Below are 288,358 nucleotides of genomic sequence, written 5' to 3' on the forward strand. Positions count from 1 at the left end.
CATAAGAGGCCATGGGCGTGGATAAAGAAATGATTGTTTTGGCCAAAATGTTCATTCGGGTTTTTCCACAAACTGTGAACGAACTTTTGGGCCAACCCAATAAGATGTTTTTCTTAGGTTGACTAATTGGTAATTCATATTTCTCCATCAGTTCCATGAGAATTTGGGGAGAAAGTGGCTAACAGTCTACTAATATTTTAAGTTAGATTTGTGTACATGTTTGCCATGTTGAAACAAAACAATGGCTACTGGCCTGACTTTTTTTGCCCATGCCCCATATATTTTTAAATATATAATTCAGTGGTTTTTAATATATTCACAAAGTTATGCATCCATTACCACTATCTAATTCCAGAGCATTTTCATCATCCCCTAAAGAAACTTCATATCTACTAGCAGTCATTCGTAATCCCACCTCCCTTCAACCCCAGGCAACCACTAATTGAGTTTCTGATGCAATAGATTTGCCTCTCCTGGATATTTCATATGAATGGAATCATACAATACATGGTCTTTTCTGTCTGGCATTTTTCGCTAAGCATAATGTTCCCAAGCTTCATGTATGTTGTAGCATGTATCATTACTTCATCTTTTTGTATGCACTGTAATTTTTTAAAGGATGTTTCTTGAAACAAAGATACAAGCTAAATATTCCTTAATAGAAAATTTTGCTATTTTTGGAGGAGAAAATGAGACAAAATATTCAACACAGAGATTTGGCTTGACAAATAAATATTAGTATATTGATGAAAAGTAAGAAAAAATTTAAACCCAATAATTAAGAACAGACAACAAAAAGCTTATGGGAACATAACATTATCATCAATACAGAGGTTTTTCTTTATAATCTTAGTGAAAATTAAGGTATATGTTGAATTAACATGTTATGATTTTTAATTTGATTTAATTTTTTATTATCAGGCAACTTTTTGCTTTTCTGAGTTGACACATGCCTCTGTCAGACAGAAAGAGAAGAGCAAGAAGGAGCACGAGGCTGCAGCTGAATTTAGAAAGTCAGAGGTGCTCTCATAGCCACATGAGATGAACAGAAGATTCCTTCCAGTAGGCAAGAGAGCAGAGTGCAGACAACAGATGTGAGAAGGTGCTCATAGCTGTTGAGTTCCAGCATCCTTGTGCTGAAGAAGGGGTGGTGCAAAAATGATTGACGTTCCCAGGGAATATAAAAGCCCTGGACTTCTCCCCAGCTGCTTGTCACACTGACCTGTACCATCTCTCAACTGCTCGTGGGGTTTCTGTCAACTAGTACTGGAAAGGACAAACTGTTTGGAGAATAATATTTTATTGTGACCATGCCAGAACCCACTAAGAAAGAGGGTAAGATTCCTCCCTAGATCTTTTTGTTGTACTTTTTAATAAAGCATGTGGGTTTTTTTGCTATTTTCAAAAAATATCTAATTTCTTAAAGAGACTATAAGATAATAGAATACTGTGACTTAAGGAAAAGAACCTTTGGAGTAGAAAGACCAGAGGGTAAATATAGGAAGAGTATAACCAATTAAAAAATATCTGATAATGATCATTTATGAAGGAACATTAACTGAAATGATCAAATTAGAATTTTATCATTAGTTGCAAAGAATCCTTAAAGTTTAATTTTCTTAGGTTCAGTCACAAATTTTTCACCTGTATTTACAGTTTGTGCGGAGTGGGAGGAACTTGGAATGTTTTCTTAAATAGTTAACAAATTTGTTCAAGATTTCAAAAAAGAATTTGTGACAGTATTTCCCAATTTGCTATATTTTTCTCCTAGAAAGACATTTAAAATATGCAGATGCAGTTATTTTTTGGTTTTATCAGTTTGGAGCTTTATTAATTATGACATTATTATAATCTTGCATGGGAAAAAAAATCAAACACCTGGGTTAAAGAATATCTTTGAATGTCAATGACAGACTATGTTCTTTAATGAGATTTATTGTAGGTAATTTCATAGTAACCGTTTAAAAATAATTAAGATGAAAATAATTTTCATTAGGAAAAATGCTTCCTCCAATAAACAGCTTCTCCTACCTATGAAAAATCAATATCTTAAAACTACTTATTAATAATATAAATAAGCTGAAATTCAAAATTACTAAAATAACTAATGAAAAACACAAATTAACAGCAGAAATGTATTGAATTTAATTTTAAATGGTAACATCTTTTAAAAATACTCTTTTCATTTGTGTTAGTCTTCCTTAGTGCCTACTAAATCTTTGTTTTTCACTTCTGCAAATAAAAGCAACAAACTGACAAACATTAGCAGAGAGCCAGAGAGCATAAAAATGGTATTTAGTTTTTTTTTTTATTTTTAATTCTAAAAACTGCTTTTAACCATTCTTTTGAGAGCCTTGAAAAAGATGCTTAGATGTTGAATCCAAAGTTGAAACACTAACCAAATTACCAAAAGTTTTTGAAATATATTTTCTTTATGTAATTAAGTAACCAGTGTTGACAGGCTGTGGTGATCAGTTTACAGGTTGGCTTTACTTAGTGGCGGAGGGCATTGATGGATGAAATCTTCTACCCGAAATAACCACACCAAATGCATGCATTAATATGGGAACTTAATCCTGACTATCAAGCAGTGAGTCCAGTCCCTGCTGAAGTGTCTTATTTGTAATGCAAATGATTTACTTGTGTATTAAGTGTCCTTTTCATTTGATCTGTCACTTGACTAGCCTCTTCAAGGCTTATTTGGATGAAATGCATTCTATGTTTCCTGACAAAGGACAGAATATTGTTTTAATATCCTGCATTTAGTGGATGAATTTGCATGTGTTACTTTAAAGCCCATTGGAAAATGACAAGAAAAGCTGAGAAACTAATAGGCCAATATGAAGAGCTGTAGAGCCTATAAAGCTAATTAAATTATTTGGATTGCTAGATGTGATAAAGTTTTCCTTTTTGTCTGACAACTCAATCTGATCCATTTTACTTTTAAAGACAATGAAACTAGCCGAGACAGGAGGAAAATATATCTTTAACTTCAGCCCATCCCCCACCCCACTCCCCCAAAAAAACCATGTATAAATTTTGGCTATAAATCAACATACATACCAAAGTGCCCATAATCTTTTGCTATAAAAGCACTGTGGATATTCTGTGTAGGAGTTGCCCCCAGCACAGTAATTTTATACTCAGATTCTTTGGTTAGTTTAAATTTGGATGGTGGGGAGTCAGGATAAAGAGAAGGTTACTGATATATTTAAAATCCTTTGAGGAAGTACAGGGATTTTTTTGGTTTCCTTACCAGCAGAACTGATTTTTAAAGGAACTATACCTTGAAGAGTTTTCTTAATGAAATCATTGCATTTTTCTGTTGTTTACATCAGAAACATAAGGAGTATGGCAAGTCAGGGGCTATTCTGGTCCTTGCACTTCTCTCAATTAGTGTCATTTTTTCTGGGGTTGCACTACCTTGGTGGCTCAGATGGTAATGCGGGAGACTGGGTTCAATCCCTGGGTCAGGAAGATCTCCTGGAGAAGGAAATGGCAACCCCCTACAGTACTCTTGCCTGGAAAATCCCATGGATGGAGGAGCCTGGTAGGCTACAGTCCATGGGGTCGCAGAGTCGGACATGCCTGAGCAACTTCACTTCAGTACTTACTGGGCTTGGGTTTGTTCCATATACACCTGCCTCTGAAAGACAGCCTCAAGAATAAAATGTGCCGCCAAACCAGTTCTACAGAATCCTTTCAAACTATTTGCAGAAACACCCCCCTCAAGCAGGTTTCTCCAGCCCCTGTGGATATCCTTACATCTCTTCCTTGGCTGGAAGAACCATGCCCAGGCAGAGCATGACCGCCTGCTGTAAATCTTGATGACACATGAGCTGCTTTGACCTTCCCAGGATCCAGGAGCACTTGACAACTCTTCAAAAGAGGCCGAGTTTTCAGCACCTGAAAGCGCAAAAGATGTCTCTCTCAAATGCCTCCCGACCTGCAGCGGCCTAATTCTGGGAGCTCCAAGTTGGTCTTGGGAGAGTTGGTCCTTCTAAGGAGAAGGGGAAGTATGGTTGTACTTTTAGACCTCAAGGAGGGACTCTAATGGAAGTAATTAGTCAACAGTCCTTACTTAGACCCTTCAGAATATTCTGGATGGCTCAGTAAGCTCTTTCTGAGAAAGAAATTTTTTTTTTAAGGAATAGCTTCCCTGGTGGCTCAGACAGTAAAGAATCTGCTTGCAATGTGGGAGACCCAGGTTTGATCTCTGGGTTGGGAAGGTCCCCTGGAGAAGGGAATGGCAACCCACTCCAGTATTCTTGCCTGGAGAATCCCATGGACAGAGGAGCCTGGTGGGCTACAGTCCATAGGGTCATAAATTGGTGGACATGAATGAGCAGCTAACACTTTCACTTCATTTCACTTTGTCCTCTCCACCTCTACGTTATATATTTATTCATTGTAGAACTATACTATTTGTACTGCCAGTTCCGAAGAAAATGTCTGTCTTACACTTTAGATTGATGCAGATCTGACACCCAGTAAAAGTAAGGTGTTCTAATCAAACAGTGAGAAGGACGTTTCAGATTTGTGGGCATCTCCCAGGATGTCTTGCTGATACATTCATTTACCTATCATCAGTGAATTGAGTGCTTACTATGAGCTGGTTGCTGGGATTTCAGAGATACATGCAACATGGTCTCTGCTCTAAAAACCCTTATTGCCCCTGGGTCTCACTGAGTAAAGAAGTCATCTTTTGCTGAAACTCTCTTTTCCTTTCAAAAAGGGGTTTTATCAACATGAAGTTAAAAACATGCAAGAATCTTATGCTATTAATAATACTTTTGCCTACAAATAATTTCTTAAGAATTTTTGCTCTGTACTATGTAATGATTAAAACCATAAAATCTGGTTCTTTAATATATTTAGACAAATTGTTAACTGTCAGATGCTATAGAACCTAGAAAAACTCTTTTCTAAAACACCAGGTTAAGATGTTAACGTGAATTTCACTTTTTGTGATATATCAGGCCCTATTATATTTCATGCACTTAACTTTTAGGAAAAAGGCAAAAGTTCCTTATTGGTGCTTGCGGGTCATTCAAAACACTTTGAGGGTGTCGTGGTAGATTTCTCATCTTCCTTGTAAGATCTTTTGCTGAAAACTCAAACATATGGCAAAACACACCTTCATTGATGATCAGTTTTAGGGGCCATTCTAATAACTCCAAGGATCAAAAGTATGGCATTGTTGCTACAGATTCGCTTGCTACTTCAACATGCAGTATCTATCTATTCTATCTTGATCTATTTCAGTAAGCTTAGGTGGGAACATGGTCATGGAGAATAACTATTTCAGTCCATAGGAGCTTTTTCTTTGCTACTTCTTTTTCTTGGTCACCAGAGATTTCACTACATTTAAGGTTCTGCTAAGCCCCAAACCCATCTGAATGCAAAGCGGCATTCATCACCTCTTACCTATTTCCCAGCATCACTCAGGGCTTAGTCATCATCAGAAAAGGAGCCTTGGTGACAGGAAACCTCTCTCTCATATATACTCCTTGACCTTCAGTTTCCACCTGGAGGAGAGTGGATGGCCTATTTCAAACACCAAAGTAAATTTGTCTTTGGAGAAGTCATATTACATATAGAATATTATTTTTCTCTCAAATCAGAGAAAAGTAGGGACTTCTCTGGTGGTCCAGTGGTTAAGACTGTGCTCCTAAGGCAGGGGGCCTGGGTTCCATCCCTGGTTAGGGAACTAGATCCTACATGCAGCAAATAGGACCTAGCGCAACCAAATAAATGAATAAATATATATTTTTTTAATTAGGGAAAAGTGCATTTGTTGAAAATAATGAAAAGAAAGGGAGAAGAGGGAGGAGGTATTTGATTGAGGGCGGTTATTTTCCTTCAAACTTCATGTGGTTCATTTAGGCCACATTGAAGATTTGGATGAAGAATAAAGAAGTTGCATGAATGAATGCCAATGTTTCCCCCCACCCCCACCCCAAAAAAACTTTGCCAGGCTGTATTGGCCATGCACAGTGTAGATTTGAGCTATCTGCTGTAAGAAGGAATACTCTTGGGCTAATGCACGCTAGAGGGGCTTAATACTTGGCAAAATCATTCTTTTTCAGTAGCATGCTTTTATGACTATCCGACTGCACCTGTTAGGAAGATAAATAAAGGACTGGCCAATTCTTTCCTCTCAAGCGCCCTAAATATATCTCTTAAAAAAAAAAAACTTTGAAAAAACAAGTTGTATCTTTGTTTCTCATCCAGTAAGTTGGACGAAGTCTCCCCTAGGCCTTGCAAAGAGCAGGGGTAAAGGAGTTCCTGAGATGAACAAAAGTTAGGCTCTCTGGTTATTCTGGACCCCAAGAGAAAGGAAAAAGAGAAAAACATAATCTTTGCTCTCTGAATGCCACCCATTATTCTGGCCTGCGATATAGCCTTGAAACATTTTAGATTCCTCGTGGACACACACTTCACAGAGTTCTCTTATTTTTAGCTATTTAGAAGTATTCCTGAATTTGACATGAATGTTAGAATAAACTGCCCAGGCTGAAATTACTCTAAAGAAATGCTTGGACTTAAAAATAAATAAATAAACCATCTTTTAAAAAGCTTGAGTGAACATAAAATGATGTTTTTGCAATCTTTTTGGAAACTCATAGATGCTTTCTTTTAGAGAGAATTGTGGAAAGAGGCTGTCATGAAAGGAAATAGAATGCTGTTTCACAGCCCTAGAAAGCAGTTTTGTTACTTTTGCTGAAGTCTTGTATGATTGTTTAATTTAAAATTTATTTTTCAACTCTTTATGGCCAAGCAGAAGAATTTTTATTGTTAATAATTACAGTTTTATCTGCTTGCCTCCTTAATTAGTCTATGAAACCTATATTAAGAGAAACGAAATACTCTTGGCAGCCCATGACTTCTGTGGTAATTCTAGACCTCATCTCTAGACATACTTGGGTGTGTTAGATAATAAAGAACAGAATTAAAGTTCTAGCAATAAAAAATAAGCAGAAAACTTTTAATTTCATGTGTATTCCTGCAGAGATATGATATGTCTTTTTCCTTCTTTTTTTTTTAATCTTTATTTATTTACGGCTGTGTGGGATCTCAGTTGCAGCATGTAGGCTCCAGAGCGTGTGGGCCCATGGACTTAGCTGCCCCCGGCTTGTGGGATCTTAGTTCCCTGGGCAGGGGTCAAACTGGCATCCTCTGCACTAGAAGAATTCTTAACCATTTGGACCATTAGGAAAGTCCCCCATTTCAGTTCTTGAGGGGGACAGATGTCTTTCCTGGAGTCCTTAGCTTGTTCAGAATATGTTCAGTCACTAAGTCATGTCCAACTCTTTGTGACTGCATGGACTGTAGCTCATGTAGGGAAGCCTAATACACAGAAAGGTAATTACTGAAATACAGTGTTTTTGAGTTAGGTTAATCACGAAGTAGGTATCGCTTATTCAAGAGCAGTTTTCTAAAATTTAAAAGCGTAGCAATTAAGGAAAACGAAACTATGAAAAAGAAGAAAAGACTTAATCACGTAATTTCCTGTGTGTGTGTGTGCTAAGTCACTTAAGCTGTTTCCGACTCTTTGTGACCCTACGGACTGTAGCCCACCAGGTTCCTCTGTCCATGGAATTCTCCAGGCAAGAATACTGGAGTGGGTTGCTGTGCCCTCTTCAAGGGAATCTTCTTGACCTAGGGATCAAACCTGCATTTCCTGTGGCTCCTGATTGCAGGCAAATTCTTTACCACTGAGCCACTGGGGAAACCCCTTAATTTCCTACATGCATGCAAATTGTCTCATATTGGAGAGAAAGCATCTGTCCCCACAGCTTTTTATAAAGACAGCCTCCAAATATCAAAGTGATGACACTGTCACACCCAAATCTCTTCTTTGTGGATAGGCCCAATTATAATTTACAGAGTATGTTTGTTTTGGACAGCCACACAGATAGACAATAAGCCAAATTTTTAGGATGTTCCCATGCAAGGGGTGGATTAATTATGCACTTTTACATGCATTTTCAGAGTAAAGTTTTAGATTCTATCCAACTGGGGTGTGAAGTGGTTTATTTGGCAAAGAAAAAAAGACCAGGATCATTTAATCCCACGTGTATTTTTCTCTCTAAATTGAGTTCCCAATAAGCTAACTGAAATCTGACTTTCATTATGCCTTTCAAGTCTGAACTCCACTTTGATAAGATTTTTGCCCTTTTATACTGCCTAAGAAATCTTTTTATGGACCAATTTGGCACATCAATACAACACCCAAAATTGTTTATTTATATGTAAATCTTTTAATTTTGTTTTTTGACTTTTACTTTAAATATTTACAAGAGCTTGGGGTTCAATTTTTTTTTCTTTTTCTTCAAATCATCCAGTTTTTCCTCTCTCTGTGTGTGTATGTGTATGTCAAATTTTTTAATTTTGTTTTTTGACTTTTACTTTAGATATTTACAAGAGCTTGGGGTTCAGTTTTTTTTCTTTTTCTTCAAATCATCCAGTGTTTCCTCTCTCTCTCTCTGTGTATATGTTTGTCACTCATTTGTGTCCAACTCCTTGCGACCCCATGGACTGTAGCTCGCCAGGCTCCTCTGTCTATGGAATTCTCCAGACAATAATGCTTGAGTGGGTTGCTATTCCCTTCTCCAAAGGGTCTTCCCAACCCAAGGATCGAACCAGGTCTCCTGCATTGCAGGCAGATTCTTTAATGTCTGAGCTACCAAAGAAACCCAGTTTTTCCTCTAAATAGCATCAAATCTCTAAGTTCCTCAGGAATTCTTTGCTTGCAGCAAGTATTAGCTTTCGCCTTCTATAAAATTTTATATCTCTTGGAACAGAATGTTCTGCTTTTAACTAAAAATTCACCTTATTATATAATTCTACAATTTAATCTCTCATTTTTTAAGTTACATGTCTCTAGACTTATTCTTCATCCAGTATGTATTTTGGCTTTTTTTCTTATGTATACTAGGTAATATTCATCATTAAACATAGTGACATAAAGTTAACTATTCACAGAGCGTTCTAGACAGCTCAAATTCCTGCTGTATCATGAATCGAGTTAGTTACACTTCACATGTCTCAGTTTCTTCATCTGTTAAATGTGAATAATAATAGTAACTAGCTCACTGTTTTTTTGTAAGAATTAAATAAGTTAGGTGAAAAGCTGAGAATAAACCATTAGCATGTAATAAGAACTTAAGTCCTTTCCTTCTAAAGCAGCAAACTCAGAAATTTTGTCGAGCTTAAGGTATTAAATGCCTAAAGTTTAATATAAACTTTGAGGGCATTTCTGCCAACACATATCAAACACTGTAAGGTATGTTACAACCACAGTTCACCTCTCTGCCTGGTGTTAATATTTATAATACGGTCCCAAACAGCTGTGGTTACGATCATAGCCATCATTGCCACCACCACAAGTATTTCTCTCTTTTTAGACTTGAAGTAAAATATCTTTGCTTTCACCCGTGGAGGCTCAGATCAGAGGCCTACACTTCAGAGCGTCTGTCGTGTCCACGCTGAAATGTGTCATGTCCAGCTGGGGGTCCCCAGTTGTTAGTGAGGTTGTGATAACCATTGTGGGGGCATGGCCTTTCCCACTTAGATGAAAGAGTCACCCTGCACAGTTGAACATGTAACTGTATCCTCCACCAAGGGCTATAAGGCTTGGGTGTGGGGGGTGGGCATTAAGATTTCTCTTCCCACCCGGGGTGCTATTGGCAGGTGGGGAGTTTTCCTCTGGTCTGAACATTTCTGAGATAGCCACATAAAGAACTCTCCATGACCGTGTATGAATACAGTGGGTGATTGATTGAGTGGCGGTGTTTACTGCTGTGGAATTTCATTTTTATGACCCCACCTGGCATCAGGCCTGTCGTTCCTCTATTTTTAAAAAGTCATCCAACGTGAGGCCCCGCAAGGCTTGGGAAAGGCCTGGAAGTGGTTTATTCGGATAACCCTATAACCACAGAAGAGTGATATGATTGTAGGGATGGTCTACTCAGGAGCAGACCCGTCAGGGAAAGACAAAATGGGTGAAAGGGAGAAATTGTTAATGATTCAAATCATTTTTCACCTGTGCTAAATTTTTAAACTTCAGCTTGAGGAAAGCTTCTTCTATACCACTATACTCACCTAGGTTACTCCCAACCATCACTTCGTTCTTACTTTAAAATACATTAAGAAGAACAATAAAGAGACAAGTAATCAGATCGTAGCAAAAGATCTCATTTTCATCCAGCCCCATGTTAACAGCGAGAAGCTATTTGTTGTTCTGTGATAATCACCAGACTTTAATCTTCCTGTGTGGAATGACATCTTAAGTTAAAACCATGTAATTTGAACAATGGAAGAGCAAGTTAACTAGGAAAGGGAAAAAACCCTGTGGATTCAGGGAATTTCCATCAAGTTAACTAATGAGTCATTGAAAATTTACTACTTGATGTACAAATAGACTCCACCTATTCACAACCTTAAAATATAGTTTTGGGGGATATGTGGCCACAGTAAATATTAATAAATATTAAATTGAATCAAATTTTGAATAGCTGGAGTTGATGAATTGTTAATATCTCATTTTTTTCTTGAACCTTATTATTTCAACCAATTTGGATATAAACAGACTTAAGATGCAGTATGTTACTCCTTGTTTTGAAAAACAAAGTACAGTGTATATAATTTAACTTTGTCATCATTTATAGATATCAGTTATCTTACCACATGATATCCGCAGTGCTCAAATTATTTGTCTTTTTGTTAATGAGGCCACATTGGTTTGTATTCTGAATTTGTGTCCAACTTTGGATAGCTTTCCTGTTTCATCCCTTGCCAGAAGGCTGCTGTCTTCTTTAATTACTCTTACTAGTCAGTGTGTGAAGCTGTCCCCTTCTCTTCCCTCTGTTGTTTGCTTTGGATCCTGGCCAGGTCAATAATCTAGTTGAGCAGGACTACACTGCAGAGTACCCCATTTAAGGAGGCACTCATTCTCAAGGTCGTGCAAATGCAAGGTCCAGACCTGAGTGTCAGTGCCTCTGTAAGTGATGCTCCCTAGTCACCTGGCTCCCCTCACCCTAGTTCCAGTTCCAGGGCTGGGGACCCAGGTGAGAGGTCTTCTCTTGGGAGTAAAGCATTTGAGCTCTTGGAATGCCAGATAGGAGGAGCTTGAGACAATTCATTTTGCTCTTCAGAAGCCCTTATAATTTGCTGATCAGCAGCTGTTATCTGGATAAGTAAGGTTGCTAGATAGCTGAATTCTAAATAAGGGAGGTGATACTAGACAATATCACCCTTTTGTTCCTATTAATTATGTACACTGTAGAATAAGTTACTGCCCCCAAATCAGTCTGTGGCTTTTATTTTGACTGATTCACTCATTTTTATTAAGCAAGGCTATAGATATTTCCTAAATGATTCATATGACATGAGTTTATTTTTTTTAAGTATACACACACAAAATAATTTTCAAAGATTTACCATAAATTCTAAATAATTCTCAAACTTTTCAGTCTCAGATCAATTGGCATTCAGTAATTGCTGACGACATTAAAAAGTATTTGTTTATGTACACTCTATTAATACTTACTGAATTTGAAATTAAAATGGATGAACTTTTAAAGCATAAGAGTACAAAGTACATGTTCTATTAGCTGCCAGAGTGTTAACATCATCACACATTATATATCTTTTGGAAAACTCCACTGCCTGTTTGTGAAAGAACGAGTAAAAAAAGGCATAAAATGTCTGAGCGTTATTATGAAAATAGTTTTGACCACATGGACTCCTCAAGAGGATTTCAGGGGCTCTTGGGGATCCCAGATCATACTTTGAGAATTTCTGTTGTAAGTCAGTATATAATTGCCTCTAAAAAATGTATCAGTTCAGTTCAGTTGCTCAGTTGTGTCTGACTGTTTGCAACCCCATGAACCACAGCACGCCAGGCCTCCCTGTCCATCACCAACTCCCAGAGTTCAACCAAACCCATGTCCACTGAGTCAGTGATGCCATCCAACCATCCCATCCTCTGTTGTCCCCTTCTCCTCCTGCCCTCAATCTTTCCCAGCATCAGGGTCTTTTCAAATGAGTCAGCTCTTTGCATCAGGTGGCCAAAGTATTGGAGTTTCAGCTTCAGCATCAGTCCTTCCAATGAATATTCAGGATTGATTTCCTGTAGGATGGACTGGTTGGATCTCCTTGCAGTCCAAGGGACTCTCAAGAGTCTTCTCCAACACCACAGTTCAAAAGCATCAATTCTTCAGAGCTCATGTATAATCCCCCCTTAAATTTCAAGGTATAAAATCCTGACCTGTGGCCCATAGTGAATAGAACAAGACACAAAACAATCATATAATTGTGAAAACACTAAATTACATCTAATTTGTGTACGAAAATCTTGATCTCTGATGCATAAGCAATATGGTCAGTGCAAATCCACTGTCATTCCTGTTTGCTAACTTTTTGGTGGCTTTTATGATTTGTATAATCAAAACTTCTCTAAGTGCAATGAATGTCCCCATGTAGACAATATTTTATATTAAAGTGGTTTCCATTGTGCTGTTATATAGGCATATGAGAGATGGGCTGTGACATGACTTGTGCCAGACTTCACTATCAACAGTGTTTATTGTATATTTAATCCAAAAGAGAAGACAATGCTTTAGTACCAAAAGTTACAAGAGTTGGCCAGATAAAACCTTATTTACCACAATGTTTGCAATATATAAAGCATTCACATATTTTATTTCAAACCAAGAATTTGACTTTTAGGGAATTTCCTGGTGGTCCAGTGGTTAAACCTCCATACTTCTGCTGCAGGGGATGTGAGTTTGATCCCTGGTTGGGGAATTAAGATCCCACATGCCATGTAGGGTGGCCAAAAGTAAATAAAAATTAAGAAAAAAAAAAAAAAGAATTTGACTTTGAGAATAAGAAATAATAATTAAGAATAGCATGCAATTTTCTCCTGCACCCCAGGTTACCAAAGGATGGTTTTAGCACACTTGTTTTATGCAAAAAAAGTGACAGAAAGCCACATAAACACAAAAAAAGATGTTTAATGATAACAACTGTTATTATGTGTTCTTATTATCTCTTCTATGCCTATTAACATATTCATATAATGTAATTATGCTCTCTGTGCTGTTAAAAGCCTAAATTAAATTGCACATGAGGGCCCATAAAATAATTTTTAAGTAAATCAAACAGTATATTATTTGAGCTGTGAGCCCATGGGAAGAAGAGACCTGGGTTGTTTATATCATTTTGGTGTATAGACACAGAAAGAGAGGCAGATTAATGCCTCTTATTAAAACTTAGCATTTTTTTCCCCTTTAATGTATTGACCATGGAACCCTTGATTATGGAAAATAGAAACAGACTGCATTGGAGGGAGCCAACCATTTATGGAGTACCGGGTGCCTAGTCTTTCAGCAGAGACAAGAACCACATATGGGCTGTCTCTTTGATAGCGGCCACCAGTGCCCGTCAATTAGAAGGCCCTGGCACTAACTGTGCGGGCCTGCCATTGGCGGCATACCTGTGCTTCTTACAGTAGGTGGTCATAGGAAAAATCCACCATAAATAGATCAAGCCCTTTAAAAGCATGTCAGTGTCGCAGAGGGAAAGAAAGGCTATATCCGTGAATTAGGGAGATCAAGGACAGCCGCCCTTGCTGAAGGAGCCTTAGTTGCTGGGTCAGAGTCTGGCTGATTTTTATGTTGTCCATGAAAATATTTCCTGGGTTTAATTTTTCAGAGTATACCGATTTCTTTCTTTCTTTCTTTTTAATTCAAAACTATTTAAAGACAGCAACTTACTTAACCCTGCTTCTTGAGTCCATCCTGTTGGTCTGTTTTCCAGTGGAGACAATGGGGAAGGATGGATGAAGGGGACAAAAAGCCAACTTTATTCACCTGGGAGAAAAGTCCCACGGAATTTGCCTTTTTTTTTTTTAATTGAATTTGTTACAATACTGCTTCTTTTTGTTTGTTTGTTTTCATATTTTGGTTATTTGGGCCACAAGATAGGATCTTTGGCCGCAAGATAATTTTGGCCACTTGTAGGATCTCAGCTCACCAACCAGGGATTGAACCCACACCCCCTGCATTGGAAGGTGAAGTCTTAACCACTGGGCAGCCAGGGAAGTCCCTGGCCTTTGGTTTCTGAATAAGCAGAAATATAGCAGCCGTTGGAGGAGGAAATGGCAGCCCACTCCAGTATTCTTGCCTGAAGAATTCCACGGACAGAAGCGCCTGGTGGGCTCCTCTTTACAGTCACAAAGAGTCAGACATAACTGAATAAACAACAAACAACAACCTCAATAGATGCCTATTTGCTCAAATCTCAGAAAGGCTTCCCAGGCCTTGTATTTCCTGACTGTTGCAACATGGTAAAGCTGGGTGATAATGGGATTGGCATAGTTGGCTGAGGGTTATTTGCTGAGAAAACTAGCTTAGATTTTTGAAAAGGGAAATCCTTAGAAAGGCAAGAGGTGGTGCTTTTATTTATTCATTTACTTGACTTCGCTGGGTCTTAGTTGTGTCACATGGGATCAAGCTTCCTGACCAGGGATTGAACCTGGTCAATCTTAGGAGGTCAGAGTCTTAGCCACTGAACCATCAGGGAAGTCCCCAAAGCGTGTTTTGGAGGTCAAAACTCTGGTCCTAATTGCTCTTTCAAGATGGAAGGTATGTTGACAATAAGAAGAATCTAAATGATGAAGTTGGGTGTGTGCCTGGGAGAAGTCAGCCAGCGAAAGGGTCACCAGCGGGAGACATAGTGTACCCTGTGGGTAAGGCAGACGAAGAAAGCTGCCCTTGGAGTGCCAGGGGATGGTTCTTGATTTCTTGGCAGTGAGCAGAAGGGGCTTTTGTGTGGGTAGAAACAGCCTGCCAGTCAACTATATTTATAGAGCACCTGCTGTGCGGAATTTAAAAGGAGGAGGAGACAGGCCTTGTCCTCAAGAAGCTTGTGATCAAAGAAGTGCATGTACTGTGAACCCATTGCCACTCACAGTCATGTTTGGAATGGGAGAGGATTCAGCGATACGGCACAGTCTGAGCCTCCTTATTCAAAGTGTGTGTCATGGACCAGCAGCACTAGCATCAGTGGGGAGCCAGTTAAACATGCAGAATCTGGAATGCCCCCAGCAGATCCCCAGAGTCAGAACCTGCACTTGACCAAACCCCAAGATGATTCGTGTGCTCATAGCAGTGTCAGAAGCACCAGAAGGACTGTGGAAGTGCTGAATCTCAAATATTTTGCGAGAGGAAAGCCTTCTGGCTTGGTGATTTAAACTGGTAGAAAAGCTACTTAATTTACCTCTGAGATTCTTAAACAAGGGCATCTCATCTTAGCCACCTTTATAAACCCCATCCTTGTTAAATTCATAATGAGGCTCAATAAATTCCAGTTGTGTGGGAGCTTCTTTCTACAGTCCCTAGTCAGTGGGAGTACAGTGGAAATCGTTGTGAATGAATTATTGTTATAGAGGCAGCTAACGGATTTGGGGAACGTGCAAATGATTTCTGGAGGTGTGGGCAAAGCAGGGCATGACAAAGCCTATCAGGGACAAACATATGAGTAAGAGAAATACATGAAGAGTTTTTTTTTTTTTTTTTAAGGCAAAAGCGGGGATGTCTCAAGGCCCCAAAATATACCCGTAGTGGCTTCTTTTCAGACTAAGTCATGTGCTACTTGGCTCTCACCATTCCTGGTTCCTCATCCCTTCAGGTTTAGAATAGCTGCAATTCTTTGTTTTAAATGCCTTGAAATCTATTGAGAGTTCATCTTCTTATGCTTCTTGTTCCATCAGGATTGATTTAATTGATCAATTTACTTAATTGTGCAAACTCTGTAATGCATATGTGTGTGTGTGTGTTGTTTGTTAAGTTGCTTCGGTCGTGTCTGACTCTTTGCGACCCCATGGACTACAGTCCTCCAGGCTCCTCTATCCATGGGATTCTCCAGGAAAGAATACTGGAGTGGGTTGCCATTTCCTTTTCCAGGGGATCTTCCTGACCCAGGGATCGAACTTGAATCTCTTACATCTCCTGCACTGGCAGGCAGGTTCTTTACCTCTAGAGCCACTTGTAGAACTCATCAAAATATTAATTATTACCATTTTACAGTAGAAGAGTGAGGGGCCTCCCTCCTTCGTTTAATACTCGGATGCTTCCTCAGATGCTACTCCAATCCCAAACATGGTCTAACGTGATGTAGCCCATGAAATAAGGCAAATCTCAGGAGGTAGCACGTGAGGAAAGACAGGAGTGTCATTCTCCCAGGTGTGTCATGACGAAATCATGATCATAATGTGAGAACTGTGAAAAGAGAGAGAAAGTATCTATGATGTTTATTGCATTCCCTGTCCCTGCAGGAACCCCTTCATTCCTGCCAGCAACCCTTGAGATGAGTTCTGTTGTTATTGCCATTACTCAGATGAGGAAACTGAGGCATATTCCACTCCTTGGGGCAACATCTAAATGAGGCGATGTGGCCTTGACCATCAGACCAATCAGTTCAGCAGGGGAAAACACAGTGAAATCTCTGCAAAGTCCATCAGCCTGTTTCTGCCTCCACAAGAGTGACCAGCTGAGAAGGGAAGTTCACTTCCATCCTGAAGAGGCCAGGTACCGCCTCAAGCAGACCTGGGTCAGAGCCTGGTTCCACCCTTCAGGGGCTGTGGGACCCCACAGGGCCTCAGTCCCCATCTGTAAAATGAGGATAATGATAATACTGACTCAGAGTGTTGTAAGGATGGTAGGAAGTAATATACACTAGGTCTTGCATGCAGTGAGTGGCTGATACATGGTTGTTATTTATTTATTCCTCCACTGGCTGTAAAATAATGGGGTTTCTATGATTTTAAGAAGGAAACACTCTGGCTCTGCCTACTCACCAGGCAGGCATGCGTTTTCCTACTTCTGTTTGCCACAACTACCCTAAAATGCACCAGCAGTAATACCCTATAATGTTTCTGTAGTTCTGAGTATCTGACATAGTTGACTGTTAGTGATGGATGAAATGTGGATTTGTTGGAAGTTGAACTAAGCCCTTTAAATTGTCAATTTGGTTTGTTTTGGGGGCTGTTACATAGAACCCTGGGGCTACAGAACATCACAAAATGGAAACATCACAAAAATGAAGAATACAGAGTCAGGGCATTTTTACAGTTTCAGCGTCCAAAAACATTCTTTTTTGTTTATTTAATTAGAATTCACCCTTGGCCTTTATTTCCAAAAAAAAGATTTTAAGCAACCACAGCTTTCCTTACAAAATGGGCCTTTGTTTACAAAGATGTTGAGAAAGCATGGCCAATTTGATAGTTCACACAGTGACCGAAGAATCCCTTGTTAATTTTCTTAATCAATTCATTTAAAGTGGTTTTAACAATAAGAAGAGGTACTAGGGAGATAGGAAAGGAATCAAAGATCCCTGTTTTTGTTTAGTTGAAAGGGACAGGAAACATAAATATATGGGACTTCCCTGGTGATCTAGTGATTAAAATACTGCACTTCCCACACCACGAGTGCAGGTTCAATCAGTGGTTGGGGACCTAAAATCCTGCATGTTGTGAGGTGAGGCTAAAAACACCCCCCAAAACAAAGAAGAAACACAAATATATGGAGGCAGCTGGAAAATTATTTTTTTCCAGTTCATAAATATTTGTCTAAATTTCCCTTATTTCTCTCAATAGTGTTTTATAAAGTTCTGCATAATAATTTTACACATTTTTAATTAGGTGTATTCCTAGATATTTTACTTTGTGGACTTTATTCTATAGTAAAATAATGGTATTTTTTTTTTACAACATTATTTTCTAACTACCTCCAACCTAGCAACCTTATTAAGGTAACATTATTTTAAAATATTTGTTTATAGATTCAGTTGAATTTTTTTGTGTGTGTAATAATTCCATCTGAGAAATAATAAAATAATTTTCCTCCATTGTAATCCTTCCACATTTTTTTTCATATCTTACTGCATGATTTAGAAACTGTTAAATAACTAAGGAAAAAAGAGTGTATTATGAAGTGGTCCAGAATGCCTCCAGAATAAAGAAGGGGAACAGAATGGTATAACCAGCTCTGAGAGTCTTTAAGAGAAATGTCAAAAAAACCAGACCAAGATTGCCAAAGAATAATAATGGTAATAGTTACTGCTGCCAACTCTCTCTACACGCCAGGAACTGTGCTGTGCATTTTACATAGGATTAGCACCCTAAGAGCTCATTTATCTTATTATCCCTATTTCATAGATGAGCATGCCAAGACTGACAGAGATTAAGGAATTGTCCTTGATTATACAGCTCCTAAGATGTGGAGTCAGGGTTCGAACCTAGGTCTGTCTGACACAGTCACATGTAGAGAAAAAAACAAAAGGTCATCTGGGGAGAAGATCATCACTCTTTTCAGTGGCAGAAAGGTCAGAAGGTGAAAAAAGAAACCACTCTAGAACAGAGGGGCCACCAGTGGTAGGAGGTGCCTGCCAGCCATGGCTTTGACCTTTAACCTGAGGAGTGTAGACCAACCTAGTAGGTAACGGGAGCCTTCAGGAGTAGAGTAACAGGCTGAAAGACAGTGAGAGCATACGAAAACCTGCCGTCGTGGGGAAAAGAGACTAGAAGGCAGGGAAACGTGTTTTTATCTCTTCATGTATTTTTTAATCAGAGTATAATTGCTTTACAATGTTGTGTTAGTTTCTGCCATACAACGTGAATCAGCCATAGGAATACACATATCCCCTCCCTCTCGGAGAAACTTGTCTTAAAGGGAGCCAGGAAGAGGTCCACGGGCATTGGATGACAATGGCCCCGTCCAAAAGATAGAGTGTCAAAGACATTGGCTCCTCACTCTGGGTATTCTGATAGCCATGTGCAGCCTCAGCTCACCCAAAGCTGAGAGGTCAATATTAGATTTCCATTGCCACAGCCAGAGCTCTGAAAATAAAATCCTTTGACGGAGGGTTTCATCTCCGGGTTGACACTGGCAGGAAAGATCCTTTCCATGACGTGGCAAAGAAACGAAAGTGTTTCTGGTGTGCCATCTATGGGATGCTTGTGCTTTCACCATATCGCCAAACCATATCACATCCTGCCTCGTTATCTTCTGCCTGCTATATGGTGATATGTCTTCTCTCCTTTGGTTATATTTCCCAAGTAGTAAATTGTAATATACTTGTTTATGGTCATTTGGATGAAAATGCAGTAATTCTGGAATTTAATTTAATTTAATGCATTTAATTTAACTTAATTAAAATGCATTTAATTGTGGAATTTATACCTGGCACAAAACATTAGTGATGAAAAAAGACATTGTTGTCTCCTGGCAGCCCTGAATTCCTCCTCTTTTCATTTGCTGCTCTTGCAATGCAGGCTCCTTCTTCTGTCTCCTCCCAGCCTGCCTAGACTAAAATGGGGCACCTGACCTGCATGGTGATGATTCTCAGACCAAACTGCTTGTTGTGAGGTACTGTCCTCTTTGCTTGGCAAGAGCCACTTGTGGGAAAAAAATATGGAAAATCATAGATCTGGACAAAGCTAAAACTCCTGGGATCCCACAATATGCTTCTACTACAAAAAGTTTTCTTTGATGTTTATTTATCAAACAAAAAGGTTTTTTTTTTTTTTTTTTTTTTTTAAAAGATCACGTTCATTAACTCTCTCTTCCTGCCCTAAAGTAGGAGCAGCTGATTCAGATACTCATCACTAATTCCCTGTTCTGGGCATCCATGGGGATTCAGCAGGGGAAATTCTATGCACATTGTTCATAAGATATGCCTTTAGCTACTTGGATATACATTCTTTTATTTTACTGGAATATAATTGCTTTACAATGTTGTTGTGTTAGTTTCTGCTGTACAATGAAGAGAATCAGCTATATGTATGCATATACCCTCTCCCTCTTGGATCTCCTTCCCACCACCCTGGACATATATTCTTCAGTATAAGTTTCTTTAACAGACTTTACTGCCAGATTGCTATAATCCTGGGTACCCAAAGCCAAGTATAAAAACTCAAAACCAGAGCCCTGAGAACTTTGGATAAGTGTAGGCAAAATATCTCCAGGCAAACAAACTTCCAACAATGACTGTGACTATGAGGGGGGCTGGTTCTCTTTCCCAGTGAACAATGGTTTACTTTATGATAAGAGGAAGTGCTGCAAAGCCAGAGGACTTTGTTCTCATCATCATTCAGAAAGAGATGCTGCTGTTGGTGATGCGGTAGTGCTCTTGCTCTCTGAGGAATCTGGGGTCTCATTTTCTGAGCACCTGAGGTTCTAAGGGACATGCTTGGTACTCACTGTGTCTCATTTCAGCCTCACAGCAACCCTAAATGTATGAGACAGGTGTTGTGTCCATTTTTCCAGGGAAGGGAAACAGGCTCAGTGCCTTTAAATGCTCTGCCTGCTGCCCAAGTATATAACTAAGTAGAAGGACTTCTGGATGCCCATTTCACCCAATCTCTGTCCATTACTGCACTCTGCCTCTCCTGGAAGTCTACATATCTTCAAACCACATTTAGATCCTCACCTCATGCCATACACCAAAAGACAGTGTGCCTTGGGCTGATGCATTTCCTCTCTGGAAGATAGAGTTGAGCAGAGCCTGGAGCTGTGCAAAATAGCTTTTCTCAGGATAAGAGAGACTGACACTTCCATTACTCTTTTCATTTCTAGAAAATGAAGTGCTGGCCCCAGCTCCAGCTCCACCCCCAGAAGGTGAGTAAAAAATTACGGTCTTACATGTTTAGTCTGCGAACACAGACCATCCATCCCAGCGTGATTTGTCCTCCATGGAAGCTGTGAGTATTAAGCTAACTCCTGGCTGTCACCGGTTTGTAATCATAACTGTACCTTGTGTTTATATAACTTTCTTATGTTAATCTGCTTTGGATGGCACATCATACACTTATAAAACCTATGAAGTTAGGCCAAAGTTCTTATGCTCATGCTTTCTCCTTGGGGAGGCTGAGTCTCCAAGGGGCTGAAGGATTGACAGTGCTTTTTCACACATAGCTAAAGGTAAACAGAGCTAAAGGTAAACATATATTTCTTCCTTAGTCCTGGAAGATGAGCAGCCATCTCCTTACTTGAATTGTGTCACCATCAAGAACCTCCAGAAACTCCCAGGGGAGTTTCCAGGAAGGTTTGGTGGCCTCAAATGCTCAACAGCAAAAACTGCTCCAGGCCCTAGTACTCTGTTGTCCAGCAGGTGGCAACAGAAAACAAGCAGTAAAGAGTTCCAGTGAATCTGGCAGGTAGAGGGAGTGTCTAGCAACACAAGTGAAGCCTGCTTTTTTTTAATCCAACACGCAAGGAAGAGAACGAGATTGGAAGAATGGCAAGTTCAAAAGGAAACTCCAGAACCATTTGTCTGCCCACTGAAATGGCCCCCACGGTGGAGGCAACCAGAATTACATGCATTTTTCTATGAAGATGGGCCTCCCTGGTGGCTCAGACGGTAAAGAATCTGCCTACAATATGTGAGACCTGGGTTCAGTCCCTGGCTCGGGAAGATCCTCTGGGTCGAGAAGATCCACTGGAGTGGCTACCCACTCCAGTGTTCTTGCCTGGGAAGTCCCATGGACAGAGGAGCCTGGCGGGTTATAGTCCACAGGGTTGCAAAGAGTCGGACATGATTGAGCAACAACACTTTCACTTTTCTTTACCTATCAAGGCACCAACGTGCCCTCTCACACAAGATGAGAAACTGGAATCCAGTAAATAATTATTCACAGGATATTTTCCATGTGCCCTAACCCTTTAGAAGGATACAGAGCTTACTGATAGCTGTGTGCAAATATACTGTATTTAGAGTGGAAGAACCATTAGTAGGAAACATTTCCCTGTATTTAGTTTGCTTACAGTCAATTAGATAATAAAATACGGCTCAGAGAACAATTAAGTAAGATACACTGGTGGTTCAGTGGTAGAGAATTCGCCTGCCAATGCAGGAGATGCAGGTTCAATCCCTGGGTGAGAAAGATACCCTGGAGAAGGAATTGGCAACCTACTCCAGTATTCTTGCCTGGAGAATCCCATGGAAAGAGAAGCCTGGCAGACTACAATCCATGGGGTCATAAACAGCTGGACACGACTGAAGTGTCTCAGCATTCATGACAAATAAATGAAACAGCCTCAGTGCCATTTAGTTCAAATGGGGGCAAGCTCAAGTTTAGTTTTCTTTCAAACCTACGTGTGACAGTTTTCTTAGGAACTTCTTTGGTATGTTTTCTCTTTGCACACACAGATTTATGTTTTATTTATTTTGCCAGCACCGGGGACGCTGAGAACCTGCAGGCCAATACAGATATAACCTTTCCTTTCTCTTCTCCAGATCAGCAGCTGTCACTGGATCACTGCAAAGTTGCCCTTGTTATGCCGTGTTTCATATTTATTATGCAATACTGACCCCCTGTTCCTAAAACAAGTCTTCTCCCAAACTCTGCTAAAATTATTCGTATTAGTTCATTCAGATTCAGATGTCTAGTCATCAATCAAAAAAAAAAAAAAGAGAGAATTCAAGGTTGAAACAATTCTTTTCTTGCATAAACCATAAGTCAGACACCATTTGTAGGTATCTAAACTATTGATAATACAATTTTAATTAGAGATGCAAGCCAGAGGGTCTCATCTGATAAAATCTGACATTTTGGCTCCTGTGTTGCTTTTTTTTTGCCACACAAATTAATCAAGAAGGTTTGAAGAAGGTTCTTCAAAAAGTCTATCCCTTTTTGGGGTCTAAAATGAAGTGCTCAACATTTTATACTCATTCCATACCAGCATGTTATAACATGGTCTCAGCATAGCTAAGCTATTTTAAAGAAATCTGTATTGCATGTTTCTATGTGTACTTTTTTTTTAACATGATCAGATTTATTAGCTGTTTTTATTAAAAGTTTAATGTGACTACATTATCATTTTTCAATTCATAATAATTCACATATAGTATAATAAAGGAGTATGCAGCATCATTTCTGCTCTGTTCTGTTGTCATTAATTTCTTGATTCCCACTTCACCTCATTGCTCATCACACAATTAAATGCTTTATTTAAGATACTTTATAAAATGTGCTTGTACTTTCCACACAGAACCAAACAAAGAGAAGGAGGCTGGAACTGCACCAGTAAAAGGTGAGTTGAAGAGAGGAAGAGTGAGGATGAATTCAACAAAGTTAGAAGCAGAAAGAGCTTGGTCATGATTGCCAAGGAGGCCCCATAGAATGTGTCCTTATTAGTTAACTATGATTCCAGATGTCCATTCATCAATTTATAAAGACAGAGAATTTATAGTTGAAACAATTCTTTTCTTACATATACCATAAGTCAATCGCTGTCTGCAGAATTCTAAACTCACATGATTCTAAATGGAGAGATACAAACCAGAGGGTCTCAACTGATACAATTTTATTCTTTGCTCTTGTATTTATTGCCACTCAACTCAACCGAAAAGATTAATATGGGCACCCAAATATTTTCTTTGAAACCACTGTACAGTTTCAGATTTTGTCCCCAACTTTTTAATATTATCTAGAGGTCTGAACTATTGGACTTCAAACTTTCTTAAAATGTCTGTCTATTGTTGGAGTCTAAAATGAGGTGATCCATACATTATGCTATTTCCACACCAGTATGTTATAATATGGTTTCAGCATAGCTAAGCTATTTTAGCAAAATCTATTTTACATGATTTTATGTACACTTTTCCCCCAAGGTGATCAGATTTATTAGCTGCTCTAATTATGTTTAATGTGACTCTCTATTATAATTTACCAATTTGTAATTCATGTATAGAATAATAAAGGAGTATATAGCATCATTTATGCTCCATTCTATTATCATTAATTCTTCTCTCCCCACCTCCACTTCATTGAAATGAAATGTTTTCTTTAAGATACTTTATAAAATGTGCTTGTACTTTCCATACAGAACCAAACAAAGAGAAGGAGGCTGGAACTGCACCAGCAAAAGGTGAGTTGGGGGAGGAGAGTGAGACTGAATTCAACAAAGTTAGAAGCAGAAAGAGTTTGGTCATGATTACCAGGGGGCCCCATAGAATGTGTCCTTATTAGTTAGCTATGATTCAGATGTCTATTCATCAGTTTTTAAAGAGAGAGAGAGAGAGAATTCATGGTTGAAACAATTCTTTTCTTACATATGCCACAAGTCAGACACTGCAGGATTCTAGACTCATATGATTCTAAATGGAGAGATACAAACCAGAGGTTCTCAACTGATACAAACTGATGTTCTTGCTCTTGCATTGTATTTATTGCCACTCAGCTCAACCGAGAAGATTAATACGGGCACCCAAATATTCTCTTTGAAACCACTGTACAATTGCAGATTTTATTCCTGACTTTTTAATATTATCTGGAAATCCAAACTATTGGACTTCAAGTTTATTTAAAAGTCTAAAATGAAGTGATCAAGCTTTATACTACTTTCAAGGCAGTATGTTATAATATGATCCCAGCATAGTTAAGCTATTTTAGCAAAATCTGTTTTGCATGATTCTATGTACACTTTTTCCCCAAAATGATCAGATTTATTAGCTGCTTTAATTAAGTTTATATATGGTTCTATAATTTCCCAATTTGCAATTCATGTATAGCATATTAAAGGAGTGCATAGCATCATTCATGCTCCATTCTGTTATCATTAATTCTTCTCTCCCCACCTCCACCTCATGAAATGAAATGCTTTCTTTAAGATACTTTTAAAAATGTGCTTGTACTTTCCACACAGAACCAAATAAAGAGAAAGAGGCTGGAACTGCACCAGCAAAAGGTGAGTTGGAGGAGGGAGAGTGAGGCTGAATTCAACAAAGTTAGAAGCAGAAAGAGTTTGGTCATGATTACCAGGGGGCCCCATAGAATGTGTCCTTATTAGTTAGCTATGATTCAGATGTCTATTCATCAGTTTTTAAAGAGAGAGAGAGAGAATTCATGTTTGAAATAATTCTTTTCTTACATACACCACAAGTCAGACACTGCAGGATTCTAGACTCATATCATTCTAAATGGAGAGATACAAACCAGAGGGTCTCAACTGATACAATCTGATGTTCTTGCTCTTGCATTGTATTTATTGCCACTCAACTCAACCAGGAAGATTAATACAGGCACCCAAATATTTTCTTTGAAACCACTGTACAATTGCAGATTTTATCCCTGACTTTTTAATAGTATCTGAGGTCCAAACTATTGGACTTCAAACTTTCTTAAAAGTCTGTCTCTTGTTGAAGTCAAAATGAAGTCATCAAACTTTATACTATTATCAAACCAGTACGTTATAATATGGCCCCAGCATAGCTAAGCTATTTTAGCAAAATCTGTTTTGCATGATTTTGTGAACACTTTTTCCCCAAGATGATCAGGTTTATTAGCTGCTTTAATTAAGTTGATATGTGATTCTATAATTCCCCAATTTTCAATTCATGTATAGCATATTAAAGGATTACATAGCATCATTTATGCTCTATTCTGTTGTCCTTAATTCTTCTCTCCCCACCTCTACCCTGTTGCTTATCACACAATAAAATACTCTCTTTAACGTATTTTTTAAAGTGTGCTTGTACTTTCCACACAGAACCAAATAAAGAAAAGGAGGCCGGAACTTCACCAGGAAAAGGTGAGTCAGAGGGAGGGAGAGTGATGCTGAATTCAACAAAGCTAGAAGCAGAAAGAGCTCAGCAATGATTACCATGGAGGCCCCAAAAATTTCTCTGCAGTATGTTTCATCAGTGTGGTTTAGAGTTCTTCCTTGGCATTTTACCTGCACAACCTAATCAACATTAACAACAAATGGTGCTTTGATCAGTTTTCATCACATTTTCAAAAGAAAAGCAGCAATGATACTATCACAAGAACTTGCTGGGATGCCAGGAAATTTATTAGTAGTTTCCAAGTTCCCATGTGCATGTGAAGGAAAAGAGATGTCTGGTCTTCTTGGGATTACACCTATTTGGAAAGCTTTCTTGATTACCCAGATTTTTTTTAATTGAATGTTTTCATGTTAGTGTGTAAACTGTTCCAGGTTTCACTAGTAATTTTGAAAACTAGAATCCCACAGATATCCCATAGAGGGATAATACAAGTTTAAGTGAACATCATGTTACTCCTTTTTGAATTGGAAGCATTCATTTCTGTACTATTATTCTAGTCTCACTTTATATGGGGATAGTCTAGTTTTAGAAAATGAATAATCTTTATCATATACTTTTTCATGGATCCATGAAATACTAATTCCTTTGTTTCCCCATGGAGGAAGTCGTTGTCATTCCTGACCATTTGTCTCAAGTCAAGGGGCATTAGTCTCCTATAGAAGAAAGTTTCCACTGAGGTAGATGACAATTTTGCTTTGTATATCCGTATCATCATTTAAAATTTTTATTTGATATTTGTGCAATGAAAAACATATTTTAAATTCTGGAATAATCCATTATTTCTCTTTTTTTCTGGAAACCCCTTCTGTTTGTTCTTATTATCTTAAATTTTATTAACGATTTCCTATGATATTTTTATCTTCTATACATTAGTAAAATACTTTTTTTTTCTTTCTTTCAGTAACTTGGACCACTTTTTTTCAGCTAACTTGAATTTACAGCTTTCATAAATGAATACCTAATGTTAGTACACTCACTTTGTCCTTGACCTTCAGTGGCTTCCATGGATAGAAACATGAATGCTAATCCTGGCCACATGGACCAGTCTGAAGGTTATTTGCTTATGGAATGCAGAGAGTGCAAACTCCTAGAACACCTTCCATGAAATGGGTTCAAGGAGGTTTGGACATCCTGGCTGAAGTTATTATAACATTATTCTTTACAAGGCTGATGGTGTACACCTCTGTTTCCAGATTTGGAAAGGTGCTTGGACCAGGCTATAAGGCTTAACCAACAGAGCAGATGATGTAATCCCAGAAGGCAAACTGTCAAAGTTTTAACAAAGCCTGTGCCTGACCCTTAATCTGAAAAGCCATATTATATTTGTATGTTTAAATGAGAAAATGCCTACCTTTAAGTTAAAATCAACCAACCAACCAGTCTACCAATCCAAAAAGCTCTTTATGCAGAACATAATATGATGAAAGAGCAAGGTCATTATGACCAAGAAGGGCATTTTGAAATTAGTAACATTTTTTTTCTGACATTTGCAGAAGTTAAACAAGGTCATGGCCACATGCAGTCACATGCTCAGGAACATAAACTGCCATGTATGTGTTTGCTCTCCATGCCTAGAAAGCAAATCGATTTAGGATAGAAAGTGACATCCCTAAATAAAGAAGGTAGGTGGTGGAAGTTATTTCTAAATATCCAATCCCCTTCAACTATTCCTTACTTTCATCAAGGACAGGGAAATTTCAAAGAAAATACTCAAGTGAAAAGTAGACACAATAATCATTGCTACATATATAGCCCTGGCTGAGAAAGAATTCTTGCATGAACATGAGCAAGACTGACAAGTGCAACAGACCTGCCTTCCAGTTTACACTAGAATCCCTGTCCTTCACCCTCCCCCAACCCTCAGTCCATCTAATTGTTTCTAACCATTCAAGGCAGGTGCTACTTTTTCCCATGACCATCCTAACTTACTTTCACTTCCTCTCCTTTCTCCTGATTTTTCCTGGACTGATTGTGTGTGTCATTAAATCACCCTTTTCTCCACTTAATCTTGTATTAATTGTTCACTCCTTTTCCTAACAGGCTGTAAGCTTTGTGATGGTCAGGCACCAAGTCTTAACACCTCTTTGGACCTCTCATCTCATTTCTTCCAGCATCTGGCAGAGAGCTGCATATGGCGATCTCCTAATAAATACCTGTAGAATGAATGATCAATTGAATTTCCGTGCTGACTTAGCTGCTGAGCATACAGACAATGGTAATCTAGATAGATTTTAATTTCCATTTGCTGGGCAGGAGGATGAACATCCATCCCATGCATGCTCTTAGTAAGGTTTGGAATGGGATGCCAGTGCTTGTATTATGTATGCTCATCCTAAGACCACATGGATGATATAAGATCAGCCCATTTAACATTACTGGAAATGGTCACATCTGGATTAGAACATTTCTTGCACTTTAGTGTACTATCTAATTAGTTGAAGTATATTCAGTTAATAGCTCTAAGATGCTCGCTATTAAGAACATTCATTAGATTGATTGTAGTTCCATCAGGACAAAGAGAGAACAAATAGCCATCAATCTCCCTTTATACCACATACATGACATACATTCTGGGCTTAACTTGACCTTCATTTATAGAAACAGAGTCATAGAGGGCATGTCATTAATCATGGCTCTCTCTGATGATGTTAATCTAATTTTTAAAAAGAGAACAACATCCATAGCAACGCCATCTTAATATCTTTTCCAGATTGACTGCATCATTCTGAGACAACCTGGCGATGTTCTGAATTTTTCTTTTTTTGTAGTCGCAGAATGTTGTTTGATTCTGATATCAATCTTACCGGTAGTGTTTGTGACTAGATGTGCCAGCTTTTCACATCTACGGAGTCTCTGGTAAACAGCTGATTTCTCAGGAAGTGGTTTATTATTTGTTTATATTTGCTTGTTTGCCCCTGGACTTGCCTATCTAGGTGTCCTGTTCCCTAATAGTGCCCACTGTCTTGGAATTGAAACGATCAAGATGACAATAAAGAAATGGGTTTAACCAAACAGCAACATTGGAATTTAGATATCCCTTTCAGAGTGATCGTACTGGAAGATAATGTCTTTGAAAGAATAATGCTGCTGTGGCTTAGAATTCTTCCGAAATAATCACAGGTAGCAAATCAGTGGAAAGCTAAGTATAGTATCTATATCCTCAGTGGGGCCAGAGATCTGTCTTCTATTCCAATATTCATTTATTCATCTCAAATATCCACTGAGTATTGGCTATGTGCCAGGGGCAGGTCTAGGAACTGGGTCTTGCTCTCTTAGAGCCAATTTTAGGGGCTTTAGAAGGAAAAGTGGGCTTCCTTGGTGGCTCAGATGGTAAAGAATCTGCCCTGCAATGTGGGAGACCCAGGTTTGATCTCTGGGCAGAGAAGATCCCTTGGAGAAGGGAATTGCTACCCACTCCAGTATTCTTGCCTGGAGAATTCAATGGACAGAGGAGCTTGGTGGGCTACATGGGATTGCATGGGGTCCATGCAACCTGGGGTCGCAGAGTCAGATACAACCAAGCAACTCACACTTTCACTTGAGAGGAGAATACCATTAGTAGAGGACAGTAGATTTCAACTTTGGAAGCAGACAACTGTGATGGAGAGCCATGGGTGGAGGATAATGTGGGTGTGCAAGTGCGGTCATACTTTTTTTTTTTTCTTTTGATCAATCAACATCATATGTGTGAACTTAGTCTAATGAGACTGAGTCTCTTCTGTGCCGAAACGATTAGCCCTGTGGGGCATTTCAAGTCTGGTTCTATGAGTGGTTCCACATCTATCAGTAGCGTTAGCATCAGAGATCAGCTTGCAGATCAGTACTCATCCTAATGCCTAAGTTCTGATATATACTTTTTGAGACTTACCATTTTACAGCCAGTATATTTTTTGGTAAGCCCAGCTGGGGTCGTTAATGCCACTCTTTATTTTTCTTCCAGAGAAAAAACTGCCCTTGGTTATTGCTGCAACAGAAATGAAAACTTTTTTTTCCCCAGGCATTTTCATTAACATTACCACAAACCATCACAAATGAACCCTGTGTGTGTTTACTGTCTCATAACTTGAGATGAAGAGTCTTTCTTTTAGCGTGAATGTGGTTGTAAGATGAGGAAGTGAATCAGTAGAAGTTCCAGAAAATTTCTCCTAAATGCTATGATTTCTTAAATGAAATGATTTTTTTCTCCATTTAGGTCCATTTACATCTGCAATAACATTGTCTTGGTCTGTATATTCTAACTACATGATTTATTTATAATGAATTTTGTTAAAAGTTAATGACTATACTTCAACATTTTAAAACACAGCCATTATAAAATGAAACATTGATTTAATAGATTTGGGGGGAAACTCATTAAATAAATGCATTTATAGTACAGTGAATCCTGATTTCAGAAACACCAAAGTGTGAAGACATGTGTCTCTTTCAGAAAATACCATAAATTAATCAAATGTCTCAAAACATGATGAATTAATGTTAGCTGTTTTTGTTATTGCCTTCCATATTGATTGTTGTTGCTGCTGTTGTTATTTTGGTGACATATGCCAATATTTACTACAACTGACTATCCTGCTTGAGGAATTCATAAATTCATCTGTATGAAACAAAGTATTATACCTGTATTTAATTGAGGTTTGTTTACAGTACATTTTAACTGTATATATTCTAAAATATCAACAATTGTCCTAAGTATGTATACTTTAAAAATTAATTTTAAAAAGGCAATTTAAGTTAAACATAGGTAGGAGTTATTTTATGCCCAAGAGAGCTTGAAGAATTATAGGAATGGACACCTTCTACATCTCTGGGGTTCTCTCTCTCCCTTTCCAGATTTTTCATATGGACCCCCTGAAAATTCCAGGCTTGTAATATGGGTTCTTTCTCCATTTTCCAGGTGTTCTTCATCAGGAACTTCAATGTTGAAAGAATTATTTTTATGATTTTACAAATGCTGTTTTCCCATAACTTAAAGACAAATAAAATTCAATTTTGGTAAATTTCTCTTCTATGTAGCTCAGGAAGATAGTTCTGTTGCTTTCAGTTTGTGATGTCACATAGGCCATATCTTTAGCCAAAAACAGATGTTTAATTTTCATCACCATTGTAGTTGCTTTTAAATAGAAATAAGAAAAAATGACATATTTTGCATTTTTTGTTTGCAAATGATCTTTGTATAATGCCACACCTTTCATATGTGTGATGTTGGATTAGGCAGAGCCCCAAAGAGTTGGATGTTCAATTTTCCTCCAAGCAGTAGAACCTGTTTTTCTATGGTACATAAGGAAAAATTCAACCAGGCAATTTTTTTTAAGGAGTTCAGGTCAGAATCCCAACATCTTAATTTTATTTCCCAATCTAAAAGATGACAGGAACAAAACTACTTTATTTTTTTTTTAATGTCAACATTTTAGTTTTATTTATTTATTTTAAAATTCCATCTCATTTTTAATCAGAGGATAATTACTTTACAATGCTGTGATGGTTTCTGCCATACTTCGACATGAATCAGCCAAAGGCATACCCATATGCCCTCCCTCTCACCACCCTCCCCAACCTACGTCTTTAGGTTGTCACAGAACAGCAGCTTTGGGTTCTGCTTTATTTATTTTGACCATGCCACATGGCTTGCAGGATCTCAGTTTCCTGACCACAGGTTAAATCCAGGCCGCAGCAGTGAAAGGCTGTGATGCTTTCTGTGTGGTCCCTTAATAGTCTAAAATAATTGTACATGTTCCTCAAATGGAGAAGGCAATGGCACCCCACTCCAGCACTCTTGCCTGGAAAATCCCATGGATGGAGGAGCCTGGTGGGCTGCAGTCCATGGGGTCGCAAAGAGTCGGACATGACTGAGCGACTTCCCTTTCACTTTTCACTTTCCTGCATTGGAGAAGGAAATGGCAACCCACTCCAGTGTTCTTGCCTGGAGAATCCCAGGGACGGGGGAGCCTGGTGGGCTGCCATCTATGGGGTCGCACAGAGTCAGACACGACTGAAGCGACTTAGCAGCAGTAGCAGCAGCAGTTCCTCAAATAGTCTTATAATTTAGTGGACTTTGAAACTACTCACCCATCAAATTTTTGCTTCAAATGTGGCTTCTCTTTTCATTTTAGTTTTATGAAAGTGTGACCTCTTTTCCCAATCACTTGCATTCTAAACAATTAACTCCAGGGTTCATTAGGGTTCAACAGGCACTGTGTACAAAGTAAACAAACAGCAACCACACCTGTATAAAATGCGGTGTTCATTTCACTCAAAATAGTTCTATTTCCTAGTTAGTATATAATAAAGGAAGCTGCTTTCTAGGATTTGGTTGCGCTTTAAAACTTCATTTTTATGATTTTTTACAGGACTTTAAATCAAGATTCTTTATGTATTTTAGTAAATAAAGGCCTTCAAATAGGTTACACGAATAAAATACTACATACTGAGTTAAATGTATGGCAAATGATATAGAGACATTGCAAGGCGTTTTATTTTTGGTTATGTAAAATTTTAATTATATAAGTTTTCTAAAATGCAGAATTACCCTAAGAGCTCAGAAATACCTCAGTTCAGTTCAGTTGCTCAGTCATGTCTGACTCTTTGTGACCCTATGGACTGTAGCACGCCAGGCTTCCCAGTCCATCACCAACTCCTGGAGCTTGCTCAAACTTGCAGAAATACCCAGACTTCCCCAAATGCAAAGAGTTTGTGGAAAGTAAATGGATATTCCAGGAGAAAAGGATTCAAGCATGAACTAAGTTTGGGAAATGCTAATACTGTATCATTTCTGATCTCCATCCTCATGAGCACCGAAAACTGAGATACCTTTCAGTAACTGCATACAAACAACACTATAAAACACAAACATGAAACTTTATTTATCCTAGTGTTTCCCAAGCTTCTTTGACCAAAGGGATCTTCCTCTGAAGAATCTTCAATCCCACAATACCCAGTGAATCACCTTTTGGGTTCTGAAGATATGACATTAAGGTTTTCTATACATTGCATTAGTTATTTTGTTAAAAAAAAAAAGTAATAAAATACATCTTTGGTTGACAGTTTAAGAAATTTCAGACTAGTAAATAATATATGTTGTAAATATACTAATATGTTGTACCTGTGCTATTTTACTTCTTGTCAGGACTTTTTAAAGCACTTTTTAAATCAACAGTCTCATGTGTTTGTTTTCTGTACCCTATTTTATATAGTCATTTAAGTTCGTATTTTGAAGCCCACAATTATTCTAGTATTTTAAGTACGAAGATTATTAATATTTACACTAACACTAGTCTTAATGCTTTGGGAGGAAAGGAGCAGAGGTTTAGATAAACACCAAATACCTATTTAACCATCTAAAATGTAAGACACTTTGAAATTCAGACATTTTAGAAAAGGGAATATTCAGTGTCTTTGTACAAATACTACAAGGGATATTTTGAATTTTTTAAATGGGTAAATATTGGATTGGCAAAAAAAATGAATCGTGTTTTTCTGTAAGATGTTACAGAAAAAAAACAAAGAAATTTTTTGCCCAATCCAATATCTTATAAATATATATAAAGAATTCATAAATAGTTTACAAATTGGTAAATATTTTTCAGATTATATTGTCCAACACCAATATAATCTTGGGAAAAGATAGATAAAATTCCTAAAATAACTACTGGTGAACTTAGTATAACGAACTGATACATACTAGTTATTGTTGACTTTTGTTTCCTAAATATAGAAGGAGAATTAATTATAAGGCTTTCTGAGGGCATTGAGTTATCAAACTATATAAAAACATATATGATTTTACGTCTGTGTTCAAATGAATGTGGTATATGAGTGATGCTGTCAGTGACTTTCGCTACGAAATAAGAACTCAAAATGCACCTCCATTGTTGATTTCATCGAAGTTAGATTATTTGCATTAATTTTGTTTCTAATTTACAAGTACACAAAAAGTTTGCATAGAATACCAATTTTAAAGCTACTTTCATTGAGATTATCCAAATCTCTCACTCTTTTACATTTGTTTATTTTTCTCTTTCGCCTACAGTTTAATCTTTCAGGTGCCAAGTCCTCTAAGGCTTACTCATCAGTTGAGTGTTTTGTGTAGTTTCTCTGCTTCTTTTGCAGATTCCTCTTTTCTCAGGATACTCAGGATGAAGTTCTTTTCTCCTTGACTTTTGACTCCTCTTTCTTATTTCAGATGAAGAGGACGCCTCCCCTCCTGGTGGCCTGCCTCCAGGTTAGGATGATTCCAACTCCCTTCCCCACTTTGCAATGCATTATTTTTTTTTTTTTTTTTTTTTTTTTTTTTTTTTTTCCCTAATTTTATTTTATTTTTAAACTTTACATAATTGTATTAGTTTTGCCAAATATCAAAATGAATCCGCCACAGGTATACATGTGCTCCCCATCCCGAACCCTCCTCCCTCCTCCCTCCCCATACCATCCCTCTGGGCCGTCCCAGTGCACCAGCCCCCAGCATCCAGCATCATGCATCGAACCTGGACTGGCAACTCGTTTCCTACATGATATTTTACATGTTTCATTGCCATTCTCCCAAATCTTCCCACCCTCTCCCTCTCCCACAGAGTCCATAAGACTGTTCTATACATCAGTGTCTCTTTTGCTGTCTCGTACACCGGGTTATTGTTACCATCTTTCTAAATTCCATATATATGCGTTAGTATACTGTATTTATGTTTTTCCTTCTGGCTTACTTCACTCTGTATAATAGGCTCCAGTTTCATCCACCTAATTAGAACTGATTCAAATGTATTCTTTTTAATGGCTGAGTAATACTCCATTGTGTATATGTACCACAGCTTTCTTATCCATTCATCTGCTGATGGACATCTAGGTTGCTTCCATTTCTTGGCTATTATAAACAGTGCTGCGATGAACATTGGGGAACACGTGTCTCTTTCCCTTCTGGTTTTGATCGATAGTAAAGGTGATGGGTTGACAGAGTTGCTTGCTGAGACCAAACCCAGAACAGGGTACCCCTTCTTGCCAGCACCAAAGAGGGAAAATGTTGGCTTTAATGGCAATTTTTTTTTTAACATCAGAAACTTTTTAAAAAGAGGCTTTCTTTGTGAAATAAATAAAAATAGTAACTCTTGGATATAAATTTTAGGGGCAAAAAATGTGTTTCATCTCCAGCTGTATACTCTTTTCCCTTGTTCTTTAGATATGTGGATGTGTAAAACTTTATTCTTATTTTTTAAATAGGACACACACCTTTTATAGATGTTTTCAAAGTTGAAGCTCTACTGGTTTTCCATCCAGACCAACTTGTAGTGTCTTTTCTCCCCATCATTGAAAGAGACAGGATTTGGGGGATCTGAGAAGGTTAAAGCCAGCATTCCGTTTTCTCCCCTCCCCCTTGTGTCATCCAAATCACACTTTCCTTTCAGGTTTGGGTAGTCGGGCTCTGGAAAGAAAAGATTCAGGTGAGCACACACCGGAAGCAAGGTGTCTCGACCTCATCCTAATATAGTAATCACTAATGGCCTCACTTCCTGAAGCGGTATTTGATTCTAATCTTGGTTTTATTCACTTTGTAGCTTTTATAGCAATCTTTTATTACATTCCTCCGACTAGAAAACTAATGCATTAAGAAACAATTAATTTTGCATGATACACACACACACACACACACACGCACACATGAATTCAGAAATCTGGCCACATACACCACAGGTTCCTTTGTTTCATTATCACTATCATTTTAACATTTGGCAAAGACATAGAGACGAAGAGACTTTTAAAATCACCATTCCTGGAATGTATTGACATTAAATAATAATTCCTATTTTTATAGAAATTTGCATACACTTAAAAAGAATACTGCCAAATGTAACCTGCTGTAGCCACAATTCTGGATGATTATTTATTCTTTCATTTATCCAACAAATGTGTTTGAGTGTGGACTGATTCTGCTATGGACCTCTTTGTGGGTGGGGCATTTTTGCAGACCCTTTCTGAGATAGAAATGAGTAAAACAGAAAATCCAAGTCCTCACATTTCAAATATTAATGGCCACACTGCACTATTACAAATATATACAACATAAAATTTTAACATCAACTTGGGTATTTTTAAAAATTGTACAATCGCGTGACATCGCTTAACTTCACTGTGAGAATGATGGTCTCTGGATAGGAATACTAAGCATGATTGACACATGGGAACTAAAATAACTAAATCTACATTTCCTCCTTTTCAAGATACATTAACAGGTTGAGTGTTGGCAACCCATGCACTTTTTTTTCCAGTTATTAGTGGCTGAAACTGAATTTCCTTTCATTCAGCTCTCAGAGACAGAAGAACTTTCTACAGTTCTCTCTCCTGCTCTCCTCATTGGACAGCTGATTGATACCTCCTAAGCACCTGGAGTGCAAACTAGAAAATGCAAAATAAGCTTCATTTCCAGATTGTCTGTCTTCATGGGAAAGCCTCAAAGAGATTATTTCTCTTTCTGTTTTTCTAGTTTTTCCCTCTCTCTTTCAGGATGATCCTAGAGTTCTTGAAACCTGTGCCTGCAGGTCACGATCTGTTACTTAATTGTCAAACTAAGGCCACATCATACAACCATCATGGAATTATCTAATCACACAGCAGTGAAGAGTCTAGACATATGAGGCCAGGCTTGGCAGTCTGACCTTTCCTACTTGACCTGTAAACTGATCCATCCCGTTAGTCTTTTCCAACTCAGCTGTTGTTTAGACAAGGCTTTATAGCCTGTCACCTAGAAAAACACTAAGGCTCTGCTTTCATAGCCTTCCCATGGGTATTTATCAGTTCGGGGATAGGCAGAATTGGGAAACAAAGGAAACTTGGCTGCCAGGAAAGAGTAACAACCTTTCTGAGAAGTTTTGCTATTCCTAGAAATTAGATTCCACCTGGAAAAAATAGCCCTTTAAGAATGGGAATAGCTCAGTCTCTACTGATGGCTGTGGGGAGGTGGATGGAAAGAATGATGTTATATTTATCCAGGCTAATTAGACAAAGAGAAGCTTCTGTGCTGACAAGAAAACCAAACCCAGGTAAGTCTGCCTAAAAAGAACCTGGCCCTGAAATGATCCTTTTCCTCCTTTCTGCTCATTAGAATGGTCTATTGGTGAATCACCAGCTGGGGAGGAACAGGACAAGCAGAATGCCAACAGTCAGCTGTCCATCCTGTTCGTGGAAAAGCCTCAAGGCGGAACTGTGAAAGTTGGTGAGTTCCAAGCATTAAATCCTGGTCTTTTTTTTTTTTTTAGATAAAGATGAAATTCAAAAAACATAAAATTAAGCATTTTAAAGTGAGTGATCAGTAGCTATTAGTACACTCAACTGTATAACCAAGCACCAAAATATATTCATCACCCCAAAATTCCATGGACAGAGGAAGCTGGTGGGCTTACAGTCCTTAGGGTCACAAAGAGTTGGACACAACTGAGTACACACACTCCCCAAAAAGAAACCTTGTATCCTGTCCAGCTTTATCCCTCTTTCTCCCTCCCCTAACCCTGGCAACCAATAATCTCTTTGTCTCTATGAATGTCCCTATTCTGGATATTTAATATAAGTGGAATCACACAATAAGATGGGACCTTTTGTGTCTGGTTTCTTTCACTTAGCATAATGTTTTCAAGGTCTATCCAAGTTATGGCATGAATCAGTGTTTTATTCCTTTTTATGGTTGAAAAATATTCTACTGAATGACAGCTATCATTTCAATAATCTGTAGCACAGAGTGTTGAGTGCCTGGACCCTTGCCAGGGTAGGTTCAAATCAGTTTCCTCATCTGTAAAATGGAGATAATACTACCCATGAAGTACTCTGAATAGTCCCTGGCATATCTTCAAGCGGAAGCCTCAAGGTGAAACCGTGAAAGTTGGTGAGCTGATGTTTGCTGTCATTACAACACAGCTCATTCCATAAAATGATTATAAATCTGCACACATGCTGGATCAAGAGTTGCAATGTCTCAGAGGAAGCTGATCAGACAGATGGTTTAATTCTGGAGATATTCATTAAAAAATATTGACTATATACCTCCTGTTTTAGACATTGTGCTAAACACTGAGTAAAATATGTGAGCATTCAGAATTTACAGACTTAATGGGATGAGCAAACAAGAAGAAATTAAACAAACAAATCATCACAAAAGCCATCACAAATGCCATGAAGGAAACAAACAAAGTGGTAAGCCAGAGAGTGACCAGGGGGTCCAGGAATTTTAACTAAATGAATTTTCATAAGGAATATATTATGATCAAAACTAGTCTTTGACACCAAATGTTTTGCAAATGAACACACAGCTGACTACAGTCTAAAATTACTTCTTTTAAGTCTGGAATATAGAAGCACACTGTATATGAATAGAAATGCTTGTTCTCCTTGTGTTTCTGGAAGAAAATGCTGGACTGGCCACTGGGCTAGAATTTTGATGTCCTTTAGGTCTAATGGGTCAATACAAAGAGATAGGAGACTTTACTTCAAAAAGATCAGCTTCATTTAGTCATATTCTTATAACTCCAGTATTAACATCATCTTGCTCAATAAAAAGGATGGAAAAAAATCCATATATCTATATATATGCATATATATATTAATATATGGTATGTTTGTATTTTATCATTTTTTCTTTCATTTTTTCATATTTATGCATACTCATAGAGATATTGTGGATTTGGTTTTAGACCACCACAATAAAGCAAATATCATTATAAAACAAGTCCCAAGAAATTTTTTTCTCCCAGTGCATATGAAAGTTATGTTTACACTATAGTCTATTAAGTATGCAATAGACAGTTGGTTGCAGGGTTGGATGGCATCACCAACTCAATGGACAAGAGTTTAAGTAAGCTCTGGGAGTTGGTGATGGACAGGGAAACCTGATGTACTGCAGTCAGTCCATGGGGTCACAAACAGTTGGACACAACTGAACGACTGAACTGAACTGAGTGTTATGTTTTAAAAAAACAATGTACTTACCTTCGTTAAAAATGCTTTATTGCTAAAAAATGCTAGCCATTATCTGAACCTTCCATGAGTCATAATCTTTTTGTAATACTAACATCAAAGATTACTGATCACAGATCACCATAACAAACATAACAATAATGAAAAGGTTTGAAATATTGCCAAAATGTGATACAGAAACATGAAGTGAGCAAATGCTATTGGAAAAATGACTTGCTTGATGCAGGGGTGCCACAAACTTTCAATTGCTTTAAAAAGAAAAATGATAAATTTGAAGTAAAATAAAGCAAAGTGCAATAAAATGAGGTATGCCTGAATAGATTATTTTATACACATTACATGTGCTTGGATTCCAAATAAAAATTATTTCCACTAATTTCCCCTTTGTTCCTTTTCTGCTCCATAAACCTCAAAAGCAGAAGCAGTTAGAGTATCCTAGAAACCAGGGTGCTCATAAAAAAAGTCAGGGCCCTTCCATTGTTCAATTCCAGCTGTGCCAGTCACATCATAGTAGCCCTGTCTAACTCCTTTTGTGCATGCTAAGTTGCTTCAAGTTGTGTCCAACTCTTTGTGACTCCATGGACTGTAGCCCACCAAGCTCTTCTGTCCATGGAATTCTGCAGACAAGAACACTGGAGTGGGTTGCCATGCCCTCCTCCAGGGATCTTCCTGACCCAGGGATCAAATCTACATCTCCTTTGTCTTCTGCATTGGCAGGCAGGCTCTTTACCATTAGCACCACCTGGGGGGCCCCAAATGGCAATTTTTAAACCACAGTCTGAATTGCCTGTGTTTTTTTCCTAGGTGAAAATATCACCTTTATAGCCAAAGTCAAGGCCGAAGATCTTCTCAGAAAGCCCACTGTCAAATGGTTCAAAGGGAAATGGATGGACCTGGCCAGCAAAGCTGGAAAGCACCTCCAGCTGAAGGAAACCTTCGAAAGGCATAGCCGGGTATGACCCTGAGCTCCTGCTGCAGGGACTTGACTGGTTCATTCCTCTGTGTGCATCAGAGGCCATTTCAGGTTCAGCTTTGAGGGATGTCAGTTCCAGAAAATCCACTGGAGTTACCATTCCCAGTGTTTATACTCCAGTGTGGTGGCCCTGCTATGCCCAGGGGCTTCAGAGCACTGCGCTGACCCCTCCTGTATTGAGAACATTGTACCAGAATCCCCAGATGCAGACACATCTTTAAGCCAATGCTGTGGAATTGGGGGAATAACTGCAATGTCGCGTCTTTTTTTCTGCCAGCAGGGTAGGACTGAAATGTGTTCGGATGCATTTCATTGCAGGTGTACACATTCGAGATGCAGATCATCAAAGCCAAAGAGAACTACGCAGGAAACTACAGATGTGAGGTCACCTATAAGGATAAGTTTGACAGCTGTTCATTCGATCTTGAAGTACTTGGTAAGAGAGGCTTCTAGTCTGGATAAGTGTGATGTTTATTTATTTATTTTTTAATGGGGTGTGAGAGGATAGAGGAGAATAAGGTCATGTATTAGTATGAGATTTTGAAAATAAAGTTCCCTGGGACAAGGATGTCAGGAAACCCAGGTAGAAGGGAGAATTTTCTCTTATAAGGACTAATGTCAGATATGGACATTCTTCATCTATATGTTCTGCGTACTGCCAAGAGTGAATTTGATAAGAATAAATTAAAGGTATATATGTAGATTCGGGGAAAAAAGCAATACTTCAATAAGTAAACAAAGGGAAAGTTGACTTGGTAACAAATCAAAAGTGTGACATAGCTTTGTATTTTTAGACAAAGCTGATGCGATTTAAAACCAGAGCATTACAAATGTGGTAGGATCTAGGTTTAGGAAGTGCTACTGCTCTCTGTAACATGTTACTTGTTCCATGTTTGGGGGTCATGCCTTTGGTCATAGGCACTGTAAAACCACTGGGATCCCTCCTGGAGTAGGGTAACTGGGAGGATGAAGAATCCAGGAACCATGGTCCATTCACCTTGAATGTGTAGGTGAAGAAGGTTCAGCATTTATGATTAATTGTAATAAATCACAGAAGGGCTGACACAGAAAGAGGGAAAGCCAGATTAGAATCAAAAGGTGGAAATTATGAGAAGGTGAATTTTGCATTCACGTTAGCACTAGCTCTTTCTTAAAGCCATATAGACACCACAGACGGCTGTGAGAGTCCTAGTCTGAGAAACGTCAAGAGGATGAATGACCATGGGTTGAGTTGCTGTCGAGATTTCAGTATTAAGTGGGACTCTGGTCCTGAGCACTGCTTCTTCACCTGGCCAGGCATCTGAGAATCACCTAAGGGGCTTTCTAAGAATACTGATTTCTGGGTGCCCATCCTCAATCTGGTGAATCAAAATTTTCAGCAGGGAGATGAAGATGCTGATATTTTTTTAAGCTCCTTGGACGATTCTACTGGGCACACAGGTGGAATGACAACAGGATAGGGGAACTCCTAAAGTCCCATCACTGACTGTGCGGGAGGGAAGATAAGCTCTGCTGTCTCAGCAGCTCAGCCCCCAGGAGGAGAGCCACCCCTCCCCGACCCCCTTCACCTGATTCCTTCCCTCTGAAGAATCCCCACAGCCTGGAGAGGAACTGAACACAAAACTGGGTTCTTAATGGGTGTTTATTTTATTGTCTTCTTTCCTTTCAAAGAATCTACTGGGACTACTCCAAACATTGACATCAGATCTGCTTTCAAGAGAAGGTAACTTCAAAAGAGGGATCTAGGTATCTTTTGTAAAACATGAAAGTAAAGGATTTTCAAATACATGTTCCCTTCCTCCACACTCTATATTTTAAAGAAGATCAAGTCTTTTCACTATAGTCAAACATACCGAATATTCAGAAGTTAGTTTTCTAGAGATGCCATAGGCTTAATGCCATATTGTGTATATGCTGATAATTTTTTAGAATATTCTTAATATAGTGAAGCACTCATTTTATAGGTCTCACAGTTGCCTTAGAAAGACATTTTCTTTCTATTCATATGTGGCTTCTTCCTGAATTGCATTATTTTCTGCCAAATGGCCCAGAAAGATATATACCAATACACATCTCATATAGCATCAGTTAAGTAATGTCAGAAAACTTACATTGCTTTTTATTTAGGAATCACATACAGAGCTATTAAACTATATGCCCAGAAAACTACAATTAAGTAGCTCCTTACTAAAGTTAGCACAATTTAAGTATGGGATTATCCTAAATGAAAGACCATTGAGTCTGCTGGAATAAGGAACATGTAGAAAGGCAAAATATAGATACTTACCTGATTTATTTTGCAACCACCAAGGCCGAAAAATCATAAAGTCAAAGAAGAAAAATGAAAAAAATTTTTTAGTCTGTGAGAAATGTGACTAGTCTCTTCCCGGTATTATTTTTTTCTCTGTACTTCTTACTTATCTAGAATTCTTCCAAAATAAAAATTCATTAATGAGAGGAAATGTTTTGTTCTTCCTAAGACTGAATCCAAATAACAATTTTGTTGAGTAAGGAAAGTCATCCCAAACTAGTATAAAGCAATGATTTAGCCTTGTTCACAAAAGGCAAAATTTCTGTCTAAATTATGAAGTAATGAACATTGTGATTACTCTTAAAAGATATGTGGTATGTCCTGATCAGTCCATTGTATATTTTAAAGTCATAACTTTCAAAATCTCTTACCTTCCCTTCACCCCGTGGTTAGCAAACGCATAGATCTCACACTAGGTTCATCCTACTTATGTCTCTTTTAAGAGAGAAAGATGTCATCTACTTAGTTTTGGGCTTTAAGAGAATAGAAATGTGTTTATGTCAATAGGCCTTTCCAAATACCTGCTTTAAAGAAATTTTGAGGACACATTATTTGAATTCGATTCTGATAACTCACGTGTTATACACGCTGTTTTTAAACCCGCAGACTCTTTTCTTAGAAACCATAACTAACATTTGTAAAGCGCAGGAAACAAAATCTTCATTAAAAAATTAAACATGTAAGTAACTATGTAGCACCATTTAAATGTCAGCTCATAGCTCCTATTTAGAGTTTATATGAAATCATGAAGGTGGCTGCATGCCTAAAGTAAGATGCATTTCTTCACAGGAAAACACTTTTAAAAACTCCTAGGAAAGGGCTCAACAATTCCAAGACAAACTTTTGGAAAACACATTTTAAATTGTATAAATATTAACAAGAAAATTAAAAGCTTATAATACTTTCCCTTTCAAGAGAAAGGAATGCATCTTTTAAAAAGCTCTGCACTAGCTCCGTTTTTATGTTACGTTGGTATCACATTACCTGATTCATCTATTGATGGACACAAAGAGGTTACCTTTGAATATAAGCTTTGTACTTATATATTTGACTCTAGTCCACTTCATCTTCCAAGCCAATCTCTGTATGACTTTAGTAACAGAGATCAGCAAAAGTCCTTTGCTTTTTACACACTGATGTTCCCAGAGCCCCTAACTTGCAAAAACAAAGTACTTTGTGTTGTTTGGCTTAAGTGCATTTGTGTTACTCTGTTTTAACACAAATCCAAGCAGTTTTACATATGCAATCTACAAAAATGTGTCTTCTGAAATTGTAGAGTAACACAAGTTCCTTGTGTTTACTTTTCCACAAGTACATCCTCCAAAATTTAAAATGTCACTTGTGTGAAAAGAAACTGTGTTGATTTAGTCCCATGATTTGTGTGCTAGTACAACATTGCATATACATTATACGTAGAGTGTTTGGGGGAACTGTTGTATATGTGTCTCAGCATTAAACCCAGATTTGCTTTTCTTTTGTTAATGACAGTGGAGAAGGTCAAGACGATGCAGGGGAACTTGATTTTAGTGGTCTCCTGAAACGTAGGTGAGAACCCACTGATGGAGTGAGGTGCTTTGGCCTGAAAATCTTTTAGATATCCACTCAGAGAAGTCAAGTTTAAAGTTCTTAAAATGTGTTTTGCTTATGAAATATTATAATAGCGTTGACTAAGCGACAGTGAAACAACTGCGTACTAATCTGCTAAATATTTTAGCTGATGCTTTTACTTTCTTTTTAAATGTTTCATGAGTCTTCACATATTTTCTTAGTAGGGGATGAGGAAATTTGAAAATTGAGACAGAAGACTTAAATGCCTGAAAACTTCTTATTTCTCTCATGATTTCGATTATTTCAATCATGATCCCTCATCATGATTGAATAAATAAAGCCTCCATTCTCCTGCTTTTGATATTTGACTGAAAAGTCAATTTCAAAATTTTGGTAGACGTCTCAGCAAATGTATATATTTATGTGTGTGTGTATATATATATATACATACATATATATATATATATATACACACCTACTTTAACATAGTATTGATGATTTACTGTATTTCATCAAATCTAAGACACCATGCTAATATATAGCTGTATTATAAACCACTAAGCAATGAAAAAAATTGTCCAAATAGCTTATTGTGACATACTGCTGATTATAAGGTACATTCTTATTTCAGAGATATTTAAAATGCCCCAAATTTGCATTTTTTGAAGGGATAAAATAGTAGTGAAATGGAGATAAGTGTTTAGTATTATCACTCATGTTCTTTTAACTTTGTACTCTCTGGCAATAAAATTTATAAATTTTCATTATGGATATTTAGTACACAACCATTTTATAGAATTTCTGCCCTATATATGCATATTTGTTTTTTGTTTTTAGTCACTCAGTCATGTCCAACTCTGTGTGACACCATGGACTGTAGCCCACCAGGTTCCTCTGTCCATGGGATTTCCCGGGCAAGAAGAGTGGAGTGGGTCGCCATTTCCTTCTCTAGGGGATCTTCCCAACCCAAGGCTCAAACCTGCATCTCCTATATTGGCAGGTGGATTCTTTACCACTTGGGAAGCCCATATATGCATATACATAATCATAAATATACTATATTATATATGTTATATATAAAGATATACATATATAGATAGTTACTATAGCACAGAAGAAACATAAAGAAAATGACTTTTGCTAGGATTGTGTTTATGTACCAAATTTGTGAATAAACAGTAAAACTACAACTCTAAATTAATGATATATAATATTGATATGGGACTTCATTTAGTTTTCTAGGTTCGCTTATTATTTTTACTGCTTTCTATGTCTACTGAAAATCATAGATATAGATATGCTTCAAAACAAATTAAAAACGGTAATAAATAGGCTTGTGTTCATTCTCAGTTTAGTTGGGTGGCTTTATTCAAACCCCTGTGAACGAAACATTCACCCCCAGCTCTAAACATTTAGGCTGAGAACAGAAACATTAACAGGTGCCATTTATTAATAACCAAATGGATATTCGCCAATCAATAGACTTTGGCAGTATCAGAAACATCATTCCTTCTCTGGATACTTCAAATAATCATTAGTCTCAGTAATATTTATTAATTCCCCCAAAGTATTTTAAAGCAATAGAATATGAAGTGACCTTAAATGAGCTGCACTCTTCCTGTTCTCCAAGTGAGAGACCAAAGACCAGAGAAGTTGAATGACTTACCCCAAGTCATACAGCTAACTTGAGGGAGGGCAGGGACCTACATACAAGTTCCCTTTTCTCAATCAGCACACTTCCTGTGACTCCACATAAGAAACATCACCCTAAATCTGCCTGGGAAGTTGGCACCTTATATGTTTATAACAAGCTAAAACTTTAGGAAGACAAGAGGTTTTGGGTTGTTTTTTTCTGTAGTCATTTAATCAACCAGGAAAATGCTAAATGCTTTCTTTGTGTAGACCATAACATTAGTTGAGGTGAGGAAAAGAAATCCAATGCCTTCCAGCGCCTGGTACATGGAAAGATATAAATACATATTCATGGGAAGAAAAAGGTAGTGGTTAAAACATGGATTTGAGTCTGGGCTTTCCCATTTATTGGACATGACTTTGCTCAAGTGATATGTCCTCTCTGAGACTTGCTTTCCACAACTGTAAATGCAGAGAATAAAAACTACTTGAGTATTATTGTGAGAATTAAGTTAAATGTAAGAGACTGGATTCATACAGGTGTCAAATAAATATCCACTTCCCCTCAAAATGTGACATTTTCCCTTGAAGAACTTACATTAGTGTCAACTATTTAATTTGCACTTGCCATCTTCCTCTACAAAGATTGAATTATGTGCTGATTTTCAATACTCCCTGAAAGGAGTTCAGGGTGGAGAGCAGAAATGAGGCACTCTGTGCTTGGAAGAAAAACTGGAAGGACAGGTCTTCAGATAGTTATATTCAGATATTTTTCAGGAGCTGATTTTGTGAGCCCAGTTCTCATATCTCCTCATATCTAGAAAGCACTAAAATCATTCCTGATAATGACTGTTCCTCATAACTAGCAAAAGCTTCATGAGACTAGCAGAAATCTTCCAGAAAAATATGTGCTTGATTAAGTGTATTCCCCCTTCACCAAAATTACATACATACTGACCTTCCTCACTGCCTCTCTGGAACAGTTTCTCAGAGCTATCTGAGGTGCTGTCTTCCAGGCTGCAGTCCTCATTTTGTCCCAAATAAAACTTGATTCATAGCTCTCACATTGCGCAATTTCTTTAAGTTGACATTAGTAAAGTGACAAAATACACATACACACACATAATCAATCAATAAAAATGTAACAGATTATTAAGTGCCAAGTCTGATTAAAAGGAAAAGGAAAGAAAAAAGAACACACTAGTTCTATCAGTAGTTTTCAGAGTAAAAGAAATCTAATTAATAGTCAAAATGACTAAAGAAAAAAATTATTAGAAAAACCTGAGCAGTCAACATGTCTCTACTTCTCATTTTCTTTACATCCCCTAATTATGATTTTGACTCATTATTAGATTGTTGTCACCATAAGACTATATTCATTTAATATACTATATACTAATCCACCAGTATAACTTTGGAAATCATTGTGTTTTCCTACTAATTTGTGAATTGCATGTGTTTTCACTATAGTAATAACATGTGGTAATAACATTTCTACTCCTCCAAGAGTGTGTGGCAAAATCCTCATGAGAATAAATATCATTACCACCAACATCTTTATACAACGAAATATCTCCCTGCCCTGAACAAAGTTAGCATATTCCAAATAGACATTAGATAAATCACAGTTAGTCTTTGGGCAGTATCTTGTTATGAGACCTGACCTATATAAATACTTTAAAGTTTTATTCTACATAAAATTTTCTATAACAGCTTTGTATTTCACTAGGATTGTTAAGTTATGGAAATTTTGATGTAGATGGAAGTACTGTAAATGTTATATAGGTCTATGCCAATTCTTGGAAAGGGATCAGTAGTGCCTAGAGAAATTTGGATTTTTCTCCCTGCTGAAATTTAATGTAGCCATACAGATATGGTCATGTGCAGCCACCATGGTAAGTAAAGATGTGTTCTGAATGAGTTAAGGAAATATTACAGATGGGCGCCTTGACCTCATATTCCAGTACAAAATGAGGCATCCATCTCCTTACAATTTGGGGTTCAACTGAGTAGTGGAGAGGAAAGAAAGAGACAAGAGGTTACTTGTGTTTGTATACAAAGCATGATAGGATTAAGGTTGTGGTAGAGTGGGGTGTATTTTGGTGTTAATGAAAAAAATGGTGAGGATGATCAGTTTTATGAATCTATCAACAAAACTGACTCAAGAAATCACGCTGAAAATGGTCTTTATTACTTAGTGACTTCCTCATGTAAACATTCACCTATACATCTGGGTATTCTCAGTGTTTGATTTGTGCCTCTTGTTAGCTCTTTTAGTCTGTCTTTATCATTGACATCTTTAAATCTTTTCACCAATGTCAAGAGGATATTTGAAATACGTGGGTAATTCTTCTTGGTTGAGATACAAATGGAACAAAATGTAGAATGGGATAATTTTACAATGTGGGGATTCAGGCTAATATGACAAAAATAGAGCAATAATAAAGTGGATTGAGGAAAGTCGCATAGGGAGAAAAAAATGTATATACACAGATACACATTTTAATCGCAATTCTCCAGAACTTCCTACAAAATATTTAAATGTTAAATTTGAAATGTAGACTGCTTTTAGGCAATAGATATAGTAGACCAGACAAATTATTACTAATATTTCAACTTCAGGACGCTTTTCTTAAGCTTTTCAATTTCCCCATGTCATTAGAGGGCCTGGTTACCATTTCAGTGAAATGAAGAGTTGCATCTTGAATCTTTAAGAAGCACATTTTCCTAATGGTGTTTCTAGTCCTTTCCACAAAGGTCGCTGAGGGACCAATGACCTTTCACTTTCTTCCATTATCCAGATGTGCCTCAACATCATTTATTGGGCAAAAGACTTACATGACAACGGAAATTAGATATGCAGAAGCCATCCTTGCCTAACGCCACCCTAAACTCTAAGTTATGTTTACATTCTCCTACCCTTCCCTATGATTGTAACCCAGTATTTCCTCAAGAAATTCTGAAATGGGTATAATTAATATGACAGTACAAACATATGTAACTCATTATTTGCTATCATGATAGTATGCATCTGTTTTCACACTGATGTTTAAGATGTGTTGACCAGTTTTCCTGGAAAAATCATACCCAAACCAGCATTATTCACAGTAAGTAGTCACTAAAATATTTCCAGTTTAACCTTAGTCCATAAAAACAGTCAACTAAACTTAAACAGAATTAGAACTTCTTAGCTAGTTAAGGAAATCAATTTATATTATATTTAGCATTTGCAACTAAGGCTCTTTCCCTGAAGAGTGTTTATTCCTGAATTTTGTTTCACTTTTAGGTTTTAAAATACAGATAAGTGTATGTACTTTAAATCCTATGTATGTGTGTGTATACAGTAGTTATATATGTTCTTTATATGTTCTATACATTCTTTTGCCAGTGGTCAAAATTTAGAGTCATGATTTTGATAATCACACTAAGTTACTATCAGCTTGTTCATGGACCCCTTTATGACTTGCTTTATAGTTTCACATTTATATTTTCATGATTCAAAGCAGTTTGTACCCAAACTGCTTCCAAAAAAGTTCTGGACAGTACTTTAAGATGAAATATGAGAGAATTTTGAGTCTCATTCTTTTCATTCTGACAATTTAGAAAATAAAGTTTTGTCTTTAAAATAATATGTATACACAAAAGTCATATGAAAAACAACCAAACCAAAAAACAAAACAAAACAGAAACAAAGAACAAATGCTGTCACAGTTTCAAATATTTTTTGTATTAAAAAACAGCAAAAAATGGTTAATGTACACATTTACTAACATGGTAGGGAAAATGCTATTTGCAAAATCTGAAGATTTGAAATACTGTTATTTGTACCGTCTCCATGCAGAGTTAGGGTACGCACACCAATGAAGGCAGAGAGCATTGTTCTTTCATGGACCAACACCTAAAATCTTCTGGTTCTTAAACCTTATTTCAATATCTAAATCCTAGATGAAAACTGATATTTTAAGTTTCTCAAAATCTCATCTCTTATTTGGATTTTCAGGTTTAAAATAAGTAAAAATAGCGTAAGGATAGTTCCTGAAATCCTTTTATCTCCTTAATACTGTGTTTTTAACTAGAAAAACGAGAGCGTTAATGAAAGTGCACGGATCTAACCTTTGACTATCCAGAAGTTGCACTGAAACTTCATGCGAAGTAGACTTTCTCCTTGGCTATTTAAGTACTCAGGCTTTAAACAGAGCTTTTAGCGCTGAACCAAAAAATCGGTACCATACTCGACTTTCCTGGTCTTTAAAGGCCAGAGGGCAGCTATTAAACCAGGCATTGGTTCTCCCCGTTTAGGGAGGTGAAGCCCCAGGAGGAACAACCCGAGGTAGACGTGTGGGAGCTGCTGAAGAATGCGAAACCCAGCGAGTACGAGAAAATCGCCTTCCAGTACGGTATCACTGACCTGCGTGGTATGCTCAGGCGGCTCAAGCGCATGCGCAGAGTGGAAAAGAAGAGTGCAGGTGAGGACGTCTGAGCACTCCTAGGGGAGACGATATGCTATTCTATGCTATGCTAAGTCACTTCAGTCGTGTCCGACTCTGTGTGACCCCATAGACGGCAGCCCACCAGGCTCCCCCGTCCCTGGGCTTCAGGAAAGAACACTGGAGTGGGTTGCCATTTCCTTCTCCAATGCACGAAAGTGAAAAGTGAAAGTGAAGTCTCTCAGTCGTGTCCGACTCTTAGCGACCCCATGGACTGCAGCCCACCAGGCTCCTCCGTCCATGAGGTTTTCCAGGCAAGAGTACTGGAGTGGGGTGCCATTGCCTTCTCCGAGGGAAGACGATAATCCTCCCTATTTCGTAATGGGTTTATAGGTCTGACTAGCTGTAGTGGAATTTGCAGGGGTTACGCTTCTCTTGGTTAACTTGGCTTCGGGTGAAATAGTTCACTGCCCCGCACATCTCCAGCAAAGTAGGTAGTGGACAGCTGCTGAAGGTTTAAAGTAACAAAAGTACATTACAGTGACACAATGTATGCTGCTGCTAAGTCGCTTCAGTCGTGTCCGACTCTGTGCGACCCCATAGAAGGCAGCCCACCAGGCTCCCCCGTCCCTGGGATTCTCCAGGCAAGAACACTGGAGTGGGTTGCCATTTCCTTCTCCAGTGCATGAAAGTGAAAAGGGAAAGTGAAGTCGCTCAGTCGTGTCCAACTCTTGGCGACCCCATGGACTGCAGCCTACCAGGCTCCTCCGTCCGTGGGATTTTCCAGGCAAGAGTACTGGAGTGAGGTGCCACTGCCTTCTCCGACACAGTATATAATGGAGTATTAAATATTCTTGTGTTACTGGGAATTTCTCAGCAGCCCCTTTCTCCATCCGCTGCATCTCTCCGTCACTCTCAGATTCCTGATTCTTATTTAGGTAGAGTAGATTCTGTGTTTGTTTTACTGTTACATTCTTCCACCCATTTGATGCATCATGGGGAATTCATGTCCCACACCTGCTAAGGTAACCCTAATGTTTAAGCATGTCAATATTTGCGCAGGTTTCCACAGTACAAAAACTGTGATAAGCTTACTGTTTCCATCAGTCGAAGACATTCCATTTAAGCTCATGAGTCATTGGAAGTATCTCATAAATTCTTTGATTTAAAAAACTGTCTGTAAGATAGATGTACACAGATAATGCCAATGAAACTAAAAATAATCATTTTAGGAGAATAAGCATGTCCTTCAAGTTCAAATTTCATTTGGATATTTTATATTATACATTGCCCAAAGAATGAAGACAATCATTTTTAAAGCCTCTTCAATAATTCTTTACTTATGTTTCTTCCAAAAGCATATGGACTCTCCTAAAATTTTTAAACCATCTTATTATTTATAAATTGATGCAGATTTCTAAAATATGAGGGATAATTCGAAAGTTTCCTATTTCTTCTTTTTGTATCAATTTATTCAGTTTTAGGTTTTCGGATTGACTATTTAAATTCATATCATATGCATATACATATTAACTTAGTTTTGTATCTTCTCTCTACTAGCTTTTGCAAGAATTCTTGATCCTGCATATCAGGTTGATAAAGGAGGCAGGGTAAGATTTGTCGTGGAACTGGCAGATCCAAAATTGGAGGTGAAATGGTATAAAAATGGTCAAGAAATTCGACCCAGCACAAAGTAAGTCAAACTTGCAAATAATCAGTAGTAACTGTATAAATCAAAGAGTAATTTGACTTGATTTTCTATGCCTGAAAGCACTTTTAGTTTTATATTCGTATGATGCAAAATCATATGAGGGGACAGCAAAAACTTTTTATGTATTTTGGAACCATTGAAGTATGGTGCTATATAAATTAAACCTTGCCTTATGTTTTAATTATATATAAACTATTTCAAGTACTTGTAATTATTATTTTGTGTCATTGTAGGTTATATGTGATTACTTCAGAGCATTGCCAAACTTCACCCAATTTTAAAGAAATTTTTGAGAAAAATTGAAATATGTATTTGATATACCAGCTTGTAATGGGAATCACACCTTATAAGTAGATAACTTCTGTTCTTCCAGAATAGCATCTAAAGCCTATGTTTTATTGTTTTTTGACCCTTTTCCCAAATGAAGGAAACAAGCTAATCCCTGATATCTGATGGTATTGCTAGGCTATTAGGAAACTACATTACAGAGATCCTTCTCAGTCTGAAAGATTTTCAACTCCAATGTATTTTTTCAAGTGAACAGGAAACGTGTGTATATTTATAAAGGGCTTTAATCCTGAAAATCGTCACTTCTGTGGAACAATTAGGTAGTTTCCAATTTCTTAATGTGATCCTGCTCTCAGAGTGACTTTGTGATAATAATGTTTATATCTGGTAAAAGTCTCTTGCAGGCAGCCTGAATTTACCAAAAACATAATTTTACTTGGTTATTTTTATCTCGAAAAATGTTTATTAGTGTTTTGTTCTTGAAGTCTTTGAGAATTTCCCAAGTAAGAACTTTTTCTTTCATCTCTTATAATGCCCTAATATACCCATCCATAATCTAGATCACAGATAATCAAATTATGCGGTCTTCTGGATTTCAGGTTTTTGTTTCCACTTAAGGTCTTTTTCAGTAGATGATAATTATGATATATATGATAATACTAGTTCTTAAGCTCATTTAAGATAATATCACATTGTATAGAATTACCATCTATATTAATGATTAAATTCATATTATTGCTTAAATTGTGTAATCATTTATTCACCCAATAAAATGTCACTGGGATAGCAAGGAGTGAATTCAATAAATCAATGAAAAATATAAACTTTCTCTCCCACAATAGAGTAGATGAATTGATCACTTTAAAAAATGTAAAGAGTTAAAAATCTTAGCCTACCGTATTTTCCAACAATAGGTTAAAAATTGTTCATTGGTAAATATGTGAGTACTGATTTTATGTTTGGAATAAAAAATATGTGTGCCTGGTTGCTTCAGTCGTGTCTGACTTTTTGTGACCCTATAGACTGTAGCCTGTCAGGTTCTTCTGTCCATGGGATTCTCCAGGCAAGAATACTGGAGTGAGTTGCCATTCTCCTCTCCAGGGGATTTTCCCACCGCAAGAATCGATTCCGCATCTCTTATGTCTTCTGCATTGTCAAGCGTGTTCTTTACTACTAGTGCCACCTGGGAAGTACAAAAATCATATATAAAAGAAAATAGTGACAAATATTATATGCAAATATGCATATGTATTACATTATGTGTTATAAAGATAGAAATTGGCTTCCTGTTTAATATTTATTAAACTATGTAAGATATGGATAATAAATTGTAGATCTAAATGACTATTTCTGACTTTCAGATATTATGGAATTATAAGCCAAATTTGCTGGCAATAAAGAAAAGAATAAAATTGGGTTCATGGACTCTGTTTATCTTCTTCCTATTTAAAACAGATACATCTTTGAACATAAAGGATGTGAAAGAATCATGTTTATCAATAACTGTGTACTAACAGATGATTCGGAGTATTATGTGACAGCTGGTGATGAGAAATGTTCCACTGAGCTCTTTGTGAGAGGTAAAGTGAAATCTCTTACATAACCATTAAGAGCCAATGGCTCTCCTTCTCTCAGGGGTAATAATCAAAAATGAAAATGGTGAAGTGAGCTCTTGAGCTCCAGAGCAGAGATAGTAGTCCCTCTCGAGATGATTTAGCTTGAGCGTTAGATTGGCTGTGGATTGAAGCATCTTTGTCCTGGTGTTTATTGAGTATCCTAATTAATCTTCAGGTTTGTTGACAACTAGAAAAGCTGACAGGAGAAAAAAACTGTTGAGTAAAAATGCCTTGTAGTTTCGGCTCATGTAAGCAGTATTTTGCAATTTAATCGCTCTAGTGATAGCTTTTGAAACCCAACAAAGTCTACTGGATAACCATTTCACACATTCAGCTCATCACAAATCGATTTCCCTTGAAACAGCTTTGTTAGTAAAGTCATCAGTGGTTGGCACTGAAATTGCTGAAGACCATCATTTACTAGTGAAAAGAGCTGGAGGGTGTGTGTCAATGAAGCCATTAAGCAATTATTTCCTATATGAGGACCTGTGGCTGACAGCTTTGTAATCTTGCACATCAACTATACTTCAATTAAAAAAAAAAGTAGAGACAATTCTGTAATCTCTATCATCTGTCTAAAACAATAAGTAGAGAATTTTAGTGTTATTTATTTTCCTTCCTCAGAAATGTCTATCTTCTGCCTTCTTATTTGCCCAAAGAAGATTATTTGATATAATTTGTCTGCTCTCTAAAGCAATCATTTATTTGATTTGAAGAGTTCTTGGGAAATTATGTGAAACTTACCCAAGGCTGCCAACTGTTTATTTTGCCATGAAAAATCATTAAAAAATCCACCTTCTAACTACCACCATCTAACCATCACTCTGTGATCAACCACACTTTCTTACTGTTGGTTTTTCATCTGTGAACAAACCCAGGGTCATGAGCAGATTTGGGGGCATTTAATGCTTCTGATTTTCTTCTTCTTTTTTTTTTCCACAATAGAGCCTCCAGTTATGGTGACCAAACAGCTGGAAGATACAAAAGCTTATTGTGGGGAGAGAGTGGAATTAGAATGTGAAGTGTCTGAAGATGATGCCAATGTAAAATGGTAAATAGATATCCTGAGGTCTGTCCATTTTTAATAAACAAAAAAGTGCCTTCATACTTTGGAGAATAGGAAATTGCTTTTATACATATGAAAAGGATATCAACCTCATTTGTGTTAGTAGAAATGTAACTAAAACTATCCTAAGATATTGGCTTTTTTCACCTGTGAGACTGAAAAAAAAAAGATCCAGATATCTATATTGATAAGGATATAGGGAATTAGACACTTACTAGTAAATGAATGTTTCAAGGTTCCTCATGTCTATTTGACTCCAAAGCCCATGGGTGCTCTTTCCAATGCATGCTCTCACTATACCATGATGGCAAGTTATATGGAATAGATGGGGAAACAGTGTCAGACTTTATTTTTGGGGGCTCCAAAATCACTGCAGATGGTGACTGCAGCCATGAAATTAAAAGACGCTTAGTCTTTGGAAGGAAAGTTATGACCAACCTAGATAGCATATTCAAAAGCAGAGACATTACTTTGCCAACAAAGGCCTGTCTAGTCAAGGCTATGGTTTTTCCAGTGGTCACGTATGGATGTGAGAATTGGACTGTGAAGAAAGCTGAGTGCAGAAGAATTGATGCTTTTGAACTGTGGTGTTGGAAAAGACTCTTGAGAGTCCCTTGGACTGCAAGGAGATCCAACCAGTCCATTCTAAAGATCAGTCCTGGGTGTTCATTGGAAGGAATGATGCTAAGGCTGAAACTCCAATCCTTTGGCCAACTCATGCAAAGAGTTGACTCATTGGAAAAGACTGATGCAGGGAGGGGTTGGGGGCAGGAGGAGAAGGGGACAACAGAGGATGAGATGGCTGGATGGCATCACTGACTTGATGGACATGAGTCTGAGTGAACTCCAGGAGTTGGTGATGGACAGGGAGGCCTGGCATGCTGCAGTTCATGGGGTCACAAAGAGTCAGACACGACTGAGCAACTGAACTGAACTGAATACTTTTTTTATGTTACTCCTAGTCGTTTTATTGTCACAGTATCTCAGAAAGATATTTTAGACTGAGAATCACCAAATTACTTGAACATTTCTTAAAAATAAAAAGTATTTTGGGGGTCAGATGGGATGTGTTTTCTCCAGTTCACTGGGAGTAACCTCAGATTTAAAGACTAGAAGATCTGGAATCTTAAAATCTTAATTGAGAGACAGAGTAAATTCTGCAGTAGGAATTGCTAGCAATTTGGTTTAGAATAGATTGTTCATTGTAACCTAGAATCATAGCTATCTTTAAAATGTATCAAAATGCTATTCTTAGTAGTGTGCACCAAGAGCCCAAACATAGGTAATATCCACTCTTAGCATCGGAGAAGGCAATGGCACCCCACTCCAGTACTCTTGCCTGGAAAATCCCATGGACGGGATTTTCCATGAGCCTGGTAGGCTGCAGTCCTTGGTGTCGCTAAGAGTCGGGGATGACTGAGAGACTTCATTTTCACTTTTCACTTTCATGCATTGGAGAAGGAAATGGCAACCCACTCCAGTATTCTTGCCTGGAGAATCCCAGGGACAGAGGAGCCTAGTGGGCTGCTGTCTATGGGGTCGCACAGAGTCGGACACAACTGAAGTGACTTAGCAGCAGCAGCAGCATCTTTATCTAATTGATCTTAAGTGAAAGGAATGGGATTTTGTTTTTTTAATGTAATTTTCAGATAATACTTGTTACAGTATTCATCTATTGATAGAGACTGATCCATACATTCTTTAATTCAACAAGCAGTTCTTGAGTGTTGGTGACTTGAAGCATTTTTTATAAAACTTTCTAAAAAAATCATCTATTTATCTCAGGTTTAAGAATGGTGAGGAAATCATCCCTGGTCCAAAATCAAGATACCACATTAGAGTTGAAGGCAAAAAGCACATTTTGATCATAGATGGAGCAACAAAGGCTGATTCTGCAGAATATTCTGTAATGACAACAGGAGGACAGTCATCTGCTAAACTTAGTGTGGACTGTAAGTAAGACTTCCTTGTATATCTCCCAAGTTGTTTTACTAGTGTGTTGTGTTTGTTAATTCAGTTTTAGAAAAGTTTCAATCTGTTTGACTTCGACCTGTGACAATTTTATATGTGTAAAATTAGATTCCATTCTAGCTGAGTGTCTATATCGTATCAATCAGAGTCTCTAAGAACTTACTACTCAGTTTAATAGAGTACCAGTATTGAGAAGGATCTCTCCACCATGACCCGTCTGTCTTGGGTGGCCCTACATGGCATGGCTGGAGAGTTCTGAAAAACGTGGTGCACTGGAGAAGGGAATGGCAAACCACTTCAGTATTCCTGCCTTGAGAACCTCATGAACAGTATGAAAAGGCAAAAAGATAGGACACTGAAAGATGAACTCCCCAGGTCAGTAGGTGCCCAATATGCTACTGGAAATCAGTGGACAAATAACTCCAGAAAGAATGAAGAGATACAGCCAAAGCAAAAACACCTAGTTGTGGATGTTGGAAGTTGAGGTGATGGAAGTAAAGTCCAATGTTGTAAAGAGCAGTGTTGCATAGGAACCTGGAATGTTAGGTCCATGAATCAAGGCAAATTAGAAGTGCTCAAACAGGAGATGGCAAGAGTGAACATCAACATTTTAGGAATCAGTGAACTAAAATGGACTGGAATGGGTGAATTTAACTCAGATGACCGTTATATCTGCTGCTGATAATCACGATGGTGTGATCACTGACCTGGAGCCAGACATTGTAGAATGTGAAGTCAAGTGGGCCTTAGAAAGCATCACTACAAACAAAGCTAGTGGAGGTGATGGAATTCCAGTTGAGCTCTTTCATATCCTGAAAGATAATGCTGTGAACGTGCTGCACTCAATATGCCAGCAAATTTGGAAAACTCAACAGTGGCCACAGGACTGGAAAAGGTCAGTTTTCATTCCAATCCCAAAGAAAGGCAATGCCAAAGAATGCTCAAACTACTGCACAGTTGCACTCATCTCACATGCTAGTAAAGTAGTGCTCAAAATTCTCCAAGCCAGGCTTCAGCAATACATGAACCGTGAACTTCCTGATGTTCAAGCTGGTTTTAGAAAAGGCAGAGGAACCAGAGATCAAATTGCCAACATCCACTGGATCATAGAAAAAGCAAGAGAATTCCATAAAAACATCTATTTCTGCTTTATTGACTATGCCAAAGCCTTCCACTGTGTGGATCACAAAAAACTGTGGAAAATTCTGAAAGAGATGGGAATACCAGACCATCTGATATGCCTTTTGAGAAATCTATATGCAGATCAGGAAGCAACAGTTAGAACTGGACATGGAACAACAGACTGGTTCCAAACAGGAAAAGGAGTACGTCAAGGCTGTATATTGTCACCCTGCTTATTTAACTTATATGCAGAGTACATCATGAGAAATGCTGGACTGGAAGAAACACAAGCTGGAATCAAGATTGCCGGGAGAAATATCAATAACCTCAGATATGCAGATGACACCACCCTTATGGCAGAAAGTGAAGAGGAACTAAAAAGCCTCTTGATGAAAGTGAAAGTGGAGAGTGAAAAAGTTGGCTTAAAGCTCAAGGGTATCTGGTCCCATCACTTCATGGGAAATAGATGGGGAAACAGTGGAAACAGTGTCAGACTTTATTTTTCTGGGCTCCAAAATCACTTCAGATGGTGACTGCAGCCATGAAATTAAAAGACGCTTACTCCTTGGACGGAAAGTTATGACCAACCTAGATAGCATATTCAAAAGCAGAGACATTACTTTGCCAACAAAGGTCCGTCTAGTCAAGGCTATGGCTTTTCCTGTGGTCATGTATGGATGTGAGAGTTGACTGTGAAGAAGGCTGAGCACCGAAGAATTGATGCTTTTGAACTGTGGTGTTGGAGAAGACTCTTGAGAGTCCCTTGGACTGCAAGGAGATCCAACCAGTCCATTCTGAAGGAGATCAGCCCTGGGATTTCTTTGGAAGGAATGATGCTAAAGCTGAAACTCCAGTACTTTGGCCACCTCATGTGAAGAGTTGACTCATTGGAAAAGACTCTGATGCTGGGAGGGATTGGGGGCAGGAGGAGAAGGGGATGACAGAGGATGAGATGGCTGGATGGCATCACTGACTCGATGGATGTGAGTCTGAGTGAACTCCGGGAGTTGGTGATGGACAGGGTGGCCTGGCATGCTGCGATTCATGGGGTTGCAAAGAGTCGGACACGACTGAGCAACTGAACTGAACTGAAAAGATGATGCTGTGAAAGTGCTGCACTCAATATGCCAGCAAATTTGGAAAACTCAGCAGTGGCCACAGGACTGGAAAATGTCAGTTTTCATTCTAATCCCAAAGAAAGGCAATGCCAAAGAATGCTCAAGCTACTGCACAGTTTCACTCATCCCACACGCTAGCAATGTAATGCTCAAAATTCTCCAAGCCAGGCTTCAACAGTACGTGGACCATGAAGTTCTAGATGTTCAAGCTGGATTTAGAAAAAACAGAGGAACCAGGGATCAAATTGCCAACATCTGCCGGATCATTGAAAAAGCAAGAGTGTTCCAGAAAAACATCTATTTCTGCTTTATTTACTATGCCAAAGCCTTTGACTGTGTGAGTCACAACAAACGCTGGAAAATTATTCAAGAGATGGAAATACCAGTCCACCTGACCTGCCTCCTGAGAAATCTGTATGCAGGTCAAGAAGCAACAGTTAGAACTGGACATAGAACAACAGACTGGTTCCAAATTGGGAAAGGAGTACATCATGGCTTTATATTGTCACCCTGCTTATTTAACTTACATGCAGATTACATCATGAGAAATGCTGGACTGGATGAATCACAAGCTGGAATCAAGATTGCCAGGAGGAATATCAATAACCTCAGATATGAAGATGACACCACCCTTATGGCAGAAAGCGAAGAAGAACCAAAGAGCCTCTTGATGAAAGTGAAAGAGGAGAGTGAATAAGTTGGCTTAAAACTCAACATTCAGAAAACTGAGATCATGGCATCTGCTCCCATCAGTTCAGTTCAGTTCAGTCGCTCAGTAGTGTCTGACTCTTTGCGACCCCATGAACTGCAGCACGCCAGGCCTCCCTGTCCATCACCAACTCCCAGATTTCACCCAAAGCCATGTCCCATCACTTCATGGCAAATAGATGGGGAAACATTGGAAACAGTGACAGACTTTATTTTGGAGGGCTCCAAAATCACTGCAGATGGTGACTGCAGCCATGAAATTAAAAGACACTTGCTCCTTGGAAGAAAAGCTATGACCAACCTAGACAACATATTAGAAAGCAGAGACATTATTTTGCCAAGAAAGGTCTGTCTAGTCAAAGCTATGGTTTTTCCAGTAGTCACGTATGGATGTGAGAGTTGGACTATAAAGAAAGCTGAGCACCAAAGAATTGATGCTTTTGAACTATGGTGTTGGAGAAGACTCTTGAGAGTCCCTTGGACTGCAAGGAGATCCAACCAGTCCATCCTAAAGGAAATCAGTCCTGAATATTCATTGGAAGGACTGATGTTGAACCTGAAACTCCAATACTTTGGCCACCTGATGTGAAGAACTGACTCATTTGAAAAGACCCTGGTGCTGGGAAAGATTGAAGGCAGGAGGAGAAGGGGACGGCAAAGGATGAGATGGTTGGATGGCATCACTGACTCAATGGACATGAATCTGAGTAAGCTCCCGGAGTTGGTGATGGACAGGAGGCCTGGTGTGCTGTGGTCCATGGGGTTGCAAAGAGTCGGACACGACTGAGCGACTGAACTGAACTGATTTAGAAGGAAGTATAAAAATCACCTGCCAAAGAAGTTACCCAAATGGTTAAGAAATATTTTAATCCCAAAACCATATAAATAGATGATAAATACTTAGATATGATATCAAATCCTGATATCCTGTTTGCTTAATCCCTGGGTGAATTTGCTATCTATTCAATAAATATTCAACATTCTATAATTACATTTGGGTTGAGAAGTTCCTCAAGCTAGTGGGCCTCAATTGAGAAGACTGAAAGAGCTAATTTGCTGATAGGCTTCAGAGGTGTGAGAGAATTCATGGCCTTCCTCAAATGCCCCATGATGGTACTACGTTCTTAATGGCAGAGCCTGTGCCTTCCAGTTAGCCGTGAAAATTAGAATAGCAAACTTCACAAGAAGATCTGTAATAGGTGGAGAGCAAAATCCTGTTGCTTATTTCTTAGTCCAGTTGCAATTCATATGACCATTGAATTATTTGGAAGTAATCGCAGTACACTCCTTATGTTTTGTGGAATAATGGCCATTATAGTGTAATATCAAAAAAGTTTTTTCAACCATAGGCAGATCCTTACTGATATTTGCATTCCTTTAAGCAATTATAGTTAGTCCTGCTATAACATTAACATATGCATTTTAAAAAATTACTCTGCTGTACAGAGTCATACAGTGAAAATCATAGGGCCAATGGGGAATGTGGGTTAAAGACACAACACTCAGTAATTTTTTCAGGGACCCAGTTTTTAAAAAGTGAAATGAGGGACTTCCCTGATGGTCCAGTGGTTAAGACTTCCTATGTCAAATGCAGGGGGCACAAGTTCAATCCCTGATCTAGGAGCCAAATACCTACATGCTGCATTGCGCAGCCAAAAAAAATAAAATAAAATAAAATGATAAGAACCTAATAAAAAGATCAGTGGCACAGTTTTATACATGTCTAGTAAATACTGCAATAGGTATAACACTTTACCTTGAAAAAGACCTGAAATTTGCTTGTGAAAATGGGGTTAAAAATATTGCAGCTTGTGATCTATTGGAAGCAGTGGAAGGAGGTTATTTGAAATTGGGAGAGTTGTAGTCTCAGATGTGCATGGCTGTGGTGCATTTAACAGGGTGAACTAAAGTAACTGGTCGATATTTCAGGTGTACGTGTGTGTTCTACACAGTCCCGCCTGGCTCAGTTGAACTGGGTGCAGTTTTCTGAATTTTTCTAGTCTCTCTCATGAATAAAATCATGGATAATCAAACATGAAATGTATGTTATGCTCTAATTGTCTTGGAATATTTCAGTTGCATTGGAACAAATGCTCATTTTCAAAACAAGCATTATAGTGAAACAGTAGCATTGTGAAATGACACCATCTTGGCCTGTCTGAAATTTGGATTTGGCACTTATAACTATCTATTATTTCTGCAGTAAAACCCCTGAAGATATTGACACCTCTGACTGATCAGACTGTAAACCTTGGAAAGGAAATCTGCTTGAAGTGTGAAGTATCTGAGAACATAACAGGAAAATGGACTAAAAATGGCCTACCTGTTCAGGAGACTGACCATCTAAAGATTGTTCACAAAGGAAGGTAAACAAGCCAGAGCAATCCCTGAGTGAGGGCTGGTCGCCGTATTGGCTTCTTCTACTTCCTAAATTAGATGATTGGTAAGGATGTTTGGAGAGTAGTCATAAGGAGAGTATCTATTTCTGGTGTTTTGCTTCCAAATAGCAGCAATAGGTGATTTCTCTGCCGTACATCATGTCATACTTGTGACCTGGTACCTGCGCCTTTCAGTGAGGTGCTATTATTTTGGAATCCATTGATTGAGTCTTCCTATATAAACATGAACTTAGCAGAATGATACTGAATTCGAGTTGAGGAACTGGTCAGATTGGATCCAGTGTCCCTAACTAATAAATGTCACATGATCCTTCCACATTTTTTCCCCCCCGCTAGAGAGGAGGTTGCTTAATATCCTAGATTCTAGCAAAGATGCAGGGCAAGTCCAAGAGTTCTTAAACTTGGATCCATGGATTCTTAGGAGGCCCATGAACTTCAGGGCCCCCCCCCCCAAATCCTCTGAAATTGTAAGCAGATTCTCTGTGTACAAAAATACTTGTTTTTCTCCAGATTGAGGTGCCATTGTGTCCATCAGATATTCACTGGTGCACGATGCCAATGAAGTTAAGAACTACTGTTCTTATGCCAATATTTTTAAATAACCATCAATGGAGTAAAACCTTTAAAATTGTGAATCACTAAGTTTTATATCTGAAACATAGAATACTGTATATCAACTATGCCTCAATTTTTTTTTTAAGGACTATTGCTCTTAGGTTTGCATAAAAAACCAAAGTCAAGGTTATTCTTGGTAATTTCTTGAATCTTAAAGAGTGGCATCAGTGAGGTGTTATCTTCTATTCTTTTTTTAAGCTATGAGATTTTTAAAAGGCAGAAGAGATTCTTGCATAGTAAACAGGCTGTATTTGTAGAGATGGTTCCATATAGCCCAAAATAAATACTGAATGTGGATCAAAAAATAGGCTAATTAAGTATTCACATTATTCTCACTCTCTCTGCAGGCTGCACTAAGCAAGTTAAGATAAAATCATGTGTCTCCTCAGTTTGAGTCTTATACAGTCTAAATCTTTGCACAGTCTTAGAAACATGTTTTTTCATTTCCTTAGAATCCACAAATTAGTAATAGCCAATGCTCTCGTTGAGGACGAAGGTGATTATGTATTCACACCAGATGACTATTCTGTTACTTTGCCTGCCAAAGTTCATGTTGTTGGTGAGTAGATAAAAGAAATCATTTCAGAGTTGTATTCTTGTTTTTCTGGTTTTGCTTACCTTGGAATTATATTCAAAATGTGACATTTAAAGAAAATGACATGAATTGGTATTAATCACTAGGCATAATATTAATAGTTGATTCTTAAGAGGTCTTAACAATGAAATAGTTTTGCAAGGTACTAGCACTGACTGCTTTGATTCCTCTTATATTCTTTTTGACCAAATAAAATATTGGTTATTACCAATGTTTAACACTAGACAAGACCTAACCCCTATAATCACATGGAAATAAATGTCTGATAACAAAGGCCATGTTTAATATTCTAGATCCACCTAAGATCAACCTGGATGGTCTTGATGCTGACAATACAGTGACAGTAATTGCAGGAAACAAGCTTCGTCTAGAGATTCCCATCAGTGGGGAACCACCTCCTAAAGCCCTTTGGAGCCGAGCAGATAAGGTTTGTTCTACACACACACACACCCCCCCTACCCTACTCCCTTCCTTCCGTAAGTCAGATGAAAGGAGGCAGCAGATAAATGTATGGCAAAGATATAGTTACTTTAGCAAATAAAGATCACTGATTTTTAGGCAAATACAATAACTGTTCACTTGCTTTTCATATTTCTGACTACCTACTATGTGAACATATGCAAATGAATGTTATTATGTGCCATGAATGAGATTCTATCTTTCCTTCAATTGGGTATCAGAGAATGGAGTGGAAGAGATATAGATAATGAATTATTAAATAAAGTCCCTCTGGATAGTAATGAGTGTTATGAAGATTAAAAATAAAAAACAAGGTAATATGATTAGTAAGTGACTGCATGGAGCATCTACAGCCTCTATGAATGACAACAGGGAACCATTATGTGAATATAAGAGCAAAGAAATTTCCAGGTGATGTCAATGCAAGAGCAAAGAACAATAGAAAATGTGCTTGACCTTCTGGAGGAATAAAAAGAAAGCCAGTATGGCCAGGACAGAGTGAGTAAGAATAATCAATAAGATTGGAGTGGTTAAGTGGAGCCAGCTCAAGTGTCATTCTGTGGCTTCCTATATTAAATGTTTTAGGGGTAGTAAAACCATTCTACATAATACTATAATTATGGATACCTGTCATTATAACATTGAATTATGACATTATGACCCACATGACATTATGACCCACATAACCCATAAGACATTATAGGTTTTTCAAAACCCATAAAATGTACAACACCAAGAGTTTATGTAAACAATAGATTTTCAATGATAACCTTTTATCAGTGTAGGTTCATTCATTGTAACAAATGTACCTACTCTGGTGGGGGTGTCAGTGGTGGGAAAGATTGTATATGTGTGGAAACAGGAATTATATGAGAACTCTTTGTACATTTGCATTCAATTTTGCAGGGAACTCAAAGCTGCTCTGCAAAAACATTGTTTAAGGAAGTTGGAGTCTGTTTCCTCCTTTTCTATTTTCTGGAGAGAAAAAAAAAAGAGAGCTTTGTTAAGCTATGGGACAACTTCAAGAAGTCAAATCTATGTGTAATTGGAGTCCCCAAAGAGTAGGACATAAAAATATATGAAGAATTAATGGCCCCAAATTTTTCAAACTGATAAAAAAAACTATAAAATCTCAGATCCAAGAAGTTCAATAAAATCCAAGCACAAGGAACATTAAGAAATTTACACTGTCATAATCAAATTGCTTAAAACCTGTGGTTAAGAAAACAATCTTAAAAGGAAACAGAGAAAAAGGTTACATTTAATCTGTAGGAACAAAGACTAGGATGACAGCTAATCTCTCTGGAAGCCAAGCAAGTGAGAAGACAGTGGATCAACATTTAAAGGGGGAAAAAACTGTCAGCTAGATTTCTATACTCAGTAGAAATAATTTTCAGAAACAAAGGCAAAATAAAGTTATTTTCAGATGTGCAAAAGCTGAAAGAAATCATCTCCAGCAGACTTGCAGTATAAGAATGCTTAAAGAAGTCCTTAAGTCAAAATGAAGTGAGACTGGGCTTTCCTGGTGGCCCAGTGGTAAAGCGTCTGCCTGCCATTGCAGAAGACATGGGTTCCATCCCTGATCTGGGAAGATCCCACATGCCACAGCGCTACTAAGCCCACCCGCCACAGCTACTGAGGCCCACGCCCTAGAACCCATGTTCCACAACAAGAGAGGCCACTGCAGTGAGAAGTCCACACACTGCAGCTGACGGGTAGCCTCCAGCACCACAGAGAAAAAGCTCGAGCAGCAGTGAAGACTCAGCGGAGCCAAAAGAAATAAGTATTATACTAAAAAAGGAAGTGATACCAAGATGAAAGCATTCTCAAAGGAACTAAGAGTGCCAGAAATGGTACCTACATGGATAAACATTTAAGAATTTTTTCTATTTAAATCTTAAAAGATAATTGGTTGTTTAAACAAAAATAATAATTATGCACTGTGGAGCTTTAAACATTAGTGTAAGTAAAGTTTATTACAATGAAAACATAAGACCAGGAAGGGAGAAACAGAAGTAAGGATGAGAGGGAGTGAAATGGATGTATGCTGTTCTAAGTTTCTTTTGCTAAACATATAATATTATAATACCACATGAAAGTAGACTATACTATAAACCCTAAAGGAACTACTAAAATAATAAAACAAACAGTTATAGCTAATAGGCCAACACAGAACATAAAATGGAGTCATGGAACCATATTTAATGAACCTGAAAGAAGGCAAAAAAACAAGAGGCAGAAATAACAAATGGGACAAATAAAAAAACAGCTACCAAGATGATAGAATCACAGAGGAAAATGGTTAAGTTGGAGGTTTTAATACTTTTCTCTCCATAGTTGGTAGAACAAGAAGACAGGCCATCAGTGAAGATACACAAGGTTTAAGAAATATTATCCACCATCCTGATGTAGTTGACATTTATAGAACACTCCATTAAACAAAGCAGAATGGGCATTATTTTAAAACACACAGGAAAATTTACCAAAATAGACCATAAATAAGTCTCAATAAATGTAAAAGGACTCAGGTCATGCAAGGTATATTCTTTGACCACAATGGAATTAATTAGAAAACAGTAACAGAAATATTTGTAATATTTCTAAATATTTAGAAGCTAAGTAGCTTCTTTTAAAAAAAAAAGAGAAAAAATGTAACTCATGGATCAAAGAAGAAATTACAAGGAAAATCAGAAATTATTTATGTGGTGAGTTGCTTCTAACTGTTTGCCAGGCTCCTCTGTCCATGCAATTTTTCAGGCAAGAGTACTGGAGCAGGTTGCCATTTCGTATTCCAGAAAATATTTATGAACACACTACATATCAGAATTTGTGAAATATGACTAAATCAGTACTGAACATCCCTATTAAAGAAACATTCCTATTAAAACATCCACATCCATTAAAGAAATGGAATTTGTAGTTTAAGATCTTTCACAAAGAAAATTTCACATGTAGATGGCTTTATTGGATAGTTCCACCAAATGTTTAATAAAGAAATAATATAAATTTAATATAAACTTCTAGAAAAAAATTGAAGAAAAGAAGATAGGAATATTTCCCAACACATTCTTGAAAGCTAGTATTATCCTTACAGCAAAACCAGAAAAAGACATTACAGAAAGAGAAAACTACAAATCAGTATCACTCCTGAACATAGGACAAAAATAGTTTTAAACAGAATTTAGCAAATCAAATCCAAAAGTACATAAAAGGAACAATATGTTATATCCACAGGTGGCTTATCCCAGGAATGCAAAGGTGGGTTTAGCATTTAAAAATAAATATAATTCACCATATTAACAAACCAGGGAAAGAATGTGATCATCTCAATAGACACAGAAAAACATTTGACAAAATTAAACACTCATTTCTAGTAAAAAAGCAAATAAGAACATGAAAGGAACTTCCTTAACATGATGAAAGACATCCTTGAAAATCCTACAGCAATCCTGTCATCCTACATAATGGTGAAAAGACCGAATGCTTTTCCTCTAAGATCAGAAAGAAGAGAAAGATGTTCCCTCTTACCACTTCTATTCAACATTGCACTGAAAGTTATAGCCAGGGCAATCAAACAAGAAAAAAAAGTAAAAGACATAAATTTTGGAAAGGAACAAGTAGAACTGTCTTTATTTACAGTTGACATAATCATTGATGTATTGGTTTGGCCAAAAATTTCATTCGGGATTTTCCATAAAAATCCAATATAAGCCACACACACACAAAAAAGCCTGCTAGTACAAATAGTCATGGTAGCCTTATTTGTAATATTCAAAAGCTGAGAAAAATGCAGATTCCATCAATGAGTGAATGGATAAATAAAATTCATACAAGGAAATAATACTCAGTAATAAAAAGAAATGGATTAGTGATATAGTGCAATAACTTGGATGAGTCTCAAAATAATTATGCTGAGTGAAAGAAACTACCATTTTAAGAAGCCGTTAAAAAAAACCTGACAATACCAAATAATGGCAAGGATATGGAACAATGAAAGTCTCATTCATTGCTGGTCAGAATGCAAAATGGTACATCCAGTTTGGAAAAGAGTTTGATAGTTTTTTAATATAAAGTTAAGCATATACTTCCATACAACTACAAAGCTATTCCTAAGTATCTTCCCCAAAGAAATGAAACACATGTCCACATAAAACCCTGTTCAGGAATGTTTATAGATGTATTTATAATTGTCAAAACCTGGAAATGACTCAAAAGTTCAATTGTATAAGGATATAGTTGTACATACATAAACCAACTGCACATGGAATATGCAATGGAAAACTGCACAGTAATGAAAAGGAATGTGCTCATAAGACATACAGCAAAATGGATCAATCTAAAAAATTTCACTTGAAATGTTTGACTCCATTTATTTGACATTCTGGAAAAGAGGAAACTAAAGTGGCAAATAACAGACCAGTGATTTCCAGAGACCAGGGTTTAGTGGGTTGAATGCCAAGGAGTGTGGGGACACTATGGGAGGCGATGGAGATAGTCTGTGTCTTGATTACGGTACTGGTTACAGAATCACAGAAATTTGTCACAATTCATGGACTATATATCTAAAAGCTATGAATTGTACTCTGTGTAAATTATAGCACAATGAACAAAATAAAATATGGAAATATGAAATGGATAGTATAACACTGCCCTAAGTAAATCATTTTTCTTTTCACATTAAAAAAAAAAAGAGCAGAACATCTTTTACAATCTTAAGGTAAGGATTTGGCTAAAATGAGGATATTTTGTTTTATCATAAAATAAGAAACATGAAAGCCACTTCAAATATTCTTACTGTTGTCACAATCTTATGTTATTGAAGATTTGTAAGTCCTAATCCAGACCCTAAAGAGTAGAAGTGACAGTAGTTAGTGGCAAATTACCCAGGTTCTAAACCACCTGGACCTTCTCTATTTTTCCTCTTTGTGTACTGGCTGCCCATTGTTGCATGGAAGATATGACCTGGGAATCAGAAAAATGTAATGTAAACTTCTGGCGTGAGAAAGAAGGAAGGGGAGAAATGGAGGAAAATAAGAAGGGGGAAAAGGGAAGAAGGAGAAAAGAAAGAAAATATAACAGAAGTCTCAGCTTCCCTCTGTCTTTACTTTAGGAATTAGATGTTCATTCTTTCATGTCCCACTGGAAGGGAAAAATCAAATTGGGAAATTGCCATTGTGTCCTTCTTCAACCCCTTCAGTATTTAAAAATTTTCAAAACATTTTAAGAAATGAACAAATCATTATTTAGTTTCTGATATGAGAAACTAGAAATATTTCTAGTTTAATGTACAAAGAAACTCTTCTCCTAGAATGACAGTTTTGTGCTTAGATTTTTGGTCCTCCAACTTTCTCTTTTTAAGGAGTTAACTGATAGTGAACTTGGGAGTCAAATCCCAGTTCTACCGCTTCTTAGCCATGCAGCTTTGGGCCATAATTTTCCGATGTGTAAAATGGGATGACAGTATGTTTGTCCTTACAGCTGGTTGAGGATAAAACTAGGAACATGCTTTTCAGGCATTAGCACCATTTCCAGCTTAAGTGCCCAGGCACTCTGGAGATGTCCTTATCGTTTGCACAGATCATATCACATTGCGTTTCCTTTCTCCGTAGGCTATTATGGAGGGCAGCGGCCGGATAAGATCTGAAAATTACCCTGACAGCACCACTCTTGTTATTGACATAGCAGAAAAAGATGATTCTGGTGTTTACCACATAAATCTGAAAAATGAAGCCGGGGAAGCACATGCAAGCATTAAGATTAAAGTTGTGGGTAAGTCTTCAAGTCAACAAACTTCTAGGATCAAGCTGATGTGCTTAGATCTTAGGTAGACTTTCCGAGCTCTTGGGTGTCTCAGCTTTTCTGGGTAGCTGACAAAAAAACTCGCACTACAGCTGTACTTTATAAACCACTGCCTTTCTTTCTCTGTCTTTGCCACTTCTTTCTATGTCTTTCTTTTTCTTTTCTTTCTCCTCTTTTCTTTTTTTCCTTCCCTTCTCATCTCTTTTCTTGCCTAGAGGACTAGTTGCAAGAAGGAATAGCTCAAGTTAGACTTTGGGGTTGCTGACCAAGTTCTCTGCAGTCATACTCCCTTTCAGTGTCTTCCACAGTCACTGACACACAATTGTTAAATAATTTCCGGCATCACATTCATTGTAGAGTGCCGAGGCAGTGCAAGCACAGGTTGGAAAAGAATTTTCAGAAACAGAGCTTTTCAGAAGGGAGTGAGTTTATTAAGAACAAAAAGCAGAGATTATGAAGGCACGGCAAATGCAGCGGGCTAACCTCCTGCCAGTCCAGGGAGAGTCAATGCTTTTTATGGGTTAGTAGCCAATTTTTATAGCCTCAAGACAAAGCACATTCCTGCTGGACGGTTGGCATTAGGTGATTGGTTAGGGCGCCGCCATAGGGTGACTACCAGCATGGGCACTTTTGCTTCATTTGGGATCAGGAAGTCTGCTGATAATTTAAGATCAGGGTGGCTTTTGGCGATGTTCACAAAGGGGCTCCGTCAGTTCCAGAGGTGACCTTGGTGCTGGGCTCCACTTCTGTGGTCTTAGTGCAAGGCCTAGCACCTGTGGCCTTGGGGCAGGACTCCACACAGAGGAGTAAGACCTGCCTTGGTTCTCAGATGACTTTCTAAATACTTTTTTCCAGACCGCAAAACCAAGTGAAATGAGTCTAGCAGATTACTGATAGACCAAGATCTCATGATTTCTTCATTCCATTTTAGTTTTCCCTCAAGAAACATATTTCAAATTGATCCAAAGCTAAGGTCACTTTATTACATATTGAACTATAGAAGACATGGTAACTTGACATTAAAAAAAATTATTTATTTGGCTGTGTCGGGTCTTTGTTGTGGCATGCCAAATCTTCGTTGCATCTTGCAAGATCTTTCGTTGTGGTTGGATGGACTCTCCAGTTGTGACATGTGGACCCGGTAGCTGCGGCACACAGGCTTAGTTTCTCCTAGGACTGTGGGATCTTAGTTCCCTGACCAGGAATCGAACCTGTATCTCCTGCATTGCTAAGTGGATTCTTAAGCACTAGACCACCAGGGAAGTCCCTAACTTGCCATTTTTGACTTGGATTTCTACCAGTCAACATCTTGAATCTTCCAACTAATGTAAAATGTACAATGATTAGTCTTTGATTTAGTTCTGCTGTAAATTCACTTTGTAGTTAAGAAACAAAATCCCATCCAATATTTAGGCAATAATTTAATTTCTTAGTCACCATTTTCAAGACAAACAAGAGTCTTGAATTTCATGCGGTCCTATAATGTGACACTAGCTTAAAAGATTTAGAGACATCATTTCTATTTGTATTGGGCTCACCTTCCCTGATTCCATAGGGAACAGGACCTTATGCCTAAACTAGTTAGCCAGTGCATTTCAGTAAACATGGAAAAATACTCAGAAATAGCATTGCTTCTGTGATTATTACCCCAAAACATATTTTCCAATGAACATTTTTCTTTGTGCTTTTGGTCAATTTTATTTTATTTAATTCAATTTGTTTGTATGTTACAGATATCCCTGATCCTCCAGTGGCACCAAATGTGACAGATGTAGGAGACGATTGGTGCATCATGACCTGGGACCCTCCTCTCTATGATGGAGGGTCCCCAATCTTAGGTAACTGCATGTTGGTTCATCTGTGGAATGGCCAATAGAGTTGATGTGCTCTTTACGCACATTAGCACAGAACACATTTTAAAATACTGAATTTAGAAAAATCTTTACATATCCATTCAAATTAAAATATATTGGGGGATGTCCTTTAAGTACTTGAGATTTAAATAGCTCCTATGAATATCATCTGATTTCCTGTCCTCTTTTTTGACATTTCTATTCAGTATCTAATTTTGAAACAACCATAAGTCTAACTTTGTTCTGGTCAGTAAATGCCCAGCTCCAGAGAATTATGTCTATGAAGCAGTTTCATTTAGGGTTAAATACTTAGAAGAATTTACTTCCTCCATGGAATAAGAACATTTTTCTCCTTGCTAATAATGAAACTTACAAAACTAGTTATTCCCCCTTCTTACTTGCATTGCTGGGACTCATAGTCACTGTACTAATTTCTATGGCCTACATATCTGTGGTCCACTTTTTCCTCTTCTCTTCCTAGCACCACTTTAACTTTTTAGTGTTTTTATTTTTGTCTATATCCCATGATGTTAATATTTATATTCCTTATAATCTCTCTCAAACAACTGATGGAATAAGATGAGTTGAAAATACATGTATGACTTTTTCACTTAGAATACTGAGAATTTAAGAAATTTTTGAGAATTCTAATATCTAACAAAGTTTACTGTTAGAGGCCAAGGAAAAAACCTGTTTCCATTTTGTGTCCCCTTCAGGGTATTTCATTGAGAGGAAAAAGAAACAAAGCTCCAGATGGATGAGGCTGAATTTCGATCTCTGCAAAGAAACAATCTTTGAGCCCAAGAAGATGATTGAAGGTGTGGCCTACGAGGTCCGCATCTTTGCTGTCAATGCTGTTGGCATCTCTAAGCCCAGTATGCCCTCCAAGCCTTTTGTTCCATTGGGTGAGTCAAGAGAGGTGTGTCTCTGTCATGAAAATCATTGCCCCAGGTTGTGACTGCTGTCTTCTGACTTCTAACTGAGCCAGACCTAGAAGCTTCTTGGAGTGGCGCCAGAGCAAGAAACTAGAAATTGTTCGGGACAATTGTCTAAGAAATTACAAACAGTGTGATAGAGTTGAATGCCTTCATATTGTAGGCCCTGGAATTTATTACTGGAATTCCAAAGACAGCTGTGGGTGGCTCTGTTGCCCCTCCTCACTGGAAACATAGTTGAGCCTGTTGACACATGACTACCCTCCTTTGACCTTTTGAAAATATAAGCTAGCACCTTAGTATAGACACTATAACTAAAACAAATTGAGGTCTATTCAACCAAGTACACTTGGAAGCTAGTCTCTTTGCTTTCAACATTTTAAATGTTATCTATGAACCAAAAAAGTCAATTCAGTAAAGGCAACGAAAGAGATTAAGATGTCTCTGCCATTTTATGGTAGAGAAGTGTAATTTTCAAAGAAGAGCTTGCACTTGAAAATTAAGAAGTTATAGGAAATTTACACTAGATCATTAGATCTCAAACTTTGACTTTTTTCAAATGCCTTGGGCCTCCCAGAATCCCACACCAGCCTCCCAAGTGGAGGGCAAGTGTGGCAGCATTTCTAAAATATTTTTCATGCCTGGCAGATCTTTGCCATATATACAGCGTATACTCAAGAAGTCGTCACTGAATTTTATTAAGATGTGGGGGCTTCTGTGTGCATTTTTATTTGTGTCCTAGTTCATTTGACCACAGTTCCTGTGCCATAATTCCGTAGTTAATAGTTTCTGCTTTTTCCGTCTTTCTCATCTTTAAAGCTGTAACCAGCCCTCCTACTCTTCTGACCGTTGACTCTGTAACTGACACCACAGTCACAATGAAGTGGCGGCCCCCAGACCAGATTGGCGCAGCAGGTTTAGACGGCTATGTGCTAGAGTATTGCTTTGAAGGAAGTAAGTACAGCTCATAATTCAAACGAATACCGTCATCAATAGGTGAGATATGCCCCCCTTTCTTTTGTTTCTGTCTTGGGAATTCTTCTCCTGCCTACTGAAAATGACAAGCCAAAGGTCATCCTTCTGTGATAGATAAGAATTCAGCCCTTCATTGGTATTAATCATCTGAGATCTCCAAAATATCCAAATGGGCTCCCAGATCTGACCACACGATAGATCTAGGACATAGGAGGAGGGATTCTAACCAAACTTCAGGGATCCCTTCTTCTTGAATTGGTGGAATTAAAATGTGCCAAAGCAAAATAAAAGTCTAGTTAGGATAAAGCAAATTGGAAATGCTAAACTCTATACTGAGCAGAGGTCAGTTATCAGCAGAGCTACCTATTTCTAGGTAAGGAGAGATTATATATTTGACTATCTGGTGATCAATTCCTGCCTTCTTAAGGAAAAAAAAAAAGAATAATCAAGAACAACTTTCAGTGTTTTAAAGAATCAGTAAAGAATTTTACACCAGAGGGTGTAAGAAATAGATTTGACAAATGGCAGTAATATGTTCCAGGACATGAGTGTATAAAATTTTAATGGTTTAATGGCTTACATTTAGGAGGTGAATAGAAACTGGCAAAAAAAAAAAAAAAAAAAAAACCTCTTGCTGATAGCAATAATAAAAAATAAAAAATGACTCAAGAAAATATGGGCCGGAGTATATCTAAAACCAAAAGAAAAGGTACAGTTCACTAAAAGCCTCTTGTATTTTTTTATTTCCTACTTGTCACGATTTGGAGATGGGTGAATAAAACTGCCCTAGCTCTAAACTCAGGCTCCATTCTAGATGATGGTAGGTAAACAGTCCACCAGGGAAGTTTGTTCAAATCTCGACAAATGAGAGGCCAAGATAGCCTCTAAGAAAATTCTTTGGACCCGCAACTTTAACATGACTCTTACATGAATGAAAGAGAGACTCCAGAGCACATTTGAGAAAACAGGAGTGTGAACAGAAGGAAAGCGCCTATGAAGACAAAACTTCTTTGAAGAGCAGACTGCTGAAAAAGAAGCCCCAGGCCTCTGGATGGGAGCACCTGCAGAAATAACCTGAGTTGGTCGGGAGGGTAGAAGAGAAAGGGGAAATAGAGAATCATGGTAACACTCCATTCCATTCACATGCACTCACTCACAGAGCACTGTGCTTGATTTTTCCAGGGCTTAGATATCCACTAACCAAAACAACAATGGAGGGAATTAGAAAACAGTTCCCAGAGTTATCCCAGTGTGGGAGGGGGCATTGTCACTCAGGCAACAGACAAAATCTTGAGCACTTCAGACTATGGTTTATTCCCGTTCCATTCCCCTCCACCTGTTTGGAACACCCCCCAAGCCCTCCTCTCTGCTATTTATACTGCCCTGCTGGCAGACTTCCCCAGTCTTCTATGTGATGGGGCTGCTGAATGTGAACCTTTTGTGTATGTATGAAACAGAGCAAATTCTTTACTCTTTTCTTTCTGATAGGTTTAAAAAGTAAGAAGATACAGCAAAATGATAGATGGCTGTCATTTTGATGTTACCCACCTTAGATAAAATACAACGAAGTGTATTTTACATAATTTTGTGTGTGGTCTGTGTAGATATATATGTATACCCCCTATACATATATATATGTACACAGTCATTATTATGTATCTATTTTGCCACATAACGTGTTGGAATTAGCTTTCTATGGAAGTTCTTTCATAACGTGTATATCTTTCTTCTTGCAGTCTTTTCTTCCTTTCTGTGGCTGCCCTATTCTCCATTCTCTCTTAATGGCTGTTGTCCTCCAGACTAATTTCTGTAGTGTTTGATGCTTTTAGCTACGTCAGGTTTTATTCTGTAAGAGAATTCTTTCTTTTATAAGATCGTGTGTTGGTTTGGACTCTGTCTTTCTCTTGGTTTTTATTTTACGTTGTAATGCCTGCACCATTTTACTCTTCACTTTCTTCCTTCACCCTGGTTCTTCCTTTTCTTCCTGAAAACTTTTCCTCATGTATCAAATAACTTTCACATTCCTTTCCCAACCCCTGGACACCAGTTTCTTTCTCTGTTTCCCTCAAGTAGTTCCAACATGAAAAGCTGTTTTTATTTCTCTCTGATCTTGCTTTGTCCTACTTCCTCTTGAAATTTTCTTCTTTCCTATTTCTTCACTCGTTCATGCATGTTTTCTCAGTCTCCTGTTTCATGTTCTCATCAATTGTCTCTTCATTATGAAATATCAACATGGTAGCTCCCAGACCGACCATTGACTTCAAGGTGTTTCTCTTTTTCAAAGTCCTGAGTAATTTGTATCATTCACATGCCCTCCTAGCCACCAGGATATTCTGGCTTGCTGCTCCTTCTCCCTAATACTCTAGAAGGGCTGAAATAAGAGAAAGAAGAATCCCTAGCCCCCTGCTCCCTTCCTGATAACCTAGATGGTCATCATTCCGAACCATTAGGGGAACACCCACAACCCCTCTGTGAGCCAGGAGCATCCTCCACCTGTGTGGAATGCAAGAACCCAGGATAGCTTAATTTGTTTGCTAGACCAAGAGCTTGTTGTCATGACAACCAGGGGCTGCCTCCTGGGCTGGGGGGGCAGTTTTTATTTTCATGGAGAACACTTCCAATTCCTGATAAAACAGGGCTGCCCTTATCTCAAGCGCCCTCACTCCCAGACTCTGATGTGTGAGCCCCACATAGGGAGAACTCTGTTCCCTGAGGACCCCCCAGACCCTCCCCAGCTGAGGTGGCAGGGACAAGAGCAAGGGGAGGCTGTTCCACTGCAGACTGCTCCTCTGTGGAGTCCAGGACCTCTTCCGCTTTTGTCTTCCGGGTCTTGCTTTGTTCTTTTCTACTTCTTGCTCCCGGAGTTGGAGGTGTCCCAGCCTCCTTTCTCCTCCTCTTCTCTGTGGCAGGTGCCTCAGGACAAAAAAAAAAAAAAAAACACAGTCTGGACAGAGCAGGCTGTGCCCCTCCTGAGGAATTCCCCTCTCCTCTAACGTGTTTGGTCTCTTCCGTCACTGTTCTGAAGACAAATATCTTTGCATACTTTGCACACTTTACTAACAGAGAATGCTGACTACTGATACGATATTCTTCTGGTGTGAAAGTGGGTGTCTTTAATTAATTTTAATGACGGATTCTCAAAGGTACATCAGCAAAACAGTCTGATGAAAATGGGGAGGCTGCATATGATCTACCAGGTAAAGTATTCTCTGAAAGCTCTCAGAGTTTCTTACTGTATGATAAAGTTTCTGGAAATGTTCCAAGACCAAGCATGAAGTACACCCACACACAAAAAGCCCTTAGGGATGGAAGGGGAGGGTGGGCCATGAGTTAATAAGGTGGGAACCAAGCCTTCTTCTTTCTTGTTTTTCCTCCTTGGGCATAATAATGCATATAAACTTTTAGAACTTGAAATGTTTGTAAAACGTGGATGCTGGGTTTAAATTTTCTTGATGTTACAGACAAAGCTACCAAAAACATTTTAAAAAATCAGAACTTTTGACTGAAGTGAAAGATTATGCCAATTCTTTATGAGGTCTTGGCTCCTGAGCTGTGTTTCCTCTTTACTGTGGATATAGGCTTCTTTTCTTCATAATTGGGGGCATAATCCAACTTCCCATGGGCTTTCCTGGTGACAGACGGTAAAGAATCCACCTGCAATGCAGGACACCTGGCTTCGGTCTCTGGGTTGGGAAGATCCCCTGGAGGAGAGAATGGCTACCCACTCCAGTGTTCTTGCCTGGAGAATTCTGTGGACAGAGGGGCCTGGCAGGCAGGTCCATGGGGTGGCAAAGAGTCAGACACAACTGAGCGACTTTCACTTCACTTCACTTCACTTCACTTCAGACTTCCCATGGCCATATTATTGTCTTATAGTAATAAGCCTGCCAGGATAAAATGGAGAGATCATATGAGTATAAAGATCAGTGTCTCTCATTCATACGAATAGTGTTCCTTTTTTCCTGACCTTTAATGTATATTGATGGATAAATATCATGGTTATATCAATTGTAAAAAATGTATACTGTAAAACCAAATTGGAATAAGTTACTACAAAATTCCTGGAACAGTCACTATCATTCAGGATACCCTAGTATCATGTATAAGAGACTTTTTAGAAATAGCAGAATCTAACTATCATTCCTGATTTTTACCTTAGCCATTCTAGGCCATTATTCATTTAAATATGATAAAAGCCCAGCCATGTAGTCTGAGTTCAGAGCAAAGTCATATTCCCTCAAAATGATTTAGAGTAAAATACTAATTTAGAGTAAATTGTTTAACAAGATGATTTCTTTCACTAACTATTATTTTTCTTTTCTTTTTTTCCTTAATGGACTTTAGCTGACGACTGGATAGCTGCAAATACAGAACTGATCGAAAAGACCAAGTTCACCATCACAGGTCTGCCAACGGATTCAAGGATCTATGTGCGTGTGAAGGCTGTGAATGCCGCCGGTGCCAGCGAGCCCAAGTACTATTCTCAGCCCATCCTTGTGAAGGAAATCATAGGTAGGTGGCAAGGCTTTCAAAATTTTGTCTCCATGTTTTTTTAACCGCTTTCTTTCTGAAACCCTCCTCTTTTGCTGTCACTCCTTTGATATTTTATTAATATCTCCTGGGAGTTAGAAATGAACAAAATAGCCCTTTATAGGCAGTGTGGGAGGTCAGCTCCCAGTTTTTAACCTAGTACTAGGACCAGATAGGTACACCAGGTTGCAGGAGCCAAATCTGTTTGGGCTGCCTTTTTATAATGGAGAGAGAGAGGCGGGGAAGAAACCGTTCAAACAATCCATACAGCAGCAACAATGGCTCCAATGAGTCTGTGAGGTCAAAATCATTTTCATAGTAATATGAACATGTTGTTTTCCCTTTTCCAAAAGCAATGGTATGTAAAACTGCTGGTGCCTTAGCACAGATCATATTCGTGCCACCGAATTGTCTTGTCAGTCTTTTCTTCCTCACCACCATGCACTCCCAATTAAAATAAATGGGCCTTAGAGTGTTCTTGATGAGGCATAAAAATCATTAATAATCATTTAATATGATTATAATAAAAAATTAATCATTTAATCATTTTTAAACCTTGGTTCTTGAGTACACTTTTTCCCTATATGTGTGACAGTGAAATGCAAAGTATATGTCAAGATTTTATGCTGTGTACTGGAGTGGGTTGCCATTTCCTTCTCCAGGGTATCTTCCCAACCCAGGGATCAAACCCGGGTCTTCCGCATTGTAGGCTGACGCTTTACCATCTGAGCTACCAGGAAGTAGCTAACCCTTAAGAAATTACAATTCATGTTTTAGTGTAGAATCAAAACGGAATATCCACAATTGTCTGAAAAAATTTATTAAAATATTCTGTGTGAAGCCAAATTTTCTTCAAGCACTTCAAGCAAAACAACATATTGCAATAGATTATAAGTCAGACAATAAAGATATTTGCCAAAACAGAAAATAATGCCATATCACAAGTTTTTGTTAATGTAAATATGGTTGTTTTCATTAAAATGATATTTATGTTGTTATTTTTCAAGTAAGTATATAAATATTTCAAAATATATTGGTTTTAATTTCTAATATGGTTAGTATGATAGATACAGCCTATATAAACAAAAGCTTTGTGGGACCTTCCTCTGATTGTTTTTAAGAGTGCAATGGGATACAGAGACCAAAAAGTTTGAGCATCACTGCTCTAGGGCAAAGAATATTGGAAAGTGGTTGAGTATCTAGATCTGGATCATGTTGGGCCACAGACTTATGGTGTGACTGCCTGAAACCTTTTGGGAGGTTAGGGGATGGATGGATGGAAAAAAGTGTGAAGAATGCAAATTTTCTTAGTTGATTCTGGAGACAGACTATGAAACATAAGTTCTGTTTCTTTCATTTATTGACTATGTGGTTTCAGGCAAGGGACTTGCTTTTCCTGAGCCTTAATTTCTTCATCTGCAAAACAGAGACAATAATCGGACTTACCACCTCAAGAACTTGTGAGAGCTGAATGAATTAATCCCTGTTATTTGCGTAATGAAATGCTTGCCACACAATAAGCTCTTGGTATAAGCTAGCTTTTATTATGATGATGGTTTAGTGTGCTATGGAACCTCGCTGAGTCTCTTTTTCCTTAACTCTGTGAAGTTAGGGAGTTAGAGGATCCCTCAAGTTCTCTTCCAGCTGGAGCATTCAGTAATCACAACTACTACCATCATCATCATCATCTCCTGAGTTTATTGAGCACTTATTATTCTCAGCCAGTATGCTAAATGCTTTATCTAGATGACCTTATTTAATCCTCACAACAATCCTGTGAATTAGATCTTGTGGAGGAGGCTGAGACCAGATCTACTGTCTGATCTAGAACTCAAACCCAGATCTCTCTGACACTGCAGTCTGTGTGTCTAAGCAGAGCGTAGGTACTTGAGGCTGACTCCAGGTTCTAATCCTGGCTGTGTCACCTTGGGCAAGTGACTTAAACCCCTGTTGGCTTTAGTTTCTTTATTATAAAGTAAAAAGAATACCTTTGTCATAAAGGTAGCTGTGAGGGTGAAGTTGGTCTCTTCATGAAAAGCATTTACTATTCCATACTGAGCCCTCAAATGATACTGAGCCCACTTCATCCCTGTGAGCCATGAGCCTCGATTTTCTTCTGCCTTTGATGGCTTTATATCCACATGTCCTAATATCTTTGTGGTGTTTAATGAATATCAACATTCAGTGGGTTAGTGCTGCATGTTACGTACTTCACCATAGCCATAGAGGGAGAAAGTTACCATTAAGTGCTAACATAATTACATAAGCAACAAGTGCTACATACTAAAGCTTTTTTAAATTATTAAAAAATTTTTATTGGAGTATAATTGCTTTACAATGTTGTGTTAGTTTCAGCTGGACAAAGCTATTTTATTATTATTATTTTCTGGTGAGAAAAAATGGTCAGTCCTACCAGCTAATGTGGTGATTGTAGATCTTTTATTGAATGTTCGTTGGAGAATATACTCACTGTTAGAAACTACGAAAAATATATATAAGGCCCTAAGAGAAACTTTAGTGTTTGCTTTCAGTTATTTCGGTTCAGTCACTCAGTCGAGTCCGACTCTTTGTGACCCCATGGACTGCAGCACGCCAGGCCTCCCTGTCCATCACCAACTCCCGGAGTTTATTCAAACTCATGTCCATTGAGTCGGTGATGCCATCTAACCATCTCATCCTCTGTCATCCCCTTCTCCTCCTGCCTTCAATCTTTCCCAGCATCAGGGTCTGTTCAAATGAGTCAGTTCTTCACATCAGGTGGCCAAAGTATTGGAGTTTCAGCTTCAGCATCAGTCCTTCCAATGAACACTCAGGACTGATTTCCTTTAGGATGGACTAGTTGGATCTCCTTGCAGTCCAAGGGACTCTCAAGAGTCTTCTCCAATACCACAGTTCAAAAGCATCAGTTCTTTGTTACTTAGCTTTCTTTATAGTCCAACTCTCACATAATAAAAATAGGAAGTTGCAGAAAATGAAAGAGGTCAAGAGTAAATTTTGTTGAGTCAAACTGTTAAAACATCTCTGCTTGAAGGTAACATTTGGAACCAAAGTTACCATATATAATCTATTAGTGGCCCATCTAAGATTTTACTGCAGAGACATAAGCACAGGGAAATCCTGATGAGTATATGCCAGGTACGCTTATGTAAGGGTGCTTCCAGTGTATGGTACTAACTACAAAATTATGCTCTTCTACTCTATCTCAGAGGCTCCAAAGATTCGCATCCCAAGGCACCTGAAGCAAACCTATATCCGCAGAGTTGGAGAAGCCATCAATCTGGTTATTCCTTTCCAGGTAATAATTCAGGGTTGTTCACTTTCTCTTTACAATGCTGGGGTGTTTAAGAAGTAAAAGGAGATACTTCAGCATTTACGTTATTCATGATTCAAGATTTTCTCAGAGAAAAAGTAGGAAATGATGGACCAGATTTGGAGAATGACTAAACAATTTCCTGCTTTAGAAGTACTGAAATCTATAAAACTGTCATAGATTTTCCAAATGAGACCTCAACTTGTCTGAAGCTCAATGACTGTAGTGGGCCAGAGAGCAAATACCAAGGAGACACCAAAACAAGAAATGCTTGTTTAAGATCTTAAAGATCTTTTTGGGTCTATTCATCTGTAAAAACGATCTTCCTTTTAGGTGAAGTTCTTGCTGTAACACGCAGAAAAACAACATGTGCTTGCTTCCCACAGTTATCCCAAACCACACTCAAATTACCCAGGTTCCAATGAGGGATAACTGAAATTTGAAATTGTGAAGTCACTCACTGAAGTATATTAATATTGTTAAATCATTGCTCCTGAAGAAGAATCTGTTGTTTATAAGTTTAACCAGGTTTTGCATACAATAATCACTTTTGCACTCTCTCTCTCTCTCAGACACACACACACACACACACACACACACACACACACACTGCACCATTACCTCCTTACTCATTTGATTCCTTTTATGCCTTAGACAACGCTGTTCAATAGAACTTTCTGTGATGATAGACATATTCTGTTAATGCAATGTCCAATATGGTAGCCAGTAGCCAGATGAGGCTATTAACTTAAAAAGAGCAGCTAGGAACTAGGGTGATGGGAATTTTTAATTTTCCTTAATTTTATTTAGTTTTAGCTTAAATGGCCACATTTAGCTTGTGGCTGTTATATCAGACACCCTTAGAACTAAAATTTAGGTCTGTGCACACATTTGAACACACACATACACCCACAGCTGTTTCAAACTCAGGCTCCCATGAAAATTAACCTAAAGGGACAGCCAGGTCAGGCCATTCTCACTGCGCTTGGGGCCCAGCCTTAGAAGAAGTTATCCTCTACATAGACAGAACGTGAAGTCAGAAGGGAAGTCAAGGAGGAAGCGGGTGTAAACGTGGCAGAGGAGGAAGGAGATGGCTTGGCAAGATTCCTCCCACTTCTCTCCTTCCACAGCCTTAAATCAAACTAGGAGTTGGCACAAGCCAGGCACCCAGGACCCTGCTCTGCACTGGGGCTGAATTAACCCTCTAGTCTCCACACCATGTTGACAACGGGGGCTAATCCCAGTTCTGGATCTTGTAGGGGGAGGCAGTGGATTCAGCTTCTGTGACTGGGTCTTGGGGAGGAAAGAGCATGAGAACAGGGGCCTCGTGTGTATGGCATCCCTAGGGGCTGGTCATTTATCAGGAGAGCCACGGTGAGAATAGTATGTCACATTTGTATATTTATGTAGCCTCTGGAGTTCTGAGACCTCATGTGAGCCCCATGTGAGAGGCAGGAATGGCAGATTTCCTTACCACCTTGAGAAAGGAAGGAACTGATTATTCAGAGAAGTTAAGTGATTTGCCCAAAATCACACAGCAAGAAAAGAGTAGTGCCATGAATAGTGTCTATGTCTCCATACACTAAATCCAGTGCTTTTTTCACTTCATGTTTTATCAGAGAACTCAATTTCTTCTCCTAGTAGTTAATAATAAATTGCAGTTTAAGGAAATGAGACCTGGAACTACTTTCCCATCTCTAACAATATTGTTAAACTTCCTACTAGTGCATCTGAGCACCCCGTCCGTTTTTTCAAGGCCTGTGGGCAGGGGTTTGATATGTGTCTCTCACATTCCTTAACAGAACCTATCAACAAGCCACGTTAGGATCCCTTGGGAAGGTTGTGCCTTACCAGACACTTGGTTCTTGTCTGTGGGTTGAGCCTGGAGGCTCAGGAATCTTACGGAGTTCCTTTGTAATGGAAACTGAAACTCACATCCTCGACTGACATTATAATTACTCAAAGTCTGCTCTTAAAGAATAGTTTCAGCTGTTATCAGAGAGGGAATTACAGACAAATCTAAAATGAGCAACATGGTACAGTGGAATAATAATCATTAACATGGAGATGATCAATGAAACCCTTATGCAGTGCGCGGAAGCTTAGAACTTCAGTCTTGGTAACCACAGTGTGAGACAGGTACTACTCTCATTCCATTTTACAGATTAGGAAACTGAAGCAGAGAGTTTAAGTAACTTGCCCAAAGTCACACAGCTATCAAGCAGTGGAGTCAGGATCCAAATACAGATTCTGGGGCCTCGGGGCCTATGTTCTGAACCGTTAGGCTGGGATGTACAGGATTTGGAGCTGAAGAGACCTGGCTGGAAGACCAGGTTCCAGCACTTAGCTGCAAGGCCTTGTGCAAGTCATTTGATACCTTTATCCAAAAATAAATAAATGAAGATAATGATACTTACTGTGAAATGAAGATTAAAGGAAGTTATAAATATCATGTACCTACCAGTGCCTTGCATACCCAATGCAATTGATGGGCAATAGTGAATATTACTTTACTGCTGTAACTGCCCACCATCAGACAGTTTTCCAATCTTGCCAAGGATAGGGTAAGCCACTGACCATGTTTTTAATGCTGAAAAAATCTGGAGACAATCTGATCCCCTTCCACCTCTACTTTTTGTCTTCTTTTTTAAGGGAAAACCAAGACCAGAATTAATTTGGACAAAGGATGGTGCACCTATCGATAAGAATCAGATCAACATTCGCAACTCTGAGACTGATACAATCGTATTTATCAGAAAAGCAGAGAGGAGCCATTCTGGGAAATATGATCTGCAGGTCAAAGTGGAAAAATTTGTGGAAACTGCGTCCATCGATATCCGGGTTATTGGTAGGTTTGGAGGAAGAAACTAGAATATTCTATGCAGTATGGAGACAAATTGTCCTTAAAGAATCAGAATTTCTGTTAGGTTGGCTCTACAAAAAATTCCTTTTTTTAGAATTAAGAAAAAAGATAAATTAGTAAAATTGGTTAGCTTGTTAGAGTAACTTTTCACTGATTAAAAGGACTAATGAGAAACTTAGGGCATATATATTAAATAAAATTAATGTATGTACTTTCTAGTGAAAACCCTCTGTACTGTTTTACAATCTAGGTCGCTCTTACTCTGTTTCTCAACTCTTTGATGATGAAACTATTTCTTGTGTTGAATTCTTGCATTAAGAAAACATTGTAGATTTTAGATTTTTTCTACAAGAAAACATGTAGATATAACATGTTTCTTACTTCATTTAAAATTGGCTAATAGTAAAGTTAATGCAAATGCAGGTTGGATCCCTGGCTCGTGAAGATCCCCTGGAGGAGGACATGGCCACCCATTCCAATATTCTTTACTGGAGAATCTCATGTACAGAGGAGCGTGATGGGCTACAGTCCATAGGGTCACAAGGAGCCAGCCACGACTGAAGTGGTTTAGCACAAAGTTAATGGAGAATGAAGGATTTTTATTAAATGTAAGAAAGGTGTACCTAAACAGAGTTAAACAATTAAAGACTGAACTGTGGTTGGTCCTGCAGAGCTAGTTAGATATTTACCTGTCCAGAGAAGGTTAGTTCTTGTTTCTTTCCACAGTCAGGGTGATAGAGAAAGGATTTCTTATAAATAGACTCTTCTTGCTTGAACTGTTCTATAATTTTTGCAGTGTCAAGAAATAAATTTAAGAGCAGAGTTAGGAGAATCCTTGTCTCCAGTCATTTTCATTAGTGCAGTTTAGCAAATGTGCTAGAACAACAGATTCTCTAACCAAAGGAGCAACTTCCTATGGCGAGCCTTTCCTTAGGTGAAAGGTCATGTTCTTTAAACTAAACATTCTTTTCCCATTGACTAAAATGTCTTGATTTTTGTTACGTAGAAGAGAGTATGGAGGATGCAATGTGTGCCCTTGGGTCTGGCCTGGCTCCATTTTAATGGAAGCTCTTGTAGTTGAATCTGGAAGAGGCTTACCCTCTGAAACATGGGGAAGGGCTTTTTCATTTTTCCTACTTTGACATGTAGTTACTTTACCAGGTAGTGAAAAGGGCCTGGCACGTCACTCACACATTCAGAGTGTATAATAAATAATAACAATGATTATCCTCAGGTCAGTTCAGTTGCTCAGTCGCATCCGACTTTGCGACCCCATGAATTGCAGCACGCCAGGCCTCCCTGTCCATCACCAACTCCCGGAGTTCATTCAAACTCACATCCATCGAGTCGATGATGCCATCCAGCCATCTCATCCTCTGTCGTCCCCTTCTCCTCCTGCCCTCAATCCCTCCCAGCATCACAGTCTTTTCCAATGAGTCAACTCTTCCCATGAGGTGGCCAAAGGATTGGAGTTTCAGCTTTAGCATCAGTCCTTCCAAAGAACACCCAGGACTGATCTCCTTCAGAATGGACTGGTTGGATCTCCTTGCAGTCCAAGGGACTCTCAAGAGTCTTCTCCAACACCATAGTTCAAAAGCATCAATCCTTCGGCACTCAGCTTTCTTCACAGTCCAACTCTCACATGCATACATGATCACTGGAAAAACCATAGCCTTGACTAGATGGACCTTTGTTGGCAAAGTAATGTCTCTGCTTTTGAATATGCTATCTAGGTTGGTCATAACTTTCCTTCCAAGGAGTAAGCATCTTTTAATTTCATGGCTGCAGTCACCATCTGCAGTGATTTTGGAGCCCAGAAAAATAAAGTCTGACACTGTTTCCACAGTTTCCCCATCTATTTCCCATGAAGTGATGGGACCAGATGCCATGATCTTAGTTTTCCGAATGTTGAGTTTTAAGCCAACTTTTTCACTCTCCTCTTTCACTTTCATCAAGAGGCTTTTGAGTTCCTCTTCACTTTCTGCCATAAGGGTGGTGTCATCTGCATATCTGAGGTTATTGATATTTCTCCCGGCAATCTTGATTCCAGCTTGTGCTTCTTCCAGTCCAGCGTTTCTCATGATGTACTCTGCATATAAGTTAAATAAGCAGGGTGACGATATACAGCCTTGACATACTCCTTTTCCTATTTGGAACCAGTCTATTGTTCCATGTCCAGTTCTAACTGTTGTTTCCTGACCTGCATACAGATTTCTCAAGAGGCAGGTCAGGTGGTCTGGTATTCCCATGTCTTTCAGAATTTTCCACAGTTTATTGTGATCCACACAGTCAAAGGCTTTGGCATAGTCAATAAAGCAGAAATAGATGTTTTTCTGGAACTCTCTTCCTTTCTCCATGATCCAGCGGATGTTGGCAGTTTGATCTCTGGTTCCTCTGCCTTTTCTAAAACCAACTTGAACATCTGGAAGTTCACGGTTCATGTATTGCTGAAGCCTGGCTTGGAGAATTTTGAGCATTACTTTACTAGCATGTGAGATGAGTGCAATTGTGCGGTAGTTTGAGCATTCTTTGGCATTGCCTTTCTTTGGGATTGGAATGAAAACTGACCTTTTCCAGTCCTGTGGCCACTACTGAGGTTTCCAAATTTGCTGGCATGTTAAGTGCAGCACTTTCACAGGATCATCTTTCAGGATTTGAAATAGCTCAACTGGAATTCCATCACCTCCTCTAGCTTTGTTTGTAGTGATGCTTCCTAAGGCCCGCTTGACTTCACATTCCAGGATGTCTGGCTCTAGCTGAGTGATCACACCATCATGATTATCTGGGTCGTGAAGATCTTTTTTGTGTTCTTCTGTGTATTCTTGCCACCTCTTCTTAATATCTTCTGCTTCTGTTAGGTCCATTTCTGTCCTTTATCGAGCCCATCTTTGCATGAAATGTTCCCTTGGTATCTCTAATTTTCTTGAAGAGATCCCTAGTCTTTCCCATTCTCTTGTTTTCCTCTATTGTTTGCATTGATCCCTGAGGAAGGCTTTCTTATCTCTCCTTGCTATTCTTTGGAACTCTGCATTCAGATGCTTATATCTTTCCCTTTCTCCTTTGCTTTTCACTTCTCTTCTTTTCACAGATTATCCTACTTACTTTTTTTAGCCCCAAATTTATGTTTCTGCCATAGCTGTAAAAATCTAGCAATGCCATTTATTCTTGGGGAGCAAGTGTTTGAAAAGTCAGTGCCAGTTCTGAAGATAAAGCAGATGAGTGCAGGTGGGAGGTTGAACTTAGAGAAGCCCGCTGTCTGTAGGACAAGTGGGTGAAAACAGGAAGTCAAAAGATTGTGCTTGTAGAGGCTTGCCATTGGTAATTGTGGAAAGAAAGCAGGGACTGTCACTGTGGTTTCCTTCCTGGAGCCCATGAAGACTGCTTGTTAAATGTTGATTAAAAGAGAAAAACATGACTAGAAAACACTCTGATATTTACTGTTTTCAGTCTGACATTTCATATAGAAATAACTACAGGGAATATGGGAAGGAAGTTCAGTTCACTGGTGGCTCAATGTTAAGAATCCCCCTCCAATGCAGGAGACACAGGTTTGATCCCTGGGTTAGGAAGATCCTCTGGAGAAGGAAATGGTAAATACTTGCTCCAGTATGCTTGCCTGAGATATTCCATGGGCAGAGGCTACAGTGCATTGAATTACAAAAGAGCTGGACACGACTTAGCAACTGTAAACAAACAGAAATAACTATAATTGCATTTTAATACCTGAAGAATATTTCAGGACAGAAAGGATCATGCTTGTACTGCAGAGGATAACAGATGTGAAATTTCCCTGAAAAAAATTAAGAAATTATGTCTTAAAAAAAAACACATAATATTATTATCTTTTCCTTGCACTTCTGTGCAAGGTTTGTTTTTTTTGTTTTTTTTTTTCAGATCAGATCAGATCAGTCGCTCAGTCATGTCCAACTCTTTGCGACCCCATGAATCACAGCACGCCAGGCCTCCCTGTCCATCACCAACTCCCGGAGTTCACTCAGACTCACGTCCATCGAGTCGATGATGCCATCCAGCCATCTCATCCTCTGTCGTCCCCTTCTCCTCTTGCCCCCAATCCCTCCCAGCATCAGAGTCTTTTCCAATGAGTCAACTCTTCACATGAGATGGCCAAAGTACTGGAGTTTCAGCTTTAGCATCATTCCTTCCAAAGAAATCCCAGGGCTGATCTCCTTCAGAATGGACTGGTTGGATCTCCTTGCAGTCCAAGGGACTCTCAAGAGTCTTCTCCAACACCACAGTTCAAAAGCATCAATTCTCCGGCCCTCAGCCTTCTTCACAGTCCAACTCTCACATCCATACATGACCGCAGGAAAAACCATAGCCTTGACTAGACGAACCTTTGTTGGCAAAGTAATGTCTCTGCTTTTGAATATGCTATGTAGGTTGGTCATAACTTTCCTTCCAAGGAGTAAGCGTCTTTTAATTTCATGTCTGCAGTCACCATCTGTAGTGATTTTAGGGGGGCTCAAAGAAAAAAAGTTTTAGTTTTCTTAACTTTTGGCCTTTCTGAACATTACTGCCATTTACTGAAAGGTCAGAGGTCACAGAAATTCATGATGCAGAAATAAAGTGAAGAAAGACTTTACTTCCTCATGAATGCATTTTACTTCCATAAAATGGAAACACTTGATAAATACCAATGAATCTTGAAGGGAGAGATGGCAGAGGAAGCATGTTTTCCTCACTCCCATTAAAGATGCCTTTTTAGTACAGCAGAAAACCCCTCTCACAGGCTGTGGGTTTTGGGCCTTTCATCAAAAGCTGGAGTCCCACAGCCCAGGTAGACTCTAAGATTTCACATCCAGTGTCAGCTTACCATTCCATTAGGCAGAGTAGCCTGTGATTCATCGCCAGTCATCGGCCCCTGGAGGATGGCTAATGAGGTTTGAGGTTTCATTTAAGTTTTCTTTACAAAACTTTTTCTTTCCATGAAGATGAAAGTCAAGCATTTGCAGATAAGCTAAGCTGGAGTGCATTGCACTTCTCTGGAAAAGAAGAATGCAGAAGAATTGTGGGTAGAAATATGGGAAGGAAGTTCAGTTCAGTCGCTCAGTCGTGTCCTACTCTGTGACCCCATGAACTGCAGCACACCAGGCTTCCCTGTCCATCACCAGCTCCTGGAGCTTGCTCAAACTCATGTCCATCAAGTCAGTGATGCCATCCAGCCATCTCATCCTCTGTCATCCCCTTCTCCTCCTGACTTCCATCTTTCCCAGCATCAGAGTATTTTCCAGTGAGTAAGTTCTTTGCATCAGGTGGCCAGAGTATTGAAGTTTCAACTTCAGCATCAGTCCTTTCAGTGAACATTCAGAACTGATCTCCTTTCGGGTTGACTAGTTTGATCTCCTTGCAGTTCAAGGGACTCTCAAGAGTCTTTTCCAACACCACAGTTCAAAAGCATCCATTCTTCGGTGCTCAGCTTTCTTTATAGTCCAACTCTCACATCCATACATGACTACTGGAAAAAACATAGCTTTGACTAGACAGACCTTTGTTGGCAAAGTAATGTCTCTGCTTTTGAATATGCTCTCTAGGTTGGTCATAACTTTTCTTCCAAGGAGTAAGTTTCTTTTAATTTCATGGCTGCAATCACCATCTGCCGTGATTTTGGAGCCCCCCCAAATAAAATCTGTCACTGTTTCCATTGTTTCCCCATCTATTTCCCATGAAATGATGGGACCAGATGCCATGATCTCAGTTTTCTGAATGTTGAGTTTTAAGCCAAATTTTTCACTCTCCTGTTTCACTTTCATCAAGAGGCTTTTTAGTTCTTCTTCACTTTCTTCCGTAAGAGTGGTGTCATCTGAATATCTGAGGTTATTGACATTTCTCCCGACAATCTTGATTCCTGCTTGTGCTTCATCCAGCCCGACATTTCGCATGATGTAATCTGCATGTAAGTTAAATAAGCAGGTGACAATATACAGCCTTGATGTACTCCTTTCCCAATTTGGAACCAGTCTGTTATTCCATGTCCAGTTCTAACTGTTGCTTCTTGACCTGCATACAGATTTCTCAGGAGGCAGGTCAAGTGGTCTGGTATTCCCATCTCTTGAAGAATTTTCAGGGGTTTGTTGTGATCCACACAGTCAAAGGCTTTGGCGTAGTCAATAAAGCAGAAATAGATGTTTTTCTGGCATACTTTCTCGACGATGCAACAGATGTTGGTGATTTGATCTCTGGTTCCTCTGTTTTTTCTAAAACCAGCTTGAACATCTGGAAGTTCATGGTTCACGTACTGTTGAAGACTGGTGCTGGGGTCCAGCCCTGGCTGATCCAGGGTATTCGAAGGAGAGATGGCATAGGAGACCTATTTATTTAAATATTTATCAAAGATATAAAGAGTAATAGAATGAGGATAGCTCAGTGAGGAAATTCAGTGGAGAAAAGAGGCTGAAATAAGGATAGCTCAGTAGGAAAATTCAGTGAAGAAAAGAGGCTGAATAATTCAGCCAGAAGGTAAGAGAAAGAACGACATGGGGAGATCATGTTTCGGTGAGCAAGGCCTGAACTTTATTTTCCAAAGTAGTTTTTATACCTTAAGTTATGCATAGAGTATAATGGGGGAAGGGGTAGAGTCATGCAGCAAGCCAGGCTTTCTTCCTGCAAACTTATCATATCAAAAGCTTAGGTGATTTTCATCATCTTCTGGCCCAGAGGCCTGTTAACATTTTAAGACCCTTTCTTCAGAAAACTTATTTTTCTCTAAAGGTGATTGGTCAGGAGCCACCCTCCAAAAGCATTAGATAAAGTTGCATTCCTACAGAGCAAAGGTGTGGTGGGCTATAACAAGAAAAAGAATTAACTCAAGGGTCCCAGGTTACAAACATTAAAGCCTCTATTTACACCAATTATATTAATCACTATACTGCCAGGGACACAGCAGGTAAGGGATATGGAGACTTAGCAGCAAACATTGGCCCAACAAGTGAAAATCCCTTCACCAATACAATTTCTAATCAATCTTTTAACTGCTCAAAGGAATCTGTGTTTAGACAGTTTAGAACATCTCATGCCTCTCACAGTTGGGAGGCCCTGAGCAATCACATGTGGCTGGAAAAACCTATTCAGGCAGACTAGAGGACTTCCAAAGGAGTTTGTAGGTTGAAACACTGTCACACCCAGGAATTATTAACTGGAGCTGTAAGCTAACTCTTTTTTCAGAGAGAGGTAGTGGGGGACAGCCCCCCGTAAAGTCAGAGGTGTAGGTGAAAGCACAAAGCAGAAAGTAGGCAGATTCTGGTTTTGGGGGTAGATGCTCGATAATTTCCAGGGAGACTCCTGATGCTTGATCCCGCCTTTGCGTATGCCAAGCCTCCTTCCTCATGACCTTTGCCACAGGCAGAGCTCGCTCCCTGCAGACTGGCTTGGAGAATTTTGAGCATTACTTTACTAGCGTGTGAGATAAGTGCAACTGTGCGGTAGTTTGAGCATTCTTTGGCATTGCCTTTCTTTGGGATTGGAATGAAAACACCTTTTCCAGTCCTGTGGCCACTGCTGAGGTTTCCAAATTTGCTGGCATATTGAGTGCAGCACTTTCACAGCATCATCTTTCAGGATTTGAAATAACTCAACTGGAATTCCATCACCTCCACTAGCTTTGTTTGTAGTGGTGCTTTCTAAGGCCCACTTGACTTCACATTCCAGAATGTCTGGCTCTAGGTGAGTGATCACACCATCATGGTTATCTGGGTCATCAAGATCTTTTTTGTATAGTTCTTCTGTGTATTCTTGCCAGCTCTTCTTAATAGCTTCTGCTTCTGTTAGGTCCATACCATTTCTGTCCTTTATTGAGCCCATCTTTGCGTGAAATGCTCCCTTGGTATCTCTAATTTTCTCAAAGAGATCTTTCATCTTCCCCATTCTATTGTTTTCCTGTATTTCTTTACATTGATCCCTGAGGAAGGCTTTCTTATATCTCCTTGCTATTCTTTGGGATGGGAAGGAAAAGACATTTTAAATACCCTCCTACAACAAGGTCTAGATTAGGGGGAAAGTGACCTCACAGTGACACCATGAATTTATCCTACAGACCGTCCAGGTCCACCCCAACTTGTGAAGATCGAGGATGTCTGGGGAGAGAATGTTGCTCTATCATGGACCCCACCAAGGGATGATGGAAATACTGCCATTACAGGGTACACGATCCAGAAGGCTGATAAGAAGAGCATGGTAAGGTCTGGTTTCTCTGGTACAGAGCAGCAAAATCATAGTTCATCAGAAGTTAAGGGGGAGGCATGAAGTCCTCTTTGGTGAGGAACTCATGAGGGTCATGGAGAAGTGTCATGGCACAGTGGGAAGGGTAAGGCCTTAGGAGCCATGGAGAGTTGGACTTGAATTTGTACCTAAGACCACATATACGTGGACAGTCACTTGACCTCTTTGATTTCCATTTCCCTCATATGTAAAATAAGGACAGTGAAGTTTACCTTGCTTGTTTATCAAGAGGCTAAGACAATAGAATGCTCAATAGAATTCACTAAATTTATTCATTCAGCAAATATTTACTCACTATGAATTCTGGCTCAAATTTGCATCCATGCAACTTCTTTCTCTTTGTAAAATAATTGTTGGATACCATAGACTGATGTCTCAAAAAAAAAAAAAAAAAGATAGCAGTTAGAAAAGAAAGAACAGCATATGCAAAGGTCCTGAGGAGGGAACAAGCTTAGAGTAGTCAAGAAGCAAATCAACAAATATGAATTATTATTACCTATGCTTTATAAATGAGGATATTAAGGCTCAAAAGATTAAATGAATTGCTGGAAATCACCAGATTTTAAATGTTAAAACCTAGGTCTTTCTGACCAGAATCAATCCACTACACCCACCATTCCCCTGCCTGTAAGTTGGTGAATGAATAAATGAATGTTTTACACAGAATGTCACGGAGCCACTATCCATTCTCATAGGAAGAGTAGAACATCATACTGAATGATATTGACAGGAAGTCTTTAGGCATTTATACTAGTAGATCTCAGTAAGAACTTAGGTTATAAGGTTACACTGGATTAATAGAAGGGGAAAGGGATGAAAAGAGCAACCTAAGTAACAGGAATGGATTTCAAGTCTTTCATTTTTGTAAACTATTTCTAGCCTGTCTTTCACCACAGTCCTGGATAGGTGCTACATGACAAAATAAGACTTGGCATTTAAAGAAACGTCTTTCAGCCAAACCCAGACAGCTTGAGAGCTAGATCAATGGGTGACTTTGCAAGGAAAGTATTGAATATTTTGGATTTCCTTAGCAAAAAGGGCTCTTCCCTGGACCTTTGTCTGGATGCTGGTAGTGAATCCAGGGGTACCACATTTCTTCCAGGTGCCCCATCCCTACCACACTGCCCAGCATTTGTCTTCTTAGATATCTAGTCAAGTCCAGGTGAGCCAGGATTTTGCTGCTGCTTCACGTGTCTTAGCTCTGCCTGCTGACAGGGGAGGAACCCCAACACCACACCATTATGTTTCTGGTGCATTTCAGCAGACCTACAGACCTGAAAATGCTCACCATGCCCAGTGCACTTCCCAGGAGCTCACCACACCACTGTCTTACTGTGCCTACAGATGCTGTTTTTCACTTAAGTTCCTATAGTCCTTTCTACCTTCCATAAACATTGTTTTCATGATGTACGCCAGCACATTCATGTGTTCATTCATTTCCTATTTGTTGAGCACTGTTCTAGCTGCTGGATCAAAAACAAACAGACAACTCATGCTCTTGGAGCACTCTTAGTATAAGCAAGAAGAAAGGCATAAACCAAATGTTAAAAACAATATAATTAATGTTGGAATAAAGGTGTGCATAAAGTGCTTTGGAAATTAAGGAGGACATAACTACAATTGCTGGGTGTCTTTAAAATAGAGGTCAGAGGCCCTAAACATTGCAAGAAAAATCCTTTTCCTTTAAGAGTTTTTTGGTTAGGAAATGTATTTTCTCAGTTAGTGGTACTAAATATGTGTAGTACAATGTGGTTTTCTACTAGTGACAAGATAAACTTTGAAGCCACTTTATTTCTTGACATGGTGAAGGAAAAATTAAAAAAAAAAAAAGAAAGAATAACATAACTTTAACTCACTCAATCATTCAAGTATTCAGTTTTGTGCATGCTACCCACTATATACCAGGTGTTGTGATAAGGCACTGGAGATACAAGGGGTGAGAAGAAAAGTACATTTTTAACCGTCACTGTACATCATTGCAATGGGGAAAGTAGTGAAAAAGCAAGTAAAATAGTAAGTACATGATATATTTAAGGTAACAAGTGCTGTGAAGAAAACTAAGCCAGGTCAAAGTGAAAAACTATGACCAAAGTGGAGTGGTGGGAGGGTAAACAGTTAGGGAGGAGGTGATAATTAACAATTGAACAAAGAATTGAAAGAACCTATGATAATGGCACCCCACTCCAGTACTCTTGCCTGGGAAATCCTATGGATGGAGGAGCCTGGCAGTCCATGGGGTCGCTAAGAGTCAGACATGACTGAGTGACTTCACTTTCACTTTTCACTTTCATGCATTGGAGAAGGAAATGGCAACCCACTCCAGTGTTCATGCTTGGAGAATCCCAGAGGCAGGGGAGCCTGGTGGGCTGCCATCTATGGGGTCACACAGAGTCGGACACGACTGAAGCGACTTAGCAGCAGCAGCAGCAGTGGCATGATAATGATATTAGGCAAATTGATTGAGTGATGTTAACTTTTCTCTCATGATTTAGCATCAGTATGACCCTGGTGCTTGGGAAGGGAGCTTTATCATGGAACGTATACCAGCATTAATGTCCCAGAAAGAGAGGCATTTATCTGGATTTTCAAAAGAGACACTTGTTACTTCCAGGCAATACATGCTTTTCTTTAAATGGTTGAAGCAGATGTACAATATATGTTTAATAGGCCACAAAACAGGCTGTTCTAGTTAGTATAAATTTTAAGTTAAACCACATATAAGTCAGAATGACATCCCCACAGCTCATTATGCGAAAATTTCTTCCATCATCATCTAGGGTAAATGAATCTAATGTGTAAATGAACATTAAATTACATAATCAGGTATAAATCAATTATAAAGTATTAAATTAAATATACATTTCTGTTACCCTAAATATAAAAAATAGTGCTTTTTTTTTTCTTTAGTTAATGCAACATCCCTGTTATTTATTCTAATTAACAGTTGAAATAGCTGTGTATTTTGAAGTGATTTTCCTTAAATTATCTTTGTTTGTTTTTTAGGAGTGGTTCACTGTTATTGAGCATTATCACCGAACCAGTGCCACCATTACTGAACTGGTCATTGGAAACGAGTATTATTTCCGGGTCTTTGCTGAAAACATGTGTGGCCTCAGTGAAGATGCAACAATGACAAAAGAGAGTGCCGTGATTGCCAAGGATGGTGAGTTGGGAGTGGGCTGGACATCAGTGGACCTTAGTGTTAAGTGATGAGACAGAGAAAGAAAAAGAGATGTGGCAAAATGAATAAGAAATCATAAACGCCCATTCAAAACTGTGGTAAGAATGGCCAACTAAAATATAATCTTACATGTAAAATATCTTAAGGAAAACTGTACTATGATTATATTTTTTAACATACATAATTTCATTCATTCCAACATCTGGACAGTGGGTCTCTCAATGACTAACATCACAGGGATAGGAAAAAGTCACCATTTACTTCTAGAGCTTGGGTTATTCTATTCCTGGACACCTTCGAGGATGCTGCTTATAAGAGCCATTTTGTATGAAAGGAGAAGTTGGATTCCACCCTCGTCATTTCGTTTCCTCATAAATCATGTCCTTCCAGCCCTTCCTCATTACATTCAGGTTAAAACACATTGCTGAGCAAGACACCCAGACACTGAATTCTTCCCAATATTTATTTTGGTTCCAGATGGCTCTCTGGCTTTCTGTCCCATGTGAGATTGGTTCTAATTGGTACCTTTCTAAATGAATGCCTTTGTTCATGTTTTTACATGTTTTTCTAAGCTCAGAGGGGCTTCCCAGGTTGCACAGTGGTAAAAGAATCCGGTTGCCAATGCACGAGATGCAGGAGACTTGGGTTCGATCCCTGGTAGGGAAGATCCCCTGGAGAATAAAATGGCAACCCACACCTGTATTCTTTTTTTTTTACTAAAACATTTAATTAGCAAAAACTATTACAATAGCAAAGAAAAACCCACTCCAGCATTCTTGCCTGGAAAATTTCATGGACAGAGGAGCCTGGTGGGCTACAGTTCTTGGGATCGCAAAGAGTCAGACATAATTGAGTGACTGAGAGCGTGAGCATGCACTAAACTGAAGGAAGTTTTTATCATAGTCAACTCTGCCAAGAATAATATTTTTATTTTTAACTTGCTTATGTTTAATGCTTGTTTTTAAGGCAAAATCTACAAAAATCCAGTGTATGAAGACTTCGATTTCACAGAGGCACCTATGTTTACTCAGCCATTGGTCAACACCTATGCTGTAGCTGGTTACAATGCTACGCTGAACTGCAGTGTGAGAGGAAATCCTAAGGTACCAGTTTTTTTCTTTAATCACATTAAATTAAATTTAAGAATTAACTCCAAACTCCATCTTTTATATTTGCTATGTTATAACTGTAAGTATTGGGTTGGTCAAAAAGTTTATTCAGGTTTTTCCATGACATCTTATGGCAAAATCCAAATGAACATTTTGGCCAACTGTACTAATATTAATTGACTTTGCAACTGCTCAATGTGTGTGTGTGTGTGTGTTTTCTGGGATAGAGAGATGGGACATGCAGGGTGATGATGTTGGTGGGTACTAAAGGACACTATTTAAATGTATAAAAATGTTTCTTTACTAACTAAGGAATATTTTCTAAGGAAAAAACAAACCACTTATTTTTAAAAGAACTGAGAGGTAAGGAGATGGAAGTAATATTGTGTCATCTGAAAAATTAGGTGGTGATACTGATTTATCAAGTTTCTTGTAATAGTGTAAAGCAAATGGTGATACTATAATGGAAGGCAGAATACAAAACGTTCGGTGATAAAGGTACAGAGCACCAGGAAGGAGAGACGGCATCTGACTGAACAGGTTACATGTTGGCATTTGAAAAGAACAACATATTAATGAATGTTGCCCACAGAGCTATCTATCCCTGGGCGGTGCTGAGAGAAAGTGCCCTAGAATTTGGAAAAATTGCAAATGGTGATATTTTTCCAGCATATACCAAGAGCAGAAATAGAGAAGTGAAAGGGATAAGCCAGGCTGAGGATGCAAAGAAGATGCTAAATCTATATTTAATTGGAGGTGATGTTGGTACGTGCAAGTGGGAATGACCAGGAGGAGAGAAGAACATCACTGGAGCTTGGGAGAAAGGCGAGGGCTGTGACTCTTGGTCTGGGTGCGCCAAGCATGGAATTGCTGCATCCCACCCTTTGGAGCTGAAACTCTAGGAAGGAATATCAGAAGAAAGAGAGAAGTGAAGTGAAATGTGAAGGACCAAGATGTGAGCCTCAGGAAATGTGCCCGTTTGAAAGGTGAAAGGAGGAAGAGGACAGTGAGGACACTGAGAAGTGCTATCTTTTGGGTTTGAGCAAGGCAAAATCATTTAAGAGATAGAGGCAAGAGTGTGTGTTTACAGAAAGGAAGAGAAGACAGTGTGAGAACGGAAAGGAGAGTTAGTGTTGGTGTAGCAGAATGGAGTAGCCTTCCTGGGTGACTGGATCATTATTGATCTGGGATTATCTGATTGGAGCAGAACCATCCATTGCCACCAGATGATGAAAACAGGTGTCAGAAGAGAGATTAAATAGTGAGGAGGGTTAAGCAGCTCATAAAAAGTTAGAAAAGCATATTGGGGAAAACATAAAGAAAATTGACCGGTGATGACACTTTACAGGGATTCTTTGCAAAACATTGAGTGATATACGTGCTCCTGGACGAGTCAATCTCATAGACATGTAAATGGAATTTAAATGTAATTGAATCTGTTTGGGAAGATCACCCCAGGGCTGTCCTCTAAAGAAGTCTGGCTGTTTCTTGGAAACTGCTCATTTGCTTCCTGTCCAAGCATTAAGTAGAATTTAATTTGAAGAGAATTAGTGCCTAAGTTGATGTGGATTCTTCTTAGATGTAGTGTTTTCTTTCTAAGCCACATTTGAACATTCTGTCACTGGCTTGGATGGTCTATACCCCAGGCCTAGTACAGATATGTTTTGACCTAGTTTGTTTCCATCTTCAGCCCAAAATTACCTGGATGAAGAACAAAGTTGTTATTAAGGATGATCCAAGATACAGGATGTTCAGCAACCAAGGGGTCTGTACTCTGGAGATTCGCAAGCCCAGCCCCTATGACGGGGGCACTTACTGCTGCAAAGCAGTCAATGACCTTGGGACAGTGGAGATCGAATGCAAACTGGAGGTGAAAGGTAGGACATCCCAGATCTCGTGTAGACTGAAATGAAAGAAAATCATTTAATTACTATCCTTACTACCTAATCCAAATTGCTTGCTAGCATTTTGGGGATAGGTTAGGAAGGTGGGGATAAGATCCGAGGAGAGGACATTTTTCATTCTGCATTCACTTTATTTGTGACAGCTACTTGATTTTTTAAGTAGACTTATTTTCATCTCTTGAAATTATTGTTATCTAAAGGACTATTAATTTCAGTGAACTTGTTATGTGCACAGCATGGTAACAATGACTCAAGTCAAGCGGTATTACTTTTGTGATGTAGTCCATCTTAGATAAATGTAAAAATTCACTGATAAAACCACTATTTTTAACTAGTTTACTATCTTTGTGAAACTATATATGTAAATTTGCTAATTTAGTATTTAATATTACAAATGTGCATGCTCTGTCGCTTCAGTCGTGTCCAACTCTTTAAGATCCCATGGACTGTAGCCCACCAGGCTCCTCTGTCCATGGGATTCTCTAGGCAAGAATACTGGAGTGGGTTGCCATTTTCTTCTCCAAATGTAGAATTCAGCATACACATAACCCACTTCTTTTAAAATCTCACTAGAGAATTTCCACTTGGAGGTATACATTTCATTTATACTAATTTTCAGAAGTGTTTCAACTAATGTAAACCAAGAAAAGACATAAAAATTGATGTCAGAAAAATCTCAGTGTAATTGTCATCTTAATCAATTTTTATATTAATTGAAGATAAGTTTTATGCTGAAACTTTTTTCTTGACAATCAGTACCTATTTTGGGACACCATGAAGAGTCATACACCTGTCAGAGTCACTGTTAGGAGTTAATGGGTGACATGATGCTAATGTCTTTTCTTTCATTCTTGTACTATATTGCCGCTTTATAACAACCAAAGTCTTTACTTTTCCTACCTCTCTATAATGGAGAAATTATAATCTAAAAGTCAGCTATGACTTTATAAATATCTGTTTTAGAAAAAGTGTTAGTAAATGTTTAAGGTATTTATGTAAATAATAGCAACAACAAAAGTTTTTTAATTCCTAATCTAGTGTAAATATAGTGGAAAAACTTCTTGAAACACTTTTTTCCTTCTCTAACTTTAAAAAAAAATCAGTGTTCTTTCTCTTATGATATGTGTTCATCCTCAGATAGTACAGGAGAGTAGATGCACAATTGATAGAAATTAAGAAAAACTTTTTTTCTTCTCAAATGTAAAACATATAATATTCTTAGAAAATTTTAAACCTTTCTATTGAGATAGTGGATACAAATTTAAATGTTGTTCTTTTAGCTATTTATTAGCTTTAAATGCAAATGAAGGTCACAATGCAAACACATCTGATTTCTAAACTCCTAATTAGTTCCAAGGTATTGTTGCTACTTACATTCCAATGCCCAAAAAACAAGAACTCAAAAATCAAAAACCCAAGACTACATTTGCATGCTCTGAAAATAGCTGAATGTTGCTAATGATATAAAATGATAGTTTCATAAATGGTTCAACATTTGGGGTCATCCATAAGTGAATAATTTTATGCATCTATAAATGCTATATTTTATGCTAATTGTATAATAAATTGTAACACAAATAATGTATTCTAGTATATAAATTCATAATAAGCTATCAACTGTGATATATTGGTAAAAGCTTTTGGTCCTAAAAGTAAAGCCAAGATTGTTTGTCATCAGATTGTTATCTGATAATACGTGAGTTGAATCAAATTAAGCTGTGAAAAAAACAAAAATAAAGGTAAGAATGTCAACTGAGAATAAATAAATACTGGTGCAAATATTCTAATTCTGCAGTGATATATCAAGGAGTAAATTCCCCTGGACAACCAGTCTTCCTGGAGGGGCAGCAACAGGTTTTACAAGTTCATATCCCACTGGATATTTCTTCCTTCTGTTCCATTCCTCTTACATGAAATCGCACTTTGCATGTAAAGCTTGTCTTTCTCTTTTGCTTTTAATTATATTTCTTAGCAGCTCATGGCATACAGTGGTTATGCCATGAACAAGGAAGGCCAAATTATTCAAGGATATTAAGTAATGTAGAAATATGTTTTGTCTGAAAACCAAGTACCATACCACAGGTTCCCATAAATAAAGCCAAAAAGCCACATTAGGTGATGTCCTCATTTTAGATATAAGAGTACCAGAATTCAGGAATCAATGACGTTTCTTTAATACTTTCGTTTTCAAGTGCAGAGAGATATGTTCTTCCTTTTTGATAGTATCCAGTGTAGGTCTGTTAGATTCATGTTGAAGTTCAGAAAATTGAACATTTTTCTGTTGCTAGGCTGTAGAAAAAGTGTTCTGTGTATTTGCGATGGGGAGAGGACACAAATAAAAAATGTTTGGAATATTAGGCTCCAATATTTGGAAACTTCCATATTTAAGATTGTCCAATGAAAACTTCTAGATACTAGTAGAGTATCTGTAATCCATCTATCTGTTGAACATTTTGTATATTTTCATGGGACCAAGATTATTTCATATATTCATGAACTTAGGAAAGAAAATTCTAGACCCTGTTACTTAATATATTAAGTGGTAAATGGGTCCTGCAGTATATATATAGATTGAGCCCCATTTGGAAGAGTGAATTAAGGAGTTCTTCAGGGCTAGATGAGCAACCTGATGTAAACTCTAATGACATAGACCCATGCCTGGGTTTACAATGTTAGCTTTCTGAATTCCTAGAGATAATGTCAGCTTTCAAAAGAGCAAAGAATTAGGTTTCTTTCTTTAAAGTTTGGTAGATTGCACATATAGTCACTTTCTAGCCTGTTTTTTTTTTTTTTTTTTTAAGCCTTGTGTTTATTTAGAGTGGTCATATTGGGTTGGCCAACAAGTTTGTTCAGATTTTTCCCTAAGCTGTTATGGAAAAACCCAATGAACTTTATGGCCAAACCAATATATAGTCAGTTCAGAATACAATGTTATAGAATAATTTTCAAGTCCACTTGATAATTTTGCCTTTTAGAATTTCAACATATATATATGTACACTAATACTTCGTCTATTGTCCCTGTTTTTCTTTTGTTGAAAAACACAATATATATATGTTGTAGGGTTTTTTTGTTTTTTTTTTTTTAGCTAATGGTTTGGAAGCTGTTCCTATAATTATTCACATTACAGTCAAACTGGCTTTGCCACCTGTTCAGGCAAAGTGGTTGTGCCTATTAATAAATGTTTTACCTATTAATGATCCTTTTGAAGTGACTGGATCCCTGCCCTTCATTCCGTGCGCTTCTATTTTCCTATACTATTCACCTGACTAAGGATTAATGAAATCACCTCATCATAATCGTGACCATAATTTCCTCCAACAAGTACTCAACTTTGGTTTTAGCACTTTATTAATGCTTACAACGTCTCTCTCTCTTTCTCTCTCTTTTCCTTAGTTGTAGCACAATAAGGATTTTTGAATGTGTATTATCATCTAAGGTAAGCTTTCATATGATTTTGGCATATGAAGCTTATGACTGTCATAAGCCATACAAAGCTTGTGGAGTATGGCATGATTTTCATTATGTAATCCAATGAAAATAGACTCTTTAAAATCTCTAACATTGTAGTTGTAATGTGTATTTCAGTATCTTGACATTAACGGCTAATACTTATCACAACAATCTTCTGTTGACATGAAGCAAGTTGTTGAATGCAGTAGAGCATGAATTAAAGCATTTAATGTAGATGAAAATGAGTGATACCCAAGCATTCTGAACGCTTTGCATCAAGGAATGGACATGTACATAAGTGGCATCATTTCTACCAATATGTGACTTGATTTTTTTTTTTAAAAAGGAGAATGATTTTCCCAAATTTGCATTAAAGGAGTTTTAAGAATGTTCAAATGGCATGCTGTTTTTGTCTGGACGTGAATTTATTAGCAAGTAGTAAAACACTTTTCTAAAGGACCATGAATTTTTATGGTTTCATGGGGTCTCTCGTGAAAGGTACTTTTAGTTTTAAAATGCAATTCAGAACCATGGAGGGTAAGTATGAAATATTAAGTGGTGTTTCTCTCACCTTCAGATGTACTGGACAGATTTTACTATTAATTTTTATTTTATTATTTTACAGATTTTACTCTTGAACAGATTTTACTATATTTCCAATTTTTGCACTTTTGACAGTGTGTGAATAGCCAAAGTTAAAAGAGTAGTCCCTTTTTTCTTATCCCATGTGCTTCAATGGGAACTCTTTGTGCTTAATTAAAAAGAACATTAACAAACTGGAAAAGGTTCTTCCTACTGACTCATAACACGATTTGCATTTATTCTGCCATTCAGTCAGAATACTGAAATCATTCTATAGAGCAATCTCAAAAACCTTGCAAAGGGCAATAAACACTCTCCAACTAGTTGGGAATTTAAACCAAGAACAGATAATAGTAGGGAACAAAAAAACTGCTATGTGTCTGCAGGGAACTTGCTTTTCCTTCTCAATGCGGAGTGTTTTAGATTCTAAATGTACTAAACCCAAGAGAAGATTTCCAAGTAGGGACTGAATGAATCTTTGTAACTAACTGAAACATAATTAGTCACATTTGCAAGCAGCTAGTCAAGAGGTCTTGTTTCAGGGATTTTTCACGTGTAGACAGTTTTGACTTTGCTTTTTCCTTCTTATCCTTTCTAGGTGGCCTTTCCTTCTGCAGGCTCCTCTTGCAAGGTGTGCCTCCTAACATAATTGATTCATATTTGCGAGACTTGCACTCAAGCAACCCTGAGGAATAAAGGGCCTGGGCACTGCCTCTCTGCAAGCCACTGCTTTGAAATCGGGTTGCAATGAGAAAGCATTTGTTTTTCCACCAGGCTCCCAAGTGTGGTCGTTTTTTTTCCTCCTGATGCTGAAGAAAAAAAAAAAATGTTTGCACGGATTGCTTAATTAAAAATTGCAAACAAAATCTCATTTGAAGTTAGCATTTTGGTCATTGTTGTCTTTGCTTGGTCACTGTACTTTCCAAAAAAATGCAAGCTATAGAATAATCAGAAACAGTTATTTTAGCTTAACATAATAGACTCTGAAATCTTTTTTTCCCTTAGAGTAAATATATATATATATATATATATACACACACACACACACAATAAACAGCAATGTAACCTTAAAACCCATCTTTCTCTGGATCTAAGAAATTTTTCTAAGCAAAGAAGAGTTGTTTATTTCCCACAACCCTACTTAACTCCAGTGGATCTGTGCCCTTTTCCCCATTTAAATTTACTATGAGACATTCTTGAAGTCTTTCAGACAAGTTTTCTCAACAGAAGGGAAAATGTATTCAATAAATGGTACAATAAATCTGAACTATTTATGATGAAATGATACAGTATTTGTTTATGTGTTTGGGGTTGCATGATCAGACAGACCTAAGGACACAGGCTAAGAGTCAGGATGCTACCAAACTCAGGCCTGACCCGTCATGTCTCTGGCACAGCATCCTGGCCAAATGCACCAGAGTTCCTGCTAAATACCTCGTCACACTGATGGAGAGCTGTTGTAGACTACAGAGCAGTTACAGATTTAGAGTTTGCTGATGGCATCTATTCAAATTGATGAAAGCTTATTCCAAAATCTAGATGCCAATAAACATTTGTATTATAAACAATGTCCTTCACTTTCCTGATACTGCAGAGAAAGTTTCACTTCGGGGAGTGGAGTAGAGGGTGGGTAAGGTACCACACCGTTACTGTTTTCTACATATGGTATATCCTCATGTTAAGAATACTTATACATTGCAAAGTTCCCATAAGGAAGAAAATGTCCATTTTGAAATTGCAAAGAACAGAGTATCAGAAGCTGTCATTGCTATTAACTTTCCTGTAAGTTTGCTTAAATTTCCATTGAATTTGTTTAAATTCCATTAAATAACTTTGTTTAAATTTCCATTAAAGAAAAATGATATACCACAGGAATTTACGAAAAATTCTTTTGGGAAATGAAACATTCATTAAAATTTTTTAAAGAATTACACTATTGACTCACTTTATTTTTATTTATTTACTCACTGTAAAAGAAAGCTTGATGAATGTTTACATCTTGATTAATGCAGAAGTAGGAAAAAGCCCTACTAGTTCCAAGAAACATTGGAATAAGGCAATACATCCTTAATCACTCACTTTTATTTTTGTTTTAATTTCATTGGAGTACAGTGATTTACAATGTTGTATTAGTTTCAGGTGTATAGCAAAGTGATTCAGTTATATATGTACACATATTTATTCTTTTTCAGATTCTTTTCTCATATATATTACCACAGAATATAGAGTAGAATTCCCTGTGCTCTATAGTAGGTCCTTGCTGATTATCCTTCTTACATATATAGTGTGTGTATGTTAATCCCAAACCCCTGGTTGATCCCTCCCCACACCCTCCTGATAGTTCCCTTTTGATCATCATAAGTTTGGTTTTGATATCTGTAAGTCTATATCTGCTTTGTAAATAGTTTATTTGCATCATTTTAAAAATTAGATTCCACATGCAAGTCATATCATACCATATTTGTCTTTGTCTTATTTACTTAACTTGGTATGATAATGGCTAGGTCCATCCATGTTGCTGAAAATAACATTATTTTATCCTTTTTATGGCTGAGTAACATTCCATTGCATGTATATACCACAACTTCTTTATCCATTTCTCTGTTGATGGACATTTAGTTTCCTTCCACGTCTTGGCTATTGCAAATAGTGCTGCAATAAACATTGGGGGCCATGCTCAGATATGTACCCGGGAGTGGGATTGCTGGATCATGTGATAGTTCTATTTTCAGTTTTTTAAGGAACCTCCTTACTGTTCTCCATAGTGTTGGACCAATTTACATTCCTACCAACAGTGTAAGAGGGTTCCTTTTTCTCCACACCCTCCCCAGCATTTATGGTTTGTGGACTTTTTGATGATGGTTATTCTGACTGGTTTAAGATGATACTTTCTTACAGTTTTGATTTGCATTTATTTCTCTGATAATTAGTGATGTTGAGCATCCTTTTACATGCCTGTTGGCCATTTGTATGTCTTCTTTGGAGAAATGTCTATTTAGACCTTTTGCCCATTTTTTAATTGGATTATTTGTTTGTTGATACTGAGATGCATGAGCTGTTTGAATATTTTGGAGATGAATCCCTTGTCGGTCACTTCATTTGCAAGTTTTTTCTCCCATTCTGTGGGTTGGCTTTCATTTGGTTTATGGTTTCCTTTACTATGCTGAAGCTTTTAAGTTTAATTAGGTCCCATTTGTTTGTTTTTGTTTTTAAATTTCATTAAAATGAAATTTTAATTTTAATGTAAATTCATTACTCTAGGAGGTGGATCAAAGAAGATATTGCTGCTATTTATGTCAAAAATGTGTTCTGCCTATAGTGCCCAGTCTTATATTTAGGTCTTTGATCCATTTTGAGTTTATTTTTGTGTATGGTGTTAGAAAATGTTCTAATTTCATTCTTGTACATATAGCTTGCCAGTTTTCCCAGCACTGCTCACTGAAGAGACTGTCTTTTCTGCATTGTATAGTCTTGCCTCCTTTGTCATAGATTAATTGACTGTAAGTGCATGAGCTTATTTCTGGGCTAATTCTGTTCCACTGATCTATATTTCTGTATTTGCGTCAGTACCATACTGCTTAACCACTCACTTTTAAATTGATACTTGAAACATTCTCATTAGCTCAATGAATGAGTTTTTGAATGTCTGTGTGCATGGCGCTGTTTTGGACTCAGCTAGGAATTCAGTGAGAAATAAGCCACTCAGGAAATTTATAATGTACAAGACTGGTAACCAAAGGGAAGCACATAAACAGGGCAGACTGTAGGTGTAAGAGAATACTATAAGGATTCGGAAGTCAAATAATTGTATTTAGGTAATTGTTATTATCAATGTATGTATCGCATTAGGATGGCGTGCAGGACATGCCACATGATTTTATTTTTCTAAATCAAATTAAATATGACTCTAATCTCCCCAGTAGCCAGAGAGATTGAGAGGATCTCTCTGTCTTCCTTCTGGGTCTGGGTCAACTGACTCTTTCTCGGTGCCTAGAAGATGGAGAGAAGGCAAAGCCTCTGGTGTTCAGGTTACACTGGTGATGGCAGAGATGCCTATGGTCCAACCCAGTATAGTCCAGACAAGGACAAGTGATGCGGAAACTTCCTGACAAGTGTAGACCTGGGTCTTTTGACTTCCAAGGCCAGAGCTTGGCTATTTACCTGCTATCTTTTTTTTTTTTGCCACACCATCTGCTTGCAGAACCTTAGTTTCTTTCTTTTTTTTTTTTTTTTAGAACCTTAGTTTCTTGACCAGGGACAGAACCCAGGCTCCTGGCAGTGAAAGTACTGAGTCCTCATCACTGGACCACCACAGAATTCCCTTTACCTGCTACTTTTAAAGATGTTCTTTGTGGGGAGACTGGACAGTTCTACCACTTAGTATTAGACTTGGACCTGGGCAAGAGGACCCTCTATGCTCAAGCCTCTCCCTCTGACCCTCCTCCAGCCATATCTCCCTCCACACAGCAGGGAGGCCATGGACCCGAGGGGGCATGCATACCTAAAGCCTTACAAACCTTCCTTCCTTCCTGTAGCCTGCACCCAGTCCAGTTTTAAGGACTTTGTGGGCCTTTTCCTTTTCTACCCCCAAGGAAGAACAAAGTGGCCAGCATATATATCCTGAGGCCCAATGGGTGGCCTAGTGAAGTGAAGTCGCTCAGTCGTGTCCGTCTCTTTGTGATCCCATGGACTGGCGCCCACCAGGGCTCCATGGAATTCTCCAGGCAAGAATAGTGGAGTGAGTTGCCATTTCCTTCTCCAGGGGTTCTTTCCGACCCAGGGATCGAACCCGGGTCTCCTGCATTGCAGGCGAATTCTTTACTGTCTGAGCCTAGGGATGCTTATTTTTCAGGGAGTCGGGATGTGGAGGGTGTGACTGAGGCTGCACATGAGGCAGGGCATCTGCGTGTGTGTCCCTGAGACCCCTCGTGGTGCAGGGGGCAGCAGGGTGGAAAGCACACAACATCCTGGCAAGTATCTTTGAAGACTGATAATCCAACATGCAATCTAGCCTTCTGACACTTCCCTGGTGATCCAGTGGTTGTGACTCCATGCTTCCACTGCAGAGTGAACGGGTTCGATCCCTGGTCAGGGAACTAAGATCCTGCATGCTGTGCAGCCCAGCCAAATAAATAAATGAATAAATACAAATAAGGACGTGTACTCAATTGTCATAATTTAATAAGGTTAATTTTTTTAAAAAAATCTAGACTTCCAGGTCATTATGAGGGTATCCCCCTCAGAAAACTGGAGGATACAACCATTTTATGAACCATTCATTAGATTTATAACTTCTAAATATTCATGTATACGAGCTATAAAAACGAGGGGTCAGCCAGCCCCCAGCCACCTTCATTCCCTTTCCTGTGTCCCCTCTTCGCCCTCCTCTACTACCCACCATCACTCTTACCTCTCCACTATCACCAGTTCTCTCCTGACTCCAGGCCTGACCACCCATCTCCTTCCTCACTTCAGTTCCTTTGAATAGAATCCTTGAAACACAAATTTGGCTTTCTTTTCCTCAGAGTAGGAGTAGGAGTAGAATTGTTTCGTTGTTTAGTCGCTAAGTCATGTCTGACTCTTGCGACCCCATGGACTGTGGCCTGCCAAGCTTCTCTGTCCTTGGGATTCTTCAGGTAAGAATACTAGAATGGGTTGCCATTTCCTTCTCCTGGGGATCTTCCAGACCCAGGAACCGAACCTGGGTCTCCTGCATTGCAGGCAGATTTTTTACTGATGGAGCTACAAGGGTAGCCCAGGAGTAGAATAAGGAGTAAGAAAACCAGACGGTCTTCTCACCAACCCCCCTTTATAACATTCCTTGACCCTAAACTGAGCTCTGCCTTTATTTCCCTGTTTTATCTGGAGCACTAATTACCATCCTTGTACCAAAGAGTCAGCTGATTGCTATGCGTAGGTATTTATAAAATTCCTTTGTGGCTCAGCTGGTAAAGAATCCGCCTGCAATGTGGGAAACCTGGGTTCGATCCCTGGGTTGAGAAGATACCCTGGAGAAGGGAAAGGCTACCCACTCCAGTATTCTGGCCTGGAGAATTCCATGGACTGTATACTCCATGGGGTCGCAAAGAGTTGGACACAACTGAGCGAATTTCACTTTCACTTTTGTATCAATAATTGAATTTTGATAACTTACACTGGATTAGAGAAACAAACCCACTAATGGAATGACCAATTCTCCTGATTCTAAGGGCAGTCATCACCCTCTTAAATTCACCTGATGATCTCTCTCTGTCCCTAAATGCCCTGACTTGAGAAACTTTTGGCCTAGATAAAGATTTTTCTTCTATCTGGAGTTGATTGCTAGGGACAAAACACCAGGCAGGTGGCAGGAGGTAAACACTCCCAAAGGGGTCACTGAGCACGTGGCTTGGGGCATTGGTGGACTCATGTCTTTAAAGGCAAAAGCTTTGCCCTCAAGTGCATGAGTGACCATAGCTTCTTTTTCTCTCAAGCAATAGCTTTAGAGAAATCTTTCTGTTCTTTGTAGGTAAGCACTTGCATAGGCAAGAGATTTTTTCCTTCCAGCGTTCTCCTCTCACCTTCATCCTTGTCTTGGAGACTAAGAAAATATCTTAAAGACATTACACACAAATTTAAAAATGTTGGCTTAATATTTTTTAAGTTAATGGGAAAAAACACAAAGAAGAAATGAAAAATAAACAGGAGTTACCAGCTTGACAAAGAAAGGAGCCACTCTTCCAGCTCTGCAAGGCATCCCTTTTAGACAACTGGGACGAGGAGTGATTGGAAGGGAGCCATGTTTCAAAATAAACCAAAGCTGATTTGGAGTCATGTGGTCATTTGGAAAATTTTAAGCACTGCTGCTGCTGCGAAGTTGCTTCAGTTGTGTCAGACTCTGTGAGACCCCATAGATGGCAGCCCACCAGGCTCCCCCCATCCCTGGGATTCTCCAGGCAAGAATAGTGGAGTGGGTTGCCATTTCCTTCTCCAATGCATGAAAGTGAAAAGTGAAAGTGAAGTCGCTTAGTCGTGTCCAACTCTTAGTGACCCCGTGGACTAGAGAGCCAAATAATGTATCCCCTGCAGGATATGGGATGAAGTGCCCCTGGGCTGATCATCCCAGCCCCATTCCTGCATGTCCACTGGCGGGTCACTGAAAATTCAGTTCTCACTCCTGTGTGGGGCAGTACCGCTGCGTTGGAGGCAGGTGGGGTAATGGTGGAGGTTGCCAAGAAGGGGCAGAGCCTCTATGTGGGGTTATTTTTAGGTACTTAATATCTTATGGCTTCTTAATAGCTCATGGCTTCCCAGGTGGTGCTAGTGGTAAAACCTGCCTGCCAATGCAGGAGATGTAAGAGATGTAAGAGACGTGGGTTTGATCCCTGGGTTAGGAAGATCCCCTGGAGAAGGGCATGGCAAGCCACTCCAGTATTCTTGCCTAGAGAATCCCACGGACAGAGGAGCCTGATGGGCTACAATCCATAAGGTTGCAAACAGCTAACTATAATAGCTCACAGTTAGGGTTCAAGGAACATTGTCTTGCAGTAGAATCAAGAGTTCATTAGTGAGATAAGTTGTTCTATGAATCTTTCCATAAATGTCAAGTCTTCATAGTGGCCAGCATGGACTCTGACCCACAGTCTTTAGTAACTCCACTCCCTGAAGAAGTTAAGTAACAGTGATGGACAGACCAGGAGGGTGTGGCTAGGATGGGTTCATCGAAGGCCAAGACCCAGGATCACTGTCAAGGAGGAGGGAGGAAAGGAGCACAGACAAACACATTAATATCTATACAGAGGGAAGGGCAGTCAAGAGCAATGAGACAGAAATGAAGCCAGAAACAACCACACCAGGCAAGGACTAAGGAAAGAGGAAACGGAAATGAGAAAATCAACAACAGAAAGAAAAGAGCACCTGTTTCTGTGCTTCACTGGGATTATCTCAGGCACGGGCTCTTCACCCTGTCCGACTCAACAGCCCTCCTCTTGGCAGAAAAAAGGAAAATGGTGGACAGGATGTGAGAGCCCAGCCTGAAGCCACTGCCTCACTTGCTTATTCGTTAAAGTTTATCCATGTTACCTTCTTCTCCATGATATATGCATTTATTAAACAGAAAACTATTTTTTCTTCCCAGATCTTCAAATGGATGTCATTCCAGTCATTATGCCAGGGAGCTAAATGTATCCCAGTCTGGAAAGCACAGTATAACGAAAACCTCATCAACAATGAACAACTGGGACTCTCCTGTTGGTCCAGTGGTTAGGACTCTGCATTTCCACTGCAGGGGGCATGGGTTCGATCTCTGGTAGGGCAAATAAGATCCTGCATACCACAAAAAACAAAACAAATGAAACAATGACCAACAAAATAGATCTCAATTCCACTATAGGTGGTATTATATAATCAGTTTAATACACATGCGTATTAGTTGCTCAGTTGTAACCATCTCTTAGCGACCCCATGGACTGTAGCCGGACTCCTCTGTCCATGGAATTCTCCAGGCAAGAATACTGGAGTGGGTTGCCATTTTCTTCTCCAGGGGATCTACCTGACCCAGGGACTGAACCTGGGTCTCCGGCATTGCAGGCAGATTCTTTACCATCCGGACCACGAGGGAAGCCCTTAATACACATACATAATATAAAATAGAAAAATTTAATCTATCTGTATATCGCTTCTTTGTCCTGGAAAGCACCGTTTAACCAAAATTAAGTGAGCCAACCTTGTCTTTCTCATCCTTTAATTGTCCACAGCCCTGTTTCTCCTCATTCTGCTTTTGGGGCCTCCTCCTTGCCATGCCTCCACCCAAGCCTTCTAAGGCTGAATATCCTTCAGTCCCTTATGACTCAACATGGGGTCCGGTTTCCGGCAGCATCAGCATTACCTGGGAGCTCGTTAGGACTGAAAACCCTCCCTGCACTTGCTCTCCAGATTTGCTAACTTAGAACCTGCCTCATCAGAGGATCTCCAGGTGATTCCTGTGCTCATCCGTGTTGGGGGTGGGCAGCTCCAGCTGTCTCTCACAAGTTCCTTGCATGGCTCTTTGTTTGGAGTCATTCTCTCTCAGCTGTCTCAGAGGAAAGACTTTCTGATAAAAGCATCACTCCTAAAGTGTTTCTGATAACGACCTAACCTAACATGGAAATCTGACCTACCTGCTTATCCTAAAAGCCCCAATCCAAAGATAGGAATAACTCATTGTGGCGCTTTACCACAAATTGCTGAAGAAGGAATTTTTGAGGAAGGAGATTCCCTCCAATGCTCAAGTCATACCATGGAAAACATTTTAAAGCAGTGGGATGAGAACTCAGAAAACAATAATAAATAAAAAACAGTTAAAGGATATAAATAGGACAGACCACTAAGAACTGTGTCTCTGAGGAAAATCAGTTTCCAACCATAAATTGCTTTCGAAATATCAGATAAAAAACACAATTACAACATCTCAGGGATTCTATTGTGAAATTTGCTTTTCTGATCTTGATCCAGAAATTAAGCGTTTCTAGAGAAGAGAGCGAACGTTTTTGTCAATCTATTATTGAACACTTTATGTCCACTCATGTATTTTGAAAGGTGCCATGGTTCTATAAAAGTTGGACTTTAGAGTCACAAAGTACAGAACTATAAAAACAAATTAAACCAGAGCACGTAAATGAGAAAAGGCAAGGATTTACACCACAGAACTACACTAATCTTCATAAATACTCCAACCTGTGGGTCCAAAGCTCTAAACACTTACACACATAGCTTGACTCCCTGAAAGATAAAATTCTGCTACACTGAAAATCTAGCCAGGTGATTTTTTTATTGCAACACATGCCTTTCCAAACCAATGAAATTTAGGGGCTTTTTGAAGCAGTTATTTTACACTTAATCTGGCTACATGAGACCAGAACATTTTGTGGAAAGTTGATCTAGATGCTGAGGAAGAAGATTTGAAATATGATTGCAAGTTACACAAAAAGAACTGGTAGTTAAACCAAGATAAACCACCAAATAAAAACTTATGGATGTCTCTTGTACCGAGGATAATGTAAGACATTACCATTGGGAAAGGCTGGCTGAAGAGTACAAGGAATCTCTCTGCACAATTTTTGCAACTTTCTGTGACTATTATTTCAAAACAAAAAGGTTTTAAATGTATGGATATCTACTCGATACCAAGGACTGAGGAACATACTCAGTGCAGGGATATAATCCTTGTACTCCGAGCTGGACAAGAAGGAGATCAGTACATAAACAAGTGCCTCAAGGCAGACTGGATTACAAGGTATAAAGGACTCTGTGTCGAAGCAGGAGAGATCGAACTGGAGGGATCTGAGAGGCCATTTCAGAGAAGGCAGAATTTAAGCTGAACCTTCACTGATGAGCAATGTTGTGGGGGTGATGAGAGATGGAGGGTACTCTCCAAGCCCAGGAAGCAAAGTGGGGCATGAGGAAGTGCTGGGTGTACTTGGGAACAGCTAATGGATCCATGAAGCTGGAGCATCAGATTAGGGAGAGGAGTGAGGGAAGAGACACTTGGGAAATAAGACTGGGAAAGGAAGATTGGGCTTTCGAATGCTGAGCTATGGAGGTTGGACTTTACCAAAGTCTTCCTGGCAAGAGAATGCATCATTAATTTTAGTAAATTTAGTAAGATAATTTTTTTTAAAGAAAGAACTTTGGGGTATAGGAAATGTGTTTTTTTTTTAAATAGCTTTTGGCTGCACTGCACAGCATGTGGGCTGTTAGTTCCATGACCAGGGATCAAACTTGAGCCCCTGCATTGAAGGCACAGAGTCCCAACCACTGGACCACCCGGAAATTCCTTATATGATCTGGGTACTATTCAATCTGGATTTTATTTGAGGGAAATACCTTTTCCCAGCTTGCCCTTTTATTCTCTTTATGATGTTTTTTTATCTATAGTTAAAATTATCTATAACATAAATTTATTAAACTGGAAAAGGATTTTTCCTTGACTCATTTGTGACCCTGCCAAGTTAAAAGACAGGTATCTCCAAGTTTACTGTACAAAAACCCCAACAGAGTTAAGAATGAATCTCTATCATTCTGATTCCTTTCCTGCATTTGTAAGTATCATTTTTCACATAAGAGACTAGGAAATGGATATTCAATGCATGGTTTGGTCTACAGACACCCTCCTATTCTTCTAAAGAAGGAATTGCCAAATTTTTTTCAGTAAAATGCTACTGCTACTGCTGCTAAGTTGCTTCAGTCGTATCCGACTCTGTGCGACCCTATAGACGGCAGCCCACCAGGCTCCCGTGTCCCTGGGATTCTCCAGGCAAGAACACTGGAGTGGCTTGCCATTTCCTTCTCCAATGCATGAAAGTGAAAAGTGAAAGTGAAGTCACTCAGTCCTGTCCAACTCTTAGTGACCCCATGGACTGCAGCTTACCAGGCTCCTCAGTCCATGGGATTTTCCAGGCAAGAGTACTGGAGTGGGTTGCCATTGCCTTCTCTGAGTAAAACGCTAGACAGTCAATATTGTAGTCTTTTCAGGCTACATGGTCTCTATCACAACCACTAAAATTTGCCCTTGGAGCATGAAAGCAGTCATAATTAGTATGTAAGGCATAAACATGGCTTTATTAGTGGCACTGAAATATGAATTTCATGTTATTTTGCATCACAGAAAAAATTCTTTTTTTAATCATTTAAAGTCTAAAAACCATCTGTAGTTTATAAGCTGTATGGGAACAGGTGGTGGGCTGGGTAGTAGTTTGTTAGCCCATCTCCAGGGTGTTGTGGTGGCATCTGTCAGACAAACTGTACCCGCTGATAACCACTGCCCAACACGACTGTCACTAAGCAGCTTCTGAGTTAGTTCAGTGTCTTAGAGAAGTGCCTACCGATAAGAACCCTGAGGTGAAGAAAAGGCAACTGTCAGGCTTGTCGCTGGTTGTGCAAAATGATACGTTTATGACAGGCTGTCCCTTGGTCTAAAGAGTGCATTGTGAGGTAAGGGGCTGGTGAACTGCCATTGTGTGGTGGGCAGTGGAAGGTACCACCTGGATCCTTGTCTTTGGGGGGAACGGTGTGTGTAAAAAAAAAAACAAACAAACAACATGGTTATCGGTATGGGCTGCTCTGAAAAATAGGCATTTGGGTTCCAACCATTCAGTCCCCTTGTCAGACGGTGTTTCTAAATCCTGATTGGTTGGTAGTTCCAATACTTTGGAACCGGAAAGTGAGGGTTCTCTAGAGCTAATACACGGCCAGGGCCCCCAGTCCTGGGGGTTGGGAGGAAGACCTATCCTGTCCCCGTACATTTATCAAACAGGACCTCTCTATGGGCCAACGGATGGGGCCCTCAAACCAGTGACCCAAGATGGGCAAAAATCATGTTCTCACACAGTATCCCGCAGACCCCGGGTCTGCAGGCAGCGGCGTCCTTCAGTTTGGCTGAAGACCAAGGCGTTCGCCAAAGAAGAGAACCGAGCTGTGCACACCGCACGAGTTAGAGGAACCCGCTACCAACTGTCCCGCGGGCGAGACTTCCCTCCGGGGAGCGTCACCAGCGGTCCCGGGAGAAGAATCGGACCTTATAGGCAGGTGCATCGGGATCTTGGGGGAGTCTGGGCCCTTTGTGCGCCAATTAGAAAGTGACGGTCGGTGGAGCACCCCGAGGTGACCCGGAGGCCTGGGCGGACCGGTCGCGCCGGCTGGACCCCTCACGAGGCGGCCCCGCCCCCTCCCCGCGCACCCCCCCCAGGCCCCGCCCCCTGCGGCCGGCGGCTCTAGGGGCGGGGGCCCCGGGACCAGGGGCGGCCCGGCCTGACCTCGACCTCGGCCGCGGGCCGGACCGGCGAGTCCCACCCGGCCGGCGCAGGCCCGGGCCCGCGAGCCCCTCCCTCCACCTGTCCCCGCCTTGGAGCCCCGCGCGGGCTGCGCTCGCTCGCAGCGGCGGGGCCCGCAGGCGGCCATGGCGGCGGGCGCCGGGGCCAGGCCGGCGCCGCGCTGGCTGAAGGCGCTGACCGAGCCGCTGAGCGCGGCGCAGCTGCGGCGGCTGGAGGAGCACCGCTACACCGCGGCGGGCGTCTCGCTGCTCGAGCCGCCGCTGCAGCTCTACTGGACCTGGCTGCTCCAGTGGATCCCGCTGTGGATGGCCCCCAACTCCATCACCCTCCTGGGCCTCGCCATCAACATGCTCACCACGCTCGTGCTCATCTCCTATTGCCCCACGGTCACCGAGGAGGTAGGGCCCGCCGACCGCCCGCCGCCCGCGGGCCCCCAACTGCTGCCCACCTTGAGCCGAACCCCGGCGCAGGTGCGGCCCTGGAGGCTCCCGGGGCGCCGCACTCCGCCAACCCGCGCGCGCGGCAGAGCCGCCCGGGTTCGCGGAGGGGTGGACACCGCCTCTACATCCGCGCCGCGGCCGCCGCGAGCCTTCTCCGCTCTGCCGGGAGACTATCAGGCCCCTACCCAGTCCCGCGTGTACCCCCAGCCTCCTCCGGACGGCGGAGGGGCTCTCAAGGTCACTGCCCAGTCCCGTCCACCCCCGGGGCGGCGGACGGGCTGTCTCGGCCACTGCGAGCGAGGGGCCTGCCTGTCTGGCCGCCGCCCCATTCTGCGCCAAGTTGGGGGTGGGGGTGGACAAGCAGTCGGTGACTTTGCACACTGGTCACTGAACACCCCCAGCTCCGTCCCGCCTGGCCTTAGGGCTTGTGGTTTGGTTGACCAAGCCCGAAATGCCCTTTGGACACTTTTATACTTAACCGTCTGTTTCTCAAAGGCTGTGCTAGTGATCCTGTAATTACTGATAGCGCTGATCAAAGATAAGTTACTTTTAAGAGATTAACTACTTCCTCTTTCTTCGTTGACACCTGTTAATCAGAAGCGTCCCTTGGACTGAGTGTGATGGGGGGAGCAGGAAGCAGAGGGGGCCACTCCCATCTATGGCTTTTTAGAATACCTGGAATAAAGACTACATTGCACGTTCTGTGACATTGCTTTCTTTTCTTTGCCCTCCACATAGAGATTCCGTTTATAATCGTATTTGAGTATAGGTCCTGGTTCGTTGGTTGTTTTAGTGGCTAAGTTGTCTACGACTCTTGCGACCCCGTAGACTGCAGCCTGCCAGGCTCCTCTGTCCATGGGATTCTCCAGGCAAGAATACTAGAGTGGTTGCCATTTCTTTCTCCAGGGAGTATAGATCCTGTGGAGAACTAATTTGACTTGAGGTTGGATAGGAATACAGTGCCCTCCATACATGGATCCTTTTTTTTTTTTTTTTAAGTATTTGATGAAGCCTACATTTTAAACATAGATTGATGGATGTTAGTTATATTAATATTTGATTTTTCGGCAGACGTTCCCATTGTCAATTCATTTACATATTGTTTAAAAAATGTAAGTGGAAGCCTGTTTGCAGAATTCCCCAGAGGCAGTGTGCCAGAATGGAAGGTGCACTGGGCCAGAAGGGAAGGCTTGGTTCTAATGTGGCTTTGCCACACTATGGAATGACAGACAACGTGGGCATGCTTTCCTCATGTAAAATAGAAATAATACTTGCCAATACTTGCCAAATTTCACAAGAATGCAGTGAGGACTAAATGATATATTACATGCAGATAAATGTAGAAAATTAGAATTTGTTCAACCTGTTAAAAATATTACTTTTATGAAAAATGTCCTGCAAACCTATAATAAAGTTTAGTTTTTATTGGGCCTTGGTTTCGCTGACAACATTTGAATGTTTCTATTTGCCAGTTAAATCATGAACTTTTCAATATTAATTTAATAACCATCTGTTGAGCACTTCCAAAGAGCAGGACAGGCAGAGAAGTCCAGGAGATTCTGTTCAGGGATGACAGGGGATGGGGCCTGATGGAACAGGTTAAATTATTAATTTTTAGGCTATGCCTCATTCATTCAAAAAAAAAGGAAAAAGGTGGCAGATAGGGAGGATCTGAGGGACTTAAAAAAAAAGAAATCAGAATGATCTAAAAACAGGAAGTAAAGTTTGAAAAAACAAGATGAAACTGAGAAGTGTTTCTGAAATGTAATTAGATCCTGAACATGTTTCTAAGTGGCTGTAGCCGTGAGGGGAAACACCGTTACAGGAGTTACGCTGCCTGTCTGATAATATCCCGGCAAGACCACAAAAGGAACGTCGCAGTTCATAGGCCACAGAGACAGGGTCTGACAAGGTTCAGATCTAAGAAGGCCTGACTACAAAGCCCGATTCTTTTTACCATATACCACCACCGTCTCATCTGCAGTTCTTTCTTTTCTGGGTGATCTGCAGGAAAAATACCTTGTGTTTTATGTAATGCTTATCAGGTGTGTAATATGCTTTCACATTCATTGTTGCATTTGTGTCTCATATCAACCCAAGGAGGCTGGCAAGTTTTCTCCCTTCCTAGAAAGGCCTTCGCACCATTTTAGTATTTCTTCTGTCCAGCCATCCTGAACTAATAGTGGCATACATTTTATTAAGAGGAAGTTGAGGCCTGGAGTGTCTTTAACCTGGCTTGAAATGTGTTTTCTGATTCTTAAACTTAAGAGTTAGTACTTTTTCAGACTTGGTGGATTCCTTCCAGAAAGGGTCAGGGAAAGCCCATACAGTTGTTAGACTCTGATGCTTGGGTTAGTCTACCCATTTATGATTAATGCTCACTACATATCTATGTTAATAATATTTGATCTACTTTTTAACTGTATTGATATTCTAGGACATGACTGGGGATGACGAGAAATTAGGAGAAAAAAGTTAAGTGATTTACATTGTTGTGCAATGGTGCTCTGAACTGCATGTCACGCCACCATTTCATTAAGGAACTTTCTACTCCAGCCAAATTGAACTACTTCCTATATCAAGGGTATTTCTTGGGACTTCTCCTGGCAGTCCAGTGGTTAAGACTGCATGCTTCTAATGGAGGCTGGGGCTGGAGAGGGGGGTTCAATCCTGGTTGAGAAAATAAGATCCCTCATACCACGCAGTGCAGCCAAAAAAAAATTTTTTTTAAGATTTCTTTCCTTCTTGTCCCTCTCTTTTCTCCTTCCTCTTTCTTTCTCCTGTCCCACTTCATCTCTCTGTGTCCATTCCTAACACTACCTCCTTAGGAAATTTTTCTTCCTTCTCTGAAGTCAAATCAACTACTTAATCCTCTGAACTTCCATAATAATAGCAATGATAACTAACATTCTGGAGAAGGAAATGGCAACCCACTCCAAGACTCTTGCCTGGAAAATCCCATGGACAGAGAGGAGGCTGGCAGGCTACAGTCCATGGGGTCGCAAAGAGTCAGACATGACTGAGTGACTTTTTAACTAACACTTACCGGGAATTACTTACGTACTTGGGGCTTCCCAGATGGCACTAGTGGTAAAGAACTAGCCAATGTAGGAGATGTAAGAGACATGGGTTCGATCCCTGTCGGGAAGATTCCCCTGAAGGAGGGCCTGGCAACCCACTCCATTATTCTTGCCTGGAAAATCCCATGGACAGAGGAACCTTGTAGGCTACAGCCCATAGTGCTGCACCGAATCGGGCATGACTGAAGGAACTTAGCATTCACACGTACACACTTAGGTGCTGGGCATTCACTTAAACTGCTTTTGTCTATTATCTCATTTAATACTCTCCACAACTTTATGAAAAGGTACTACTATTATCCTCATTTTATAGATGAGGAAACTAAAGGGAAATAAATTAACCTCTTTAAACTGAGTCCAGGATTCCAAGCTGGAAAACTATACTTCTGCTGTAGGTCTTTGTAGCTCTCCTGTGGAACTTCTCCATTTATTTTGGTTATGTGTGTGATGTGATGTTTGGTTATGTATGTCCTTATTGAGTAAGACAGTCTACCATATTTTAAGTTCAGACAGCAATTGCCCATTTATTTGAACATTCTTCACAGCATAGTGCCCTGTGTAAAGTAGACACTTGGTAAATATTTGCTAAACTATTGACTGCGTGCAGGAAATAGCAATTTATAATCTTGGGAGATTATGTTTTTCCATCCATATTCAGTTTTAGCTTATTTCAGATTAAATACTTATCAATTTGGTCCAGGGAGTTTTGACATGAGTATGCAAGAGTCAGGGCAAACAGAAAACAAGAACTGAATTGCGTCCCCTCTCGATGAGAAAATTTGGTGATTCGAGTCTGGTTCTTTGGGCTCCAGCTTAGTAGCATTCTCTGCTTATTTTTGACTGGCATAAACTGTGGCTCCATTCCCTTTTCGGTTTTCTTGAGTAAATGTTTTTGCTCTGCCCTCTTGCTATCTGTATATAAATCCATGTGACTGCTATTAAGAGTGTGTTTATAGCAGATTGGTGCCCAGCATAGGGCTGGGTCAAAGGGCCTTGAATAATTTCTTTCCCTTATGATATGAATTGAAAGCAAGTGTATCTGAGGAGATATTTACAACCTTAAGAAATGGTTTGTTCCCTGTCTAAATATTTCAGATTCGAGTGGCCTTTGGACTATCAAGAATTATTTGTTGGAGGAATAATAAGAAAAGGCAATAACCTAGTCAAATTCTGTTACAGGTTTGGTTTCTTTGAAATCTAGAATATTTCCTTCTAGTTCAGTAACTTAAGAAGCATCATTTATGAAGGCAGGACTCTTGTGAGAGAGTGGCCTCTCATACTAAAACAAAATACCTCGCAGGAGGTGAAAGTTCTAGAAGCAGGGCAGGGAGTAGAGTGAGGCAGGCAGGCACAGACAGCCCTGAGGGTCGAAAATGCCTCCTTGAATCCTGCACCCACAGTTCCTTGCTGGCCTCACCCTAATCCCAGTGCTGTCTAGAAGGAGCTTCTGCCGGTGATGTAGAAGTAGCTCTGATGCCTGTGGCTTTCCTGTGCTTGATTCCCAAGAAACAGACTGTTTCCCCTTTAGAATTCTGGTTCAAGTGTGGATAAAACATGGCCTTGTGAGTATGGAAGGAGCCTTAAATCCTGCTCCTGGTGGGTTTGACCTGGGCAGAAGCGCCAACCACCTGGGTTCTGTGAAGTTACAGTGCGAAACAGATGTGAAGGTACCCAAAGGAGTTGACGGTGACGATAGATCTGTCTAGGGGTTCTCTTCGCTCCCCTCCCTGCCTGTTTCCCTTTGCCTAGTGAGAGGCTGGCATTGTCAACAAGAATTCTAGTAAGTACTCAAAGAGGTTTTTAAAAAGAATACGACTGTTTACACTAAACTTAAGAGAAGGAATGCTGTCTTTCAAGTACAGCTTTCTACTGTCCTGAGAAAGTCCCTGTGGCCCTGAAGTTGGTTGAACGCTGTTGGGTGTTCGTGCCCTGCCTGGTTTCCACCTGCAGCTGGTAACCTGCCTCATTGTAAGAAGGTGGGTGTGTTCCTCTCAAACGCTGGCCCCTGCCCTGAGCTGAGGCCACAGGTTGGGGTAAACCAGTGAGCTGCTAGGGCCTTCCTGCTGGGAGGGATGGAGAGTGACTCTTGGCTTCCTGTCCACCAAGCCTCTGGAGCCTCCCCAGCCTTGGTTCCAGTGGGAACCCTCCCTTTGTAAACAACGAAATGCCTCTGGTCACAGGCTCAACTGTGTCACGGGCACATAATACAGGTTAGAGCAGTCAGATTAGCAGTCTATTAAAATTCCATGAGTTTTCTCTCAAAAATCACTGCTGCTGCTAAGTCACTTCAGTCATGTCTGACTCTGTGCGACCCCATAGATGGCAGCCCACTAGGCTCGGGTATACCCGTGGCTGATTCATGTTGATGTTTGGCAGAAACCAACACAATACTATAAAGCAATTATCTTCCAATTAAAAATAAATTAATTTATTATATTAAAAAAAATCACTAGACTCACCCAACTGGGTACAAAGTCCACCTTCTAACACTGTACCAGCATTACAGTTTTTCACACATGCCTGATCTTTGTCTAAACGCAGTTTTTATTTTTTATGGAGAGAGAAGTCAACTGATGTTTGGATAATTGAAGTCTCTCCATTACCAGCTGACCCAGTGGTTACTGGTTATGTAATATCTTTTGCATCTGTATCAACTTACATCCAAGGCCATTTAAAGCAAAGAGGACTTTTTAAGTGTGAAAATTCATATAAGCAGGCATGTATAGTTTCAGTATTTCCTAAATTTTAATTTGGGAACATTTTTGCTTTTGTGTATTACCTATACTGTTTTTCTTTACATAAACTTCAAATCTACTCCTTAAAAACTTAGACTTAAAGCCTTAATATCTGTACAATTATAGGTTTGATAGCTATGCTAGCTAGTTTTAAAATTATTATTTTTAAAATAGATTAAAGACATAAGTATTAAAATGAAAAGTTTACCTAAGAATCACTCAAAAAGTATCTTATATAGTATCAGAAATAATAATAACTAAAATTTACTGAGCTCTTCCCATAAGCCAGGCACTTTTCTAAGCACTTGACATGTAATAATTCATTTAATTCTCACAATGAGCTGAGAACAGTGATTATTCCCATTTTTCATAAAGGGAAACTGAAGCACTGAGAGGTAAAGTAGCTCATTCAAGGATCATTTGCAGGTGGAGTACAGAGTATATACTCCTATCCAGTCTGCAAAAAAGCCCCAAGACATGTATTCGTAAATTTGGAAACCATTTTACTGAATAGTTATGAGGTAACCTGTTACTTAATCATCAGTTGATTTTAATCATCTAGTTATTTAGCTCCCATGGTATATATAGCAGGTTTTAAAACCAGAGAACATACCTCCTACTCTGGAGAGGATTCTATTCTCATATTAAAGATGGGGCCTTGGAGACTACCTAGGTTAGCCTTTTCATTTATAGAAAAACCTAAGACTGTATTCCCCCAAAATCCAGTATTCTAGGGTCTGAGCCAAAAGTTAAATTTGTCCAGTGCACAGAAATGTGTTCACTGATCACTTTCTAAGTCTCTTTTTCCTTTTCCTGATGTGTGTGCTCATTCAAACACACAAATAAAAAGGAGTATGATACCTGGAATAAATAATTGATCTATATATGAGTGTTCTCTGATCCAGAGTTATTTTGAACAAAAACAGTTGCCACATGTTCTAATGTTTCTCTAATCCTTTAATTCAAGTAGCTAGAAAAAGTAAAATTTCCCAAATACTTAAGTTTTATATAGTTCTTTTTTTGTGATGTAACTGACAAGCAATTTAAATTTATTAGTGTTTTTTTAATGACATGAAAGTGAAGGGGAACTAAAAAGCCTCTTGATGAAAGTGAAAGAGGAGAGTGAAAAAGTTGGCTTAAAACTCAACATTCAGAAAACGAAGATCATGGCAACTGGTCCCATCACTTCATGGAAAATAGATGGGGAAACGGTGGAAACAGTGTCAGACTTCATTTTTTTGGGCTCCAAAATCACTGCAGATGGTGACTGCAGCCATGAAATTAAAAGATGCTTACTCCTTGGAAGGAAAGTTATGACCAACCTAGATAGCATATTCAAAAGCAGAGACATTACTTTGCCAACAACGGTCCGTCTAGTCAAGGCTATGGTTTTTCCAGTGGTCATGTATGGATGTGAGAGTTGGACTGTGAAAAGCGCCAAAGAATTGATGCTTTTGAACTGTGGTGTTGGAGAAGACTCTTGAGGGTCCCTTGGACTGCAAGGAGATCCAACCAGTCCATTCTGAAGGAGATCAGCCCTGGGATTTCTTTGGAAGGAATGATGCTAAAGCTGAAACTCCAGTACTTTGGCCACCTCATGGGAAGAGTTGACTCATTGGAAAAGACTGTGATGCTGGGAGGGATTGGGGGCAGGAGGAGAAGGGGACGACAGAGGATGAGATGGCTGGATGGCATCACCGACTCGATGGATGTGAGTCTGGGTGAACTCCAGGAGTTGGTGATGGACAGGGAGGCCTGGTGTGCTACGATTCATGGGGTCGCAAAGAGTTGGACACAACTGAGCGACTGAACTGAACTGAACTGACTGAATGACATGCTGCTACTGCTGCTGCTAAGTCGCTTCAGTCGTGTCCGACTGTGTTCGACCCCGTAGACACCACCCCACCAGGCTCCCCCGTCCCTGGGATTCTCCAGGCAAGAATACTGGAGTGGGTTGGCATTTCCTTCTCCAATGCATGAAAGTGAAAAGTGAAAGTGAAGTCGCTCAGTTGTGTCCAACTCTTAGCGACCTCATGGACTGCAGCCTACCAGGCTCCTCCGTCCATGGGATTTTCCAGGCAAGAGTACTGGAGTGGGATGCCATTGCCTTCTCCGAATGACATGAACTTATGATTATTTCTTAGTAATTATTTTATTTTCTAGAATAAACATATAATCTTCCATACAATCATGTAAGATTCATCATTAGTGAAGGTATTATTTAAAATTGTGATTTACACACATCATTGAATACCATGCAGTCATGTAAGCAAATGGTGTAGATCTTTATGCTTGACTTGGAAAGATTTCTATGATGTATTATAAAGTTCTGATCTTAAAAGATACAGTAGATTTTTTTTTTCTTTTGGCCACACCACATGGCTGTGGGATCTTAGTTTCCTGACCAGGGATCAAACCCATGCCCCCTGCAGTGGAAGCATAGTGTCTTAACTGAACCATCAGGGAATTCCCAGATACAGTAGATATTATAAAGATAATATAATTTAAAACTTTAAATGTTAAGGAGCTTATATGATCTGGAGAAGTTTTACTTTTTGTAATAGCCTCCTTCTATAGAAGTATTCTGACATTAACATATTGCTTGCTGCTGCTACTGCTAAGTCACTTCAGTCATGTCCGACTCTGTGCGACCCCATAGGCAACAGCCCACCAGGCTCTGTCGTCCCTGGGATTCTCTAGGCAAGAACACTGGAGTGGGTTGCCTTCTTATGACTTTATAATTCTATAATTCATAATCCATGCCCTGATTTTCCTGGGTTTACATTTGAAATTTTTGAAAATAAGTTTTTTTTTTCTTTTTTTAACTGGAATTGAGTTGGGATAGCTCTGGAAATCCTGCATCCACCTGGAGAACTTTCTGGAGTGACCCGCATTTAAAGCAGACTCCTGGAAGGAAGAGGCCTGCTGTTCCTGGCAAGAGGATCTCCCCCCTGGGGCCTGTTTTACAGAGATAACAGATAATCTGCAAACTATTTCATAGCTCCCGGGTGGAAATGGAGGTGATGACTGCAGGGAAGAGAAAAGATAGGTCCAGCCCCTGTGGTCTTGGGAAGACTGGAAAGGGAATGAACTGGCAGCTGGTGGACTGGTGCGCCTTCGTGGGTTTAAAAGGAAGGAAGTCTCTCTCAGCTTGCAGCCAGTTTCCCACCGCTCGGGTTCACTGAACTTGAAATTGTATTACTCGGCCATTAAAAAGAATACATTTGAATCAGTTCTAATGAGGTGGATGAAACTGGAGCCTATTATACAGAGTGAAGTAAGCCAGAAAGAAAATCACCAATACAGTATACTAACACGTATATATGGAATTTAGAAAGATGGTAACAATAACCCTGTATACGAGACAGCAAAAGAGACACTGATATATAGAACAGTCTTTTGGACTCTGTGGGAGAGGGAGAGGGTGGGATGATTTGGGAGAATGGCATTGAAACATGTATAATATCATATATGAAACGAGTCGCCAGTCCAGGTTCGATGCACAGTACTGGATGCTTGGGGCTGGTGCACTGGGACGACCCAGAGGGATGGTATGGGGAGGGAGGAGGGAGGAGGGTTCAGGATGGGGAACACATGTATATCTGTGGCGGATATATGTTGATATATGGCAAAACCAATACAATATTTTAAAGTTAAAAAATAAAATTAAATTAAAAAACAAAAAGAAAAAAAAAAGAAATTTTATTTGTGGGGGCAGGAAAGTGCTTCTTAGCAGGTTTGAAAGAATAGATAAGAATCCAGATGGGAAGCTACACCTAGTCTGTGTAGCCTGCAGGGCAATAAATCTGATAGATCTCGTCTCATGGGCCAGGTCATAAAACTAGGGTTTGCTTCCTGGATCCAGTCTAACTCTCTTCTTGATGGAACTTTATCACCCCTCCCTAAGTTTCACTTTTATCTGTAATAAAAAGAACATAATAGCTGCCTTGTCTCTGTGGATTGCTGTTTCAAACAAAATAATGCATTTTTGAAAGTCCTTTGTTGTACTGTTTAAGATAACATTACTACCTTTCCAGTCTCTCTTGTAATGACCTGTGGATCATCTGTTCCAGAAACATGAGCTGGTCATGGACTCATGAATAAACCTTTCACTTTAAGGACTCTACCTTCATTCCTGCTTAGCCCTTCTCTCTGTCTTTTCCTGTTGAAATTCCCCTGCCCCTCTTTCCCCATTTAAACTGTAAATCTTAACTCCATTGATATTCTAGTGAGGTCATGTTAGGCCAGCAAGCCAGTTTTCATTCCTTTCTCCAAATAAGGGGCAGAGTCCACCTCCAACCATGGTATCCAGGAGCAGCCAAATTTATTCCAGCATGGATTTCTGTTAACACCTTGACCTTTAGACTTACCTGCTGCCAGGCTCCCAGATCAGAAGTTAGAATCAGGAGCTTTTTAATGTGGACCTTTGGGAGTTGCTTCTTGAGAAGCTCCAAATTTTCCATATAAGAAGTTTCTGTATAAGAAGGGAGAATTGGAACATCTTCATGTAGATTATTTACTTTCTGTCATTTAGGGGAAAAGGATTCAGTGGAAAGGAGCTTCCCAGGTGGCACTGTGGTAAAGAATCCACCTGCCAATGCAGAAGATGCAAGAGACATGGGTTCGATTCCTGGGTTGGAAAGATCCCCTGGAGGAGGGCATGGCAACCCATGCCAGTATTCTTGCCTGGAGAATCCCATGGACAGAGGAGCCTGGTGGGCTACATTCCATGGGGTGGCAAAAGAGTCGGACACGGCTTAGTGACTAAACAACAACAGCAGTGTAGCTATTAACACTGGGTATCTGATATTAACAAATGATGAAATATTTGTTAAAGTTCAAAGTAAACTTTTGTTTACTTTGAAAGATTGAGGAATGAGGTAGCGAGTTGATTGGTTATTTGCAGAATTGCCACATAAGCCATACCCACATTGATATGTCAAATATCATTTTAGAATGTTTAATGACAATAGCTAAACTTCGTTGAGCACTTATTACATGCCTGGTGTGTGTAAAGAACTATCTTAAGAATTTTTTCATTGTGTACAACTACAAGTTTTATTTGCATCTTACAAATGAGGTAACCAAAGTTTAGAAGTTTAAATGACTTGCCCAGGGTCACTTGGCTATTACATAACAGAGCCAAGAACTCAAACACAGATCTAACTTTGAAACCCTACGTCTCAACACTTTTGCTGTACTTCATTTCTGAGGCAGAATTCTGGGTTGGCCATTGCTTTCATCACATGGGTCCCTGAGGAAGTAGAATACATTTATAAAGTGCTGAAAGAAAAGAATGGTTGTTTTAAAATCCTTTTTCTCAAAATAAATAAATAAATAAAATTCTTTTGCTCTCTTTTGTTGAAATTGCATCATTTCTATTGACCCACCTTCAAGTTCACTGACTCTCTGCTCTGTCATTTTTGTCTATGGTTCTGTATGTAATGTGTCTTTTTCTTCTGGCTTCTTAAATGATTTTCTTTTCATCACTGGTCTTCAGTGATTTGATTATGATGTGCCTTGATGGGTTTTTAAAAAAAATACTTATTCTGCTTGGGGTTTGCTGAGCTTCATGGATATGTGAGTTTATAGATTTTATCAAATGTGGACATTTCCAGCCATTATTTTTTCTTGTATTTTCCATGTCCAACCCTTTCTTTTCTCTCCTTCTGAGACTGTAATTACATATATCCCACAGGTTATTGAGGCCCAGTTCAATTATTTTTAGCCTTTTTTTCTTTATGCACAATATTGGATATTTTCCTCTAATAGTCTGTAAATTCACTGATATTTTCTTCTGCAGTATCTAATATGTTGTTAGTCTCATATAGTATATTTTACATTTGAAATATTGTACTTTTCATTCTAGAAATTTCACTGGAGTCTGTCATGCTTTTCTTCCATCTTCTTGAACATACGAGGCATATTTATCAGAACTTTTAATGTCCTCTTCTGCAGATTTCATTCTCTCTGTTATTCCTGGGTCTGATTGTTTTGATTGATTTTACTCCTAGTTGTCAGCGTATTTTTCTGCTTCTTTGAGTGACTAGTAGTTTTTTAATTAGATGCCAAACATTGTGAATTTTACATTCAGGGGTACTAGGTTTGGTGGGGTTTTCCTTTAAGATGTACTTTGTGTTGGCTATAGGTAAGTTACCTGGAATCAGTCAGATCCTTTTGAGGCTGGGTTTTGCATCTGTTAAGGCTATCAGAGAAACCTTTAGTCTAAGGCTAATTTATCCCCACTGCTAAAGCATTACAGTTCTGAGAACTCTACCCAGTGCCACAAGTATTACAAGGTCTTTCTGCTGTACCTGGTGGGAATGTGGTTCTTTCCCTGGCCTTCATTAGTAGTTTTTTCTCATTAGGCACAGGTCACCTCTCAGCCAAAGACTCAAAGATCCCCTCTGTAGATCTCCACAACATGTGCCTCTCTCCTTACCAGTGCCCTGAGCCACAGATTCTGTCTGCCTTGACCTTCCTGAGCTCTGCTCTGTTGCTCCTCAACACAGCAGGATCACTGGGCTCTTCCAGGTCCCCACTCCTGCACTGCGGGCTGGACACTGCCCGTCGGCACTAAGCTGGAGTACTCGGAGGGCTCATGTCACTTACTTCCCTTCTGTCAGGGATCACAGTGCTGCGCTGGCTGCAATGTCTGAACATGGTTGTTTTGTTTATTTGATCGCGTTTCTAGTTATCCAAGGTGGGAGAGTAAATCCAGTCCCTGATATTCCATCATAAATGGAAGCAGGGGTCTGTGGTTTGTCTTTAAGTTCTTCTTTCACAGTGGAAACTTACCGAATAATTTCAAATCCAGTGACATATATAAATAGTATTATATTAAAGGAGCTGTGGACTAAGAATCAAAATCAGGGTCCTAATCCTCATTCAGTTGTTTAACTTCCTGCTTCCCATAATATATTCTGTGACCTCCTCCCAATCTAGAGCAATTCATTTCTTAGTTTAATTCATATCTGTAGAAAGAGGGTTATGAATGTTCTTTATATCATGCTGAGGTGCTATAAAGCGAGAACATAAGCAAATGTGTTGGTTGGCTTGGTTGAGCTGTTTTCAAACAGAAGCTGGCTTATTGTCACTCACCAGTCTTCACTGTTAACATTTCATGTTAGGCACCATACTGGACATACCTTTTATGTGCATTAGGACTCTTCATCTACCAGTCACTGGATGCTATTGATGGGAAACAAGCCAGAAGGACAAATTCTTGTTCTCCTTTAGGGGAACTTTTTGACCATGGTTGCGACTCTCTTTCCACAGGTAAGTTAGTGGAGATTTTTTTCCTACAGTTGTTTTTTGTTTGTTTGTTTTTTAATGATGGCTTAAAAAATGAAATGAACTGAGCTGTTTGGTTTGTTTTGGTTTACATCTGGGAGCAATTTTGCAAAGTGTATTTTTTTGTAAATACACTAAAAATGTATGTTCAGTAATTTATTCTTGCCTACTTTTAATGCCAAGATTATGCACCTTAAAACTCTACATTGCTAAACATTCAGTGGCAATTATTTCACTTATTTTAAATACTTAATGGTTTCTAAACCTTGTTTCTTTCAGTTTTTATGGCAGTTGGAGCTTCAATTGCTGTTCGCTTAGGAACTCACCCCGACTGGTTGTTTTTCTGCTCTTTTATTGGGATGTTCATGTTTTATTGTGCTCACTGGCAGACTTATGTTTCAGGCGTGTTGAGGTTTGGAAAGTAAGTATGTATTTTAAGTTGTATATTTTAAGATATAATCAAATTCATTTTCACTGTCATACTTCATTTATTCATAATAAAGGGAACAAACTGTCAATCATGAATTTAAATTACCTTTTAATTTATTGAAGCATCCATAAATGTTATATCTTAGGTTTAGTCTTTTAGGTGTTCTTCTTGTTATAGTTACATACTTGATGATAATTTTATTTTTTCTCCCTCTCCAACTTACTAGCCCAAGTTTACATTGACAAGAGAAAAAGAAAAATAAGGGATGTGAATAAAGTAGGAAAAGAATATAAAGTACCTAAAAAAGAAGCATTTGGCTAAAAGATAAAATATTGAGATATGGAATCTAAAGGTCCTTTATGGTCAAATTTTTGTGTGTCCGTAAAGGGGAGCCCCTTTACAGCAGTCCCGAACAACAGTAGTCATGAGAATCTCAGCTGTGGTGTACAGTTGGTGAGATAGTGTAAAAGCATCTTGTACTATTTGCCCCTGATGCTTTATTCTTAGACACCAGGAAACAGTGCACAAGACTGGAACTCTGTTCTCTCTCTTTCTCATCAGCTGCCTCTTTGCCTGACCCTTTAGTAGCCATCTCCCTTTGGTTCATTCTCAGCTTTGGCTTCCCCTGTCTTCAGATTCTTTCCTGCAGCACTTTAGTGCTTCCTGGGAGAAGCAGTAGCTCTGGAAAAAAAAAAAAAAAAACTTCTGATAATGATAACTGAAAGGAGAAGCTCAAAACAATGGATCATTTAACAGAGTGAAAGCCACTGGCAGTTTTTCACATTGACTTTAAATTACAGAATAGTCACAGCTGTCAGCTGTTGAGCACTTGTGTGGTTCTGGTGGTGTACTCAGTGCTTTACATGCCTTTTCTCATTTATTCCTCACATTAACCCTGTTGAGGGTATTACTGCGACTGTACCAGTGAGGCGGAGAAGTTCTGTAACTTCCTTATACTTCTAAAAAAGTGTGGAGCCAGGGTTAAACTCAACTCTCCAAACCCCACACTCTTAACGACTGTTGTTCAGTAGCAGCAGTTATTTAATGACTTAGACTTTACCTCTTTGACTTTTACTTCATTAAAAATCTTTCTGAAATGAATTATTTTACATTCCTGGCCTAGTTGTACACTTTATACTCATTTACTGTTGACTGAGAGTGTCAGTTGAGTGTCAGTTGACTGAGTGTGCCTAGAATTGGACATAGAAAGATGAGTCACTTGTGGGTGGGATATGCCAGACAGATTGGGGCAAAAGCATTGTAGGCAGGAGGATGAGGAACAGAAGTACTCAGAACATTAGGGAAGTGGTTGCTGTGGTTGAGCACCAGACATGTGAAGGACTGGAGGAGATCTTGCACTGCCCAGGGTTTGAAGCATGTAAAATGCTTACTCTCTGTGGCACAGATCCTCCTCTGTATGGTTTCACTTTATCAAAGTAAAAGCATCATTGAGCATTGAGTAGGATACACATGGATGGTCCAGCTTAACACTATAAGAAGGATCTATATGTGGGACATCAGCCAAGCTTCTGTAAATACTTCCAAAGTCAGTCAGTATCAACTGTCAATTGGCTAGGATGGATGTCCTGAAAAATCTGTCAATAAACAATAATAAATTTCCAAAAAAATTTAGTCATTTATATAGTTTATCCTTAAAAGAGGAAGAATGATGCTTTCTGTGGTATGAATGATGCATGTGTGAAACCAAGGTTCCTAGCTCAATCCCTGTATATGTCATTTAGTTACTGAAAGTTTGTCCTGTAATTTCTGTCAGCTTTCCTAGTTGCTTCTGGTCACTAGTCATACCCTGGAAAAATTATAGATTAACTTAATGGAATTCTGTACTGTTACTTGAAAAAGAGTACAAAATCCTGATAATAAATTATAGGTGTAGGGGAAAGAATGTTGGCTCTGAAGTCATTTTTCTATAGCAGTATCCAGCTGTTTTCAATACAAGCGTGGAAAAATCTTTTCATTTTCTCTTTCCCAAAAGACAGGTATAATGTATATATAGCTCATAAGACTCAGATGCTCAGTAAATGTCAGTACTTCTCCTCTTTTTTCTTCACAAAATACCATACATTATATTACTTAGTTTACCTTTTTCAACTAACTTGACTATTTCTCCATGCAGTCTGGAGGCCTTGATTTGCCTATCACTGATCTTACAAATACTGGATGTCATTACATTTTCCTTTTATTTGTGCATTAATGTTCCAGTCACCTTCTCCTTCTGCTGCTGCTAAGTCACTTCAGTCGTGTCCGACTCTGTGCGACCCCATAGACGGCAGCCCACCAGGCTCCCCTGTCCCTGGGATTCTCCAAGCAAGAACATTGGAGTCGGTTGCCATTTCCTTCTCCAGTGCATGAAAGTGAAAAGTGAAAGTGAAGTCCCTCAGTCGTGTCCAACCCTCAGCGACCCCATGGACTGTATCCTTCCAGGCTCCTCCATCCGTGGGATTTTCCAGGCAAGAGTACTAGAGTGAGGTGCCATTGCCTTTTCCCTCTAAATGCCCTCAAAATAACTCAGCTGAGAAGTCTTTTCTTCCATAGCTGGATCTATTTTATCATCTAATCCCTACATTTTTTGTATTTGCAGAGCAGTAAGTATTCCTCTAGCAGGGCATCTAAGAGGAGATGCAAAGGAGATAGACACATAACATCTGAAGCTCAGAAAAAAATATATGGATTTGGAGAAATGGATTTAGAGGTCATTGGCATATAGATGGTAGTCTTAAGTATAGATATAATATTCAGAGAACCTAAAAAGAGAAAAGAGGAATCCTGGAAACAGTAGCATTTAAGATGTGGAAGAAGGAGCCTGGGAAGATCTTCCAGAAAGGTAGGAGAATCACCAGAGAACATGGCATAAAAACAGCAAAGCTTTTCAAGAAAGAGGGGTGTGGTCAGCGATTTAACTATTGAAAGGAGTTATGTGAGATAGTAACCAAAATGTATCCCTTTCATTCAACAAATTGAAAGTCACTGTTTACCTTAAACAGTTTTAATAGAATGAGGCCAAAAACTGGACTGTAGTGGATTATGCAGCAATATGAAGAGAGGAGGAAATTACAGATGTGGACTATTTGCTAACCTGTTTATGGAGCAAAGGAGAGAGGAATCGGTAGCTTCAGAGGATGCAGATTAGAGACTGATGTTGCTTGGTTTAATGGGTTTTTAAAAGAAGTTTATGTTTAGGGCTTCCCTGTTGGCTCAAACAGTAAATAATTGCCTGCAGTGTAGGAGACCTTGGTTTAATCCCTGGGTCAGGAAGATCCCCTGGAGACGGGAATGGCTACCCACTCCAGTATTCTTGCCTGGAGAATTCCATGGCCAGAAGAGCCTGGCAGGCTACAGTTCATAGGGTCGCAAAGAGTCAGACAAAACTGAGTGGCTAACACTTTTACAAGTATGTTTATATACAGAGGGGAAATGTCTGTGGAAACCAAAAATTATAATGACTATCAGCAACATAATGAGAAAAACTATTGGAATTTTCCCTACTTTTTAATGAAATTGACTTGAGAGTGTTTATGAATTTGCCTTAAATCATCTGGTTGTTTTTATGTTACTATTAATTTTTCCTGATTACAAGAGTAATACATGATTATTATTAAAAATTCAAACTTTGCAGAAGTATATAAAGTAGAAGATAAAAGCTTTCTGTAATCTCAGCGGTAACTGTTACTAGCAATTGTATATATGCTATACAAGTTTTTTACCTATATGTGAGCACATTGTTCCTGTAGGCTTTTTCATTTAACAGTGTAGTTAATTGATGACTCAGTGATGGAACTAAAGGTAAAAATAAACTAAGCCTATGTAGATTTTTACATCTTTGATTTCAATATATGGTTAATGAACCTTCATATTCAGGGATTTGATTTACAAACCTCTATTCTTTATCTTTCCTTTTTAGAGTGGATGTAACTGAAATTCAGATAGCTTTAGTGATCGTCTTCGTGTTATCTACATTTGGAGGAGCAACAATGTGGGACTACACGGTAAATCTAAGTGTTTAAATTTATATTTAAGTACTTTTTTTAAACATTTGGGGAAAATATTGTATTGTTAATTTTCTTCAGATATTCTTAGAGCTACATTTAATATTCATTACATTTCTTAACCTTTTTTCTTCATTTTATAATTTTACTATTCTATATACCTTATTACAGCATGACTATACTACCCTATTCATGAATGTACTACCACATAAAAGAAAACGACTCCATTTCCCAAATACACAATTAGACTCACTAGTTGAACTACTTTTTCAGGCCAAAATTTATTTCATAAAATAGATTTATAAAAAGTAAATTCAGTTAAACACTTTATGTTTGAAACTTGCCCCTCAATATTAGGAAAGATGCTAACTTGTATTTTTTATAATTTACTATGAGTGAAGTTTCTCATGTTGAATGTTTTTTTATTTTCTGCTTGGTTGGAGACCTCAGATAAAAGCTGACTCTCAAGGAGGCCACTGTTACAAATTCATGCTTTCCACAGGAAGGAAATTTATGAAGAAAAATTATTTTCTCACTACAACCTAAGTTTACACTATTGGCTGACTCAAAACTTCATGCCCGTCGAGTTAAGAAGAATAATAAGGATAATATCAGCTGTCAACAACTAATGCTTATTCAATACTTACTATGTTCTTAAATATTTTACTGTCACTCTTTTCATCTGACCCCCAGAACAACTCTATGAAGTAGATACTGTCATTTTTCTGATTTATTAATAAGTCTTAGAATGATTAAGTAATTTGTACAAGGACACATAGCTAGTAAGTACTGGAGCTAGAAATTGAACAGACTAATTCCAGACTCTGTTTTTAATCACAAAGCAATATACCCCTGGTAATACAAACAGTAAGAAATACAAAGCTAAACATATTCTTACCATAGGATCTAGTGACTATGCGCTTTAGTATTTACCCAAATACATTAAAAATTATGTCTATGCAGAGAATTCCCTGGTGGTCCAGTGGTTAGGATTCACTTTCACTGCTGTGGGCTGGGGATCAATCCCTGGGCAGCGAACTAAGATCCCACAAGCCACATGGCATAGCCAGAAAAAAATTATGTCTATACAAAAAACTGATTATGGATATTTATTGCAGCTTTATTCATAATTACCAGAACTTGGAAGCAAGTAAATGGATTAACTATGGTACATCTAGGCAATGGAATATTATTCAGTGTTAAAAAGAAAGAGCTATCAAACCATGAAGAGACATGGAGGAAACCTAAATGCGTATTATTTAGTGAAAGAATCTAGTCTGAAAAGGCTCCATGTTGTATGATCCCAATTATATGATATTTTAGAAAAGGCAAAATGATGAAAACACTGAAAAGATCTGCTATTGCCAGAGGTTATGGGGTTAAGGAAGGATGAATATTTTAAGGGACGTGAACCCATTCTGTGTGATACTATAATGGTGGATACCTGTCCACCTGTCATTATACGTTTGTCATTTATACATTATGCATTATCACAGAATGTACAACACCAAGAGCAAACCATGATATAAACTAGGGTGATTATAAGCGATAATGATGTCGGTGTCAGTTCATGGATTGTAACACATGGATTGTATCGCTCTGGTGGAGAATGTTGATAGTAGGGAAGCATGTGTGAGGGCAGGGAGTATATGGGAACTCTGTGTACTTTCCGTACAGTTGCTTTGATCCTAAAACTGCTTTAAAAATTATATCTATTTTTAAAAACTGTAAGAAATTTCTCTGTGGCATTTAGTTTCAGAATTGCCAATTGTAATTCATATTACTAGGCTCAGAAATAGACTTTGAGCATATTTTTAAGTAGTGGAACATTCTCTGTGATATTCACATTCCTTCTTATCATGTAAGAATAAATAATAGAATCAAGGATGTGCTACATAGGCCTCTAAAATATGTAGATGTGTCTTTCGTGGTAGCTGCTCTGCCAATACCCATTAGAAGGTAAATGTGGACTTACAGGCAGTTAGGCAACTCTGGTCATTGTCAGATGTGGTTGTTTTAGTTTGGAATTCTGATTTAATTATACTGTGGAAGAATTTAATCTTAAAATCATTTCATTCAATATTTTGGCAATACCATAGGAAGAAAGCATACCTATTTATTCTCATCAATAAGAATACTTGTTTTAGATATAGATTTTCTAAATTGAATTATTAATCTGTAGTTTTCACAAATTTTGGTACAGTATTTCAAAGTATATTTTCAAACACAATAGCCTATAGCTTTTGGCAATTCATTGTTACTGTTTTTTAAATCCTTTGCTGCCTTTGGAAGTTTTCTTGAACAGCAATTGACCAACAGGTAAATATATATTGCTAAAGAGATTTAATCCTGGATGTTAACTACACAAAATTTTTGCATGCACACACATGGTGATATTTGTCACATTTGTGATACAGATCACAGATCACAGTGTCTGACTCCTAAGATGCTGCCTTTTAGAGGTACTAGAGTCAAGTGAACATCCTTTTTCATGTTTCCTCTAAGTCAGATGAAGGCTTGTGAGATGAAATGCTTCATCACAGTTATTTAAGAAGATTTAGCTAAATTTGGTGCATTCATTTAAGAGATAAAACCATTAGAAGAAAAATTAACACTTCAGATTACATTCCAGAAGTTAAGGTTTGATTATAAGAAAATGGGTAGCTTATTATATAGGGTTCTATCGTAATGTTTCTTTACTGTTTAATAGGAAAATAAATTTTGTTTTCTTAATGAAGTGTTTCTTTCCTCTACCCTAAAGATACCCATCCTAGAAATAAAATTGAAGATCTTACCAGTTCTTGGAGTAGTAGGTGGAGCAATATTTTCCTGTTCAAATTATTTCCATGTTATCCTCCATGGTGGTGTTGGCAAGAATGGATCCACTATAGCAGTAAGACATTAATTTCATCATCATTCAGTATTAATTTTATGATACATTTTCTTAACACCCAGCTATAGAGATACTAAAAATATGATGAATTTTAAAAATAGGGAAGGAAACTAAATATCTTAAAAGAATCCTTTTTAGGCACATAATACAAAAAGGCATTTTTGAAACAGTTCAGACTGATTTTACAGCATTTTTCCTCTTTCTATACAGCCTTTCTTCGAGCAGGCTTTGGTGACATTCCACGTAATCGTCTGCTGTTTATTGTACATAATTAAGAGCTGCCATTTGTTTTCTTCCTTGTTGTGCCTGGCCCTGATATAGGAGAGGAGGAGGCAAGAGTGAGTTCCTGACTGAATGTCAGGAAAGCAGTCCAAAGTCATGGTTTCACATATGGGACAATTTATTATGCATGAAGTAAATTTAATTGAAATTTCATCACTGAAATATAGTTTTAAAACTACCCTAATATTTTAAAAGGTAAAAACTTCAGCCTCAGTTCTTGAGTGGGTACACCTTGCATTTGTTGTGTTATTTACACTTTGCTCATCTATAATTCTTCTGTATTTATTCATATTTGTTTTTTAAAAAAAACTCCTTCAGTACTTTTGCAGAGAAAAGAGGCAGAAAGAATTCTGCTCAGTTTTTAAACAAATATAATATCTATGTTTTTTTTTAAAAATGTCATCTTCAAGGTAGTTGAACATTATGAACTTATTCCAGTGATGCCATCTTCTATCAAAACATAGCTGGAATGCCTTTAAGCTGTAGTTCATTCTCTTTAATTTGCTGTAGTTCAGAATTTCTGTCCTGTAAGGATGGGTTTGATTTTGAGAAAAATCAAAGTCACTTGAAGCCAGACCTAATAAATAAGAGGAGTAAAAACCTGAAATATAGCATTTTTACTTAAAAAAAAACACCTCATTCTTTTAAATGACATATACTGGCTCTTAAAACAATTTGAAAGGAATCATAATTCATATATTATTGACATTTATGAATATATTTTATATACATAATTCAAAGGCAAAGTATAGAACTCAGATACATAAGTTCTGATATATTTGGAAAGTTAATTGGTTGTTTTTTGAGGTGTTTTGTCAGTTGACTTCAGAATTGTTTTAGAAATGTTAGAATACTCTGCATAAAGGGCTTAAGAGTACTTGTTGCTTGACCATGGATGATAAAATACAGCACTAGCTGGAAAGTGAGTTCCACTAAAAATGATAAACTTAGCGAGGATCAATGTCCATTTTAGAGAATATTTTACTAAGAAATAATTGATTAAATATTTGAAGGGAGACAAGAAATCAAACACTATTTCTAAGAAGTGGTTGATTTCAAATTCTTGAACCAGTGGTTTTTCAGTGTTTTTTTTTAGCAGCAGATTTCCCTGAATAAAATTAACAGATAAAAGCACCATTTTAAGGGCTTCCCCTGGTGGCTCAGTGGTAAAGAATCTGCTGCCAATGCAGGAGACACAGGTTCGATCCCTGGTCCAGGAAGATCCCATGTGCTGAAGTACAGCTAAGTCCGTGTGCCACAACAATTGACCCTGTGCTCTAGAGCATGGGAGCTACAACTACTGAAGCCCACATTCTAGAGCCTGTGCTCTGCAACAGGAGAAGCCACCACAATGAGAAGCCTGTACACCCCAGCTAGATAGTAGCCCCCACTCCCCGCAACCAGAGAAAAGCCCACACAGCAACAAAGAACCCAGCACAGTCAATGATTTTAAAGCAGCATTTTAGTAGCATAAATATTTATAACATTACTATATAGTGTTTTATTGACATGACTTTAAAATATTCATAACAGTGTAAGTTCTAACTTATTACATATAAACTTAATAAAGAATAAGGCAGTTTTAACAGATACATTTAAATTGATGGTTATGTATTTAGTAAGCCTTAATATCAAATTTATTACAGTATTTTGTTCAGAATAAGCAATCCTGACAGAATCCCGATTCATATAGATAAAAATATAATGGGTTCAGTTGTACAATGCTACATAAGAGGGCACTTGTGGTCTAAATGTAAAAGGCTGGGCAGGGTGGGATGTTGGTATAGTGAGTGACTAGAATTAAAGTCCTCCTAATCAATGATTAAGATATTGTATAAAAGTGGCAGGTTAAGCTTTATTTCAGTATCTCACAAAAATATGTTAACTTGGCAACTGGACTGTTGATGGGCTTTCACATGGTAAAATTTAGTGTAAGATAAATGATGTCATTTTTTTAGTGATTATTAGCTTAAAATGTATATTCATATAAAATTGGAATGAAACATCTGTAGCACTGTATTACCTCTTTGTAACCCTTGGTAGGGTTCTGTAGAAGTTTGAAAAGCACAGCTAAGGTCTGTATACTCCTTTAGGCCATATACCATCATACTCTTCTCTAGGTCTCTAGTTCCTAACACAAAGTAGATGCTTAGAAAATATTCGCAGTGTAATAAATGCATTGTTAAAATGTGGTGCTGATTTTCTGCTTTATCCCTTAGGGTACCAGTGTCTTATCACCTGGACTCCACATAGGAATAATTATTATACTGGCAATAATGATTTATAAAAAGTCAGCAACTAATTTGTTTGAAAAGCATCCTTGTCTTTATACCCTAATGTTTGGATGTGTCTTTGCTAAAGTCTCACAGAAATTGGTGGTAAGAAATTCTTTTATTATTCATGGTATAAATAATGTATTTGTTCCTCAAATACAAAACTGGAAACTCTTTCATATAATGGGTAGGTTTTTTGTGGTGTTATCACAATAAATAGTTAGCTATTTGTGCTCCAAGTAATACTGTAAATGAACGTTTTATTCAGAGACAAGACTCCTTAGTGTAAGTTCTCTTTTTTGTTTTAACAATTATTATCAGTTATAACCTTTTGATATCAAGGAATTTAAATATTGGAAACTTTAACAAGCTACCTGTCCTGAATTTGAGAGATTTTAGATTCAATATTCCCATATCAAATGTGAGATTAAATGGTCTCTTTGGTGGTGGTGGTGGTAATGGTTTAGTTGCTAAGTTGTGTCCAACTCTTGTTGATACCATGGACTGTAGCCTGCCAGGCTCCCCTCTGTCCATGAAATTTCCCAGGGAATAATACTGGAGTGGGTAGCCATTCCTTTTCCAGGGGATCTTTCAGACCCAGGAATCAAACCTAGGTCTCCTGCATGGCAGGCAGACTCTTTACTGACTGAGCTATGAGGGCAGCCCAAATGGCCTTTTTATCCTTATCTTAACAGTAAATTAAAGATTTAGTTATTTCTATTCTGAAAATAAAACATTTAAAATAGTGAAATTCTTTTGTTTACTTTTTTATAGATAGCTCACATGACCAAAAGTGAACTGTATCTTCAAGACACTGTCTTTATTGGCCCAGGTCTTTTATTTTTAGACCAGTACTTTAATAATTTTGTAGACGAATATATTGTTCTATGGATAGCAATGGTAAGTACCTTTTTGCTAAGATTTTTTATTTATTTTCAACAAATGTCAGATAATACTATGCTTAAGAGTCATTTCAGTGAGGTATTAGGTAGCCCTGACTTTCTAATCTGTTAAGCATTTCTGAACATTTAAAATTATTTCTTTAAAGTTCCTTTTATATGTTTGAATATGGCCCACATATACATCAAGATACAGTTCCAACAATGTAAATCCTTAAAAACAAAACTGTGTGCCTTAAAAAAATATAGTACCAGAAAACAGTACAAGTGGCCTGAGGTGACCTCTAAAAATGGTATACTATTCACTCAACCCAGAAAACCCCACAAAATCATGCAGATCAAGAGGTTCAAATCTTCGTGTTCACTTTAAGAACACTCGTGAAACTGCCCAGGCCATAAAGGGTATGCATATCCGACAAGCCACCAAGTATCTGACGGATGTCACTTTAAAGAGGCAATGTGTGCCATTCCGTCGTTACAATGGTGGAGTTGGTAGGTTTGTACAGGCCAAACAGTGGGGCTGGATTCAGGGTTGGTGGCCAAAAAGAGTGGTGAATCTTTACTGCACATGCTTAAAAATGCAGAGAGTAATAATGCTGAACTTAAGGGCTTAGATGTAGATTCTCTGGTCATTGAGCACATCCAGGTGAACAAAGTCCCCAAGATGCAGCGCAGGACTTAAAAGAGCCCACGATTGTATCAATCCCTACATGAGCTCTCCCTGCCACACTGAGATGATCCTTACTGAAAAAGAATAGATTGTTCCTAGACCAGAAGAGGAAGCTGCACAGGAGAAAAAGATATCCCAGAAGAAACTGAAGAAACAAAAACTTATGGCCTGGGAATAACTGCCGCAAAAAATAAACGCAAATAAAAGTTAAAAAAAAAGTACAAAATTGTCAAAAATCACTTCACTCTCTGGCAAAGCTTTACAAACATGAATTAGTGTCTTATTTAGTCCAGGTTATTAGAATTACTCTGAACTTACAGCAGATAACAGGTAAATTAAATGGAATTTGGGTTAGCAGAGGGCACTACTTCATCAAGAAATGTAAGCTAATACTGAGGAAACAGAACAGACGGTACAACCAAGTACAGGATTCCAGGACCATTTGTGCTAGAAGTAAACAACCATATATATGTGTATGGCCCTTGAGGATAGTGCAAAATTTATATTAATAATGATGATTCTTATCAAGCAAATTCAATTCTCATAGCTTGCATCCTGCTTAAAAAAGTGATACAGATAATACATAATTTCTATTTAAAAATTATAAAATATAGGATTATGGTGCGTAAGAAAGCAGCTTTAGCCATCTAAGGAAAAGAAAATCATTGTTTCTAACATTTTAATCACAAAGAAGGCAATTTTAACATTTAAAAAATTTTTCTGAGACATTTATGGCTAGGCTTCAACTAGTGCTATTTCTGGACAATTTTGCCTCATTTTTCCTCACCTCCAGACCTCACTAGACTTCACCAAATTGTTAGAGATATACAAAAATGAATATTAAAGTGAGCTAAAAGAAACATTGAACCTTTTGATAATTTGAATGATCTCACACTATTTACTAGAGACAGGTGTTTTTTAAAACCTATCTGTTCTGTGCATGGATCAATGGGGTACATGTGATCATCCTTTATTCTAGGTTTTATAGTATACTTTTTTGGAGTAAATTAATAATATTTATTCAGAAGTCTTCCATTCTTCAAATAGTGGTGAGATATAAATCTTAATCCTTGAAAGGTTCTCAGGCAATATTCTAAAAGATGTTTGAAAGAATTATTTCTTTAAAATTACTATCCACTATAAATATTATTAGTGCTACAAAATAATCTAAATTTAAGAAATAGGGGGTGATTTTTCAAAGTATCTGAAAATTCAATGTAGGGTTCCTTTTGGTGAACTTAAATAAGTATTACCAAATAGAATGAGTGTAATTAAAATATCAGGTGTTAAAAATTCAAGCACCTAACTTGTAATGAGTGAGTTGGCCTGGTTTTACATCAGTGGTGGAGATTATGCTAAGGAAGTTTAATTCAGTTTAATTGTGGTTAACAAAGTGTTAACCACAATTAAAAACAAGCAAACAAACACCGGGTGGACCAAAACCAACATATTGTGCCCTTTGGCATCCTTAAGAGAAAAGGTTCTTGCTTCAGAGAGAGAAAAGTCAGATGGAGTTTTTCAAGTAAATAAGATTTTCCTCTTATCAGTGAGAATATTCTCCCAACAGAGCCACGAGGCTCCTTTCTATGAAAGGAAGCATTTGCCCTCAGTCTCTGGGAAAGTTCTTAAATAGTGTGCCTTCCTCCTTAATTTTGTAAAGAACACAATTTTTGTATGCCTTCCCTCAACTATGGTGTCTTTTCCAGGCCTTTACTGTCTTACAACTACTTTCACAGGAATAAGAACAGTATATGATGGAGTGATTTCAATTTTAATGACTGACAGCCCCTTCTAGTAGAAAACTGGTGGCTTTGTTGCACAGCAGAAAACTGAAAGAATGTGGAGTCAGAAGACTTGAGTTCTGTTGTTTTTCAGCTTTTGTAATTTAGTTAAGACCTTTTATCACTCTGAGCTCAGTTTCTGAATCTGTGAAATACCCTGCATATTCCAGAGGACTACAGTGAGAGCCAAATACAAACTATAAAATGTAATATTTTTGATGAAGAATTTTTGGCTAAGGTTTGAGATTAGGGGATGGAGGACAGAAAAAAATAGCTGCTACTTCAGAAAAGATAGACCATAATCCATTTTATATTTTCTTTTTTTGTTTCTAAAGGTCATTTCTTCACTTGATATGATGAGGTACTTTAGTGCTTTGTGCCTGCAAATTTCAAGACACCTTCATCTAAGTATCTTCAAGACTTCATGTCATCAAGCACCTGAACAGGTTCACAAGCATATTGACTAATATCCCAAGGAAAAGAGGAGAAGCAGTTAGGGGAACCTATGAGTGAAGGAATCCCTCTTTGCAGGAGGCTAGTATATTATCAAATAAGGTTATATTTTAATATAAAAATTAAGTCCTATAGATCCATTGTATCTTAGTTGCAAAGCCCTCATTATCAACATTTCTTATCAAGGTATTATCAGAGTAATACAACCTATAAATTAATTCTAAACAAAACCAAAGAAGGAAATTTCAATTTTCTAAGTATAAGAAAGTGAACCACTACAGTTCTAAAGAGCAATCTGTTTGTCTCAGAAATCCTTATCAGACAGTTGGGGTTTTCTCTGCCAAAGGATTACATAAAAATTCAGGACAGAGGATTTTAGCCATCTTGAGGGAGATGGTTACTTTGATTGCTAAGAATTGATAAATGAATTCATAATATTGCATAAGTGCATAGACTTGTAATTGAGTCAAATGTAAGCATCTTTACAGTGAGAGCCAATTATTCCTTGATATTCTAAGTTTCATTGTCACAAAAAAGTGGATATTAAACATTTCCATTTGTGAAAAATAAAAACAGTAGCCTAAGCACAATTGACATATAAGAAAATCAGTAATTTATGAAACCATGACAAAAGTATCTTTCCTTTAGAATATCAGCTAAAGCTACTTAAAGTACACTTTCACTCAAGATAAAATGGGGATAAAATAAGTATCTTTTATTCAGTCACTAAGTACATTAAATATTGATTCTTATCTTTCCACTCTCAAAATGTTTCTATTGCTCATTATGAATAATAGAACTGTCATATGGTTCTTTGGTAACCCAGATCCTCAATTCTCATCTTACCTGTTTGTAATTTTTATCTAACAGTTCTGTAGACCATAAGCCATATGTTGAAAACATTTCTTTAAAAAAGAAATAATGAACATGTACTGTATCTTAAGCAAGAAAAAGGCATGTTGTAAAAAGAGCAAAAGTTGATATTCCTTAAAAGGAAATATGTTAAGTACAATGAATATACTCTGGAGTACTTATTTTGCTTCTAAAACAATTGGTAAAAATTCAGTACGAACAGCTTAATTTGAATAGTACTTAAAATTTATAATCCAACATGTACTTTGGCTTAAAAGGGAAATCCTTTACAAAATGCAAAAATTTAGGAAGTAAACTGTCCCTAATGTCAGATATTTGTTAATGATGGAGGACTAATTTCTTCCAATATAACTGATCACAGAAGAAGAGAATCAGTATGTATTTGTTTTTTAAAATTTGGAAAACCTAAAATAAAGGTGGATTATGAGACAAAAATTAGAATTTTAAATATGGAGAAACAAGACAAAGTCACTCTTCTCTCCTTCTATTGGGCATATTGTTTTGAATAACTCAGGGAAAGTATTTTCAGCAAAAAATACTAAGTTTAACCCAAATATTTAAAATTTATTTTGCTGAAACAATATTTATTAAGTGTTCAATATGTTTTTCTCTGTTTAAAAAGTGCACATTTTAAAATACCAGGTATAAGAATTAACTGTTAGTTTGGAAATAAATGTAAAAACTTCCATATATTTACTGAATATTGAAACTGGAAAACAAAACATTCTATGTAATTTATAGTTAAAGACCGATGTGAAGTACTTAAACCATAAGTAATTAGGTATGTTAATGAAATGCTCTTAATCCTTACTAAGGGCATATGTCATTTAATTATGGACTGAGCCCAGTTAAATGGCATTTTGATGTCATTGTAGAAATGACATTCAAAAATCCATGCCTTAAAACAGTATTTATATATCCTGTTTGGTTTTTTAAAATGGATTTTAGCAGTTTAATTTATTCCAGAAGGGAAACTTAAGTTGCTTTTAATAAGTTTTATAAGTCAATAGAATATATTTTTGAAATCTTATTTTCATTAGAATTGGCAGTGTAACTTCATGAATATGCATGAAAGGATGTACATATAATAGATTTTATGTTTTTTTTCCTTAAATAAGAACATTAACCATCTATACTTGTGTTTTCTACCTTTTGGAAGTGATACAAATACACGAAGCCAAAACTTGCAATTAAATCATTTTTATTGCTAAAAGTTAAATGACAAATGTTAGAAAAATTCACTATTGCTATATTATCACTAGCACTATTAAAGAGCTGAAGCAAAGTGGTACATATAATTTAGGGATTGCTGCTCCTCACACAAGTTCATATTTGGAGGTGAACAAAAAGAATGGTCTTGCAATGATTAATACTATATAATATTTTAAACCAGAATCTTAAATCACTCTAACGACTTATTAGCTAATGTTATAATTGTATCATGTTACTTAGGTTCAAGTTCTTCCTCCAAAGAGTCATCAGAATAACATGGATTGAAGAGACTTTCGGACACTTGCCATCTCTTGCTGCTGCTGTTACATGAGAGAAGATATTAAACACTGGTTTAATTTTTAGATAAGTGTTAATACATATTTCAGCAAATAAAATATTTCAATGCTTACATTAATACTTTCTTTTACAGTTCTGAATAACAACTTACAGTTTCCATCATAATTTTTTTTTGCAACAAAGCCATTTCTTTTTTAAGTTCATTTTGTGCACCAGTAAGTAGATTTTCATGATTCTTCTCCAAGTCCTCCATACTCTAAAACACAAAAAGCTAGGTCAGTTACAAACCACCACTTTTCATCTCAGTTTCAAAACTTATGCAGTTAATTTTCAAAAGTAGGAACTTTTTAATATTCAACAATGCACATTATTTATCTCAAATAAAAATATTCTAATACATGAAAACCAAAATATCCACTAAAGGAACAGAAAATACCATCATAAATCAAATATTATTAAAGGAGTTACAACAGTGGTGTACCTTCTCACTGGAAGAAATAAACAAAAAATAACAAAATTTTATAAAAGGAATAGAAGCACAACTTGCTGTAGCTATGTAGTAGAAAATGGGGATTAATTCCAATTTAGTTGCCAAAAGAATAAGATTGAAAAGGTAAGGGAAAAGGAGTTAAAAGTATTCTAGGGCAAGCACATAAACAACAGCACCAAAGTGCAGAGTTCAGAGAAAGCAATTATGTGAAAGGGTGGAAGCAAAGGATGAATGTAGTAACTGAAGCATAAAAAAAGGATCATATTATTGGGGGGTGGGGGTAAATCTTGAATACCTAAGAATTCAGTATGAGAATCTACTGACAGTTTTTCAGGAGGGAAAAGATAATGTTTTCAGAAGACAGTATGGCAGACCCATGAAGGATGGGTTGGTAAACAGAAAAATCAGTTAAGAGTGTTTATAGTATAAGCAAAGAATAACAAGGTTCTGAACTAGGGCAGTAGCAGTGGTGAAGAATAAGGGAAATGGAGGTGTCAAATATAGTACTAAAGTTCCTACACCAAGTGATAATGTCCAGTGATAGCATTTAGCACTTATATAATGAATTCAGAATGGAAAATAGTTAAGAATTTAAAATGTGTAAGCAAAATGTTTTCCCCTTAAACTGAGAAAAAAATTATATTCTACTTCCACATATAAACTATATTTTATAAGAATGTATTATGTTAACAAATACAACAAACCTTTATGAACTGCTCATATAATTGTCTAATTGTTTTCAGTCTCTGGCTCTGAACAATTCTAGATTGTTGAAAAACCTTTTGTTGCTGTCGAAACAGATTCTGCAAATGTAAAAGAAAAAATTATGTAATAACTATTTGGATAAAATTTAGGAAAAAATAATTCTATGTTAAACTTAAAAGGAATAGTTTTTAAATCAGTATTTTTCAGATTTTATCTTAACATTTACTATGAGTTTAGATAATGTGTTCACCACTTACATACAATAATAATCCAGCTAGTCACTGAATAGGAAATCTCAACAGTGCTCAAAACATGTCTTAATTCTTCTTGAGTTCTACGTCAACACAGATGATCCTTCCAATATTGCTGATCTTTCAATTTCTTGGCCTGTTTTCAACCAATGGTTTTTGCCCTTCACCCTACTTTATCTATTACTTACATACTCATAACCTAGATTTTGTCATTATCAATAACTATAACCTCTACATAGTATTAATAGCAAACTTCATATTAACAAAGTGTTAGGTAGGAAGCAAATACCAACAGCTTTTATATATGGTATGTGCCTGTACTTATGGTTTACCATTCAGCAGAACCAAACTCACAGCCAGCAATAGGTAATGGAACCTGACTGAGTTCCATGAGTGTACTACAAGGCCAGGCTCTCCACTTCTACTTGAAACTTGGTTATAATAGATTAATTATAAAGCTACAAAGCTAAGCATAATACTAACAGCAAGTTTTTCTTCTTGTTCCTCAGCTTTCTGCATATCCATATCCCACTGCTGGAACAAAGTCAGAAACTGCTGAGAATATTCTTGGTTAAGCTTCTGCCTGTAAAACAATATTATTATATTTCATATCAACGTGGAACAACTATCAAAACAAAATTGATTTGACGTAATTATTCTATAATAAAAGAGAAAGTATCAAATTTCCAGATGTGAAATCAAGAAGTATGACTTATGCTGATTCCAGAAATATTTATTTTCCTAACCAACTAACAGAAAAACCCTCAAAATCCTCTCATGCACTTTAGCTCTTGAAAACTAGTGGAGTTTTATTATATATATACATTTTCCCAGAAAAGTCCATTTTATCTCCAAGCAATTTACTTTTCATTTTCTCCTACTGAATACAGGTTATGATATGATAGATTCACTGAAGTTACTATAGAAGATTTTCAAATAGAAATATTTCACTTAATTTTTCCCCATTTTGGTACAATGATTTTGTACAAAAGAACAGTTAATTCAGCTAAAATATACAAATTGTTTATAATATATAAGGTGATCATTTTATATATTGTTAAATAGTTAACTGTTATAAGATCAATGGTTTATATGACACTTTTATTCAGCTAGCGTATTTTTAAAATGAAAATAAATTACTTTTATTGTTTAAAAAAAGTCTCAATCATTATTTAAAAGGGGAAAGAGGTCACCTTTATTGATTTCTAGGAAATGTATTTCAAGTCTGTGAAGAAATAAAGTTATAGGACTAAAAGACTTAGAGGAAAATCAAATATAATTTTTACTAGAGATCCCAATAAATTGAAGATGATAATACTTCTCATAATTTGTACCCATGAGTAGTAAGGAATGATACAAATGTTGTGGCAGTGAAAAAAACCAACAACTTTACCTTTGCTCTTGTTGGATTTTCCAAACATTTTCAAGTTTCTGGTTACTGGTTTTGAGAGAAGCCTTGGTATACATTTCTAGTCTCTTTCTCTTGGCAAGAAGAGACTTGTTAATATCAGCTATAATGAAAATAGATATTCATTAAATTTAATGTGAAAGTATGTTATTTATTCCCACATATTCAAATAAATATGGATAAAGCTGGTTCAAGAATTTTGAAGATATTAAAAAAAAATACACATACTATCAAAAAGCATGATTAGTTGCTTGCTTTTTTTCCTGAGAAAAATTTTAGTTATTGGTATCTCAATTCTTATTTTCTTAACTAGAGATAATTTTAATTTAGAGATGACTAAAAAGAGCTAATAACTGAAGAAAAAGGTCTCAAGGACAGACTAATTTTTTCATAAGACACTAGACTAAATTTAGAACTCATTATATAAAACACAAAACTTTTTAAAAATCCTAAAAAGAATAAAAACAGTTAAAATGTTTTTAAAAACATAGTGATACTATTAAATATATTTTTTACTAAGAGAGACAAAGCATAGGAAAATCTTAATTTAAGTAGGTATCTAAATAAATTAATTCAGGAACTCTTTTAAATATGTCCATGGAGCTTTTTACAGGCCATTTTTTGCCAATAAGTACTGCATTTCATAAAAATTTTAATACTTCTAATAATTCTTTGCTAAGCACATGCATATGGATCTACTATCAATAGTCATTTTCATCAACCATGATGAGGTTACCTATACTATCAGATATTTGGTATTTCCAAGTGAAAGTGAAAGTCAGTCAGTCGCGTCCAACTCTATGCGGCCCTGTGGACTATACAGTCCATGGAATCATGGAATTCTCTAGGCCAGAATGCTGGAGTGGGTAGCCTTTCCCTTCTTCAGGGGATCTTCCCAACCCAAGGATCGAACCCAGGTCTCCTGCATGACAGGTGAATTCTTTACTAGCTGAGCCACAAGGGATTTCCAATATCCATCTCCAATAATACATTTATAAGGTCAAGTATTTTGCTACTACCAAATAAGGCAAAGCTTTAAAAAAATATTTGATTATATGAATGATCTATAGGGAAGAGCCAAATATTTATTCTTTTTTCAGAATACTATCCCCAATATAGTTAATGTAACTAATATTTGACATACAATTTAATGATTTTTTTATTTGATTATACATCTCTTTGGAGAAGGAAATGGCAAACCACTCCAGTATCCTTGCCTAGAAAATCCCATGGACAGAGGAGCCTGGCGGGCTGCAGTCCATGGGGTCACAAGGAGTTGGGCGTGACTGAGCGACTAACACTTTCACATTTTCATACATCTCTTACTAGCAACACTGTCTTTAATTCTCAATTACATAGTTTGATAATGTAAAAATAACAATAAAGTTATTTTAAAGGTTTCAGTTTACACTGCATTTAGTAAAGAACACAAGAATGTCATAGAAAATAACAAAAGAGAGAAAATGAAAAACTGACACATATACAGATATGCGTGTGTTTGCATCACTTAGTCAATGAAAGTCATACAAAAAGGGATATTTTTCCCATCCATTTTTGTTCTAAAATTCCATAATCTATTAAACCCACACATGTATAAAGTAACAGGACCATTCCTAACCCATTGTTAGTACCATTCTCTTTTCATATCAACAAATGGAAAAGGTTAATAAGGAAATCTATGAAGCTGAATCACATATATCTGTGCAAAATCTTACATATAAGAACAAAGCATTAAAAAAGTCTTACAGTCCACTGATTATTATTTACTATTATACAAGTTATATGGTTTAAAACAATGTTGAACACATATATCTCCTAAAACATACCTCCAAATCTTTCCAGCATATTCTGTACTTCACCCCTATGAAAAAATTATATCAGAAAAGTTTTAAGGATCCATAAAATATTTATTGTTTTGGAAGGAATATCACATACCCAGTATTTTACATGCAATACTCTTGGGACAACCAAATAGATGGTTCTTAAAGTCTAACAGGTGAAAATTGTTTGACCATATTACCCCATATCTTCAACTGCTGCAGAAGTCCTTTTCTTCCCTTGTTTCTCAAGTGTTGGGGTCTTCTCTGCATGACAATAAAAAAAATATTTGAAATTAAGTGTGTTATTTTGGTAATTTTTTAATGGTATATCTTAATTTTGAGGGTTTGTGCTTTTTTTTAAGCTTTCTGCCAAGACAAGTTTTTAAAGCAGATTTATAAATGCAATACTTTGTCTGCAGGTTTGTTGTGTTGTTGTTTAGTTGCTAAGTCATGTCTGACTCTTGCCATCCCATGGACTGCAGCCTACCAGGCTCCTCTGCTCATGGTATTTTCCAGGCAAGACTTATGGAGTGGGCTGCCATTTCTTTCTCCAGGGGATCTTCTCCTGACCCAGAGATCAAGCCCTAGTCTCCTACATTGGCAGGCAGATTCTTCACCACTGAGCCACCAGGGGAAGCTGCCTCTATGTAGGTTGCTGCTGCTGCTGCTAAGTCGCTTCAGTCGTGTCCGACTCTGTGCGACCCCAGAGATGGCAGCCCACTAGGCTCCTCTGTCCCTGGGATTCTCCAGGCAAGAACACTGGAGTGAGTTGCCATTTCCTTCTCCAATGCATGAAAGTGAAAAGTGAAAGTGAAGTCGCTCAGTCGTGCGGGACTCTTAGCGACCCCATGGACTGCAGCCTACCAGGTTAGATGGAATTAAATCAGGATCCAAGACCATTTTATACGAACAATTTTGCAAGTCTTCCTGTGTTAATGTCATAATAATCTCTGTACTATTTATCAGACATCAGGTGAAAGATGCTATAGAAGCTTCACTAGCCCCCAAACAGAAACATGAAATACATGAAAATGCAGGACGTGGTCAGTAAACGTTAGGTTTACTGTACCTTCAATGGCATCCTCCTCTGAACCACTCAGATCTTTTTTGTCTTCTTGCTCAAATTCATAGGCTCTTATAGCCTGATCCCCCACGGATGGTTTTGCCAACTTCCCGGAATGTTTTCTTCCAGAGGGCACCATTTTTCAATGTTTTCTGATTTAAAAAACAAACAAACAAAAAAACACGAAAAAAAACCCTTCTGAATCCAAAGACACTATTTACACAGACTGGCAAATTTCAAAATGAGAGATATCAAATAAAGATAATTGAATTCCACTTTAGGATTCTCTTCATTTACTTTGTTGGAGCAAAAATTAACAAGATAATGACAGCACTGCCCCTGATCCCTGGGGTGCCTTAATGGAGAGTTCTCCTCTGAGGATGGGGAGGGCGGCAGAATTCTAGATCCGCTTTTGCCAGCTTCTGGCTAAATAAATTGAGGCCCATCTAGATTTTGCATTTCAGTCACAGAGTGAAATCAGCGACTGACAGGATCAACCACGACCCCACCCCAAACTGCCAGCAACAGAAATACAAAATAAAATCCGCAGAAAAACACATCCAGTAAGAATTCCACGACCCAGGCCTCAAGGATCAGTGAAGGGGAGCCCTGAGTTAATCTAAATGGTTTCTGTGGATTAGCGGCGGGGGGGGGGGCGGCGGGGGGGGGGGGGGAGGCGCGTGTGCGCGGAGACTAAAGCCCACCCTCTTCTCCTGCGGTCAACCTGTCCACCCGCCACGTTCAACCCAAGTTGCCCAACCTGGGCCTTCCCGCCCGCTCCCCGCCATTCACAGCTCTGCCCACTAAGACCTTTAAGGCCTTCAAATTCCTGTCAGAGGCTCCCGGGAGAGCCAGCATGAAAATTTTACCTGGTCAAGAGTAGCCCCTGGCTCAGACTCCCACGCAGGATAAACGCTTCCCTCCTCACGCCCGAAAAACACCCCAATAGCCGAGGACCGCAGTTAATGTCTCCGGACAGGCGTACCCTCCACTCCTGCTGCCCAAGTACCTTACCTGAAGTGTTCACTTCGCAGCCGCGACAGTCCTCTGAGGAAACTCCGAATTCCGGCGGGAGAAAAGCCAGCCTCGCCTCCCAGGAGCGTCGCTGATTGGCTGGCTGGAAGGCGCATGCTTACAGTGGTCCCGGGGCTCCGCCCCCTCAGGTGAAGAACTCTGTGAGGCTGCTGACCCTGAGTGCGTTCTGAGCGGCAATTTGTGGCTAGTAAAAATGAGGCGTGGCGCTTTCCAGTAGCTTTTTGTAATTTAAGTTAAAATTTTTCCGAATATTTTAATAAAATGGCGAAAGAACAAGTAAATTATGAAATGTGAAGCACATACGTCTTAATTTGCAAAGTAAAATTTTACCAGAACCCATTGAATCGTCTCAGGAAGTCCTTTCCATCCCACTCACACCCTCATTTTCTACTCAGAGGTTTTTTAAAAACTTACCTTAAATTCTGTGTCAATCATTGGACCCTCCCATTTTCTAAGTTTTCTTACCACATATATGTGCCCATAAACAACCCTTCTAGGTTTTGTTCGTGTTGCTGCTGCTGCTGCTAAGTCGCTTCAGTCGTGTCCGACTCTGTGCGACCCCAGAGATGGCAGCCCACCAGGCTCCCCCGTCCCTGGGATTCTCCAGGCAAGAACACTGGAGTGGGTTGCCATTTCCTTCTCCAGTGCATGAAAGTGAAAGTGAAGTCGTTCAGTCATGTCCGACTCTTAGCGACCCCATGGACTACAGCCTACCAGGCTCCTCCGTCCATGGGATTTTCCAGGCAAGAGGACTGGAGTGGGCTGCCATTGCCTTCTCCTTGTTCGTATTGGCATAGTACAAAAAATTGTACCATATTCTATAGTTTTCAGTCACTCGCTTTTTTACTTAACATTGTCACTAAGAGAATCTAGATGATTATACCTAACCAAAGTTCTTTCATTTTCACTGCTGCAATACCCCATTGTGCCTCTATTCCACAATTTATTAGTTTATTTTCTTGTCTGTGGACTTGTGGGTTGTTTTCAGACTACAGCCTATATAAACAATACTACTATGAATATTCTAATCTCCTGTGTATATGCTAAAGTTTTTACAGAGGATCTGGGTGTGAAGTTGTTTGGTAATAGGCTAGATGAAATAAGGCCAAAGTGGTTTCCAATTTATACTCCCACCAACAGAATGAGTTTCCATTGTTCAATGTACTCATCATCAGTTGGTATACTCAGATTTCTTAATTTTGCCATTCTCAGAGGTGTAAAATGATATTTCTTTAGGCTGTTCTTTTGTATTTCTCCAATCACTCATAAGATTAAGCTCTTGTTATGCTTATTGGCCATTTGCATTTCCTTTATCCTAAAATATCTATTTTAGTTTCCTGCTCATTTTTCAATTGGGTTATGTGTTTCCTATTGATTTGTAACTTTTTATATATTGGGTGAGTGTTAATAAACATTTGTGACTGCTTTCTGTATCTTTTATCCTGAAGCCATAAAAAAACAAAAGTTTGAAGGCTTTATTTTTCATTTTTAAGCCTTTATTCATATGGAATTTTTGTGCCTGACAGGTAGGATCCAATTACTTTGCCTCACTCCTCACTGTGGAAAACAGTTTACTGAATAGTGCATCCTTTCCCTCTAACAGCTACATCATCTGTCAAGTTTCCATATGTCCTTGAGTCCGCTTCTCTAGCCAGTTCCACTGGATCAGTTTGCCTATCTCTGTGCCATCATTCCAGCTTTATTAAAGGTTTGGCATCTAATAGGGTAAGTCACACCTAATTTTTTTCTTCAGGAGAATCCTGTGTATTCTTGAACTTTGCTTTTCAAGCACATTTTATAATCAGTTTTCCAAGTTCCAGGAAAAAACAAAACCAAACAACTTACTGGATTTTAATTGGAATGGCAATAAATCTATAGATCAATTTAGAGAGAACTGAATCTTTCTATTCTTGAATGTAGCATATTTTCCATTTATTTAGAACATCTTAATATAATTCAATAAAGTTAAATTTTTTTCTCTGTGCACAGTTTTGACTTTTATTGAATTTTTTATACATAACTTATTTGTCTCTATTTTGCTCTAATTGTTCAGTTGCTCAGTCGTGTCTGACTCTTTGCAACCCCGTGGACTGCAGCCTACCAAGCTTCCCTGTTTTTCACCATCTTCCAGAGCTTGCTCAAACTCATGTCCATTGAGTCACTGATGCCATCCAACCATCTCGTCCTCTGTCGTCCCCTTCTCCTCCTGCCTTCAGTATTTCCCAGCATCTAATATCCAACTGATTTCTGACATGGGTCTGTTTATTTATCTGTTTATATACAACACTGTTCCAGAAAGGGATTAAGGTGGCTTAAAAGACTCCATAAAATACATGAAGGAATTAGTAATAGAAGAACCAGGAATGAAGCATATACAAAATGCATATACAATCCTACTCCTTTACTCTGGGTGAACTGACCACAGATTTGGCTCTAAGGTTTTTATCAGGCAGTCAGAAAAAGAAACTTAATTACATCATTTGCAGTATCCAAAAAAACAAAAATAAACCAATTACTCACGCAAAGCAGTGTTATTCCTAATATTAAGACAGAGAAAAATTTCTCTTGAGAGGGTTTATAAAGAGGTCAGTGAATGATGTAATTAATAATCAGTGTTCTCAGTAGCAACCTGATGGGAGACCAAAAATTAATTTCATAGGGTTCTTTCTTCAATACAGACTGATGGCATCACATCACATCAACTCTTTCTTTTTTCTTCAGGGAAAGCAATTTTATCATGACTCCATAGAAGTCCTGAAACCCTAAAATTCTATTCAACACTTTCTAAATAGGTGTGTTTATTCTTCTAGGCAGAGCAAACATAGTTTATAAAATGCACGCAAGTTAGGAATCATTTCTTTAGACAATTGAGAGAATTAGACTACAAATCATCCATGCTATTCAGATACTTAACGGTTTTTTCTTAACAGCCAAGCTTTTTTTTTTTTTTTTTTTCCCTCTGCAAAAGGAACATTTCTTGTTCCCATTTGGTGCCACGGCTTGGGTGAAGGTTTCAGAGTGGTTAAAAAGTTGCCTCCTGGCTGGAGGCAGTGGCTCTGGCAGAGATTTTGGGACCGGGGAAGGCAGAGGGGTCCCCCCAAGGCCACCAGATTCCGGAGATGCCTAGTCGCGCTGGCAGGAGAGCCTCGGGAAGAGATACTCGCCCAGCCTGGCCTGGGGGCGGCCAGCCTGCACAGGTTGGTCAAGTGGACGTCCATCTTGACGAGCTTCTTGACGAGCTCCTCCTCCAGGAAGTGGTGCTCCAGGAACTCGGAGAGCTGGGCGTCTGCGTTCGCAGAACCCAGGACGTGTAGATCCTAGAGAGAGCCTGGTTCGGGCTCTTCTCGGGGGCCGTGGCGGCTTCTGTGGCTTCCAGGGAGGTGCTCCACTCCTCCGGGGCCAGCACCTGCCGGTCCTGGACCAGGGCGCGGCCACCCCACTGCTTCCGCCCCTTAAGGAAAAGCTCGGCACCCTTGCACTTCTCTTCGGCCAACATCCAGAAGAAGCGGCCCACACCTTCCGGAGCCACCTTGTTGCCTTCGAAGTAGAAGCTCCGAGAGGTAGGTGGACGAGGCCCAGAGGTGTGGCTGACGGTGGCCTCCTCCTTGGTGGAAGAATTGCGCCGGATCTGGGTGCTCACAGTTAGTTAGCTGTGAGGGCTTCTCTCCACTGTGTGCTGTGAAGAGCTGGTCCTGGAAGCAGGGGATATGGGGCTTATTCTTCTATCCAGCATCTTGTTAACTGCCTGTGTTACTTTTAATGATTTGTTTGTAGGGTCGGGACTCATATCTGTGAATAGTGACTTTTTTGTTTCTTTCTAGTTCTTAAGCTTTTTTTTTTCCCCTCTCACTTTCTGCTGGTATTGATTAGGCTCTTCAGTAGAAAGATGAATAAAAGTATCAATATTACACATCCTTTCTAATTTTAAAAGGCATATTTCTAAAGTTTCTATTAACAATGATGCTACCAAAACCAACGTTAAATCCGTTTCACCTGCCATCACTAATTAAGGTCGTTTTGAGACTCGAAGGTCTTCTTGGCTACACTTATCCCAAACAGTAAGGTGTCTGCCCAAGTTGTTTTCAGGAATTTGGAGTCAGCTGGGGATAGTTTGAGCTGAGCTGGATAAGTCTGGACCACTGACCTGTCAACTAGGCATTCACGAGTGGTTGCTTGGTGACATTTTTGACATCAGAGGAGTGAAAACACTACCCTTAAAACTTGCAGAGGCCTGTAGCCTAGTTAACAGATGCTCAGAATGGCAGATTCTATACCTCTTTCCAGTCATCTTTCTCCACACTCCCCACGCCTTGGACTGCCCTGTGTTTTTATTCTTTATCCCATAAATAACTGTATTCTTTATCCCATAAATAACTGAGCTCCTTGCCTTGGGGAGGCAGAGTTGAGACTGGTTTTCCTGTCTCTTAGCTTGGCTATCTTGTGTATAAAGTCTCTCTCGGCTGCAAACCTTGGCATCTCAGTGTTTTGTCCTGCTGGACTTCAGGCAAGACAAACCATGTTCAGTAACAGTACTGTTTGTGTGACTTTGGTAGTTGCCCTTTTTGAAAGCTTAGTTTCTATTTTCAGTTGCTAAGAGCTTTCTTGCTTGTCTATCACTTTGTTTTTTAAAATCATGAGTAAGTGTTGGATTTTATTAAATTATTTTTCTAAATCTATTAAAATGATCCTTTTAATTGGTAATGTGATGAACAAAATGTATATATAGTTTTCTAAGGTTAAACCAAATTTACATTCCTGTGATAAAACCAAGTTGATCACGAGGTGCTAACTTTTTTAAGCACATTACTATATTTGGGTTGTTCAGTGTTTTGTGTCCATTTTCATGACTAAGGTTGGCTTGTGATTTTCTCTAGTCCGTGCTTCTGCTCAGTCGTCTCTGACTCTGTGACCCTTTGGACTGTAGCTTGCCAGTCTCCTCTGTCCATAGGATTTTCCAGGCAAGAATACTGGAGTGGGTTGCCATTTCCTCCTCCAGGGGATCTTCCCTACCCAGGGATCAAATCCACATCTCCTGTGTTTCCTGCATTACAGGCAGATTCTTTACCACTGAGCCATCCAGGAAGTTTGTAATTAAGACTATGCACAAAGCTTGCTGCCTCTTCAGGTCTTTGCTTAAATGTCACTGTTCATCTCAATAAGGCCTCTCTGCCCCCATTTTTAGATATTGTAATTGTAAACTCTGCACTGTGATTCTTCTTCTTTCCCTAGACCTCTTTCCCAGGTACCTTTGTTAGGCACATATCTCTTTTTAATGTAATAGTATATAGTTTGATAATTTACTTAATTGTTGGCATCTAGTCCCATCACTTCATGGCAAATAGATGGGGAAACAGTGGAAACAGTGTCAGACTTCATTTTCTAGGGCTCCAAAATCACTGCAAATGGTGATTGCAGCCATGAAATTAAAAGACACTTACTCCTTGGAAGGAAAGTTATGATCAACCTAGACAGCATATTAAAAAGCAGAGACATTACTTTGCCAACAAAGGTCCATCTAGTCAAGGCTATGGTTTTTCCAGTGGTCATGTATGGATGTGAGAGTTGGACTGTGAAGAAAGCTGAGCATTGAAGAATTGATGCTTTTGAACTGTGGTGCTGGTTAAAACTCTTGACAGTCCTTTGGGCTGCAAGGAGATCCAACCAGTCCATCCTAAAGGAGATCAGTCCTGCATGTTCATTGGAAGGACTGATGTTGAAGCTGAAACTCCAATACTTTGGCCACCTGATGCTAAGAGCTGACTCATTTGAAAAGACCCTGAAGCTGGGAAAGATTGAGGGCAGGAGGAAAAGGGGATGAGAGAGGATGAGATGGTTGGATGGCATCACTGACTCAATGGACATGGGTTCGGGTGAACTCCGGGAGTGGTTATGGACAGGGAGGCCTGGCGGGCTGCGGTTCATGGGGTCGCCAAGAGTGGGACACGACTGAGCAACTGAACTGAACTCCCATTAGAATATAAACTCCAAAGGACCAACAGAATTGTCTATATTGTGAGGAAGAGATCTAATTTCATCTTTTTGCAGATGCCTATCCAGTTATCCAAAAATCATTGGCTAAAAAGTCATCTTTGCCCCCAGTGACTAGTAACACTTCCTTATTAAACACACTAGATTTCCATAGAGTTGGGTCTGTTTCTGGATATTCTATTACTGGTTTATCTGTTCATGTATCAGTATCACACTGGATTATACAAATTTATGAGTATATAATTGATGCTTTTGAACTGTGGTGTTGGAGAAGACTCTTGAGAGTCCCTTGGACTGCAAGGAGATCCAACCAGTCCATTCTGAAGGAGATCAGCCCTGGGATTTCTTTGGAAGGAATGATGCTAAAGCTGAAACTCCAGTTCTTTGGCCACCGCATGTGAAGAGTTGACTCATTGGAAAAGACTCTGATGCTGGGAGGGATTGGGGGCAGGAGGAGAAGGGGACAACAGAGGATGAGATGGCTGGATGGCATCACTGACTCGATGGATGGGAGTCTGAGTGAACTCCGGGATTTGGTGATGGACAGGGAGGCCTGGCGTGCTGCGATTCATGGGGTCGCAAAGAGTCTGACACAACTGAGCGGCTGAACTGAACTGAACTGATGAATATATTTTAATATCTCGTAGGCTACTTTCTTCCCCTCAGAGCTATTCTTTTTCAGGGTTTTTTCTAACTAGTATTGGGTTGTTTTAAAAACACGAATTTTAGCATCATCTTGTCTCTCTCCAAAAGAGCAGGGAAACTTTGGATATTTTATTGGGATTATATTAAAATTTGTAAATTAAGGAAAAATGACATTTTGATGATGTTGAGATGTCCTAAAAAGGAAAAGAGATGTCTTTCCACTAGTTCAAGTTTGCTTTTGCATCTTGACAAAGCATTCATAGTATTTTGAATATAGATTTTGAATGTTTCTTATTTAGGTTATTCCTAAATATTTCATCGTTTTTGTAGCTAGTATAACTCAGGTTTGTTTCCATTATAGCTTCTAACTTGTAATCATTTGTGTGTATGAAGACTTGTGAGGTTTTAAAATTTTTTATTCTTAATTTTTATTGGAGTATAGTTGCTTTACAATGTGTTAGTTTCTGCTGGGCAGCAAAGTGAATCTATATTATTTTTTATTTTATTTCTTTTTTTGAAGACTTTTGAGTTTCGTGTGTTACTTTCATGTCCTGCTACCTTAAAAAATTAATGTTTGAGTTTATTCACTGAGTCTCTAGCGTTCTCCAGATGTATTTTCATGTTATCTGTAAGTAGAGATAATTTTACTTCTTTCTGATTCCTATGTCTCTGTTTTCTCTCATATAAATTTATTGGCTTCTGTACAATGTTAAATAGTAGTGAAGGTGCTGGTCAATTTTTCTTTGTTGTTTAACTTAGTAGGAATGCCTCAGGCATTTCTCCATTATTTTTTTAATTTTAATTTCTTTTAACACCAAAAATATTTCGTACTGGGGTATAGCCGATTAACAATGTTGTGGTAGTTTCAGGTGAACAATGAAGGGACTCAGTCGTATGATGACTTTATGGTTGAATTTTTTTTAATTTAAATTTATTTATTTTAATTTTAGGCTAATTACTTTACAATATTGTATTGGTTTTGCCATACATCAACATGAATCCGCCACGGGTGTACACATGTTCCCAATCCTGAACCTTCTGTCAAAAGATTTTTTAAACATCCATAGAGATAATAATACATTTTTTCCCTTATACCATTATTTTGGTAAACTATATTAAAATGTTAATATTAATCTATCTTTGCATTTCTGGAATGAATTCTAATTGTATTATTTTCTTGTAGTATTGGAGTCTATTCAGAATTTTTGCATTAACATTCGTAAGCGGTGAAAGTGAAAGTGAAAGTCGCTCAGTCATGTCTGACTCTTTGCGACCCCATGGACAATAAAGACTATTGTATTTTGTAGGCCAGAATCCTGGAGTGGGTAGCCTTTCCCTTCTCCAGCAAATCTTCCTAACCTAGGAATCAAACCGGGGTCTCCTGTCTTCTTTACCAACTGAGCTATCAGGGAAGCCCAATGGCCTGTAATTGTCTTTTATGTTTGCCCTTAACAAGTTTTGATAATAATGTTATACTTGCTTTATAAAAAGAATTTAAAATTTTTGTTTTTTCATTTTCTATGCTCTGAAACAACTTATTAGTATTGGAACTCTTTGGTGCCAAATGTTTGAAATTCTTTTGTGAAACTTTGTGAACCGGATGACATCATATATATAATGACTCAAAAAAAATTATTTCTTTTGTAACAGTACTGGGCAACAGGTCCTTGGGGTAGTTTCCATCTACGTGGTCAGTCGGGGGCCCATGCTGGTGGAAACTGGAGTCTTCAACATGTGACTTACAAGTTTGCCCTGGAAGTGGTCACCATCCCAGACATCTAGAAGGGGAAAAGAATATGGAGGTTGTTATGAGCGAGGCTTGGAAGTGGCACAGATTATTTCCGCTCACATTTTATTGGTTAGAGCTCAGTCACCTGGTCAACACCTAGCAGCTGGGAAGGCTGGCAAATGCTGCCAAGCTGCAGACCCAGGAAAGGACGAATAAGTATTTAGGTGAGTAGCAATCACTGCTTCCTACTAAGAGGAATTCCAAAAAGAATCTTGGAAGTGAAGTATAATATTATTCAAGGGGAAACTCCATAAAAATGTTTTAAAATGTGACATGAAAATCTAGGACAAAATTAAATTTGGCTCTGCCATTTATTTGGAGGAAATGGCAACCATACTCCAGTACGCTTGCCTGGAAAATCGCATGGACAGAGGAGCCTGGCAGGCTACAATCCATGGGGTCACAAGAGTTCGACACGACTCAGCGATTAAACCACTGCCACTTATTAACTGTGATACCGTGGTCAAATGACTTTAAGCCTCCATTTCTTTCTTCACTAACATAATGGCTGTAATAATAGTATTTATCTCATAGAATTTTTTGTTTTAAAAAGTGAAATAGGGGGACTTCCCTAGTGGTCCAGTGGTTAAGATTCCATGTTTCCGCTGTCTCTGGTCAGGGAAGCTCCACATGCCACAGGCTGGGGCAAAAAAAAAAAGGGAAATGATGCATAAAAAATCTTAGTAGGCACTCAGCACATAGCAAATAGTGGATATGAGATATAAACACTGATAATATAATGGGTACTTGAGTCTCTGGTATGCTATTTCCTGAATATCAAACACCAACACCGGAAATATTTAACATAAAAAATAAAATTTTTATTTTAAAAATTAGAATATTTTCTCAACAAATAGAGATTACTTTTAGATGTAAAATATAAGAGTTCTTTCAATATGAGTTACTTAGATTATATAGAATGTCACAAGGAATTTCAGTCTTTGAGGAAGTATTTCTCAAAAAAGATCGAGAAATTGGCAGCTATTTAATGAAAAGGAAAATTGCTTGCATGGTCTGGTTTGGAAGAACCCTATGGTAGTCACCCTGCTCTCACAATCTTAAAACTAGTCTCGCACACGTTGTCCCATCCAGTTCCACCTATGATTGGCAAGTTTATGTTGATTTGTATTATTTAGTGAACTGACTCTTTGCACATCAAACAGAACAACTTCCTAGATATCCCTTTAACTGGGGAGTGCTTCTCCCCTAAGGCCCTCTAGGAGAGCTTCAGGACAGCTGCCAGGCCGCTCCCACTGTGTCTCTTCTTGCTCACCTTCCCATTATACCTCAGGTTTTCTGTTTCCCCATTACCCTGGCTCTTCCCTTTTCAGTCCTTCTGTCACTTTCTTCTTTACAGCATTGGTCCATGAATCAAGGCAGATGGAAGTGGTCAAGCAGGAGATGGCGAGAGTGAATGTCGACAATCTAGGAATCAGCGAACTAAAATGAACTGGAATGGGTGGATTTAACTCAGATGACCATTATATCTACTACTGCGGGCAGGAATCCCTTAGAAGAAAAAGAGTAGCCATCATGGTCAACAAAAGAGTCCGAAATGCAGTACTTGGATGCAATCTCAAAAACAACAGAATGATCTCTGTTCGTTTCCAAGGCAAACCATTCAATATCACAGTAATCCAAGTCTATGCCCCAACCAGTAATGCTGAAGAAGCTGATGTTGAACAGTTCTATGAAGACCTACAAGACCTTTTAGAACTAACACCCAAAAAAGATGTCCTTTTCATTATAGGGGACTGGAATGCAAAAGTAGGAAGTCAAGAAACACCTGGAATAACAGGCAAATTTGGCCTCAGAGTACGGAATGAAGCAGGGCAAAGGCTAATAGAGTTTTGCCAAGAGAACGCACTGGTCATAGCAAACACCCTCTTCCAACAACACAAGAAAAGACTCTATACATGGATATCACCAGATGGTCAATACTGAAATCAGATTGATTATATTCTTTGCAGCCAAAGATGGAGAAGCTCTATACAGTCAGCAAAAACAAGACCGGGAGCTGACTGTGGCTCAGATCATGAACTCCTTACTGCCAAATTCAGACTTAAATTGAATAAAGTAGGGAAAACTACTAGACCATTCAGGTATGACCTAAATCAAACCCCTTATGATTATACAGTGGAAGTGAGAAATAGATTTAAGGGACAAGATCTGATAGATAGAGTGCCTGATGAACTACGGACGGAGGTTCGTGACATTGTACAGGAGACAGGGATCAAGACCATCCCCATGGAAAAGAAATGCAAAAAGGCAAAATGGCAGTCTGGGGAGGCCTTACAAATAGCTATGAAAAGAAGAGAAACGAAAAGCAAAGGAGAAAAGGAAAGCTACAAGCATCTGAATGCAGAGTTCCAAAGAATAGCAAGGAGAGATAAGAAAGCCTTCCTCAGCGATCAATGCAAAGAAATAGAGGGAAACAACAGAATAGGAAAGACTAGAGATCTCTTGAAGAAAATTAGAGATACCAAGGGAACATTTCATGCACAGATGGGCTCGATAAAGGACAGAAATGGTATGGAGCTAACAGAAGCAGAAGATATTAAGAAGAGGTGGCAAGAATACACAGAAGAACTGTACAAAAAAAGATCTTCACAACCAAGATAATCACGATGGTGTGATCACTCACCTAGAGCCAGACATCCTGGAATGTGAAGTTAAGTGGGCCTTAGAAAGCATCACTATGAACAAAGCTAGTGGAGGTGATGGAATTCCAGTTAAGCTATTTCAAATCCTGAAAGATGATGCTGTGAAAGTGCTGCACTCAATATGCCAGCAAATTTGGAAACCTCAGCAGTGGCCACAGGACTGGAAAAGGTCAGTTTTCATTCCAATCCCAAAGAAAGGCAATGCCAAACTACCGCACAATTGCACTCATCTCACAGGCTAGTAAAGTAATGCTCAAAATTCTCCAAGCCAGGCTTCAGCAATACATGAACCATGAACTTCCTGATGTTCAAGCTGGTTTTAGAAAAGGCAGAGGAACCAGAGATCAAATTTCCGACATCCACTGGATCATGGAAAAAGCAAGAGAGTTCCAGAAAAACATCTATTTCTTTCTTATTGACTATGCCAAAGCCTTTGACTGTGTGGATCACAATAAACTGGAAAATTCTAAAAGAGATGGGAATACCAGACCACCTGACCTGCTTCTTGAGAAACCTATATGCAGGTCAGGAAGCAACAGTTAGAACTGGACATAGAACAACAGACTGGTTCCAAATAGGAAAAGGAGTACGTCAAGGCTGTATATTGTCACCCTGCTTATTTAACTTCTATGCAGAGTACATCATGAGAAACGCTGGGCTGGAAGAAGCACAAGCTGGAATCAAGATTGCCAGGAGAAATATCAATAACCTCAGATATGCAGATGACACCACCCTCATGGCAGAAAGTGAAGAGGAACTAAAAAGCCTCTTGATGAAAGTGAAAGAGGAGAGTGAAAAAGTTGGCTTGAAGCTCAACATTCAGAAAACGAAGATCATGGCATCTGGTCCCATCACTTCATGGGAAATAGATGGGGAAACAGTGGAAACAGTGTCAGACTTTATTTTCTGGGGCTCCAAAATCACTGCAGATGGTGACTGCAGCCACGAAATTAAAAGATGCTTACTCCTTGGAAGGAAAGTTATGACCAACCTAGACAGCATATTCAAAAGCAGAGACATTACTTTGCCAACAAAGGTTCGTCCAGTGAAGGCTATGGTTTTTCCAGTGGTTATGTATGGATGTGAGAGTTGGACTGTGAAGAAGGCTGAGCGCCAAAGAATTGATGCTTTTGAACTGTGTTGTTGGAGAAGACTCTTGAGAGTCCCTTGGACTGCAAGGAGATCCAAACAGTCCCTTCTAAAGGAGATCAGTCCTGGGTTTTCATTGGAAGGAATGATGCTAAAGCTGAAACTCCAGTACTTTGGCCACCTCATGGGAAGAGTTGACTCATTGGAAAAGACTCTGATGCTGGGAGGGATTGGGGGTAGGAGGAGAAGGGGGTGACAGAGGATGAGATGGCTGGATGACATCACCAACTCGATGCATGTGAGTTTGAGTGAACTCCGGGAGTTGGTGATGGACAGGGAGCCTGGCGTGCTGCAGTTCATGGTGTCGCAAAGAGTCAAACACGACTGAGCGACTAAACTGAACTGATCCTTTTCTTTCATAAACAAAATAACTTTCTCATGCTTTTGCTGCATCCCCCCCATAACTCCACTCACCAAAACAAACGAGCCTCCTAAGAAGGTTTGAAAAGGACAAGATTATAAATAACTAGTTGATATTTTTGCAATCACAGTTTAAAAGAAAGCTTAATTTGGAAAATTAAACTTCTTGGCAGACATTCCAATCAGCCTTGATAGTCGGCCTCTTGGTCACCCCTGTTCATTCACTGAGTGCTATGACATCTGGCACAGTCTTCTCAGCTTGACTCTTTTCCTCTTCCTTTAGCCTCTCAGTTCCTTAAACTGCCCCCCATCCCTGCACTCCACACAAAGTCCTCCAACTCCTATGGCCGCACCTGAAGCAGTTCCACCTTCAAAATTCCTTTCAGATATCCTACCCTCAGACCAATTCCTCCTACCTTGCCAGCTCATTCAGTTTCATTTGTTCCCACTGTAACCATTTGCCAGATTCACCAGAACTTCCAGTCCTTTACCTTTTTACTTTTCCTCTCTTCATGTCTTCGATTCAGATTCCATCATTTCACTCAGTCTCTTGCTAATAACTACCTCTGCTTCCACTGCATTTGTCTGGCAAAGTGTTGCTTCTGCAGAAATCCAGTTATCTTTTCTCTGTGCCTACCTCAGCTTGGGCATCTCGGAATAAACTTACCCAATGGGGCAAATGTGTAACATATAAATTTACGAGTCCTAGCTTCAACTGAGCCCTCAGCATTGCCCCCAGATTCTTCCACTTCCCTCTAGCTTATTCATTCTCTCCAGTAAGCTTTTTCTACTCCATTTCACGTTCAACCCTGTCACCTCACTTCATGCTTAGTATTTGATCCTCTTCATATTTTTTTTTTCCTGAGGAAATAGTTCAGACTGAAACCCCCAAAACTCCTGCCACTCAACTACAACCTACCTGCATCTTGGCCGTCCATTCTTCCTCAGACTTTTCTCTGATCTGGGACTTCCTGGATGGCTCAGGAGTGAAGAATCCACCTGTAATGCAGGAGACACAGAAGTTGTGGGTTCAGTCCCTGGGTTAGGGAGATCCCCTGGAGGCAGAAATGGCAACCCACTCCAGTACTCTTGCCTGGAGAATCCCATGGACAGAGGAGCCTGGCAGCTACAGTCCATAGGGTCGCAAAGAGTCAGACATGACTGAAGCGACTTAGCATGCATGTCTGCCTGTGATCTGAATTTTATGGCATCTTATCTTCCAAGAATCTTACATTATCCATTATTTCTCTTTTTCTCGGCTTAGTCCCTCCTATTAACATTTGTTGTTTTCAGTTGCTAAGTCATGTCTGACACTTTGTGACCCCACAGACTATAGCACGACAGGCTCCTCTGTCCTCCATTATCTCCTAGAGTTTGCTCAGATTCATATCCATTGAGTTGGTGATGCTATCTAACTATCTCATCCTCTGCTGCCCCCTTCTCCTTTTGCCTTCAGTCTTTCCCAGCATCAGGGTCTTTTCCAGTGAGTTGAGTCTTCGTATCAGGTGGCCAAAGTATTGGAGCTTTAGCTTCAGCATCAGTCCTTCCAATGAATATTCAGGGTTGATTTCTTTTAGAATTGGCTGGTTTGATCTCCTTGCTGTCCAACAGACTCTCAAGAGTCTTCTCCAGCACGACAGTTCAAAACCATCAATTCTTTGGTTCTCAGCCACCAACTCTCACATCCATACATGATTACTGGAAAAACCGTAGCATTGACTATATGGACCTTTGTTGGCAAAGTGATGTCTCTGCTTTTAATATGCTATCTAGGTTTGTCATAGCTTTTCTTCCAAGAAGCAAATGTCTTTTTATTTCATGGCTGTGGTCACCGTCTGCAGTGATTTTGGAGCCCAAGAAAATAAAGTCTGCCTCTGCTTCCATTTTTTCCCCATCTATTTGCCATGAAGTGATGGGACCGGATGCCGTGATCTTCATTTTTTCAATGTTGAGTTTCAAGTCAGCTTTTTCACTCTCCTCTTTCACCTTCACCAAGAGGCTCTTCAGTTCCTCTTAACATTTACAAATACTCAAATCTCTCATCTTAAAAAATTCCTGAGCCTTATTTCCAAACTGCTGTGCTCCTATCTCTTTCTCTTACCTGCAGAGATCTTTGTAAGATCTCTTACAAAATTCTAGAAAGAAATGGTGTTCACTCAAATGACCTCCATGTTGCTGAATCCAGTGGACATCCTCTGGTCCTCACTCACTTGACTCTTAACAATAGTCAAAGTAAACTTCCACTCTTTTCTTCCCTCATGCTGTCTTTCTTTGATTTCCATAGTTATACATTCTCTTGTTACTCCTCTTTTGGAAACTTCTCAGGACGTTGCTAACTCTTCCTCCTCTAATGGACCTTTAGATGTTGGAGTTCTCCAGAAATTGGTTTTACTTGTTTTTTCCCTCTCAGTTTGCACTATGCTAAATGTTTTCATATATACATATGAATTCAAATACCAGTTTTTCAAAGTATGGTTCATAGGCCAACCTGTACCAGGAACACTTGCAGAAGATGAAGTGGGGCATGTGCTGGAGTGGGAGAAAGGAGTGTTAAAGTCCAGATTCCCAGGCCCCATCCACAGGCTACTAAACTGTGTGGGTGGAGACTGGGAATCTGCATTTTAAATTCATTCTCCAGGTTATTACCATGCTAACTAAAGTTTCGAACCACTAATTTGATTTGTCGCATTAACAAGGGCAGCTCAACATCTCCATCTGCTGACTTATTAAAACCATTGCCTATTTTCTCAAATGTTAGGAAACTTAAAAATGTGGGGAAAAAAATAAGAACAAAGGAGGTGAAAGAATTATCTGCTTTGTGAATAATCAAGATTGAGTTATGTCATCTTTTGACTTTCCTAGCTCCAAATGAGATCTTGTCTATATTTGGGTTTCAATTTTTAATCCATATCCCACTGTTAATAAATATGTAAGCACTAGAATGACTGTTTCATCATATAGTCTCCTAAAATGGACTAGGCATTTAAAGGATTTTCAAAATTAGCTTTCCTGGAATTGGCTGATAAACAGCATTGTACTTTCCACAAAAAAATTTAACATGGGTCATTATAATTCTACCTAATATTTACTGTTAAATTATTCTAGTTACAAAGTATTCATTCTAAAACAACTTTTAGAAAATAAATGATTTATGAAGGAAATGAAATTCACTCATAATCTCACTACCAAGAGACAATACACAATTTTAAATTTGGGGTATTATTTCCTTTCTTCTCTACATATATGCATTTTCCCCCAAATAAATTAAAAGTATGTTTTGACTTTTGTACCTACCAGTTCTCCAACTTTTTTTCCTGGTTTTAATCATGTATTTTTACCTCTTTAAGATTTGGCAAAGACTTCAGGATTTTATTGACTGATCGCACTTAACTAACAAGTTCAAGTCTCAGGGCTAATCTTATATGACGGCATTGTTAATACTTCTCCATATATGTTGTTGTTGTTGTTCAGTTGCTAGTTTGTTTCTGACTCTTTGTGACCCCATGGACTGCAGCAGACCAGGCTTCCTCCTTCACCATCTACCTGAATATCATTGCTCAGTTATTCCAATTACTTGGATTCCTGACAAAATGTTTCCTCATTTTCTTTTTTGTAATTGTTGCAAATGGCAACCCACTCCAGTGTTCTTGCTTGGAGAATCCCAGGGACGGGGGAGCCTGGTGGGCTGCCGACTATGGGGTCGCACAGCGTCAGACACGACTGAGGCGACTTAGCAGCAGCATAGTTGATTTGTAATATTGTGTTAGTTTCAGGTGTGTAGCATAGTGCTTCAGTGTTTTTGCAGCTTATATTCCATTATAGGTTATTACAAGATAATAAGTGTTGTTTCCTGTGCCATACAGTATATCCTTGTTGCTAATCTATTTCATTTATAGTAGTTTGTATCTATTAATCCCGTACCCCTAAGTTGTCCTTTTCCCCTCACTTCTTCCCTTTGGTACAAGTTTGTTCTCTGTATCTGTGAGTCAATTTCTGTTTTGCATATACATTCATTGGTATATGTTTTTTTAGATTCCACGTATAAGTGATATCATATAATATTTGTTTTTCTGTCTGATTTATTCTCTTCTTGAGAGCACATCTTTTTTGGGGGGTGGGGCCATGCTGCTAGGCTTGTAGGATCTAAATTCCCCAACCAGGGATTGAACCCAGGCCTGTGACAGTGAAAGCATCAAGTCTCAACCACGGAACCACCAGGGAATTCCCTACACCACATCTTCTTTTTTATATTTATTTAATGTTGGCCTTGCTGGGTCTTCGTTGCTGCTCCGGCTTGTCTCTAGTTGCAGAGAGCAGGGGCTACTCTCTAGCTGTGGTGCTCAGGCTTCTCACTGGGACAGCTTCTGTTGTTGAAGAACATGGGCCGTAGTGCCCTGGCTTCAGTAGTTGCAGCTTTGGGGCTCTCGAGCACGGGCTCAGTGGTTGTGATGCATGGCTTAGTTGCTTTTTGGCATGTGGGATATTCCTGGACGAGGGATCAAACCCTGCACTGGCAGGTGGATTCTTTACCACTGAGCCACTGGGGAAGCCCACCACATCTTCTTTATCCAGGTGTCTGTTGATGGGCACTTGGGTTGCTTCCATTTTTTTTTTTTTAACTATTGTAAACAGTGCTGCTATGAACATTTTGATGCCTATATCTATTTGAATTAGTGTTTTCATTTTTTTCTGGGTGTATACTGAGGAGTGCAATTGCTGGATCATATGGTATTTTGATTTTTAGATTTTTAAGGAACTTTCATACTGTTTTCCATAAGGGCTACACCAGTTTACATCCCTACCAACAGTGTATGAGGGCTCCCTTTTCTCAAAAATCAAAATTTTGTTATTTGTAGACTTTTCGATAGCTATTCTGACAGGTATGAGGAGATATCTCATTGTGCTTTTGATTTGCATTTCTCTAATTAAAAGACGCTTACTCATTGGAAGGAAAGTTATGACCAACCTAGATAGCATATTCAAAAGCAGAGACATTACTTTGCCAACAAAGGTTCGTCTAGTCAAGGCTATGGTTTTTTCTGTGGTCATGTATGGATGTGAGATTTGGACTGTGAAGAAGGCTGAGCACCGAAGAATTGATGCTTTTGAACTGTGGTGTTGGAGAAGACTCTTGAGAGTCCCTTGGACTGCAAGGAGATCAGCCCTGGGATTTCTTTGGAAGGAATGATGCTAAAGCTGAAACTCCAGTACTTTGGCCACCTCATGTGAAGAGCTGACTCATTGGAAAAGACTCTGGTGCTGGGAGGGATTGGGGGCAGGAGGAGAAGGGGATGACAGAGGATGAGATGGCTGGATGGCATCACTGACTCGATGGATGTGAGTCTCAGTAAACTCTGGGAGTTGGTGATGGACAGGGAGGCCTTGGCGTGCTGTGATTCATGGGGTCGCAAAGAGTCGGACACGACTGAGCAACTGATCTGATCTGAATAATTAGTGATGTTGAGCATTTTTTCATGTGCCTATTGGTAATCTGTATGTCTTCTTTGGAAAAATGTCTATTCATAACTTCCCATTTTCTTGATTAGATTGTTTATTTTTTTGATAGTATATATTTTGGATACTGACCTTTTGTCAGTTACATCATTTGCAAACATTCTCTCCTGTTCAGTTTTGAATGGTTTCCTTGGCCGTGCAAAAGTTTGTTTGGTTTTGCTTTCACTTCTTTTGCCTTAGGAGACTGATCCAAGATAACACAGCTACAGTTTATGTCAGAGTGTTCTGCCTGAGACTTCCCCAGTGGTCCAGTGGTTAAGACTCCTTGCTTCCAAGGCAGGGGACTAGGGTTTGATCCCTGGTCAGGGCGATGGCACCCCACTCCAGTACTCTTGCCTGGAAAATCCCATGGACAGAGGAGCCTGGTGGGCTGCAGTCCATGGGGTCGCTAAGAGTCGGACACGACTGAGCGACTTCACTTTCACTTTTCACTTTCATGCATTGGAGAAGGACATGGCAACCCACTCCAGTGTTCTTGCCTGGAGAATCCCAGGGATGGGGGAGCCTGGTGGGCTGCCATCTATGGGGTCGCACAGAGTCGGACATGACTGAAGTGACTTAGCAGCAGCAGCAGGGAGCTAAGATCACGCATGCCACAAGGCACAGACAGTGTTGCTTTTAGGAGTTGTCTATGTTCTCTTTTAGGAGTTTTATGGTTTCAGGCTTCGCGTTTAGGCTTTTAAACCATTTCATTTTTGTATATGGTGTAAGAGAATGTGCTAATCTCATTGTTTAGTTTTGACACCTGTAAGTCTGTTTGTTTTATATTGGTTCATTTGTGTCATATTTTAGATTCCACATATAAGTGAATATCATATGGTATTTGTCTTTCCCTTTCTTACTTCACTTATTATGATAAGTCCATAAAAGATCTAGTTTCTATTCCCTTCCTCCATGTTTTGTTTTTCATATCATATTTTATATCTTCATGCTTATCCCTTTACAGTTTATTGTAGTTATAGTTGCTTTTTGATTTTTAAAAATGTTTAAATCTATGTACTGACTTATTTAAGTGGTCTTCAATCCTTACTACATATATGTCTTTCCTATTAGGATTTTTTTCCCTTTCAGAGAAGACCCTTCAACACTTCTTTCGGGGTAGGCTCAATATTGCTGACTACTTTGTTTTTGCCTGTCTGAGAAATTCTTTATCTCTCCATCTATCCTAAATGATAATCTTGCAGGGTAGAGTATTCTTGTTGCAGATTTTTCCATTTTAGACTTTGAATGTTTTGTTACTCTCTTCTGACCTTCAAAGTTTCTGCAGAATAATCAGCTGATGGCCTTAAGTGACTTTCATTGTGTATGCCTCTCTTCCTCTCTTGCTGCCTTTAGAATTCTCTTTAACTTTTGCCATTTAAATTATGATATGTCTTGGTGTGGGTCTGTTCGAGTTCATCTTTTGGGGGACCCGCTGTGCTTTTTGTACCTAAATATGTTTCCTTCTTTAGGTTTGGGAATTTTTCAAAATTTCTTCAAAAGTTCTTCAAATACATTTTCAATTTCCATCTCTCTTAATGGCAACCCACTCCAGTACTCTTGCTTAGAAAATCCCATGGATGGAGGAGCCTGGTGCAGGCTACTGCCCATGGGGTCTCAAAGAGTCGGACATGACTGAGTGACTTCACTTTCACTTTATAATGTGGATATTGGCATATTTTATACTATCCTATAGATCTCTCTTAAGGAGAAGGCAATGGCACCCCACTCCAGTACTCTTGCCTGGAAAATCCCATGGATGGAGGAGCCTGGTAGGCTGCAGTCCATGGGGTTATCTGAGTCGGACATGACTGAGTGACTTCACTTTCACTTTTCACTTTCATGCATTGGAGAAGGAAATAGCAACCCACTCCAGTGTTCTTGCCTGGAGAATCCCAGGGACAGTGGGGCCTGGTGGGCTGCCGTCTATGGGGTCGCACGGAGTCGGACACGACTGAAGCGACTTAGCAGCAGTAGCAGCAGCATAGATCTCTTTATGTTGCTATGGGTTTTTTTTTTTTTTTTTTTTAATCTGTGCCTTTCTGCTGGCTGTTTCAATTAGGTGATTTCCATTATTCAATCTTCCAGATCACTTATGTGTTCTTGTGCATTATTTAGTTGTCTATCATTACTTTGAGTGCTTTTTATCCCAGAAATTGAATTATCTGTTTTTTATAAGCTTTAAGTTTCCAGTTTCTTGTTAAAATTATCTGTATTTAGATTGATTCTCCTAATTCAGTTAGCATTTTTATTACCAACATCTTGAATTCATTGTGTGGTAGACTGATTATCACTGTTGCATTATTTTTTCAGGGGTTTTCTCTTACTCTTTTAGGAGTAATCCCTCTGCCTTATCATTTTACTTACCTTTGTCCATTTCTATGAATTTAGGTTAAACAGTTATCTGTTGTCTTGGGATGGGATGTTTTTATTTGAGAGGATCCCTGGGTAGACTTCATGTGCCCAGTGTCTGGTGTGAGGGCTGGATTTGACGTAGATGCCAGCCACACCTTTCCTCAGTGTTGTACTGTCTACTTGATAGGGAGTATGGCTGGTGTTGGCAGAGCCAGAGCTTGCACAGATGAGGTAGACTTCCTCTCTGCTCAGTGGCAGGGGTGGGGGTCTGTTCCCAAGTGACTGGAGTGGGTGCCCTGAGGGTCAGACTTGAGCTGGCTGTGTTCCATTTAGGGGTGTGATTTTCCTTCTCCCTGCACTGGGGTCTTTGCCCCAAAGGAGGGTACAGCTGATGTAAGTGAGTGTAGCTCACAGAGGCCCCATGTGCTGCCTGTATAGGTGCCTGCAGCTCTGCTCAAATGTAGCCTAAGGTCGCATCTTCTCCCCGACTCTGGTTGTCACCGATCTAGAGCAAGGTTATGGTGTGGAATGGGCAGGGTAGAGCATTCGCTTGGCTGGGGCTTGTGGTATTCTGGTTGTGGGAATTGAAGCAGCTGGGCCACTGTCAGAAGTGTGGCTTGCATCTATGATGCTGTTTGAGCAAATGCCAGTGGCCTCCACCTACCTGGCCCATACCATAATCCCTGGACCACTTCTCCACCCTAGATCCTTTCCCAGGACCTGGCTGCCCTAGCCCCAATACCAACTGGTGGTGTGGAGTGATAGAGGCTGGGGTGGTCATTCAGCTTAGACTGGGGAGCACGGTGAGACAGCAGCCATTAGGGTAGACACAACTGGGTCTGGGGACACGCCAGTGCTCTTGTACTTCTCAGGAGTGGAGTCTAATCTACTTCTCTCCTCTGCATGAGATGCCTAGCTTGCGGCTCGACCCACTCACTCCCCAGGCAGGGCATGTGTCTGCCCTTGTGATCACCCCTCCCCTTCTGAGTCCCATCCCAGGGCAACAGGTCTCTACCCGAAGCTTTCTTTTTCATACCACCCCACCATGTGGGAATCCTTCTTGCATCCTTGGTGTATAGGAATTATTCTGCCAATTCTGTTTTCCATGAGAATTGTTCTATACATAGATGTATTTTTCAGGCGTTTGTGGGGGGAGGTGAGCTCCACATCTTCTTATTCCATCTTGATCCCCCTCCCTCTTATTTAGTCAGTGGGGCTGTAGAACCTTGTCAAGGTCATTTGAAAGCTTAAACATTATATCCCTTATTCCTTTAGTCATAGTCATAGCTAGTCTTATAGAAAATTTCGTAGTAGATCAGCTATTAGTGACAGAACCTGGAGGTACAAGGAGGTACAACAGGTAAGGAAAGCACAGGTAAAGCTATAAGAACAGCATCTATAAGGGAACAGAGGCATAGAAGTGCACAACATGTTTTGGAAAATGAGATGTGTGTGGCCAGGGTAGGGGAGGAAAAGGCAGCAGGAAGATCAAGAACTTGAGACTAACTGTGAACCATTTTGGACAGCTACTGTATTCTGCATTGATGTATTGATGCTTTCCATACATTTCTTTGAATCCTTTTAATAATGAAAAAATTATAAGGTCCACTGTATTCTTGCTTTCAAATATGGCAGCTTGCCTTCAACTTGACTCAATAATCTAGAACCCTGGTTGTTTACATGTACCCAATCTCTGTTCCATGAAGCTGGAGTGGTGTGTTTTTATTAGCCCAACACCCCTCCCCTGCTTTTGGTAAAAGTCTGCATATTCTGGCCACAGATGTATGGACAGAACCTAGAGTAAGCCAATCACAGTAACTCATCTCCACCAGGGTTTTCACTACCTGAGTCAGAGAGGAAGCTTCCTGCCTCTCGGGGAGATGAGGGCCAGGAACTGCCCCTTCTCCACTGTGGGGAGAAATGCTGACATGCAGAGAGGGGCAGGGATGGGCAGTGCTGAGCCATGGATCTTCAGGGTATGTCTCCTGTACCCCTCTTTTCCTTAAGCAACTTGTTAGATTTGTGCATTTAGCACATAAAATGTGTTCAGTAAGCAGAGCTATTATCAAGGCAAATGGGAAAGAGGAGCAGTTAGACTGATAAGAAGCCCTTCACCTCCCCTGTCTTCTTGTCTCTAGGAAGTCTAGGATTTACTTTAAAATATACCAATGAAGAAAAATAGTAGAGCAAACAAATTGGCAAAAATGTTGAAAACTATTGATAAATGGGGAAGTTATTATGCTAGACTTTCAATTATTTCTTAGTCTCAATGGACCATGCTTTATTTTTTTTTTAATTTTTAATTGGAGGATAACTGCTTTACTGTGCTTTCTTTAAAAAAAGATTATCATGCAGTTTCCTTTTTTGGTCCTACTGATGTGAATTACACCGATGTTCAAGTGTTGGCCAACCTGCATTTTCTAATGTTTCATTTGGCATTCTTATGAGGTAGACTGCCCTATGGTTTTCCTTTCTTGTTAAAATTCTTGAAGACACGTGACTGCCCATGACTTCTGAGGTTCCTTTGTTCTACTGATTCTACTGAATCATTAGGTAAATGATTCTATATTGCAATTCTGTTATCCATCTCATTATCTATTAAGCTCCAAATAAAGTGTGGATTATGTTCACCTAACCAGAAATCTCCATCACACCCAAATGTTCATTCTTGAACTTTTCTAGAATTCTTCACTTTAACAATGATACCCAGATAACCCCTAAAGTTTTACCACATAAATCCTATTTAGAACTTATTTTCCCCCATATGGGCTTCCCTGGTGGCTCAAAGGTTAAAGCATCTGCCTGCAATGCAGGAGACCTGGGTTCGATCCCTGGGTTGGGAAGATCCCCTGGAGAAGGAAATGGCAACCCACTCCAGTATTCTTGCCTGGAGAATCCCATGGACCGAGGAGCCTGGTGGGCTACAAGGGTCGCAAAGAGTCAGACATGACTGAGCGATTTCACTTTCACTTTCCCCCATATAATGACATTCTCCAGGCAGTAATACTACCAACCTGTCCTTACACCATTTTCCACTTAATTTCAGTTGTGGAAACTTAACTTCCACTTAATGTTTAGTCGCTAAGTCATGTCCAACTCTTTTCTAACCCGATGGACTACAGTCCACCAGGCTCCTCTGACCCTGCGATTTTCCAGGCAAGAATACTGGAGTGAGTTGCCATTTTCTTCTCCAGGGGTTCTTTCCCACCCAGGAATCAAACCTGCGTCTCCTGCATTGCAGACGGATTCTTTACCACTGAGCCACCTGGGAAGCCCCTGACATGCCATGTAAGCACTCAGATGATTGCTGAATCTAGATAAACTCACTCCTCAAAGATTAAAAATTAAAGTATCACGACATTTTGGTATCTTTCATCTGACCATCCATATCAGATGTTCCCATTCAAACATTACCCAGCACCATGGTTTATGGTTAAAAGAATTGGTCCTTAGGTCTAGTGGCACTTTGAATCTTTTATGCCGTATTACTGTATCAGTATCAAGAGGATTTTATGCAAAATTGGGAGAGTCTCTGTGATCAAAACTAACTAAAGGACAAGCAACCTGCAAAAAAAAAAAAAAAATTAAAGCATCAGATAAAATTTAAGTTTTTATGAGACTTCAGTTTTTGAAATATGTAACTCTTACAGCACAAACACAAGTTATTTACACGTTCTTTTTACAAAATGTGTATGCCATTTTGAAAGAATACTGTTAAGATCATGATCTAAAATACCTGTCAAGAGTTCAAAAAGGACCCATGGAATCTGGTCTTCATAAATCCACAGTACAATGACATAAAACACGGCTGAACGTCAAAGCTTACTTACACATGAGAATACTAATTCTGTATCATGGCCTATGGCCTGTTTTGTACAGCTGCAAGTTAGACATGGTTTTGACATTTTAAAAAGATTATTAAAACAAAAGCTAAACTAAACAAAGAATATGCAACACAGACCCATGTGGCCGGCAAGTATTTACTCTCTGTGGCATTTTAAAGAAAAAGTTTCCTGACCCTGCATTACATGAAGCTGACTGAGAGACAGCTACTGGAATATACTGGTGAGTATTTAAAAGAAGACACCACTGTTATGTGCCAGTACCATCAGCACTACTCATTTCTAAAATGAGGCACTTCTTTTTCAATATGTACATCTTCAAAACATAATTACATCTAGGAAGTAGCTCTGCTACTTAACTCTAGCCCTTTGTAATCAGGTCTCCACATAAAATCACAGTATTCTTAGGGGCTGAAGAAAACAAGTACAAATATCAGATGTCTGTCATTGAGTTCATAAGTCATGGCAAGTAGGTTAAGATCCCATAGTCTTCAATGTTAATAAAATTTATAATTTAGATATTGTCAATAGGATGTGTTACTGCTGCATTATTTAAATAATATCTATAAAAACATGTTACACATCCTAATTCATTGTTTTTGAAAGGAAGAATAACTTAACTTAGTAGCTACTTTAAAAATGAGAGATGGGAAAAAAGAACCCCCCCCCCCCAAAAAAAAAAGGTAAAACCACAACAAAAAGCTTTGGAATGCAAAAGACAGGGGACTCTTAGCAACAGCACTCAAGGTGGCTTAGGCGTCTCATTTTAGCTAGCTGCTCAGTTCCCATAGCGACCTCTGTCTCTCATCTGTGAGCTACTTCATTTCAAGAATGACAGACAGGTCCATGAGCAAATGTTTTAGAAGTAAAACCAGAGCTGCTCAACACGCAAGTCTTCTCTGTGTGGGCTAAGCAGTTCCTGGTCAGCAGGCTATGTTCACGCCAGAAGTACTGTACTGGGTGTTTTCCCTTCTGCAGGCCAAGCTGGCTGAGCATCACGTCACGAAGACATCTCTGATGCCGAGTTTTCAAATGCTCAGTGAATGCTGAGGTAGATTTTCTGATGGAGATCTTTTATACCCTGATTCGATCAGGACTCGCTTCTTTGTGTATCCTCCTTCTGGGAAATATCTTCCGCTTAAGTGCAATTAACTAAAGGATGAAAGACAGAAGATAAATTGTAATTCTCCAGGTTGACAAACTTTACCTTTCTTGCTGAGGGTCATATGACCTTAATCTTTTCCCTAGTCCTATACATAAAGAATAGACGGCAAATGTGGCTCCATCATTCCTCCCCTCAAAACAAAACTGATGGCTTTTTATATGGTTCAAATTATTTATTCCCGTTTCTTTTTCTTTAAGACCTATAAAAACTACATATTTTTATATAACAATTACCACATGTATTTATTTTCAAGATGTCTGTCAAGTCTTTCCACTGAAGGACACTGACTCTTCTTCACCTATTAAGATACTGTCTCTGGGTTTGAAAACAACTACACGTGTCATCACTTCATGGGAAATAGATGGGGAAACAGTGGAAACAGTGTCAGACTTCATTTTTTGGGGCTCCAAAATCACTGCAGATGGTGACTGCAGCCATGAAATTTAAAAGACGCTTACTCCTTGGAAGGAAAGTTATGACCAACCTAGACAGCATATTCAAAAGCAGAGACATTACTTTGCCAACAAAGGTCCATCTAGTCAAGGCTATGGTTTTTCCAGTGATCATGTATGGATGTGAGAGTTGGACTGTAAAGAAAGCTGAGAGCCAAAGAATTGATGCTTTTGAACTGTCGTGTTGGAGAAGACTCTTGAGAGTCCCTTGGACTGCAAGGAGATCCAACCAGTCCATTCTAAAAGAGATCAGTCCTGGGTGTTCTTTGGAAGGACTGATGCTAAAGCTGAAATTCCAATACTTTGACCACCTTATGCGAAGAGTTGACTCATTGGAAAAGACTCTGGTGCTGGGAGGGATTGGGGGCAGGAGGAGAAGGGGACGACAGAAGATGAGATGGCTAGATGGCATTATCGACTCAATGGACATGAGTTTGAGTGAACTCCGGGAGTTGGTGATGGACAGGGAGGCCCAGCGTGCTGCAATTCATGGGGTCACAAAGAGTCAGACACGACTGAACAACTGAACTGAGCACGTGTAAGCTAGAATTTTAATTTTTTTCCTAAGAGTTCTATCATCATTGTTTTCCTGTACTTAGTAACCATATCAACAATCATTGGGGATTACCTGTATTTTCAAGTTTATTAATAGGCTGAAATGCAAAAGTTCATCTATGACTTTGTAGATTCGAACTTGGAATAAATACTTCTAACAGCAACAGTTTATCCATGATACATCTGAAATAGAAAACCTGACCACTGTTAGAAGAAAGTTTCAATGAGAAAAATGTGTTTTTTACGGTTTCAATTTCTAATCCTCCATCTTGAGGTGAGAGCGGGGTGTGCCCAAGCATGGACTACAGTGTTCTGGACGAGCTGGATTCCTGGGCAGAGGAAGGAGCAGCCTTGGCTTGTTTGTGAGTATGGTAGAAGGTAAGGAATTTGATTCAAGCTGGTAAAGAACAAGGTGCCAGGGAGGAGAGGGGATTTATTCTTCCTTTCCCCTTCCTCCTGCTGGTAAAAACAACAGTAAGCAAAGACCCTCTGGTTCCTTCCACGGCCTCCAGCTGCTCCTTTCAGCCAGCACACAGCTGACCCACAGGCTCCTCACTGGACTCTCTTCTAAAAGCAGGCACAGCACAAGATTTCTTCCTAAGATTTTTACTTGCCAAGAACAATGGCAACACAATCAAGAGGATGTTTCTATTCCCTGGGAGGTGGACAAAGGTGAAACTGCTTGCCTGCCAGACCTTTCTTTCCTGAGTTTCCTTCCATCCACAGCAGGAAGCCTGGGAGTGTTTATCCTAAAGCTCTCAGTTCTCAGGCCGCCACTGCCTCCTCAGTGTAAGTAAACTCAGTGAAAACATCCCACCATGACCGCCAGATAAGCCTCACTCCAGAATCACCAGGAAGGAGGCTGAGGTGGGTTCACCTGCCCGGCACAGGTCAGGACAGCCTGACACTATTCCCTCTTCCTTGAATCCTTCTTCTTTCTGAGAATTTCACATCTGCTGTGGCCTGAAGAGGATTCTCTTATTCCTCTTTTGACCTCACAAATCTCCCTCTTACTTCCAGACTGTCCCGTGAAGGAGGCTGTGTGCTTGCCTGCCTGGGGAAGAACTGCCAGCATTCAAGGAAGAAACGTAGACGGGAGAGGATGGCCTGGCGCGCAAGCCAGGCGCCACCGGCAGAACTGGGAGAGGCCTGCAGATCAAGACACTGTGGGCTCTTTTAGAAAGATTAAAAGAAAGAAGATTGGAGACCCACAGAAAATTAGTATCAGATGCAGATTCTGGGTGGTTTTTTTGGTTTACAATAGTTTGACTTGTAGACCTCAGGCTAAAACTGGAAAGCTCTATTTACTGAACTCCACGAACAAAGAATACTGGTAATAGGTTTAGAAGATAGATTTTAAAAAGTCAGTTATATCTATAACTTGTTTACCCATTCACTTGTTGATGGACTTTTGGGTTGATTCTAATTCTGGGCAATTACCAAAAAAGTTGCAGTGAACATGTTTAAGCCTTTGCAAAGACACTTGTTTTCATTTCATTTTGGTAAATATCTAAAAGTGGAATGGCTGGTTGTTTGTTTGATCATTTCAAATTGTTTTCCAAAGCTGTTGTACTTTTGCGTTCTGTCAACAGTGTACGAGAGTTCCAGGTTTCAACATCCCTTCCAGCACTAGATATGGTCAGGCTTTTAAATTTTAGTCATTCTAATGGGTGGGTAAAACTTCACTGTGGTTTTGATTTTCATTTTCCTGATGAATTATGATGTTGAATACCTTACCATGTGCTTACTGGCTATTTGAATGTCATATTTAGTGAAATGCTTGTTCACATCTTTCATCCACTTTTAAAAGTAGGCTGTCTTGATATTGATTTATAAGAATTTTTTATATACTTTGGATACAGACCTTTTATATGGATTGTAAATATTTTCTTGTATTTGCACATTTAACTGCTTCTTTTGAAGAGCTGCTGCTGCTGCTGCTGCTAAGTCGCTTCACTCGTGTCCGACTCTGTGCGACCCCAGAGACGGCAGCCCACCAGGCTCCCCCGTCCCTGGGATTCTCCAGGCAAGAACACTGGAGTGGGTTTCCATTTCCTTCTCCAATGCAGGAAAGTGAAAAGTGAAGGTGAGGTCGCTCAATCGTGTCCGACTCTTGGCAACCCCATGGACTGCAGCCTACCAGGCTCCTCCGTCCATGGGATTTTCCAGGCAAGAGTACTGGAGTGGGTTGCCATGGCCTTCTCCGCTTTTGAAGAGCAGAAACTTTTAAATTTGAAAAAGTTCAGTCTATCGATTTCTTTCTTTGGTAATTTATGCTTTGTGAGTATTAAAAAGCCTTTGCCTATTACAAGATCACGAAGATTTTCTCCTATATGTTTTTGACAATGTTTATACTTTAAGGTCTTACATTTAGGTCTGTGATCCAGTATTTTGTGTTAGCATTTGTGTGTGGTGTGAGATGAGGATTGATATTCTTTTTTTTTTTTCCCTATGTCTATACCTAGTTGATATGGCAGTACTTGTTGAAAAGATTTTTCTTGCCTTGTGAATCATTTTGGCACTTTTGTCAAGAATTATTTGATCGTGTATGTATAGGTTTATTTCTGAATTCTCTATTCCATTTATTGATTTATGTGTCTATCTTTTCATCAATATAAAACTCTTATTATTATTGTAGTTTTGTAGTAATTCTTAAAATTAAGAAATCTAAATATTCCAACTTTATTCTTCTTTTTTAAAAAAGTATTTTGATTATTCCAGGTTCTTTGTAATTCCATGTACATTTTATAATGGATTTGTCAATTTCTGCAAAATAGTTTGCTGGGATTTTGATAGGGATTTCCTTGAATCAATATAGGGATAATTGCTATCATAATAAACATGTTCAATCCTCAAAAAAAAAAAAAAAAAAAAAAGGCAGTTATGACTGCTGCCTGAATATTATGAAATATTTGACATATGAGCTATAAGCCAATAACAGAAATAAACATTTTCTTGTTATGAATTTATATCATTTTCTTAAAAAAAAAATTAGATGCCAAGAAATTGACATCCACATAAAATTGTTAAAACTTACCTGTTCAGCAAAAAATGAGAATACAGTAAACATAATCAATGTTGCTAGCACACAATGAGTCCAGAACTTCAATTTGTCTCGATACGCCCTCCTGTTCAGAGAAAAAAGAAAGCAAATATGTAGTTCTGTGTAAGGTTTAACTATCATTAGCTAGTAAAACTAACTATATAGTATTTACTAGTTTAGCAAACTATACTAGCTTAACAAAAACAATGTTGTGGAACTCAAAAACAATGTCTGAAGGCAATTCTAAAACGTTAACATAATTATACATTTCCCATGTGAGTTCAGGTTTTTCATTGTTACAGTAAATATTTGAATCAGTAACAGTTCCAGCCAGCTTGGCAAGGCTGGCCACCACCACACAGTGGCTTGAGCACCTGGCCTCCGCCCTCAACACTGCTGGACCGTTAAAATGCCTCTAATAGAGCTCAAGTGAAGTGCTTGCACTTCAGCTGTTAGTGGACACATCACCTGGCAGCTGCAAGCAGAATTTTGGGCCATGTCTCAAGTCTCATAGGTATTGAGCTTGGACCTGCTCTTTCTTGACCCTAAAAGAAGTTTTTGGAGCTAAGATCTTCATGTCTGCTATTCAAACTGATGTTAGAGTGTGTGCAATTTGACTGTCATATTGAATTAGGGCTTCCCTGGTGGTTCAGTCGGTAAAGAATCTGCCTGCAATGCGGAAGACCTGGGTTTGGTCCCTGGGTTGGGAAGATCCCCTGGAGGAGGGCATGGCAACCCACTCTAGTATTCTTGCCTGGAGAATCCCCAGGGACAGAGGGGCCTGGTGGGCTGCAGTCCATGGGGTCACAAAGAATCAGACACGACTGAGCAACTAAGCACAGCACAGCACATTTATTCATCCAATCACCCAGTAACACTTCCTGTCGATAGACAGGTGATGAGTAGAGGTCCCTGCTCTAAAGCACCTGTGAACCTGGGGAGGTGCTGATGTGCAGATAACCAGCCACCACACAAGGTGGACAGAGATACCTATTATCAAAAGCAGTCTTGCAGAGAAACAGTGAAATGAGTGCATCAAACAGATGGTGACACTTCATTTAAGCCTTGAAGTGCGGCAGGAAAGCCTGTGGCTGAGAAAGGGGAGGAGCATGAGTAGAGTGGAAACCCAGGCCCTGCAGAGCTGAGTCCAGTCTGGCTTGGAGGACACAGCGATGTGCAGCCAAGAAAAAGCAGGTGGGTGTGGACTGCAGTTGTTCTGGAAAACCACACACTGTGGGTTGGACACAATGCTCTTAATGGGAAGGGGGATGATATATAGCGTATATGTGTGTGCACACGTGTGTCACAATCGGGGTGGCTATTTGAAGGATGGCTGTCACAAGCAGGTGACCAGAGGCAGGCAGTCCAGTTAGTCCAGGCAAAGGAAAGAATGAGGGCTGGATGAGGGCAGCGAGGATGGAAGGAAACAAGCAACATTAAGAGACACTGAGGATGGAATCAGACTAGGTGAGAGGACAGTAAGGATAAAGGTGGGGCGGGGTTGGGGGTGCGTGGCGCATGGGGAAGTATGGCAGGTTTCTCGTCTGTAATTTGGAAATAATAATTTTTTATGAAGATTAAATAAATGCTTAACATAAGGCTTATAAGATATGCTCACAGCCTCTGCTGAGTTCCAGAGTCATTCACAGCGCCTGGTAGGGGGTGTCTCCAACCCAAGCCACAGATTCCAAATGGCACCCTGCCCTGTACTGTTCTTCCTCCTGTTTCCTACATTAAGAGGACCAACAACCAGCTCCGAGAGAAAATCACTCACTTCTATTCCTAACTCTCATCTCATCTGTGGTGGTCAGAGTAGCACTTTTTATTGTAAAGAGTAAATATACTGCCCAGCACAGTGTCAGCTGTACAGCAGGTACTCAAGAAACAGGGAAGCCACTCTGAGGGCAATGATGATGAATAAAGCTCAGCAGATGTACTGGACTAGTTAGATCAATAAAAACTACATGTCTTTTTACAAAGAAATTAGAGAAAATAACACAGTAAAGAAACTTCATCACTCTAAAGAAGAAAAACATACATGTATTTGAAACATGGACACTTACCATTCCTGCAGCTCATGCATATGAAGGAAACGGTTTCGATACTCCCTTGGCAGCTCAAACTGGGATGGGATGGGGAACATGGATTCGTAGAAGTCCCTGAGAACAGCCTTCACTGTCTGGGCATCTTTATGATTGTGGTCAATGTTGTCATTCAGACAGACAAACTTCCTGGAGACAACAGAGACCCAGGGTTGTTATTGGTTCTTATGAGGATAATCCTTACCTAACAAAACAAGAAGTGTGGATTTGGAATATGTTTTAAATGGACTTATGTCCCAAGTTGTGGCATTTACTGATATGATTCTCTGGGGAATAACAGTCTGTAAAATTTTTCCTTAGATATTTCTCTCCTATAAAACAAAAAGAACTAGGGATGATAGATAATTTTGAATATGCCTTCTAGCTATAGGAATACATTATTTTAATTGCTGTTTGGGGTTGGCAAGTGCCCAGTTTAGTGTTAACTGACTGAAGCATTCTGTTAACATCCAGGGAAAAACTAGTAAGTGCCTACAACTGAGTTCTCTGAACTGACAGAATTACATTACTAAGAACACTCATGTAGACAGCTGAGATAGAGATGGTTCCTTATAGCTACAGATTTTATGAGGTTGATAACTTCTTAATATTGACATGTCTCCAACTAGGCTGTATGATGAGTTTCAGCAAAAAGTAAATTACAGTGGTGCTTCCCAACTTGTTTCAAGTTCCTTCGAGGCAAAAGTCAATAAGTTGAGGGCCCATTAAAATGGTAGAGATAACACCACTTTTGAATTACGTTTAAATTTTGTTTTTACAATTTTATCAAGTATAATAAAGTCCTCAGATCCTGCCACCAAAAGGAAATACAGAAGACACAGGAACACATTAGATAACTGGGAGACAATAAGAAATGTTCAAGGTTCAGGAAATCTACAGAATGTGTAATCTGATTTCTTCATGTGCGTGCATTTTAAGTTTCTTCAGTTGTGTTGGGTTCTGTGACCCCATGGACTGCAGCCTGCCGGGCTCTTCTGTCCATGGCATTCTCCAGGCAAGAATATTGGAGTGGGTTGCCATGCCTTCCTCCAGGGGATCTTCCTGGCCCAGGAATCGAACCCGTGTCTCTTACGTCTCCTGCATTGGCAGACAGCTCTATACCAATGCACATGCAAAAATGCATATGGATTAAAAAGAGAGAGAGAGAGAGATGGGGGAAACCTATAGACATAATTGTAATGAATGTACTTGATACCATTTCAAGCCAACAAAGTTAAAAACATAAATGCTTATAAAAGACAATGGGGGAAAAACGTGTACAGGGGCCAGATAGGTTATCATGTTAAGGAATAAATAATGGTATTATGGTTATTTTCAAAAAATCCTTTCAATTTAGAGACATATACTGAAAATTTTACAAAAAAAAAAAAGGATACAGTGACTGAAATTTATTTTAAAATAACTGGGAAGTAGTAGTGAAGGAGTGGGTGTGTTCAGATGAAACAAGATCAACTAGTTGCTTCTTACTGAAGATGAGTGATGAGTAAGTGAAAGTTCATGGCCCTATCTCTTCTTTAAACTTGGGGAATGCTTTTGATTAAAGGATATTAAAGAGTTATGTCCACCAGATACAGTGCAGGAGCCCTGACTGCTTCCTAGACTAAAAACAAAGAACAGCTAAAAAGGGCCTTTGGAGGCACCTCAGGAAATTTGAGTATAGACCATCTATTCGATGGTATTATTTAGTTGGTATTAAGGTTTTTGGATATGTGTGAACAGTCCTATGGTATAAACGAGAATGACTTTGTTTAAAAGACCTATGCTATGATAATGAGGGTAAATTAGCGTATCGTTGTCTGCAACTAATTTTCAAATGGTCCAGCAAACAAAGGAAAAACCAAACCTGTGTGTGTGTTAGTCTGTATAGAGATGAAGTGAGAGATCAGACATAACAAAACACTAAAAATTTAAGAATCTGAGTTTAATGTACTATTGTTTTCAGTCTTTCTGTATCTTCAAAATTTTTCCAACAGCTGGGAAAATGTAAAGAAGAAAAGTATGGGTATCAAACAAAGAGAATGTGTGGATACAGGGTAACCAAAGAAGACCATGTTGGGTACCCAGCACACACTCCCTCTCTTTCCCAAAAGAACTTGCACTTTGCTCAGTATTTCTGCCCCTGTGAACTGACTCAAAGGGAGGCAACCTCACCTGACTCAGGACATGGCTGTGTCTGCAGGGACATAAGAACTGTGGTGCAGGCCTGCCTCCACCCTGGGGATGAAGCGACATAAGGAGGGCAGCAGAGCCCAGATACTCTCCCAGATTCCCTGTTAATGCGATAAACCTGTCCTTAACACCAGTCAGTCAGAAGGCAGGTTTTCCACTCCTGACTTTAAAGTGAGCCTCAGAAAAGTAAAACAGAAGAGCTAAAATGATAAAATGTGTTCAGGTCCATGGGAGGGATCTGAGCCTAGCAGACAATGCTGGAAAAGCCTGTCTTGACTTGGATCTTCTTAGCAAAACCTGAACCCTTTAAGTTACATGAAGATGTCTGTGAATTTGCTCACCCAATGACTTTTAAACTAGCACAGGACATGAACGTATAGGGTACAACTAAAAACACTAAGTTCTCACTTGGTTTTACTACAGATAACCTATGACTGAGTGAGCACATTAACAGGATGGGGGAAGCAAAAAGCAAGTATCAAAACTGGCTCCTAAGGTTTTAGAGCAGGGCATTCTGAACAGAGGGAAGAGCATATACAAAAAACTGCCAACTGGGTGGTTCTTAATTATTATGACTTTGTTTTTTTAGCTTGTGGGAAATGTTATTTTGTAGGAAATAAAATATTTTATGAGTATACTATGTAAGTGTTAAACATTTTCATTTTTCTTAAAATTCTATACCTCCCCCCACCCCCCAAAAGAAACGAGAATGAAATTTTAAGGAAAAATTCCCTGGCTTTAAAATGCCTGGAAATTTTACACTTCTGATCATGTATAATTAAAATCATAATGTATATGAGTGGGCAACTGAAAACTTCCAAAAGCATTTAAAAGACTCAGATGAAAACATTCAACTTCACGTATCAATGGCCTTTTCTCAAGAAACTACTTCTATTTCCCATTGAAATTCAAAACTCAAAATGCAGATTTTAACCAATTTTATCAAACTAGGGCAACTGTTGGAGGTGAGGCTGGAAATTTTCAGGGCTATGTAAAGCTGAACACTTCATTCATTCCCAAAGAATGACTGCAGTTTGCTGGATTAATTTTCACAACTATGGTAGCATTCCTTTTTCCTCAGAAGCTAATTTGAACTTTCCTTTGAATTGCAAAGACAGGTCTAATCACAACAATTTCTCTGGAACCCCCTATTTCTAAAAATAGAAATCTATTTTCTGTAACAGAAATTTTTTTTTTTTTACTATAAAAGAAATAGAAAAATCGAAATTTCTAAGAGTCCCAGTCATGTGGCCTCACCTCCCCGACAACGCAGTTAACCCTCAGCCTCGCTGAACAGTCATGTCGCTGGACTCAGAGATATCCATGCCAATCCCTGTGCATGGGGGGCCGATCTCAACTCACAATTCCCATCTCTTAATTCAAACATTACCACCACCATTAGAGGTTTCCATCTGCTCCAAACAAAACTAAGGCGCTCCTTTCTCTCTAGTACTGCTGCCTTTTTTTTCATGTTTACTTGCATGATTAAAGATATTTTCAAAGTTATGGGAATTCTCTGTCCATTCTATCCAATTGTTCTATGAACCTAAAATGTTCTAAATTCAAAACAAAACAGTACCTGGGGTTTTTTCTTATATCATCCAACTGGCCAACTACATGAGAAACATTGGTACGAATCATCTTAAAAGCAATTTCTTCTTCTCCCATGATTTCAAACCTAATTATCAAAACATAATGAGTGTAAATATGTATATGAATATGTAAAACAAAATTTCAATAAGAAAGTTTTATAAAACTTTAAAGAACCAACATTCTCAGGATGACTTAATCTTTCCATATTACTAAAGAGAAAAATCACATATAAATTTCAAAGGATGGTTAATAGATAAACTATGGTAAAATTATGAAAATACCACACTCATAATTATTCTTAAATTAAACAAAGAGAAAATGTACACAGTATTTACCTGTATTTGTTTTTGTCCTTAAATGCTTTGTGGATTTTATCAGTTACTGGTTTACAGTTGGTTACTAGACTTTTAGTGACTGGTGGCTGTGAGAAAACACAGACATTACATCAGGGCAAAGCCTGGGGTGAGGCAAGGGAAGCATTCATCTCAAGTGCAAGTTTTAAGGGCGCATGAAAAGATGAACCAAGATGAATCAGTAATCAAGATGAGTATTTTAATGCAATATTAAAAAAAAAAAATCAAGTTGGCATACTATGGCCCACATACTAATTGTCTATTTTTTAAATAAAGTTTTAATTTTTTCAGAAAGAAAATAAATTTCTAACAAACTAATGGACTGGTCTATAACAATACTCATAGGCCAAGCTATCATTCTTATAGTCTAATTAGAAAATACTTTATCCTGTGCGTAATTACAGGTAATTACAGAAATGAAGTCAACATCTGGCTAAGAGTTCATTCAAGTAATGTCAGCCAATGCTGCCACTATCGCTAGTGCTTGTACTCAACAGTTATCTGCGTGAGCCTCAAGACTGACCTGTAACTGTGAGCAAAGCAGCCCCTACTTAATTCTTAGCACTCAAAGGATATTTGCTGATTGTAAACCTTATGCCAGATTATTTGGTAAAATAATAAAATACTCTGCTAATAAATGAAGATGTATGTATTTCTTAAAAAAAAAAAAACAAACCCAACACGATAAAATCCCTCAATAACCTTTCATCATGCCTATAAAAGGGCAAGACGAATAACTGCATAGATCATCTTCCTTAGAAAAGAATACGCTTCGGTAAGTTCTATATAAGTACAGGGGATTGGCAATTCTACAGTCTTACTAGGAAGCCAAAGTTTATAGAGAAGGAAAGAAAGAAAAGTTAAAAGACGGACGTGGAAATAAAAGGTGGTGAAAAGACAAGTTTGGAGTGAGTGCCAAGGCAGGCTACACCTGGGGTGACTTCAGTGGCCTCTAAGGCAACCTGTCAACACAATCTCAATGTGGTCCTGAGGACAGTGAAGACCAGAGAGGCCTGGTCCGGGGGACAGGCTGAGGGGACATGGTTTAGGAGCCCAGCACACTTCCTCCTCTCGTCAATGCTCTGGGATTGCCCACCAAGAAGATACCAGAAGGGACAAATCAGGACAGCCTGGAACTCATAGCTCACTGTCCCCCTCCTGGGAAAAGGGTGTACCCAGATCTTTGAGAGAACTTCAGTTATCTTGACACATAATAAAGGGTGTTTTTAAACCAGGATATTGATATCCAGATGATTCAGAGTTGATTATATTAGCTTTGTTGGGGGTAATTCCAAATGTGGGGAAAACAGAAAAAAACTATCACTGTTTGAAAGAATGTCTTTTAGTCTACACAACCTAATTTCTTCTTTTCAACTGTGATTCTGTTCTCTCAAGAGGCAGGGAAAACACCTACAATGATTACAAATGTGCCTTTTTAATCTTTAAGAACACACTTGTAAAGAACTACTAACGTGTGTAACAGTCTGGGTTTTATAGACCGCTTTTCACTGTACGGGCCCAACATCCCAGAGAAGCTGTTGCGCCTCACGAGACAAGCTGCTGATCTGTTATCAGCCAGGCCTCCCGAGGGCCCACAACCGGAGCTGGTCTCAGACCCTGGCTGCTGATTCTTGCCTGTTCACCCCACTAAAGCAAACTCCCTTAGGCTGACACCAGGTCTTACACCTTACCTCAGTTTTATTGACTTCATAGTTTAGAATATTTAGAAAGCTGGCTTTCAGTGACACATAGCTATACACCAACCCGTGTCATAAGCTGGACTGACCAACACACAACCAGCAATACGTACAGCTTGTCTGCATATTCCAACAGCTGTCAAGGTGCCCCTCACACGTCTCGTCATGGGTGGGCTTCCCTGGGCCCTGAGACACACCATCCCTGCTGTGTGCAGTGAATGCGAAACGAATGACTGCCTTCTTTCAGAAATCAGACTTGTAACTGATTATTAGAGTTACTTGTAACTGATTAGAAGAGTGATTACGTTACTCTTCTCTACATTCATTTACAAACATCTTGTCTCCAGATAATTATAGGGCTTGAACATCTGCAAGGTGGTCAGTTTTTAAAAACATGTGTTATTTTGGACTTCCCTTGTGGTCCAGTGGTTAAGATTCCCACGCTCCCAACACAGGGGACACAGGTTCAATGCTTGGTTGGGGAACTAAGATCCTGCATGCTATGTGGCCAAAAAAAATTTTTTTAATTAAAAAACAAAAAAATTACTTAGGTTTGAAAAAACATTATTTTGATTATGAAAGTTATCTATTCATTACAGAAAATATGAAAATACTAGTGTGAAAAAAGATATTAAGAACTACCAGTAAAAAAAAATAAGCCAGATACAAAAGACTATACGATTTTAAAAGAAAACTACCTATGATTTAACCCACCACCTATTTTGTAAACATTTTTTCCATGTGTGTGTATTTGTGTGTGTGTGTGTGTGTGTGTGTGTGTGTGTATGAGTAAAATTAACTGTAAGCATCACATAAATGGCTGTATTATATCCTTGTTCCATCAATTCTAAATGCAGATTTTTTTTTTTTTTTACATTTTCATTTCTTTGAAACTGGGATGCATCTTACAATCAACAAAGTCTTCCAACCATTTCAGCCAAGTGGCACTCTAATACATTTGTGTGCAGATCATCTACTGACCCTACTGGTAAGATCCATCATCAAAGCAACTTAGCTTTGAGGAAAGATGGGGTTCAATTTGATGAGTAGGCCAGAATACTGGAGTGGGTAGCCTTTTTCTTCTCCAGGGGATCTTCCCGACCTAGGAATCGAACCGGGGTCTCCTGCATTGCAGGCAGATTCTTTACCCACTGAGCTATCAGGGAAGCCTGAGTATTTCCTTGGTTAATGTTTAACAGGATTGCTCTCCTAAGCAATGAGTATACTCCAGGGTTACCTTCTGCCATCCTTAGTAAAAGGTTGTCTGCTTATAGAACATAAGCAAGTAATCTCAATATTAGCTTAAACCATTAGGGAGGAAAAAAAGATATTCCAAAGAAAAATATAAATTATTATAGATTATTGGTGCTACTGATTTCTACCAGACCTATAAACAGAGAGCCAGCTTCTAGTTTTTGAAGTGCTGTACAGAAATGATAGTAACACCCAATAAGGATGGACTCTGTTTTACATAAATGAACCCATATCACTCACCAGATTTGGATCATAGTATGCTTCCTGAGTTGGTGGGATGTTGTTTAGCTGAGTGATATTAGCAGGAAGCATTTTCGAACAATTTATTAACATGTGTTCCAGACCTGTTAAATCCTAACAAAGCAAAAATAAAAGCATAAACCTTCTACATACAAGTAATGCTTGTGGTTTTAAAAATATGTTAAAGTCACCAAAGTGTAAGTGCTACCTTCAAAGAGAGTTTGACTGTATGATTCTAAAAGACCCACTAAAAAGAGCAGAATGAGACAATACAAACAACTCATCTTTGCCTCAAAGTGGAACGTACAGGACCGGGAGGCCCCTCTGATACTAGGTGAGCCAGGGGATCACCAGATGGGTGTCCTCCAGCTGGAATCCTCTTGGTGCCCCTTATTCCTGAGTGTCCCACTCCTGGGACTAGAGGATGCCAAGGCAGAGGGGACTCTGCAACACCACGGGTCCGGCTGAGGGCTCCACTCAGCCACGTCTGAAGCCCCTGGATGAACCTGTCATGAGAATCTTCTATGCAGTTATGGTCTGCCTCTTCTCCACACAATACTATAGCAATCCCTAATGAAAGTCTTAAAAAAAGTCATCCTATGAAACACAAACTTCAAAACTGATTTTAATCCTGGCATTAAAAATGGACTAGTTGTGAACACCCTTGTTTACTTGTACTTGCATTACACTGAAGTATGCAGGGGAAAGAGAAGGTATCAAACTTAAAAGTTTCATTTAAAATGTCACAAAATTGGGGGGGGGGGTATAAAATTACAATACCTGCAAACTTAAAGGCAAGTCATGAATTCTGGTGGCCAGCGTGCGGATTTCTCTGTCAGACAGGATGCCAGATTGGTCTGTGTCAACTTCATCAAAAACTTGCGATATGTTCAGCGGCTGAACTGCACTCATGAGATAATAAAAATAAGAGAAGGCAAACTGCATGTCCTCGGAGTGGCGCACTTTGTGAAATGACGTCTTGTCAAATTCTTCAGGGAACCTGTCCAAATGTAACACATTGTGAGATCTGGATACTTACAATATATATGGTACCCCACACTTGTGGCATCAGAATCTTACTTCCCTCCTGCTGAGATAATACTTTCACCACACTAGTTATCAAGTGTCAGAGCCATAGATGCAGCATAGAGAGGATGTGAACTTCAAGCTGCCCTGGCTCTGAGCACAAGCAGAAAATTCAGACGTAAGCGAGACTTACATGTCTTGCAGTTCCTGCATCACGATTCGGTCGATCATGTGAGGCATGTGTGCAGGGACTTTCCGAGATGTGAATCCAAACTTGCTGTTTAGAATTTTGTTCACGTATCGGAGGGAATCGGCGAATGTGTCTTTTAGCTGCCTCCCGGTGTGCTTGCTGTCAGTAAAGTAGGCCAGTTGTGTCTTCAGTGACTCTTCTTCCTGAAAGGAGAATTCCACCCAGCACAGCATTACATTTACTGCACAAGGGTCCTGTGTTAAACAAGAGACGGGGGTACTACTTCAGGTAGCATGGAAATAACTAGTCACTGTCGTTTGGGGAAAATGAAATGAGCACTACACAGGTCTCCTTCTGCATCCTAAGACCAGGGGTCACCTGGTCGAGTTTAGTGAAAGTATCGCAGACAACAGCTGTTTATAGGGTTTTCTTCAGGGACTAGTCATTGACCATGAGATTTCACAGCCCATTACAATGCAACATTTAGAAAATCGATTTACAGTCCATTTGAGAGTGCTTTCAATATGAAGTTATTTCTACTGGTGAAATCAAAGCAGCAAGGACTTGAGTTTTGAAGACACAGGCTAGAATACAAAATTGGTTTCACCATGTAACAGTGTTAATACTATGAAATGTAAAGAGTCCTGTCAAAACCACCAAGAGGTGAAACTGAATGGGCAAAGAATATCGGCAAAGAACCTGAACACACTTTACAGAAGATGAAATAGTTTTCATGAGTTTTCTCAAACTCATGAGAGTATAGATTGACATTAACTGCTGTTGGGTAGTCTGTGGAGAAACAAGCAGGCTTGCACACTGCTTGTCAAAGGAGGAAGGGGTGCAACATAAAAGGACGTATTTTATACACACTAGACCCTTTAACCCAGCAATTCTACCTACAGAAATAAAGCTTCCCCAAGAGTAAGACGTATGTACAAGAATATTTATTGCAACATTAGGTATCTGTAATTGCAAAACACTGGGAACAACTTACAGCTGTTAAAAAACAAGGGCGGTTTGCCCACATACTACCACATCAAAGGTGACTGCAGAGCAGTGTGTGTATAACTCCACTGCTCCAAAACAAACTATGTAGTTTATACAGCTATAGGAAAATAATTGAAGAATACCCACCAAGCCACATATTCACAGTGACTGCCTCAAGGAGATTAAGGAAGGGAGGAGGAGGAGGCCTTTTCCTTTTTTATTGCTTTTTTTGTGTTTTTTTTGCATTGCTTCAATTTTTACCACAAGTTTATAGTGCTACAATTCAGAAAAAAGGAGGGTGGTGGTAGTGAGGACTCAACCACTAGTAAATGCTACCGTGTCAGGGACAAAAAACACCCTGGAGACAATGAAAGGAATGAAACTGCACCCCCTTCACTGGTGAAACTCTCCTACAGCCTAACGTCTGCTCAGGCTGTGCTCTATTCATGACCCAACCTAGACCACAAGGTTTTTTCCTCGGTCTGTTGACTACTCCCCACTTTTCAAAGGTCCACACTTCAGTGGATCCTTATCACACGGCCACAGTTCTGGCCTCCCAGCTTGCTCTTTGAGTCTCTAAGAGCACGGACCCTACTGACCATCCTGCGCTCCTGGATGTTAGCAGAGGGATGGCACTCCCAAGATGCACAAAGGACCCCCGGGCACCGTGAAGGCTGTGGTAAAGGGAGGGAGAGCTCCAACTCTGAGGACCAGCTCACACTCATCTGCTGTTGTGACATAGGGAAAGCTAATGAATTTGTCTGTGTCTCAGGCTTTCCGTTATTGGAAAAGTATGTGATCCGACTGCACAAGGTATGCAAAAGCGGTTTTTGAAATAACATACCAAGTGAAGATAAGATACCATCACTGCTCTGCTAGGAACTCAGGGTATGCCCCTGGCTGATGACTTACTCACTCACACAAAGGCTGCTTCTGAAACTGCAAAATGGGGACCACAATAGCCGAGACCCTTACAAGGTGTTTTTATTGTTAGAATTATTGGGAAGATTCCTGGAGGAGGAAATGGCAACCCACTCCAGTATTCTTGCCTGAGGAGAATTCTTGCCTGAGAACCCCATGGACAGAGGAGTCTGGTGGGCTACTGTCCATGGGGTCACAAAGAGTTGGACATGACTAAAGCAACTTAGCCACATGTGCCGAGTTCAGTGGCGGGCACAGGGAAGTTCTGAATAAACAGTAGCTATTACTTTATCACCACCACTAACAAGGTTACTTTTTTCCTGAGCATGGGAAGGAATAAGGCTGCATGTAACTTACATCAAGCAGATCTTGGAAATACTTTTTCTTCTCCCATGGCAAAAAGCCCAGGTAACTGTCTGTGTATTGCTGCAGTTTTCTTCCAGGTACCACTTCATTGCCACCAGGGTAACTGTTGGCATTTTCCTCTATTTTTTTCTCTTGTTCTTTCCCTGTGATTACCTTTTCCTGTGTGTCCTTGCTTTCCAGTGGGAAAGTCAGAGATGAAAGCTTTTCTCTTGACACAGTTCTGCCTCCTACTTTAGGAGTCACGGTTATTGCCCTGAATCTCGCTTCCAGGGGTGGAATCTGGCTCTGGGAATGGTTGTTCACTGTCATTGTCACTGCTGGAACAGGCGATGACCCCTGGCGTCTTTCAGATGTTCCTAAGTTGCTTTTGTGAGCGTCTTTTGCCAATGGGGCCTCCAAACCGCCATTTCTTTGCTCTGTCGTTAGAGGGTGATTTACTGTTAACTTTCCATTTTGTGGGTTCATCAGAAAAGACCTCAGCAAGGCTGACTTGGACAGGTTGTATCCTTTCATGGTGATGTCTCCACGTTCTAGTTGCAAATCCAAGTTATTAAGGCTCAACTGGGTCTCTTTTGGAAGGAGTGAAATATTGACCTGTGGAATTTCCACCTCCACTTGGAATCTTCTTGTTGTGTTCACATCATGTCTCTTGACCTTAGGGAAGCGTTTTTCTTCAGGGATATCCTCAAACAAGATTTCCGCCTCTGGAAGAAGTGTTGTGGAGCTCATCGAACTTTGGTAAGCCTTCTGGGTGGTAGAATTCCGTTTGGGCTCCTCCCTCGTGTCAACTTCTACTACTATCTGGATTTTGAACTCCTCATCATTTTTACCTTGAAGTGTGAGATTAAAATGTATTGTGGTTGCGTTCATTCCACTGTGCATTAGGAGGTGGATGGTTTTCCACTTATTGGCGATAGAAGCATGTCGGATTATTGGGTTGTCGCTATATGCACCTTCGATCCCCTTTTTGGCTATTTCTGCAAAGCTGAAATAAGGCAGGCATTCACCTTTTGGAACAACATAGTGAGTCTGGTTTGGGAGAAGAGTTACTTTATACAATTCATGAAAATGATCTAGAGGAAAAAACACAAACATGACTTTAAAAAAAAACTACACATTTTCCCCCTTTTCCTTTAATTCTTAGGGTTTGAGTTTTCACTTTCTAAGAGTGACTTTAAGTGGACTTTAAAATAATCAGAAATTCTACCACAAAAGCTATTGGGCTAGGGTTCTTTTGTACTTTCTGAAGCTATCACTATCACTGACATGGAATGCTGGGGCTGGTTCACTACCAAGGTACGACACGATTCTGGACAGCAAACTCCGATGGTCAACGTCTATAAAAAAAAGAACTTTCTGACCAAAAGGACCTTCGTTAATAATCCAGCAACAAGATCCAGTATTCTACCACGCTTATTTAATCAACCACTGGTCTCTTTCTATTGTTCCCCAATTAAACCTTCCCTGTATATTTTCAACTAAGATAAATCTGCTTAGGTTAAGAAAAAAAAGCAGACTAGAGCAATAACAGGAATAGATGCAGCTTCAGTGTCTATGGCTTTCTAAAGATCTGTGTCCTCTTGTAACTCACAATTCGTTTGGATTTCAGGCTGGGAAAGGGCTACCTAGAGAATAAATAATAAAAGTGACCCAAATCCCCTCTATTTATCAAGGATTGTTATCCCCTTATTCTAAATATGTTTTTATGGCAGTAAATATACCTTGCCCACAGTCGCCAGCATCAAACCCACAGGATAAGACATTGCAGGCTTGATCACAGAACTTATCGGCCAACCAGGAATTTGCACATCCTTGATTACAGTAAGAGACGCCAGTCATTCCAGCACCAAAATGCCAGGGCTGTCCGACTCCGATACTTCCGGTGCCCCCAGCTCCTGCAATATAGCGGCTGGCACCACTGTTACCTGGAGGAGGAGGAGGAGGAGAGGATCCTGTGGTGCTTACAATCTCGGGGAAAAAAAGACAGCTCCTAGTTCTCAATCAAGACTGATGCATGAATTTCTACCAGGAAAGGTTCACCCTGTTCTTCAATAGAAGATTTTATGTAGCTTAAAAAGAGACAACCTGACAGTGAACTGGGTGTGGGATGACCAGGCCTTCGCACTTAGAGCTGTGCAACCTACCAGTACAGGCCTTGGATGTGCTCCCGGGGACACGTGTAGATGTGTCCGGAGAAGCAGATGATTCTGAACACTGTGACTCTGAGGACTGACGAGAGCTCGTCCTAATGCAGGCGCCAACCCCCTGCCCGAGCATCACGGCTCTACGAAAGGCCGAGCTCTCGGGGCTGCACAGGCCCTCTGGCACGGCTGTATTCTCTGCCTGAAGCAGTGTGTATTTTTCAAAAGTGCCTCTGACAGATCTGACTGAAACACAAAGCTTTGTTTCTTCCAACACTCTTCTCTTTCCCACACCTGCTTCCTCACGTGGACTAGGGAGATGACAGTGTCTGCACCTACTCTCTTTTCCTCTGGCGGCTGAGAAATTTAAGTGGATAATGGAGGATGCTTTCTAAGTTTAAATGCTTTATAAACTGAAAGGCAATAAATAAATGTAAAAACTTATTTCCTCGACAAGTCCAAATATAAGTGTACAAGACAGGAAGAAGAAGTGCTAAGGAGATGAGATTATTTATTTCTTCTGTGTCTCTTTAGTCGTTCACTGACCTGGAGCAATCTGCTGACAGCCACTGGCCATGAACTCCTACAAAAACCAGTGAGAGTGAGTGATTCTTGCTCTTGAGCTCACATAATTAAGGGTAGGACTGATTTTCATATTTTTGAATAATCAAAGGCATTTGCAAGTGCAGGGTCAACATGGGAAAATGCCCCCAACAATGATAACATGAATAAACTAGGTCACGGGTCCAAGAATGATGGCTAATGAAAAAAATTCCAACAACATAGACAGGTTACACCTGAACACATCCTCACCAGAGCAGTCACCACCGTCCCAATCACAGGCCGAATTATTACAAGCCTTGTCACAATAGCCGTCTTTAATCCAGGATCCTGGGCAGCCCTCAGCACAGTTGGGCACAGGCCATGTCAAATACACCTAGGATAAAGCCAGAAAGAAAATAAAGTGGTTTCTGACTTCTGACACTTATTATGATCTTCCTGACCAGGGATCGAACCCAGGTCTCCCACATTGCAGGCAGATGCTTTAACCTCTGAGCCATCTGGGAAGCCCTATTCTTAAGCTAGGATTCCTTTAAAAGAAAAATCAAACAAATGGAGCCTGAAGAAAGGGCCATCCTGTAGTGGCTTCTTGGTCCCGCCCGGCTGACAGGTCTCAGCCGGCACAGTCACTCTTTTCTGTCACTGGAGGAAAGCAGACTCAGCTTACAGGTTTAGTCTCACAAATGGTCTTATAAATAATCTATTGTTAAATAAAGCAGCAATACGCCAGACTTAAATCCAAGTACAAAAGTGTGCAGGTAGAAAGTGTGCAAGAAGTCACTGCTTTTCTGTGATGCTGTTGTCAGCTCCTGAGTGGATTCATGTATTGTCTCATCGCAAGGCTGAAAAGGGAAGCAGATGACCTCTCAATGTCCTCACCTCCACACGTGAGGTCGTGATGAATTAATCTGCATAGCATCTTGAGCTGTGAACAACTCTGCTTTCCAAACAGCTGACAGGCTACATGCGTGGTGTGTGCTCAGTTGCTCAGTCGTATCAGACTCTCTGCAACCCCATGGACTGTAGCCCAACAGGCTCCTCTGTCCGTGGAATTTTCCAGGCAAGAATACTGGAGTGGGTTGCCATTTCCTACCCAGGGGATCTTCCCAAGCCAGGGAGCAAACTCTCATCTCTTGCATCTCCTGCATTGGCAGGCAGGTTTTTTACCACTGCGTCACCTGGGAAGCCCTGCCCTGCTATATGGTTGCTTCCTAACATTTCTGAAAACTTTTAAAATCTCTACATCTTTGCACAGTCCAGCTACTTGGAAGGGCTTTCTTCATCTGGTTAACTCTCACTTGCTCTTCCAAGCTCATCTCACTCCCGGGATGGCGATGCCTACACAGCTGACACCTGTAACATCTGTGCTCAGGACCAGTTTTTTCCATCCTGCCCCTCAAAGCCAGAGTGAGACTGGCTGCCTTGTGACACTTCATCCATGGCTTTAAAGCACTACGTTGAGCTAAATTTGTCTTGGGCATTTTGCTGATGTGGTGAGCACAATAGTTTCCCAGTGATTTTGCTTTTCCTACTGTTGCAGTAGCAGAAAACACACAGGGTGGGTTTGGGTGTTGAGAACATAAGGAAGCAAGGTTCCTGCTGCAGGAACTTTTCTCACTCCCTGATCGTTACCTCTCCTGAGCTCAGCACTCAAAACTGCTCATGTGGACAAATCTGAATATGATATATATACCGATTTCCCTATGTCCCATCTACAACTTCTAAGTAACTCCTAGACCAGGAACCTCTTAGCTACTCACCTTCTGACCTTTGGAATGACTGTAGAAATCATCTGGCCAGACATCTTTTCCGAACATGACATCATCATTCAGGTAAATGAACTTCTGGGACAGCCCTTCGATGCGATGGATGTGACTTTCAATAGCAGGTGAACTGAAGGTGGGTAAGTGGCTCAGATTTCGAAAAACATCCTTTTAACAGACACAAAACAAACAAGACAGAAGAAGGGGAATGAGAAGGGAGTTTTGTTTTGTTTTTGGAGAGAAATTAGGGAGGGAGGTGAATGGAAGGATTAAAGGAAGGTGGAAGTGGAGGAGCGGAGAGTTGGGGGATGAAATGAGGGACCAGAAAAAGAAAAGGGAAAGACGGAACAGGAAACTGCAGCCTTGTAACACATGGCAAGTCTCTACCTGGTGCGTGACTATCGTCACTCGGGGATTATCGAGGTTCAGCCAGGATGGAATCTGCCCGTTGGTGACGATGAAAATGTTCCGAACCCACGGTGCGTGCCTCTCAATAGATCGCAGTGAGTACCTCAGCTCTTCATTATCTTCGAAACGGCTGGCAGAGACATCTTCATCTTGCTTAGACTGAGGAAAGCATGGGGCACAGAAAGATAGAAAATACCCCTAAGTCACATTACCCCCCGCCCCGACTGTCCCCTCTGTGCTCAGGGAACTCCAGCAAACTTTCAAAGACTGCATCCAGCTTTTAAACTTAAAAAAAAATGCAAAACACTCAGCATATTTAAAACAACAACATAAAAACAGCATTTCTTTCACACACCTTTTCAAAGAAAAGGTTCTTGGCTCTGAATGTAGGTCATTTCAGTTAGTATTAAGCAATGGCAGTGACTGGGAATCAAGTCACTCCTCCGGAAGCCCTCTTCCTTCTAACAGGTGCGTGTGCGCTCACTCATGTCCAGCTCTCCGCAACCCCATGGACCACAGCCCACCAGGCTCCTCTGGCCGTGGAATTCTCTAGGTAAGAATACTGGAGTGGGTTGTCATTTCCTCTTCCAGGGGATTTCCCAACTCAGGGACTGAACCCACATCTCCTGCATTGGTAGGCAGATTCTTTACCATGAGCCACCTGGGAAGCTGTCTTCTAATACAATGACTTATAAATCTTTAATAATCAAAACCCTGAGTTTGGGTTCTAAAAGAATCTCTGCCTTCCTTACCTGGCTGATGGCACTCAGATCCCATAATAAATATGCAGGACTTATGGTCAGTTCCTTTCCATTGATGGTCATATTCTTCTTCGTCTGCTTATTCAGTTCTTGGAAATCTTTGGGATTATTCAACTTTAGAAGTGCTACACTGGCCTCCGAATACAACTGCAACTATAAAATAATAGGAGAGTTACATGTGGGAAAACTGAACAACAAGACATCTTTAAATTCCCAGTTGATCCTTGATCTTAAATATAAATAATATATATACTACATATTGTGTACTAACCAAACTATGTGCTGTTTACTATACCCATTAAATATATATTGCATAATTTAAAAGATTCAAAGTTTCATATACATATTTGAAACAGCAAGCGAGTATCGTGGAGAGAAAACTTACATGGGCCAGACACATTTCCCAAATGAACGCAACAGACCAGCTATTTAGAAACAAGAGAGTTGGGGGCTGTGACAAATGGGACATCTCAGGCCCCATCTGAAAATGCAGCCATTAATCAATAGGGACAAAGGCAGCCAGATCCCTGGAGAGGCCGGAATCCCTAGTATCACATGAAATCTCCCAGTTTTCAACGGTGGCTCATATAGTTTGGATTGTCATGCATACAAACAAAACACATCTGGTCCCCAGTCTGTGACCTCTGTTCTAGAATACTGCCCATCTGCCTACACTGGGGGAAGTCCTGCCAGGTGATGGCGCTGGAACTGTGGCAGGTGGAGAGCACTTCTGCCGGCAGGTGTCTTGCAGCACTCGTGCCCACACCTAGTCCCGGCAGGGCTGCTTGAAGTGCTTGCTCAGGAAAACCACCTTCAGGGGCAGTGTTTTCAAAGCAACCATAAATCCAAGAGGGAACATCACACACATCAACACATTTTACAAGCACATTTCCCCACCTCGACCAGAGTCCACACCACCCTTGATAAGTTTTTTTGTTGTTGCTTTAATTCTGTATCATACAATTTCCTGTGAAGAGAGGCTTTCAGAACTGAAAAAGCAGGGAGAGGGTTGAAAATCACTCATCTAGGACAGCAACACCCTACTGGTGAACTGGCTTTCCTAACAGGGTCAATTTCTTTCTTAATTTTTAGCCTTCTTAATTTATAAAACAGAGCAAGGGACTTCTCTGGTGGTCCAGTGGCTAAGACCCTACGCTCCCAATGCAGGGGGCCCGAGTTGGATCCCCGGTCAGGGAACTAGATCTCAGGTGCCACAACTAAGGTGCAGCCAAATTTTAAAAAATAAATAAATAACAAAACAGAGAAAGCTTTTGCATCTGCTGCTGCTGCTGCTAAGTCGCTTCAGTCGTGTCCGACTCTGTGCGACCCCATAGACGGCAGCCACCAGGCTCCCCCGCCCCTGGGATTCTCCAGGCAAGAACACTGGAGTGGCTTGCCATTTCCTTCTCCAATGCATGAAAGTGAAAAGTGAAAGTGAAGTCGCTCAATTGTGTCCGACTCTTCGCGACCCCATGGACTGCAGCCCACTAGCCTCCTCCGTCCATGGGATTTTCTAGGCAAGAGGACTGGAGTGGGGTGCCATTACCTTCTCCCTTTTTTGCATATGCTACATGACTATATTTAGGTCATCCTGCAAAGTTTCCTGAGTTTATGTAGGCCAAAAGTAGAGGTCAGAGTTAGAATTTCATTTATAATCTCTGCTCCTTTGTATTATGTAGACACTAACTCTCACTGCAAATTGTGTGTGTGTGTGTGTGTGTGTGTGTGTACGCACGCGCTGTCCTCTTTACTGATCGATTTCTCTCACCTAACAGTATCTGGTATACACAAAGCACTCACCGCAGGCCTGTTCATGCCACTGCCACTGTTCTGCCTCACTCTGTAGGAGAGGGATTGGAGGCAGGCCACGCAGGGCAAGGTCCTCAGTCTGTTCTAAGTACCTAACAGCCTCCCTGTCCTCCCCCAGCCCCCCTCCCATAGAGACACTCACAGAACCTCACAGGGCTCCCTGGAGTGCAAAAATCACTATTCTAGGATATATAAACGTAGTACTTTAATATCCTAATTTAAGTTTAAATTTATTGGGAAAGTGAAAATCACTCAGTCCTGTCCAACTCCTTGTGACCCCATGCACTGTATAGTCCATGGAATTCTCCAGGCCAGAATACTGGAGTGGGTAGCCTTTCCCTTCTCCAGGGGATCTTCCCAACCCAGGGATCGAACCCAGGTCTCCTTCATTGCAAGCAGATTCTTTATCAGCTGAGCCACAAGGGAAGCCTAATTATGAAAGTGAAAGTACCCTTTATTAATCTCTTCTACTCAAGCTGCTTTTATTCTAGAAAACTACTTTGAAATTTCACAGGAATTTGTCTAAGAGATGGAAAATTGGAAAAGAGATGAAAACTAAAGAGCTTAAAGGAACGTTTGTATGTATGAAAAAAATTTTCTGTCAACTGTCTTGAGTGGTGTAAAGGGTCCTGTGTTGGCCGCTAGGTGGCACCCTAATCCCAGATGCCTTAATTACTCTTTAGGGAAGACAGGAGGTGGTAAGGAAACCACAGTGTGGTGAGTGCCTCAGGCTGGAGTTCTTAGCTTGGGAATCTGTGGGTCAACTGGTTCCATATATAACTTCTTACTTGAGATTACAAGTCAGTCTTAATTCTTTAAATTACAAGACAGAACAAGTTCTACACCCACCCCCTGCAGACCCATAGCCAGACATATAACATGACTGAGAAATGAAGTTTTGCTATTTTTTAAGCCACTGGGACTTTAGGATGTTTGTTACAATAACATTATCTAGAATGATGTGACCGATACACCTTTAGATGGTAGTGTGAGGTTAGGGACAAAAATGTGCCAGCTAATGCCACTGAAAAACAAATTAGCTCTTTTTAGTAATTACAGAACTCAAGCAACTAGGTCTTAGTATGTCCTGGTGGTTTTCTAAAACTTGTATCAGTTTCAGAGGTGCCTGTGTTTAATCTACCAGAATGCTCACTTGAGAAACAAAACCACAATAAAGGGTGCCTGAAAATGGTTTTGTTTGCAAAACAAACAAAATTGTATATGCTTTAAAAGGTTCACAAGATGGCTTCAGGGAAAGCACTGGAAAAAGGGGCATTAGTACAAATATTAATACAATTTACTATGACCTTGAACATGTCATGCCTTGAACAGAGGTTTGAGGGGTAAGAGTCCAAGTCAGACAGTAAGCTGTTCCCACCTTGCCCAACTGTCCTTCCTGCAGAAACAAATTATCAGTAACTGATCAGCCTTCGAGGATCACATGTAGCCTCCTTCTCTTTGGAAACTTGTCTCTGATCCATGCAGATCTTTCCTTCTTGTCTCCAAAATGCCAGCTCATCCTTGATAGCTAACCCCATACTATCCTGTTTTGCTACCTGACCACTACATATACAAATATATTGCCTCCAAAACAGCCTGAGGACAAGTGCATGTCCTCCATTTCTGCACGCCCACGCAGCAACCAGCATCACTTAATTCAACCAAAAGTGAGAATGCACTTGACAGCTTGGGGAAGATCTTCTGCCTGCTCTAACATATGTTGAAGTGAACAAAAACAAAACCCAAGAAAACAAATGAAAAATTCACCATGAATGAAAACGTCCAAAAAGAAAATGATTTAGAGAAAGCTGAAAATAAAGACCATGGATATATGCTGCTGCTGCTGCTGCTGCTAAGTCGCTTCAGTCGTGTCTGACTCTGTGCAACCCCAGAGATGGCAGCCCATATATGCTAGTATAAAATAAATTTTTTTTAAAAGACCATGATAACCTGATTTCTCAAAAGTTGAATTCTGTGTCCATCACATAAAAAAAAAATTCTACAGCAAAATTAGAGGGTAATTAATCAGATCACAAAAGGACTCACATCTCAAGGTATTGGGTAAAAAGTTCATTTGGATTTTTCTGTTAAGATGATAGGATTCTTCAGGCAAGAATACTGGAATGGGTAGCCATTCCCTTCTCCTGGGGATCTTCCCCAGCCAGGGGTCAAACCTGGGTCTCCCCCATTGCAGGCAGATTCTCTACCATCTGAGCCCACCAGGGAAGCCCTAAGATGTTATAGAGAAACCCAAACAAAATTTTTGGCCAACCCAGTATCTCAAACTAGAAATTTTTCAATAGAGAAGACTGCTTGATTTGTAAGATTACAGTCCACAGAAGAATTTTCATGAATTCGAATCTATCACCTTGCAAACAAAACCATTTTCAACTAACTCCCACTTTCCCTGACGGGGGTAAGAAGGGAATCTTACCTTGTTTTTCACTAAACACGATGATGAAGGCCAAGTTGTTGGATGTATAAAATCATGACATCAAAAAACTAAAAGACTCCTTTGAATAATGACTCCACTAAAACGGTTCCCTTTACATCCCAGGACACTGTATATGGCGGGTATCAGAGTCTTGCTTCTTGCTCATTCTCAACAAGGCCCCCTAAATGCCAGGCCCAGAGATGATCACTAGGGTACAAATGGGCAGGCAGTACTTGTCCTGAGATGCTCGCAGCCCGCCCAGGGTCTCTGGGACAGAACTGAGCCCTAGGTGGCTTTGGAGGTCACGAGCCTTAGCAAAAGCCACCTGGAGGGTCCTGGGAAGGCACAGTGGTTCAGCCGTTCAGGTCCTGAACAGGAACCAACGTCTCAGGCCTTCCTCCCACGTGCCATAGGGCACCTCCAATGTATTACCCCAAACTGAGCTTTCAGTTTCCTTCCCCAAATCTTACTTCTCCCATGAAGCTCTGAGTGTGGTTAATGTCAGTATGTCCATCTTCACTGGTTCACATCCACTTCCCCTTTCATTTTTCCTTCTATGTCCTCCAGGAGCTAGTAAGTCACTGGGTCAGGCTGAGGGTTTCTCAGATGGTTCTGGAACCATTCTCATCACTGGCACCTCTGCCAAGGCCCTTGTGGAACCTGAATGTCTTGTTGGGCTGTGGCAGCAGTGGCTGGGCTGGTTTCACTCGGTTATCCTTGGCACAGTCCCTGGCACATAGCAGGTGTTTAATCAGTGCTAAACTGGGAACCCAGTGGTTGGAAACTTCATTCTCAGGGTGCCCGTAATAGAACCAGGAAGTAGGACCCAAGGAAAGACAGTGCCTTGGAGAACCAGGCTTAAATGCTGACACCACCATCTTTCTGTGCTTCCTCTTTCTCATTTTTTCTTGAGCCTCCAAAAATCAGAAGCCAATAGCACTGTGACAATGAGCTGCAATAAATACTGTGTACACCTGACTGGATTCCCCAGGAGGTGCCAGCCTCCACAACAACAGGTCTGGGGAATCCAGATCAACCTCCAGCCGGGTGAATGGCGGAGGAGGGGGTGTCCCCGTGGACAGAGCCTGGGGTTCTACTGCCTAGTTCAAGTCCTGCTCCTCCCTGCCTCTCCTGGCACTCACCACTCCACACTGCCCCAAACCAGCCTACCAAAGAGGTGACCACGACTTGGATCTTTTGGCAGGCCATGCCCACCTAGCAGCAGATTCGCTGGTCAAAAGTACAGACACTAAGTCTACACTGGTACAACTAACAGCTATGGCACCCCACTCCAATACTCTTGCCTGGAAAATCCCATGGATGGAGGAGCCTGGTGGGCTGCAATCCATGGGGTCGCAAAGAGTCGGACACAATTGAGCGACTTCACTTTCACTTTTCACTTTCCTGCACTGGAGAAGAAAATGGCAACCCACTCCAGTGTTCTTGCCTGGAGAATCCCAGGGACAGTGGAGCCTGGTGGGCTGCCGTCCATGGGGCTGTACAGAGTGGGACACGACTGAAGCGACTTAGCAGCAGCAGCAGCAGGAAGCCAAGAAGCCGAATAAATGCTGATCTATGGTTTTATCTGCCCAAATCAATACTAAAAATAATTCAGGGGAAGGAGGAATATATTTATTTTAAGAAAAAACTACAGATTAAGAAATAATTCAAAAAAAAAAGAAATAATTCAACCCTCATTGGGCTGGGCATTACCGTATTTCCAGGTACCAGAAAGAAAATTATGGGGGATAATATGAAGAAAAGACAGAAATGTCATTCATATTACCAAGGTATTTACAAAGGTAATACAAAGTACCTTAAAACAGTGAAACACTTAAGGGGAAAGGAAAGAAAGGGAACTTGGACAGGCAGATAGAAAACAGACTAGACGTAAACTCAATAACCCCATAGTCACAGCTCTCCCCACCACCACCTCCACCTCCATCCCTTCACCTCCCATTGTTAAATGGCATCAACAGGAGACAGAAGGAAGAAGCAGGAAGCTAAAAACTGGCAGAATTTAGAGAACATTTCTTTGTAAAGTCAGGAAGAGTGGAGCCTAGCAAATTCTGAACCAAGACCTGTATGCCCTTCCATGCTGAGGGAGGAAGCATTCATACTGTACAACCCAGGCTACTGCTGACAGAACAGCAGGCATCCTGACAGAAGGTCGAAAGGACGGTACACCCACACAAACTGTGCCCTACATCAATCAGACACATGGCTCTAAGGACAAGAAGGGTTAACACATGTCACAGCCTCCAAGGTCAACTCGAACGGATGGGCTCGGTGTTCAAGTGTGAAGAGTTAACATGTATAAATGCTATATACGTTTGTGGCTCAGCTAGCTATTAAGGAATGAAGGGCTCAAATTTCCAAGTATCTGCAGCATTCCCCTATGTGAGTGGAAGCTCCAGGTTGGGGACTAGTGTACGTACAAACACGTGCTGGACCTCCCCCACCACCTCCTTCCACGCTCACACTGCCACCAGGACTTCTGTCCACTACTACATTCTTAGCAGCTGTAACAGCACCTGACCCACACAGACGCTCCTTTGTTAAACAAATGAATCCTTATTCTGCCTGGGAAACCTACAATCCAAGTCAGACTCCTAAAATTTGGAATTAAGAGTAAAAAGAGTAAAATTAAGAGTAAAAAAACTCCAGAATCTTCTACAAATAAAAAGCTGTCTTCACGACAGCATATGTGACAGAATGGAGAACCTCTTTGCTTCATTTGGGTTTTTTGGTTTATTTTTTGGCCATGCCACTGGGTTTATCGAATCTTAGTTCCCCAACCAGGGATTGAACCTGCACCCTCAACAGTAAAAGCAGAGTCCTAACCACTGGACCACCAGGGAATTCCCCCTCTCTGCTTCTTGTTGTCAGCTATACTATTAATATAACGGAAGGGGCTGCCAAGAAGAGGCATTCGTTAAACGGGATGTGCTATACTAGTTGCTCTATTTTCTAAGCTCTTACCAGTTTTATTTTAGAAGAAAGATTTTCTGGCAGTTTTGCTTTTAGTTGATTTGTTTCCTTGAATGTCGGTGGAAATCCACTCAGGAAAGCCAAATCTTGCATTAGCACTAGCCCAGGGACTTCCTTATCTGTTGTCTAAAATAAGAACAGGAAAAACACAGCTCACTTTCCACATCATAAGGCTGGTGAAAACTTACAGCTGAGAAAACTAGGAAAGATCTATTACTGCATCACACAAACTTCAAAACAATAATGGTATGATTATTTAAATCAATACTAGTACTGGAAAGCTAGGCTTAGAGGAAAAGTAAACATTAAAAAGCCTCTCAAAGTAAAACAGCTTGATTTCTCACACTTTTATTCTAATGGATTGCAAAAACACAGCTAATTTGAAGTAACATACCAAATAGCCCCTCCAAACTGTCTGTCTGCTGTTTCCTTTAAACATTCCAGCCTGGGCATCTTCAACTACAACAGAGAATACAATAAACAAGCATGATTTTAGTGAATACTTAACCATGATGTCTGGCAGGACACTGTACAAGGCATTTTGAGAGCTGCCAAATTCTCCAGTGGCCACGTATGGATGTGGGAGTTGGACCATAAAGAAAGCTGAGCGCCCAAGAATTGATGCTTTTGAACTGTGGTGCTGGAGAAGACTCTTGAGAGTCCCTTGGACTGCAAAGAAATCCAACCAGTCCATCCTAAAGGAGATCAATCCTGAATATTCATTGGAAGGACCTGATGTGAAGAGCTGACTCATTTGAAAAGACCCTGATGCTGGGAAAGATTGAGGGCAGAGGAGAAGGGGCTGACAGAGGATGAGATGATTGGATGGCATCACCGACTCGATGGACATGAGTTTGAGTAGCCTCCAGGAGTTGGTGATGGACAGGGAAGTGTGCTGAAGTCCATGGGGTTACAAAGAGTTGGACACGACTGAGCGACTGAACTGAAACCAGTATAACACATGGTCTCAAAGAAAAGGTAGTTGGGGGAGACAAAATTAACCCATCCAATAAAAGGGGAGCTACTGTAACCCACTGTAATTCTGCAGTACTGAAGGAGAGGCTCCTGTGTGCAGAGGAAACAGAAATGAAAGATTGACAGGAATCACAGAGGTAGGACCAAACATCAAACATCGACAAGTTTCATTTAAAAAATAAAATTGATTGACCAGAGTAAAACATTTGGGAGTGGTGGGTACAAGGAAAAGAGGGCAACCAGAAGGGGCCCTTGAAAGCCAAGCCAGTGGCATTATTGATAGATGGATGGTGGAGAGCCACTGTAGGTCCTGGGGATTCCCCCAGAGTCACAGTGAACTCCTGTGATTTATCAGGTAATGTGATTAGAGCAAATTAAGTTGGGGGTAGGGAGGATGATAGGAGAAGGCAATGGCACCCCACTCCAGTACTCTTGCCTGGAAAATCCCATGGACTGAGGAGCCTGGAGGGCTGCAGTCCCTGGGGTCGCTAAGAGTTGGACACGACTGAGAGACTTCACTTTCACTTTTCACTTTCACGCATTGGAGAAGGAAATGGCAACCCACTCCAGTGTTCTTGCTTGGAGGGTCCCAGGGACGGGGGAGCCTGGTGGGCTGCCGTCTATGGGGTCGCACAGAGTCGGACACGACTGAAGCGACGCAGCAGGGAGGGTGACAGGCCTCCCAGGTGGTGCAGTGGTAAAGAATCGCCTGCTAACATAGGAGACCTGGGTTCAATCCCTGGGTCGGGACAATCCCCTGGACTAGGAAATGGCAACCCATTTCAGTATTCTTGCCTTGGAAATCCCCCGGACAGAGGAGCCTGGCAGGCTACAGTCCGTGAGGTCGCCAAGAGTCATACATGACTGAGCAACTAAGCATGCACAAGCAAGGAAAGTGATGATGCGTGCCTACCAGGAGACAGGTGTCAAGTGATGGGGACAAATGAAATCAGCAAACTTGCTGACATTTGGGGAGCTTGGAAAACAGGAGAGATCAGAAGGCTGTAATTCTCATTCTCAAAACAGACACAGAAAGCAGGGTCTACAGATTATACCCTGCAAGATGGATGTCAACCCTGGGGAAGAGTCTCAAATGTACCATAAAAATATAGTTGGTGAGTACTGGAGAAAGTCTTCACAATATACTGTTTATCTTTAATGGAAGCACTGAGTGCTAACAGCATGAGTTCATTATGGATAAATTTATCAGATATACATCTCACTCTGTCCCCATCTGTCTCTCCCCGTTGATAAGGTGGATTCTATACTGGTAGATCATTTCATGGCAAACACACAGAGGAAAAGTGGAAACAGTGACAGATTTTATTTTCTTTGGCTCCAAAATCACTGCGGATGGTGACTGCAGCCATGAAATTAAAAGACGCTTGCTCTTTGGAAGGAAAGCTATGACAAATCTAGACAGCGTATTAAAAAGTAGAGATATCACTTTGCTGACAAAGGTCCATATAGTTAAAGCTATGGTTTTTCCAGTAGTCATGTATGGATGTGAGCATTGAATCATAAAAAAGGTTGACCACCACGGAATTGATGCTTTCAAATTGTGGTGCTGGAGAAGACTCTTGAGAGTCCCTTGGACTGCAAGGAGATAAAACCAGTCAATCCTAAAAGAAATCAACCCTAAATATTCACGGGAAGGACTCATACTGAAGCTGAAGCGCTAATGCTTTGGCCACATGATGCAAAGAGCCGACTCATTGGAAAAGACCCTGATGCTGGGAAAGACTGAAGGCAGGAGGAGAAGAGGGTGACAGAGGATGAGATGGTTGGCTGGCATCACTGACTCGATGGACACGAGTTCAAGAAACCTCCGGGAGTTGATGACGGACAGGGAAGCCTGGCGTGCTGCAGTCCACGGGGTCACAAAGAGTCAAAACACGACTTAGCAACTGAACAACAATACTGGTCAATCAGACAATTAGAAGAGTTGCACAATATGTATTTGTTCATAATCTCAGGAAGGCAGCTAAACACCACCTCATGTCATCTTTATGGGTCTAACAGAGACTAGATCTCAAGTTAGGCACGTTATAACCAATTCTGACCAGAAAGTATAAAATTATAAAAGCTACAGTCAACCCAGAGAGGGGTTTTGGAGGTCTGCTATAGGTTCTGTCTTATTCAACAATCCATCAAGGTTTTGGAAGATACAGAAGTGATGCTTGTGAAATGTGTGGGCTTACAGGAAGCCAACAGAAAAGCTGTTACCTTGGTAACAGACCAAGGGTTCTCCAAAGTCCTTGACTGTTTAGAGCCATCAGTCAAATCTAGCAAAATAAAGTCTCCTACAAGTAAAGGTAAGATCTTTAACTGGGCAACAAAACAAAACCAAGTATAAGTTAAAAGGAATCTTTGAATAAAAATCAAAATAAAAAAAATTAAATAAAATGGGTATTTGAGTTAGTAAATATAAGTTTTTTAAAAAGACTTAGAGGAGTTTTAGTCGACAGTGAGTTCAGGATGAGTCGGTAATGCTAAGGCCATACTGAATTTCCTCCTAATGCTGTGCTTCTAAGCAGGAGAGGGCTTAGAATAAGCAGGGTGATATTCCCCAACACCAACCCATCAGGAAACCCTATTGAGTTGGCCTTCAAATTGTCCAGACTCTAACCACTTCTCACCACCACACTAATCCAAGCCCCTTTCCTTCTTACCTCAATTATTACAACCTTTGCCCCTCCTCAGTCTATTCCCACTATAGCAGCCAGACTGATTCTTCTGGAACATAAGTCAGATCACAAAACCCTTCAATGATTGATTCCTCAACACACACTGATTTAAAAGCAAAAGCCTGTCATGGCTAACCTCAGCCTGTACCATTTGGTACCTGTTACTTCTCTGGGCTCATCTCTTGCTCTCTCCTCCTTGTTCACTCTATCCTAGCCACACTGGCCTCCCTGCTCTTCTTCGAACATGTCAGACAGACTCCTGCCTTAGGGGCTTTCCACTGGCTATTCCACTTACCTTGTATATAGGGAATATATGGAGAAGCACTGCTTGCCCACATACTCATGTGGCAGGCTCTCTCACCTCCTTCAAATTTTCATTAAAAATCACCTTCTCGGGGAGTCTGCCCTACCCTCCTCCCCCAATTTCCCCTGTTCTATTTTTCTCTACAGCATTCATCTACAAACTATAGGATTTAACCTGTATGCTGTATCAGTTGTCTGATCCCTGTGCCAAGATGTAAATTTGATGAGGGCAGAGATTTCTGTCCATCTGTTCACTTCTGCATCTGGCATATAGTATGCACTTGATAAACAGTGAAGAAACAGTCCCTGTCTCTTTGAAGACTGAACCACACTGGAATAATGTTCAACTCCAGCTGAAACACTTTAAAGGTAATAGAAACTAAAGTTCCTTCTGAGAGGAGCAAACTAGGGTGCAGTCAAGTACCTAAGAGACAGCTAAAGGAAGAAGAGGAAATGTTACACAGGACAGGGATTAGCTCCATAGGATCCCAAGGGTACAAACTGAACCAGTGTGAGAAAGCTATAAGGAAGCACTTTGTAGTTCCTCATAAAAATCAATGTAGTCCAGAGGCAGAATCAGTTGTCACCGGAGGAAATTCATTTCCTAAACATCAAAGGAGATAAGCTTGACTGGAAAACCCATTTTGCTGAGGAGATGCGGGTCTTGGCTGCAGGGCTGGACTGTGTGACTGCTGAAGTCCTGTCCAATCGGCAGTCAAGGATACAACAGAAGTGGTAGGGTGATCAGGAGAGGGCAGAAATGACACATTTCAGAAGGAAAAAAAAAACCAGATCTCAATGATTAACTGGAAAGAGGTTAAATAAGATTATCTTTAAAATGCCAAACATGGCTACAATTTCTTAATCTAGATCAGGGTTTGGCAGTCCATGGTCCAAAATCTAGCCACTACTGGATTCAGCATGGCCCCAATCTAAAAACAATGTTAACATTTTTAAACGGCTGAATGTTTATACAAATACCTACATGATATCTGGCATTTTGCCTCTTAGCCCACAAAGCCTAAACTATTTACTACCTGGTCCTTTACAAAACAATTCTGCTATCCGTGATCTAGATACTTAAGCATGATAAAAGAGTGAGTTTGTGGCCTACTAAAAATGGAAGCTACGTGAAGGCAGGAATGTGCCCTTTTTTCCTCTGCTGTTTGCCTAAAACAACAACCAAGTCAGAGCAGTGGCTCAACAAATATTTACTAAATGAGTCAATGTGATAAGGAGGACAGTCAAATAAAAACCCAAGTGGAAATTAAAAACCAGTGTTTAAGAGACTATTACTTACTACGAATCTTACCTATATCACACTTTACAATCCTTTTTTTTGGCCACGTGTGGGACCTGAGTTCCCTGACCAGTGATCAAACCCACACCCCCTGCATTGGAAGTGTGGAGTCTTAACCACTGGACTGCCAGGGAAACCCCAAACTTTACAATCTTTTACATCTTTGACACATCATAAAATGAGTAGAGGAAAACCCAAGATTCTCTCCATAGACTTTATAACTGAGTTATAATTGCTAACATAATATCATTCCTTTTTCTCTTCCGGTGAAGTGTTATCAGAGTAAATTGCCAGTATCCACTGGATCATTGAAAAAGCAAGCAAGGTACAAAAAAAAATCTACTTCTGCTTTATTGACTACTCCAAAGCCTTTAACTGTGTGGATCACAACAAATTGTGGAAAATTCTTAAAGAGATGGGAATACCAGATCACCTGACCTGCCTCCTGAGAAATCTGTATGCGGGTCAAGAAGCAACAGTTAGAACTGGATATGGAACAACAGACCAGTTCCAAATTGGGAAAGGAGTATGTCAAGGTTGCAAACTGTCACCCTGTAGTACATCATGTGAAATACCGGGCTGGATGAAGCACAAGCTAGAATCAAGATTGCCGGGAGAAATATCAATAACCTCAGGTATGCAGATGACACCACCCTTATGGCAGAAAACAAAGAACTAAAGAGCCTCTTGATAAAAGTGAAAGAGGAGAGTGAAAAAGTTGGCTTAAAACTCAATGTTAGGAAAACTAAGATTATGGCATCCAGTCCAATCACTTCATGGCAAACAAATGGGGAGAAAATAGAAACAGTGAGAGACTGTATTTTTTTTTTAGCTCCAAAATCACTGCAGGTGGTGACTGCAGCCATGAAATTAAAAGACACTTGTTCATTGGAAGGAAAGCCATGATCAACCTAGACAGCATATTTAAAAGCAGAGACATTACTTTGCCAACAAAGGTCTGTCTAGTCAAAGCTATGGTTTTTCCAGTAGTCATGTATGGATGTGAGAGTTAGACTATAAAAAAAGCTGTGTGCTCAAGAATTGATGCTTTTGAACTGTGGTGCTGGAGAAGACTCTTAAGAGTCCCTTGGACTGCAAGGAGATCCAACCAGTCTATCCTAAAGGAAATCAGTCCTGAATATTCACTAGAAGGACTGATGCTGAAGCTGAAACTCCAATACTTTGGCCACCTGATGTGAAGAACTGACTCATTGGAAAAGACCCTGATGCTGGGAAAGACTGAAGGCAGGAGAAGGGGCCGACAGAGGATGAGATGGTTGAATGGCATCACTGACTTGATGGACATGAGTTTGAGTATGCTCTGGGAGTTGGTGATGGACAGGGAAGCCTGGGGTGCTACAGTCCATGGGGTCACAAAGAGTTAGACATAACTGAACTGAACTGAAAGCTAAACTCAGCCAAACAATAAATCATATAACTTGTTAAATTTGTCAAAAATTATCCTTTTAATTTCCCTATATATTTAAAAATATAGCATAAATTTAAAAAGTAAGTTTCTGTACAAAATAGTTCAGAAACAGGTTGGTAATGTGAAGGGGGAGATGTCTGCACTTGGACCTTTCAAATCACAAATAATAAGTCCCAGGAAATGAGCACTATGTTAGACACTGTTCAGTACACAAACTGGTGAGGAGGTTTCTGCTCTGAAGAAATTAGATGAGAACCCCATAAACTCCTATGCAGTCAAAAACTAAGTTGTGAGTTAGATTACAAGTACTACTGGGATACAGAAAAATAAAATCATTGTGAATGTACTAGTCCAGGATCCTCATGGAGACAGAACTGGAGATGGGGCTGGAAAGAACAGGAGATGGCGGGAATTCCCTGGTGGTCCAGTGGTTAGGACTCTGTGCTTTCAGTGCCGAGGGCCAGGGTTCGATCCCTGGTCAGGGAACTAAGATCCCACAAGCCATATGGCACAGCCAAACATACACACACACACACACACACACACACACGAAGAACAGGAGATGGGCTGGGAGAGGAAGAAGAATGGGACAGGCAACCCCGTATCTGTGTGTGAAGACACTGACAGTTGTGAGGAGATGCAAGGAGGGCTGCGAAGCAAGGGATGACGGGCAGGACCAAGGCAATTAAACCTTGATCTGGATCACTAGCAAGAGGGTTTGTATCCATGTGAAAAACAAATACATACTACTATTATTCTCTCCAAAGAGAGAGCAACTATAAACAGATTGGAAAATGCTGATTTTATCAGTTATGTGCTGGACAAATCTGAGAAGAACTTTAGAGGCACACAGAGCAGACCAGACTCTATTACTGGAACTGAGTGAAGAAATTTGGTTGGGTGTAGAGGAAATCTGATTAAGTATGAAAGATAAGATCCTTGCAAAAAAAAGCAGTTCATAGGATGCGGCTGATTACTGATTAGAGTAAGAACAGGTCAAAGATAGTTCCAAAGATTTAAGCTGGGAGGTACAACCTTGAAAGAATGAGAACTTAAGAACAGAACTGTAAAAGGAATAAGACAGTTTTCATCTTACACAAGTGAAAGCAGAGGTTCCAGGGAGAGTGGCTCAGTGCCAAGGAAGGAGACAAGAGGAAGGATTACTGAAGGAGACACAGGTGTGGGGCTCAGCAGCTCAGTGGCCAGATGGGAGGACGGGATCTCTAAGGATGTGGGTGCAGGTTTTATGGAAGAATTACAGATTTACTGATATTATCTGGCCAAATCTACTGCATAACCAGATGTTTCAGAACATTCAGCATAAATGCTCCAAGTATGGTCAGTCCAAGCTGCAGAAGACAACCTCGCTGAGGAATTATATGGTTTAAAAAGAAAAAAAAGCTTCTAGAATAACTCAGAGCCAAGAGAATACAGTAAACGTGAGTTCCAGGTTTTAGGACCTGACCTCAGCATTCAGGCTGGCATGTGTATTACATAGAATGAAAAATATATAACCCCTTTCTGAAATACAGTGGCAGCTCTTCTACTTCCCTTGTTATATTTTTAATTTATCAGGCATTTTTTAAAAACTTAATCAATTATGTTCCATTCAAACTTTTGTTATCCCAGCATCCAATGATATCAAGACTTTATAACACCCACAAGAAGATCTTACCGCTCTTAGTAGTGTCGAAAACAACAACTGAGACGTTAGTGGAAGGGTTTTTTGGTTTTGCAACGTTGAACACATCACTGGCAGAATGAAAAGAAGGATAAAGAGATGGCAGGTCCTTCAGTGTGACGTTGGTGGGCAGGGCTGGGTCCAGGACAAGCATTGGCACCTTAATGCAGTGCGTCAGCAAACACTCCAGAGGCTTCTCACTGGAAAGACAGGGACATACTCACAACTACGTGCTTGAAAAATGTGAACAACGCTGAGAAGCCCACTGGTTACTAATAAATCTTACAGGCGTTTCTTCTGTGTTTTATTTAAAAATCATAAATGCTCAATAAACAAGGAGTTCTATTTCAAGAATATAAAAATTTAGTAAGTTAGCAAGTATGGTAGAAAACTATTAAACAAGTACAACTCAAAAGATAAAGCTTTCAAACTCCTATTAATAAAATAAGACTGCCACAAAGTTTACTAACTCAAAGGTGTATAAGAAATTAAGCATTTCATTACTATTGTTTTCAATATCATCTGTAACTCCAGTAAAGCCCATTATTAGACAGATAAGGAAGTAGATAAATTCTGGTTAACAATGTCATCAGATACAGTTTACCAATTCCAACTAGAATACAACTCTGTACACTGAATATAACAGGACACAATGCAAACAAAAGCAAATGTGACAAGGTGAGATGAATTTACATGAAATATTCCTGCCTAAACATAAGAAATACCTAGAATAACAGTCAATGGAACAGAATTCAGAAGGTAGGAGCTATGACCAGTTAATAAACAATACATGAAATTGTGCAACCTCATCAATGGTCAAAGAAATGCAAAGAAAACGATGACCTTTAGCTTATTAAATTAGCACCCTTCAAAATATGAAGAGGCAATGTTCGTCCAAGTGTAGCGTGCTTACCCTTCTCAAACTCTGCAGTGTCCCTCCAGATGAATTCCCCATTTCCTCTTTGCAAAAGCAATTTGCTAACATATACACATATATCATGTATACCTATGGGCTTCCCTGGTGGCTCAGATGGTAAAGAATCTGCCTGCAATGCAGGGTCAGATCCCTGGGTCAGATCTCTGGGTCAGAAAGATACCCTGGAGAAGGGAATGGCAACCCACTCCAGTGTTCTTGCCTGGAGAACTCCATGGACAGAGAAACCTAGTGGGCTACAGTCCATAGGGTCACAAAGAGTCAGACAAGACTGAGTGACTAACAAACACACACACACACACACACACACACACACACACACCCCCAATACTTCCATCAGACCCATGAAAACACACACATGCTTCTTCCTAAGTAGTTTATGTCCAGGAATGTAGTCCAAGTAGAAAAGAAACAAAAACAGGAAAAGTAAACAAACCCACACACAGAAAATGCCACAGACCCACATATAGCATCAATAATGAAAATACAGCAGGTTCCCAACATTTAGCAAATTATAGTATACTTTATGGAATATTATATAACTATTAAAATGGATACGGAGAAGGCAATGGCACTCCACTCCAGTACTCTTGCCTGGAAAATCCCATGGATGGAGGAGCCTGGTGGGCCGCAGTCCATGGGGTCGCTAAGAGTCGGACAAGACTCAGCGACTTCGCTTTCACTTTTCACTTTCCTGCGTTGGAGAAGGCAATGGCAACCCACTCCAGTGTTCTTGCCTGGAGAATCCCAGGGACAGGGGAGCCTCGTGGGCTGCTGTCTATGGAGTCCCACAGAGTCGGACACAACTGAAGTGACTTAGCAGCAGAGCAGCATTAAAATGGATAAGTAAGAAGTAGTACGATAACATAGAAATATGTATGATTACATAAAACAAAAAATAGAATACAAAACTGTACAGATTAGAAATTGTTTACTATAAAAATGTGCATGAAAAGGAAATAAGAAAATGATCATAATTGTGGAGTGAGGGCCATAGAATTATGTGAGCTTGTTCTTTTCTTTCCTCTTAACCTTTCTGTAATGTCGCATCACAGCTTTAATTTAAAAGTCATTTAAAAATAACAGTATTAGTAATAGATATTTATAAATAAATAAGCATAATTAACATTAAGAGGTGATTCAGAAGGCACTTCTGGATCACTTCTAAGAATAACTCTTCTATTTTAAGTCTGATGGTTCAGTGGGCAAGTGGCAGTTACCAGATTTCCGCTTGTTCGTGAGACAGTCTTGTGTTAAGGGCCTATTTAGTGTCAGGTATGATTCCAATGAAGAGAAATAATCTGATTCTTGTCATTGGGTTAAATCTCCTTCCCAAATCCTTAGATGTAAGACATATGATTCTGTTGGCTTTTAAAGATAAGGAAATATACATTGAGCACATAATTAAACAATGGACATAGATTCTATAAATGAAAACAGTATAAGTCAGATTTGAATGGACCAAGAGAATAGCACATCAAGACTGATGAATAGAAAGGGCAAAGAAGAAAAACGTTACCTAATGCATCTGGAGACGATAACGCTTTGGTTACCTACAACAAGAATAATCAGAGCCCTCAATCAACTCTGCCTTTGTGTTCTCATCTGATGTATGCACTTAATTTAGGGAAGAATGACTGCAGAAGAGTGACTGAAAAGGAGCAACACAGTAAAATAAAAAATACTGTGTAGCCAACAAAAGCAGGGGAGAAAAATCTGGACATTTCACTTCACTCCTTTGATTTTCACTCCTGAGAGGAAAATCAAAATGCTTACCTCTTCTTGGTTGGTTCTGTTGTGTTCTTCCCAAGGATTTCTCTAGTGAAAGGAAACAGATTTCATTACACACGCATGGACAAGTGTTAGCCTTAAATGAGAATAGGAGGGAACTTAACAACATTGATTTTCCTGGTTACTCCACAAGGACCAACCAGTAGGTTAAGAAGTACTGTACTGTGTGTAATATTTATGCATAATAAATTCTACATTTTAATAGGATACGATCAACAAATATTATCATGTCCCATCCATAGTAACCAGGAAAATTTACTTAAAACATAAGCTTTTACATTTTACTAGTAAAACTGGTACGAGGCTATCAAAGTCATTTTCATGCACAGAGAGAACAGAGAGAGAGACAGACAAATGTGTTGCAGTATAACAGGGCCAAAGACCTGAAACTGGGGTGCACCCATAACATTTACAAAGAAATGAATAGGGGAACTGCCAATAAATACTCCTGAGGAATCAAAGGGGAAATTACATCAGCCAGACCCCTGGTTCAGAAGGTTCTCCAGAAACCCACTGTATTTTTCCCAGATAAAGTAAATAAAATAATCAAAATTCCATTAAAACAACTACCCAGGTTTCTAATTCCATAGTGTACTGTTTGATATTAAAAAGGGTAACAAATATACTTTTTACTACCTTTATCAAATGGAAGAAAAGTTATGTCTGCAGGTCTGTTTTATTTTCAAGGGACTAATCTAGCTGTCTTGAATAACAAAACCTCACTTCATGAAACTATCACACCTGGGACTCAGGCTAAATGAGGAGGAAGACCGGGGCTCCCTTGGGTGGCTCCTCCACCTTTAGGCCCTCAGAGACCTACAGCATCACGTTCATGAGACAGTGGCCACCTGGCAGGGTGAGGCCAAGATCTCGCCAAAGTGGCTAAGTCCTCGTTGGGCACCAAGAAACAAGGGTCGGATACATGACTGCCAGAATCCTCTAACGGCATGAACTTGAGATGCAGACTCTTATTTGAACAACAGTGTGAGCCATCGTCTTACCTTCTGAAATGTACTGTTACTTATAACTGTAGAACGTGCTGTGTTTTGTTCTCTAACAATCCAATCGGTTTTACCTCATTGCCTTCTGCTCCTCCTCCATCTGTTCTCTGACTTGCTGCAGCTCTTTCAGCAGTTCAAGATCTGTGCCATTCACCCAGGTGTAAACCACGTCGATCGGCATGGGCAGACAGAGCCTAGGGAAACCCATAAGTCCTCCGGCTTATACTCATTTTTCCAATATATTTGGGAATACGAAGAGCATACAGGAATTAATCTCAGAGGTTATGGAAGAATATCAACAAAAAGGTAATCCAACCATGGTGCATATCATAAACTTGCATGTTCTGAAACTGGGGCTTGGGCAGTAATATTTACTGAGGACCTTCTCTGTGAGCTGTATTCTACTAGACACTTGATGTAGTTTTGCATCATTTGATCATCACAACCACCCTGTAAAGAGGCTGCTGTCCTTTCCATTTTAAGACTGTAGAGGAGGTCTTAGAAGCTCAAACTGCTACTTTCTCAGTTTAGCAAATGAGGAAGCTGGGATACAAATGCAGCCAAACACAGAAAAGAAATTAGAAGCTTAAACAAAATGACCCCCAAAAAGTCAGCCAGCAGTCCACAATGTTGGGGCTTCTCTTGTGGCTCAGCTGGTAAAGAATCTGCCTGCAATGCGGGAGACCTGGGTTCGATCCCTGGGTTGGGTAGATGCCCTGGAGAAGGGAAAGGCTACCCACTCCAGTATTCTGGCCTGAAGAATTCCATGGACTGTATAGGCCACAGGGTCAAAAAGAGTCGGACACAACTGAGCGACTTTCACTTTCCACAACGAAGACCTACCCATTTAACGCTATAGACTTCCCATTCTCTGTTGCCACCAAGCTGGGCCCCTCCCAATCTTGTTTGCTGGACTCTGTTTTTTTCCTTTTTATAGCAGTAATCTCCTAACATATTAAATAATTGACATGCTACATATACTGGTAATTCATCTGTGCCTCCCCTAGAATGTAAGCTCCAGGGCAGCAGGAATCGCATCTGCTTTGTTCCCTAAAGTACCCTGCAGACTAGGATTTGTGCCTGGCAGGTAGGAGCTTGATGACTTACTTGAGACACTAGCATAGAAGACCTTCCCAAACCTGCTCGATTTTTCCCTTACTATCTATCATACCCCTGACCTTAGGAGTCAGTGAAGTGAAAGTTAGTCAGTCATGTCCTACTCTTTTCGACCCCAGGGACTGTAGCCTGCCAGGCTCCTCTGTTCATGGAATTCTCCAGGTAAGAATATTGGAGTGGGTAGCCATTCCCTTCTCCAGGGGATCTTCCCAACCCAGGGATCGAACCCAGGTCTTCCACATTGCAGGCAGATTCTTTACCATCTGAGCCACCAGGGAAGCCCAAATGTCAGGCAGGCTTTTAATCCCTGACTGTCCTAAGCTCCATCTCAGATTTAATCCCTGCTAAAAAGTTTTTTCCTCCTTTCCTTCATCAGCTTACCAAGATCCTACCCATCTTTCAGTGCCTGCTCTGGAACTATACTACAGAGCTCATGGTAATATAAGACATATTTTGGATGATTCTGTTTCAGGTTTGATCTTTTCCAAGGAACACTACACTTTCAGGGTTATTTTTTTTAGGGGGTGTGAGGGGGGTTGTTTTATTTTTAGGCCAAGGACCCAAGTTTACCCTCCTTTTTGTCTTCCTCACAGGTCAGGCACAGGATCGGGCCCCCAGCGCACAAAGGGCTCCAAATACTAAAATGTTTAACAATCTGTTTTGGCCACAGGTTAATAATCTCAGGGAGAAATAATGCTGTTTGGGGGATAAATCATTCAAATTATGGAAGGAAGAAAATAGAGTGATAATCACTTCTAGCTTAAAAGAAGATGAGATGACTGGATGAAAGAAGTATTTATCCACTGATTGAAGAACTATCTCCAGAGTGCTAGTATATGCCGTGCCAGGCACTGTTCTAAGTGCTGGGGACTCAGCACAGACCAAAATGCATGCCTTCATGAAGCCTACATTCTAGAAAGGTGAAGACAGGAAATAAACCAAATAAATGAAGTCAGATGATATTCAATGTTATGGAGCAGAAAAGGGGGATATACCGTGTGTCTAGGTCTTACGTGTGGCGGGGGGGAGTCAGTTTTAAATAGGGAGATCAGAGATGGCCTTACTGAAAAGGTTGGCATTTCAGCAAAGAGGTAAAGAAAGTGAGGAAGCCGCCATGTGGGCAACTGGGCAAGTAGAGCCCAGAGAAGGGAAATGTCCTGTGCAAAGGCCCTGATGCAGCTGCTTATCTGGCATGGTTAAAGAATGAGAGGCCAGTGTGACACACACAAACAGTGTGACAGACAAACAAGAGCAAAGGGAAGAACCTAAGAAGAGACAAGAGTCAAAGAGGTACCAGGGGACCCAGAGTTTCATGGGGAAAAATGTGGAATCAACCACCTCATACTCAGGCACAAGTGACAGCTGAACATCTACGAGTCCTCCCATCAAGGTGCATCACTGCCTGCAGAATGAAATCTAAACTTCATAATCCATACCTCGTGCTCCAGACGTGCGAGCTATATGCCCTTACCCAAACAGGGAAGAGCCTGCAGGCTTCTGTACCTTTGAACACACTTCCTCTGCTTAGAATATCCTTTCTTTCCTGCTTCTTTTAACTACTTCCTCATTCCCCAAACGCCCTCTTCCCTCACCTCTCACAAAGAAAATGTACCGTTTAACAGGCAGCTTCCACTGTACTCCACTCTCCAAGGAGTCCTTAGCATACTGGTTGTGCTATTTTTCTGTCTTCCACTAAACTGAGCAGCTCTAAGGCAGAAATGGGTGTCACACATTCTGTGCCCATCTTCATTAATTCCTTCCTCTCTTTCCCATACACTCTCAGGCTCTCTCTCCCTACTGTCATGATATGCAAACACTACTTTCTCTTGATCTTCTTCTGCATGTTTCTATATGGATGTTCCGAATGTCAGCAGACATCAGAAGCACCTATAGGACTTGCTGGACAGGTGGCTAGGCTCCATCTACAGAGTCTCTCATTGACTAGGTCTGGATTGGGGGCCCCAGAAACTGCATTCCTAACAAGTTTCCAGGTAATGCCAATGCTGCTGGTCCAGAAACCCACTTTGAGAACTACTGACTTTTATGTAGATTACAGTTCACATTTTTTTAATTAAAATAAATAAATAAAAGCCTCCCCCACTAAAATATCACTTCTGTGTGAGGTCAATGAGTTCCTCCTGTTCAATACTATGTGCCTAGGAATAGTGCCTGAGACACAGTGGGGTTTAATATGTATTTACTGTCTAAATAACTATCAGTTCATTCCCTCAACATAAACAGTTGTCTCTTCTATTTAAAAAAAAATGCTTCACATTACCCACATGTAAGTTAGGTCACAGGTAGTCTAAGTTAAAGTTAGTGAAAGTTAAGTCACTCAGTCATGTCCGACTCTTTGCGACCCCGTGGACTGTAGCCCACCAGGCTCCTCCGTCCATGGGATTCTCCAGGCAAGAATACTGGATTGGGTTGCCATTTCCTCTTCCAGGGGATCTTGTGGTCTACGTATAGACCAATTAACAACAACAAAAATCCCACTTAAGGGACATATTTTAGAAAGGCTTTTAAAAAGGAAGGAGAAATATGCACATTCCAAAGTTTTCCTGTACAAGTAACTATCTGCTATTAAAGATTGTTTTAATAGTCAACAGATTATCTCTACAAGCTCAACCAAGGAAAGCAACATTAAATATATAATGCATTTACGTCCTGGCTCTTCTAGTAAGACTGTATTACATGATCAACCTAACTCTCTGGTGTTAAACTGACAACCCTGAGAAGATCCTGTGATCTGCCCCTGGGCAGTGAGTCAGTTGTTTTTCTACTTCTTAGACATGGTCACAGTGAGTCTGAGGCTTTCATTCTAACCACAGACCACTATCTTAGTCTCCAGATGAGAAGGAAGCCTTTATCTTAGAGCTGAAGACTAAGTAAGTGATCTATGATTCAGAACCAAAGCCGTGGTAACAGTGATACCACTCTTATTTTAATCACTTTAGTTTAAATGAATATGAAGGCACTTAATAGTCCCTTGGTTCTACATTCCATAAAGCAGAGAAGAAAACTTAGAACATAAATAGCATCTGAGAACCAAAGCTGGAAGAGATTTTACACTTAATCTAATATCTGCATTTTAGAGATGACAAAACTGAGCCCCTAATTTAATACCTCACAATTAGTAGCAGTACATAATTTATATATTCACTTGATACTGGCATATAGAATGGAATTTTTTTTTTTTTTCCATTCAGGGACAACATTAAAAAGACATGCAGAAACACTAGCAAAACACTGAAAACTTCCTATAAAAATTATGGCTATTTAAAAACATACTAGAACATATGATGTTAAGGTGTTTTTCTTCAGTTGCTAAGTCATGTCTGACTCTTTGCAATTCCATGGACTGCAGCACACCAGGCCTCCCTGTCCCTCACTATCTGCCAGAGTTTGCCGAAGTTCATGTTCCCTGAATTGGAGAGCTATCCAACCATCAACATCCATGTAATATTACCTTTTATTGTCATCATCAAAATTAGGTAATTTTGAAATATCCCTGCATAAAAATCAAACTACATTTTAATGCAACCTAAAATTAGGAGGGGCTTCCCTAGTTCCTCAGCAGTAAAGAATCCGCCTGCAATACAGGAGACTCAGGTTTGAGCCCTGGATCAGGAAGATCCCCTGGAGAAGGAAATGGCAACCTACTTCAGTATTCTTGCCTGGGAAATCCCACGGACAGAGGAGCATCATGGGCTACCATCCTTGGGGGTCACAGTTAGCAACCAAACAACAACAAAATTATAAGAAGAAATACTGAGAACACACACATACTCTTTAGAAAGAGAACATGATTAAGAGAGCTGACCTCAGTATCTAGACTGTGTGAGCTAGTTTTCCTTCTAAAAGCTTTGAGGCTCTGTCAAGGCTGAGAGGCACCATCAGCATGCAGCACAGCATCAGACAGAGGAGGCTGAGTGCTCACAAATGCTGGGATGAAAAAGACAGCCACATTGAGCTTTGCTTAGGACAATCAGCGTTGTTTTATAATAAAAACTGGAGAAGTAAGAAAATTATGTCTCATTACGAATCCGTTACTGCAACAGTTCTCGTAGTGTGGTCACCAAACCAGGAGTTTCAGTATCACCAGTGAACTTTTTAAGACATGAAAATTCTCTGTACCCCTGAGACCTACAGATGCATAAACTCCGGAGGTGGGGAGAAACTCCATTTTGTCAAGCCCTCTGTGGAATTCTGCTGCACACTGAAGCTTGAGAACTGCTATGTTAAGGAATGATTTTCAAACTTTTTAGGGTCCAGACACTTTACACTCAAAAATTCTTAAGAAGCCCCAAAGCTTGTTTATAGTTTGTAAATACCCACACTTGCCATTTTCAAAAGTTAGTCAGACATTCAAAAAATATTAATTCATTTTAAAACAACAGTAAATCCCTTCACGTGCTGTTTTAAATGAAAACAGTAGTATTTTTCAAAAAACAAAACAAAAATTCAGTGAGAGGCGTTGCTTTACATTTCTCCACATCTCTTTAATGACTTAGGAGAAGCAAGGAAGCATCTCAATCTTCAGTATTCAATCTGTTCCCAGATGTTGTTTGGGTTGAAGAAAACTCAGGCTTACAGACACGCAGTTGGACAGGGAAGGGGTATTTTAATAGCCTTTTCAAATAATGGTGGATATTATTTGATATCACACCAAAGTAAGTGGTAGTTTCTTAAAAATCAGCTGCAATGTATAATCTGAAACCATATTAATGAACTTTTTGTGCTTTTACATTAAAATTCATTGGTCTTTCTTGCACACTGAATGGCTTTTTTATCTGTGTAGAATTCTATAACATCAATACATTGGCTATCTGGAAAACAAAAGCTTACTGAGTTATGCAGCTCAGCCACATGGTGACATATTTCCTTAATTTTCTTACATAATATTAACAAATGTGATTTTCTTGGATAATGCTGCAAATCTAATCAAAGAAGTCTTTATATAATAATGTGAAATGTTAGGCTCACAGGGGTGGAAACAAGTTTTCTTAAATTCTAATTTCACTTGAAAGCTCAAATTTTATCATTGGCAATAATGACTTTGTTTCTTTCCCTTAAAACACAGGATTGCTTTCTTCACTGCAAAAAAAATACCTGCCAAATATAACCAAGCCTGAGTACTGACCCTGCCATGTGTCCTTTCAAGTAATAACAACGGTGATCCATGAAATAAACCAAGTTCAGGTTGCAACTCAAAACAACTGCATGAGGGCTTTTCCTCAAGACAGGCACCACGTGGTGCTGGCAGTGTGCTTTCCGTTGCATCACACGCAACATTAAGAAAATGTGTACTCACAGGGCCAAGATATAATCAAACTGACGTTTCAGGAACACTCTTAAGCAAACTCAGCATTTTTCTGACTCCTGCAGATCAATGGTGATGGTGTTGCAATTTTACCCACCATGGCTTTCACACGATGAGTGCAAATGTCAACGCAATAAAAAAGGCAAATAACACCTCAGTGTTGTCATAAAAGTAGCTTTGGTTCCACTGCCCCCCCCCTCACTGCCCCCCACCCCCTGTGTCTTTGGAAACTGCTGTTTTAAGAGCTCCTAAGAGAAAGATCTAGAGTTTCCCTACTTCCTCAGGTACTTGTTGATAAGCTATCTCCCCTACGTAACTGCAAAATGCTTTATAGTAGAGAGTCAGATCTCAGCATCTAAAACAGAGTAGGGCTCAAAGATTCAACCTTAATTGAAGGAGCAAATTCAGGGATGCCACTCATACACAGGATACTTTAAGGACTAAAGAGTAAAGCTTTAAGTGAACTCAAGGGATCCCACAGCCCTTCCTTGCTGAGATGTTCAGGACTATAATAGTGCATATGTCTAGAACTAAAAAAGAAGTAGCTTTTTATAAAAACTACTTATTTGATAGGAACCACATAGGTACTCCTAACAAGTGGGTGGAGGCGCCAGGCAGTAATTCTAAACAGAAACAAGAGCTTCGTATAAATTGCTGATATAGTCTAGAGGCACTCCCAGAAAATGTTCGAGGTGCACCAATCAACACCAATTACTAGTTATACTTTTACTAGGTCTTCTGGTTCAGTGAAGGTAAAGAGAAGGACTCATGGAGTTTATTCTCCAGGGAAAATAAACAGTCAGGACCTAGGGAAATTTCTGATTATGGTCTTTGATAGTTACATAATTGTCTTCTAAGAGGGTAACGTGCTTTATTGGCTACCTCATGTTTGTTTCTGGTCACCCCCTGCTCCATGCCCTACAGTGACTAGCCTTGTACCATTACAATGGAAAGGAGTCAACAGATACTGCACAAAGTCAGTCAAAAAGGAGACAATTCTGTTTTCCATTCTTTTTTTTTTTTAGGTTAAAAGGACAGACACCAGAAGAATCCAAAACAAAAATTCATTTGCCATGGTTGCTCTGGGTCAGGGGAAATTCAGAATGAGACAGAGATAGGCTTTCCTTTCTACTTTTCTGTACTGCTTGAACTGTTTTCAACCACAGACATATATTGCTTTTATGATATAAAACAATGTAAGTAACAGTTTTACAGGCAAAACAGGAAAAGAGCCTATGTGATTCACTTTAGCTGCGAGAGGAAAGGAGGATGTTGGAAAAGATTGCTTGCACTCTGAGGTCTGCCTCATGAGGCAGGAAGAAATCTCCAAGGAAGAGGAAGGGTGAAGGCAGCATTCAGGAGTGGCTGCACCAAGAAGCTTGGCCTTAAGGAGAAAAAGACCCCACGTGTGAGGTGCTTTGCTCCTCCCCATAGCGAGGCAGCAAGGTGTGGTGACCACAGGGCGTGTGAGGGTCCTGGTGGATGCCACAGCAGATGCCCTGGTTATGAACACAGTGATGGGCAAACTGGCTGGGGCTTGGAACTGGCTACAGAGTAGCCATCTGGCTTTCTCATCCTAGGGGGATGGAATTATCTTTACCTCACAGAACTGGGTCAAGGACAGAGTGAGCTCATGTAACTTAAAGTACTCAATACTCAGCAAGGCAGGATTGCTCTTTGAGAATTAAATTTGTTATCCCTAGAAACGTGAGGATGGATTACAAGGTTCCTTCACGTGTGACAAGCTAAATCATATCTACAACTTGGAAAGACCCCTTCAACTGTTCCATATAAAGCATGGGTGATTTCACAACTTATCATTTGAGCCCAAATAAGCTACTCTCCAAAAGTGGTCTCTTCTCACCGATTCTGAAAGGACTTCCCAGCAATGTTGTCTCTGTAGGAATCAAACAAAACATGGTATTGATCCCGGCTCCATTCCAGAACCACCTAGGGAAAGAAAGAAAAAGAAACAATGTTTACTTTGCATCAAATATTGAGAGTATATAACTTTCATTTCATCTTAATTTCATTAAGGATTGCTAAAGGACACCCAAGGCAATAGAAATAAAAGTAAAAATAAACAATTGGGACCTAAACTTACAAGTTTCTGCATAGCAAAGAAAACCATAAACAAAATAAAAAGATAAACTATGGACATGGAGAAAGTATCTACAAATGATGTGACCAACAAGGGCTTAATTGCCAAAATATATAAACAGTTCATGCAACTCAACAAAAAACAAACAATCCAATTGAAAAATAGGCAGAACTAAATAGACATTCCTCCAAAGAAGACATACAGATGGCCAACAGGCACATGAAAAGATGTTCAACACTGCTAATTATTAGAGAAATGCAAATTAAAACTACAGTGAGATACCACCTCGCACAGTCAGAATGGCCATCATTAAGAAGTCTACAAATAACAAATGCTTGGCAGAGTGTGGAGAAAGGTGAACCCTCCCACACTGCTGGTGGGAATCTAAGTTGGTGCAGCCACTATGGAAAAGAGTAGATTCCTCAAAAAAACAAGGAGGTTCCTCAAAAAACTAAAAATAGAACTGCCATATGATCCAGCAATCCCACTCCTGGGCACATATCCAGACAAAAATATAATTCAAAAATATACATGCACAACAGCACTATTTACAATAGCCAAGACTGGAAACAATCTAATATCCATTAACAGATGCATGGATAAAAAAAAAAAAATGCAGTTTTATATATATACCAGGGAGGGGGTGGGAGAGAGATGGAGTGGGAATTTGGGTTAGAGCATATAAATAGAACAGGTAAACAACAAAGTTTTACTGTATAGTACCGGGAACTATTGTCAATATCTATGATAAACCAAAATGGAAAAGAATTTTTAGAAGAAGAATGCATATGTATACATATGTATAACTGAATCACTTTGCTGTACAGTAGAAATTAACATTGTAAATCAACTATATTTCAATAAAAATTTTTTTAAATAAAGAATTGCAAAAGAAACAGGTAAAGCAATCAAAATTCATCCATTCACTCAGTGCCTGCCCTATACTGTGCTCCATCCAAATGAATGAGCTACAGTACAAGGATAGTTCGGGACTGCCCTGGTGGTCCAGTGGCTAAGACTGTGCTTCCAATGCAGGGGGTCCATGGGTTTGATTCCTGGCTGGGGGACTAAGATCCCACATACCGTGTGGCAAGGCCAAAAACTAAAATTAAAAAAAAAAATTCAAAAGGATACTTATATAATTATGTAAATAAAAGCTACAGCTTCTGGCCTGTGGAAGGGGGAGGGGAGTCAAAGGGATTTAGTGCATTGTGATATGAGGACTGGGTCCTGGAGAACAAGTTCACCAGGTAGGGAGAAAAGGTCAGTGCCAGGAGGGCATGTTCAAAGGTTGAGAGGCAGCAATGGGGGTCGTTTGAGGGCAACTGTTCCGGTGGCTTTGGCTGGAGCACAGAGTACCTAAAGAGAGATGCGGCTGGGGAAGGGTCCCCTGAAGGGGACCTGCCATGTGTGCCATGGGAAACAGGGGCACTGGAGGACTTCAAGGCAGCCACATGATCCATCTAAAACACAGGGAACTTTTCACAGCACAGAACACGAGTTACAACAGAAGAGATGGACAAGATATGGGGGATGGTGACCTCACAACCTGTGGAGGTTTCAGCTGACCTTGCTCAACATTTCAGGAGAAAATGGAAAGCTTTAGATAAAAGCTCCCTCATGCGTGCACCCCAAATCTATAAACCTACCTACACACGTGCCCCAGTTTCTTCTTCACTCCCTTTACGACAGAGAAAGTGTCCCCCATCCTTGCAAACACTCAATCTCTGTCTGGATCTCATCAACTCATCTTCTCAAGACCTTGTCTTCTTTCTCTTTCCCTTTCAATAGGATTATTCCCATTAGCATATCAGCATATTCCAGCATCTCAGGGAAACGTTCCCTCCCCTCCAAACCCCCTCCAGCTTAGTCACTCTACTCTGAACTTTCTGTCTCTTTAAGGGCAGCTATCTTCAGAGAGACTTCTCCTACCCACCCTCCAGCCACTCCAGCACCACTTTTGCTCTCACCACTTCACTGCCCTACCAAGGCTTCCACTTCGTCAAACCCAATGACAATTTCCTGGTTGCGATCTTACTCAGCTGGCAGCGTCACTCAGTGCCTCCTTCTTGAATCACTTTCTTGGTTTTCCACCCACCGTTCTGGTGGCTCCTTTTCAGTCTCCTTTGCCAGCTCAATCCCATCTATCTGATCTTTTAATGTGCCCTTTCATTCTGCTCCTCTTCCGGGAAGGCCTTCGCTCTTACCAAGGCTTCTTCTGGGGTCCTGCTCTACCAACCCTAGTATGTGGCCTTGATACACTAAGATGACTGTGGGGGCCCTGGTCACTTAGATATCACTCCAGCCAACAGAAGAGGAGAGCGAGGGAAGACAAGCCCCTCTTTTAAGGAGACTTTCAGAAGCTGCATGTATACCTTCCATTTTTATTGGCCAGAATGCAGTCATATGACAACAGCTGGCTACACTGAAGGCCCTGTGGACCCAAATGAGCTACAACTGCTACTAGCTTCTTTTTCTGGCATTCAGACTTTTCAAGACCTGGCCTCTGCCTACCTTTACAACATCACTTCACTGGGATGTTTCATAAACACCACAAATTAATAACTCTCCCACTCAAACCACTGATTTAAAAACAACTGATTTTAGGGACTTCCCTGGCAGTCTAGCTAGTCAAGGCTCCGCACTGCCGCCGCAGGGAGCATAGGTTCAACCCCAGATGTGGGAACTAAGATGCTGAATGCTGCACAGCACAGCCCAAAAAAATTTTTAGAAGAATAAAAAATCAAAAAATAAATAAAACAACTAATTTTAAAGTGTGTTGAGTTTAATGTGTCTGGTACCATATTTACAAAGAGAATTAAGCTAAGTTACCTGACTTCAAGGAATTACAGTTGATTATTTTTAATAAAGAACTTTATCGCAGGCTACAGCTGCACTGAAGGAGCACCTGACTCTTTTCAGGAAGACACCGGGAAAGACTGCCCTTTAGAAGCAACGTTCAGTTCAGTTCAGTTCAGTTCAGTTGCTCAGTCGTGTCCAACTCTTTGCAACCCCATGAATTGCAGCACGCCAGGCCTCCCTGTCCATCACCAACTCCCGGAGTTCACTCAGACTCACATCCATTGAGTCAGTGATGCCATCCAGCCATCCCATCCTCTGTCATCCCCTTCTCCTCTTGCCCCCAATCCCTCCCAGCATCAGAGTCTTTTCTAATGAGTCAACTCTTCCCATGAGGTGGCCAAAGTACTGGAGTTTCAGCTTTAGCATCATTCCTTCCAAAGAAATCCCAGGGCTGATCTCCTTCAGAATGGACTGGTTGGATCTCCTTGCAGTCCAAGGGACTCTCAAGAGTCTTCTCCAACAACACAGTTCAAAAGCATCAATTCTTCGGCGCTCAGCCTTCTTCACAGTCCAACTCTCACATCCATACATGACCACTGGAAAAACCATAGCCTTGACTAGACGGACCTTTGTTGGCAAAGTAATGTCTCTGCTTTTGAATATGCTATCTAGGTTGGTCATAACTTTCCTTCCAAGGAGTAAGCGTCTTTTAATTTCATGGCTGCAGTCACCATCTGCAGTGATTTTGGAGCCCAAAAAAACAAAGTGTGACACTGTTTCCACTGTTTCCCCATCTACTTCCCATGAAGTGATGGGACCGGATGCCATGATCTTCGTTTTCTGAATGTTGAGCTTTAAGCCAACTTTTTCACTCTCCACTTTCACTTTCATCAAGAGGCTTTTTAGTTCCTCTTCACTTTCTGCCATAAGGGTGGTGTCATCTGCATATCTGAGGTTATTAATATTTCTCCCGGCAATCTTGATTCCAGCGTTAGCAGAGTCTTAAAGGATGAGCGGAAGTCTGTCAGCAGTTCAACTGGGAAACAAGGAATGGTAGAGGGATCTGCTCCCAGACGGGAGAGGGGAGTGAAGGAGAAGAGAATCAAGGCGATGGCTAGGTTTTCAGCGTTTCTAGCAATGGCACCCCACTCCAGTACTCTTGCCTGGAAAATCCCATGGATGGAGGAGCCTGGTAGGCTGCAGTCCATGGGGTCATGAAGAGTCGGACACTTACTGAGCGACTTCATTTTCACTTTTCACTTTCACGCATTAGAGAAGGAAATGGCAACCCACTCCAGTGTTCTTGCCTGGAGAATCCCAGGGACGGGGGAGCCTGGTGGGCTGCCGTCTATGGGGTCGCACAGAGTTGGACACGACTGAAGAGACTTAGCAGCAACAGCAGCAGCAGCAGAATGAGTAATTGAACACAGACTAGGGCCATTTAATGACATGGGAGGAGCAAGTATAGAAGGGATGAGAGCTGGTGGAATTCGAGAGTCCCACTTTAGTCATGGTATACTTGAGATTGTAAGTGCATACAACTGGCCTGTCCACCTGGACTTGCTGATTCCCAAAGGAGGAGAAATGAGCTCTACCTTTGATATTGAACAGCACCGAACCAATGACAAGCACATAGCTAAGAAATGCCATCTGTTTTGCTAAATATATAACAGACTACGTATCTATATTCAGTAATACAATTGTATTTATCCGTATCAGCTTATGAGCTCAAAAGGAAGTGATTCTCCATCAATATTCCTCAGTAGCTTGCAAAAGGACAACCAGTATATCTATTTTTCTTGTAAAATAAGCCACGAAAAAATAAAGCTCAATATAATTGTCCTCAGTTAGTAGGACCACCTGGAAGGTGGGGAGAAAACAGCAGAGAGCACGAGCTTCACCAATGTCTGGGCAATGCTGATGTGCTGATGTGAACATAACATGCCTTCCTTCATCAGATAAACTAATCTCACCATCTCCAAACCACTCTAGTATGTTGGAAAGAACAGCAACAGCGAAGGGTCCTTCTCTAACACATTTAGGAACACTCTTCTAGTGCAGAGTTCTCTACTCTTAGACCTTGGGGGAGACAGAAGGAATGCTGGGTTATTACTTGGGATGCAGGTTTTCATCCCAGCTCTGTCACTTTGAGTGACCTTTGCATGCATGTGTGTTAAGCTGCTTCAGTCACGTCCAACTCTTTGCAACCCTAGGAACCACAGCACCCCAGGCTCCTCTGTCCATGGGGTTCTCTAGGCAAAGAAGACTGGAATGGGTTGCCATGCCCTCCTCCAGGGGATCTTCCCAACCCAGGGATCAAGCCTGCGACTCTTTGGTCTCCTGCATTGGCAGGTGGGGTTTTTTACCACTAGCATGCCCTGGGAAGCACATGAATAACTCTGAGCAAGTTATTTAGCCTTTTTGGCTACTCCTTCATCTGTATAATGAAGGGGGCCTGACCAAACTGTTTTAGAAATCCCTGCTGTTCCTAAAAGTCTAGACTTAAGGAGGCACCCAACTGTGTGGCTATCAGAGTGTCCTCCTATGTCCACATGTCAGCTCCATAAGGACACTGGGCCTCTTCCTGTCCTCACCTCCTCTCTGGGTCTTCTGTCCTTGGTCCTAAGCCCATCAACATTTGAACTTGATTCTCTTCCATCATAACCATTTCCCTTTCTGCTATTCCTGTCAACTAAACATTATTATGAAAATCTTTCCAAACTTTTTTAGATGAATGAGTATTATGCTCTATGAGAAATGAAAAAAGGAAACTTGTAAATCAAATAAAATTCATCTAAGGGTTAGCGTCAAATTATTTTCTTAATACTGTCAAGAGTAGAAATTTGTGCAATTATAAAATTGTTTGTTCCTAGGGTAAACTGTAAAAATATGAACACCTTCCAAACAACAAGGAAGCCAAAAAAAAAAAAAAGGCTTACACATGGAATTAGATAGTTTTCAGCAATTATTAGCAGTAAACAAAAGACAAATAGGTTAGAGAAACACTGACTACCATAAAATCAAGCCTCTGTTCTGGCGCAAAGCCTTTCTGTATTCTTAGCCCAATCTGAATGCTTCCTTCTCAGAACTGAATAACTTCTAGCTCTATCACTTATTTGGAAATCGGTTGCCCACTGCCTTGTAAAACCTCTGGCCTTGCGTCATTTAGCTTCTTTATTGCTACTTGTCTTTCATCCCATGTTAGCATCTTGACAGGCCAAACTGCTTGAGGGGAGAGAATGACTTACAGTTCTGTTAACTATAAACTCATTTCCAGCACATTATATACCATTTTCTTCTTAGTAAATATTACCTAGCTACTGCAGAAGTGATGTAAGAGAAGGCTGGATCTGAGAACTTGGGAGACTCCTAAGAGAACCGCCCTGCTCTCTGGCTTGGGAGCTGTGAAATGCTGGGTAAGCTACAAATGTGTGGGCCTCACCTTCCTCAACTAGGAACTAAGTACTTAATCTATTTCATCAATCCACTGTGCTGCTAGAGCAGGACGGTGATTCTCCCATGACATGGGCAAATAAAAGGTATAGGGAGCGTGCTGTGCCCAGTGGACAACTGGTCCGTCCACCTGGACTTGCAATTCCCAGAGAAGGAGATATGGGTTCCACCTTTGATATCAAACAGCACCAAACCAATGACAGGCACATAGATATGAAAGGCCAACAAGGGGAAGCAAGCGTAACTTCCTGAACAACATTTTTATAATGGCAAGACATTTGAAACATTATGTTGGTAGCAATGCAAAAATTTTATGGGAAACTCATCTGATAAAAATACAAGATACAACACTAACCTTCAAAAAATGTCCTACTTGCCATTTTGAGCTATTCCACACAGAGATACACACACCCCTACATTATTCTTCTCAGAGTACTTTTCTCTGTAGTTCACTGGTAAAAATTTAAGACATGATAAACTAAAATGCTATTTATTAAAATACTGCATGAGCTCTGAAATACTACATGAGCTCTGAAATAACACATAAACAATGTATTATTAATAATTTATCTAAAAATCATCTAAAGGTAGTTTATTCTACTAATCCAAAATGTTTTTCACTTTTAAGACTTCATTTTAATAATCATGGCATCCAAGGTATTCAAGATCAATTGCTGGTTAGTTTTACAAAATGGCAGCCAAAGTGAGTCTGAGTGCTGACCGCAGAGGAGAAAGGGCGTGCACACACACTCACAAGCTCCATCGTGCCACCATGCCCTCCCTCTGGAATCCCTGAAACAAGGTACCAACTGTGAGGCAGGGACTACAGTGACCCAAAGAGATGCTCCAGGCCAAGAAGCAGTGTGTGTGGTGGTGCTGAGATTTAATCAACCCAAGGCTGTAGCCCATGTTCCTGTTTAGCTTGGCCCAGGCTCTCTCAGCGTTGCCCAGCTGTTACCCGGCTGCCCCACCGATGCTTATTTACACAGAGCCAGCTTTGTCAAATACACATTCATGAATGTGGTCATTTAACCGGTTGAGACTGGTATGTTTACCATTTGTAATTCGATGGCCCAAAACTGTTTCCCTAGCATGTTTATATGGAGAAGGCAATGGCAACCCGCTCCAGTACTCTTGCCTAGAAAATCCCATGGACGGAGGGGCCTGGTAGGCTGCAGCCCATGTCTGACTGCTGGGAGTCAGACACGACTGAGCGACTTCACTTTCACTTTTCACTTTCATGCATTGGAGAAGGACATGGCAACCCACTCCAGTGTTCTTGCCTGGAGAATCCCAGGGACAGAGAGCCTGGTGGGCTGCCGTCTATGGGGTCGCACAGAGTCGGATACGACTGAAGCGACTTAGCAGCAGCAGCAGCAGCAGCATGTTTATAAATAACCACAAGTCACATAACAAAAGTTGTGTTTCTCCTTAACATTTGTAGAATGTCTAATAGTCCTTTAGCAGGGTTTTTGCCCACAAATGCTAAAATTTTCAGTTGGTAAGATTTTCTTCAGTTTTAAAACTGGTACACACTTTTGCTGATGACTTTGATGGTCCCGTAAGAGGACTGAATGCACGTGTGTGGTAGGATCATAGAGAATGAAGTGCCAGCTCTGTAATCCTTTGGGGGTTTCCCAGTTAAGGAAAGGAAGAAGGGGGACTTCCCTGGTGGTCCAGTGGCTAAGACTCTGAGCTCCCAATACAGAGAAACTGGTTCGATCCCTGGTCAAGGGAACTAGATCCCACATGCCATGATTAAAGATCCCAAATGCAGCAACTAAGGCTCAGTGCACCCAAATAAATAAAAATAAACCTTTTTTTAAAAAGAGGAGGAGGGAAGTAATTTTTAAGAAGGGAACTGGTATACAGTGCAAGGACCATAAGATTTACAATCAGAAGACATGAGTTTAAATTTGGCCTTTAATAATAAAATCCAGGGCACTTCTCCATTTTCAACTTTTTCTCCTATAGAATGAGGATATCAACAGCACCTAGTTCACAAGATTGTTTTGATGAAACATGCAAATCCAACAGAGCTGCACAATACTCCTGCCAACTGCTCGCAGGTCTCTTAGAGACAGCATTTACATGCCACATACAGTATAAGCTGTTCACTTGTTTAAATATCTGTCTACACCTCTGCGAGCAACTCAAATCCAGGAACTTGATCTCTCTCTGTTTTTAGTCCCACAACCCTGCACAGTGCCTGGCACAAAATCAATAAAACTTTCTAGAATGAGTGATTATGGCTACTAGTTTTATAAGGCAAAACACCTTAGAACAGCTTACCGCTCCATGGTTTCCCATCAGAACTTCCTGCTTTCAGATCCAGTCCCAAAGAGTCAAGGTAAAAGCTAAAGGCCGGAGGTACAGAAATGACAGCACACAAGGTGCAAAACTCTCTCCATTAAAACACATGTCCCCTTCTCAGCATTTGAAGTGTAGAAATGTGACATGCAATCTTATAAAACTTAAGATGCTGAGACCCTCCAATCTCAAACAGCAAGAACTCTAAGTAACTCTGACAGAGATTTTCATACATTGATAACCACATCAGAAGTTTATAATATTCCTAAATTGCAAGTTCTTCACAGTTTCTGAGAACCAAATATACTTTGTGTTAACAGGTGCTAAATGAGAGACCAAGATAACTTAAGAGATATTCTAAGTTCTATTTTTTTTTTTTTCCAGTAATCAACCTTCTCCTTTGATACCAATCAGAAAGTCAAATCTGCTCATCACCAGCAGCCGTTTTCTAATCACATTTGATGAAACACGCTCATTTTCCTGCCTCAGTCCATTAGAGCTTCTCTGACAGAATACTACAGGCTGGGTGGCTCACAAACAACAGCAATTTCTCAAGGTTCTGGAGACTGGGAAGACTAAGGTTAAGGTGCTGGCAGACTGTTGTTTGGTGAGGGCCTGCTTCCTGGTCCACAGATGGCTGTCATCATGCTCTGTCACCTCACATGTTGGAAGGGGCAAGGGAGCTCTCTGGGGTTTGTTGTATAAGGGCACTAATCCCACACATAGGGGCTCCACCCTCATGACTTAATCACCAAAGTCCTCACCTCCTAATACCATCACACTGGGAATAAAGTTTCAGCTTGTAGATTTTGGGAGGACACAGTCAATTGATCTCATTTCTCAACACAAAGTGGCTAAAACAAGAGATTAACCCATTTCATATTAGGCATTGAATGGTTATTAAAATAACTGGAGTGGTTTTAATAACTGGAGTAGTTTTCCTTTTTCACATACTGGAAATGATCTAAGCCCAAGACGCATGACCACTATTTACTCAAACATTAATTAAATTCAAAGATACTTTCCTAGACCACTTCTACCTTTTGTGAATTCTTCACATAATTAGACACACAACACACATTTGTTGACCATTTTAAAGGGCACAAAATGGGAACCAGGGCTCGTTCTCAGGGAGCAGACATCCTGTTAAGGATTAATCATTGACTTGCATGAAATGATTTATGAATATTTACTGTTCAGCTTTTAAATGAACACAGGTGAAAATAGATTACTGTTGGAGAAAAGGAATAATCAAGGACAAGGTTCAACATAATAGCTTAACAAAATCTCTTTCCTTTTCCTGGCAGAGAAAGCTGAGATTTTTAAGGGACTAAAGGAGCAAAGAGAGGGACCTCCCTGGTGGTCCAGTGGTCAGGACTCAGCTTTCACTGCCAAGGGGCTGGGTTCAACTCCCTGGTCAGGGAACTAAGACCAACAGCAAAAAAAGAAACAAAGAGAAAGGACTGCCACTGAGGGGAGAGGAGACAAAATAATAAAGGAACTGTATTAAAACACAGAATTAAGTCTTTGCGTGTCCCAGGTGGTCCAATGGTTAAGAATCCTTCCTGGAATGCAGGGGACGTGGGTTTGATCCCTGGTTGGAGAACTAAGATCCCATATACCATGGAACTTAGCCCGTGCACCTCAAATAGAATCCAGGTGCTGCAGGAAGATCCTGCATGCCACAACAAAGCCTGGACACAGTCAAATAAATTAAGAAGATCCACTATTTAAAAAGTAAATAAAACACAGAATTAAGAACGTTAAACCTTTGACAGTACACTTTACTATAAAAAGTTTTATCTAAACGGCAAAAAATAATCTCCTCAACCACACTTGAATAAAAGTAAAAGGGGGGAAAAAATAACTATACCAAAAAATAATCTCCTCAACCACACTTGAATAAAAGTAAAAGGGGGGAAAAAATAACTATACCAAAGATGGTTTCAGGAGTATTCAAACCAACTTCCTGGGTACATATATGCAGGTTCACTTGTCTTATAGTTCAGAGGTTACAGGATCACAGAATTGTACGGGGGGGTTAGGGGGGTGGTGGGGGGCACTTTAAACCCAGTGCCCTGCTAGCATGTCCTTGCAAACAGTTACTCTACCTAGGAGTTTAGACCTGCACTGTCCAAAAAAATGGTATCCCCGCTGGCCAAGCATAGTTATTTAAATTAAGACTAAGCTGAATTTAAAACTCACCACATTAGTCACACTAGACATACTTCAAGTGCCCACCAGCCACAGGTAGTCAGTGGCTACTGCACTGGACAGCTCACAATTACTGACCATTTCCACACGGCACAATGTTCTCTTGGACAGCACTGCAGCTTTTCATTCCTTAAAAGATTAAGTTCTGGTCACAAAAGGAGGCCTGGACCTCAGCCCCCAGTTTTGTGATTTTAGACAAGACACTTATAGCCCTGTAAGTTCCAAATGTAAAATTAAAATAATAATCCCTTATCCCAAAAGGCATTATAAAAAATCAAGTGACCTGATATAAATCCATCTATTCTAATAACTACAAAGTACTAAAGGAAATATAAGGTAGTACAATGAAAGAACACTGAACATATTTAGTCCTTCAAGGGTCTCACAGCCTATTAGGGAGACAAATATGAAACAATTACAATATATCATGTGAAAAATATATCCAAAGTATACATAAAAGTGTAGTTGAACCTGGTAAATATTTCTATTATAACAAGAAGTCAAAATTAGTTAAACTAAGTTTTACCTCTTTAGTTTGGTAAAATTTAATTGTCCTAAAAAAGTTTAGTGAAATGAGACAAGAAGTTTTACAAAATATCTGCTTGTGGTGCTTACTGCAACTCACCTCCACCAACAACTGAATTTTAATCTCATACTGTTACTTGGATAAAAACATTTTTTAAAATTCACCAAGCAGAGTTCTCTTTTTACGAGTTTGCTTTGCAAAGAAGTCATAAATTAGGCAAGAAGGTTATATATTTTTAAATAGCTGTGAAAGTGAAAGTGAAGTCACTCAGTCGTGTCCGACTCTTAGTGACCCCATGGACTGCAGCCCACCAGGCTCCTCCGTCCACGGGATTTTCCAGGCAAGAGTACTGGAGTGGGGTGCCATTGCCTTCTCCAATGCATGAACGTGAAAAGTGAAAGTGAAGTCACTCAGTCGTGTCCGACTCTTAGCGACCCCATAGACTGCAACCCACCAGACTCCTCCGTCCATGGGATTTCCCAGGCAAGAGTACTGGAGTGGGGTGCCACTTAAACGGCTGTAAAGTCATTTAAAAAACCCTTTCCTGAGGAACAATTAGCAATATGATTCAAATGAACAAAGAAATGCTCCTGTCTTTTGTTCTGGCTAATTCCACTTCTAGAAATACGTGCCAGGATAATGAACATAGGTGTACCCAGAGACTTCTGTATAAATATGATGATAATCACTATTACTTATATAAATAAAACCTGAAGATAGTTTTAATAATTAATAGGTAATTGGGTAAGTAAGTTAAGGTACAGTCACACAAATATTACGAAGCTATTAAAAATTATGCAGGTCTTAAACTGCTAAAAATTAGTAACTTAATTCAGTCAATGAGTGGATATTATGTGGCACCATTCCAAATTCTGACACACAGCAACAACCAAAACAAAAGGTCTTCCTTTATGGAACATACAGACTAGTTAAATGGTGAAATGTCTGATAAAATATTATGTGAAAAAAACAACAACCAAAACTATCATCCTGGAACAGAATCTCAGCAAAACAGCAGAGTGGCAACTCCAATTTCTCATCCTCTCAGAAACACTGAAAAACAGGCAGAAACTCCAGAACAAGAAAAGACAAATAGTGTATGAAATATCCATTACATGAAATGTCCAGAATAGGCAAATCCATAAAGACAGGAAGTGACTAAAGGTTACCAGGGCCCAAGGGGAGAATCCAGAGTTACTACTCACTACTAAGTTTCTGTTTGGGGTCCTGGATACCTTTTGCAAACAGACAGTGGTAACAATTACACAACAAAGTAAATGTAATGAATGCCATGGAGTTGTTGATACACTTAAAAATTATTTAAATGGGACTTCCCTGGTGGTTCAGTGGCTAAGACTCCAGACTCCCAATCCAGGTGGCCTGTGTGATCCCAGGTCAGGGAACTAGATCTACTGCAACTAAGACCCTGTGCAGCCAAACAAATAATTTTAAAAATCATTAAAATGCAAATTTTGTTGTTTGTGCTTTACCACACGATTTTGGAAATCACTACAATACTCCTCCCAAAGGAGTAATAAAGGAACATTATGAACAATTCTATGATCATAGACTTGATAACTTAGATGAAATGGACCAAATACTTGAAAGATACAATCTACCAAAGCTCAAACAAGGAGAAATATATAATCTAAATAGCCTCTACTTATTAAATAATTTGAATCAATAAGTAATAACCTTCCAAATCAGAAAGCAACAGGCCCAGATGGGTTCACTGGTGAATTCTACCAAACATTCAAGAAGAAATGACACCAATTCTCTACAATTTCTTCCAGAAAAACAGAACCAGCGTGAATACCTTCTAATTCATTCTATAAGGAAAACTACAAACTGATAACTTTCAAGAATATAGATGTGAAAATCTGTTATGAAATAAAATCTAACAATGCAGAAAAAGAATCATATAATATAACCAAGTGGGATTTATTCTAGATACATGTTTTTGAATGCTGGTTCAACATCTGAAAATCAATTAATGTAATCCATCATATTCGTAGGTAAAAGAAGAAAAATCTTATGATCCTATCAATATATATAGGAAGAGTATTTGACCCATTTTTGAATTTTGACCCAAAATTCAAAACCCATTTTTTATTTAAAATAAATAAAAACCTCAGCAAATTAGGAATAGAAAGAAACTTCAACTAGGGTATTTTCAGGTGAAATTAGACTAGTAAAGCAGCTTGCCCTCCTTCCTAATGTAGATGAACCTCATCTAATCAGTTGATGGCCTAAATAGAACAAAAAAGCTGAGTATGAGAGAATATCCTCTGATCTGAGTGCACTGAGCCATAACACCAGTTTTCCTGCCTTCGAACTTGAACTGAAACATCAGCTCTCCCTGGGTCTCTGTGCAGCCAACTTTCAGGTAGGAACTACACCATTGGCTTCTCTGGTTCCTGGGTCTTTTGGACTTGGACTGGAGCTACATCCCTGGCTCTCCTGGGTCTCCAGTTTTGCTAATGCAGATCCTGGAGACCTGTCAGCCTCCACAATCCTGTGAGTCAATTCCATATAATAAGTCTATTTCCATACACACACACACACACGTGCCCACGAGCATGCATGTACATATATACATACATACATCCTACTGGTTTCATTTCTCTGAAGATCCCTAACATAATTACATATCAACTAATATCAACTAAACCTATATATTTTCCATTAAGGTTCACTTTGCACACTGATCACTCAGGGGACCTTTCCATGTTTAGATACTAGGAAGAAAGAATCTCTCTGCATTCCACCTCTTAGTGCCAGGCTCTATTCCAGGGGCTGAGGATACAGTGGTGAATAAGACAGAAACCCTCCTCCCACAGAGCCTACATACTAGAGAGCGGAGAGAGAGAGATGAGACATTAAATACACACATAAACATTTTCAGACTGAAACTAAGTACTATTTTAAAAAAGAAGAACATGGGACTATAAACAGCAGTGACCTAGGAAAAGAGGCTGCTCTAGGCTGGGTGGTGGGAAAGGCCCATCCAAGAAGGAGTTTCTGAGCTGAGACATATGGAACATGGGGGTCTGTGGACAGTGCTCCACAGGCTGACAACAGTGCCAAGGTCCTAAGAGGGACACAAATCTGATGTGTTCAAGGAACAAAAGAAGGTGAGTGCCCCCATTCTGCGTCTCAGCCTCAGGTAGGTTTGGGAGTATCTGCCTGGTTTTTGTGCCTTTCACACTGCCCTGAGAAGAACATGCCCAGGCTGGCCCACTGGTCCCAGGAGGATGAAAGATATGTGGAGCAGAGCCAACCAAGCCCAACCTAGAGAAGCCAACTCCCCTCCGATCTACACATCCCAGAGAAGGAATGATTTTCATTTTAAGCCAACTTGGTCCGGTGGTTAATAACCTACCTGCCAACACAGGGGACAGGGGTGCAATCCCACATGCCTTGGGGCAACTAAGCCCATGCTCACAACCACTGGAGCCCGCTGGCCCTAGAGCCTGTGCTCCTCAATAAGAGAAGCCACCACAACGAGAAGCCCGTGCACCGCAACTGGAGTAGCCCCTGCTCACCTCAACTAGAGAAAAGTTTGTGTGCAGCAACAAAGACCCAGTGCGGCCAAAAATAAATAATTTAAAAAGTCGACATACAAAGCCCGCTGACTCTGCACACCACACCCAGTGTGGCAGGACCTCCTGGATCCCTATTACGTCCCACAGTTTCCAGCTCCCAGCTCTCAGCCTGCCAGCAATTCACCATCCGTGTTACCTCAGAACAACCGTTTTAAACACAGATCTGACTCATGGCTCTATCGCTTAAAACCGTTTGAATGGTCCCCATTTTCTTCAGGAGGAATCCAAATTCTTTGGAGTCACTCTATAGGCAAGTTCTAAACCAGCCACTGCCTGCCTCTTCAGCATCACTCCCAGGTACGCTCTACGACCCTTCAGAACTGTCGTGGTCCAGGCGCAGGTTGGAAAAGAGTTTCCAGACATGAGACAGAGAGGAGGGAAATAAGACTGGGAGACACTGTTAGAACAGTGGGCCAGCTCAAGGGAGAACTGACATTGAACAGGGGTCCTTAGTCCACTTTTATACCCAGGATACAACGAGTGGGATAGGGGTCTTGTAGGTCATTTGCTGATTGGATGAGGCACATATACTAGGTGGGGGAAAGAGTCAGGCAAATATCTTCTCCCTATGGGGTAGGAGGGGAGACAAGTTACACTGCTCAGGAGAACCTGAAATCCATTAATAATTACCACATGGGGGAGGGAAGGACAATAAGGGTCTGGTTTTTCTGTTCCTGCATTCCAAGGCCCTCCTTGGTTTTATCTGCTCTTTCGTCCTTGGGTCACCACAAGGACCACTTCTGTTCTAGAAGGTGAGAGTTACCTCTCACCCCACATCTTTACACCCCGGGCTTCCTTCACTTAAAAGGGGGCTGGGGAGTAGCAAGGGGGCTCCCCTTTCTTCCCTCAGCCATCTCCTTCACAATTAAGCTCAGATGAAAAACTTCCCCTGACACCCAGGCCTAGCTCTTCAACTTAATTTATCACAATGCATCTTAAGTTTGTTTGCTTGGCTTGACTGGACAGTTAGGTCCTCAACAGCAAAAAAGAAAAGGAACCATCTTTGTGTCTTTAGGCAGTACAGTACCAAGCCCAGGGTGAGTACCTCCACTGATCTCTGCTGAGTGAACGGACTCAGGAAAATTTGGTAAAGAAACTTTATCCAATTTATAATTAGTCAAGAAACAGAAATGAAGTTAATGGAAAGAGGTAATGAAGGGGGGATAAACTAGAACCTAAAAGAAGAAACAATTTTAGGAAGCAATTTTAAAGGGCACAACACAGTTTTTAGTCCGATCACAGAATTCGTTTTATCTGATCACAAAATCACACCCTCCCCCAGCACAGGGGTGACTTAGATGTAACATTTCTGAAAGATCATTTTTTCCCTTGCTTAATTTAGTGTATGTATGAATCACACGCAGGCTGACTAATCACCTGCTAAAGATACTGCATGTGGATCACGAGACTGAAGTCATCTAAAGATGGTAAGGACTTAAAACGATATATTATGAATATACCTCACCAATCACAGCTTGTTTGTTACATTTCATAAGGAACTAAAATAACATATGTTACTGTAAAGTGCAGGCTGTATTAAACTAATATGGCACTTGCACCCTATGGTTTCATATCAACCACTATAAAGCATACTCGGGTAAAGAAATCACTTGAACTTTTCTACTCTAAGAAGAGATTAATATTCTCTTCAGTGTGACCTTGGACATCAGCTCAGAAGGTAGGTCCCCTGCTGTCTTACTGAGAGCATTGTAGTCAAGGGAACAACAGCGCTAGGATGTGGCACTTGGCTTTTAATTAGCATTTACTGAGCACCCTGCACCAGGCACTATGCAAGATGCCACATATACTTGAGGCATCACTTTTAAACCACCCTTCCTCACAGGCTCAATCACAATCAGTGAGCAAAAATAAATACTTGTAAATATTCATTCAAGCAATATTCACCGAGTACCTATAATTAGGGTATGCGAGGACAAATGAACTTGTCTGTCTTGCTTAGTTATATCCCAAGATATCAGTGGAGTGTCTGGCACGTAATGAAACATAAAGGCCAGATGATTCTGCCTCCCAAATCTCTCAAATCTGTCCACTCCTCTCTATCTGCCCTCCACCAGCCGAGTCCAAGGCCCCTGACTGACTGCCCTGTTCTTGTTCCCGCTAACTCAGGCTCTCCCAACTTCGGCACTATGACATGTAGGGCCTGACAACTCTTTGCTGTGGGGATTGTCCTGTCCATTATGGGATGTCCAGCATCCCGTAATGGACATCCGGTAATGGACAGGATCCCAGGCAGCATCCCTGGCCTCCACTCCTTAGATGCCAGTGCACAGTACGTAACCTTGAATGGTATCTACCAAGGGCTGGCAACAGGGCACTACCCACTGCACCAACCTCCCCTAGATCACACTTCCTCTTGCTCTCCAGCCTCATGGGCCTTCGCTAACTTCAAGACCTTTGTGCTGTTTCCAAGGTGGGACACAACCAATGTTTGGGGCTGGACCATCTTTGCTTGGGGTGGGGGAGGGATGGGGGAAGCTGTCCTGTGCATTGTAGAGTGTTATCAACATCTCTAGCCTCTACTCGCTACATGTCCCGGTCAGGACAACCCAAAATACCTCCAGACTTTGCCAAATGCCTCAGAGGGTGGGGGTGAGGCAGCAACATCATTCCCAGCTGAGAACCAATGGCCTAGAGCAGACTTGCTCACCTCGGTCCTCTGCCTCAGTAATTCTGACCCTTCTGAGCTCCAATGACATCAAGAAAGCTTCTCCTGACCCAGCCACTACAGGGTAGGTTCTCCTGAGGGTCTCTCTCACAATAATCTCGCCTTCTAGCACTTTTCGCAATTGTAAATAAATCGCATTTAATGTCTTACTGCACAACCAGGATATAAACTCCTTGTCTGCAGGAACCTGGGGGTTTTGTTCACTGCGCTATACCCAGGGGCCTGGCACCGTGCTTCAACAGAAATCTTCCTAACTAAATGAATGATTTAAGTGCTTTGCTGGGGCACAGGGATTCCAAAATAACAAAAGATAACATCTTTGAGCCCAGAACACTGAGTGCAGAGATGGCAAATAAGTTTCAACTCCTGGGCAAGTTCAGTCAGTTGGTACCAGCACTAAGAAGTTGTACATCTAAACACATCTCTTCTAAGGCACCAGAATACCAGATACCATATTCCCAAGTGATGTGCAGGACCAAGATTCCAAGTTTCCTAAGGAGGTGGTTGAAAAGTCATCCAAATCACTGCAGCAGGGTTCAGAGGACAGCTTTCAGAAGCTGCTGGCATTCTGTTAATCCTGCTCCACCTCATCTAACGAACAGGCACAGAAACCTCTTTCCCATAGACTTGATTAGGATCACCAAAGGTGGCAACCTCCAGTTCATGCAGTTGGGTGGCTGCAACATTTGCCTCACATCTGAGATCAGAAAGTGAAAGTTGCTCAGTCGTGTCTGACTCAGTGCGAGCCCATAGACTATACAGTCCATGGAATTCTCCAGGCCAGAATACTGGAGGGGGTAGCCTTTCCCTTCTCCAGGGGATCTTCCCAACCCAGGGATGGAACCCAGGTTTCCCGCATTGCAGGCGGATTCTTTACCAACTGAGCTATCAGGGAAGCCCCTTCAGAGATCAGAAAGGGCTACCTCAAAATATGGCACCTTGGCAAACTGAGTACTTCAAGCTGAAGGAAGCTGAGAAACAGCAGATAAAAAGGATTTTCTGACCTTCCCCTGAAGCAGATCATAAAACTTTCCTTGAGAGGGACCCTCTCTACACAGGAAGGAGAAACCCTTATCTCCAAAGACAGAGGGATGCCACAAGGAATCTGAATGAACAGTCCACGTGTCTCAGAGCTCATACCCTTTTTTGTCCTATCGCATTTTCCCGCTACTCTCTACTCTTTGTCAAACCTAGCGTTACATCACTCGGGTTTAACTGCTTCTTCAGTCTTCATTTCCTTATGAAGGCTCCAATGTCATGTAAACCTTACCTAAAATAAATGTGTATGCTTTTCTCTTGCTGATCTGTCTTTTGTTACAGGACTGAGAACTGAGGAAAGGAGAGAAAAAAGGCATCTTTCCTCTCTTACAAAGGATGAAGGTCTCTTGTGCAAGAGATATGGGCCGTGTACAAGAAAGTACTGCGGAGGGTCACTTTAGACCAGGTCTGTGGTCCCCTAGAGCAGCAGATCCCCTGAGATAAGGCCACAGTGTTGCCAGATTCCTGGGGCTGAGGAAGGAGCAAGCAACAAGCCCAAAGAAAAGGACATTAGCTCTCAGCAGAATAAAAGCAAGTGACGGTGATCAGGGTGGGGTCTCTAAAGTACGCCTTTGAAAGCACTTGAAAGAGAATGAGCTTTGACACCAGCAAATCCCAAAGCGACAATACCTGTTTAGGAAGGGCTTTCCAGCCCTCATTTCCTGTCCTTCATCCCAGTCCTCTAACCCAGAAACCGGTTCCTGGACAGAAAGAGAAAAACAACCCACCATGGCCAAACTGCCTTCTTCAGTCGTTGGCTTTCTACCTGGAGCAGGCCTGGGCCAGGCAGGCAAGAAGCTTCAACTTCAACAGGCTCAAAGGTCTGTTTGGACATGTGACTGCAGGCTTTTAATGCTGACCTAACACTATGTTTTGTCACCTGAAGCAACCACAGGACTTTTTCTTACTTACGAGTGAGAGAAGAGCAGGCTGAGTTAGGCCCACCAGAGGTCTCATCCAGGGGCAGAGGCAGAGCTAACCCTACAGGAAAGGGCAAGTGGGAGATAAAGATACCCACTGGCTGTGCTCACCAACACAACAGTCACAGTCAGGAGCCCCCAGCGACAAAGAACTATTCTTCCCCAGTGGAATTCCACCTTCTCATAACAGATCTTCAGGAGATGGGCCCCCACTTCACAGGAGGAATCAGATGGGTCAAAAAGCAATCTCTTCCTTCTTCCAAGGTATCTGTTAGGGGTAGCTCTACGATCCAACTGAGGTCAGTTCCTGGAAAGGTTTGTTGAGGTCTTGGAGCAAGTTCTTCCTCTATGTTCCGAGAAAGCTCACGAGCCAGAAGAATCCCACATCATTTAAAGGCTTATTCTGCAGTCATGTCTGGAGGCAGTGAGGAGAAAGCACCAGGAGGAGGAAGCACCCTGTGTCACAGGGAGGTACAGGGACAAGGCTGGGACACGGCTGCAGCCAGCCAGGAGGAGGTATGCAGCCGGGCCTGGCAGCAAGGCCCTGGAGACGGGGAGCTGTTACAGGAAGAAGCCAATTCTGACTCCATGTTGGAAAGTGTTTCTTTGACTTGCTTTTAGTTGCTGCTGTTATTATAATCATAAAGGCCTGTCTCAAAGGACCCTGCCCCTGGGCCTGGCTGTTAGAGTGCCTTTGTTCAACTCACAAAGAGATAAATCTGACCCCACCCACCTGTGAATGGCCACAAAAAAAGAAAAGATTAACACATCCCTGTCCGTAGACTGGCACTTCCTTGAGATGTTTTGCAAGACTGAAGACCCTTTCCACTTCACTTCCTCCATGCCTCTCCCTCCCTATTCTGCCTTTTGACTTCAGTTCCCCATTGCTTCTCTCTCTCTGGCTCTGTAAAAGAACCCGCATCCAGACCCCAACAAGATGGTTATTTTGAGTCTGCCATCTTCTCAGTCGGCCGGCTTTCCAAATAGTCGTATTCCTTGCCTCAACAGCTTGTCTCTCAGATTCACTGGCCTATCAAGTGGTGAGCAGAGCAAGCCTGAACTTGGTAACAGAGTCACAAGCATCAGGATGGGGGTCTGAAACATGACAACTCCACCCAGGATAAGACGGCCAAGGAGCAAACCCTGGGGAGACCCAGCATTAAAGCCTGAGAAAGAACAGTGAGTGGAGAAGGAGAACGGGCATCGGCGGAGAAGGGGGGTGGTCTTCTTGAAGAAAGAGGGAGTGAGCATTTCTATATGCAGGGGGTGACAGATGCTGCAAAAAGGTTGGGTTAAGTTTTTCTCTCTTAATTTCCTACTTAATGTCATTAATAAGGTCAACACTATTTAGACTTCAAGAGTCAATCAAATTGAATACAACTATTACCCACTAAAAGTATATATTGAATTGTTACTAAAAGATTATGAGGGCACACTGCACTGTGTTTAACAAAACTCCACATTACTATGCCCACCCAAGAATACAAGTTTCACAGATAATAACAACATGATATTAAAAATGAAAAACAAGGTAATTTAACAACATGACATTAAAAATGAAAAACGGAAACAACCCACTTTCACATCTTCCTAAACAAGGTAAAGGGCTAAAGGCCATCAGCCAGGCTAGGACGTTGCTGCTCTGGCGCTGTTTTGACAGCAGCCTCTTCATCTCCCTCTGGGGAGCCCCTCTCACTTCACCTGGTTTAGTTGAAACTGACAGTCCCACCTATAACCAGAGCCCCAGGGATGATCCAGGTGGTTAACGAGGGCACAAGGGCACCCACTCCCCGGCGAGGCAGGCCGTCCTGGGTCTAGCTGGCACTGATGAGGAAGGTTACTAAATTGGAAGACTAGCTGCTGGAGTTGCTGCCAGCAACCTTGGCTCCCATACGGGGAAGGCCTGTCAGAACTAGACTCACTAAACCCTGCAGAGCAGGAACAAAGAGTACTGATGATAACATTCGAGCACCTCGATCTGATCCTGAAAATACAGAAATTTCACCCTATATTTTTCAATTATAAAAAAAATTTTTTTATAATTTTTTCCTAACCCAGGTCTGAGGTGGGATTCTCTCACTTGCAACCAAGTGCTGCTGGCTAATACCAGTGACATTTTTAAACCCCTAATAATTCAAAAAGAAAAGGCTCCCACCTCCTTGTAACAGTCTCAACTTCCCCTAGAATGTTTCGACCCACAATCCTCTTCCCCTCCTCTGATTTTCTAGGCCATTGTTGTGTACCTACTCAGGCTTTCAATTACCTGCTCTCTTGTATTGTTACCCATAGGTGTATCATGGCCTCATCTCAACCTGACAAAAATGGCCAAGGATGAGCTATACAAAATTCTTCATATCTGACAGTATTTTCCACCATGCAGGGTACAACTTGAACAATCATGTCTGAGAAATAAAAGGCAAGTACAGATGATCTGCATCAGAATAGAAAACTTACCTTTTCTGAAAATGAGCTTCAAGAGATGTTGGTTAAGATCACCCTAATTCATTCATTCACTCATCAAGCATTTAGCACCTACTAGGTACCAAGCACTTTTGAGGTGCTAAGAATACAGCAGGGAAAAATGACAAGGTATCTGCTTTGACAGCAAGAGTATGTATCTCTTCCAACCCGCCCCACAAAAGATACCATTTAAAGAGGCTCAGTATGGGAATTCCGTGACCATCCAGTGTTAGGATTCTGTGCTTTCGCTGCCAAGCACAGATTCAATCCCTGGTCAGGGAACTAAGATCCTGCAACCCTGTGGCATGGCCAAAAAAAGAAGCTCAATGCAGCCACTGGCATTTTTTCTGTAGCACAAACTCCATTACATTATAATTCATGCTTCCCCATAAATGTAAATTCACAGAACATTAAAGAAAAAATGCGGGTGTCAGAAATCCAGTCTAGAAATTTTAAACCATTTTTAATAATGAAAGTCTTCTCCACCCCCAAAAGGAATCTACACAAAGCAATACCACTGAGGGTCAGTTTATGGTGGAGCTAGAAGCAGGCCAGAGGCTGCCTCCCAGTTCTCAGGCCAGGTTCCTATAACGTCACCTACTTCTTGCTTTTGGCAAAGAACACAATCAAAATGTATCTGTTTAATGAGGGAGCTAATCAAATACAAACAACTAATTTCTTTCTTGAAACTAAGCCAGTATGAGAAACTGGAGTTGGACCCAGTTTTCAGTCTTCTTTTTCACTGAACAGTATCTAACTAATTCAAAATAAGAAGGCAGGTGAACAAAAGAGGAGAGAGGCCAGGGAAAAGTTACTGCCCCACACGGGCAGATTCTATCTGAACTTGTCTGACTTGCTCATTGAAGTTCATTTTCGGATACTTCTTTGTTTCCATACTTAGGAATATATCACTTCCTCAAACACGTAAAGGAAGTGATATATTTTATACACATGCATGCACGCTGACACTCACATACCCAGAGGTGATCTACAACCCTTTATTCACAATCTGAAAATCCAAAAAGCTCTCAACACTGTAGATCTTTATTTGGCAGCAAAACCTGACCTGACCTCATTTGGTGGCAAAACCCGATCTAAACTGACTTGAAGCTATTTATAGTCTTTACTTTCCTCACTGACTGTGAATACTCACACGTTTCATTCTAAAAGATACTGAGGTAATTCAGTAGAATTTTCAGATATGGGATTGTGGATTTGCATATAAAATGTACTAAATAATAATGATGACCCTAAAATAACATCTTTTACTTCAAAAGCAAGTGTTAAAGTCTACACAGGGACTTCCCTGGTGGTCCAGTGGTTAAGACTCTGCACTTTCACTGCAGGAGGCACAGGTTTGATCCCTGGTCAGGGAACTAAGATCCCACATGCCACCTGCTGCTGCTGCTAAGTCGATTCAGTCGTGTCCGACTCTGTGCGACCCCATAGACGGTAGCCCACCAGGCTCCCCCACCCCTGGGATTCTCCAGGCAAGAACACTGGAGTGGGTTGCCATTTCCTTCTCCAATGCATGTAAGTGAAAAGTGAAAGTGAAAAGTAAAAGTGAAGTCGCTCAGTCGTGTCCCATGGTCCAAAAAATAGTCTACACAATATCAACAGAGGACAAACATTTAACATCAGAAGTCTCTGAGCTAAAAGGGATAATCATTCATTTATACGTGAGGAAACTGAGGCTCCCAGAGGCCACAGGTCTTGCCCAGATCAACTAGTTTACCTGCTACCATCACTGAAGGCAATGCACTTCAGTGGACATTGGTACCTATCCAGAGGGCCCTCCCTGTGGGTTTGGATTGGGTTCTGCTTTTGTTCAATCAGAGTTCCCAAGGTCTCTCTAGAAAGTACCTGACTCAAAGGGAAAACATATATATATGCTTTTAATACTTCCTTTCCTCAATTCCATTTTTCTTCCTAAAAATTTGGACGAGTGTACAAATGGCTTATCAAAAGGTAGCAGCCAATACCACTTACCCTAAGAGAGAAAAAAGTGATGAGTTCATAATTAACAATGATCTTCTTCATCCTTCTATCCATTACAATTGGTGAAGCTATTATTAAGTTGGCAATATTAATTGTATTGGCTTTCCAGGTGGCTCAGTGGTAAAGAATCTGCTAAGCAGGAGAGGTGGGTTTGATCCCTAGGTTGGGACTATCCCCTGCAGAAGCAAATGGTAACCAACACCAGTCTCCTTGCTTGGGAAATCCCATGGACAGAGGCGCCTGGTGGGCTACAGTCCAAGGGGTCACAGAGTCACGACTGAGAGACTAAACCACCACGACCATTAACTGTATTATGAGTGTATTCTACTTCAAAGATCTGTTTCAAATTAAGTACTAAGGGCATAAGATAGTTGGTGACAATAAAAACAGCAGCTGTAGTTCTACCACTTAATGAGAGCCTGTCATGTGCCAGGAACTGAAAGGTCTTTTGCAGACATGACTTATTTGATCCTCACTATTCCCAGGTGGCGCTAGTGGTAAAGAACCTGACCTGCCTGCCAATGCAGGAGAAGGAAGAGACAGGGGTTCGATCCTTGGGTCAGGAAGATCCCCTGGAAGAGGGCATGGGAACCCACTCCAGGCAGTATTCACGCCTGGAGAATCCCGTGGACAGAGAAGCCTGGCAGGCTACAGTCCATGGGGTCACAAAGAGTCAGACACGACTGAAGCGACCTAGCACGCATGCATGAACTCTATGAACAAAGTGATTCTGCCTCCTTTTTAAAGATGAGGAAGCTGAAGATTGGAAAGGTTAAGTATCCTTTTGAAGATCATACAAGGGATAGCACAGGCTATTTGAGAAACCACAGACACAAGCTGAAGAGTTCCAAACTTTAAGATCTATGGCCATTTATAGACTTTCTTTTGGTAAATAAATAACCAGGTGTGGAACACACAAAATTTAAAAGTACTCAGGCCAAAATAATCTTGATAGGGCCTACATGGAGTCTCATTGATAAGATGGCTAGTTATGTCCACCTTGCAAACGAAGAATAAAATCACAATGATCTGTGTTCAGTTCAGTTCAGGAGTAGCCATCATACTCAACTAAAGAGTCCAAAATGCAGTACTTGGATGCAATCTCAAAAACGACAGAATGATCTCTGTTCGTTTCCAAGACAAACCATTCAATATCATGGTAATCCAAGTCTATGCCCCGACCAGTAACACTGAAGAAACTGAAGTTGAACGGTTCTATGAAGACCTACAAGACCTTTTAGAACTAACACCCAAAAAAAGATGGTCTGTGAGACTGACCAAATTGCCCAATGGCATCCTGTTATCTCACTGGTGCTTATCTTCTCAAAGCTGCAAGACCACCAGATTCCAGACCTCTGGCTATGTGACCATCCCTTCAGAGACTTTTTCATTGGTGGGGTATAAGAAGGACTCCGTCAGAAAGGGAGAACGCTGGTTCTCCTTAAGAGCCAGTCACCCTCTCTTTGCCCTCTAATAAATTTCCTTTTCTTGCCTGACTGCCTGGCTTGCTCTCTTTTTCTCTGCACTCGCTTTACATTCTGGTGCCGGAACCCAGGAGGGAGGATCCACCGCAACTGAGTGGTCCCCTCCCTTGGACCTTGCCGAGAAACTGAGATGAGCTCCTGGACAGGACTCTCCCCTTGCCTTGCTGGACTGGCCCACACACACACTGGCCCACATTTCATCCATCGGTTACAAGGGTGAGTGAAATCCCATTCCCTCAGATCCTCTTTTGCGCCTCTTTTCCAAGCCCCAGCACTAGGTGGGAAGGATCCCCACGGCCCTCGGCCTTGCACCCCGTCTGACTTTGAAATAGGGAACACCCGTTTCAAAGCAGACTATTATTACTCTCTGAGAAAGTCCTGAGAAGGGGGAAACCTTTTCTCTCGGACCTTTCTCCTTGCTTTCTTTTGCCTTTGTCTTAGCTCCCTATTCGGCTGCAATGGGAAATTCTCAATCCCAGCCCTCAAAACCTACTCCTCTAGGATGCCTACTCTGAAACCTAAAAGCTTCAGGCTTCCACGGGGAGATAAGACCAAAAAGACTTATTTACTATTCTAACACTGTTTGGCCAGAATACAGACTTGATAACAGGTCCCAATGGCCAGAAATGGAACTCTTGATTATAATACTCTATGGGACCTCGATGGGAGAAGGCAATGGCACCCCACTCCAGTACTCTTGCCTGGAAAATCCCATGGATGGTGGAGCCTGGTAGGCTGCAGTCCATGGGGTCGCTAAGAGTCAGACACGACTGAGCGACTTCACTTTCACTTTCCACTTTCATGCGTTGGAGAAGGAAATGGCAACCCACTCCAGTGTTCTTGCCTGGAGAATCCCATGGACAGAGAAGCCTGGTGGGCTGCAGTCCATGGGGTCGCACACGACTGAAGCAACTTAGCAGCAGCAGCAGCATGGGACCTCGATAACTTCTGCTGCCACAATGGTAAGTGGTTAGAAATCCCTTATGTTCAGTCTTGCTTTGCTCTTGGCTCTTGACCCTCTCTCTGTGAATTCTGTCCTACTTCTCAGATACACCTAGCCCACTCTGGGCCACATCCTCCTGATCCCTGTTCAGACTTTTCTTCTTCCTTCAACCCTTCGGACCACAGCCCACCTCCTATCGCTCCCAACCCCCTTGCAGCCACTCCAGATCCAGTTCCACAACCTCCACCTTAGATAAGCTCTAAGACCTCAGCCCCACCCTCTACCCTGAGGGTCCCAAGGCTTTACCCTGACCTCCCTAGACGCCCTCCCAGTACCCAGTCTGAACAACTTTAAAATAGGAAACTTCACCCAGGACCCCACTCCTTCCCCTGCCCTCCCCTGACCCCGCCTTTACAGGAAGTAGCTGGAGCAGAAAGCATTGCTGGGTTCACATCCCATTCTCCCTTACCAACCTATCTCAGATTGAAAAGCGTCTTGGCTCCTTCTCCTCAGACCCAGATAATTATCTAAAAGAATTCAAGCATCTTACCCAGTCTTATGACTTAACCTGGCATGATATTTGCATCATCCTTTCCTCCACTCGTCTCCCAGAAGAGAAGGAAGCCTCTCAGGCGCATGCTGATGAGATACACAGGACAGGTGACACTGGGCCTGTAGGGGCGACATCTGTCCCCCAGAAGATCCCAACTGGGACTATCAGGCAGGGACACCTGGACGAGCAGCCGGTAATCACATGGTTGCTTGCCTCATTGTGTGCCTTCAAAAGGCAGGGCATAAAGCCATCAACTTTGATCAGCTCCAGGAAATAACTCAAGGGCTAGATGAAAACTCAGCACAATTTTTAGCCAGGTTAATGGAAGTGCTACAAAAATATACAAAATTAGACCCCACTTCAGCAGGGGGCACCATTGTCCTTAATACCCATTTTATCTCCCAGTCATCCCCAGATATCTGAAAGAAACTAAAAAAGGCAGAAGGCCCTCAAACCCCTCAACGAGACCTTTTAAATTTAGCTTTTAAGATTTTCAATAATCGGGAAGAACAGGCAAAGCTAGAGAAGGCCCAACGAGATCAGGCCAAATACCACCTTTTAGCCACTGCTCTACATGGCTCCAAGCCTCATCAATCAACAAAGAAAGGAAGCCACCTGGGCCCTGCTTCAAATGTGGCAAAGAAGGCCACTGGGGCCGCTCATTCCTAAAGCCAAGGGCCCCTCCAGGTCCATGTCCCAGCTGTGGCATAAAGGGATATTGGAAGGTCGACTGCCCAAATCCCCCTTCAGGGATCCCTCCTCCTGGTCCTGGGCAGGAGTCCTCCAACCCAGCTCTGCCCAGCCTTCTCGGACTCTCCACTTTAGACTGAAGGTACCCAGGGCCCTAGACCCCGACTCTCATCACCTCTACGGAGCCCAGGGTAACTCTTAAACAGTGGCAGGTAAGCCAATCTCCTTTCTCATTGACGCGGGGGCCACTTAGTCTCCTATGCCTGCCTACTCCAGAAAAACCAAGGTCTCAGGTCTCTGTTATGGGGGTTGACAGTTTAATATCTACACGACAAATAACCGAGCCTCTACCTTGCACACTTCAAGATAACCCATTTTCCCATCCTTTTCTCATACTCCCAAAATGCCCCACTCCTATTCTTGGGAGAGACCTTCTCTCAAAATTCAAAGCCTCAATTACTATCCCAAGCCCACCCTCTAGCCTGGTTACTGCTCCTTAACACCCACCACTTCTGACATTGGTCTACAACAGGCTCCTTTCTGTTTTTCCAGACAAAACTCTATGAACAATTCTTGCCCCCAGCTAGGAACTATACCGCCACACCTCTGTAATCGTACTTCACATCTCTCCTTCCCTTCAGGCTGATCTGTCTATCATGTCTCAGGAACTGCAGGACATTCACTTACTTTCTCAGGGAGACTCCCTTCTGCATGTGGTGTAAATACTCCTCTTGCAGGGGCTACACTGGTGAGTTTGCTGTCAGTTTCGGAGACTACTAATAATTTCCCAGAAAGACTCCTATTTGCTATTGATTTCAGCCGTTGTCTTCTTACTCCTGGGATATTTTTCTTATGTGGAACCACTACTTATTTATGTCTTCCCACTAACCAGACAGGAACATGCACCCTGGTATATCTGGCCCCAGATATTTCTATTGCTCCTAACAATCAGACCCTTCCTATCCCACTAACTCATAACTGACCCAAATGGGCAATTCAATTCATTCCTCTATTAATTGGTTTAGGAATAGCCACTGGGATTGGGAGAGGGACCGCAGGACTCACAACCTCTTTTAATTACTACCAAAGCCTTTTTAAAGACCTCACTGACAGCCTAGAAGAAATAGCTAACGGCCTCATCACTATCCAAAACCAGCTAGATTCCCTGGTAGCCGTGGTCCTCCAAAACAGAAGAGGATTAGACCTTCTCACAGCAGAAAAAGGAGGGTTATGCCTATTTTTGGACTTCCCTGGTGGCTCAGACAGTAAAGCGTCTGTCTACAATGTAGGAGACCCGGATTCGATCCCTGGGTCGGGAAGATCCCCTGGAGAAGGAAATGGCAATCCACTCCAGTACTAATTCCTGGAAAATCCAACAGAGGAGCCTGGTAGGCTATAGTCCATGGGGTTGCAACGAGTCGGACACGACTGAGTGACTTCACTCACTATGCCTATTTTTGAAGGAAGCCTGCTGTTTCTCCACCAATAAATCAGGCGTTGTAAAGGAAGCAGCAACAAATTTGACAAACAGGGCCTTGAGAATAGGCCAACACCTCAGTAATTCATGGGAAAACTGGGTAAGCAATTGGAATTGGATGCCCTGGGTCCTACCTTTTCTAGGCCCTCTCCTTCTCCTCACCCTTATTCTAACTTTCAGCCCATGTTTAATGCGTCTTTTTTCAAAATTTCTTCAGGACCACTTACAAGCCTTTACCAACTGAACTATCCTAGAGCTACTTCTAACTCATTCGGATTATCAAATACTTTGACCCCACACAAATCCTCTTGACCCGCATTCCAGCCTTTTCTTACCTTATCCCCAGGAAGCCCCTGTCCTGCAGGAAGCAGTTACAGATGACTGACCTTCAGCCCTTATGCTAAATCAAAAGGCTGGAATGATAGGGCCTACATGGGGTCTCATTGATAAGATGGCTCTTTATGTCGACCTTGCACAAAGAATAAAATCACAGTGATCTGTGGGACTAACCAAACTGCCCAAATGGCATCCCGTTATCTCACTGGCGCTTATCTTCTCAAAGCTGCAAGACCACCAGATTCCAGACCTCCGGCTATGTGACCATCCCTTCACAGACTTTTTCATTGGTGGGGTATAAGGAGGACTCTGTCCGAAAGGGAGAACGCTGGTTCTCCTTAAGAGCCAGTCACCCTCTCTTTTCCCTCTAATACATTTCCTTTTCTTGCCTGACTGCCCGACTCAACTCTCTTTTTCTCTGCACTTGCCTTACAAATCTTCTATCAGCAATAGGACACAACAAGGTACACATATGATCACTGTATTAAAATGCAATACATGAAGCAAAACAGAACAGCAGGTGGCATAATATTAGGTACGTATTTCACACTTAGAGGTCTGGGTCGCTTTCTCAACCCTTACTTAATAAGACTTATTTTCATCAGCCCCTAGACCAAGAAATACTAAAACTGAAAACCTGGAAATTGTCCCATATAATTTATTCATTCATCAGACAAATATTTAGACTGTATACTCTGGCATTACCTGGCATAGTGCCTGGTCACACTGGTTAAAGACTGCACCCTCTCTTATGGAGCCCAGAATCCAGCAGGAGTCCAGACTTCATGCTGGAAATGTACATATATTCTGTGTACATAGCAAATGTATAATGTGGCATTTCTGAACAGCACTCTGTTCATTTTAAAACGTTTTGCAACCTCTTACCCACCCACCCACCCCCCAATATATATATATATTAAAACAAAGAGATGGATTTATAACAACCTGAAAACACAACTTTCTTCCAGTTGCTACGGCCACATTTTAAAATGGGGTGTTCTCTAAAATCACATCCAGGTACACTTTCAGTTCTCACCTACTCATAGTCTCCTACACATTTGTTTACAACAAAGAATACTATATTGGATGGTCAATCGTGAAATAACTATCCAACCTCAACCAAAGGGCTGCTTCACTCAAGAAAATGTTTAAAGTCCATATCCAGAGGGGCACAAAATCTATTAAACCTGGGTGTTTCAACCTGCCAAACCTGTTGCTTGGACCCTCTGGGGTTTACAGTCATACCGAGTTACTTTATGCAATATCAACTGTGAGCAGATTAGGAAAGGTTGGGCTAGTGTGATCCCGAATCTAAGTTATTAGCATATCCCGTGACCTGAAGGCTTGTGCTGGTTCCCAAGAGATCCGGTGCTGGAGTCCAAGATGGTTAAGGGCGTCATGGTCACATGAAGGAGCCCTAGCCTCAGCTATCTCATGATAGAGAAGAGCAGGAGCTGTCAGGGGCGCTCCCACACCAGTGTATGTACATCTACCAGTACAGCCTCTAAAGGTTAACAGATTAAGCTGTCTCAAATAAGAGAGCAAAAATGTAAGGGGGGAAAAAAAAACCTTTCACGTGTAAGTCCTTCAAATTTGGGGCCAGTACACTCTCCCCACAGCAAATTCACGGGCCAAGAAAACACCCCTCTTGGACAAAGTTTTGAGATCCGGGAAGAAACGGGATTAAGAATATAAAGCGCCTCTGTAAAGGGAAAAGGTTATAATAGTGACACTAGAGGAGGAAGCCGCAGGAGGGGCAAGGACTGAGAATTCGGTAAAATTTAGGAACTCTGGGTCCCGGGAGGGGGGCTGCGTGCAGAACAAGGCCTTAGGGAGAAAGTCAAATGACTCGGGGTCCCTGCTGAAGGCACCTGGAGGGAAAGGGATTCCGCAGAAGGAGCGCGGATCTCCCAAACCGTCGGGAGGCGAGATCTGGACCCCAGATGCTGAAGCCGCAGCCCGGAGAGGTGCTCTGTCTGAGCTGGCGGCGCCCCGGAGGGAAGGGCAGGCGCTGGGCTCATCCCTGTGTCTACAGGGAGGATGGGGAGGCAACAGTGCAGCGCGCCGGGGCCGGGACACCGCGCGGTCGCGCCGGTCCAGGGAGCCCTGTCAAGGGCTCCCGCGCCGCTACTCACCTCTCCGAACTGGAAGGCGGAGACGATGGTGACAACGACGCCCACGAAACAGACGTAGAGCCCATACCTGTGGGACAGGCAGGTATAGGTCTGTCTCTGCAAGAGCTTGAGCAGCATCACCCTGGCCGCCGCCACGCCGCGCCGTGCCCGGGGAGTCGGAGACGCCGCCGCTGCCGCCTCAACGAGCCGCCATTCCGCGGCCCCCGCAGGGCCGCCGCGCTCAGGTCACAGCCTCCGGCCGCCGCGCATTGCCGCTCCGGGGACCGACGCCCGCTCGGCTCCACGCCGCGGCCGCCGCTTCCGGGAGCTAGGAACCCACGCCCTCCTAGCGGCGGAGGCGGTCGCGCGGCCCCCAAGGCAGCCGGCGCCGCCCCAGTCTAGCCGGGCTAGAGACGGCGGCGGCGGCGACGGCGGCGGCGGCGGCGAACGGGCCGGCAGCGCCACCTGGAGGGCGGAGGGGCGGAGGACCGGCGCGAGCCCCCGTGACTACGCGTGCGCGGTGCGCTCTTCGGGCCTGGCAGGGATCCTTGAAACTGAGTTGTGCCGGCAACCGGACAGGACAGGCCTCTGTAAGGAGGCCGTGCCCTAGACAGTGCTGCACTGGCACCAGTGTTTTTATGCACAAAACCCTTCCTGCATTTACAATAATTGGCAAATCATGGTTTTTCACAACGCCAAGAGGAGACGCTGTTATAGATCTCTTCCCCTCCTGATATCTAACCGTATTTTTGAAAGAGGAATTTGAAGGACTCAGTTCAGTTCAGTTCATTCGCTCAGTCGTATCCGACTCTGCGACCCCATGAACCGCTGCACTCCAGGCTTCCCTGTCCATCACCAGCTCCCAGAGTCCACCAAACCCATGTCCATCGAGTTGGTGATGCCATCCAACCATCTCATTCTCTGTCAGCCCCTTCTCCTGCTCTCAATCTTTCCCAGCATCAGGGTCTTTTCAAATGAGTCAGCTCTTCGCATCAGGTGGCCATAGTATTGGAGTTTCGGCTTCAACATCAGTCCTTGCAATGAACACCCAGGACAGATCTCCTTTAGGATGGAATGGTTGGATCTCCTTGCAGTCCAAGGAACTCTCAAGAGCCTTCTCCAACACCACTAAATGTGCTAAAAATTCATTCATTCATTCATCTATTTATTAAATATGTATTTAGTGTCCAGTGTCTGGCAGGGTGCTTGGTGTCAGGTATTCAAAAATGAACTAGAGGGAATTCCCTGGCTGTCCAGTGATTAGGACTCCTCCCTTCCACTGCAGTGGCCTAGGTCTACATCCCTGGTTGGGAAACTACCAGGCCCCCACGTTGTTGTTGTTCAGGCAGGGCCAAAAAAACAGTCAGAAATGAACTAGATCTGGCCACTGTTCCCAGAGAGAGTCTAGTTGGGAAGATAAACACAGAAACCACTAAATACTATTTTAAAAAACAAAAACGTTGTTACAACAGACGTTGTGCCATGTATTGGATGGGAACCCATACGAAGGAGGTCAGTTATTTCTACTTTGGCACCAGATGATTTTTAAGAGAGCCTTCAGGTAGAAGAGGGGGTGTGGACAGTATCCATGCATGCATGCTCAGTTGTGTCTGACTCTGCAACCCCGCAGACTGTAGCCCACCAGGCTCCTCTGTCCTTGGGATTTCCCAAGCAAGAATACTGAAGTAGGTTGCCATTTCCTACTCAAGGGGATCTTCCCGACCCAGAAATTGAACCTGAGTCTCCTGTGGCTCATGCATTACCAGGTGGATTCTTTACCACTGAGTCACCTGGGAAGCCTGTGGACAGTGTTGTCGTTGTTCAGTCGCTCAGTCGTGTCCAGTTCTTTTCACCCCCGTGGAATGCAGGTTTCCCTGTCCTTTACCATCTTCTGCAGTTTTCTCAAACTCATGTCCATTGATGCTGTGCAACCATCTCATCCTCTATTATCCCCTTCTCCTCCTGCCCTCAATTTTCCCCAGCATCAGGGTCTCTTCCAATGAGTCGGCTCTTTCGCATCAGGTGGCCAAAGTATTGGAGCTTCAACTTCAGCATCAGTCCTTCCAATGAATATTCAGGGTTGATTTCCTTTAGGGTTAACTGGATAAAACCAGAGGACTTAAGTCTCAAGGGGTTTGAAACAACAATATTTCCTATCAGGACACACAGTTTTCTCTTTCAACATTTTATTAACCCTCCTGGTGTCTCTTTCCACCCCTCATCCCAAGAGAGGAGGGAGGTACCTGACTGGCAAGGTTGCAAGAAATTGAGCTTGTCTGCCAGAGACAGAAGTTCTCATCCACTATCTGCCAACCATAGGAGCAGCTGGGACCCAGCCTGGGCCTGGGCCTAGAAAGTGTATTTCATTTAGAGAGAAAATATTAGCTGCTCGCTGGTTCGAAGAGGTGAAAACATTCTTCAATTAACTGTATCAGCACTAAAGCCAATGCATCCATCTCCATCTGTCTGTATCTTACACCATATTCTCAATGAGTTTGAAACTCAGGAAACAAGAATGCTTTAAGTGCTGGGCACCTAAACACCATCTATCTCTGAGTCACCTTTTGCTCAGTCTTGATGAAAAATGAACAACCAAATCAAACAATCCTACACAATGAAGAGCCTCTTGCCCTGGGCTTGCAAAATATAAACCTCGAATATAGATATGGTGTACTTGAAGGCATACCTTGAGCTTGATAAGAAAATGACCCTAAACAGAGAGCTTTAATAAGTTGATTTAAGCAAACTTGAAATAACTCCTGATATGTCTATATTTAGCTTAGTCCTTGCTTTACTCAAGGTAAAAAGATAAAAATGTTAACATTATGAAATACTTGTACTTTTCAGCTTTAGGCTTGAAAAGCTTGGTTGTTAAAAATAAAATAAAATAAAAAGAAAGAAAAGCTTGCTTTTTGTCAGAAAACATACTTTAATTTTGTCCCCTGCTTCTACCTTTCAAGATAAACAGTGTGTGTTCATAAAACACAAGTCTATTGTAAGTGACCTCATGCCTTTCTTTTTTTTTTCTAAAAAAGAAAGCCAAGACAGCTTTTATTTATTTTTGCAAAATAATAACTAAAGCAAATTATTAAGAAATATCATTGCTTCTGATAGAATTCCAAGAGCCAAAACATAACATGGCCCACTGCTTATTTTTTTGTGAATGCAAATATATCATGTATAAACAGATACACATAGTTATCACATAAATGGGGCTTCCCTGGTGGCTCAGGTGGTAAAGAATCTGCCTACAATGCAGGAGACCTGGATTCGATCCCTGCATTGGGAAGATCCCCTGGAGAAGGGAATGGCAACGCACTCTAGTATTCTTGCCTGGAAAATCCCCTGGACAAAGGAGCCTGGTGGGCTACAGGGTCGCAAAGAGTCGGACATGACAGTGACTAGCGCGCGCACGCGAGCGCACACACACACACACCTCTCTGCAATATAGACATCATAAAGGCAGGAGACTGGCTTATCTTATTCATAACTATATCCCTACCCTTAGCATTCCCTGTGTGGCTCAGATGGTAAAGAATTGTCTGCAATGCAGAAGGGTCACAAAGAGTCAGACACGACTGAAGTGACTTAGCAGCAGCAGCATCTAGGTTTCTAAATCTCTGTCATGTTTATTGTTATTTACTCTTTGTGTCATTTTGTTTGTTACTTTGTACTGTCTCAACTTTTTGCTAAATAATTTTTTTCCCTTATGCTTTGGCTCATTCTCTCTATTTTTGTGTGGTCTTATATTTCATTGATTTGTGCCTTTATCTTTGTAATTTCCTTTCCTCTTATTCTCTTAATTTACTCCCTTGCTCTTTTTTTTTTTTCCTTCTTCTTCTTCAGAGTACGCCAGTGGGGCATTTTAGTTCTCTGCCAGGGACCTCCTCAGTGGAAGCAGAGTGCTAACTCCTGGACCACCAAGGAATTCCCTTCTTCGTTGCTTCTTCAGCTGGTTTCTCAAATGTAATACTTAGATCAATTTTTATTTTTAGTGTTTATTGTTTTCCATTAATGTCCCAAAACTATAAGCTTCAAGTACGAATTTTACTTCATCCCATGAACGTCTACATGAAATGCAGATGTACACTGAGGCTTGGGGCTCGGTTCCAGACCGAGGCTAAGGTGGTAACCTGGGTTCTCTGGGCGTGCATGGCTGGGGCAGAGCAGCACTGTATCTCCACACACTGGTACACTAACCCACCACGCAGGACGTGGAAGAAAAAAGCGAAAACCACACGCTGAAAAAAAAGAAAAGAAAAGAAAACCACACGCTGGACTCAGAAAGCGCCCCCTTCCTCCCTGCAATAGCCCTCCACCGCCCTCTACTGGTAAGGTTTAGGATCACACTCACTACGAAAGAGAAATGCTTAGTTCAAGTCCATTAACACACAGACAGTTCTGAGCGGATGAATTTGGAGCTGAGAGGCACCCACTGTTAACCAGCACATCCCTGAAACTAGGGTTCTGGGTGTAGTTTAGATTCTTTTAGTAAAGTGAATTCACAGAACATTTTAATCTGGCAGTGACATGGGATAAGAAGCTGGGGAAAGGGAACCCCGTTTTTTTGCTAGTGAGACGTTTGGAGATGTGATGTGGTTCTGAAGCCAGCATTGCTGGAAGTGGCTTCTTGACTCTGTAGCAGACATCCTGGTCTGCTCTTCCCTTGCCCACCGTGGCAGAATCCATAACTCCCTTGGAGCTCAGTTCAGCTCAGAGTTGGGGAGCACTTACTTGCAAATTCAACCTAAAGTCTCTTTTTGTTCAACTCTCCTGATGGTTCATGGATGAACCAGCTGAATCCTTTTCTGTTTAAATCAATGAATAAATTCTTTAGTCTACAAATAATAATTTGACCAAAACAAAAGAATTGTATTCTATATGATGTTGACACCCTGGAATTCATAGACTTCCTTTGTTGCCTAGTACATGGTCAATTTTTGCGAGTTTCAGGTTCGCTCCAAAAGAATGTGTATTACCTTTCTTCTCTCTCTTTCTCTCTGTATCCTGGCTCCTACACTCCCCCATTTAAGTTCTCATGAGCCATCCATTTAACTAGAGGTTCCAACAATTTCCCAAGATCATTATCAAGCCCACCATGATATACTTTGCAGAATCTATTTGCAAAATTTAATCCTACCCTTCTGTTTGAAAGTTGTGTCCATTTCCTGATTCCCACGCTTTTGGAACTTTCTGATCTCCACAATCTTTAAAAAATTGTTTTCTGGTTTTCTCCTCCATATAGCCAAAGTAATGAGCACTCAATGTATGTATTTGATAATCTGTAAACCCTGATTATCTAATTTATTGCATGTTACATACATAATTAAATAGGAAGAATTTTCTATCATGCACAGCCTGCCTTCAAGAAAACTGTCAGGAGTACTCTGATAGTTTGCTACAAAGCTTTGGCAAGGTTCTAAATTTATTATAGTCACTATAACCAATGTTTAGGAACAGTATAAATCCAACTGATGCCAAATTATGGGCACCAAATTTCAGAGTTACTGGCAGTTTATTTAAAGTGCAAATATTGGACTTCCCTGGTGGTCCAGTGGTTAAGAATTCACCTTCCAGCCACTCTTGCCTGTGATGGCCATACTCTTTCTGTGGAGTGTGTGTGTGTGTGTGTGTGTGCGCGCTTAGTTACTCAGTCATGCTGACTTTTTGGAACCCCATGGACTGTAGCCGCCCAGGCTCCTCTTTCCATGGGGATTCTCCAGGCAAGAATACTGGAATGGGTTGCCATGTCCTTCTCCAGGGACTCTTCCTGACCCAGGAAGCAAATCAGGGTCTCCTGCATTGCAGGAAGATTCTTAACCAGCTGAGCAACCATCGAAGCCCTCTGTGGAGTGTGTTCCTCTCTAAATAAATCCACTTATTACCTAAAAAAAAAAAAAGAATCCACCTTCCAATGCAGGGGATGAAGTTTTGATCCCTGATCAGGGAGTTAAGATCCCACGTGCCACAGGGGAACTAAGCCTACATGCCACAACTAAGACCCGATGTAGCCAAATAAACAAATAAATATTTAAAAAATTAAAAAATAAGTAAAAAGTGCAAATGTCACAGTAGAAGGCAATATAACGGTTGCCTCTGACATTTCAGGCCAAGAGGGTTAGGAGATAACTATGGTAAGACTGCCGAGAGGGTACAAAGGGAACGAGTTAATAATGATTAGCATTATGTGTGAATAGAGGGAAACTCATGAAAAAGAAAATCCATTTTCTTTTGTCTTTCTTTTCTATCATCATGTACAAACTAGCTGCAGGGTTTGCTCTATTGCTTCACTGTAAACTGTATGTATAACAAAACAAAACAAATTTCTAGGACTTCCTTGGTGGTCCAGTGGTTAAAACTATGTTCTTCCAATACAAAGGGCATGGGTTTGATCCCTGGTTGGGGAACTAAAATTCCACATGCCTCCTGTGACCAAAAAAAAAAAAAAAATTTCTAAAAGCTGCATTCTGAGCTCCTTCCCTTGCAATGTAGACAGTTCTATTCCTCCCTAAGCTGGTATCTTCTTTGGGTCCTCAGTTGAGATGAGATAGGGCTAGTCTTGTTCATGTCTCCCATCCCACCTCATACTGATCTAAATTGGATAGTTAAGTTATTCTCCTTGGCTTTATTTTCACTTCACTATGTGCAGATTTGTTGCTAATTAATTCTGAGAAGTTCTTCTAGATAAGCTAGGAACATTCCTTTTTTAAAAAATGAAACATTATTTTATATTAAGACAAATTTCTCTCTAATAATATTAAATAAACAGTTATAGATCTTGGGAATTCCTTGGGGGCCCAGTGGTTAAGACTCCACTCTTTCATTGCCGAGCTGTGGATTCAATCCCTGATGAGGGAATTAAGACCCCCACAAGCCATGTGGTGTGCTCAAAAAATAAATAAATAAACAAAAAAAGAATGTTTAATTTAAAAAGATAAGAATGATCACATTTTTTAAAAAAGTTATGGGTCAAAGCCAGTGTCTGTTGAGCAATCATGGAACAATGTTTTGGTTTCTGTATCCATTTATTGCCCTAATTCTTTTGCCTTTTTTTTTTTTTTAATTTTATTTTATTTTTAAACTTTACATAATTGTATTAGTTTTGCCAAATATCAAAATGAATCCACCACAGGTATACATGTGTTCCCCATCCTGAACCCTCCTCCCTCCCCATACCATCCCTCTGGGTCATCCCAGCGCACTAGCCCCAAGCATCCAGTATCGTGCATCGAACCTGGACTGGCAACTCATTTCTTACATGATATTTTACATGTTTCAATGTCATTCTCCCAAATCTTCCCACCCTCTCCCTCTCCCACAGAGTCCATAAGACTGTTCTATACATCAGTGTCTCTTTTGCTGTCTCGTACACCGGGTTATTGTTACCATCTTTCTAAATTCCATATATATGCGTTAGTATACTGTATTGATGTTTTTCCTTCTGGCTTACTTCACTCTGTATAATAGGCTCCAGTTTCATCCACCTCATTAGAACTGATTCAAATGTATTCTTTTTAATGGCTGAGTAATACTCCATTGTGTATATGTACCACAGCTTTCTTATCCATTCATCTGCTGATGGAATTTCTTTTGCCTTGATTTCCTAGAATATTATCTAGTTAACATTATTTAAAAAAAAAAAACAGCTTTATAGAGGGATAATTTACATACCATAAAATTGAGCCATTTTAGGTCAACAATTATTTAAGTAAATTTATGAGTTGTTCAACCATTATGGTAATCCAGAATTAGCATTTGTAATAGTTTCATTACTCTAAAATTCTCTTGAGGATTCCCTGGTGATCCAGCAGTTAGGACTCCTGCACTTTCAATGTGAGGGTACAGGAAACTGCATAATCAGGGAACTAAGTTGATCCTGCAAGCCACGAACAGCAGCAAAAAAAAAAAGTTATCTTGGACTTTGTTTGCTATTCTGAACAGTATTCAATTGTATTCCAGGACCATGTTTTGTTTATCCATTCACTGAACATTTGAAGGGCTTCCCAGGTGGTACTAGTGGTAAAGAAACTGCCTGAAAATGCGGGAGACATAAGAGACTCAGGTTTGATCCCTGGGTCGGGAAGATCACCTGCTGGAGGCAATGGCAACTGACTCCAGTATTCTTGCCCGGAGAATCCCATGGACAGAGGAGCCTGGTGGGTTACAGTCCCCAGGGTTCCAAAGAGTCAGACATGACTGAAACGACAGCACATGTGCATGCATGGACATTTGAATCATTTCTGCATTGGGTCTAATTATTTGTTTTGCTTTGTTTTTAGGATTGCATCTAATTATTTGTAATGCTGCTATGAACAATGCACATACATGTCTTCAGGTGGACTTATGTTTTCATTTCTCTTGGGTAAATATAAAGGCATGGGCTTGCTGACTTATGTGGTAAGTTTACGTTGACATTTGAAAAAATTCCCAAACCATTTTCCAAAATGGGCATACAAATTTTCCTTTCCCAGGATCTAAGCAAGAGGATTCCAGTTTTCTTTCATTCTCTCCAACACGCCGCATGGTCTCTTGTTTTAATTATGGTCACTCAGTACACTTTTGATTTGTACTTCCTTTGCATTTCCCTAATGACTAATGATGTTAGCATCTTCTCAGATCTTTGTTAGTTATTTGTGTGTCTTCTTTGACGAAATGTCAATTCCAATCCCTTGCCAATTCTTTTTTAAATTTTACTTTCATTTATTTATTTCTATTTGGCTGTACTGAGTCTTCGTTGCTGTGCTTGGACTTTCTTTAGTTGTGGGGAGTGGGAGCTACTCTGTAGCTGTGGTGCACGGACTTCTCACTGCAGTGGCTTCTCTTGTCAGTCCCGAAAGTGTGGGCTCAGTGGTTGTGGCACACGGGCCTGAATGCCCTGAGGCATGTGGGATCTTCCTGGACCAGCGATCAAACCTATGTCCCCTGCATAGGCAGGCAGATTCCTAACCACTGGACCACCAGGGAAGTCCCCCTTACCAATTCTTAAATTGGATTCTCTTTTTAACCTTTGACAACCTGATTTCTATCCTTGCTGCTATTAAAACTGCCCTCTGAAACAATAAAATATCACTGAAATAATGAATCTTGACACATCCAGAAGTGTTTTCTTATTCGTCTTCACCTTACCTTTCTGCACCATATAGTAATAGCTTCAATAACCCCCTTCTTTAGCTGTACCACGTGAGATCTTAGTTTCCTAGCCAGGGATCTAACATGGGCCCGTGACAGTGTAAGCACCGAGTCCACCTGAACAGCCAGGGAATTCCCAAATAACCTCCTTCTTGAAATGTTGTCTTACTTTGATGTTCATAACAGAATACTTCCCTGATACTTATGAAGTATTTTTTTTTAATTTGCCAAGTGCCACAGATTTGTGAGATTCTAGTTCTCCAACCAGGGATTGAACCAGAGTCCTAACCACTGGACCACCAAGGAATTCCCTTCAAATGTCTTTGATAATTTCCTTTTTTGGGTGGTATTCTCCTGTCCTCTCTAGGTGGTTCAGATCACATGGACTAGATCTCTGCCCTCTGCTCTTCTCCTTTTCCATTTTTTTTCTATAGCATATTATAATATTATAATATCCCTAAGGAAATATCTAAGAAGAAAGGAGGTGTTTAACAACATCTTCAAGGAAATGGTGTCCTCAGAATCTGGTGAGAAGTGAAGCTGCGAAGGGGGACCTGCCCAAAGGAGTTGCAGTCATGGATTAGAGATGCAGATACTATCAGAACAGATGCAGCTAGTCAGGCAGAAGCTACAAGAGTCTGGGGAAAGAAAGACCTTTATGGGGTCAGCAAAAGATATGGAAATGAATCTGGGAGCAAATGGAGAATAGTCAACATAACATCCTATTGTTCCTCCACATGCAGTGTCTAGAACAGATGTCATCATAGCGCCTACATCACCTTCCTGTTTCACCTCCTGTGCCTCTGTCAATGGTACACTATTCTCATAGTCTCCCAGGCCAGCACCTCAGAAATCACTCTGACCCTCAGTCAGCGATCTCTTCTGCTTGCAAATTCTCTGTTCCTTATTTGACATTAGCCACCTCATGCGGTCGAATCAAACAATGGTTAAGATGCTGCCTAAATGTGAGATTCCATGGTTTTATGGTATTCAATAGTGCGTCATGATTTTATTGTAATTCTCACATGTGTATTTTTCTTTTGAACAAGATAGTACCTTTTTTGGGGGGGGGGGCAGGGTCTACTGCCTGCAACGCAGGAGACCCGGGTTCCATCCCTTGGTCTGGAAGATCCCCTTGACAATGGCATGGCTACCCACTCAAGTATTCTTGCTTGGAAAATTCCATGGACAGAGGATCCTGGAAGGCTGCAGATCATGGGGTCTCAAAGAGTCAAACACAACTGAGTGACTAACACTTTCAGTTTCACTTCTACTCTCTATATTCCTTCAAACCTTCTTCATGCCCATCAGGTTTCTGTTAGAGTAGGCATTCAGGAAATGTTTATAAAAAGAATAAATGAATGACTCAGATATGGGCCTAAAACTTGCCTAAATCCTTTGTCCAAATTACAGATTTTGAGAACAAACACTCGACCCATTTTGTTACTGAACAGAATTCAGTTTCACTCACCCAGTATGCACAAAGCCAATATACTGACTCTGGGTTGTAGTGAAGGAAACTATAGACAGTTTATTTTGCAGGACATCAGGCAAGGAGACCAGGTACTCCCTGTTGGCAATGGTTTTTAAAGGCAACATTAGAGTGAAGGTTGCAGGGTGTGTGATCAGCTTGTGGACATTCTTCTAATTGTTGGTGGTAGTGAGGTAGAGACCACATGTTACATACTTATTCCATGTACTCAGTCATGTCTGACACTTTGCGACCCCATAGGCTGTAGCTTGCCAGGCTCCTCTGTCCATAGAATTTTCCAGGCAAGAATACTGGAGTGGGTTGCCATTTCCTATTTCCAGGGATCTTCCCAATCCAGGGATCAAACTTGCATCTCTTCCTTGTCCTGCATTGGCAGGCGGGTTCTTTACCACTAGCGCCACCTGGGAAGCCGTGGTGGTGAGGTAACAAGATAATATTTCTGAAACCTCAATCCTCAACTTTCTGGTTCCAGCAAGTCTGGTTAGCAGTTTCTATGAAAGGAGGGTCCTGGTGTCCATAAAACAACTCCAGGATATGCATCAGATTGTTCTATATATCTGTGTATCTATTTACCTATAGCCTTTCAGGAGCAACTGAAACCATGCATATCAGATTGGGACACAAACCCGGGCAAAACCCATGGTCTTTTAACTGAGATCACACACCAGGCTTCAGTACTTACTGAAGTTCAGGTTCTCTTTTTTTTTCTTTTTAAAATATTTATTTATTTATTGGCTGTGCTGGCTTTTCTATAGCTGCGGAAAGTTGGGACTGTTTGTTGTGGCTTCTCATTGTGGTGGCTTCTCTTGTGGAGCACAGGCTCTAACTTCCAGGGCTTCAGTAGTTGCAGCAAGTGGGCTCAGTAGTTGTGGCACACGGGCTTAGTTGTTTCAAGGCTTGTGGAATCTTCCCAGACCAGGGATTGAACCTGAGTCCCCTCGTTGGCGGGCGGATTCTTATCCACTGAACCACTAGGGAAGTCCAAGCTTAAGTTCTTGGCATTTCATCACAAAGTAACAGGTAGAAAGTGTATTTATTTAGAGAAACACACTCCATAGAGTGTGAGCCGTCTTAGACATCAAGAGTGGTGCCAAAATATGGTGTGGTTAGTTTTTTTTTTCCAATAATTTTATTATTTTATTTTATTTTTGGCTGCACTGGGTCGTCCTTGCTGCACACAGGCTTTCTCTAGTTGTGGCGAATGGGGTTACTCCCTAGTTGCAGTGCTCGGGCTTCTCATTGCAGTGGCTTCTCTTGTAGCGAACAGGCTGTATAGTGTGGGCTTCAAGTTGTAATGTGTGGGCTTAGTGACCTCTTGGCATGTGGGAGCTTCCCAGATCAGGGTTTGAACCCGTGTCTCCTGCATTAGCACACTGAGCCTTTAGGGAAGCCCTGGTATGGTTAGATTTGTTTTGTTATTGTTTTTTTTTAGTGTTTTATTTTATTTATTTATTGGACATGCAGCATGGGGGATCTTAGTTCCCTAACCAGGGATTGAACCCATGCCCCCTCTGTTGGGAGCTCAGAGTCTTAACCACTGGACCACCAGGGAAGTCCCATGGTTAGTTTTTATGGGCTGGATAATTTCATAGGCTAATAAATGGAGGATTATTCAAACTATTTCAGGGAAGAGGCTGAGATTTCCAGGAATTGGGCCACCACCCACTTTTTGATCTGTGATAGTTGCCCTTAGGGAAACCCTTGTGGCTCAGACAGGAAAGAATCAGCCTGCAATGCAAGAGACCTAGGTTCTATCCCTGGTTCAGGATGATCCCCTGGAGAAGGAAATGACTACCCACTCCAATATTCTTATAACAGGAGGGGAAGGGGTAGGGCACAACTTTTGAAAGAATGACATAGCCCAAGGACACAAAATAAACCAAGAATGGGACCAAGATGGGAGAGTAGACCTTGATCCTTGATCAGCAAGTGAAATGACACACTCAGAGGTGCCATGACAGTTCCAAGGGATTGTTAAGAACAGGGAGTGGGTGATGGCCCAAATCCTGGAAATATCCACCCCTTCCCAAAAATCAGTTCAGTTCAGTTGCTCAGTCATGTCCAACTCTTTGTGACCCTTTGGACTGCAGCATGCCAGGCTTCCCTGTCCATCACCAACTCCCAAAGCTTGCTCAAACTCATGTCCATCGAGTTGGTAATGCCATCCAACCATCTCATCCTCTGTCCCAGCCACATGGGTTCAAGTCCCAAAAATAGTTGGAATAATCCTCCCACTTGTTAGCATATGAAATTACCCAGCCTATAAAAACCAACCACGCCAAACTTCAGGGCCACACTCGCCCTCTGTGATAGCCCACACTTTCTCTGTGGAGTGTGCTTCTCTCTGTATCTGAATAAATCCACTTCTTACTTTGGAAGGACTGATCCTAAAGCTGAAACTCCAATACTTTGGCCACCTCACTCAAAGAGTTGACTCATTGGAAAAGACTCTGATGCTGGGAGGGATTGGGGGCAGGAGGAGAAGGGGACAATAGAGGATAAGATGGCTGGATGGCATCACCGACTCGATGGACATGAGTTTGGGTGAACTCTGGGAGTTGGTGATGGACAGGGAGGCCTGGCGTGCTGCGATTCATGGGGTTGCAAAGGGTCAGACACAACTGAGCAACTGAACTGAACTGAACTGAACCTATCACTTTGTCTCTCATGGAATTCTTTCTGCTATGAGACATCAAGAACCTGAGCTTCATTAGGTCCTGAGACTAGATACTGTGAGTTTTGGCTGGGTTTGAGTACCAGCCACGTGGATTCAAGTCCCAGTCAGGGTTTTGGCTGGGTTTGAGTCCCAGCACGTGGGTTCAAGTCCCAATCTGTAGTAAACGGTTTCTTTGTTGCCTGGAGAATTCCATGGACAAAGGAGCCTGAAGGGCTACAGTTCATGGGGTTGCCAAGGGTTGGACAAGACTGAGTGACCAACACAACAACAACAACAAAGTCAGACACGACTGAGCGACTAATGCTTTCATTTTCACTCGGCCTCAGAACTGTCAGGGCCCTGGTGGGTGTCACTTTAGTTTGCTGATGTGTTACAGTGAGAGTATACTGAGGCTCAGGCTTCCTGAATGGCTCACAGGAGATGTGGGTTCAATTCCTGGGTTGGGAATATGCCCTGGAGGAGGAAATGGCAACCCACTCTAGTATTCTTTTTTTTTCTTTTTTGGATGCACCAGGTCTTTGTCTCAGAATGTGGGATCTTGTGGCTTATGGGATTTAGTTCCCTGACCAGGGATCGAACCCAGGCCTCCTACTTTGGGAGTGCAGAGTCATAGCCACTCAACCACCAGGGAAGTCTGCATTCCAATATTCTTGCTTTTCTTGCTTAACTGCTTTTCCTTTGTTTCTGCATTTTCTTAATCATTAATCAAGTCAGTACTTTGGAATTCTGCATTCAGATGGATATATCTTTCCTTTTTTCCTTTGCATTTCACTTAACTTCTTTTCTCAGCTTTTGTAGGGCCTTCTCATACAATCCATTTTGCCTTTTTGCATTTCTTTTTTCATGGGGTGGTTTTGATCACCACCTCCTATACAATGCCACGAACCTCCCTTCATAGTTTTTCAGGCACTCTGTCTATCAGACCTAATCCCTTGAATCTATTTGTCACTTCCACTGTATAATCATAAGGGATTTGATTTAGGTCATACCTGAATGGTCTCGTGGGTTTCCCTACTTTCTTCAATTTAAGCCTGAATTTGGCAATAAAGAGTTCATGATCTGAGCCATAGTCAGCTCCTGGTCTTGTTTTTGCTGACTGTATAGAGCTTCTCCATCTTTGGCTGCAAAGAATATAATCAATCTGATTATAAAATCACTGCAGATGTAGTGATTGACTGCAGCCAAGAAATTAAAAGATGCTTGCTTCTTGGAAGAAAAGTTATGACAAACCTAAATAGCATATTAAAAAGCAGAGACATTACTTTGCCAACAAAGGTCCATATAGTCAAAGTTATAGTTTTTTTTAGTAGTCATGTGTGGATGTGAGAGTTGGACCATAAAGAAGGCTGAGCACTGAAGAATTGATGCTTTTGAATTGTGGTGTTGGAAAAGACTCTTGAGAGTCCCTTGGACTGCAAGGAGATCCAACCAGTCAATCCTAAAGGAACTCAATCCTGAGTATTCATTGGAAACACTGATGCTGAAGCTGAAGCTCCAAAATCTGACTACCTGATGCAAAGAACTGACTCATTAGAAAAGACCCTGATGCTGGGAAAGGTTAAAGGCAGGAGGAAAAGGGGACATAGAGGATGAGATGGTTGGATGGCATCATGAACTTGATGGACATGAGTTTGAGCAAGCTCCAGGAGTTGGTGATGGACAGGGAAGCCTGGTGTGCTGCAGTCCATGGGGTTGCAAGATTCATACTGAGCAAGTGAACGTGAACTGAACTGAACTAGATATGAGGAGATGCAAGGATTGAGATCATAAAATCTGTTCCTAAAAACATCCAACTACCTAAAGACCTGTCCCACAAGATTCCCTGGAGCACAGAGTGCCTCACTCCTCCCTGAGCTCCCACAGGGGTTGTTGAAGGTCAACAGTTATAGCTGCATGGGGTTCTATCTCCATAGAGGCAGATGGCAAATGCCATTGTTGTTCAGTCATTGGCAATGCTCTTGGTAAGTGCCAATTTGTAGTTGATAGTAGCATGCAGGATCTTGGATTCCGACCAGGGATTGAACCCATATCCCCTTCACTGAAAGATGAACTCTTTTTTTTTTTTAATGAATTAATTTATTTTACTTGGAGGCTAATTACTTTACAATATTGTAGTGTTTTTTGCCATACATTCACATGAATCAGCCATGGGTGTACATGTGTCACCCATCCTGAACCCCTCCCCCCACCTCCCTCCCTATCCCATCCCTCAGGGTCATCCCAGTGCACTGGCCCTGAGCACCCTGTCTCATGCATTGAACCTGGACTGGCAATCTATTTCACATATGGTAATATATGTGTCAATGCTATTCTCTCAAATCATCCCACCCTCGCCTTCTCCCACAGAGTCCTAAAGTCTATTGTTTACATCTGTGTCTCTTTTGCTGTCTTGCATATATGGTCATCGTTACCATCTTGAAAGATGAATTCTAAAGATTCTTAACCACTAGACCAGACCACCAGGGAAGTCCCTATTTCTATGAATTTTAATATCTTTTTGTTTTTAAGTAAATCTTAGTTTGGTTTTCTTATTATAAAAGTATTATGTTTTTAGTAGGTCAAAGAAGACAAAATCTCCTATAGCTCTGGTACAATTTCTTTTCTCTGTGAATGTTTCATCTTACTTTTTTGTTTGTATGTTTTGCATATTGACCTTCGTTTTTGACTTATCTATTTTTTAGATGTTTATTATTCTATCAGCGAATTCCCACAAATTGACCTTTAAATTTATTGTTACAAAACAATTCATGCTCATAAAAACAAAAACAATAACTGAATAAGGTAAGAAGTTAAAGACTTCCTTCCCTCCAAAGCCCTGTTTCCAATCTCAAGGGGTAACCCTTGTTAACAACAGGATGCATATTTTTCCAGACGATTGTTTTTTTCAGATTTTAATTATTTTTTTTTAAAGTTGAAGCTTTTATTGTTGAAAGTACAATACATATCCTCCACCTTCTCATCTAGTTCCTAAAATTCTACAATACTATTAACATAGTGCCTTACTTGCTTTTTTCACATATCTATTCAAACAGTTATGTCAATATCCATTCATTTATCCTTTTTTTTTTTTTTTTTTTTGGATTTTAAAATAAACCTGTGGCAGATTCATGTTGATATATGGCAAAACCAATACAATATTGTAAAGTTAAAAAAATAAATAAATAAAATAAAAATAAAATAAATAAAATAAGTTGCAGAGATCAGTATACATCATCCCTAAACACTTCACCATTAAATTACATTTAGGACTTCCCTGATGGTCCAGTGGTTAAGACTCTGCCTGCCAATTCAGGGGACATGGGATCCATCCCTGGTCTGGGAAGATTCCATACGCCACAGGACAACTAAGCCCAGGCACCATAACTACTGAAGCCCGAGCCCTAGAGCCAATACTCCACAAGAGAAACCACTGCAGTTAGAAGCCCATGCACTGCAACTAGAGAAAACCTGCATTCAGCAATGAAGATCCACCACCTGGGAAGTCCTGATGAAGCCTCAGCAGAGCCTAAAATAAATTTTTAAAAATATGGCTTAGGCTGAAATGGCTTCTCTTATGTCAAGAAAGCCATTCTTGTGTCAATTGCAAATCGGCACTTTCCAATAGCATTTGCCGTCTGCCTCTGCAGAGACTGAACCCTGTGCTGTTGCAGCTCTTGACCTTTGACATGCTCTGAAGGGAGTTCAGAGTGGAGAGTGAGGCATTCTGTGCTGCAGGCAAACTGGTGGAATAGGTTTTTAGATAGTTAGATATTTTCAGGAGCTGATTTCATATCCAAGTCTGGCATCTCCTCTTATCTAGAAAAGCACTAAATCCTTTCATGGTGACATCCGCTCCTTGTGATTGCAGAAAACCTTTTATAAAAGAAGGGCTTGATTACATTGAACTCCCTCTTCACCAAAATCATATATATTGACCTTCCCCCACTACCTCTTTGGAACAAGCTTAACTCGTAACTCTCATGTTGTGCATCTTTTTTAGTCAACACTTTGTTCTCTTTCTCTGGGGACTCCCTAACCTATCTGCTTACAGTAATGATAATAACAAAGCTAGTAATAATAACTTATTGTTGTTTAGCTGCTAAGTTGTGTCCGACTCTTTTGCAACTCCATGGACTATGTAGCCTACAAGGCTCCTCTGTCCATGAGATTTCCCAGGCAAGAATATTGGAGTGGCTTGCCATTTCCTTTTCCAGGGGATCTTCCCAATTCAGGGATTGAACCCATGTCTCCTGCATTGGGAGGCAGATTCTTTACCACTGAGTTACCAGGGAAGCCCCAGTATAATAAAATTATAACAAAATACTGATAATTATTATTATAGTGAATAGTGAAGTCGCTCAGTCGTGTCTGACTCTTTGCGACCCCATGGACAGTAGCCAACCAATCTCCTCCATCCATGGGATTTTCCAGGCAAGAATACTGGAGTGGGTTGCCATTTCCTTCTCCAGGGGATCTTCCCAACCCAGGGATCGAACCCGGGTCTCCCGCATTTTAGGCAGACGCTTTACCATCTGAGCCACCAGGGAAGGTCAATTACTATTATAACAATAAAGTAGTATTTCCTATGTGTCTGACTATAACCTTGACATTGTTTTAAGTACTTTAAAAATATTAACTAGTTTAACCTTATAGAGTAAGAACAATTGAAATCTTCAATTTGGAAATTATGAAACCAAGCAGGATTCAAATCCTTTCTATGTCCCCTGTTTCTTTTGTTGTTGTGGTTCTTAGGAAAAAAGGTTTAGGCCTCCTAGACCTTCTCCGAGTACTAAAGGGCAGATTCAAACAGGAGTTACTAAGCAGGAAAGTGAGGGAATGCAGGAACAGAGGAGGAGCAGTCCAAAAAAATGGTGAAGCCTTGGTGTAGGTCTGGTTTCCTCCTGAAGGGATATACATAATAATATCTTTGAGCTCTTCTGAAGAACTAAAGCCTCCACTCAGGTGGAGGATGGTAACTTTAGGTTGAGCACAAGATCCCTGGAGCCACAGCCCTGTTACCACCATCCAATCAGAAATAAATCACCCAGGAGCCCTAACTTCAAATTGTACCTATGAACACTTCTCCCCCAAAACCAAGAGTTTGAGGTTTTTGTTGCTTGACCCTGCAGCAAACCTTTCTCTACTCCAAACTCCCAGTGTTTCAGTTCCTTTGGCCTCACTGTGCATGGGGCTTGCCTTGGGCAACAGAAAGAACCCCTGGATGATATTGAAATGAGGTCTGTGTGTGTGTGTGTATGCGAAGACACAATCTTTAAAAGAATGACATAACTGTTGAGGATGTTGTAGCCACACATTCCAGGAAACAAACTCACTCAGAAGGACAATGCAGATCAGTTCAGTTCAATCTCTCAGTCACGTCCGACTCTTTGCAACCCCATGAACTGCAGCACACCAGGCCTCCCTGTCCATCACCAACTCCCGGAGTTCACCCAAACTCACGTCCATCAAGTCGGTGATGCCATCCAGCCATCTCATCCTCTGTCGTCCCTTCTCCTCCTGCCCCCAATCCCTCCCAGCATCAGAGTCTTTTCCAATGAGTCAACTCTTCACATGGGGTGGCCAAAGTACTGGAGTTTCAACTTTAGCATCACTCCTTCCAAAGAACACCCAGGACTGTTCTCCTTTAGAATGGACTGGTTGGATCTCCTTGCAGTCCAAGGGACTCTCAAGAGTCTTCTCCAACACCACAGTTCAAAAGCATCAATTCTTCAGTGCTCAGCTTTCTTCACAGTCCAACTTTCACATCCATACATGACCACTGGAAAAACCATAGCCTTGACTAGATGGACCTTTGTTGGCAAAGTAATGTCTCTGCTTTTGAATATGCTATCTAGGTTGGTCATAACTTTCCTTCCAAGGAGTAAGCGTCTTTTAATTTCATGGCTGCAGTCACCATCTGCAGTGATTTTGGAGCCCCCCAAAATAAAGTCTGATACTCTTTCTAGTAGTGGAGTGCAGTTTACTACACTGGTGGGCCCAAGGCAGAGTCTCCTCTTAGCCAAGGACCCTGACCAGTTTTTGTGAAAATGTTATATACCCTAAGTGTACTTGTTCAAACTCACCTCCCCAAATTCCTTGAAACTAGTCTGGACAAGGTAAAAGAGAGATAGGATCAAATGATTCCTGTGTCACAAGACTAGATAAACAGTGGATATTTATCAATAGACCTATGGTCATATCCAGATAAACATAATGAAGTTTACCACTTTGTTCTGTTACAGAAATAATTAGTATATTCTTTTAGGCAACAGAGAGTCCAAGTCCAAGTCCCGAGGCTCTTTTATCCGGGGGGGTCTGGTTTTCCATTGGTATGCCATTTCTATAGACACTGGGCACAAAGTTCAGAGTCCACTGGGAGGGTGACCATGTGTTTAGCCTAATGTTCGCAGCCTGGCCTAAGATGGAGTCCAGCGCTGTCTGTTTCCTCCTTCATTCCCCCCTCTTGATGCTTTTAACTCATATTACAAGCATCATTCATAGGGATATGTTGCACCCTGGCTCTCTGACCCCCAGTTTGGGAGAATGACATCAACCTTTGGGTTACAAAGTTCATAATACATTGTAAAATTCAGGGTCCACAAAGCAGAACTATCAAGGCAACTATAACAATGGTAAATATAGTTTTCCACCAATCGTTCTTCACCCAAGATAGGACCGAAGTCCAGAAATGAATGTTTTCATTTCACATTGCTTTTACCTGGTTTTTCATGTCATCTAACGCAGTTGATACATTGCCAGATAAGGCAGGAATGCATACACAACATTCAACCTTAATAGCACAGGTCTCTCCTTGAGCAGCCAGCTGGGAGTATGGCCAAAGCCATGCTATTTTGAATTACCACTTTTCTCATTTGGATTTGCTCTTCATTTAAGGCTTGGATGGCTTTTGTTCTATCTAGGAGGGCCTGTTTTGTGAAATTAGTCAAGGCCTCTACTTTAATCATAATATCTGTGGTCCCTATAGAGGATACGAATAAGGCAGCAATATACTCATACCATTGAAACACAGATCTTGTCCGCCTAGCATGTAAATAAAGTAGATTTACTGGGGCTTGTTGTAGGTTAGGCTTTTGTTACATTGGCATTTATATCAAATGTAACCCTATGACCCGAGTCTATTGACTATAGATGTAGCTTACACCAAGAGAGCAAGGAGAGGTTATGATTGACAAGAGAGAGGAAAGTCTCTTTGTCATCCCAGAAAAGAGCAGAGTGGTTTAAAATCTCCTTGGCAGAGCGGTGACACCCACCAAGGAAGTCCATCAATCACTGACAGAGGCATAGCCCCACATACCCAGCAGTTGGAAGTGTTGTGGAAGTCTGTGTAGGAATATGCTCATGAGATGAAAACATCGTCTTGAGTTGAAATGGAAGTTAAATTCAAACTCACGTTGATGAGGCCAAATAGCAGGAGTTGATTGTGCGGCTTCATCCTGAAGGGGCTCGTCTGGGATCTTCTTTTCTTTCTTCTTCTTAAGGATGACCTTAGTCTCTTGAGGATCAGTGGGGTCCCTCTGCATAGTCCACTCAGCGTTTTCTGGGTCTGCGTGGTATGCTGTCTTCACCTTCGTATGATGGATCCAAGGGACAATACCTGCAACTTTAACTGCAGTAGGGGTAGTTAGAATAACAGTATAAGGACCCTTCCACCAAGGGGCTAGTGAATCATGCCTCCAATCTTTGACCCATACTTAGTTACCAGGCATAAACTCATGAATCTGTTCCCCCAAGGGGAATGGCACTCTTTCTTGTACAAACTTAGTTACCTGACTAATTACCTTACCTAACTGCTCTGGGAGTTGGTGATGGACAGGGAGGCCTGGCATGCTGCGATTCATGGGGTCGCAAAGAGTCAGACACGACTGAGCGACTGAACTGAACTGAACTGCTCCATCTGCTGTGAAATCCCATCCCCCCTTACCTGAGGCAAATTGGTTGTTTTATTATGGGAGGGGGTCTCTCATATACAATTTTGTATGGAGAGTAGCCATGGGACCATAGGGTCACTCTGAGTCTGAGTAGAGCCATCAGAAGTAAGTCCACCCAGGAGCCGTCAGTCTCTATGATCCGCTTGGAGAGTGTCTCTTTAAGTGTCCGGTTGGTCTGTTCCACCATCCCAGAACTCTGGGGTCTCTATATAATGTGTAGTTTCCATTTGATGTTTAAAGTTTTACTTACTTGTTGTACTAGATCAGCTATGAAAGCCAGGCCATTGTCTGATCCAATGCTGGTAGAAAATCCAAATCTGGGGACTATCTCCCTAAGCAAGCACCGGGCTACTTCTGATGCTCTTTCAGTCCAGGTAGGAAAAGTTTCTACCCATCCCAAGAATGTACATACCATGACCAGCAGGTAACGGTAGTGTTCGCAAGGTTTCATTTCAGTGAAGTCTACTTCCAGGTGTTCAAAGAGCAGCGTGCCTTTTAGTTGAATCTCTGGAGGTTTCTGTCTGTGCCAAGAGGCAGCATTGGCCTGTAAGCAGGCAGTGCAGTTCTGAGATTCTGTTCTGCATAGGGAAGAGAGGCAGGGAACCAAAAAATATTTTCGAATTAGCTCTTCCAGTTTATCATGGCGTAGGTGGGTCGCTTGGTGTGTTTGGCTCACCAGAGTGTGTGCCAGCTCCTCTGGTACCAATAATTTGCCACTTGGCAATTCCCACCATCCCTTTTCAGTCTTAATAGACCCTTCTGCTTTGGCTAGTTGGTTTTGGGCTTCAGTGTATTTTGGAGAGTCCAATGCTAGCTCAGGCAGTTCTGCCAATACGAGCGCTTTAATAGGGGCCTCACTTGTTATCCCCATGCCCTCAGCTGCTTGTTTAGCAGTCTTATCTGCCAATCTGTTTCCCCAAACCTGGGGGGTATCCTCCTTTTGATGTCCTCGGCAGTGTATGACTGCAACCTTTTCTGGTTCCCAGACAGCATCTAATAGGGTCAGAATTTCTTCCTTATTTTTGATATCTTTTCCCCCAGCTGTCAAGAGGCCTCTCTCCTTATACAGAGCCCGTGTACATGTAGTGTGGCAAAAGCATACCTGGAGTCGGTGAAAATATTTACTCTCTTGCTTTTTGACAGCTGGAGTGCTCAAATCAAGGCCCATAACTCAGCTCGTTGAGCAGACCAGTGCTGTGGCAAGGAGCCAGCCTCGATGATCGTCTTTTCTGTGACTATAGTGTAACCCGACAGGCACTGTCCTTGTTTTATCAGGCCAGTGCCATGAGTATATAGGACCCAATCAGGGTCCGGAGTAGGTTGCTCTCGGAGGTTGGGTCTGCTAGTGTGGATGTCTTCCAAGACTTCCCCACAGTCATGAGAAGGTCCACCCTCTCCTACTGGAAGGAGTGTGGCTGGGTTTAAAGTCTGGCAAGGCTCAATACTGGAGGTTAGGGTTTTCACGTAATAGCCCTTGATATTGAATAATCTGGGAGTTTGATAGCCATTTGTGGGGATCTCCTTGTAAGAGTGTGTTGGCCTCATGTGGGACTCTTACGACCAGATCTTGGCCTAAAGTCAGTTTAGTAGCTCTTCGTACTAGTAGGGCAACTTCGGCAATTGCTTGCCGGCATCCAGGCCACCTGGTGGCGAAATTGCCAAGCTGGCTTGAGAGACAGGCTACAGGTCTGTCCCGCGTTCCCACAGTCTGAGTTAACACTCCATTGCTGTTTTGTCCTTTTCAGTTACATATTGAGTACATGGCTTGGCAAGGTCTGGCAGCCCTGAAGTGGGGGCTGATATAACTGCCAACCTTAGTTCATCAAAGGCTTTTTGTTGTTTTTCAGTCCAATTTAGTGGATTTTCCTCAGGCCCTGTCAGGCATTCATATAAAGGCTGGGACATTTGGGAATATCCTGGAATCCAAATTCTGCAAAACCCAGTAGCTCCCAAAAACTCCTGGACCTGCTGATGAGTCTTAGGTGTTGGGATTCTCAGGATCACCTCTTTTCTGGACTGGTCTAATAACCTTGTGCCCTTCTTCAAAACAAACCCCAGATACCTTACCTCCTCCTTGCAGATCTGTGCCTTCTTCTTTGACACCCAGTAACCTGCTTCCATCAGCAGTTGGAGCAGTGCTTTCATTCCTTCCCAGCATTTTTCCTTGGTCTCAGCAGCCAGTAGCAGGTCATCCATGTATTGTAGGAGCCAACATCCACACTCTTCTGAATGGAATGAGCCCAGGTCAGAAGCCAAGGCTTCCCCCAAAATAGTTGGGGAGTTCTTAAACCCTTGTGGGAGACAAGTCCAGGTGAGCTGTTGCTTGGTGCCCCCGACTGGACCTTCCCATTCAAAGGCAAAGATGGGTTGTGACGCTGGGGCGAGGCATATACAGAAGAAGGCATCCTTGAGATCTAGGCAAGTATAAACTTTAGTTCTCGGTGGGAGGAGACTAAGTAAGGTATAGGGGTTTGGAACAGTGGTGTGTAAAGTCACAGTAGCCTGGTTGACTAGCCTGAGATCCTGTACAGGCCTATAGTCCTGTCTTCCTTCCTTTTAGGCAGGATGGGTGTATTCCAAGCTGACTGGCACTCTACTAGAATGCCCGCTTGTTTCAATCTATTGATGTGGGGTAGTATGCCAACCTGGGCCTCTATCTGTAGCGGGTATTGGCATTTTCTTATCGGAATGGCGCCTGGCTTGAGTTCTATTATCACTAGGGCTTGATGTTTAGCCAGCCCCTGGGGGGTGGGGAAGTTGTCTTCCCCCCAGACCTTGGGGAATAATTGAGTTAGCTCTCTTTCAAGTTCTTCCGGTCCACCTGGTTTTTCCTTCGGAGGCTCATGCAGCTCATCTTGCTGGTGGGGTGGGGGTGGGGGTGGGGGGCCAGGGAAGGTATTGAGAGAGAGAGAGCAAATAAGTCATAGTGCCCACCCAGAAGGTGGGCCTCTCCTCAGTACTGAAGAGATATGTCAATAATTGAATGACATCATCCCATGTTGGTCGATGGGTGCAAAAGATGGTTTCCATCAATCTAGTCATACCTCGTGGCTCTTCTGAGGAAGGGGGGGGTATGCTTTTGCCAATTTAGTATGTCAGTTGATGAGAAAGGCTACAGGAGCTTGATGGTAATTACCATCCTCCCCTTGCACCGGAGGTTGTTGGACTTCTCTAAGAAGCATCTGTAGTGGTGCCTTTCCTTCCAGCTCTCTGGCAGAATGCAGTCTCTGCTTAATTCCAATGTCTCCCTCCCCTTGTACGGTAGTACTTCCTGGGAGCGGAGGCTAGAGCTTGGGGCGTATGACGTCAGCAGTGTTTGAATCCGGTGGGTTGTAGACTGCTGCCCCTTCAACTAAGGTCAGAGCTTGCCAGAATGGTGGCTCTACAACCTGTGGGGCTGTCGGGAGGACTGGTGAAAGTGGAGGCTCTGGGAGGCTTACTGGCCTCTGGTCAGTTCCCTGTGGGGAAGCTCTCGGCACCGCAGGAGCGTTGGTTGGTGGGATCATCATCCAGTACGGTGGCGGGGGGCGTTTTTCCCCCTCTGGGTCCTGTAAGATTTCCTTCTCGTTGATGTTTTAGATGTCTTTCTTGTCCTGGCAGGCTTAATTGGATGAGGATAAAAACACAGATGAATTAGATACCCCATGTCCCAGGCTTCTCCTGGAAAGCCAATTCGTACAAAAAGTACTGATATACTTTTTTTTCTTTCTTTCTACCTTAACTCGTTTGAGGGATTGGGTGTTTCGCAGCAGATAGGGCACTTCCTGGGGGAGGGTAGAATACAAGCACACAAGGACCAAGTTTCTACTCCTAAAAACCCGCTGGCGATTGCTTGGTAATAACTTCCCCAAAATGGCGTGGACACACCTCCTAAATGACCTTCACAAATTTCCTTCCTAAACCCTAATATGCTTGTCAGCCTGTGTACCAAGCAATCGCTGCTGCCTGCCTATTCCAGGCTCCTGTGGGGCCGTGCCCCTTCTAGTCCCTCCCAGGGGGGTGATCAGGCCCCTTCTTCCACCCTGCCCGGTGGGTTCCTCCTCACCTGAGTGCTCAGTTCCCCTGCTGCCATCCACTACCTGCTAACGTGAAAGGTATGGGCATTGAGAAGCCGAATCCTTCCAGAAGGGTGAGGCACCTTCCCCCCTCTAGAAGATTCAAGCCGCAAGGCCTTGGAGTAGTCCCAATGGGACTTGTCTCCTCAAAGTGAGGAGTTTCCCGGCCAATGCACCAAATGTTGTAGCCACGCGTCCAGGAAACAAACTCACTCAGAAGGATAATGCAGATAGTGGAGTGCAGTTTATTATACCGGCGGGCCCAACGCAGAGTCTCCTCTTAGCCAAGGACTGTGAGCAGTTTTTGTGAAAACCTTATATACCCTAAGTGTACTTGCTCAAACCCACCTCCCCAAATTCCTTGAAACTAGTCTGGACAAGGTAAAAGAGAGATATGATCAAAGTTAACCCATGATTCATGTGTCATAAGCCTAGACAAACAGTGAATACTTATCAATAGGCCTGTGGTCATAAGATAAACATAATGGAATTCATCACTTTGTTCTGTTACAGAGATAATTAGCATATACTTTTAGGCAACAGAGTCCAGGTACAAGTCCTGAGGCCTTTTATCCGGGGGGTCTGGTTTTCTATTGGTATGCCATTTCTATAGACACCAGGCACAAAGTTCAGAGTCCATTGGGAGGGTGACCATGTGTGTAGCCTAAAGTTCGCAGCCTGGACTAAGATGGAGTCCAGCTCTGTCTGTTTCTTCCTTCAAGGCCACACGAAAACTGGTTAGAACCACTATAGCCCAAGATGGTGGCAGATTCGAATTCCAGTAGACTTTGAGCCTCCTTATATGCCTGTGCATGCTAAGTCACTTCAGTCACGTCTAACTCTTTGTGACTCCATGGGCTGTAGCCCACCAGGCTCTTCTGTCCATGAGATTCTCCAGGCAACAATACTGGAGTGGGCTGCCATGCTCTCTCCAACCTTCCTGACCCAGGGATCGAATCCGTATATCTTTTCCATCTCCTGAATTGGCAGGCAGATTCTAATGGCAACCCACTCCAGTACTCTTGCCTGGAAAAATCCGATGGCAGGAGGAGCCTGGTAGGCTACAGTCCATGGGGTGGCAAAGAGTAGGACACGACTGAGAGACTTCACTTTCTCTCTTTCTTTACCACCAGCGCCACCTAGGAAGCCCATTATATGCTCATTGTAATGCATTAGTGTATACTAAATGCCACACCCACAGATCCCAAGACAGTCCAAACATCAGTTTAGTTTAGTTCAATTGCTCAGTCGTGTCCAAGTCTTACCAATAAAAGGCCAAAAAATGAGCAGTGAATTTCTAATTTCCTGGAAATCCCCACCTATTCCCCAAAATAGTTGGAATAATCCTCCCATTCGCTAGCCTATTAAATTACTCAGCCCATAAAACCTAACCACCCATACTTGAGGGCCTCTCAGCTTCTGAAATGACCCACACTATCTATGGAATGTGTATCTCTCTCAGTAAATCTACTTCTTATCACTCTGTTCTTTGAGACATGAAGAACCTAAGCTTCATTAACTCCTGAGACTATATGTGAGATTTTAATTAAAAGACGATGGGTTCGTGGGAATTCCCTGGGAGTCCAGTGGTGAGGACTCCAAGTCTTGGGTTCAAGTCCCACTCTGAGTTTTGGCTGAGATCCAGTCCCATCTGAGATGAGATGCGTGGTTTCAATAGGCCCAATCTAAGCACAGGCTCAGAAATTACATGACAGAAACCGAGAAACTCAAACAATTTCTGGAAATGAAATATACTTTTGCTCCTATTCATTTTCTCCTCCTCCACCAAGACCTCGTCTCATCACTTACTTCCTCTGCTAATTAGTCTTCAAATTCTCCCTCAGACTGAATTCTGTCCTAACCCATCAATGTGAACATCTTCCCGTTTTGTATTCACATACTTCTCTCTCTCTATCATCTGAGAATCTGAAATATAAACCTACTACTTTCAGTTCAATGCAGTCAAACTTCCGTTCGTACCACATGTCTGAAATTTCTCTCATAGAGATAGACGTTCATTGACAGTTTATCTGCCCAAATCAATCCTTTTTCTTCTTGTGCTTGGTGTCACAGAGTCATTTACTCCCTTGGTGATCTCACCTATTTCAATAGTGTACTGCTCTTGCCACCCAGCCTCAGTCCACTGATACCAACTAAGTCAGTTTCCAGCTACCTACCTAGTAGGCCTAGGTTTCCTAGAAGCATCCTTTAAATATATATATATATATATATATATATATATATATATATATATAAAATATATATTTATTTATTTAATTTTGGCTGCGCAGCATCTCCATCGCTGCATGTAGGCTTTCTCTAGCTACGGCTGCTCTTCGTTGCAGCACATGGGCTTCTGATTGCGGTGGCTTCTCTTGATGTGGGGCACAGGCTCTAGGGCAGGAGGGCTTCAGTAGTTGTAGCACATGGGCTTAGTTGCCCCCAAGGCATGTGGGATCTTAGTTCCTGAACCAGGGATGGAACCCATGTTCCCTGCATTGGCAGGTGGATTCTTAACCACGGAACCACCAGGGAAATCCTCCTGGAGCATCTTAAACTAATCATTAAACTGTTGTTGTACCTAAAACCAAACTCAAAATTATACTGCTGTTTCCTGGCTCAATTCATGATTCATAGGCAATGAGCCTCTTAAGCAGGAAATCAACTCCTTTTCATCTTCAGTTCTTTTCTCTTATTTCATTCACTCAATTGGCCACCAAATCTTTTTCTCCATCTACAATCCACTACCTTAGGTTGTTGTTCAATCACTAGGTCGTGTCCAATTCTGTCACCCCATGGACTGTAGCATACCAGGCCCCTCTGTCCTGCACTATTTCCTGGAGTTTGCTCAAATTCATGTCCTTTGTCAGTGATACTATTTAACCATCTTATCCTCTACTGCCCTCTTCTCCTTTTGGCTTCAATCTTTCCCAGCATCAGGGTATTTTCCAATGAGTCAGCTCTTCACATCAGCTGGCCAAAGTATTGGAGCTCCAGCTTCAGCAACAGTCCTTCCAATGAATTTTAAGGGTTGATTTCTTTTAGGATTGACTGGTTTGATCTCCTTGTAGTCCAAAATACTCTCAAGAGTCTACTTCAGCACCACAGTTCAAAAGCATCAATTCTTCAGTGCTCAGCCTTCTTTATGGTCCAACTCTCACATCCACACATGACTATTAGAAAACTATAGCTTTGACTATATGAACCTTTGTTGGCAAAGTTATGTCTCTGTTTTTCAATATGCTGTCTAGGTTTGTCATAGTTTTCCTTTCAATGAGCAAGCTTCTTTTAATTTCATGGCTGCAGTCATCATCTGCAGTGATTTTGGAGCCCAAGAAAATGACATCTATCACTGCTCCTGCTTTTTCCCATCTATATGCCATGAAGTGATGGGACTGGATGCCATGATCTTAGTTTTCCAAATTTTGAGTTTCAAGCCAGATTTTTCACTCTCCTCTTTCACCCTCATCAAGAGGCTCTTTAGTTCCTCTTCAATTTTTGCCATTAAAGTGGTATCAGCAAATCTGAAGTTGTTGATATTTCTCCTAGCAACCTGGATTTCAGCTTGTGCTTCATCCAGCCTGGCATTTCGCATGCTGTATTCTGCACCAGTTCGTTTTAGTTCAGTTCAGTTCAGTCGCCCAGTTGTGTCCAACTCTTTGTGACCCCATGGACTGCAGCACGCCAGGCCTCCCTATCCATCACCAACTACCGGAGTTTACTCAGACTCGTGTCCATTGAGTCACTGAGGCCATCCAACCATCTCATCCTCTGTCATCCCCTTCTCCTCCCACCTTCAATCATTCCCAGCAAAAGGGTATTTTCCAATGAGTCAGCTCTTCGCATTAGGTGGCCAGAGTATTGGAGTTTCAGCTTCAGCATCAGTTCTTCCCATGAATATTCAAGACTGATTTCCTTTAGGATGGACTGGTTGGATCTCCTTGCATTCCAAGGGACTCTCAAGAGTCTTCTCCAACACCACAGTTCAAAAGCATCAGTTCTTCAATGCTCAGCTTTCTTTATAGTCCAACTCTCACATCCATACATGACTACTGGAAAAACCATAGCTTTGACTAGATAGATCTTTGTTGGTAAAGTAATGTCTCACCTTTTTAATATGCTGTCTAGGTTGGTCATAGCTTTTCTTCCAAGGAGCAAGCATCTTTGAATTTCAAGGCTGCAGTCACCATCTGCAGTGATTTTGGAGCCCAAGAAAATAACGTCTGTCACTGTTTCCATTGTTTCCCCATCTATTTGCCATGAAGTGTTGGGACCAGATACCATCTGCGTTTTTTGAATGTTGAGTTTGAAGCCAATTTTTTCACACTCTTCTTTCACTTCCATCAAGAGGCTCTTTAGTTCTTCGCTTTCTGCCATAAGGGTGGTGTCATCTGCATATCTGAGGTTATTGATATTTCTCCCGGCAGTCTTGATTCCAGAATGTGCTTCATCCAGCCTGGCATTTTGCATAATGTACATTGTATACAAGTTAAATAAGCAGGGTGACAATATACAG

At 40.5% G+C, this 288,358-nt stretch overlaps 4 protein-coding genes, 2 long non-coding RNA genes, 2 other non-coding genes and 1 pseudogene across 25 annotated transcripts in view; 4 read left to right on the forward strand and 5 right to left on the reverse strand.

Moving 5' to 3' along the window:
* The first annotated feature begins 1,211 nt into the window (after positions 1-1,211).
* MYBPC1 (myosin binding protein C1) lies at positions 1,212-103,153 on the forward strand. 12 transcript variants are annotated; one of them, XM_010805154.4, is made up of 35 exons: positions 1,212-1,335; positions 20,646-20,687; positions 23,061-23,102; positions 23,898-23,939; positions 24,717-24,758; positions 25,560-25,601; positions 33,815-33,853; positions 35,028-35,063; positions 36,722-36,832; positions 39,388-39,536; positions 39,875-39,992; positions 41,228-41,279; positions 43,356-43,412; positions 49,347-49,513; positions 51,035-51,167; positions 52,929-53,053; positions 54,035-54,140; positions 55,941-56,107; positions 61,278-61,440; positions 62,541-62,647; positions 62,977-63,110; positions 68,752-68,911; positions 70,675-70,779; positions 71,511-71,699; positions 72,549-72,683; positions 77,049-77,216; positions 80,441-80,529; positions 83,197-83,392; positions 91,458-91,597; positions 94,646-94,805; positions 95,790-95,926; positions 97,623-97,809; positions 99,632-99,699; positions 101,233-101,275; positions 102,470-102,526. In XM_010805154.4, exons 1-34 carry the CDS (start codon positions 1,311-1,313, stop codon positions 101,236-101,238), a joined length of 3,639 nt encoding a protein of 1,212 aa, XP_010803456.1. In that variant the 5' UTR covers positions 1,212-1,310; the 3' UTR covers positions 101,239-101,275; positions 102,470-102,526.
* A 388-nt stretch (positions 103,154-103,541) lies between these two features.
* On the reverse strand, positions 103,542-115,165 carry LOC132345307 (uncharacterized). The gene is made up of 2 exons (XR_009494554.1): positions 115,108-115,165; positions 103,542-110,474 (listed from the first exon to the last, which is right to left on the reverse strand). It is a non-coding gene; the product is annotated as an uncharacterized lncRNA (long non-coding RNA).
* Positions 114,602-144,386, forward strand: CHPT1 (choline phosphotransferase 1). 2 transcript variants are annotated; one of them, XR_003034571.2, is made up of 9 exons: positions 114,602-115,057; positions 128,045-128,192; positions 128,487-128,628; positions 132,557-132,641; positions 135,403-135,534; positions 138,036-138,194; positions 138,864-138,989; positions 141,775-141,973; positions 144,218-144,386. XR_003034571.2 is itself a non-coding variant. In NM_001075507.1 (9 exons), the coding sequence occupies exons 1-9, from the start codon at positions 114,785-114,787 to the stop codon at positions 144,260-144,262; spliced, it is 1,221 nt and encodes a 406-aa protein (NP_001068975.1). In that variant the 5' UTR covers positions 114,646-114,784; the 3' UTR covers positions 144,263-144,386. The 2 variants fall into 2 exon arrangements, 1 of the variants encoding a protein (NP_001068975.1); NM_001075507.1 differs by having other exon boundaries at positions 114,646-115,057; positions 141,775-141,885.
* LOC112446716 (large ribosomal subunit protein uL22-like) lies at positions 138,996-141,768 on the forward strand (annotated as a pseudogene).
* On the reverse strand, positions 143,950-151,060 carry SYCP3 (synaptonemal complex protein 3). Of its 3 annotated transcripts, none has more exons than XM_005206702.5 (9): positions 151,026-151,060; positions 150,018-150,163; positions 149,149-149,212; positions 148,955-148,989; positions 147,114-147,231; positions 146,204-146,303; positions 145,469-145,567; positions 144,426-144,530; positions 143,950-144,297 (listed from the first exon to the last, which is right to left on the reverse strand). In XM_005206702.5, exons 2-9 carry the CDS (start codon positions 150,148-150,150, stop codon positions 144,244-144,246), a joined length of 708 nt encoding a protein of 235 aa, XP_005206759.1. In that variant the 5' UTR covers positions 150,151-150,163; positions 151,026-151,060; the 3' UTR covers positions 143,950-144,243.
* A 24,025-nt stretch (positions 151,061-175,085) lies between these two features.
* GNPTAB (N-acetylglucosamine-1-phosphate transferase subunits alpha and beta) lies at positions 175,086-258,881 on the reverse strand. Of its 4 annotated transcripts, none has more exons than XM_024991564.2 (21): positions 258,650-258,881; positions 226,716-226,801; positions 218,487-218,606; positions 217,397-217,438; positions 214,681-214,886; positions 206,706-206,770; positions 206,303-206,437; positions 199,069-199,230; positions 198,296-198,475; positions 197,906-198,076; positions 196,398-196,521; positions 195,165-195,368; positions 193,435-194,516; positions 191,173-191,372; positions 190,734-190,953; positions 189,954-190,067; positions 186,745-186,830; positions 186,396-186,494; positions 182,609-182,776; positions 180,540-180,630; positions 175,086-176,482 (listed from the first exon to the last, which is right to left on the reverse strand). In XM_024991564.2, exons 3-21 carry the CDS (start codon positions 218,591-218,593, stop codon positions 176,405-176,407), a joined length of 3,534 nt encoding a protein of 1,177 aa, XP_024847332.1. In that variant the 5' UTR covers positions 218,594-218,606; positions 226,716-226,801; positions 258,650-258,881; the 3' UTR covers positions 175,086-176,404. The 4 variants fall into 4 exon arrangements, with proteins under 4 accessions (XP_024847332.1, XP_010803443.1, XP_010803445.1 ...); NM_001192228.2 differs by having other exon boundaries at positions 175,738-176,482; positions 258,583-258,699; XM_010805141.3 differs by lacking the exon at positions 189,954-190,067 and having other exon boundaries at positions 258,583-258,881.
* Positions 250,270-250,342, forward strand: TRNAE-UUC (transfer RNA glutamic acid (anticodon UUC)). Its single transcript has one exon. It is a non-coding gene; the product is annotated as a tRNA-Glu (tRNA).
* A 17,432-nt stretch (positions 258,882-276,313) lies between the features above and the next one.
* Positions 276,314-276,385, reverse strand: TRNAF-AAA (transfer RNA phenylalanine (anticodon AAA)). The gene has a single exon. It is a non-coding gene; the product is annotated as a tRNA-Phe (tRNA).
* A 1,774-nt stretch (positions 276,386-278,159) lies between these two features.
* The window catches only part of LOC132345308 (uncharacterized), an 11,141-nt gene continuing 942 nt past the window's right edge, over positions 278,160-288,358 (reverse strand). The window contains exons 2-3 of the long non-coding RNA XR_009494555.1: positions 280,200-283,388; positions 278,160-279,465 (exon numbers count right to left, since the gene is read on the reverse strand). This is a non-coding gene — a long non-coding RNA (uncharacterized lncRNA). The remainder of the gene's footprint in view (positions 279,466-280,199; positions 283,389-288,358) is intronic.

The sequence above is a fragment of the Bos taurus genome, chromosome 5, assembly GCF_002263795.3.
Source record: "Bos taurus isolate L1 Dominette 01449 registration number 42190680 breed Hereford chromosome 5, ARS-UCD2.0, whole genome shotgun sequence".
Classification (NCBI taxonomy): domain Eukaryota; kingdom Metazoa; phylum Chordata; class Mammalia; order Artiodactyla; family Bovidae; genus Bos; species Bos taurus.

What these genes read in the sequence shown, in the direction of transcription:
- SYCP3 (XM_005206702.5), bottom strand. Translation starts at nt 150,150, where the DNA reads ATGGTGCCCTCTGGAAGAAAACATTCCGGGAAGTTGGCAAAACCATCC. An exon ending in AGAGGAGGATGCCATTGAAG is followed by an intron (nt 149,213 to 150,017) that starts GTACAGTAAACC and finishes ATTGTCATGCAG; the next exon opens with AGAAGACCCCAACACTTGAG. An exon ending in TATATGAGCAGTTCATAAAG is followed by an intron (nt 144,531 to 145,468) that starts GTTTGTTGTATT and finishes TTTGTGTTTTAG; the next exon opens with AGTATGGAGGACTTGGAGAA.
- CHPT1 (NM_001075507.1), top strand. Translation starts at nt 114,785, where the DNA reads ATGGCGGCGGGCGCCGGGGCCAGGCCGGCGCCGCGCTGGCTGAAGGCG. An exon ending in TTGCGACTCTCTTTCCACAG is followed by an intron (nt 128,193 to 128,486) that starts GTAAGTTAGTGG and finishes TGTTTCTTTCAG; the next exon opens with TTTTTATGGCAGTTGGAGCT. An exon ending in GTCATCAAGCACCTGAACAG is followed by an intron (nt 141,886 to 144,217) that starts GTTCACAAGCAT and finishes CATGTTACTTAG; the next exon opens with GTTCAAGTTCTTCCTCCAAA.
- GNPTAB (NM_001192228.2), bottom strand. Translation starts at nt 258,699, where the DNA reads ATGCTGCTCAAGCTCTTGCAGAGACAGACCTATACCTGCCTGTCCCAC. An exon ending in ACAGAACCAACCAAGAAGAG is followed by an intron (nt 214,887 to 217,396) that starts GTAAGCATTTTG and finishes CTGTCTTTCCAG; the next exon opens with TGAGAAGCCTCTGGAGTGTT. An exon ending in TTTCTTCTAAAATAAAACTG is followed by an intron (nt 199,231 to 206,302) that starts GTAAGAGCTTAG and finishes ATTATTTTATAG; the next exon opens with TTGCAGTTGTATTCGGAGGC.
- MYBPC1 (XM_010805153.4), top strand. Translation starts at nt 1,311, where the DNA reads ATGCCAGAACCCACTAAGAAAGAGG. An exon ending in TGGAACTGCACCAGCAAAAG is followed by an intron (nt 23,940 to 24,716) that starts GTGAGTTGGGGG and finishes CTTTCCACACAG; the next exon opens with AACCAAATAAAGAGAAAGAG. An exon ending in CCTTCGAAAGGCATAGCCGG is followed by an intron (nt 39,537 to 39,874) that starts GTATGACCCTGA and finishes ATTTCATTGCAG; the next exon opens with GTGTACACATTCGAGATGCA.